This window comes from Sturnus vulgaris, chromosome 28 (genome assembly GCF_052056855.1).
Source record: "Sturnus vulgaris isolate bStuVul1 chromosome 28, bStuVul1.hap1, whole genome shotgun sequence".
NCBI classification, from domain to species: domain Eukaryota; kingdom Metazoa; phylum Chordata; class Aves; order Passeriformes; family Sturnidae; genus Sturnus; species Sturnus vulgaris.
The window spans coordinates 5,143,473-5,374,992 of record NC_142270.1 but is presented as its reverse complement, the minus strand read 5'-3'; the positions used below and the strand labels follow the sequence as shown (position 1 = coordinate 5,374,992).

The window sequence follows — 231,520 nt, the reverse complement described above, 5'->3', positions numbered from 1 at the left end:
AATAACCCTAACCCTAACCCTACACCAACTAGCCCTAACACTAACCGTAAGCCTAACCTTTACCAAAATAACCCTAACCATAACCCTAACCCAACTAACCCTAACACTAAACCTAACCCTAACCCTAACCCTAGCCCAAATAACCCTAACCCTAACCCTAACCCTGAACCTAAACCTAACCCTAAACCAAATAACCCTACCCCTAACCCTAAACCAACTAGCCCTAACACTAACCATAAGACTAACCTTTACCAAAATAACCCTAACCATAACCCTAACCCAACTAACCCTAACCCTAACCCTAACCCTAACCCTAACCCTAACCCTAGCCCAAATAACCCTAACCCTAACCCTAACCCTGACCCTAAACCTAACCCTAAACCAAATAACCCTAACCCTAACCCTAAACCAACTAGCCCTAACACTAACCATAAGCCTAACCTTTACCAAAATAACCCTAACCATAACCCTAACCCAACTAACGCTAACCCTAACCCTAACCCTAACCCTAACCCTAACCCTAGCCCAAATAACCCTAACCCTAACCCTAACCCTGACCCTAAACCTAACCCTAAACCAAATAACCCTAACCCTAACCCTAAACCAACTAGCCCTAACACTAACCCTAAGTCTAACCTTTACCAAAATAACCCTAAACATAACCCTAACCCAACTAACCCTAACCCTAACCCTAACCCTAACCCTAACCCTAACCCTAACCCTAGCCCAAATAACCCTAACCCTAACCCTAACCCTGACCCTAAACCTAACCCTAAACCAAATAACCCTAACCCTAACCCTTAACCAACTAGCCCTAACACTAACCATAAGCCTAACCTTTACCAAAATAACCCTAACCATAACCCTAACCCAACTAACCCTAACCCTAACCCTAACCCTAACCCTAACCCTAACCCTAACCCTAACCCTAGCCCAAATAACCCTAACCCTAACCCTAACCCTGACCCTAAACCTAACCCTAAACCAAATAACCCTAACCCTAACCCTAAACCAACTAGCCTTAACACTAACCATAAGCCTAACCTTTACCAAAATAACCCTAACCATAACCCTAACCCAACTAACCATAACCATAACCCTAACCCTAACCCTAACCCTAGCCCAAATAACCCTAACCCTAACCCTATCCCTGACCATAAATCTAACCCTAAACCAAAAAACCCTAACCCTAACCCTAACAATAACCCTAACCCAATTCCAGTTCCCAGCAGAATGTGGGATAGTGAGGAAAAGCGGGAGAGGAGCAAGGCATGGGAATTCCTAACCATAACCCTAACCCTAACCCTAACCCTAGCCCTAACCATAACCCTAACCCTAACCCTAACCCTAACCCTAACCCTAGCCCTAACCCTAGCCCTAACCCTAACCCTAACCCTAAACCAGGTCCTGATCCGAGTGGGAAGTGAAGAATCCCAATTCCAGCAGCCAGAAGAATGTGGGATACTGAGGAAAAGCGGGAGCGGAGTAAGGCATGGGAATTCCTAACCATAACCCTAACCCTAACCCTAACCGTAACCCCAAACCCTAACCCTAACCATAACCCTAACCATAACCCTAACCCAATTCCAGCTCCCAGCAGAGTGTGGGATAGTGTGGAAAAGCGGGAGAGGAGCAAGGCATGGGAATTCCTAAACATAACCCTAACCCTAACCCTAGCCCTAACCCTAACCCTAACCCTAACCCTAACCCTAACCCTAACCCTAACCCTAACCCTAACCCTAACCCTAACCCTAACCCTAACCCTAACCCTAACCCTAAACCTAGCCCTAGCCGTAACCCTAACCCTAACCCAGGTCCTGATCCGAGTGGGAAGTGAAGAATCCCAATTCCAGCTCCCAGCAGAGTCTGGGATAGTGAGGAAAAGTGGGAGAGGAGCAAGGCATGGGAATTCCTAACCATAACCCTAACCCTAACCCTAACCCTAACCCTAACCCTAACCCTAACCCTAACCCTAGCCCAAATAACCCTAACCCTAACCCTAACCCTGACCCTAAACCTAACCCTAAACCAAATAACCCTAACCCTAACCCTAAACCAACTAGCCCTAACACTAACCATAAGCCTAACCTTTACCAAAATAACCCTAACCATAACCGTATCCTAACTAACCATGGACCTAACCCTAACCCTAACCCTAACCCTAACCCTAACCCTAACCCTAACCCTAGCCCAAGTAACCCTAACCCTAACCCTGACCCTAAACCTAACCCTAAACCAAATAACCCTAACCCTAAACCAACTAGCCCTAACACTAACCCTAAGCCTAACCTTTACCAAAATAACCCTAACCATAACCCTAACCCAACTAACCCTAACCCTAACCCTAAACCTAGCCCAAGTAACCCTAACCCTAACCCTGACCCTAAACCTAACCCTAAACCAAATAACCTTAACCCTAACCCTAAACCAACTAGCCCTAACACTAACCATAAGCCTAACCTTTACCAAAATAACCCTAACCATAACCGTAACCCAACTAACCACAACCCTAACCCTAACCCTAGCCCAAATAACCTTAACCCTAACCCTAACCCTGACCCTAAACCTAACCCTAAACCAAATAACCCTAACCCTAACCCTAAACCAACTAGCCCTAACACTGACCATAAGCCTAACCTTTACCAAAATAACCCTAACAATAACCCTAACCCAACTAATCCTAACCCTAACCATAACCCTAACCCTAACCCTAACCCTAACCCTAACCCTAACCCTAACCCTAACCCTAACCCTAACCCTAACCCTGACCCCAAACCCTAACCCTAACCATAACCCTAACCCAATTCCAGCTCCCAGCAGAGTGTGGGATAGTGAGGAAAGGCGGGAGAGGAGCAAGGCATGGGAATTCCTAACCCTAACCCTAACCGTAACCTAGCCCTAACCCTAACCCTAACCCTAACCCTAACCCTAACCCTAAACCTAACCCTAGCTCTAACCCTAGCCCTAACCCTAACCCAGGTCCTGATCCGAGTGGGAAGTGAAGAATCCCAATTCCAGCTGCCAGAAGAATGTGGGATACTGAGGAAAAGCGGGAGCGGAGTAAGGCATGGGAATTCCTAACCATAACCCTAACCCTAACCCTAACCCTAACCGTAACCCCAAACCCTAACCCTAACCATAACCCTAACCCAATTCCAGCTGCCAGCAGAGTGTGGGATAGTGAGGAAAAGCGGGAGAGGAGCAAGGCATGGGAATTCCTAACCATAACCCTAACCCTAACCCTAACCCTAACCCTAACCCTAACCCTAGCCCTAGCCATAACCCTAACCCTAACCCAGGTCCTGATCCGAGTGGGAAGTGAAGAATCCCAATTCCAGCTCCCAGCAGAGTGTGGGATAGTGAGGAAAAGCGGGAGAGGAGCAAGGCATGGGAATTCCTAACCATAACCCTAACCCTAACCCTAACCCTAACCCTAACCCTAACCCTAGCCCAAATAACCCTAACCCTAACCCTATCCCTAACCCTAACCCTAACCCTAACCCTAACCCTAACCCAGCACCTGCTCCGAGTGGGAAGAGAAGAATCCCAATTCCAGCTGCCAGGAGACTGTGGGATAGTGAGGAAAAGCGGGAGAGGAGCAAGGCATGGGAATTCCTAACCCTAACCCTAACCCTAACCCTAACCCTAACCCTAACCCTAACCCTAACCCTAACCCTAACCCTAACCCTGACCCTAAACCTAACCCTAAACCAAATAACCCTAACCCTAACCCTAAACCAACTAGCCCTAACACTAACCATAAGCCTAACCTTTACCAAAATAACCCTAACCATAACCGTATCCTAACTAACCATGGACCTAACCCTAACCCTAACCCTAACCCTAACCCTAACCCTAACCCTGACCCTAAACCTAACCCTAAACCAAATAACCCTAACCCTAAACCAACTAGCCCTAACACTAACCCTAAGCCTAACCTTTACCAAAATAACCCTAACCATAAACCTAACCCAACTAACCCTAACCCTAACCCTAAACCTAGCCCAAGTAACCCTAACCCTAACCCTGACCCTAAACCTAACCCTAAACCAAATAACCTTAACCCTAACCCTAAACCAACTAGCCCTAACACTAACCATAAGCCTAACCTTTACCAAAATAACCCTAACCATAACCGTAACCCAACTAACCACAACCCTAACCCTAACCCTAACCCTAACCCTAGCCCAAATAACCTTAACCCTAACCCTAACCCTGACCCTAAACCTAACCCTAAACCAAATAACCCTAACCCTAACCCTAAACCAACTAGCCCTAACACTGACCATAAGCCTAACCTTTACCAAAATAACCCTAACAATAACCCTAACCCAACTAATCCTAACCCTAACCCTAACCCTAACCCTAACCCTAACCCTAACCCAACTAACCATAACCATAACCCTAACCCTAACCATAACCCTAACCCTAACCCTAACCATAACCCTAACCCTAACCCTGACCCCAAACCCTAACCCTAACCATAACCCTAACCCAATTCCAGCTCCCAGCAGAGTGTGGGATAGTGAGGAAAGGCGGGAGAGGAGCAAGGCATGGGAATTCCTAACCCTAACCCTAACCGTAACCTAGCCCTAACCCTAACCCTAACCCTAACCCTAAACCTAACCCTAGCTCTAACCCTAGCCCTAACCCTAACCCAGGTCCTGATCCGAGTGGGAAGTGAAGAATCCCAATTCCAGCTGCCAGAAGAATGTGGGATACTGAGGAAAAGCGGGAGCGGAGTAAGGCATGGGAATTCCTAACCATAACCCTAACCCTAACCCTAACCCTAACCCTAACCCTAACCATAACCCTAACCCTAACCCTAACCCTAGCCCTAACCCTAACCCTAACCCTAACCCTAGCCCTAGCCATAACCCTAACCCTAACCCAGGTCCTGATCCGAGTGGGAAGTGAAGAATCCCAATTCCAGCTCCCAGCAGAGTGTGGGATAGTGAGGAAAAGCGGGAGAGGAGCAAGGCATGGGAATTCCTAACCCTAACCCTAACCCTAACCCTAACCATAACCCTAACCCTAACCCTAACCCTAGCACTCACCCTAGCCCTAACCCTAGCCCTAACCCTAGCCCTTTTTCCCCCCTCTAGAGCCAGGTCCTGCCACCATTCCCTGCTCGTTAAAACCCCACAAAAAACGCGGTGACTCCAATGGGATCCATTGGGAGATGGGGAGTGGAGGTCGGAGCTCCAGGTATTTGGAGGAATCCTGAGGCAAATATCCAACATCGTCCAAATTCTGGGACACACTCAGGTGGCAGAGACATCCCAGCACCTGCTCCGAGCGAGAAGTGAAGAATCCCAATTCCAGATGCCAGCAGAGTATGGGATAGTGAGGAAAAGCGGGAGAGGAGCAAGGCATGGGAATTCCTAACCATAACCCTAACCCTAACCCTAACCCTAACCCTAACCCTAACCCTAACCCTAACCCTAACCCTGACCCCAAACCCTAACCCTAACCCTAACCCTAACCCTAACCCTGACCCCAAACCCTAACCCTAACCATAACCCTAACCCAATTCCAGCTCCCAGCAGAGTGTGGGATAGTGAGGAAAAGCGGGAGAGGAGCAAGGCATGGGAATTCCTAACCATAACCTTAACCCTGCTGGGCTGCTTAGTTTGAATGGATCTGTCACTGAATTCCAGCGAATTTGGATGGCTCTGCCACACAATCCCGGTGAGTTTTTATGGATCCGCTGCCGAATCCTGGCACTGCTGGAAGAAGCAGGAGCTAGAAAATTTCTCTTTGGAAAACTGGAATTCCTGAGGCTCATAGCCTCCCTGCAATTCCTCTCTGGGCTGGGAATTGCAGAGCCCAGCAGGAATTCATTATCCGTGAGATGAGGAGAGTGAAATGCTGATCCCGCCTGGAAAAGAGCAGAGCCGAGCATCCACCTTCTCCTGGTGAGAAAAAATAATCCCCAGCGCATGGAAATAATCAGGGATAAACACAGAATTCCCACGTTCCAGCTGGATCTGGCTCCAGAAGGACAATTCCCGTCCCCAACATCCAGCCCTGGCCATCTGGATCCTATTCTTTTCCTGGAATTTGTCTTCCAACACATCCCAGGAGGATTTTTTTCCCCTGGCCCCACAAGTTGCTGTTGCTTCTGGTTTCCCTCTGCCCTATCCCTGTTTTTCCAGCTTATTTACGGAATCATCACACCATTGATTTCCTGACAGCTGCCCTGACCTTTCGGATTTTATAAAATCCAGCTTTTTTTCCACAGCTTTTTTTTTTTTTCCCTGGGCCTTGGCAGCGCGGCGAAGGTGACGCAGGGAATTATTGTGGATTTTTCCGGCTCCTGGGAAGCGACAGGATCCGTGTGGGAAGGGGCTGGCAGCAGGAACAGCTTCCATCACCTTTTCCAAGCGAAGGGCGAGCGGCAGGAGGTGGATGGAGCCCTGCTGGGACGCCGGTGACGCAAGAAATTCCTTGGAAAAACAGCTTGTACATGGAATTAACAGGGATGGCGGCGGCACGGATCGGCCCGGTGGTTTGATCCCCCCCAAAAAAACCCCAAAAAACCCCTCATCCAGGTTCCAGGAATCTTGCTGTGCTCCCACTTTTCCTCTCCAGGAGGAATCTCAGGGACTCACGGGGTGTTTTGCCGCTGGAAAAGGGAAAGCGGTGGAAGATTGAAGCGAAAGCAGAGCCAAGGGAAAAGGAATTAAATCAGCTCCGTATGGAAAGGTTTTGGTTTTTTTCCTCAGAATTAGGATTCCAGTGAAAACACATGGAAACAGCCACAATTCCCAGCCGTGCGGAAAACCACAGCGTGGGAGGAGGGGGAAAAAAAATCCCCCAATCCCACTTTCCCCGCTGGTGGCTCAGCAGGAGATCGGGAATGACGCCAATGCCGGGTGATGGACAGGGAAGGACGGGGGGGTTTTCCAGCCTCTGGAATCCCGGCTTTCCTGGGATTTTTGGGAGCCTCCAGCGCAGCTCTTTGGGCATCCCAGGAGTGGCTCGGGCAGGTTGGAAATCCCGGGAATAAATCAGGATGGCACCTCGGAGCAGAGGGAATTGCACGGGGAAAATGGAAATTGATGCTCTGGGAGCTGCTCCTGAGCCACTTCCAGCCGGGAAAAAATCCCGGGAAAGGTTTGGTGGAGGTTGGAATCGCTGCCAGACTTCAGCTGTCCCCGTGGGGAGGGGAATCGGTGCCCAGAGCTGTCCCCAGTGCCACCAACCCCTGGGAAAGGCCACGGACCTGGAGGTGTCCCCAGTGCCACCAATCCCAGCTTGGAGAGGGGACAAGAGCCCAGAGATGTCCCCAGTGTCACCCACCCCTCTCTGGGGAGGGGTCAATGCCCAGAGGTGTCCCCAGTGCCATCAACCCCTGGGAAAGGCCGCTGGCCCGGCTGTGCCCACCCTTTGAGCCAACCCCAGAATTCCTTCACTCCCTCCCCCTCTCCCCCGGATTTACCCTTTGGATCTCTCCAGAAATTTTGTGGATGAGCCCTCCCCACCCCTTTCCTGACGAGCAGCGCTAATGACAGCGCTAATTACAGAGCTCCATTAACCCCAGGACCAGCGCCAGCGCGGGGCTGGGGCCGGGTCTGACCGCGCCGCTTTTCCCTCTCTCCAAAAATCCCATTCTTTTTTTTCCCCCTGCTCGACAAAACATCCACGAGCGATCCGCAACGCCCCGCGGAGAGCGAGAACCTTCCCGTAATTGCCCGTCCTTCCCGGGGCTCTTAAAAGCTTTTCCGAGGAGGAGAACAGAGGCTCCTTGTCAGCCACGAGCCATTACCCGGCTGAGAGGAGCCGCCCTCCCTCGCCCGCCGCCTTCGGGCTCTGGAAATGTTGGATTTTCCGCTCCTTCCAGAGGCTTTCCTGCCTGGAGAGGCAGATCCAGCCCCAACCCCGCTGTGGGGAGGGGATGAATGACCAGAGGTGTCCCCAGGGCCACCAACCCCAACTTGGGTGCCCCGAGGTGTTCCCAGTGCCACCAACCCCAATTTGAGTGCCTGGAAATGTCCCCAGTGCCACCAACCCCTCCATGGGGATCACATTCCCAGCCCCATGGAAGGCTCAGCGCTGGGAGCCCCACGGTGCTGCTGGGGGTGAGTTTTAAGGGATAATTTTAGGATTATTCGGTGTGGGATTCACACCCAGAACCCCTCACAGCCACACCAGAGCAGGGCTGGGCGTTCCCGGTGTGGATCCCAAAGGAGCTGGAGCATCTCCAGGTGGGAATGGTGGCAGGGGATGGTTTGGGGTCGGTGACAGCGCCATCCCGAGCATCCCACGGGGTTGGGAATTGATCCCAAAGGTTTGGGATGCTTCGATTGGAAGCACTGAGGGGCTTTGGGATGCTCCGGGAGCTTCATTTGCAATCACGGCCCGTCCCCACCCGTGGGATGGCGGGGCTGGAACGGCTTCAATCCAAACCCTTTTCCAAAAACTTCAATCCAAGCCCTTTTCCAGCAGCTCCTTCCTCGCGTGCCCGAGATCAAACCGCTGCTGACTCACAACGCCTCATTAGCGATTCGCCGGTAATTAATTCATCTCTTGATGCTGCTGGGTCGCTCCTGGGCGATTCGCATCCCTGGATCAGCTCCGACCCTGCCAGGAATGCACTGATCAGCCAAAAATCCGCATTTCCCCTCATTTTTCGCTCCAAGAGCTGAGCCTGGAAACCCCCAAGGTTTCACCAGCTGGGCCTGAAAAATCAGAATTTTGGGAGCAGGGGAAGAGGGAAAACAAAAGGGAAACAGAGTTGGAGCAGTCAGCACGGGGGAAACTGAGGCACAGAATAATTCTGTGTAGATTACATAGATTAAAATACACATTTTATAGATTAAAATACTTATTTTAAAAGCTCAAATCCGGTAAAAATGGATCCCACCGGAGCAGTTCCAGTCCCTGTTCCATGCAGGGATATTCGGCCTTGCTGGGGTCTGGAAAACTCTGACAAAATCCAGATTTGGGGCTGGAAAGGACTGGACAATGTCCCTTTGTCGCCGTCACTGTCCCCAGAGGAGCTGGCAGAGAATCCAGGCCCTCTCTGATTCCAGCAGAGGAATTTTCACTGGAATTGCCTCCAGGAATTCCCTGCCTGGTGCTCCCCGCAGGGGTTTGGAGGGAAGGGAATTCCCGGGATGGGAACTCGGGAAGGCAAAAAATGGGAAAAGTGTCCCGAGGGATGCTCCAATCCTAACATTCCTGACCCCAAAGATGCTCCAACCCCAACATTCCCAGCTCCAAGGGGTTCTCCAACCCCGACCTCCCCCTCTGGAGGCTCCAGCCCCATTCCCTACCCCACAATTCCTCAGTTCCTCTTTGCAGGGTCAAGCACCTTCCCTGCAGCCTTTTCCCTGGTTTTTTTTGCAGGGGTTTGGGATGGGAATTTCACTCTTCAAGAGCCTCAAACTCTCCCCTCCTTCTTTCCCCGCCAGCCACCCCCAATTTTCCATATTTTCATGCCCTTCCTTTGTTCCGCCTCCTCCTTTCACACTTCCCCCACTTTCCCCCCCGAATGTCACTTCAGGAGAAGAAAAAGTTGGGCCGAGAACCCAAAAGACTCAAAAGCAGCAGGAAAAAAAAACCCAGCCGGGATTATTTTTATCAGGAAAGGGAACAATTCCCACCCTAATGATTAGCGTGGATTTTTTTTTTTCCTACCTGGAGCAGTCCTGGGATAAAGGAGAGCAGCAAAACCAGCAAGGAAAGGGCAGATTGCCCCAAATTTTAATTGGATTTTCCTGCAAGGCTCAGGGAATTTTTCCATGGAATTTTGCTTTGGGCTGGGAGAGCCCCCAGCAGGGCAAGATTTGGGGCTCTGTGGTGGAGGATGAGGGAATTGGGATCATTCCCGGATTTTCCACGTGGCCTCTATCAGCTCCCATCCATCCTGGATCCCTCTGGATCATCCCTGGGATCTCCTGGATGAGAAGGAGTGGGATGAGGACAGCGGGATCCTCTCTGTGCACTGGGAAAATGGGATGGGATGAGAACAGCGGGGAGGGAATTCGGGATGGGAGAGGCTGGAGGGGCCACAGGCTCCCAAAAAAAAAACCCCACTGTGCCTCCCCATGGAAATCCCAGGCTGGAAAGACATTCCTGGAGATGACCAGGAAATGTTCCACTAAACCGGGATAACATATTCCTGAATATTCCACTAAACTGGAATAACACATTCCTGAATATTCCACTAAACCGGGATAACACATTCCCGAATATTCCACTAAACCGGGATAACACATTCCTGATGCCTGGAGATTATCAGGGATGTTCCACTAAACCGGGATAACACATTCCCAGTGCCTGGAATGTTAAACCTGAGCTCCTAAACCGGGATAACCGCGGGTTCCGCATCCAAGGATCCCAAATCCAGGCTCATCCCTCCCTTCCCATCCCCTCTCCCCCACCCTGACCTCCCTGCTCCCGCTTCTCCCTCGGCTCAGCACTTTTTCCATGTGAAATAAATGTTATTTTCTCCCCGGCCGGAGCCCAATTCATCTTCCTGTCAGGGGGAATCACGGCGAGAGGGCGAGAGCAGCAGCCAGCGAGTGCTTACACACGGAAAAATGGGATAACGCAGCTCCCAGAAATCCTCCCTGCCCTGCTTAATCAACCTCGAACGCGGCTTGGCTGAGAATTTAACCGGAAAGAAATAAAAAATGAAATGGGAGGTGGAAAAAGTGATCCCGGTCCCCTCGCCGGCCCCTCTTGTTCCGGAAAACCCTGGGAGATTTTTATCTTTCCGTGAAGTTTTATTGGAGCTGATGGTGGCAGGGGGATCCAATTAAACTCCCCCTAATCCCGCGCTCAACTCCACGGCCCCGGTGGGAGATGGGGACCGGATCAAGGTGACAAATGAGGGGAGATAAATGGGAGCATTTAATGGAAAAAAACCGGGATTTAAGTGCGAAAGTTGGAGCCATTGGAACTGGGGATTCTGATTTTCTGTGATGGGAGCTGGGAAAGCCGGAATTAAATTTATCCAGGTTTTCTTTTTCTGCTACCAGGTGGGACCAGGGATGCCCCAGGTGAGCTAAATTAGTATAATTAATAGATTATTAATGACTACCTTTAACAGAATTGAAGTTTCTAAGAGGCTTCGCTGGGAACTTGCCTTGAAGGAGAGGTCACTCTGCCAGAGCAAACAAATCCAGGGATGTGTTTATCCAGCCTCGACAACGGATCCATGGCATTCCCAAATCCTTCCTCATCCTCCATGGAAGATCATGGAATCGTGGAATGCTTTGGTTTAGGAGGGAGCTAAGTCCCGTCCAGGTCCAATCCCAACAATTCCCACTGTCCCAGGTTGCTCCAGCCTGGCCTTGGGCACTTCCAGGGATCCAGGGGAATCCTGGGATTCCATCCCAGCCCCTCCTCGCCCTCCCAGACAGGAATTTCTTCCCATTATCCCATCCTTTGTCAGTTTGAAGCCATTCCCTGTGTCCTGTCCCTCCTTCCCAGCAGATTCCCGGTGTCCAGGGCTGTTCCTGCAGCACCACAGAGGGATGGGAACACAAAACCCTGGAATGGTTTGGGTTGGAAGGACCTGAAATCCCATCCAGTGCCAACCACGACACCTCCCACTGTCCCAGGGTGCTCCAACCCGGCCCTGGACACTTCCAGGCACGGAGCAGCCGTGGATCCTCTGGGAATTCCACCTTTGCCTCACACCCCAACCCTGTGCTCCAACTTTCCCATAAAACCCTGGGAAGAGGGAAAACGAGGTGAATCCCCCCAAAGCTGCTCGGGGCCGGTTTCCTGGGAACAGTTTCCCTGCAATCCACGCGCTCCCCTCGCGTTCCTCGGAGCAGAACTGAGCTTGGCCTTGAGCAGGAGCTGCTGCTTTTAATTCCCTTCCCACTGAGTCACCCTCCCTTCCCTTCCCGATCCGAGCGCCGCACTCCAACGCACCGCAGCTATTTTGACACACTGAGCAAATATCAATTAATTCGCCTCTCAGAGAGGAAAAAAAAAAACCCCACAAAACACACACACACACACACACACAAAAGGAAAAAAAAAAAAAAACTGAAAAGAAAAGCTTAATTGAAAAAAATCCCGGGCCAGATTCGCAGCCTTGCGTTTGCCAACACAGCCGCGGTTTGAAGCTCCGCTGTTCCTCAAGCGCCGCCGATTTTGCGGCTCCCCCGAGGAAAAAATTTCTCCGGAGGAGCTGCGTGAGTCACCCGAGCCAGAATGGGGGGAAAAGAGGCACTTCCAGAAGGGTCTCGGCTCCCGCTGGCGGATCTGGGATGAGGGAGGTCACGGGAGGAGCCCGGAGCCGGGATCCACCCCAAGGCTGCAGGGAAAGGACAAGGACACGGATTTGGGACGCTGCGGTTGTTGGGTTCCTCCCCAAACAGCCCCAAAACCCCAAATCTTGGGGGTCTGAGGAGCTTTTGTGGGCCTCCCACCACCTCCTCCCCACATCCCCTGGCAGGAGCAGCGGGAATTTCTTGGGAATAAACAAACCCCGAATCCTCAGCCCCCACAGAAGGACGGGGTTGAGTCAATCAATGCCTTTGACTCAGGGAATTATTTTGCTGTTAAAACGCAATTAACTGACGAGTCCTGGCTTTGTCTGGGGGCTTTTCACCGGCACGAGGAGGGGCCACAAAGGCTCCTGGCCCTCTTGCCAGTGGATTGTTGGAGCAGGAAAAGGCAGCAGGAATGAAATTCCAGAGTGGTTCGGGTGGGAATGGACCTTAAACCCCATCCTGTTCCACTGGGCCACCTTCCATTATCCCAGGTGATTCCAACCTGCCCTGGGACACTTCCAGGGATGGGCCACCAACAGTTTTCTCTGGGAATCTCCCAGAATCCCATCTATCCCTGCCTGGTGGCAGTGGGAAACCATTCCCTCATTCCTAACCCCCCCCCCCCACACCCCCCCAAAAAAACAAACCTGAGGTGGGAAAAGGGGAATAAAAAACCCCCACACCCCAAAAAAATCTGTTCAAGCTCCGACACCCCTAATTAAGGCCACCCTTGGAGCGGCACAGGAGGGATTTTGAATTTCCAAAGGAAAGGCAGAACGTGCCAGACTCGCCGTATTTTTAGCCGGCACAACCCCACACTTCCCACCCCCCGCTCGCCGCCCTCTGCTCCTCGCAGCTGCCCCGAGCCGGGAACGTCAGCGCTTCCCGAGTGAGAACGGGAGCAGGGAAAGGTTATCCAAGCTGTCAGGAAAGGTTTTTTTCCCCTCTCCCGGAGACAGCGGGATGTGCTCGGCGTTGGCGCTAACGAGGAGCCGGTGCTGACGCTGAGCGCGGGTGACACCGGGGACGGGCCCTTGGTGGCAGCGAATTCCCGCCGTGCCCGAGCGGATTATCCCGAGTGTCTGGCGCTGGGAAGCCCCAGCTTGGAGAATATTCCCGTGGTTCCGCGCCCCAGCGTGGTTTGGAGAGGGGATTTCCAAAGGGAAGGGATGGATTTGGGATCTTTCCTCACTGGGTGTTTATGAAACAGCCGGGAAAATTTGGGTTGGACTCCCATTAAAAACTTGTTCTTCAATTTCGGAATTCCTGTAACCAAAATCCCCCAGAGCTTGGTTCCGGAGCAGGAATTCACTGTTCCGTGTCACAATGGGATCTTGGAATGGTTTGGGTTGGAAAGGAAATTAAATCCCACCAGTCCCATGGGCGGGGACACCTCCCACCATCCCAGGTGGCTCCAAGGCCAGGGGCGTGTCCAGGGAACAGCTCGGACAAGGAATTCGGGATATTGGGGGGTGAGAAGCTCAGTTTGACCCAGAAATCCAACGGAGTCCTGGGACGAGCAAAGACTTGGAGCTGTTGGAGAAAGGAAAGATCCAGGGAGAGCTCAGAGCCCCTTCCAGGGCCTAAAGGGGCTCCGGGAGAGATGGAGAGGATTTGGGATAAGGGATGGAGGGACAGGACACAGGGAATGGATTCCCATTGACAGGGAATCCCATAGGTGGGATTTTGGGAAGGAATTCCTGGCTGGGAGGGTGGGGAGGGGCTGGGATGGAATTCCCAGAGGAGCTGTGGCTGCCCCTGGATCCCTGGGAGTGTCCCAGGCCAGGCTGGGATAAGCTGGGATAGTGGGAGGAGCCATGGCTGGGAGTGGATGGGATTTATGGTCCCTTTCCCACCCAAACCACGCTGGAATTCCGCGATTCCGCGATTCTCCCTGAGCCGCTGCTGCTCCTCCAACCCCACATCCCAACTCCAAGATTTTTCCAACTCCCGGGCTCTGTTCCTGCTCCCGTTCCCAGATTTGGGAGCCCGGGGGCGGCTGCGATTTCCCAGCGTTTCCCACACGGCACCACAGGTGGTGCCAGGGAGGATAAAGGATAAACAGGGATAAATACGAACACGGGAGCCGCTGGAATTCACTCAGATCCAGAGCTCCGGCCTCCAGCTCTGCTCTGGAATGTCACCAAACCCACCAACACATTAAGCCTGTCCTAACTCATCCAGGATTAAAGCCAGCACCAAACCCAGCACTTACACCTGTCCTAACCCATCCAAAATAAACCTCAACAACCAAATCCAGCATTTAAACCCATCCTATCCCACCCAGAATTAAACCCAGCACTTACACCTGTCCTAACCCATCCAAAATAAACCCCAATAACCAAACCCAATATTAAACCCTTTTCTATCCCACCCAGAATTAAACCCAGCACCCAACAGCATTCAAACCTTCCCCATCTTTGTCTTATCCATTCAAAATTAAATCCAGCACAAAACTCAGCATTTAAACTTGTCTTAACCTTGCCTCACCCCTCCAAAATGCAGCCCAGGAGCCAAACCTGATATTTAAATTTAGATTAGCCCAGCTCCCATCTCTGATTATTTTTAATTCCTTTTCCATTTGTGCTACCAGAGACTTTCTCCTTTTGTTGGGAATTAATTTGCTCTAATTTAGGGAAGCGTTTTTGATTGCTTTTGATTAAGTTTAACAAGCAGGGAGGAAAAAAAAAAGAAAAGCTTCAGCTTTAGACATCAAAGCAAACAAATCCTTGGGCCGGGCTTAATTAATAACGGCTGGCACTCCCCGAACAGGGAATTTATCCATTATGGAACAAGAAATTCCGTGTTGGAATCATTAATCCACAGGAAAACACGGCCTGGGCAAATTCACGGATTTTTGGGAGGTGAAGGCGTGTGTTGGTTTAAAATCTGGGATTTTAGATGATGCTCAGGAGGAAAAAATGGGAATTTTCCATCAGAGAGAAATCCTGAAAAATCCCTTTCACACATCCTAAGGAATCCCGAATGGAAAATCCCTTTGGAACATCCAAAGGAATCCCCAAAATCCCTTTCAAACATTCCAAGGAATCCCACCACCACAGCCAGGCCTTCCAAGAGATTTATTCCCAATTTTCAACCTGGGACAGGGTGTGGGAAAGGCACACCTTGTTTTGTTTTGGGAGCAGGAGCACGATTTGGGAAGGCAGGTGGGATAATTTAGGACAAATCCCAGGAAATCCAAGCCTGTGGGATGTGGATGCCCGGCCGGGGGTCGAGGAAGGAAATTTTTATTCCACGTAAGGAATTTTCGCTGCTTTTTAATGCAGGGAATCAGAAAGGGAGAGAGAACAAGGGGGGAAAGTCGGGAGAGAGGGAATGGGAAGAATGGAAGGGGAAGAGGGGGAAGGAAAAGGAGGGGGAAGGAAAAGGAGATGAACAAACAAACAAAAAAAAAAAAAAAAAAATTCCCAAATCCACCCGAGCGGAGGCTCCAAAACAAATTAACGTTGCCCTGGCAACCGGGGGTGTGTGGGCAGCTCCGAACGCACGGAATTAAAACCGGCGTCATGTTCAGCTCTTAATTAAACCCCGGCCCAGCGCTGCCTCCCCGGGACACCGGGAATTCGGGAATTTGGGAATTCAGGACAGCTCCGCACTGCCGGGAACGGGGCTGGCACCGCATCCCAAATCCCCCGGAGGAGCGCCGGGGTTGATTCCCAAACGCTCCCGGTTGCGGTTGGTGCTCGAAGCCCCGGAGCCCTCCAGGCACAGGGAGGGCTTGGGAGCAGATCCAGGGGGGGAATTCCAAGGTTTTTCCCCCCTTCCCGTTTCCTCTCTGCTTGATTTTCTCCAGGAGTGACCGCGCGGGGTCATCCAGAGGAGCCGGGGCCGCGGGGCCGATGGAGACAGCGGGGCCCTTGTTCTTCCCGGAGCTCCTCAGGGATCATCCAGGGGCTGCAGGATCCTCTGGAAAATGCTGCCTTTATGCCTCGAGGTCTGGGAGCGGGGCTGGGAGAATTCCTGGAGCTGGGGGATCCAATCCCATTTATCATCCCCTAGAAAAAAAGCGAGCGGGACACCGTGACCAGTTCAGCGCCAGCCTGGGGGGAATTCCCTCTTTGGGAGCGCTGGGAAGGAATTTTCCACGCTGCCCCGGGGAAATTGGGATGCCTTGGGGTTTGATTCCAGCGGGATCCATCAGCTTTGGAATCCGTGCTGGAGCCACCTGTGACTTCCCAGCTCCTGCCTTAATCCTCCTTGACATCCCGGCTGCTGCTGCTGCTTCCATAATGAATATCCAGACAGGGAATTAGGGCCGGGATTCATTTCACCTGCCGAGTCTAATTAACAGATGGAGCGGGAGGCAGGGAGAATTCCCGAATAAATCGGGAATAATTCAGGAGGACACGGAAAAGGCTCCACACAGGCCTCGGCTCGGCCGTGACACCAAAACCTCCCCCGGCACAGGCCTGGGAGAGCTTTTCCCGCTTTTCCAGCCCTTTAAAAGGCTCCCAGATCCAAGGAATGCGAAGGCAGCGCCCTGGGATCGTGGGAGGTGTCCCTGCCCTTGGCAGGGGTGGGATGAGAGGAGCTTCAAGGTCTCTCCCGAGCCGAAGCATTCCATGATTCTGTGAATTCCTCTCCTGGAAAAGGCTGCTGCCTCTGGTGCCCCCACTCCCACTGCGGGGTAACGTCCCAGCTGGCAGGGAATGACTGCGGCACATTCCAGGATTTCCTTTATTTAACCCCGGGATCTTCTCCTTTTCCTCGTGGATTTCTTCCCGAGGCTGAAGGTTAAATGGGGGAGCTTCTGCTGTTGTCATTTTTTCCTGGATTTTTTTCCCCAAGGAGCATCCAGAATGACGTTTTACTGGAATTTACTGGGATTGAAACCTCCTCCACTGGAAGGTTTGGTCTGTCCTGCAAAGTTTTTTTTTTGGGGGGTAGAGAAGATCGTGAAATCCTGGAATGCTTTGGGTTGGAAGGGACTGGAGGGATCAGCCCAATTCCAGCTCTGACACTTCCCAGTATCCCAGATTATCCCAGCCTGGCCTGGGGCACTCCCAGGGATCCAGGGGCAGCCACAGCTCCTCTGGGAATTCCATCCCAGCCCCTCCTCACCCTCCCAGCCGGGAATTCCTTCCCAATGTCCATCCATTCCCCTGTGGCAGTGGGAATTCCCTGTGTCCTGTCCCTCCATCCCTTTTCCAGCTCTCCCGGATCCTCTGGATGAAAAACCAGCGACGTTTCCCCTCCAATCCCAAACAATGCAGATCCCCCCATCCCTCTCCCACATTTCCCTGAATTTCCAGGACTCTGCTGCCAGGAGAACACCAAGACCCCAAAATCCAGCAATGAATTAATCCCAATTTTCCAGAAAATTCTTTCCCCCTCAGGTTTGAGGCTCCCTCCTGACGTCTTCCCAGATTTCTCCTCCAAAGATCCTCTATTTTTAAAACCCTCCCTAAAAACCGTTTTCCATCTATTTTTTCCTCCCAGCTCCCACTGCTTGGCATTTCCTCTGAGGAGCACGGGGACTTTTTAACTGCTCCAAAAACCTGGATGCAAAAAAAACCCCAAAAAAAACTCCTGGAATTTTTCCTTTGGAAGGGCCCAGATGGGATTTACAGCCCCAGGCACAGAGAGAAGGAATAAAAACACCTGGAGAGTTAAAAATTCCTTAAGGAGGAAAAATTCCCCGTCAAAATTTGCCGAGTGTTCCTGGCTGCTCCTGGGAAATCGGGAGGGAAAAATTTGGGAATTCATGTGGAATATTCCAGGAAATGCTTTGCTCTCCAAAGATGTTAAATGGTTTTTTATTCCCCTTGGAATTCCTATTCCGAGGAACTGGCTGGGAATGGGAAATATGGGGAATTCCTCATGGAATTATCCGTTGGAATTTGAGGATTTTGGTGCAGGGTGGGAAGAGGCACCACGAGATGACCCCAGGGATACAAAATATTCCTTTGAACTCCTCCAAAATTCCAAATTATCCCACAAAAACCTCATTTCCCTGATCCATCCTAATAAACCCCAGAACGCTCCTTTTCCCCCCAAACCCAACATTCCAAGGACAGGAGGGCGACGCCAAGCTGGAATTCTGGAGCATTAACTCGGATTTATCCTCTCCTGTATCCCAGGAAGGAAAAGCTCTCCTGGGAAAAGCTTGAGTGGATTTTTTTTTTCCCATTATTATTTTATGCCACATCCCAAGGAAAAAAAAAAAAAAAAAAAAGTGTTTTCAGCACTTTCTCCTATCGGGAAAGTAATTGAGTCCAAATGAAGAGGGAATTATCTCCGGAGTTAATTATCCATCCCGGCAGCCGGGGTTTTACATCCCAGCATTTTCCACTTCCACACAAAGCACGGGAATTCTCCTCTCCTGTAATTAACGTGCTGGGAATGTGGTGGAGGAAGCACCAGGGGCCGGGTTTTGGGTGGAGTTGGGGAGAATTTGGGAATCTGAGAGGAGAGGGGATGGGAATGACTCCAAACCCTGGCACAGAGCGGTGCTGGAATCGCCATTCCCGGAGGGAATGTTGGAATCACAATTCCTGGAGGGAATTCTGGATCAAAACCCCATTCCCAGTGCTGGAATCGCCATTCCTGGAGGGAAAATTTGAGCAAACCTCTTTTCCAGTGCTGGAATCTCCATTTCCAGAGGGAATCCCAGAACGAGACCCCATTCCCAGCGCTGGAATCGCCATTCCTGGACAGAATCCTGGAACCACCAGCCCTGGATGGAATTCTGGAGCAAAACCCTCTTCCAGTGCTGGAATTGCCATTCCTGGATGGAATCCTGGAGCCAATCCCCGTTCCCAGCACTTCCCAGTAACCCCAGCACGTCCATGGATCACAGGAAATACCGGGAATTTTTAGTGGTGCCTGGCTGCTGGATGGAGGCGCTCCCCTGACCTTTCCAAGCAGTTCCTGCTCCTCTGGAAAATCCTGGATCACTCCCAACTTTCTCATCCATGCTGGAATTCCCAGCCTCTTTCCCAAGGAAACCCAGCAGCCCAAACTGGGATGGCTGAGAACACCAGGATTGGGAATCACCCCCAGGAATGATCCCAAATTTGGCCGTGGAGCTCCCAAATCCTTTTTTTTTTTTTTTTTTTTTTGGCTGCCCCACACCTGGCTCCGACTCTGGGAAAAAGCAGCCAGGATTGCAGCAGGAATTCCAGGAGAGGTCCAGAAATTCCAGGGATTTGTTTATGTTCCCAGTGCCAACTCCCACATCCCCCTGTCGGATTTTCCATGCTGGAAAAGGGAATTTTCATCCCTCCCTCCCCTCTCCGTCAGCTCCAGCTCCCAGCAAACAGCGCTGGGATCTTTCCATCCCAATTTCCACATCCCTGGAATGTCCAAGGAGCAAGCTGGGAATTGTCCCAGCCCATGGCAGAGGCTGGAATGAGAAGATTTTAAATTCCATCCCATCCCAACCCTGTCTGGAATTCCGTGGTTCCACAATTTTACCATCCCCAGGCTCCCAAGATTCCCAAAATCCCTTTTTTGCATGGGCACAGCTGGATGGGAATTGACATTGCTGCTCCCAAAACATCAAAACAAATTTAAAAATCCCAAATAAATTTTAAAATTCCAGCCCCTCACTCTTCCTGTGCCCCAAATCCCAACATTTCCAGCACTGCCAGCTTGTCTTGGGAGAAAAAAATTCCAAACCTCATCCAGGGAGGGGCTGGAATTTGGAACCTGAAATTCTTGCACATAAAAATTCCCAAAATATCACCAAAAAAAAATGGGAAGGTGGCAGCTCCTTGGGAATGTTTTTCTGTTTGTTGTCTCCTGCAGGAAAGAAAAGGCCAAAAATCTTTGAATTCCAACCCAAATCTCGGCATTCCTGCAGCTGAAGGGTTCCCGGTTTTCCTCCCCACCGGATATCGGGATTTTTATGGAATCTTGGATTTTGGGGCTGTTTCATTCCTTGGTTTGTTCTCCTTCGTTTATTTCGGTTTGGTTTTTTTGTTTGTTTTTTTTCCATTATAGACATCGTTAAAAAAAATAAATTTTCCAAGAATACATTTGGAAGTTGCTGTGGGAGTCGGAGGAATTAAAAAAAATAAAAGATTAAAGGAAAATAAAGGGAAAAATGGAAGTTAAAAAGCCACAGGTAGGGTTATGTATATGGGAATATCCATATGTTATATGTATATAGGAAATAAAGTGGAGAGGGAAAATAGGGAATTCTGACCCTGGATGGGTCAAAATCCACTCCCAACCCAAATTCCAAATCCAAAAAAATTTCAAAATAAGGAGAATGGAACCTCTCCCCCTGGAATGATTGAAAACATCAGCACAACCTCACGCGTTTCACACCAGTTTCTTTTCTCTTCCATTCGGAAACTCTCCGAGGAAAAATCCCAACCAAAATTCCCCAAAAAAACCGACGGGAGGAGCTCTGGGAATCCTCTCCGGGTGGCTCCCGATGGCTCCTTCATCCTCCGGGATGTTCCCACGTGGAATCCTCGTTGTCCCCGTGGCCACCCCGGTGTAAAGAATCCTGAAATTCACCTTTCCCAAAGCTTTTCTCCGACTTTTTTTTTCCCCTCCCTGGCACCACTGGCAGCTCCAGACCCCCATTCCAGGCCCATTCCGGGGAGTTTTCCCAGGAGCCGCTCGGGAAAACCAACCCAGAAAAGACCAAAAATAACAAAAAAAAAAAAACCTGGGAAAAATTAAAAGTAGGAAGAAAACCACCAAAGTTTCCCAGCGTGGCCAAAGGGTCCTCCTGCCTGTCCGGAGCTCGGCATTCCCGGGATTTGGGAGCATTCCAGTCTCTGTCACTGGTGGGCACTGGTGGGTACTGGTGGCACTGGTCCGAGTGTCCCCGTCCCACCGGCCGCTCCTTCCCGCCCCTCTATAGCCCCAGCGCCGGGATGAGGACGGGAATGAGGAGCAGGATCCGGCTCTCCCGGTGCCGGCTGCTTCCCGCCTTGGGATCCGTGAAAGTTTTCTGGTCCGGCATCACATCCGTGGTCAGCTGCGCCTGGGAAGGAGGGATAGGAGTGGATTTTTTAGGGAAAAGCATCCCAAAGTTGGGAAACACCTCCGGGGTGTCATTCCCAAGATGTTTGATTTAGGAAAGAATTCCCAGCCCAGGGATTTTCCCCGCCATGTACCTCGGAGTAGCACAGGCTCTGCTCCTTGGATTTGTTGGGTTTCAGGCCTTGTTCCTGGCAGGAGGAATTGGGAATGGTTTGGGTGGGAATGTGCCCCTGGAGCTCGGGGCTTTGGGGTTCCTGAATTTCCCTGTGGGAATGAGCTCGGAGCGGGGGTTTGGGAAAGGCTCAGCCTGTCCCAGCTCAGGGGCTTCAGTGGATCCGGCCTCACTCCCACCGTGATCCTGCCAGGAATCCTGCTGGGAATCCTGGGACGCCCCTCCTGTCCCCATCCCACTCCTCTGCATTCCTGGGACATTCCCAGCCATTCCCCAGTCCAGCTCCTGGGACATCCCCAATCCCATTTCCTTCCCATTCCTGGGACGTTCTCAGCCATTTCCCAATCCCATTTCCCTGCATTCCTGGGACATCCCCAATTCCATTCCCCAATCCTATTCCTGGAACATTCCCAGCCACTCCCCAATCCCATTTCCCTCCCATTCCTTTTCCACCCACAGAGTAAAACATGGACGCCCAAGCCCCGCAGCTGACAACACTGATTTTCCAGATTTCCCAAAACAACCCCAGAATTCCATCTCCCAGACGAGGAGCGCTCGGGCTCAGGGAGTCACCTCGCCAGGTGAGCGGGGACACGGGCGGGGAACCCCTCCCTCCCCAAACACTGCCCGGACCCTCCCAGCCCCGGGATGAATCCGAGCGGGACATTTTCCCATCCCATGGGACGCAGCCGATGTCCCCACACCCCCACCAGTGCTCCCAGTTGAGGTGTGGCCGCACCTGGAGCGAGGTGCAGGTGCTGATGACGCTCGTGTCGTACGCGGTGTTGCTGTCGTTGACATCGTCCGGCAGCGCCGGGCTCTTCTCCACCTTCGGCGGCACCGTCACGGCGGGATTGGGATTTTTGGGAGCCAAGTTCACGTCGGTCCCATTCCCAAAAGCTTGGATGGCGTTTCCTGGGAGCGGGAGAGGTTCAGGAAGGATGGGAGCGAGAAAAGAGCGGGAAAGGAGCAGAGCGGGGCGGGGAAGCGCCTTACGGAGACACGGATTTTCCGTGAAATCCCGCAGGAATTTCTCGCACTCCTCCTCCATGTTCCCGCTGCCTTTGCAGGAGCACCAGGGCGAGATGGTGATGCTGGTGGTGTTGGCGTCCACGTAGTTGGGGGTGATGTCAAAGCCTGGCGAGGAGGAGGGAACGGGGATGAAATCCCAGTGGGAAAAGCCTTTCCCCATCCCAGCTCCCGGCACTCACCGATGAGCCCCGCGTAGGAGCCCAGGCACGCCTGGAAGTTGTCCCCGGGACAGCTGGTGAGGGACTGGGAGGTGGCCTGGCAGTTGGTGTGGAAATCGGCCAGCCGGGATCTGCAGGGGAGGAAAAGTTGGGAAAACAGAGCGGAATTTCAGCGCCGGTTCCATCCCAGAGTGACTCCGCAGCCAAAAGGAATTTTTAAATGGAATAAAAGTGCCCCATTCCCAACGTCCTGTGAAATTCCAGGGCGATTCAGGCTCGTCGGCTGGGTTATCCAGGAGGGGACAGGAGCCCGGGGGTGGCCGTGCTCATCCACACCTCAGATCCCAAAAAATAGCAACAACACAACGGGAATCTCCTCTGGAAGGGATGGGATTGGGGTGGGGGTGAGGGGCTGCTCCCTGACGGGGATGGGAGGACGGGGAAGGACAAAGAGCTCGGGATGAAGCAGAAATTCCAGGGAAAACCGGGATTCTGCAGCTCTGCCGTAGCGTGTGAGGAAAGGAGGAAACTTCCTCCTACTCCTTCTTCCTGGAAATAAAACTCCCCCATCCCGAGAGCGTCGTGTCCGTGTTTATTTTCCTTCCTTGTGACCCAGCCCATGGAGGCTCTGGGGGCTCCCATCCCATTCCCATTCCCAGAGCAAATCCTCAGCTCCCGGTGGGAATTTTCCTTGCACAAAGCCCAGAAAAAAATTCCAGGTTTTTAATTTTTTTTTTTTTTTTTTTTTTTTAGGGGTTGCTCCACCCTCTGTGCAACCAAACCTCAGCTCCAGGATGGGAATAAATCCAAAAAACCTGCTCCATCCCCAGCCTCTTCACGGGAGAGGAATAAAACTTTCCGACAGCATTTCCCTCTCTTCCCCAATCCGAGGCGAAGGGACGTCAATTCCCCGCAGGAAACGCGGCGACTTCAGCACCGAGCGCCAGGAAAATTTGTCACCGCCGCTCCCTGGGGCTCTGCTCCCGGCCTGGAGCATCCTCCGAGGCAAAGGTTATTCCTTTCATAATCCATGAGGATGCAGCTGGGAAATCCTTCAGGAATATCCCGGGCCGATGTCACTGTCCCCGTTGGACACGGCCCCTTTGGGAGCTGCTGGATGGGATTCGCCGCCAGGAAAAAAACGCTCGGACTCGGCGAGGAGGATTTTGGCTTCCAAGGGCTCCGAAGAAATGAAAAAAAGAAAGAGGGGAAGGAGAAGGAGCCAAGTCCAGCTTAGCAGGAACACGGAGGAATCGCTGCCAAATTGCTGCTGGCAGCTGGAGGATGGCCTGGAAAATTTGGGAAGAGCTGGGCTGGCTCTGGATGAGGGATGGAGGATTTTCCTGACTTACCACCCCAAAAAAAACCCCTAAAGGAGTGAAAAAGGGATTAAAAATATTAATTCTGGATATAAACTCAGATCTCCCATCCCAAACCTGCTCCAAGGGCTGGATTCCCAATTTTGGAAATCCCAAACTGCTCCTCTTGGATTCCTGGAGGGAAAATGCGAGGAAAGGCAGCCCCAGGATGCCAAAATCCAACCCGTCCCAAATCCATCCCTTCCCAAGGACCTGGATCCCTGCAGGGCACCTGGACTAAAATATCCTGAATTTAGGGGGCTTTTAAATTCCGTACCTGTATTCCCAGCACATAAATCCCAGATTTAGGGGGTTCTGTGCACCTGTACATTTATCCCACGTGCATAAATCCCAAATTTAAGACACTTAGTGCATTGCAATGCACACACCTGGTGCAGATATCCCAAATTTAGGGGACTTTTGGTAACTGTAAATATATCCTAGGTCCATAAATCCCAAATTTAGGGGATTTTTGTACCTGTAAATATATCCCAGGTTCACAAATCCCAAATTTAGGGGATTTTTGTACCTGTACATTTATCCCAGGTACATAAATCCCAAATTTAGGGAACGCTCTGACACGGAGATTTTCCGAGCACGGAGGTTTTGGGATAGGTTTTGTTCGGGGGGGATTTTTTTGGTGATTTTTTAAGCGCTTAATTGAGTGTTAATTACTCCCATCCCCCGAGCCGCGGTGATAACTCACCGCGATCCAATCCAACAGCATCTTGTTTTTCCATGAATATTTCATGGAAAAGACGCCGGGATTCCTCCAGAGGTGGAATTATTTTTTTTTTTTCACGGGCAATTTACAGGGACTGAGGGAATTTTTTTTTTTTTTAAAGCTGGGAGAAATCCTCTCCTGCAGAGCTGGGGATGTTCAAGAAGCTGCGACAACACGGAAAAAAACTCGGCGAGACACGAAAATCCCGCTGGGCATCGCCCTCCCAACGCTCCCGTCCTGCTGGAGAGGGATTCTTTTGAAGCCGGGAGATGCTGAGATTAAAAAAAAATTCCCCTCAAACGCTCCCAGGTAAATTCAAAGAGTCCCAGGGAGAGGGAGCAGCTGAAGGAAAGAGGGAAGCGGGAATAAATCTCGGCTTTTGTGGATGACCCGCTGCCAAATCGAGCAAGGAGTTCACAGGGGAGGGAAGAAAGATCAATGGATGGATTTGTTTTATCCGGGAAAAGTTGTGTGGGGAGAGGAGTCGCCTGTTCTGGGCTGAGCCGCGGGGGTTTGAGGGGAAAAAAAAGGAAATTTTTGTCGTCGTTCCGAGGCTCTCGGCTTCAATTCCAGAGGAATTTTCTCATGGAAAGGGGGTCAGGCTTTGGAAGGGGCTGAGCAGGGGGGGTTGGGAGTCACCATCGGATGGCCTGGAGGTGTCCAAGGAACCCCTGGAGGTGTCCAAGGATGTCCTGGGGGTGTCCAGGGAACCTCTGGAGGTCCCCAAGGAACCCTTGGAGGTGTCCAAGGAACACCCAGAAGTGTCCAAGGATGGCCTGAAGGTGCCGAGGAAACCCCTGGAGGTGTCCAGGAAATCCTTGGAGGTGACACTCGGAGCTCTGGGCTGGGGACAAGGTGATCGTCAAAGGCTGGACTCTGATCCTGGAGGACTTCTCCAACCTCTGGAATTTCTGCTCCTTGCTCAGGGACACGGACACTGCTGGGAAAAGGCGAAGCCACCACAAAGCACCGCAGGAATTCCCAAAGCAGCGGAGACGCCGCAAGAGGGAAAACAACCAGGACACAACCCCCAAAGTCGGGCTTTGCTAATTAGTTACTAATTAACAAACTCCGTTCTCCAGGTCGCCACATTTTGATCCAGCGCTGAGACGAGCCCCTCAAAGGCGTTTTTTGGGTGGATTTTTTTGTCTCCCCGAGCCCCGCGGCTCCCCGGGAAGGGGAGCAGGGAGCGCAGGAATCGTTCGGTTTTAATTGCGGGCCCGTTCTGTCCCATTGAGCCGCTAACTGAGCCCAACAGGAGATTGTGTTTACACAAGCAAAGCCCGGCTCAAGACAGACTCGCTGTCACATTAAGTCAATACTTGGGAAGCCTCTCGAGTTAATTATTCAGCGAGAATTGACTGATTCTCGTGGTGAGAGCCCGGCGAGCCCGCAGGGAGCCGAGCCCTCCCCCAGCCGCCTCCTCTCGTGAGGGACCGCCCCGGGTGCTGCCTCTCCACATCCCAAATCCACCAGATTTGGGGATTTTCACGCATTTCTCAATCCCAAACCGGGTTTGGAGGCTCCTCCATGCCCTGTCCCCTCCGGATTTGAGGTCTCCCATCTCCCGTTAAATCCCGGAGCGATTTTTCCCCGCTTTTCTTCTTTCCCTGCTCCTTCCTCTCTTCTTCTTCCCCAGCCACAACCTCTTCTGTGCTGCCTCTCCACATCCCAAATCCACCACATTTCGGGATTTTCACGCATTTCTCAATCCCAAACTGGGTTTTTGAGGCTCCTCCATGCCCTGTCCCCTCCGAACTTGAGGTCTCCCAGCTCCCGTTAAATCCAGAAGCGATTTTCCCCTGCTCCTTTTCCTTTCCCTTCTCCTTCATCTCTTCTTCTTCCCCAGCCGCCTCCTCTTCTGTGCTGTCTCTCCACTTCCCAAGTCCACCAGATTTGGGGATTTTTACAGATTTCCCAGTCTGGGTTTGTAGGCTCCTCTGTCCCCTCCGAACCCGAGCTCTCCCATCTCCCGTTAAATCCAGGAGCGATTTTTCCCTGCTCCTTTTTCTTCCCAGCCAGGCGCGCGGGGCTCTCATTACAGGGAGTAATGAGAAAGTTGAGCTGCTGTTTATCAAGGAAACATCCATTACCGTGGCGTTCTGTCTGTGCTAAACAAAGGCCGCGCTGCCGCTCACAAAGCCGCGTTTTGTTCCCGGGTTTGGTGTTCCATGAATTCCCAGCCAGCCTGGATCCCGTTCCCTCCTTCCCGAGCCAAAGATCCAACAAAACCCCGGCCAAAATTCTCTTTGCACAAAAATCCCAGAGGGGGAGCATCCCTGACACCCCTGGATTTAAACACGTCAAAAACCGGGATAAAAATCAGGGAAATCATCCAGCATCCCCACTTTGGATGCTGCAATCACGGCCAAAATCCTTGACAAACAAATATCCCAGAGGGGGAGAACCCCTGACCTCCTCTTGGCTTAAACACACCAAAAACTGGGATAAAAATCTGGGAAATTACTCAACATCCCCACTTTGGATGTGAGGAGCTCCAGCCCAACCCCGGCCAAAATCCTCTCCACACAAATACCCCAGAGGGGGAGCATCCCTGACCTTCCTCCCAAAAAATTGGAATAAAAAGTCCAGGAAATGACCCAACATCCTCACTTTGGACACTCCAACCCCACGGCCAAAATCCTCTTCACCCAAAATCCTGAGAGTGAGAGCATCCCTCACCCCCTTGGCTTTAAACACACCAAAAACTGGGATAAAAAAAATCCAGGAAATGACCCAACATCCCCACTTTGGATGCTGGGGAGCTCCAGCCAGTGGAGGCTGGGAATTTCTCCGGCACCGGCACCACTGGAGCGTGTAAGAGCAGATTATTTGTGTTCCCGACTTGCTGATGCAAGATGAAAAATCCACGAGCTGCAGCTGCTGAAATCAGCTCTTTTCTCCCCTTCCCTTCCCTTTCCCCTTCGCTGAGGTTTGTGCTTCGCCAAAGGTTTTTGTATTCCGGGAGCTAAAACCTGTCCCTTGCAATCAGCCACAAAAACTCCGGGACTTTGTCAGGCTCCTGCGAGCCGGGAAAAGCTGGGAAAAAAAGGCTGGGAAAAAAGCTGGGAAAAGCTGAGGAAAAGCTGAGAGAGATGGGGAAAAGACGGGGAAAAGAAAGATGGGGAAAAGATGGGAGAAGGATAAGGGGATATGGAGGAGTTTTGGCTGGAAAAACCCACGGATAATGGGAAATTCCATGGCACAGCCCTGCCCTGCCTTGTCCTCTGAGATGAGGGGACAGGAAGAGTTTTGTGTCCCAGCATTCCCGGCTGGAGATGCCAGAGAGGACGGGATGCGATTTTGGGATGGGATTTTGGGATGGGATTTTCTCCTGAAAATCCACATCCAAGGAATGCATCCATACCCCATCCCAAGGAAAAAAAAAAAACTCCAGCAAAACCAACACAAATAAATTCCAGATTTGGACGTTCTCCAGAGCGAGAGCCCCCATCCGTGCTCTCCCACACTTCTCCCCCCCCCAAAAAAAAATAAATTTCCATCTTGGAGCAAACACTCCCAGCAGCTTCCACCCTTTTCCACTTTCCCTCCAGGTGTGGGGATTTCATTCCATGCAGGAATTAAACCCCGTGGCCTCTTCCAGCCCCGTTTTCCCTCTCCGAGCGCGGATCCTCGGAGCGCTCTGATGGAGAGGAGCTGCCATTCCCGGGTATCTTTTATTCATGGACACCGGGCTCCTTGGATTAGTTTTTGATAAAAAGCCACATTCCCACATTTCAAACATCGCCGCTCGCAGCCTGAGGAACACTCGGAGCTCGCATTTATTTCCCTGAGAATCTCCATCACCTTGATGGGAAAAAGGTGCCGCTCCTGGAGCGTCGGGAGCGGATCCGGCTCCCGTGGGGGACAGGAGGGGCCGAGCCCGGTGACAAATGGATGTGACAATGACAAGGAGCAGGAGCCTCGGCTGCCGAGGAACAGCGGGAATCCGGCAGCCAGGGAGGATTTGGGGGATTCAGCCAGGGAGGGTTTGGGGGATGCAGCCAATGCCAAGAGGGTGACACCAACGCCAGGAGGTGACACTGATGGCCAGGAAGGTGACACTGATGCTGGGGTGGTGGCACCAATGCCAGGAGGGTGACACCGATGCCAGGGAAGGTGACGCCAACACCAGGAGTGTGATGCCAATGCCAGGAGAGTGACAATGGCACCAAAAAGGTGACACCAATGCCGGGAAAGTGACACCAACACCTGCCCTATAACAGAAGAACCCCCTTTACCTGCACAGGTGAACACCAGCACACCTTTACCTGCACAGCTGCACCCTTTACCTGCACAGGTGATCCGCCCTGCAGGCCCCACGCAGATCCAGGCAGTTGGCCTTGTCCTTGTCCTCGTAGGAGCAGGAGGGGACGATGGTCTGGCGGCGGCGCTCGGCGCACGCCGGGTCCTTGCAGGAGCAGAAGAGCAGGCGGAAGGTGAACTCGCCGGGCACGCGGTCGAAGAACTGGCGCAGGGCTTTGTGGCACCTGCGGCGACTGCAGGGCTCGGTGGCCGACAGCCCCCGGCTGCACGTGGAGATGTAGGCGGAGCGAAGGCGCTTGCAGTTGTCGTTGAGGTTGCAGGCTTTGGCCGCGTCCAGGCAATGGTTGCTCTTGGAGGTGGTGGCCGGGTCCATTCCTGCGCTCAGGATAAGGAGGGAGAGGGGTTAGGAAGGTGGGATGGGGAGGTGGGGAGTGGGGAGGGGTTGGGAAAGGGTTTGGGGGGGTTGTTGGGGAGGTGGGGTTGGGGTGGGGTTGGTGGTTTTGGGGGTGGGAGGTGTGGTGAGGGATGGGGAGCGGGATTGAAAAGGGGGAGATGGCCCCGAAAATGGGGAGATGGCCCCGAAAATGGGGAGATGGGCTCAAAGATGGGAAAATGGCCTCGAAAATGGGGAGAGGTCCTCAAAGATGAGGAAATGCCCTCCAAACTGGGATGGGAAACATCTTTGACCCTTTGGATGGGGAGAATTCCTCAAAACGGGGGAAATGTCCTCAAAACTGGGGCAGGGAAAAGCCCTCAAAGCGTCTGAGTTGCCCTCAAATGCAGGCCATGAATTTTCTAATATTTCTTTCCTTTTGTCAATTCTTCAAAGAATCGTTCTTCATTATTAATTAATTAATAATTAATAATTATTCTGCTCCAAAAGCAGAATAATCAACCCAACCTCACTGTGGCTCTCACTGCCCCTCCTGGGGCTCCCCAAAACTGGGACAGCTCCAGACGGGGATGAAAGGGACCAGAGGATCGATCCCGTATCCATCCCGGGAATTCCACGCTGGGAATTCCGTCCTGGGAATCTCATCCCTCAGGAGAGGACGGGCGAGGCCAAGCCCCAGCCTGGGAACAAACGCTGAATTTTCCCAGTTTTTTGCTGGGAATGATGGATCACCCTCCGTGGCCCTTCTGAAGCCACCTCATCCCTCATTCCCTCTCCTCCACAGCCCGGCCAAATCCATGGATTCTCTGGACAAATCCATGGATCATCCTCAGCTGGCTCCCAGCTTCTGCTGGCGCCAAAGGAAGGCTCCTAATTGGCCTAATTGCAGGGTGCTGCTAATTAGGAAATCCAAATCCTGGGTGAGGCTCAGCCCCCGGCTCCTTCTGCGTCCCCAAACCACCCCTGAAGGGGGACAGGAATTTGGGGGGGGTCTTTTGTCCCATTGTCTCCCTGTCCCCAAGCTGAGAGCCACCAGCACGGCCCTGCTGGGGATCCAAAGGATTCAGGGATCCAAAGGATTCGGGGAAAAAAAAAATATCCACGATGGGGCAGGGATGAAGGTTTGGATTTTCTCCAGAGGATGGACACAGCTCGAGGGGGAAAAGAGGATTGAAGAGGTGGGGAAAAGGAAGATTTATGTGGGAAAAAGGGAATTGAAGAGGTGGGGAACACTCTTTACTTCCCCTGATTTTGGGGGATGCGCTGAGCCCTCCCTACCCCATAAACCACCCCGGCCCCGAGCCCTGGAAGCAGAGAGCAGCAGATTCCCAGCACAAAGCCGGGATTTTGGGATCCATTGTCTCATGGTCGGGAGCATCGCTCCTGCCCTGCCCGAGACCTGCAGGGACCCGGCTGCATTTTAATGGAGCCGCGGCTTTGGAAGCGCCGCGCTCCTGGGGAGCTCATTAATAAAGCACGAGCATGAAAATTTCATGAGCCGAGACGGAAACGGGGGCCGAGGAGATGGGGACGGGGGCTGGGGCCACCAGCTGTCCCCTCTTCGTGTCCCCACGGCCGCTGGGGACCGGGGAAGAGGAGGAGAAGGAGGAGGATGGGGGGGGTGGGGTTGGGTTGGAGAATTCCCAACTGGAGTTTTTCCCTTCTCCCACAGGCTGTGGTTTCCTGGGGATCCAGCCGGGATGAGCATCCCGGGGTTCTCCGCGTGGGGAGGGGGCAGCGCTGGCTCTGCGGGTTTTTACACGGGGGTTACACGGGGGTTACACGGGGGTTACACGGGGGTTACACAACCCCTGCTCCTCAGCAATCCCTCCGCTCCCAATTATCCCTCCAGGCAATCACCAGCTCCTTCTCCAGGAACAGCTCCAAAATCTCATTTGCTTCACCACTGGGGATCAGGTCGGGGCTGGATGTCCCTGGAGGTCCCCAGGGAGGGGACAGGAAAGGGGGGGCAGCAGCAGCACCGAGGCCACCGCAGTGGTCCCAGCACCTCGCTGGCCTCACCCATCCTCCCCTTCCCCCATCCCCAAAATCCGCAGCCAGGTTTTTCCTGCCCTTCCCTGGATAAATCAGTGTTTAATCCCCGCTCCACACTCGCTGCTTTCCAGACTTCCCGACGTTTTCCTGACGCCAATGTAATCCCAAAAAAGCGGGCGGGAGACGGGAGGGGGTGGCAGCGTCATCCCAAAAACCCGCGCCGAGCTCGCGGGGAAAATCCGCATGGAAAAGCCTGGAACATTCACCCCGAGCGGCGGGTGACAGCGGTGACAGCGCCGGTGTCACTCACAGGTGTCCCCAGGTGAGCTGGGTGCGGCCCCGGGGGCGTCCCCGAGGTGTGGGGACAGCGGGACCCCCCAAAATCCCACAGCGAGGGGAATTCGGGGAAGGGTCCCGGGGGGAGAGGCCGAGAGGTGTGGGATGGGGCTGAGGGGCGGCACGGGAAGGTTGGCATGGAAATGAGGGAGAATCCAAAATGGAAAAAACGGGAAATCCAAAACGGCCGAGGATGGTGGCGGAGTTTGGGGTTTGGAGGAGGACACTGGGATGTGCTAAGGGACACTGGGATGCTCCAAAGGGACACTGGGATGCTCCAAAGGGACACTGGGATGCTCCAAAGGGACACTGGGATGCTCCAAAGGATTTCATGGGACGTTCCATGGGACACTGGGATATTCCAAGGGGTTCCAAAGGAAACTGGGAATGCTCCAAAGGGACACTGGGAATGCTCCAAGGATCTCCCAGCACTCCCCAGAGCTCGGCTCGAGGTCGCTGCCCCAGGGAGGGGACACCAAACGGGGTCCCCCCCTCAGCTCCACCCCATCGCGAGGGTCCCAAAGCCTCTGGAATCACCGAGAATTCCATGGGGGATGGGAGGGGCTGGACCCCGCTGGAGCCAGGACTGGGATTGCGCCCCAGTGCTGGGGACAGCGGGAATTCCGGGAATTCCCGATTTTCCAGCGGTGGAGGCAGCTGGGGCCAGGAGGCAAAATCCTAAATCTCACCCTGGCATGACCCGAAACAGAGAGAACCCACCCCAAAAACGCATCAACCCCCCCCCGCCCAAAAAAAAAAAAAAATGCCGCTCGGGATCCCGAATTTGGGGGGAGCAGAAGGGAAGGAGAGGCGGGAGGAGCTGGAGGAGCAAAGGACGAAGCCCAGGGGAGGGAGGTGAAGGTTTTCCCTGGCTGGGAGCAGCTCTGTGCTCGCAGGCGGGAGATAAAACACGGCGCTTTTATTACCTGAGAAAATTGAAGCGAGTCTGAATATATCAGAGAGACGAGAGGTGACCGGCTCGTACGGGGAGGCTTCATAAAATTCCTCTCCTTCGGTGGGAGGAAAGGAAAAGGAAAAAAAAAAAAGGCAGAAAAAAAAAGCAAATTAAAGCCCGTGGTGAATAATCTCAACCGGCTCCAGGTACAGGAAGGAAAAGCGAAATGATTTCCAAGCGCTGGAATTAAAGGAAAAGGGGATTTGGGAGCGGCTCGGGGGATTTTGGGGGCACTCGGGACCAGCCAGGTTTGGCAGAGGCTGCGTTCCAAAGGATTGCAGGAGCTCAGGGAATTGGGATTGGGGAGGTCGCTATTCCATGGGGATGGACACTGAGATCAAGGCTGGAAGTTCTGGGGTTCACACTCAGCTCTGGGGTTTTTATTTGTTACAAAATCCCCTAAAAACCAAAAAAAAACCCTTAAAAAAAAAACCCATTATACGATGGTTTTCCACCTCATTCCATGGGAAAATGGGAATATAAAGCACCCTCCAGAGCTTTATCCCAATCCACACCTTCAGAGGGATCCAAATCCAGGCTGGAGAAAAATCCCCCCTTTGATTTCAGGATAAATCCGTGAGATTTTGCTGGGTTTAACCCATAGAAAAACCAAAACAAAAATCTGATTTTAGGACAAGCAGCCCTCGAGGCTCTCCCCAAACCCCAGCAGCCACAGAAAAAAAAGTAGATAATGGACAGAAAAATGTAAATATACAAATAAATATTGGATGGCCAGACTTTGGAAGTTGTAGTTTGAGGTTCCCGCTTTTCCAGGCGTTCCTTCCCCAAAATCCCGGCCCTCACTGCGGGATGGATCCCGTGCCAGGGGCTCCCAAATTTTCCGGAACACCAAAAATTCCACGTGGGAGAGGCTGGACCCCACTGGAGTCAGGATTGGGATTGTGCCTCCCCCTCCCGCCAGCCCCAGGGCTGGGGACAGCGGGAATTCCGGGAATTCCGGGAATTCCACCCAAAAAATCCCGGAGTTATCGCTGTCCCAAATCGGCAGCGTTTACCCTGCGGAATTCGGGAACCGCTTGGAAAGGCCCGTGTGGAAAAGGAGGCAAAGCGGGAGGGTTTGCTCCGAGCGCAGCGACATTCCCGGGAATTCCCGGGAAAACTGGGGAGAAAAGACCCCTCTGGGATGTCCCCAGCGATGTCACCGCTGCTCTCAGGGCGACGGGATTTGGGGACAAAGCCCCAAGGGCGGCTCCTGATCTTCACCGGGAATTGGGACAGGATCCAAATTCTGTTCCACAGCGACATTCCCGGGAAATCTGAGTGGGAAAGACCCCTCTGGGATGTCCCCAGTGACGTCACCGCTGCTCTCAGGGTGACAGAATTTGGGGACAACGTCCCAAGGGCGGCTCCTGCTCCTCACGGGGAATGGGACCAGGACCCAAATCCCTCTCCAGGCCATTCCCTCTCCCCTCCGCGCCTTCCCCACTTTTTTCCAGGCGCGTTTCTGCAGCCCCGTGACCCCGCGCTCCATCGCTGCCATCAATAATTAAAAACCCGCTTGACTCCGGCTGCTTTGAGGGAAATTACCGAGCATTAAAAGGGCGCTGGACCCGCCTGGAGCTCCCCGAGCCTCAATTAACCCTCAGGAATGAGGCTGGAGCCTCCCTAATTGCGGGGAGAGCTCGGCTGGGCGCTGCCTGGGAGGAGGGGAACCCCAAAATTCCCGCTGGAAGGCACAAATTTGGGCTCCTCGCTGCTTTTCCCTCTCCCCTCGTCAAGGATCGCCGCAAAGCTTCCACCTCTCCTTAATCGCTGCTCTTCCCTCCTCCTCCTCCAGGTACAAATTCCCATCCCCATTCCAGCAAAACCTTGGGAAGCTGCTCAATGGAGGCGGCTAATGAGCGGCAGGAAATAATTAAGGCGTAATTCCAGCTCGGGGCCGAGTTTGGGGAGCGCTGACCCAGATTTGAAGGGAATTTCACCCAGGGGGGCTCAGGTGAGGCTCCCTCACATCCTCTGGAAGAGTTTTCCCGTCCTCAGGTCCAATTTTCCCACCCTCAGGTCCAGTTCCCACATCCTTGGTTACAATTCCTTCATCCTCCTGTCCAGCTTTCCCATCCTCGGGCACCTTTCCCATCGAATTCCACAATTCCCAGCCTGCTTTGGGCTGGAAAGGGGCTTTAAAAAATCTCATCCCAACCCCCCTCCCACGGGCAGGGAGCTCTTCTGCCGGTCCAGGTGATTTTGGGGGTTTGGGGACCTCCCAGTGCTGAGTCTGAGGTGCCAGCCTGAATTTCTTGTGGTGTTCACCTGAATTTCCTGGGATTTTCATCTGAATTTCCTGGGGTGTTCATCTGCCCTATCTGGGGTGCCCATCTGAATTTCCTGGCGTTTTCATCTGAGTTTTGTGGGGTTTTCATCTGAATGTCCTTGGATTTTCATTGGAATTCCCCCTCAAACCTCCCCAACCTCCAGCAGCGCCAGCACTCCCCCCCCCCATCCCCACCTCAGGGCGCTCTTTTGGGAACCCCTCTCCCCATCCTCAGGGTGATTTTTTCGGGTGTCCCCATCCCCACCACTCCAGGCGATTTTTTAGGCTCTCCCCATCCCCATCTACATCACTTCCAGGTGAAATTTTTGGGCTCTCCCCACCTCCACCACTCCAGGCGGATTTTTTGGGGGTTATCCCCATCCCCACCACCCCCAAGTGATTTTTTAGGCTCTCCTCCCACCCCAAGTGGATTTTTTGGGCTCTCCCCATCCCCACCAAACCAGAGCTCTCTCCATCCCCATCCCCAGCACCTCAGGTGGATTTTTTGGGATCTCCCCACCCCACCACTCCCTTTGTACCCCTCCCAATACCTTCGGTCAGCCCCAGGTGGATGCTCCAGTAGATCTGAAGGCACTGCAGCTCCTTTTTCATGCCCCTCTTGCAGCGGCAGTCGTACAGGGGGCTCTCCTGCAGCACCTCCAGGGCCACCTGGCACTCCTTGTTGGCGAGCATGGTGTTCCTGTCGCGCCCGGCCAGGCACTGTCGCAGGGTGCGGTAGCGGGAGCTGCAGCTCGGCTCGCCCGCGCACAGCTCGTTGGCTCGCACGCAGTCCACGGGAACTCGCCAGCCCGGAGGGGCCAGCCCCGGGGGCGAGGGGGGCCCGGCCAGCGAGCGCAGGATCTCATCTGGGCCGGGGGAGGGAGAGAAGAGGGCACAGGTGAGGACCCCCCTCGCCTCTTGGAGCTCCCTCACCCTCTGAGGGCACAGGTGAGGAGGGCACAGGTGAAGGGGGCACAGGTCAGCACCCCCTTCACCTCCCGGAACTCCCTCACCCCTCTGAGGGCACAGGTGAGGAGGTCACAGGTGAGGGCACAGGTGAGGAGGTCACAGGTGAGCTCCCTCCCTCACCCCTCCCCACCCGCGCGAGGGGAGTTATGATGAGATTTTTTTAAAATTCCTTTTCCAGCCCAAACCAGGCTGGGAATTCCCATCCCGAGGCATCCAGAGGGGAAATCCCGATCCTGCTGCAGCCGTGGCCACAGGGACGCTGCTCCAGGAGCCATTCCAGAGTGGAAGGTCCCTGACCACGGCGGGAACGAGATCCCATAACCATGGAATTTGGGTTTGGGTGGGAAGAGACCCTAAAATCCCCCCTGCCATGGGCAGGGACACCTTTTCTATCCCAGGCTGCTCCAAACCTTGTCCAGCCCAGCCGGGAACATTCTCGGGGATGGCCCTGATGTCACCGGAGCAGCCCAGCAGTGGGGTGGGAATGTGCAGGGTTAACCCCACACCTCAAATCTGGGACCTTGTGTCCCTTATCCCACCCACTCCGATGAATCCCCGGTGTGATCCCGACCTTCCCGGAGCTCTCGGGAATCCCGGGAAGCAGCGAGTCCATCCCGATTCCCCGCACCCGCCGCTCCTTGGGCTGAATTTGGGTTTTTTTGTTTTTTTTTCCAGGGTTTTTTAGGGCGTCTGACTCATGGCTCTTTTGGAGCGCTCGGCCTTGGCAGGGCCTCGGGGCAGCTGCAGCTCCCAACAGGCTCTTCCCTCCGGGATGGCACCGGGCCAGCCCTGCCGGCTCCTGTCCCTGTCCCCTCCTGTCCCTGTCCCCTCCCGCCCCCGCATTCCCACAGCTCTCCCACCGTTCCCATCATTTCCGCATCTGCTTTTCCCCCTGGAAATAAATTCCTGCTAAATCCAGCCCAAGCCTGGCTTGTTCCCTCTCAGGGGAGTTGGGGACAGGCAGCGCTGGTGTCCTGTCCCCTCCCCGCCGTGATGGGGACAGGGTGAGCAGGACCCGCTGTGTCACTCCTGGCCCCCCTGCTCCACCCTCCGCCTTCCAGGGAAAGCCCCAAAAATGGGAATGCCAGGACCTGGAGGGGACCCTGGGCTGCTCTGGGGGGTGATGGGGAGGGGACCCCGCTCTGTGCCCGCCCTGGTGCCCCCTGAGGGTGGAGGAGGACAGAGGTGACCCCTCGGTGAGTCCCCGGCAGCCGCATTCCCGTCCCCTCCCGCCTGGCACCGCCGCTGGCAGCCCCTTCCCAGCCCGGGTCTGGCAGGGGGACAGTGACACCTACAGGAACGCGACACGGGCCACCCGCGTGTCCCCCCCAGCGGGCGGGGCCGGTCCCTGCCACCCCCGGGGCCGGGCACGCGTCCCTTCCCCCTCGGGAGCGGGGACCACTGGCTGGGTGCCACCGGGGTGGCTCCCTGGCACTGGAGTGGGTGGCCCTGGTTGGGTGGCCCTGGAGTTGGTCCCTTCCCCCTGTGTCCCTCGGGAGCGGGTGGCGCTGGTGGCACTGGTTGGGTGACACTGGAGCAGCTCCCTGGCACTGCTTGGGTGGCCCTGGAGTTGGTCCCTTCCCATTCCCTCTGGAGCAGGTGGCACTGGTGGCACTGGCTGGGTGACACTGGGGTGGCTCCCTGGCTCTGGAGCCGGTGGCCACGGACAGCTCTGCCCCCCTCGGGTGATGCCAGGGGGGCTCTGAGGAGGGACAGGGGCCAGGGCTGGCAGTGCCCGGGTGGGGACAGCTCTGCTGGCTCCGGTCACTCCGAGGAACAGATCCCACGATCCCACGATCCCACGGATCCCACGGGTCCCGGTGTTCAGCCGCACTGGGTTCCAAAAGGTCGGGGGGTGTCCAGGAGCCCCCACATCCACGTTAGATCCAGTCTGGAGCAGCAGATTCCCCTCGGGAAGGCCACGCCTGGCCTGGCACGATTATAATTCCACACGGGAGGCAGGCGGGATCCGTGAAGGAGAAACAGGAATCCCCAAACGCTGATTCCGGGGCTGGGAATGCCAGAGCCTCCCCAGGCCATGGATGGTGCTTTGGGATGAACTCTGGGCCTTCACGTGCCAGGAATTCCCATCCTGAGGCATCCAGCTGGAAAAACCTGACCCTGCTGCAGCTGTGGCTGCAGGGAAACTGCTCCAGGGTGCTGGAAACATTCCAGAGATCCAGTGGGCATGGAGAGCGATTCCAGAATTCCATGGGCATGGGGAGCCATTCCAGAGATCCACTGGGTGTAGAGAGCCATTCCAGAATTCCATGACCATGGACAACCATTCCACAGATCCACTGGGCATGGAAAGCCATTCCAGAGCTCCACTGGGCTTGGAGAACCATTCCAGAGCTCCACCGGACCTGGAGAACCATTCCAGGCTCCACCACATTCCATCCTCTCCCAGCTCAGCTCCAGCTCCAGCCGTGCTTGCCCCGAGCCAGCTCCCAGCTCCAGTTCCCGCTTCTCCAGAAGCCTCTTCCCAAAAATCCCCTCCTCTGGCCGCATTCCTGTCCCCATGGGCAGGGACACATCCAAGGGACCACCGGGAATATCCGCGTGTGCCCTCAGCTGCACATCCCGGTGCTGGATTGGGAATTCCACGATAAATCCACCCTCTGGAAGCCGCGGGGATGAGCTGTAGGGGTGAGCTGGCCCCAATCCTCCTGGATTTTGCCATTTTTTTCCACCTTTCTCCCACGGTTTTGCAGGGAACGGGGTCCTGCGAGCCCCGGGAGCATCCGGCACGATGGGAGCCGGGAATGCCGGCAGATCCTGGATCCCGCTGGAGCAGGGAGGGCAGGCACAGCCCTTTGTCGTGATGTCCCCAAATCCCGCAGGGATCAGCCCGGCCTGGGCGCTTTTCCTGGAGCCCCCCGCTCCTCCCAGCTCCTCATTCCCACCCAGACTCCAGCGGGGAGTTAGGCTGGAGAGGGAGACTGAGGAGGGAGGGGATTTTCAACCCCCCCAAAAAATAAAAAACCCTCCAGGCAGATCCGCCCTTCCCGAACTCCCATCGCTGAAACATCTGCAGAGAATTCCCGGCTAATCCTGGCCAGGCTCGGGGGTGCCGGAGCACAGCGAGGATTTGCTGCACAAGGCGATGGCCCCTTTCTTTTCCTGCCGCTCCCACGGCTTCTCCCGGCTCCAGCAGCCTCTTCCCGAGCTCTAATCCGTGTTCTCCTGCTCTGCTGCTGCCGGAGACCTTTGGACACCCGGCAGCTTTAGAGGGAAATATTTCTCCTCGCCAGGATCACTCCGGAACACGCAGCTCCTCAGCCAGGACCAGAGGGATTTTCTGAATTCCCGGGAATGGGAAGAGCTGGATGTTCCCTGCTCCAGGTTCCTCGCAGCGAGGCCACGCCGTGGAAAGAGCCGTGGTCACCCCATCCCTAAATCTGGGCGTGCAGGGTCCCTGCTCGGGGTCCTCAGCCTCGCCCTGCACCCACAGGACCTTGGGGACACCCGGGAATGGGGAGGGGGCGACACCGGGTCCTGCTTCGATGCCAACCCCGCCGTGAGGGTGGGCGGGCCCTGCTTTGGATGCCTGAGGTTGGGGCACCCCTGCCCCCCTGGAGGTCCCTGCGCCCCAAATCTCTCCACGAGCCATCCAGCTGTTCCTGGACACGCGTCCAGATGTCCAGCTGTCCCTCCAGCCAGGCTGGATCACCCTTCCCCCCGCCCCGTGTCCCCACTCGTGTCGCCACCCCGCCCCCCCAGCGCCCCTTTCTCTCGGTCTGAGGGCACCGCCCGAGCCCCCCCGACCCCTCCGGCCAGGGGCTCCCCCAACCCGGGGCTCAGCTCAGGCCTCTGTGCCCCCCTCCCCAAAGCCTTGGGGGGCACCCACCCCCCTGGGCACCCTCGTCCCTCGCTCGGGTGGCGCTGGGAGGGGGCAGAGCCCGTGCCCCCCATTCCAGCCGGGAGCAGAGCGCAGCCCGGGCACCCCGAGCACCCCCAGCCTCCGGAACGCGGCCGTGCCAACCTTCAAGTCTCCCTCAGCGGCCTCCTGTCCCTTGTCCCTGTCCCCTGTGCCTGTCCCCGGTCCCCTGTCCCCATGCCGGCTCCGCAAAGTTCTCCGGGCGCTGCAGCGAGCTGGGATCACATCCCAGGCACCCGCGGGATGCGGGAGCCGCGAATGGCACCGGGAGCGCGACACGCCCGAGCCGCGGAGGGCAAAAAAAAAATAAAAATAACCCCCAACATTTCCCATCTCCTTTCCTTTTCAGCCCAAACCCAGCGCGGGCTGGGCGTGCTCCCTTTTCCAGCGGCTCCTTCCCGGGGAGGCTGCCCGGGGAACCGGAGCGATCTCCCGGCACGGAGCTCCGAGCCCAGCCCGCGGCTCCAGCGCGATCCGGGGACGGCGATTCCCGAGCCGCGAGCTCAACTTTCCCAGCCCAGTCTCCAGCCGCGTTCCCAACCTCTGGAATGGCGCGGGGGGGGGGAGCAGCCAGGATGGAGAGAGCAGCGAGAGACACGGGTGGGAGGGGGGGGGGAAAGGGGGAGATCTCCCCCAAAACGCGAATCCGAGCTGGTTTGACAAGGGGAGAAGCGATGGGAGACGGGCAGGGCTCGGCTGCGGGGTGATGCTGCCCGCTCCAGCCCCGAGGGGGCGGCTGGGCTGGTGTCCCCCGTGTCCCCCGTGCGTGTCCCCCGTGTCCCCCCATCCCCGTTTCAAGTTGACAGGGAATAGGAAATGAAGTTGAGCCCCTCGCCGTGCCCCTCTCCTGCCGCAGCGCCGCTGCCAGCTCGGAGGGGCTCGCTCGCTGTCTCAGCTCCTCGCCCCCGGTGGCGTGGGGGGGGCGGGGGGTTGGGGACGCGCCACCTCGGCCAGGCGACAGCCACCACCCCCCTCCTCGGGCACCCCCGCTGAGGCCACTCACCTACGAAGAGGACGATGCAGAAGGCGTTTGCCAAGATCATGGTAGGAAATCCACGCGCTCCTCCACGTGTGCAAAAAAAAAATAATTGTGTTAAAAAATCAGGCGGAGGAGAAAAAAAAAAGAAAAAAAGAAAAATAATAATAAAAAAAAATCAGTAATTCCCAAGGCGCTCAGGTAGATCCTAAATTCCCAAATCCAGTGGGGCTGGAAGCGAAGGGGAAGGGGGGGGATGTGTGCTCCGCCCGGCGCGGAGCCGGGTCCTCCTCAGCCTCTCGCCGCCTCCCGCATCCCCGCCGGGCTCCGCTGCGCGCTCCGGGCTCGGCGGCTCCGCCGGGCTCCCGCCGGCTTCTGCCGAGCTCCGGCTGCCGGGGAGGGGGCGCGGCGAGGGGCGGCTGCGCTCCGCCGAGCCCCGGCGAAGGGGCAGAGCCGGCGGGGCCGCCGCCGTCCCCTCCCCGCCCCTGCCCCCGCCCGCCGCTCCACCGGGGCCGCCCTTCCGCCGCCCTTCCGCCCCGGGAGGGGGTCGGGGGGGGTTCTGTGGGGACCCCCGGAGCTCTGTCCTGGTTATTGTGCATGCCCGTGTTCCCCATCCATCCCTCCTGGCTGGGATGCACCTGCCGGGGCTCCCACGCTGCTGCAAAGACGAAGGCGAGACCCCCGCCCTCCCCAAATCCCCAAATCCCCAAATCGCAGCCCCGCGCTGCTCCGGCCGAGGGGGTGGCAGGGGAGGGTGCGGGGGTGGCAGAGGGGAACCCGGGGGGCTTCGGGGACAAGGGGTCACATCCCTGGGTGGGTGACAGGTGTGGGAAGGGGAAAACGGGGACGCTGTGGGGCGGGAAAAGGTCCCTGGATGGGGGAATGGGAAATGGGGATCCCAGATGGGACCAGAAGGCTGCAGGGACACGGTGCCACATCCCTGGGTGGGTGACAGCCGTGGGAATGGGAGGGGGGCCCGTGGGGACACAGGGACACGGTGCCACCCGCTTCCAGGGGGACTCCACCCCAGCCGGGGCACCCAGCAGCTGCTGTGCCCTCCCCACTGCGGGGGTTTTTTGGGGAAGGTCACACCCAAACACCCCAAGCCCACGGGACCCAAAATTCCCGTCCAGGACACTCCCTGTTCATCCTGGCCAGAATCCAGCCCCACTGCCCCAGACTGGGAATACTGGGAATGCTGCAGCGGCACGGTGCAGCCTTCCCGGCGTCCTCATCCTCATCATCCTCCTCATCCTCACTCCCCCAGCCCCAGCGAGGTGCTGGAACCTCCAGGATGAGGAGGAGGAGGATGAGGAGGATGAGGATGCTCCACCTGGATCGCCCCAGTGAAGGGCCTGGGCAGCAGGGGGGGAGTTGGAGGCCCTGGGGCTCCCCCCATTCCCGAGCTGGAGCTGGCAGTGACCAGCGCACCTTTCACTGGGCCAGGTCCCAGCTGGTTCGTGGTTCTGGTGTCAGTCCTGCCCCCCTGCAGCCACATTTCCCAAAAGTGCCATTCCCGGCACGCAGATCCCGCTGTGCTCCCTCCCCTTCGTGCCCTGGGGGGATCCCAGAACAGGAACATCGGGAGCTGCTCCAGGCCACGGCCGGGTCCCTCCAACTCTTCCTCGGGAGGGAAAATTCCAGCTCGTTCCCTGCCTGGATCCACGGATAAATCCCGCCTGGATCCACGGATAAATCCCGCCTGGATCCACGGACAAATCCCGCCTGGATCCACGGACAAATCCCGCCTGGATCCACGGACAAATCCCGCCTGGATCCACGGACAAATCCCGCCTGGATCCACTCATAAATCCCGCCCGGATCCTCAGATAAATCCCTCCTGGATCCCTGATTAAACTCCGCCTGAATCCCTGTTTAATTCGTGTCTTGGTGGCCCCTCGGAGCCAGGGAAAGGATTCCCGGATCAGGGATCCGCTCTCCTCTCCTTTCCCTCCCGGTCGTTCCCAGACCCGAGGCTGTGCCAGAGGGACTCTTGGCCACCCCAAGGTGACACCTCAGAGGTTTTATCCCCACAGCTCCACCTGCGCTTTCCCGGATTTTATTCCCTCACTCCCAGACCCTGCTGGGGGTGGGAACCAGGGGATCCAGCGGGAAACGCCCCCCTCTAATTACCTGCTCTCATTAATTAATGAAGGAGGGGTGGGATGGGGCTCACGGGCGGCGCATCCCGCGGGGTTAATCCCGGAGCATTCCCACGGCAGAGCCTTATCAGGAGCAGGCAGAGCTCCCTGGCCTCTCATTTGGGATTTATTCCAGCTCAATTTACAGCCTGGGAGCTCTTCCATCAGGGGCAGCACCCCGCTGTTCATCCTCCCGCCTCATCCCGGTTTTTTTTTGGGGGGGGGGGGGAAGAGGAGGTTGGATTCTCCCGGGGGAGAAGCGGGGATGGCGCTTTGGGAGGGGACACGCAGGGGACAGAACCTTCCCGGCCATCCCAGCACAGAGAGGGCTCTGTCCCGAGCTGCTGGTCCTGGTCAGAAGGAAAAGGGAGGCTCGGAGGGGTTGGGGTGGGATGGAGAAGGTTTTGTGATCAGAGGAGACCGGCAAGGCCTCGTCGTGCAGGAATATTCAGAAATATTCAGAAATATAGAAATATTCAGGCTTGGGGAATAGGAAAGAGAGGGGAAAAAAATAAAACAACAAAAACACAAGAAATTGCACAACTTTATTCGCAGCCTTTGTGGCATGACAAGGTTAATCAGCAAAGCCGATTACAGAGACGCAGTTCCCAGTGCTCCCAGTGCCTCCCCACAGCGCTGCTCTCTTCCAAATCATCCCTCAGCCGGGATCCAGCATTCCCGGCGGGATCCGGACCCTCCCTGGCGTGGCTTTGTTCCCGCACAGGAGTTGATGGATGGGACCGGCGGATTCCTCCCCTCCTTCCCTTTAAGTCCCATTAATATGGGTTGGATTTGCTCACCCTCCCGACTCCGGGCTTTAATTCCGCCGAGCGTTATCACATTAATGGGAGTCAAGGTTGTTACGGTGATGGATTAGGCATTAACGGTGTAATCCATGGGGACACAGCCGAGCTCCGAGCTCTCCCCGCCTGCTCTTCGTCCTAAAAACACCGGGAACAGCCTCGGCTGCGGGCTGGGTTTGTCCCCCTTTAGGGACACCTGGATGAGGAGAGGGGACATCCCCGCCTGGGCAGGCTCTGCTCTGCAGGAAATGCCCCATTTCAGGCACCTGCAACGGAAAAAAAAAAAGTAAAAAGAGGGTTTTTTAACCCCTGAGAGTTTTTAGGGTCTCGGGAGTGGCTGGAAGGTGGCACCTCACCTCTGCTCGCAGTTCTGGGGGATTCCTGAATGCCAGGGATGGAGCTCAGGGATCGCCTCCCTGAGCTGCTGCTCCGTTTGCAGAGCCCAGTTTGGGGCTGGGAATTCCCAGATCAGGGCTTTGCCCTCCTGGGATGTGCAACAAAGTGAGTCCCCTCTGATTAATCCCTTTTTAGCTCCAAAACCCTGGAATTCTGCCCATTACAGACCCACCGCTCGCTTTGCTCGGAAAGGACCTTAAAGCCACCAAGTGCCATCCCTGCCATGGGCAGCGACACCTCCCGCCATCCCAGGCTGCTCCGAGCCCGGCCTGGAATTCATTTCCTGCCCTTGTAGATGTGACTCCGATCTTTTCTATTTATTTTATATTATTTTTTCACTTGGGGCAAGGTTTACCCCAGGCCTGGCAGCGCGGAGGGCACGGCGGGTTCACTGCGGGCACAAGGACACCCTTGGGGACAATTCCGCATCCCTCCCCCTTCCCAGAGCTCCTCCGCACTTGGCGCTGCCGGAGAAGCCTCGCATCCTCATCCTCATCTTCATCCTCATCCTCCCCCTCCGGGTTTCTCACTGCCCCGGGGCCGATCCCGCGGTGCTGTCGGGGCCCGGCCCGGCCGCTCGCTCTTCCCGCGGGTCATTCCTTGGGGATGGCGTTCCCAGGGCTGCTGACAGCAGGCGGCTCGTGGCCACGGGCGATGGGAGTCCTTGGAACACCCCGACACTGATGGACCCCGACAGCTCCACGCGAAGCTCAGGCTATTTTTGCCCTCGCTGCTGTTTTTCCGAGCTGATTTTGCCTCTTTAACCTCTGCCGGGGAACCCAAGCCCTTCCCTGCTGCTTCCTGACAGCTCGGGGACCACGGGGGAAGAAAGAGCAGGGATGGGAAGGAGCTCGGCTGGTTCTAAACCCGCTCTGGATAAACCCCGGGGCGGCACTGGAGCATCCCGGCCGCTCCTCCGCCTCCTTCGGTGGCTGTCGCCGACGGGAGCGCCTCGGGGACAGCTCCAGCCCCACCGGTGACAGTGTCAGCCCCATGGGTGACAGTCCCAGCCCCATGGGTGCCACACCAGCCCTGTCCTGCCCGGGCTGTTCGGGATCCTCCCTGCCCATGGAACACAAGGGGCCCATCCGGCTCTCGATGCCAACAGAGGCCAGACCCTGCCCTGCCCTGCCAGGGATTCCCAAACCTTCCCTAAAATTCCACCTCTCTGCTCCCCAGAGGACGGGGACAAAGGGACACCCTGCAGATCCCGGGGTGTCCCGAAATTCTGGCACCAAACTGGGACGATGCCACCAGCGAGGCTGCCCAGGGATGCTGCAGCCACCTCGCTCCTGTCAGGAATTTTTGGGAGTTTGTGATGACCTGGACACGGCAGGGACACAGCCACAATTGACAGTGAATTTTTGGGAGTTTGAGGTGACCTGGACATGGCAGAGCCACTCTGCTGGTGGCCCTGGGAGGGGACAGAAGAGGGGACAGACCCAGGGGTGCATCCACCCTCTCCTGACAGTGAATTTTTGGGAATTTGAGGTGACCTGCACAGGCAGTCACCGCGCTGGTGGCCCGGGGGCGGAGGGACAGGCGCGGCCCCTCCCGCGGGGAGCGGAGCTGTCACCTCTGCTGCTGTCGCTGCCATCAGCCCCAAATCGCAGCTGACATTTCCATCCCAGCCCTCGGCACCTGCGCCAGACGCCGCCGCTGCAAGGGAAGCGCTCGGGAATTTTTTTGTGCCAAGGAACAAATTCCTGCTCGCTCCTCGCTGTCCCAACGTGGCTCCAGCCCCAGCGGGAGTGGCAGCGCGGGGACAGCCGGGATTTGGGATCAGGAGCGTCCTGGGATGGGCTGGAAGAGCCTTCCATGGACAACCAGAGCGTTCCCATGGGATGGAGGGGGCTGGGATGGGGGAAAGGGAGGGAATTGTTCCCTTTGGATTGAGGGAACAGGGATGGGGGAAAAGAGAGGGAATTGTTCCCTTGAAATGGAGAGAAGAGGGATGGGGGAAAAAGGAATTAATCCCATTGAATGGGAAGGTGACAAAGGGAATTGTTCCCTTTGGATGGATGGAGCAGGGATGGGAGAAAAGGAGAAGGAATTGTTCCCACCATGTGGAGGAAATAGGGATGGAGGCAAAGGAGAGGGAATTGTTACCATGAAAAGGGAATTGTTCCCATTGGATGGAATGAAAGGGTATGGAGAAAAAACAGAGGGAATTCTTCCCATTGGATGAGGGCGCAGGGAAGGTGACAAAGGGACACAGGGACTTGTTCCCATGGGATGGGGACACAGGGAATTGTTCCCATGGGATGGGGTGACAGGGAGTTGTTCCCATGGGATGGAGGCTCAGGCCAGGAGCTCTGCAGAAGCTCGGGAATGCCGCGGGAGCAGGCGGGCAGCGGGGCCGGCTCCAGTCACGCACTCAGCCCGGCCGGGGAATGCAGCAAATCGAGTTTGGATAAAAGCTCGGGCCGGGGCTGCGCGGCCGCTCCCGCTCCCATTCCCGGGAATGAGATTTCCGAGCACTCCCGGGATGTTAAGTGAGTAATTGCGGCAGCGCCGGCCTTGGCTGATGCTTCCACGGCTCCAGGGGAGCAGCAGGGCTGGAAAACGTCTGGAGAAACATCAAATTCCTGTGGATAGGCAGGGGGGGACAGGGGGGATGTTCCCTCATTCCTTGGGGTGCCAGGAGAGGTTCCCCATCCCGTGAAAAATGGGAATTGGGGGTTAGAAATCCTTCCCGGTGAGGGTGGTGGGATGGAATTCCCAGAAAGGCTGAGGCTGTGACATCCCTGGAGTGTCCAAGGCCGGGCTGGACCCGGGATGGGATTTTGGGATGGGATGAGATAATGGGATGGGATCCATGGGATTTTGAGATGGGATGGGATTCATGGGATGGGATGGGATTTGGGGATGGGATGGTGCAAGGTGTCCCTGCCCAAGGGAAAAGGATCCATGGGGAAAGCCACGACAGTGATGCAGAGCTGGGCTGGGCACGAGGATGCCCCAAGAGCCCAAGGATTCCATCCACACCTCCACCCCCATCCCAAATCCAGCCCCATTCCTGTTTCCATCTGAGGCACCCGGCAGGGAAATCCTGTGGGAGAAACCTTGGAAAATTCCTTCACAGGTGGGAAAATCCCATTTTCCTGTCACCCCTGAGTTCTGCTGAGGAACATCCCGGGAGGACAAGAGGGTGCAGTGAGAATATCCCAAATCATCCAAACCCTCCTGGAAAAGCAGATCCCACAGATCCCACCCATCTCCATCAGGAACGACGTTTCAAACACCACCCAAACCCCCAAACCTGTCTTTTCCAGCAGCCCAATTCCAAAAGGAAACTCGGGCATTTATTTAAAATCCCGAAAAAACCCAACAGAATACAAATAAGGGAAGCGAATTCCCTGCTGCCTGCGGGTCCCAGGGTGGCATTTCCATGGGAAGCAGGATCCAGGCTCGGCCCCTCGCCAGCCCGGGGCCAGCGGGCTGGGATTGATTAGAAAAGCCAGAGCAATTTAATTGAGCACAAATTGGACGCGGCCGGCTCCGAATCCAGGCCGATCCCGGCTCCTCCTGCGCATACGGAATCTTCATTTCGGCAGCGGCTCCTGCCAATTAACTCAGGGCCTCTCATTAGCGCCCTGGCGTTGATTGCCCTGCCAGGGCTCCCCTCGCAGCCGCTGGAAGGAGCCTGGAAGGGGATTCGGATCCCAAGCCGTGTCCAGGGGCTTGGGATGGGCAGGGCCGGAGTCTCCTGTGTCCATTCTCGAGGGGTCGGGGAATTATTTGGGTTGGGAAAGATCGGCTCCAACCATTCATTAACCATTCATCAGCCATTCATCAGCCATTCATCCCTCTTCTCTTACCCTTGGATTCTCCTTGGATTCCTTCCTGGAATCCTCCCTGGAATCCTGGAATCTTTAATCCATCCCTTCCTTCCTTCCTGTACTCCTTCCCTCCCTCTCTCCCACCCCAAACCCATTCCAAGGGCCCATTTGGGATCCCTTCCCCTTTGATCCCAAACCCTCTGGTTTTTCCTGGGATGGATAAATTTGGGGAACCTTGGAGCCAATTGAGGCTGGCACCTCACTGGAGGCTCCTTGTGCCAGGCCCCGGGGGTGTCCCCGGTGTCCCCAGTGGTGTCCCCAATGTCCCCGGGGGTGTCCCCGGTGTCCCCAGCCCCCGCTGGCTCCGGGTGAAATCTCCCGCTGATTTCCCTGCAGGGCGCGGAGGCTGCAGAGTAATGGAATTAGGGGAATATTATGGGTACGGAAATGGGCGGGTAAGTGGCTTAAAGTGATGGAAATGACCCCGGAGGTGTCCATGGAAATGGGCTGGGAAATGTCCTGGAGCAGCTCCCGGGAGTCGGAATTCCAGGGCGCACGGGGGGGGGAGGAGGCTCACCGAGCCTCTGCCCCCTGCCCTGGAATTCCCCTTTGGAATTCTCCTGTGCCCTGGGACCCCCCCATCCAAAAATCCCATTATCCAATCCCATTATCCCATCCCATCCCCCCCCACTCCGGGCCCAGGGAATTCAGTCCAGCATTCCAGGAAATGCCTTGGAATGAAGAATTTCACAGCCGGGATGGTTTTTCCCCCCAGGCCATGGATTCCTCATCCTCAGGGGTGTTTATAGGGCCAGACTCAGCCCCACACCTGGTTTTTTGGGATATCCCACATTCCCAGCGCTCCCCAGTCAGCCAGGAAGGATCCCGGCCTCTCATCTGGAATCTCCGGGTTTCCATCACCACAATTAACTGGAATATCTTCCGTGGAACGGCATCGGGTTGTGCCGCTGGATTTCTCATCTTTTAGGGGAAACTGGGAACCACAAAACCCCACCCGAAACGGATTTTTTCAAAAGGCAGGAATGATCCATAACCCAAAGTGCTCGGAGAAGCAGCGCTTGAAGGAGATTGACTCTGACAGCCCAATAAACTCAGCTCGGCTCCGGGATGAATATTCCCAACTTTAATTGGAGACGTGATGCTCCCATTAGTCGGGACGGCGAATCCCCGCCTCGCCATTGATAAAATTATCCTTTTTTAATCAATTTTTTTAGGCCCCTAATTGATGGCGAGGCCCCGCAGGATGGACAGAGGAGTCTCGGAGGGGGACGGGGCTGCTTGGGGAGGGTTGGGGGGTACAGAGAGACCCCAAAATCCTGCAGGATCCTCGGCGGAGGAGGCAGGGCCTGCCAGGAGGGATGGGAAGAGAAGAGGGAGCGGGGAGAGTGTGGCAAGAAGGAGCTGATAGCATCTCGCTCCTGCCTGGCATTATCCTGGCGGATTTAGGGAGAAGGATTTGGGATTTCGGCGCCGCTCGGCAGCAGCTGACAGGAGCAGATTAAAGGGGCTGAGCCGGGGCCGGGCTGGAGGCTCCAACCTCGCCTCCATCGGTGCGGGAAAAGGGGATTTGGGATCTGAAATGGAGCGAGGAGAGCAGGCACCGCCAGCAGGGGCCTCCTCCATCCTGTGGGGCTCGGAAATTCCTCTTTTCCCTCTCCTTTAACCCCGGAGCTCGGGCAGGTCCAGGAGCGGGAGGCGGCCGCTCCTTCCCCGGCCTGATGGTCCCGATTTTTATTTTCACTCTCCATTTCCCCATCCGAGCCCATCCCGATTTTCTCTCCTGGCTGCTCCCGCCGGCGATTATTCCCCGTAATTTACATTTAATGATAAGGCTGGGGTTGGATGTTGGGAGGAGATGTCACCGCGGTGCTCGAGCAGCGAAAAAAGGGGACGGAGGAAGGGGCGGGACAGGAATGCAGGTGGCAGCGCCAGTGGGATCCCCATGGAGCATCCATGGCATTGTCACCCGCGGCCAAACCGCTGCCACATCTGCCCCCCAGTGCTGCCAGCAAGGCAGGGCTCATCATTAATGATTTATCCTTAATTAGGCTGCTCTGGGCAGCGCGAGCATCCCCTGGCATCCTCGGCTCAGAGGTGTCTGGGAACAGGCGGCGTTGGCAAAAATTCCCTCCTCGCGCTCAGGTAGCGTGGAAATAATTCCACAGCGGCCGGGGCAGCTCGGGTTTGTGGATTTGTTTTGCTCAGCGGGCTCCCGATCCCGAAATGTTGCCGGTAAAGGACGCGGATCCACAAAACCAGGGACTGGGGAGGCGCAAATCGCAGGGAAGGCTTTGCACCCCCCAAAAGAAACCTCCTCGGTGGGAACGCGGGCTGGGAGCTGCGGGGGAAGCTCAGACCCGAAATGTTGGGAAATGAGGAGGAAAAGACCCCAAATTTTTCTTGTCAGCCCCCGGGCCCGGCAGCAGCCGGCAGAGGCGTTTGCCAAGCGTCGAGCGCGGATTGTCTGCGCTCGCTAATGACTCCTCTGATTAATTGCAGGGAGGTGACACCGGCGCTGCTGCCACCGCTGATGAGCCCTTCGGGCAGCGGGGTCACATTGGCAGCGCTGCGGGGGCTGGGAGGGCTCTGAGGAGGAATGGGAGGGACTGGGAACATCCCAGAATGGACTGGGAACATCCCACAATGGACTGGGAATATCCCGGTTCCCACAATGGACTGGGAACATCCCAGAGTGGACTGGGAGCATCCCGGTTCCCAGAATGGACTGGCACTGCTCCCTGTGCCAGCTTTGCACCGGAAGCATCCCAGTCGCGGAATTCCAGAGTTCTCCATTGCACCGGGAGCATCTCGGTCCCCATCAGGGAATTCCAGAGGTCCTTGTGCCAGCTTTGCACTGGGAACATCCCCGTCCGCAAATTCCAGAGTTCCCCATTGCACTGGGAGCATCCCAGCTCCCTGTACAGGGTGCCAGGTCAGCGGTGCCAAAAATTCCCTTGGATTGGGAATATCCGGGTCCCCATCGCAGAATTCCAGAGGTCCCCACTGCCCTGGGAGCATCCCCATCCCCATTCCCAGGATTCCAGGCCAGGAATCCGCGCAGGGCCAGCGGCTCCAAGGCCGCGGGCAGAGCTCGGGATCCTCAGCGCTGCTGGAGGCAGAGGCTCTCATTCCCGCAATTCCCTCAATTCCTCAATTCCCGCAATTCCAGCGGCGGCTCCCGGCGAGTTCCCGCCTGCTCGAGGCCACCAGCGGAGCCACAGCTCGGCCCGACAGGTCCTGGCCCGGCTCCAGCCTCTGGAATTCCTGTCCTGCATCCCAAGGCTCCCAGGGCTCAGCCCCGGCCCCGAGCAGGGCGGGGTTCTGCAAATCTGGAATTCTGGGGGGATTTGGGGGATTTTCCCCCTCCCAAACCTGTGACATTTCCTCCTCTTGCAGTGGAACCAGTTTGACCTTCCGGTGGATTTTGGGGGCACCTTTCACCCCCACACGGGTCTGGAGCTCCTTTAACCCCTCCAGACCTGTGACTTTTTGTCCTCTTCCAGCGGAACCAGTCTGACTTTCCTGAGGATTTTGAGGGGTTCCTTTCTGGGGTCTGGGGGTCCTTTAACCCCCCCCCAAACCCGTGACATTCCCCTGAAAGATCCTCCTCTAACCAGTCTGACTTTTCAGCGGATTTTGGGGGTTCCTTTCATCCCTCCGAGGCTCCGAACCTCCTTTAACCCCTCCCAACCCTTCCCCAATTCCCTTCCAGCCCCTCCCACACCAGCACAACCCCTCTGCCCTCCCAGCCAGCTCCAAACTCCCCAAACCCTCCCCGCAGAGATGCTCAGCGAGGCGGGGACAGCTCGGGGGGAGCCCTCGGTGGCCACAAAACCCTCCCCCCGGAGCAGCCGTGGCGAGCATCCGGCGGGCCCGGGCGGCCGAGCGGCTCCTGCGGGTGACAGGTTTATGCAAGATGAGTTATATAAGCCCGAGTCAGCCGTAATGAGACGCTTGTGAAATCTTGCACCGATCTGTGTCAGTGCCCTAATCGCAGGCGACAGCCGGGCTCTGCGGCTGCTTGGGGATGATAATATTAATGTCAGGAAGCATCAAGCGCAGGATGCGCCTTTCAAAGGGGGGATTACGCTCCTCGCTGGCGAAAAGGAAACAGCGCTAATCTTCCCTGCCGCATCCCGGGGGCTGCCGGGGGCCTGCGGGAGCGGCTGCGGGGTGCGGTGGTGGAGGGGGAGAGGCGTGAGCGGGCAGGGAGGGGTGAACACGAGTGTCCTGCTCCGGACCCCATCCCTGACTCGTGTGTGGCCCCATTCCTGCATCGCACATCCCCTCCCAGCGGTGTGAGCACCCCAGTCCTGCTCCAAACGCCGTCCCTGACTCCCGTGTCACCCCATTCCTCCATCCTGCACCCCCTGTCTGCCGCGTGAGCACCCTAATCCTACTCCAACCCCATTCCCGTCTGGTTTTCCCCCATTCCTCCATCCCACATCCCCTCCCCTCAGTGAGAAAACCCCAATCCCTCTCCAAACCTCATCCCTGGCTGGTTTTCCCCCATTCCTCCATCCCGCACCTCCTCCCCTCTGTGTGAACACCCCAAACCCCATTCCCGTCTGTTTTCCCCCAATTCCTCCATCCCACACCCCTTCCCCCTCTGTGTGAACACCCCAATCCCTCTCCAAACCCCATTCCCGGCTGTTTTTCCCCCATTCCCCTCCCGTTAGGATGGAGCTGGGGCCGAGCAGCGCTCCCAGGTGCTGCCGCGATCTCCCTTTGTCATCCGAGCATCTTTTCCCCTTTTCTGCGGGTGCCGCTGCCGCTCCGGAATTGATTTGCATTCATTCCGCTCTCATCTGGGTGCGGGGCGAGGCCGAGCTGTCAGGCAGCGCAAACAAATAAAAATAAAAACTCCAGCGGCGCAGGGAGCCCGAGCATCCTCAGGGATGCGGGAACCCCGCACCGCTCCCGCTTCGGGTACCAAAAACCCCTCAAGGATCGCGGATTTTTATTTTGTCGTTCGCCGTTTAAAGGCTCGGACGAGGCGCTTTAGGGTGGCGGAGCCTTCCTGCTGTCCCTGAGGGTGACACCGAAGGGTGGCTGCGGGCACCTGGGGTCGTTGTCACCGTCCCTGCTGGTGCGACTCAGCTGGGAGCAAATCCCAAAGTCCAAAATCCCAAATCCTAAAATTCCCAAATCTCAAAATCCCAACTCTGGGACACCCAGCTGAGGGGACCGAGGAGATGGAGAGGCATTAAAAGTCCAATTTTTAAAGATTTTTAAATTTTTCTTTTTTTAAGCCAAACGAGGAGGATTCAGGCTGATTTTGGCTTTTTCTGGGGTGTGGCAAGGTGGGGTTTTGGGAATTTTCCCCCCGTTTTCCAAAGGAAACCAGCACAGGTGAAACTCTGGTTGCCACCTGCCCAGGAGGGTTTGTTCGAATTTATCTCCTCTCGAAATCCTGGAATTCCCAACTCCGTGCTCCTGTTGGATGCAGCGGGGAGAGGGAATGCTGTGGGATTTTTTGGGATTGGGAGAATGTGGAGACAGCAGTGGGGAAAATGAAGCCGTAACAGAGCAGAGCCCCTGGAGGGGATTTGGGATCGATAATCCAGGAGGAAAAGGGCGAGGAGCCCTGGAGAGGGGGAGGGGGTCAGGGCGGGAGGAGGGGCCGGGATTTGGGGATGGGAAAGGGACGGGGGCGGCAAAAACGGGATGGAGGTTGAAGGGTGATGAGGGAGCGCTGAACTCTGGGGGGAAAAACGGGAATCAGCTCCTCGGGAACGGGCCTGGAAGGGGGGAAGAGCCAGGGATGGGAATATCGGGGCTCTCCTCATCCCCACGGGGACCCCAAACCTCGGGCACGGCCGGACGGGGCTTGGAGCGCCCTGGGATAAAGGGAGGGGTCCCTGCCCGGGGTGGGGTCCCTGCCCGAGCGGTTTCGGGTCCATTCTGTGATTCCATGATTTCCATTCCCCGTTTTCCCTCGGGCCTGAAGGCTGCGTGCCCAGGGCGCGGCGTGAGGATGATGAGGGTGGTGATGATGATGATGATGATGATGAACACAAATCACGCTGGCACGGGGCCAGGAGAGCCGGGCTAATTGGAAACAGACGGGAGTCTGGGGTGTCCACGAGCCCGGAATGATGGAAAAGTGGATCTGTGAGTCACTGATGGAGTTTTTTAACTCGATTATGCGGGCGCTGATGTTGGCTCATCCCAAACGCCAGGATGAAGCCGGTGCTGCTCTGCCAGGCTCCTCCATCCCATCTCTCCTGCTTCAGCGGGATCAGAATTCCATGTGGGATCAGAATTCCATGGCCTGCTCACTCCTCTCCCTTCCCTGCGCGCTCCCCATCCCAAAACCGAGGGCACTCCCAGTCTCCATTCCCGCTTCCCCTGGCTTCCATCTTCCCAGGAAAAGCCGGGAAGAAATTCCCTAAAAGCGAGGGAATTCGGTGCTGAGCCCTGCGGGGTGCGGGGCAGAGCCCGGCAGGTCGGGAGCTCCATAAATCCCGCGGAGACGATGCCATTGCTCCATCTCCATTATTGCTTCCTTCTGCACAAACGCGCCGGGGCCGTGAATCATCTCCCGCCTGGCTCAGCAGGATCGGGAGCCGCCCCATGGATCGGCTTCTCCCTTCCTCCCCGCGGCTCTGGAAATTCTAAAATTTCTAAATTTCAAGTTCTAAAAATGTAGAAAATTCTAAAATTCTCGGTGGCCGGAGTTCCAACATCTCAGCCAATCTGGGATCGGCGATTTTGGAGCCCCAGACCTCGGGAATTTGGGATAATGAGTTCCCCACTGCCCCGTACTGCAGCGCTGGGGCAGAACATCAAATCCTTCAGGATCCAAACAAGCCGGGATCCCCCCCTGGAAGGGTTGGGAGCCGAGGAGATCCAGGGAAAAAGCTCATCCAGGGAAAAGGTTCCATCCAGGGAAAAACCTCATCCAGGGAAAAAGCTCATCCAGGGAAAAGTCTCATCCAGGAAAAAGGGAAGCTTCCACCTGGAAGCTGCTGCAGCCTTTTCTCCTTCGACTTTCTGATATTTCTCTGGGATTGCTCCCCATTGTCCCTCCGATGTTTATTTTATTAAAAAGTAAACCGGACCCCACAGGCGGGGGAATCATTCCCGGCTCGGATCATTCCTGTCAGGAATCATTCCCAGTATGGATAATTCCTGTCAGGAATCATTCCCAGTATGGATAATTCCCAGTTCGGATAATTCCCAGTTCGGATAATTCCCTGCAGGAATCATGCCAAGCTCTGATCATTCCCTGCAGCAATCATTCCTGGCTCGGATTATTCCCAGCTCTGATCATTCCCTGCAGGAATTATTCCCAGCTCGGATCATTTCCAGCTCGGATCATTCCTGACAGGAATCTTTCCCTGCAGGAATCTTTCCCTGCAGGAATCTTTTCCGATCCAGGCTGAGCCATCTGGACGGGCTGGGCCCTTCTGCCACGGCTCGGGCGTTGTTAACACGCACCATATGCTCGCCTGGAAATTAATAATAATTTTCGGCTCTCACCAGCTGCTGCTAATCGGCTCCCCCTTGGAGGGGAGAGGTGGGAATTCCGCCGGGCAGATCCCGGGAAAGGCGCCCTGGGCACCGGGAAGGGCACGGGCGGGCACAGGGATCCCCTCGGGAAACCCGGGCGGGGGCACGGAGTGGGGGGAATCCACCATGGATGGGAAATGGGATGGGAAATGTCAGTCCCGAAATGGTTTGGGTGGGAAGAGATTTTAAATCCCATTTCATTCCATTCCCTGCCGTGGGTTGGGACACGTTCCGTGATCCCGGATTATCCCAACCTGGAATTCTTGGGCACTTCCAGGGTTGAGGCAGCCACAGCTTCTCTGGGAATTCCAGCCCAGCTCCTCCTCACCCTCCCAGCCAGGAATTCTGTCCTAAAATCCCATCAACAGTAGGAATGGGGAGTGAAACTCTCTGGGAATGGGAAACCATTCCCTGTGTCCTGGCACTCCGGCAAATCCCGGTGTCCAGGGGCGGCACCCACAGAGGGATGGGAAAAGAATCCTGGAATGTTCTGGGTTGGGAGGGACCTTTGGGATCAGCCAGTTCCAGTTCCGACACCTCCCAGTATCCCAGATTATCCCGACCTGCCCTTGGGCACTTCCAGGGATCCAGGGGCAGCCACAGCTCCTCTGGGAATTCCATCCCAGCCCCTCCTCTCCCTCTCAGACAGGAATTTCTTCCCATTATCCCATCCCTTTGGCAGTTTGAAGCCATTCCCTGTGTCCTGTCCCTCCTTCCCAGCAGACTCCCGGTGTCCAGGGCTGTTCCTGCAGCGCCCACAGAGGGATGGGAACACAAAACCCTGGAATTGTTTGGGTTGGAAGGACCTGAAATCCCATCCAGTGCCAACCACGACACCTCCCACTGTCCCAGGGTGCTCCAACCCGGTCCTGGACACTTCCAGGGACCCAGGGGCAGCTTCTCTGGGAATTCAGGGCCTCTCCATGCTCAGAATTCCCGGTGCCGAGGGTGGAATTGTGAATTCTCTGGCTGCTCCTCAGCCTGGGCAGGTGGGTGTCGGGAGCCTGGTGGGGATATTTTTATTTCCTGACAAAATCCGCCCGCGGAGCATCTCCGGGAAGCACACGGAGCATTATTTTGGTCTAAACACGGCGGATTGAGGCAAAGGAACACATTAAACACTTCCATGGAGACTCGGGAGAGATGAGGGCTTGGAAAAATCCCGGGATTCAAGCCAGGCTTTTAAACACGTCCTGCCCCGAGATGGGAGGGACGGGCAGGGTCTGGAATTCGGGATACGGGCACATCTTCTCTTCATCGTTAGGGTCTGGATGATCCTGTTAATGGCATTCCCATCATTAATTAATTAACGGAGCTTTGGATGCACGATCCGGAGAGCTCCGGTGTTTTCCCAGGCTCCTCACCGGACTGCAGCCTCCATCAAATATTCCCTGCTGGAATTTGTCCTGGAGGGATTCGGGGGTGGGGACCCTTCCCCTGCTCCCATTAACCCCCAGCCCGGCACAAATCCCTACAAAACACGGATCTGGCAGCAAAATCCCAGAAAAACAGCGATTCCCTGGACCAGAACCAGCTGGAAATCTTTCCGGAAGATTTTCCACACCCTTGGAACGAGCCCTCCTTGTCTCCTCCCGTGCCCGGCAGCAAATCCCGCTGCTCCTTTCATCCAGGTTTTCCCTTCTCCGCTCTCCCATCCCATGGGATCTCACATCAGGATCTCACCCCAGGGGGAGAATCTCAATCCCAGATTCCCCTCAAACTTTCCCTCCATTCCTGCATCCCCCAGCAGGGAATTTGGCGCCGTGGGATTTGGGATGTGCCCCTTGCAGCAGCAGCTGTGGGTTTGTTTGTTTCCTCCAAAAAAACATAAATATTCCCAGATATTTATATGGGTTGGAAGGAAAGGGAAGACAGAGAGCTGGGATTAATCTGGGAATTGGGTGCCAGAATGAGCAGGGATTGGGGATGATCCAGGCTGGGATCAAACTGGGAATTCACTCCCAGCAGGGTCAGGGATGCTCCAGGCTGGGATCAAACTGGGAATTCACTCCCAGCAGGGTCAGGGATGCTCCAGGCTGGGATCAAACTGGGAATTCACTCCCCGCAGGGTCAGGGATGCTCGGGCTGGGATCAAACTGGGAATTCACTCCCCGCAGGGTCAGGGATGCTCCAGGCTGGGATCAAACTGGGAATTCACTCCCAGCAGGGTCAGGGATGCTCAAACTGGGATCAAACTGGGAATTCACTCCCAGCAGGGTCAGGGATGCTCCAGGCTGGGATCAAACTGGGAATTCACTCCCAGCAGGGTCAGGGATGCTCAAACTGGGGTCAAACTGGGAATTCACTCCCAGCAGGGTCAGGGATGCTCCAGGCTGGGATCAAACTGGGAATTCACTCCCAGCAGGGTCAGGGATGCTCCAGGCTGGGATCAAACTGGGAATTCACTCCCAGCAGGGTCAGGGATGCTCGGGCTGGCCGAGGCGCCCGGGATCGATGCCCAGCCCGTCCCCCCCGGCCGAGCCGCGGGCAGCAGAGGCCGCGGGATCAATGCGGGGTGAAGGAATTACGGCTGCGGACGAACGGCTTTTACGGCTCCTTCCCAACAAAGCCCGGCTTTACGGACTCCCGGTGATTGCCAATTAATTCTGCTGCAGCCCCGGGGCAGGAAGAGCCCAGCTCATTCAGCACAGCCATGAACTGGCTTTTTCCCAGGCCTGGAATGCTGAAATTCCCAGGAATGACCAGTCTGGGAACCCTCAAGCTACCAAAACAGCAAGGAAAAAGCAGCATGGACGGATTTTGGAGTTTTCCCTCCACTCCACCACCTCCAACTTCTCCTCCCTTTCCTTCATCCCACACCCCGAGAAGCTGCGGAGCTGCAGGAGCGAGAGAGAATCCAGACGTCCCCAATTAAGCAATTTCTCCTGGATGAAGGGCCCTGCTCCTGCCGGCTCCGGGAATGGGATTTCCATCAATCCCGGCCTGACGAGCTCCTTGTCACTTAGCACCTCTAATGCTCGCCCCTAATGCCATCAGGGGCTCCTCGGCACGGCCCTAATGCAGTTTCCAGCTCCTGCTGGCGCCTGGGATTCGGCCGGAGCGGGAGAGCGAGCGCATCCCTAATCCGAGGAGACAGTAATGGGAAAACGAGCTGCGGAGCCGCAGGAAAAACGGGAGCGGCATCTCCGGGCCGTGGGAAGCGGCCCCATCCCGGTTTTCAGCGGGTTTGTTCCTTGTTTTCCACATCCCGGGGATCCCCACACTTTTCTTTCCATGCCCTGACCGTCCAGTTTCCCTTGGGATCATCCCGTTTTTTTCCGGGCTGCATTGCTGGTCTTCCCAATCCTAAATTCCCCATCCTCTCCATCCTGGAGATCCCCACACTCCTCTTTCCGTGCCCTCTCCATCCCATTTCCCTTGGGATCATCCCGGTTTTTTCCGGGCTGCATTCCCGGTCTGTTCCCAATCCTAAATTCCCCTTCCTCTCCATCCCAGAGATTCCCAAACCCCTCATTCTTCATTCTGCCCCTCCAGCCCATCTTTCCCTTGGGATTATCCCGGTTTTCTCCCCAGGGCCGCATTCCTGCTCCATTCCCCATCCTCTCCATCCCAGAGATGTCCTTATCCCACTTTCCTTGCTCTGCTCCCTCCAGCTCATCTTTCCCTTGGGATCATCCCGGTTTTCTCCCCAGGGCTGCATCCCTGGCCAAACCAAATCCAAATTTTCCCATCCCAGACATCCCCACGTCCCTTTTCCCCTTTTTTTCCTCGCTCTGCCCCTCCAAGCCTTCCCAGTTTTCCCTTGGGATTTTGCTCCGTGCCCTTCTCCATCCCGGGATGCAGCTCAGGAGCCCCTTGGAGCTGGGAACAAATCCCTGTTTTGATTATCCCTGCTCCCAAACGATTCATAATCAGCGTAATTCCATCAGGACAATGACTCCCAAATCAGATTAAATCTCTCCATTTGTCTGGAGCTTTGGCTTCGATCTCTTCCCTCCTTCTTTTCCCATTGATTTTTTTTTCCCCAGCCCAGCCCCTCTGAGCCTTTCCAAGGGTTTTTCCAGCTTGGAATCCTCCAGGCCAGGTGTCCTTTACCATCCACGGGGGTGGGGCAGGCAGGGGATGCAATTCCAGCGCCAAAATTCCCGGGATTTTCCCCAATCCCTGCTGCTGCCTCTAAAACTTCATCGGTGCCGTTCCCGACCATTCCTGGCTGCCCACAGCAAATCCCGCAGGATCGGGAAGTTTGGGAAGTGTTTCCTTATTTTTCCATCACCGTTCCCAGCCATTCCTCATTCCCTGGCTTCCCGCAGGATTGGGAAGTCTGGGCAGTGTTTCCATATTTTCCATCACTATTCCCAACAATCCCTCGTTCCCTGGATTCCCAAAGGATTGGGAAGTGAATCTGGGAAAAGTTTCCATTCCTTTGGCAGACGAAGGGAAGCTGGAAGGAGCAGGGAAGCAGCGGGAAGCTGGGCTGGAGGAGGGAGGGTTGTGTTAATAACACCGATTAATAATGAATAACCCCCTAATGAGCGTTAATTAATTAATAACAACATGTGCTCGAGCCATCGATTCCCAATGAACAGCCCGGCACTGCCAGGAGTCCCCAGCTCCAGCTCGGGAATTCTCCTGGATTTCCCGGCTCTGGAACTGGGAACCGGCCGGGGAATTCTCCTGGATTTCCCTGGCTCTGGAGATGGGAACCAGCTCGGGAATTCTCCTGGATTTCCCCAGCCCTGGAGATGGGACCAGCCCGGGCACGGACGGGACTCATCCCATTTTTCCATAGGAATGTGGCTGGGAAAGGATGGGAAGCATCTCCCACCCCTCAGCCCATCCTAAACCCCTTCCAGCTCTGCCTTGCTCCATGATTTTCCTTAGTCCCGTGTGGAAAATCCTGCTGGAAACTTTTTATTCCTTTATTTTGGGCCACTTTTAGGTGTTTTTTTTCCCTGTGTGATCCCGCCTGGAGCAGGATCCCACCTGTGCATCCCATTCCCTGCAATCCCGGGATGCAGCGATGGATACAGAGCTTTAATCAGCATCTCTCATCAAAAACACTTAATTTGCCTCATTAAAACCCGCCCGTTGGATTCGCGGGATCCAGGAAATGAACGGGAGAGCCTCGGGTTGGGAGAGGTTATAAATAATTCATGGAATGGCTGCGCTTTCCATGGAAAACCGGCTGGGATGGAGAGGAACCGGGATCCCGAGGTGGGGATGGGGCTGGGGGGATCCGAGGTGGCTCCAGGGAAATTCCAGGGATGGGCCTGGTTGAGGGCATGGATGAACCCGAGGAGAGGCTGGAGGGGGTTGGGGAGAGGAAAAGGAAAAGGAAAAAAGGAAAAGGACCCAGAGGCTGTGTACTGGTTTGTACTGGGAGGACTGGAGCCAGCCACGAAAATTTCCATGGAAGTAAAGCCCAGTTTTCCGTCTGGAATTCAGAGGGGCTGGAAAGGGGGCTCTAAAGAGAATTAAAACCAAAAGTGTGGCTGAAACAGGCGGGATTTGAGGATTTGCTGAGCGAGGAGGGGGAGGAACCTTGGGCAGGGAAGGACCCGGCACTGGGACATACTGGGAGCACTGGGGGCCGTGCGTGGGCACGGGGGGGGTCTCAGGAGTGGGATCTGAATCCCTGGAATGAGAATTGTCCATCCATGGGGTGGGATGTCCATGTGGGGCATTTGGGATGTCCATGCTCGGGGATTTGGGATGTCCAGCCTGGGGGATTTGGGATGTCCATCCTGGGGGATTCGGGATGTCCATCCTGGGGGATTCGGGATGTCCAGCCTGGGGGATTTGGGATGTCCATCCTGGGGAATTCGGGATGTCCATCCCAGGAGAAGCTCACCCATCTGCTCACCCCAGGCCCGTTCCTGCTCCCGGGCTTTGTGGTCGCTGTTCCCGGGCCCCGCCGCTGCGCTGGGCTCGCACTGCCCTCCAGTGGGCACATCCCGCTCCCAGCGCTTCCAGGTGTCCCCTGCCACCTCCTGGGCGCTCACTGCCACTTCCCAGGTGTCCCCTGCCACCTCCTGGCTGTCCCCTGCCACCTCCTAAGTGTCCCGTGCTACAACCTAGCTGTCCCCTGTACCCCTCAGCTGTCCCCTGCCACCTCTTGTCTGTCCCCTGTCCTTCCTCCCGGATGTCCCCTGCCACCTCCTAGATGTCCCCTGTCCCCACTCTGCTGTCCCTTGTCCCCCCAGATGTGCCGCACCCTCCCCAGATGTGTCCCTGTGGGGGAGTCCCAGCTCCGCCGGGGGTGGCGTAAAGTCCGACTGGGAAGATTTGGGGTGTCCCCAGATGTGTCCCCTCCTCCTGTCCCCCAGCTGCCGCTCATTGCAGGTTCCTCTTCTTGGCCACCTTGAGGGCCACGTTGTCGTAGTCGCTGTCGCCGAGCCACTCCTTGCCCTGCAGCAGGAAGGGCTGGCGCGGCGGGACGCGCCGTTTGGGGACGGCGTAATCATCGCGCTGGGCGTTGTAGGGACACGCGAGCCCGGGGGGCTCCTCGGGGGCCGCCTGCAGCCTCCAGGCCTCGCCCTTCACCTCCTCGGGCTCGTCGTACACCGAGAGCGCCGAGAGCCCCTCGGGCTCGTCGTAGATGTGCTCGGGTTTGGGCGCCGTGGGGCGGCCGGGGGGCTGTTGAGCCCCCCCCGCATCCCTGGTGGCACTCGGGGGTTCGGGGAGCCCCTCTTGGGGACAGCCCAGACCGCCGAACTGGCGGGTCAGGAAGGATTTGGCGATGGTGTCGAAGGGCACGGCGTACTCGGACTCCACCTTGGCAGGCTCGGCTCTCCAGCCCTTGTCCGAGAGCGCGGGCGCGTTCCCGCGGCGCAGGGAATCCAAGGGCTCGGAGTAGGGAAAATCCTCACACCGCGATGGCTGCAGCGATCCCGGGAGCTCCCCAGCTCCGGGGGGCATCCCCGGCTTGCCCTTGACCCCTTTCCCCTCCGCTTTGGGCACCTTGGCCTCCCCAGAGGGGCACTTGGGCTCCTCGTGTGGCCAGCTCGGGGTCCTGGCGTGCTCAAGCGGCCGCGGGGCTTCGTCCCCCCGGCCCCTCTGGAGCTCGATGGCCGCCTCGATGGCCTGGAAGATCTCGTTGCCTTGCCTGGTGTCGAACTCGAAGTTTCCCTCTCCGGAGGCGCAGCGCCGGCCGGCCTCGAACGAGAAGGTGACCTGTGGAGGGCAGGGCTCAGTCCCGACGTGTCCCGGCCACAGCCGCGTCCAGCCCGGCCCTGGCCCGTGTCGCACTGACCTTGTCGCGACCGAAGCGGCGCAGGAAGCGGTAGGGCCAGCGGCACAGCAGCTCCAGGCTCTGCGGCTGCCGCAGCTCCAGGGCATCCTCGGCCGTCCGCAAGATGCAGCGGCCCCGCAGCCGGCAGCGCTGCGAGGATGGTGTCACCCTCACTGTCACCTCAAAGGACTGCTCCAGGCCGGCTGGGGTGGGCAGAGTGGACATTGGACACGTGTCACACACTGCAGCAGGGCCAGAGTGACCCCCAAGACCAGAGCCCTGGACACGGCTGGTGCTGGGCACGTGTCCCACCCTGGAGAGTGACCCCCCCCAGACCAGGACAGCCTGCTCCAGGCCGGCTGGGATGGACAGAGTGGACAGAGTGGACACTGGACACGTGTCCCACACCACAGAAGGGCCAGGGTGACCCCTCCAGCCAGGCCAGCAGTGTCCGGCCGATAAGGGCAGGACAGCTCCGGCCACAGCCGATAGCGCAGCGCCGCAAACCGCGGCAGGAAGAGCAGGAAGAGGCGTTTGGGGAGGAGATTTCCCCGCCCCGCACGGCCCCGGCCCCGCTCAGCCCCGGCCCCGCTCCCACCTTTGTCCCGGGAGCTGTACAGGGAATTTTCCTCCATGGAGAACTCGCCCTCCGTGCCCAGCGAGCCCTCCTTGGCCACTGCCGGCTCCTCCCGGCTCCTCTGCCCGGGGGGAAGAGCGGCAGGTGAGGGTTCCCATCCATCCCAGTCGATCCCACCTTTCCTAATTTCCCATTATCCCACCCATCCCAGTAGACCCCTCCTTTTCCGATATCCTATTGTGGATCCCACCCATCCCAGCAGATCCCATCTGTCTCAGTGGATCCCATCTATCCCCGTATCCCATTATCCCATCCCCTCCCAGTGAATCCCATCCCCTCCCAGTAAACCCCGCTCACCCCAGTAGATCCCACCTTTCCCATATCCCGTTATCCCATCCATCCCAGCAGATCCCACCTCCCCAGTATCCCGTTATCCCATCTCTCCCAGTAGCTCCCACCTCCCCAATCCCGCTCTCCCACCCATCCCAGTACATCCCACCCCCCAATCCCGTTCTCCCAGCACGTACTGGGAACGCCAGCTCGCACAGCCGCTGGATCCACTCTGCGGCCTCGGCGCTGTCGGCAGCGAGCAGGAACCTGCGCTCCGTGGTCTCCAGCAGGAAGGGGACAGTGTCCTTGGGACAGGTGGCATCGCCACCCGCCTCGGCCACGTGGACGCAGTCGCTGAGCCGGACCAGGCGCCGGCCGGGCTCGGTTCTGCGCGCCCGCTCCGCGCTCTCCTGCAGCTCCAGGCGCGCCGAGGAGCGGGAGCTGTCCCGGTACAGCACGGCCCAGAACCGCTTCCACTTCTGCGGGGGAATCGTGGTGTTTGTCTTTCCTGGGGCTTTTACCTTCCCTGGGGGTTTTACCTTTCCGGGAGGATTTTACCTTTCCGAGGGTTTTACCTTCCCAGGATTTTTTACCTTTCCAGGAGGGTTTTACCTTTCCAAGTGTTTTACCTTTCCAGGAGAATTTTACTTTTCCGAGGGTTTTACCTTCCCAGGATTTTTAACCTTTCCCGGGGGTTTTACCTTCCCTGGAGGTTTGGCATTTCCAGGTGTTTTTACCTTTCCAGAAGGGTTTTACCTTTCCTGGAGGGGTTTTACTATTCCAGGAGTTTTACCTTCCCTGGGGATTTTACCTTCCCAGGATTTTTTACCTTTCCGGAAAGGTTTTACCTTCCCAGTTTTTACCTTTCTGGGTGTTTTTTCCTTCCTTGGGGGTATTTACCTTTCCAGGAGGGTTTTTACCTTCCCAGGAGATTTTGACCTCAGGAATTTTTACCTTCCCAGGAGTTTTTTACCCTCCCAGGAGTTTTTATCCTCTTGCCATCACGCAGGAACCCGAGGCAGGACAAGGCTGCAAAGCCCTGCCGGCTCCTGCACCTCCCCCAGGACTGGCTGAAGGTGGAGGTGCCATAAATTGGGATTTAAAAACCCCTGGATCAACACCCCTGACACCTCAGCCTCACCCGATCCTGTTCCCCATGAGCCCTGAGCCACTTCCAGCTCCTTCTTCCCCTTATTTTCCCTAAAAAAACCCCAAATTTTCAGCTCTGCCCCAAAAGCAGCAGCAGCAGTTCCGGGCTCGGGGAGCGTGGGAGGCCCCACAGAGAGGGGAAGTGGGGGCAGGGAAGTCACCCCAAAACCTCCCCAGCACCTCCGGGTTTGCTTTTCCTGAGCAGGATTTTGGGATTCCCACCGTGGGATTTTGGGATTCCCGCCGTGGGATATTTGGGATTCCTGCCCTGGGATTTTGGGGTCCCTGCTGTGAGGTTTTGGGATTCGTGCCCTGGGATTTTGGGATTCTCGCCCTGGGATTTTGGGATTCCTGCCCTGGGGTTTTGGGATCCTGCCGTGGGGGTTTGGGATTCGTGCCCTGGGATTTTGGGATCCCTGCCCTGGGATTTTGAGGTTCCTGCCGTGGGGTTTTGGGATCCCCTCGGGATTCTCAGGAGGAAGGGAAGGGAGAGGAGCAGGAGACGCCCCTGAGCTCCTTCCCCTCCGCAGCCATTGCCCAACCCCGGCCTTTATCAGCCCAGGAAACCGCGTGGCTTTGGGGGTCACATCTGTCACCCCCCGGCTGGGAATGTCCCCAGATGGGGCTTTGGGGGTCACATCTGTCACCCCCCGGCTGGGAATGTCCCCAAATGGGGCTTTGGGGGTCACATCTGTCACCCCCTAACTCTCCTGGCGGGTCTCTACAAAGTGTCCCCAGCACCTCCTGTCCCGCCACGGTGCCTGAGGGACAGCTGAGCATCCATCGGGTGGGATCACCCCATTCCCATGGGATCGCCCCATTCCCATGGGATCACCCCATTACTGTGGGATCACCCCATTCCCATGGGATCACCCCATTCCCATGGATCACCCCATTCCATGGGATCACCCCATTCCATGGGATCGCCCCATTACCACGGGATCCCCCCCAGCCCCCCGAGCCCCCCTGACCTTCCCGAAGGTTTGCTGGAGCTGCAGGTAAATCCAGCCCTGCTTCACCACCGCCTCCTCCATCCCGGGCTGTCCTGCGTGTCCTGAGTGTCCCCCAGGAGTGTCCCCAGGAGTGTCCGGGGTGTCCCCCGGGGGTCCCCGGGGCCCTGTCCCTCCCCCGGGTGTCACCGGGTCCCGCTCAGCCCGCGCCGAGCTCAGCTCGGGCTCTGCCGCTTCCTCCGCTCGCTGCGGCTTCCGGGGGTGACACGGGGACACGGGGGTGTGGCACTGGGGACACAGGAGGGTGTGGCACTGGGGACACGGGGGTGTGGCACTGGGGACACAGGAGGGTGTGGCACTGGGGACAGGTGAGTGTGGCACTGGGGACACAGGAGGGTGTGGCACTGGGGACAGGTGAGTGTGGCACTGTGGGACGGATGGGTGTGGCGCTGGGGACAGGTGAGTGTGGCACTGGGGACACAGGAGGGTGTGGCACTGGGGACAGGTGAGTGTGGCACTGTGGGACGGATGGGTGTGGCACTGTGGGACAGGGGTGTGGCACCGGGGACAGATGGGTGTGGCTCTATGGGACAGGAGGGTGTGGCACTGGGGACAGTTGGGTGTGGCAGTGAGTGACAGATGGGTGTGGCACTGTGTGACAGGCGGGTGTGGCACTGGTGGCACCAGTGGCACTGGGACCACTGGTATTACTGGAGGCACTGGGGGCACTGGTCATACTGGTGTCAGTGGTCACGCTGGTGACACTGTTGACACTAGGGGCACTGGTGGCACTGAGAGCATTGGTCATACTGGTGTGGGTGGTCCCAGTGGTGACACCGGTGACACTGGAGGCACTGAGGGCACTGGGGGTACTGGTGTCACTGGGGGCACTGGCCGTGCTGGTGTCAGTGCTCACTCTGGTGACATCGGTGACACTGGGGTCACTGGGGGTACAGGTCATACTGGTGTCACTGCTCACAGCGGTGACACTGGGGGCACTGGCCGCGCTGGTGTCAGTGCTCACAGCGCTGTCCATGGGGTGCGCGGCCCCTTTAAGGCCGTGTCAACAAACCCCGCTCTCGCCCCTCCCTCGTCCCCCCGCGCCGCTCCGCCGTGCTGACGTCACACGCAGCGCGCCGCGCGCGCACAGGTCGCTCTGTGGGCGTGTCCCGGCGCCGTGCGCAGGCCCGGGGCGAGCGCGGGGGCGCGGTTTGCCCGGTGTGGGCGTGGCCTAAGGCGGCGCGAGCGGAAGCAGAGGCCCGGTTATTGCCATGTGGGCGTGGTTTACTCCATGAGGGCGTGTCCTTGCGGCGCGCGCGTGCGCGGCAGGGGCGGGGGCGCGGCGCGGCGCATGCGCGGTGCGGGCGGCGGCGCGGGGGGACGCGGTGGCGCCGGGCCCGGCGCAGGCGGGGGCGGAGGCGCGAGCGGAGCATGAATGGGGCAAGATGGCGGATCATGTGCAGGTGAGCTCCGGCCGCAGCGCGGGGCTCGCCCGGGCCCGCCCGCCGCCCTCCCGGCACCCCCGCGCCGCCCCCCGGCCCGCGCGGCCGAGCCCCGCACGGCCAGGCCCGGCCAGGCCCGGCGCGGCCCAGGCGCGCAGGCCGCGCTCGCCGGGGAGGTGGCGCTGCCAGCGCGGTGACCCCGTGGCCCTTTGGGTGTCCCCGTGTCCCCTCCGGGGGTCCCCCCGCTCCGCCGTGTCCGCCTCGTGTCCCCGTGTCGTGTCCCTGTGTCCCTCCCGGTGTCCCCCCAGATCCCGGTGCTCTCTCTGCCGCAGCCGCTCTGGGGTCCCGGGGAGGAAATGTTTGGGAAAAGCTCGCTCAGATCCCGTTTTTCCCCTTGGAAGCCGCAGCCGGGTCTGCGCTGTCACCCCCCGTCCGTGCTCCTGTCACCCGGGGGCCTTGGGGGATCCGCTGCCTGATCCCAGGGCTGGGATTCGCGTTCTTGTGAGGATCTTTGGGATTCTCGGCTCAGTTCCGTTCATTCCCAGCCCTGTTTGGGTTCCTTTCCCAGCCAGGTTCTGTTCCTTTCCCAGCCGTGTGGTCACTCCAGTTTGGGGGAAGATTTTTCATGGGTGTTTAAAGGGAATCCCAGAGTGCAAAAGTTCGTGGGGCAGGAGCCAGGAGGGAAATCAGAGATGGAAAGATTGCAGGATGGAATGGAAGGACAAAACCCCTGGGAAAGGGACCCAAAACCGCTGGGAAAGGGACCTAAAACCCTCCAAGTGGGACCAAAACCAAGGGCCCAAACCCTGTGAGAGTGACCCCAAGCCCTCTGAAAGTGACCCTAGACTCTTCGAAATTGACCCCAAATCCCCAGAAATTGACCCCAAGTCCCTTGAAATTGACCCCAAATCCCCTGAAATTGACCCCAAATCCCCTGAAATTGACCCCAAATCCCCGAGCAGCCGCCCCTGGCACCGTCAGGAGCAACAAAACCCAAACCCTGGCACAGCCCGGGGGGATTTTCCCAAAGATTTTGGGATTTGCACAGAGCCCAAAAGCTGGGATAAGCTGGAATTCCCAGGAGTTATTTATTACCCCTGGAACTTTGGGAATAAATCAATCCCGGCAGGCACGAGGCTGAGCAGTTCATTAACTCGGGAATGGCGCTGGGAAAAGAGGAATTGCTGGATTATTCACCGAGAAAAATCCCGATTTTTTCCTTGGAATTCGGCTGCAAATCCGGGATTTCCCGTGTTAAATCTCGGATTGGGAGAGGTGGAAATGGGAAAAGCCGAGGTGGAAATGGGAAAAGTCGGAGGTGGAGGGGTTGGGAATGCTGAGCTCAGCGGGGTTAAAGTTTAACAGAAGAACTTTGGGAAGTTCCAGGGCTGGAAAAGGGATTTGGGAACTCGGAGCCATTCTGGGAATTCCTCTCTGGAGCTGGATGAGGTTTGGGAGAAAGGATTGGGATGGGTGAGAGGAGGTTTGGATGGGATTTTGGGAAGAAATGATTCCAGGTTATCCCAAACTGGCCTTGGAAATTTCCAGGGATCCTCAGCTTCTCTGGGAATTCCATCCCATCCCCAAAAATCCCATTTAAATCTCATTTTTCCCATGGGAAGCATTCCCTGTGTCCTGTCCCTCCATCCCAAATCCCTCTCCTGGAGCCTCTTTAGGCTCCAAATTTTCCCTGGAATTTCCCTTTTCCAGGAGAACATTCCCAGCAATCCCAGAGGGGTTTTTTTCATGGAATATTCTGATCCCAGAGGTGTTTTTGTGGAATATTCTTTGGGAATGGATCTTTAACAGGAACAGGGATTTTGGGATTAAATCCCAGCTGTGTTGGAGAAGTTGGGAAAATTCCCAGAGGAATTTCTGGAATTGTGGTGGAGCCCAAATCCATTTTTAGGGATTTGTACCTGGTCTGCTGGAGCCCAGAAAGATTTTTTTTTTCCATGGATTTTATTTGATGTGATGAAGCCTGAATTAATTTTATTTATGGATTTTTCCTGATGTGCTGGAGCCCAAAAAGATTTTCTTTACAGATTTTTCCCGGAGTGATGAAGCCCAAATCCATTTTTAGGGGATTTTTCCCAAAAGATTTTTTTAATGGATTTTTCCTGGTGTGACAAAGCCCTCAAAAACTTTTGTGGATTTTTCCTGGAGTGGGTGAAGCCCAAATCCAATTTTTTGTGGATTTTTTTTTTCCTGGAGTGAAGAAGCCTCCCAAAAATTTCTGGATCTTACCTGGAATGCTGAAGCCCAATTCCATTTTTCCATGGATTTTTCCAAGAGTGATGAAGCCCAAATTAATTCCTGATGGATTTTTCCTGGCCTGAAGAATTCCCAATCCCCTTTTTTTATGGATTCTACCTGATTTTCATCCCAAAAAATCCCAAATTCTGGGAATTGCGACCGATCCCTCTGGATTTTTGGTGGGAATTTTGCCCTCAGAGTTTGGAATGAAGATTTTGGAATTTTCCAATTTTTTTTTTTCTCCTTGGAGCAGAATTGAGGGGACCATAAATCCAATTTTTTTCCCCTTTGGAAGCAGAATTTTCCCAGTTTTTCCTTTTAATTCCACTTCTGGAAGTATTTTCCTTAAAGTGGGAGGGAATTCCCTGGGAATTTCCTGTCTGGGATAATGATGGATTTGGGAAATCTTGCAATGATTAAAAAAAATTATCATTTCCATGTTTTTGGTTGGCTGGAAGGAAATTTGGGATTTTGGGAGAAGGACCAGGATGTCCTGAGAGTGGAAATTTGGGGTCCTGGAAATGGAAATTTGGGAAATTTGGGATCCTGGGATGTCCTGGAAGTGGAAATTGCTCTGGTTAATTAGGATTCAATTAATTAGGAAGAAAACAAAGAGAATTTGTTGGTGAGAATTCCATGAAAAATAAATAAAATTTATAAATAATAAAATAATTCTATTTCTAATTTATTCTTAATAAAATAGTTTTTATAATCAAATGGAAATGATGGATGGAAACTCCCAAAATTTTGGAAATTTGGTGGAAATTATGGAAAACTCCCCCAAATTTTTTTGGGATTTCCCTCAGAGCTGCTCTCCTGGGATTTGGGGTTTTTTCCTTTCCCAAGGAATCCTGTGGGGAAAAAAAAAAAATTAGGAATTGCCAGGACTTTAAAATCAGGGATTTATTCCTGGAGAATTCTTTGCTTTTCCTGGGATTTTTTTTTTTCTTGGCTTTAATTCCCAGAATTAAAGGGAATTTAATTTAATTCCCATAATTAAATTAATTAATTTAATTCCCACGGTGTCCCTGTGAGGGAACTGGGATTGTTCCCGATTTCTGCTGGGTTTTTTTGGGAATTTTATCCCAGTTTTCCCTGAGGGAGTTAATTCCCAGGATCCATGGGAAGGCTGGCACGGAGCAGGCACAAACAAAAGGATTTCTGTCCCTGCCAGCAGCACAAATTCCAGGCAGGAATTCTGGGAATTGTTTCCTGGGAAGTGGGAAGGGAACTGATTCCAGGGAAAACCTCATTCCTGCAAAATTCCTTAAAATTCCTGCAAAATTCCTGGAAAAATCCCGGTAAATTCTGACAAAATTCCCATAAATTCTTGAAAAATTCCTGTAAAAATCCCGGTAAATTCTGACAAAATTCCTATAAATTCCTGCAAAATTCCTGTAAAAATCCCGGTAAATTCTGACAAAATTCCTACAAAATTCCTGCAAAATTCCATTGAATTCCTGCAAAATCCCTGTGGATTCCTTCACAGCTCTTGTGAATTCCTACAGAATCCCTTTAAAATTCCTGCAAAATTCCCTGGGAATTCCTGCGAAATGAAAAGGGAAGAGAAAGGAAAAGAAAAGGGAAAGGAAGGGAAAAAGAAAAGCAGAAAGAAAAATAAAAAGGGAAAAGAAAAAGGAAAAAACAGAAGTTCCAGCCTGTCCAGTGTGTGTGCCTGTGCTGATTCCCACATTTTCCACGTTTTCATGTGCATATTTTCCCACATTTTCCCCATGTTTTTCCCTGTTTTCCTGTGCATATTTTCCCACATTTTTCCCTGTTTTCCTGTGCACATTTCCCCACATTTTTCCCTGTTTTCCTGTGCACGTTTCCCCACGTTTTCCCACATTTTTCCCTCTTTTCCTGTGCACGTTTCCCCACGTTTCCCCACATTTTCCCCTGTTTTCCTGTGCACGTTTCCCCACGTTTTCCCACATTTTTCCCTGTTTTCCTGTGCACGTTTCCCCACGTTTTCCCACATTTTTCCCTGTTTTTCCCCCGGCAGAGCCTGGCCCAGCTGGAGAACCTGTGCAAGCAGCTCTATGAGACCACGGACACGGGCACACGCCTGCAGGCTGAGAAAGCCCTGGTGGAGTTCACCAACAGCCCCGAGTGTCTGAGCAAGTGCCAGCTGCTGCTGGAGAGAGGCAGCGTGAGTACAGCCCCAAAAATTCCCAAATATCCCCCAAAATCCTGGGATTCCACAGCCCAAAATTCCCACAAAAACGTGGAATCAATAGCAGCCAACAGCCCCGAGTGTCTGAGCAAGCGCCAGCTGCTGCTGGAGAGAGGCAGCGTGAGTACAGCCCCAAAAAATTCCCTAAAAATATGGAATTGCACAGTCCACAATTCCCTGAAAACATGGAATTCCACAGCTCAAACATTCTCCAAAATCATGGAATTCCACATCCCAAAAATCCCCCAAAATCATGGAATCAATAGGAGCCAGCAGTCTTGAGTGTCTGAGCAATCCCCAGCTGCTGCTGGAGAGAGGCAGCGTGAGTACAGCCCCAAAAATTCCCTAAAAATATGGAATTGCACAGCTGAAACATTCCCCAAAATCCTGGAATTGCACAGCCCAAAAATCCCCCCAAAACATGGAATTGCACAGTGCCACAATTCTCTAAAAATGTGGAATTACACAGCCCAAACATTCCCCAAAACCATGGAATTACACAGCCCAAACATTCCCCAAAAACATGGAATTACACAGCCCAAAGTTCCTCCAAAATCCCAGAATTCCACAGCCCAAACATGCCCAAAAATCCCCAAAGTCCTGGAATTCCACAGCCCAAAACTTCCCCAAAAAAACCCTGGAATTCCAAGGATTGATAAAGGAATTGTGATGATGCCCCCGATCTTGTAAATTCCAGCAAAATCCCTGTAAACTCCCATAAATTCCTGTAAAAACTTGGGGATTCATCCTAGAACTGTTGCGATTTTTGGTATTAAAAATTCCTGTAAAAATCCTGTAAAATCTCTGTAAATTCCTTATAAATTTCCTGTAAAAACTCGGGAATTCATCCCACAATTGTCACAATTTTTTGGACGCGCCTCACCCGCCGAGTCGGGATCTACATCCCAATAAATTTCCTGCCTTCACCTCCAACTTCCAGCCTGCAATTCCCAATCTGTTTGCACTCCATGAATATTAAAAATTCCGTAATATTTTACTTTTTTTTTTTCTTTGGAATTTTTTTTCCCTGTTTTCCCAGTCCTCCTACTCGCAGTTGCTGGCTGCCACCTGCCTTACCAAGCTGGTGTCCCGCACCAACAACCCCCTGCCCCTGGAGCAGCGCGTCGACATCCGTGAGTATGGAGATAGCCCCGGAAATCCTGGGAATTTGCCTCAAAAAAATCTTGGGAATTCTTCACTAAAATCCTGGGAGTTCGTCACAAAAAATCCTGGGAGTTTTTCACAGAAAATCCTGGGAGTTCGTCACAAAAATCCTGGGAATTCGCCTCAAAAATTCTGGGAGTTCTTCCCAAAAATCACAGGAGTTCCTCATAAAAATTGCAGGAGTTCTTCCCAAAAATCCTGGGAATTCTTCACAAAAAACCCTGGGAATTCTCCTCAAAAATCCTGGGAATTCTTCACAAAAATCCCAGGAATTCTTCCAAAAAATCCTGGGAGTTCTTCACAAAAAATCTGGGAATTCTTCGCAAAAATCTTGGGAATTCTCCTCAAAAAATCCTGGGAGTTCTTCCCAAAAAATCCTGGGAATTCTTCCCAAAAATCCTGGGGATTCTTCCCAAAAATCCCAGGAATTCTGCTCCCATTCCATGGGGGGAGGCTCCTGAATCCCCTGGGAATTCCCTTTGGAATATTTTGGGGTTATTATGGGAGGTTTTGGCAGAGTTCAGGGATGAATATCCAGAATTTTTTGGGATCAGAGGGAATGGCAGCTCCGTGGTTTTGGGAATGAACCACTTGGAAAATTTTCCGATTTTCCTTGGAACGTCCAAATTTTCCAAGGATGTGGTGGAGACAGAAAGTGTCTGGAATATTATTGGGATTTGGGATCCTTTTTCCAGACTAATTCCAGCTCTAAATCCAATCTTTTTTGAGATTAATTCCAGGTCTAAATTCAGCCTTTTTCCAGATTAATTCCAGCTCTAAATCCAGCCCTTTCCCAGGTTTATTCCAGGGCTTAATCCAACCCTATCCCAGCTCTAAAACCTTTTCCAGGTCTATTCCAGCTCTAAATCCAAACCTTTCCCAGCTCTGAATCCAGCCCTTTCCCAGGTTAATTCCAGCTCTGAATCCAGCCCTTTCCCAGGTTAATTCCAGCTCTGAATCCAACCCTTTCCCAGGTTAATTCCAGCTCTGAATCCAACCCTTTCCCAGGTTAATTCCAGCTCTGAATCCAACCCTTTCCCAGGTTAATTCCAGCTCTGAATCCAACCCTTTCCCAGATTAATTCCAGCTCTGAATCCAACCCTTTCCCAGGTTAATTCCAGCTCTAAATCCAACCCTTTCCCAGGTTAATTCCAGCTCTAAATCCAACCCTTTCCCAGGTTAATTCCAGCTCTAAATCCAACCCTTTCCCAGGTTAATTCCAGCTCTGAATCCAACCCTTTCCCAAGTTAATTCCAGCTCTGAATCCAACCCTTTCCCAGGTTAATCCCAGCTCTAAATCCAACCCTTTCCCAGCATCCTAAATCCCCAAATAAACCCCAACATTTCCCTCTTATTCGCGCCGTTTCTTCCAACCTCCCTGAATTCATTCCCTCAAACCAACCTCCCCAGATCTCCTTATCCCTTTGGGTTTTTGTGTCCAGCTCCATTTTTCCCATTTTTTTTTTTTTTCCCAGGGAATTACGTGCTCAACTACCTGGCCACTCGGCCCAAGCTGGCGACGTTCGTGACGCAGGCGCTGATCCAGCTCTACGCCAGGATCACCAAGCTGGGCTGGTTCGACTGCCAGAAGGACGAGTACGTCTTCAGGAATGTCATCAACGATGTCACCAGGTTCCTGCAGGTCAGATCCCCCAGAATTCCCAGGATTCGCCAAAATTTGGGAATTTTCAGTTGACCTGAAGGAGTTCGGGCGCTTTCGTAGCGGTGATTTCAGTTGGGGATTGCCAGGGTGAAGAGATCCTGAAAAATCAGGGAATTGTTCCTGGATAATCTCACCTTTACACCAGGTTCCTGCAGGTCAGATCCTTCCTCAGAATTCCCAGGATTCACCAAAATTTGGGAATTTTCAGGTGGCCTGAAGGAGTTAGGGCTCTGTTTTCAGCTGGGGATTCCCAGGGGAAACATCCTGAAAATTCAGGGAGTTTTTCCTGGGAGCTGGGAATTGTTCCTGGGTGTTCCCAGCTTTAGGATCCATCTTTTCCAAACTCAAATCCACCCCATGGATATTCCTGAGATTTCTTTCAACAACCTCCCAAAACCTCCTTTTTTGTTGGGTTTGTTTTTGGTTTTTTTTTGCTTTGTTTTGTTTGGGTTTTGTTTTGGTTTTTTTTTTTTGGTTGTTTGTTTCTGTTTGGGGTTTTTTTGTTTCTGGGGTTTTTTTGTTTGGGTTGTTTTTTTTTTTTTTTAATAAGGATTATTAAATTCTTTCTAGCCAAGAACTTATCCAAAAAAAAATTTTAAAAAAGGGGAATTTTTCCCCAAACAAAGCTGTGCCTTTGCCTCCCCAGGACAGTGTAGAGCACTGCATCATAGGAGTGACAATCCTGTCCCAACTAACGAATGAAATTAATCAAGTAAGTGCTACAGCCTTCCTCAGTGAAGTAAGTGTCCAATTTTCTCATTCATATTGTTGTGTCCTGCCTTTTCTGGGGTTATTTTTTGGGGAATTTCGCTGTCTGGGGAGGGATTTTTGGGGTTTTATTCGGGTTTTTTTTCTTTTTTCTGGTGGTTGTTTTGCACTCCCTGTTTGTGGTGAAGTGCTGGGAGCTCCAGTCTCGAGGGGTTGTTTTGTTTCCTTGGTGTTTTCCATCTTTTCCCATGGTTTTGGTGTGGTTTTCTGGGATAAGAAAGGGGGAAAAAAATAAGGAATTCTTGAGTGGGGATGAGTGGAAGAATTTTCTGTTGTCAGCTCTTTGTATTGACCAAGGATCCAGGGGCTGGTCCAGGATTGGAATTGATCCCATAAATCCAACCTGGATAATTCCTGCCAGTTCCATTCCCTTTGGAACTGGGAATTCCCATCCCTAAAATCCATTTTTGGCAAAGACTGAAGAGAAACAAGGAATGAATTGGGAATAAATCCAGGGAATTAAATCCCAGGAATGGGATTTATCCATGGAAAAACCTTGGGGTTGGGATCCAGTGGCTGATCCACAGTTGATCCCATAAATCCAACCTGGATAATTCCTTCCAGTTCCATTTCCTTTGGAGCTGGGAATTCCCATCCCTAAAATCTGAAAAAAATATTTTTGCTGGTTTGGGCCAAGATTGAAGAGAACTGAGGAATAAGTTGGGAATGAAACCCCAGGAATGGGATTTATTAATGGAAAAGCATCCCTAAAATCCCAAAAAATCAAAAGGATTTTGCAGCTGATTTGGGGCAACGATTACAGTGCAAAGAGGAATAAATTGGGAATAAAACCCCAGGAATGGGATTTATCCATGGAGAACCTGTGGGGTTGGGATCAGTGGGGTGTGGGGGACATTTCCTGGGGTTCCTCCTGCATTTTCTGGGGTTCATCCTGCATTTCCTCCTGCATTTCCTGGGGTTCCTGCTGCATTTCCTGGGGTTCATCCTGCATTTCCTCCTGCATTTTCTGGGGTTCCTGCTGCTTTTCCTGCTGCATTTCCTGGGGTTCCTCCTGCATTTTCTGCTGCATTTCCTGGGGTTCCTGCTGCTTTTCCTGGGGTTCCTGCCCCATTCCCAAGCTCTGATCCCATTTCTCTCCCTGGGCAGGCTGACACGAGCCACCCCCTGACCAAGCACAGGAAAATCGCCTCGTCCTTCCGCGACTCCTCGCTCTTCGACATCTTCACCCTGTCCTGCAGCCTGCTCAAACAGGTGTGGCCCATGGGGATGGGATTGGGGGAATTTGGGATATTTTTGATGTTTTCACCCTGTCCTGCAGCCTGCTCAAACAGGTGTGGGCAGTGGGGATGGGATTTGGGGAATTTGGGATATTTTTGATGTTTTCACCCTGTCCTGCAGCCTGCTCAAACAGGTGTGGCCCATGGGGATGGGATTGGGGGAATTTGGGATATTTTTGATGTTTTCACCCTGTCCTGCAGCCTGCTCAAACAGGTGTGGGCCATGGGGATGGGATTGGGGGAATTTGGGATTTTGGGGATGGGGTTGGGATGGAATTCCTGCCTAGAATTCACCTAGAATGAAACCATCACTTTGGATGAATTAGAGAAATTTTTCTTTTTATAGTAATAAAAAGTACTGTGTATGTAGTGTATATATATATATATATATGTATGCATATATATATAGTGTATATATAGTCTATATATGTGGTATATACTATATATAGTATGTATATATGTACATAGTATACATGTTTATATATTATATATGTACATTGTGTGTATATGTATATTTTATATATATTATTGTGTTTGTAATATTGATAAATAGATTAGAAAAAAAAAATCAATAGATATTATTTCAAATAAAAAACCCTAAAGGGGATTTGTGTTTAACATTTTTGAGAATTCCATGATTTCCTGGATCCCTCAATCCTGTGCATTCCAGGGAGAAAAATGGGAATGCTGCCTGATATCCTTGTGCTGAAAACACTCTGGAAAATTCCATTTTTCCACCTGTAAAACAACACCTGGTGTTCATCCCAAAGCCCCGTCCAGCTTCAAATGAAACCCTACCTCAACCCAGCATCCCCCTGGCTTCATTTCCCCCCTGTTTTCCTTGCCTTAATTCCCTGTTTTCTGCAGGCTTCTGGGAAGAACCTGAACCTGAACGACGAGAGCCAGCACGGGCTGCTGATGCAGCTGCTCAAGCTCACCCACAACTGCCTGAACTTCGACTTCATCGGCACCTCCACGGACGAGTCCTCGGATGATCTGTGCACCGTGCAGATCCCCACCAGCTGGAGATCAGGTGAGGCTGCAGGAGCTGCCACATCCCAGCTGGGAAACGCTCAGATCCTGGCATTTTTCAGAAATAAATCCCCCAGGGCGTGCAAAGCCAGAGGTGGAACTCAGCGCTGAACTCGCCTCATTCATTTTTGGGGGATTTTTATTTGCTTTTCCCTTCCGGTCTTTCACCTTTTCTTCCAACAACCAGGAAAAATTGATCAAAAAAAATGAGAGAATAACTTGGCACCTTTTTTCTCACCTGGAAAATGCTCAAATCCTGGCATTTTTCAGAAATAAACCCCCCAGGGCGTGCAAAGCCAGAGGTGGAACTCAGCGCTGAACTCGCCTCATTCATTTTTTGGGGGATTTTTCTTTGTTTTTCCCTTACAGGTTTTCACCTCTCGTTCCAACAACCAGGAAAAATTAAATTATAAAAGAATTAGGGAATAGCTTGAAACCTTTTTCTCACCTGGAAAATGCTCAGATCCTGGCATTTTTCAGAAATGAACTCCCCAGGGCGTGTAAAGTCAGAGGTGAAACTCAGCGCTGAACTCGCCTCGTGTATTTTTTGGGAGATTTTTATTTCCTTTTGATTTCCAGGCTTTCACCTCTCATTCCAGCAGCCAGGAAAAATGGATTAAAAAAAAAAATTTAGGGAATAACTTGGCACCTTTTTACCACCTGGGAAAGTCTCAAGTATTTGGATTTTCCATAAATAAACCCCAGGCTGAGGGTTAAACTCAGCACTAAACCCATTCATTTTGTGGGGATTTTACTTTGCTTTTAAAACCCTTTTCCCTTGCAGTCTTTCACCTCTCATTCCAACAAGCAGGAAAAACTGATTTTTTTTTTTTTTTTTTTTAATTAGAGAATAATTTGGCACCTTTTCCCCCCATCCTGCTGTTCCCAGCAGGCATTTGACAGGCACAGATTGTGTTCCTAAAATACCTTCCTGTCATCTTCTCCCCCTTCCAGGCTCCAGTGGGTGACTCCATTTCTAGGAAAGGCATTTTGTGTTAAAAATAAAAAATCCTGGGAGAAATTTTTCTTGGGATTTGTGATGATAAAATAAGGATGAAACCTGTGGGAAGCTGGAAATAGAAGTAAAATCTTCTTTCTTTTTTTCTTGCAGCATTCTTGGATTCTTCGACCCTTCAGTTGTTTTTTGATCTTTATCATTCCATCCCTCCTTCATTTTCTCCTCTGGTAAGTCCAGGATTTATTTTCCTTTATTTTAGGGTTCAGCTGGGAGATTCCCTGGGGATTCAGCTTGTGCTGAAGTGCTGCTGAGAGTTTTGAAGCATCTCCAAGGTTGGATTTTCCCTAAAAAACACTTTTTTTTTTTTTTTTTTTTTTGGTCTGGAATTCCAACCTCCTTTCTCCTTACTCAACTTGGAATTTTCTGTTTGCTCATCCTCTTTAATTCCCCCCCAAAAAAAAAATCCTAAAAACCACACCAGGAGTAGGGAACACACCAAGGAACACACACTCTTCCAAACTTGGCCATGTCCCATTGGGATTAGAGGGACAAAAGCACAACTGAGTTAAAATTTGGATTATTTTTTCTGGATTTTTTTTTTTTAAAAGCCATTTCAGACATTTATCTGATAAATTTTTCCCATAATTAAAGCTCAATGAAAACAAGGTTGAGAGGGAAGGGCCTTCAGAAGGAATTTTTCCGTGGAGACTCCACTTTTTCTGGTGGAGTTATTGGCTAATCTGAATTTTGAGCCTGCAGGAGAGATTTGAGGTGTGAGAATTCTTTTTTTATAAAAAAACTGAACCCTTTTTTTGAATGGAAATCTGAAATGGTTCCATTGGCATCAAGGATTGGGATGCCCATCCTGGACCTGGCACTCAGAGCTCTGGGCTGGGTGCCAAGGTGGGGATCAAAGGTTGGATTCTGACCTTGGAGAGCTTTTCCAACCTCTACAATTCCATAATTCTGGGATTTTGGAGATTTTTGGGGATTTTTGGGGATTTTTCCTGCTCCTTTGCCTGCTGTGATTTCTTTCTCCGCTGCGGAGACAAAGGAGCTGTTTGGTCCCTAAAGCAGCTCCAAACCTCAATCCCTGCTGGTGCCATGAGGGGAAAATGTGTTCATTTCCTTGTTTTCATCCCAGTTTTGGGGTTTATTCCTGGTTTTTGTGGCAGGTTTTGTCGTGCTTGGTAGTGCAGATCGCCTCCGTGCGCCGCTCGCTCTTCAACAACGCCGAGAGGGCCAAGTTCTTATCTCACCTGGTGGATGGAGTGAAAAGGATACTGAAAACCCCCAGGTGAGTATTCCAGGTGGGAATGGAGGCTCTGTGTCCTCTCCTTGATATTTCATCCCAAAAAAATCCTCTTCACGTCCCGTTGGGCACTCGGCAAAGGGGGGAATTGTGCAGCGTTGTCTTGTTCTTCTCTCGTGCCACCATTCACCACCGAGGGAGGTTCGTGGTGGGGATTGGGAACAATTTCTCCATTGGAAGAGAATTTAAGGACTGGATCCACCCCTGGAAATGCCCAAACACCAGGAAAGGTGGCAATTGCTGACCTGGCTTAATGGATTTTTTGGGAGCTTGGATTGTTCTCAGAGCTGGCTCCGATTCCAGGATGATCTGAGCTTGTGGCAGGGAACAGCAGAGCTGTTCCTGTAGGAACAATTTCTCTCCACTGGAAGAGAAATTAAGGACTGGAACTGTCCCTGGAAATGCCTAAAAACCAGGAAATGTGGGAATTGCTGACTTGGTTTAATGGGCAGAGTGGGATTTGTTGGGAGCTTGGATTGTTCTCAGAGCTTGCTCCAATTCCAAGATGATCCATCCAAGGCTGTGGCAGGGGACAGCAGAGCTGTTCCTGAGCCCCCTCCTGCCTTTGTCCCCTCAGAGTTTGTCAGACCCCAACAATTACCACGAGTTCTGCCGGCTGCTGGCGCGGTTGAAAAGCAATTACCAGCTGGGAGAGCTGGTGAAGGTGGAGAATTACCCCGAGGTGATCCGGCTCATCGCCAACTTCACCGTCACCAGCCTGCAGGTACAGCTTTCCTTTCCTTTCCTTTCCTTTCCTTTCCTTTCCTTTCCTTTCCTTTCCTTTCCTTTCCTTTCCTTTCCTTTCCTTTCCTTTCCTTTCCTTTCCTTTCCTTTCCTTTCCTTTCCTTTCCTTTCCTTTCCTTTCCTTTCCTTTCCTTTCCTTTCCTTTCCTTTCCTTTCCTTTCCACCCTCAGTATTCCTGGAAAACACAGCAGGATCCTCTCATCCAGGGCATCTTTACAGAAACCCCACATGGATGATCCCTGAATTCCTGGATGAAATCCATGTGGGAAGGCAGAGTTGTTGCCATGCCTCCAGAGGCTTTTCTATATCCTAGCAGGGAATTAAAAACAGGAGTGAAATAAGGTTTATTTTTAGGATTCTGTCTCACTTCACTGTTCCTGTGCAGTCAGAGGGATTGGGAATAATTGGAATATTGGGATATTCCCACTGAGTTTTCCAGCTGTGTGTGCACAGCCCTGCACAGGAGAGGATTTAAAAAAGAAATCCCTTTGTTTGTGGGGTTGGAATTCCTGGGAAGCAGCTCAGTGTGTGGGAGCTGGGGGAGGCCTGGCATTCAGCTCCGTATCCTGGGAATTTGGGGTTATCTCCCAGTGTTCCCTGGGAATGACTCTGATCAGGAGTGCCCTGAAATTCCTGGGTAATTGGGCAACCAGGGCAAGGTGGAAGGAACTGAGATTTAAATGCCTTCTAGGCCAAATTCTGTGGGAAAAACTCAAACCAAACCACACAAATCCTGACTCCATGGCTTGTTTTCCTTCTCTTTTCCCTCTGGAAGTTCTGGGAATTTCCTCCCAACAGCGTGCTCTGAAATTCCTGGTTAATTCGGCAACCAGGCCAGCAGAAGGAGCTGAGCTTGAAACCCGTTCCAGGCCAAATTCTGTGGGAAAACCTTAAACCAAATCACACAAATCCTAAATCCTTGACTTTTTCTCTTTCCCCCTGCAGCACTGGGAATTTACCCCCAACAGCATGCTCTGAAATTCCTGGGTAATTTGGCAGCTAAACCATTAAAGGCTGGAAGGTGGAAGGAGCTGAGCTTGAAACCCGTTCCAGGCCAAATTCTGTGGGAAAAACTCAAACCAAACCACACAAATCCTGAATCCTTGGCTTGTTTTCCATCTCTTTTCCCTCTGAGCTCTGGGAATCTCCTGCCTACTGTGTGCCCTGAAATTCCTGGTAATTCGGCAGCCAGGCCAGTGGAAGGAGCTGAGCTTGAAACCCGTTCCAGGCAAATTCTGTGGGAAAAACTCAAACCAAACCACACAAATCCTAAATCCTTGGCGTGTTTTCCTTCTCCTTTCCCCCTGCAGCACTGGGAATTCACCCCCAACAGCGTGGTTAATTCAGCAACTAGGCCATTAATGGCCGGAAGAGGGAAGGTGGAAGGAGCCGAGCTTGAAACCCGTTCCAGGCCAAATTCTGTGGGAAAACCTTAAACCAAACCACACAAATCCTAAATCCTTGACTTTTTTTTCTTTCTCCTTTCCCCCTGCAGCACTGGGAATTCGCCCCCAACAGCGTGCACTACCTGCTGAGCCTGTGGCAGCGCCTGGCTGCCTCGGTGCCCTACGTCAAGGCCACGGAGCCGCACATGCTGGAGACGTACACGCCCGAGGTGACCAAGGCCTACATCACCTCCCGCCTGGAATCCGTGCACATCATCCTCAGGTGAGCCCTCACAGCTCCACCTGCCTGCCCAGGCTGTGGAAAATTGGGAAAAATGAGGCTGTTCCTCGTTTTGGTTAATTTGGTTACCGGACCGGTAATGATTGGAAGGTGGAAGGAACTGAGCTTTGAATACGTTCCAGGCCGAGTTCTGTGGGGAAAAGTTAAATCAAACCACACAAATCCTGACTGCCTGAGTTGTTTTCCTTCTCTTTTCCCTCTGGAAGTTCTGGGAATTTCCTGCCTACTGCGTGCCATGAAATTCCTGGTTAATTTGGCAAACTAGGCCATTAAATGCCAGTGGAAGGTGGAAGGAGCTGAACTTTAAATAAGTTCCAGTACAAATTCTGTGGGAAAAACTTAAATCAAACCACACAGATCCTAAATCCTTGGCTTGTTTTCAATCTCTTTTACCTCTGGAAGTTCTGGGAATTTGCTCCCTATTGTGTGCTCTGAAATTCCTGAGTAATTTGGCAACCAGTGAAAGGTGGAAGGAACTGACCTAAAATGGATTCATTTGGGACAAAATGGATTCATTTGGGACAAAATGGATTCATTTGGGACAAAATGGATTTATTTGGGAGGAACTGTCACTCTTCCCAACCCAAAGCATTCCGGGATGCTGTGAATTCCACCATGCAGCTCCCACAGGCAGAGCAGGGATTGCTGGCACTCCCTGCTCCATTTTCCATGTCCTTTTTGCAGGGATGGCCTGGAGGACCCTCTGGAGGACACGGGGCTGGTGCAGCAGCAGCTGGACCAGCTGTCCACCATCGGGCGCTGCGAGTACGAGAAGACGTGTGCGCTGCTGGTGCAGCTCTTTGACCAGGCTGCCCAGTCCTACCAGGAGCTGCTGCAGAGTGCCAGTGCCAGCCCCATGGACCTGGCTGTGCAGGAAGGTCAGGGAATCCCATAAATACCATCCCAAATTCCATAGATCCCATCCCATGGATCCCATCCCATCAGAGTGCCAGCGCCAGTCCCGTGGACCTGGCTGTGCAGGAAGGTCAGGGAATTCCATAAATCCCATAGATCCCATAAATCCCATCCCATGGATCCCATTCCAATCCCATCCCATCAATCCATCAATCCCATCCCATAAACCCCATCCCATGCTATCCCGTCCCAAAGTCTCATCAATCTCATCAGTCCTGTGTGTTATCCCCAGGCCGCCTGATGTGGCTCGTGTACATCATCGGCACAGTCCATAAATCCCATCAATCCCATGGATCCCATCCCATCAATCCCATGGATCCCATCAATCCCATCAATCCCATGGATCCCATCAATCCCATGTATTATCCATCCCCAGGCCGCCTGACGTGGCTCGTGTACATCATCGGCGCCGTCCATAAATCCCATCCCATCAATCCCATAGATCCCATCCCATCCCATGGATCCCATCAATCCCATTGATCCCATCAATCCCATGGATCCCATGGATCCCATGGATCCCATCAATCCCATGTGTTATCCATCCCCAGGCCGCCTGACGTGGCTCGTGTACATCATCGGCGCCGTCATCGGTGGCCGCGTGTCCTTTGCCAGCACGGACGAGCAGGACGCCATGGACGGAGAGCTGGTGTGCAGGTGAGCTCCTCACCCTGGAATTCCAGGAAAATCCACACCTGGAAAAACGGGAACGGCTCAGTGGGGTTTGTCCAGGTCTGGTTCTGGTGGGAAATGAGGTTGGAAAAGGGATGGGTGGGGCAGGGAGTGAGGGGAAAGAGCAGGGAAATGGGAATTGGTCATGGGTTATTGGTTGTGGGAAATGCTGGGAATTATTGGGAATGCTGAGAATTATTGGGAATACTGGACATGGAAATATTGGGAATTCTTAGGAATATTTGACTTGGGAATATTGGGAATTCTTTGGAATATTGGATTCATGAATAATAGGAATATTTGTCTCGGAAATACTGGGAATTATTTGGAATATTTCCTCCCATTTCTCTCATTCTCCCTCACTTTTCCCCTCCTATCCCCTCTTTTCTTGGCCCCTTTTCTCCCCATTTCCCCCCAATTTCCCCCCATTTCCCCATTCCCCGTTTCAGGGTGCTGCAGCTGATGAACCTGACGGACTCGCGCCTGGCGCAGGCGGGCAATGAGAAGCTGGAGCTGGCCATGCTCAGCTTCTTCGAGCAGTTCCGTAAGATCTACATCGGGGACCAGGTGCAGAAATCCTCCAAGGTGAGAGCCCACAGTTCCACAATTCCCAAAATTCCCACAATTCCCGTGTTTGCCCGGGAATACCGGCCCTGCTCTGGTCACTCGTTGGTGTGTGTTGGTGTTAATGCAGTTAAATCTCATTTTCTGGGAGTAAATCCTCCTTTTAAACCTCATTTTCTGAGATTAAATCCTCATTTTACCTGCAATTCAGTTCCATTTCCTGAGAGTTCTCCTGGAATTAAATCTCGTTTTCTGGGATTTTTCTTTTTTTTAAATGTCTTTTTCTGAGATTAAATCATCACCTAACCTGCAATTCAATTCAGTTTATTGAGAGTTCTCCTGGAATGAAATCCCATTTTCTGGGATTTTTGCTCCTATTAAATCTCATTTTCTGGGATTTCTCCTGGAGTTAAATCCCATTTTTGGTGATTTTTCCTGTGAATTCCAGAGAAATCCCATTTTTGGGGGATTTTTTTAGGAATTTTCCTCAATGCAGAATGATGCTGCTAGGCCAGAAAAAAAAAAAAAAAAGGGGAAAAAAAAAATCAGAATTCTTAACATTTAGATCAAACCAAACACCCCATGGGAAAATCCCACAATTTCCCATTTCCCACGGAGGGCAGAGTGGATTTTTTGGGATCATTCCCAGATTTCCTGGTGGGTTTGGAGCCTTTTTTCCATGTTTTTTTTTTGTTTTGGTTTGGTTTTTTTTTGGCAGCTGTACAGGAGGCTCTCGGAGGTGCTGGGGCTGAACGATGAGACCATGGTGCTGAGCGTCTTCATTGGCAAAATGTGAGTGGAATTCCAGGAATTTTGGGAATTTTCAGCTGGAAAATTGAGCTCAAGGGGTTGGGAATTCTGGGTGATCCAGGGAAAGGTTTTGTGGGAACAGGGTTGGGGTGGAGTTTTACAAATGGCGTCAAAATTCTCTCAAAATTCTACACAAATTCCACACAAATTCCACAGAAATTCCCAAAAAATTCACCAAAAAAATCCACTTACTAAATGCCAAAGGTTCCACACAATTTACACTGAAATTCCAGAAATTCTACCAGAATTTTACAGAAATTCCACCAAAATTCCATCAAAAAAATTTCCCATATTCCACCAAAAAAATTCCACCAAAATTCCACTGAAATTCCACCAAAAAAATTCCACACAAATTCCACCAAGGTTACACCAAAATTCCACCAAAAATCCAAAGAAATTCTACACCAATTCCACCAAAATTCCATCAAAATGCATTTTATCAATTTTTTAATTTATCCATTCTTTCATCCATTTAATCCCCCAGAATTCCGGGTGCACTTTGACATCCTGGATACCCAAATGCAAATTTTCCCAGCCAAACACAATCCCGCTGCTTTTATTCCCATTTTGTGCCTCTGTGCCTGACTGGAGGGAGACAAAAAACCTGGAAAAATCTGCCAGAATTCCAGGAAAATCCCAAAAAAGATCCAGGAAAATCCCTCTGATCCTTGTTTTTCCTTCCCCAGCATCACCAACCTGAAGTACTGGGGCCGCTGTGAGCCCATCACCTCCAAGACTCTGCAGCTGCTCAACGACCTCTCCATTGGATATCCTTTTGGGAAGAGCTCCCAAAATTCCTGGGAAAAGGGAGGAGTGATCCCAGAGTTCTGCTGGAATGGCAGCTGGAGCAGATTCCTGCTTTTTTTTCCCCCCACCCCTGGAATTTTGGAATGAGGAGAGCAGAGGGTGGGGATGAGGCTCAAGGATTGTTGGTTTTGTTTTGTGGGTCAGAGTTCCCTCCCTTGGAGTTGGGTGTCAGAATCCAGGCAGGCTTCTGTATTTCCAGGGATTCCAGAATTTCCAAGAATTCCAGGATTTCCAGAATTTCCAGGAATTCCACAGGTTCCAGACTCAGAGCTTTTCTCCCAGGGCTCTCCCCAAGCCGAGATTTGCACACTTAGATTTGTCCTTGAAAAAACAGGAGAGAATTCCCAATTTATGGAATAATCCAGGCACAATCCTCATCTCCCAGCCTGGACCTGGAAGTGATTTTCCAAGAATTCCAGAAATTCCAGGAATTCCACAATTTTTCCTCAATTTTTCCCAGTGATCACTGAGGGTCTCCCCAAACTGAACTTGCACAATTCATCTTATCTTTGAAACAAACAAAAATTCCCAATTTTCCTGAATACTCCAGGCCCAATCCCATTTTCCCAGCCCATCCCTGGAAATGTTTTTCAGGAATTCCAGAAATTCCACAAGTTCCAGACCCTGACTTCTCCCAAAGCATCTCCCCAAGCCGACACTTGCACAATTCATCTTATCTTGGAAACAAACAAAAATTCCCAATTTCCTGAATACTCCAGGCCCAATCCCGTTTTTCCAGCCCATCCCTGGAATTGTTTTCCTGGGAATTCTGGGAATTTTGGGAATTCTGCTGCTTCCTTGACGCCCTGCACCTACAGCAGCGTGCGGAAGCTGGTGAAGCTCAGCGCCGTGCAGTTCATGCTCAACAACCACACGGTGAGCCCCACCTCATTCCCAGGAAAAATTCCCACTCCTGGATCCCTTTGGAATTCCATCTTCTCCCTGAGTTCCTGTGCTGTTGGAGGAGCCTCTGGATAATGAGATTTTTGGAGGGGGAGGTTTTGTTGAATTTTTTGGGGTTTTGAGGGGTTGGGGTTTGGTGGAGCTCCCCATTCCCGAAGGATTTCTGCTCTCCGTGGAATCCAAGCTCATTCCCAGAGAATTCCCAGGTTTGGAGCAGCCTGGGATTGTGGGAGGTTGGGATTTGAGGTCGGGATTTCATCCTGTGGTGCTCCCAAGGCACTTTCAGAGGGAACGAGGGGGAATTCCTGGAGTTCAGGGAGGTTTTCCAGGCAATTCCAGGATGATTTCCAGGCATTCCTGTAATAATTTCCCAGGCATTGCCAAGAGGTTTCCAGGAATTCTCAGAGTTCCCAAGAGGTTCTCCTGGCATTCCCAGGAGGTTTTCCAGGAATTCCTGGATTCAGGGATGATTTTCCCTTTTCCAGAGCGAGCACTTTTCCTTCCTGGGAATCAACAACCAGTCCAACCTGACGGACATGCGCTGCCGCACCACCTTCTACACGGCCCTGGGCCGGCTCCTCATGGTGGATTTAGGTGATTCCCGGGAATTCCAGCATTTTGGGACCCGGGATTTGGATTTGGGGAGGTGGAGCTTGGTCAGGAAAGGGGCTTGGGGTGGGAGAAGGAGAATTGGGAATTGAGAATCGGGAATTGGGGTCGATGATGAGAATAAAAATGGGGAGATGTTTTCCCATCCTAAAATTTGGGATCAAATTTTTTCATCCCACCAAAACTGGGAATAAATTTTCCAATCCCACCAAGATTTGAGGCCAATGTTCTCATTCCAGGAGAAGATTTGGAATAAATTTTTCCATCCCACCAAGATTTAGGGATAAAATTTCTCATCACAAAATTTGGGATCATTTTTTTTTCCAGGGGAGGACGAGGATCAGTAGGAGCAGTTCATGGGAGGATTTCCCATAGATTTTCCATGGAATTCCCATGGATTTTCCATGATGTTTTCCAGGGGAGGATGAGGATCAGTACGAGCAGTTCATGGGGGGATTTCCCATAGATTTTCCATGGAATTCCCATGGATTTTCCATGATGTTTTCCAGGGGAGGACGAGGATCAGTACGAGCAGTTCATGCTGCCCCTCACCGCTGCCTTCGAGACCGTGGCTCAGATGTTCAGCACCAACTCCTTCAACGAGCAGGAGGCCAAGGTCAGCCAGGAGGGAATTCCCGCTCTTCTGGGATCTTTTCCATGGGATTGAGGTCCAGAGGGAATTGGGATCAATCCAAAGTGAATTGGGGGTGTCTGAATCCCTTGGGATCAGTTTCGTGGGATTTGGGATCGGGTGTGCTCTGGAATGGCGACGCCTGAATTTCACTCTATTTTATTCTTCTGTTTCATTGTAATTTTTATTTGATTTTACTGTGTTCCCATCCTGGCTTTCCTGTTCCCGGTTATCCTGTTCCCATTCCCGATTAACCCGTTCCCATTCCCGGTTATTCCATTCCCATTCCTGTTCCCATTCCCGGTTATTCTATTTACATTCCTGTTCCCATTCCTGGTTTTTCCTGTTCCCATTCCTGTGCCTATTCCTGGTTATCCCATTATTTCCCGGTTATCCCGTTCCCATTCCCGGTTATCCCATTCATTCCCTGTTTTCCTGTTCCCATTCCCGTTATCCCATTCACTCATTCCCGTTTTCCCGTTCACTCATTCCCGTTATCCCGTTCCCAGCGCACGCTGGTGGGGCTGGTGCGGGATCTGCGCGGCATCGCCTTCGCCTTCAACGCCAAGAGCAGCTTCATGATGCTCTTCGAGTGGATGTATCCTGAGCCAGCCTGCCACGCTCCAGAAATCCCAAAATCCTCCAGAAATCCCAAAATCCCCAGGGAACACCTCCAAAAATCCCAGGGAACTCCTCCAGAAAAATCCCAAAAATCCCCAGGGAGCCCCTCCAGAAATCCTAAAAATCCCCAGGGAACGCCTCTAAAAATCCCCAGGGAACCCCTACAGAAAAATCCCAAAAATCCCCAGGGAACACCCAGAAATCCCAAAAATCCTCAGGGAACACCTCCAGAAACCCTCAGGGAACCCTCTGGAAATCCCCAAAATCCTGATTTTTCCCGGGATAAAAACCCAACAATAACCCCCTAAAAACCCCCAAATTTCCCCCAGAACCGTCACCCTGCCACCCTAGAAACTGCCCCTCTTTGCTGCACACACGGAATCTCCCATCCCCATGGAATTTTTTGGGCTGGAAAAGTGGGAATTCCTTAATTCCCCGTGCAGTTACCCCTCGTACATGCCCATCCTGCAGAGAGCCATCGAGCTCTGGTACCACGACCCCGCCTGCACCACGCCCGTCCTCAAACTCATGGCTGAGCTGGTCCACAACAGGTAGGAATTCCCAAAAATCTGGGATTTCATGGGATTCTGTGCTTCTTGGATGGGTGGGGTCGTTCTCTGCGTGTGGTTGCTCCAAAACCCCCATTTTTTCCCCCATTTTTTCCTCCCTAAATCCCCATTTTTCTCCCCTAAATCCTGGTTTTTTTCCGTCTTACATTCCATTTATAACAAGTAGGAAAATCCCCAATTTCCCCTTTCCCAGTTTAAATCCATTCCCTGTGTCCCATCCCTTATCCCAAATCCTCTCCAGTTCCTTTGGAGTCCCTTCAGCCTCTGGAAGGGGCTCTGAGGTCTCCCCTGGAGCTTCCTGGGAATTCCAGCCAGGAATTCCTCCCCAAAATCCCATCAAATCTCCCTTTTCCCGGTTTAAATCCGTTCCCTGTGTCCCATCCTTCCACCCCTTATCCCAAATCCCTCTCCAGCTCTCCTGGAGCCCCTTTAGGGCCTGGAATGTGCTGGAATCTCTCCCTGGAATTTCCCTTCTCCAGCTGAACATTCCCAGCCCCTGGCTCTCAGCATTCCCTGTTTTTCCCAGCCCCTGGCTCTCAGCATTCCCTGTTTTTCCCAGCCCCTGGCTCTCAGCATTCCCTGTTTTTCCCAGGTCCCAGCGGCTGCAGTTTGATGTCTCCTCTCCCAACGGGATCCTGCTTTTCCGGGAGACCAGCAAGATGATCACGACCTACGGTGAGGGAACCTGGAGCTGCCTGGGCTGCATCCATGAAAAAACCTGGAAAAAATCCAGAAAAAGCTTGGATAAATCCTGGAAACATCCTGGATTCATCTGTGGAAAAATTCCCAAATTTTGGGTTGGGATGGATTTTAAATCCCTTCCAGTTTGGAATTCATGGGATCATGGAATGGTTTGGGTTGAAATGACCTTAAATCCTTGTGGGTGTGGGAAAGGAACCACGTAAATTATTCCCAGATTTTTGGGTTGGAAAGGATTTGAAATCCCATCCAATTCCCAAATTTTGAGTTGAAATGGATATGAAATCCCAACCAGTTTGGAATTCATGGGATTATGGAATGATTTGGGTTGGAGTGGATTTGAAATTCCATCCAGATTGGAATTCATGGGATCACAGAATAGTTTGGGCTGGAATGGTTTTAAATTCCCATCCCAATTCCCATCCCAATGCCCAGATTTTAGATGGGAATGGATTTGAAATCTCAACCAGTTTGGAATTCATGGGATCATGGAATGATTTGGGTTGGAGTGGATTTGAAATCCCATCCAGTTCCCATCCAGTGCCCGGATTTTGGATGGGAATGGATTTTCAATCCCATCCCAGTGCCCGGATTTTGGGTTGCAATGGACTTCACACCCCGGGGTGGTTTGGAAGCCCCAGCACAGTGATCCCAACCGGGAATTCCCGCAGGGAATCGCATCCTGACGCTGGGGGAGGTGCCCAAGGACCAGGTGTACGCGCTGAAGCTCAAGGGAATCTCCATCTGCTTCTCCATGCTGAAGGCGGCGCTGAGCGGCAGCTACGTCAACTTCGGCGTCTTCCGGCTCTACGGGGACGACGCGCTGGACAACGCCCTGCAGACCTTCATCAAACTGCTGCTGTCCATCCCCCACAGCGACCTGCTGGTCAGAAAATGGGACTGGGAGAGGACTGGGATTGGGAAAGGAATAGGGAGAGTCCTGGGATTGGGGTGTCCTCAGGGATTGGGATGTTCCACAAGGCCCTGCAGACCTTCATCAAACTGCTGCTGTCCATCCCCCACAGCGACCTGCTGGTCAGAAATTGGGATTGGAAAAGTCCTGGGATTGGGAAAGGGATTGGGGGTGTCACTGGGATTGAGGTGTCCTCAGGGATTGGAGAGTCCTGGGATTGGGAAAGGGATTGGGGGTGTCCTCAGGGATTGGGGATATCACAGGGATTGGGATGTTCCACAAGGCACTGCAGACCTTCACACTGCTGCTGTCCATCCCCCACAGCGACCTGCTGGTCAGAAACTGGGACTGGGAGAGGACTGGGATTGGGAAAGGAATAGGGAAGAGTCCTGGGATTGGGGTGTCCTCAGGGATTGGGGTGTCCTCAGGGATTGGGGTGTCCTCAGGGATTGGGGATGTTCCACAAGGCCCTGCAGACCTTCATCAAACTGCTGCTGTCCATCCCCCACAGCGACCTGCTGGTCAGAAATTTGGATTGGAAAAATCCTGGGATTGGGGGTGTCACTGGGATTGGGAGAGTCCCAGGGATCAGGAGCATCCCCAGGAAAAGCAGCATCCCCATTCCCAGATTCTAGGTTGAAATGGATTTGAAACCCAAATCCGAATTCCCAGATTTTGGGTTGGAATGGATTAGAAATCCCATCCCAATTCCCGGATTTTTGGTTGAAATGGAAAAATGGGAAATGTGAAATCGTAGAAAAGGAAAATAGGAAATTGGAATGAGAGAGAAGGAAAATGGGAAATGTGTTGGAATATAAATTTTCTGAGAAGAGAATTCCAGGAGCTCCACCAGCACATTCCAGGTGATTCCCAAAGGGTTGGATTTAGGAATTCGGTGCTTCCAGGAAAACCCCAAAACGGAATTGACAAGGGAGAAAACAGAATTTTGGGGAGGGGTGAGAAAATTCCAGGAGAATTTTAGAATGTTCAACCTGGGATGACTGAAGGAGGTGGAATTGCAGTTGGAATTAGGAGAGGATTTTTCCAGGGATGCACACAGGCAATGCCAACGGTCCAAGGGGGATTTTTAGGAGCGGATTTTTTCCGGGTTTTTTTCCACAGGATTATCCCAAGCTGAGCCAATCCTATTATTCCCTGCTGGAAGTGCTGACCCAGGACCACATGAACTTCATTGCCAGCCTGGAGCCTCATGTGATCATGTACATCCTGTCCTCCATCTCCGAGGGCCTCACCGCGCTGGGTAATCCCGGGAATTTGGGAATCCGGGAATTTGGGAATTTGGGACTCGAGAAGAGCTGGGAGCAGGCAGCTGCAGGGTCAAAAAAATCCCATTTTCCATGGATTGGGAGAAGCCCCATTGCCAGATTTTGGGTTGGAATGGATTTGAAAAATCCCTTCTTGAATTCCCAAATTTTGGGCGGAAACGGATTTTAAATCTTGTTCCCAATTCCCAGATTTTGAGTGGGAATGGATTTGAAATCCCATCCAGTTTGGAATTCATGGGATCATGGAATGTGTTGGAATGAGAGAGAAGGAAAATGGGGAATCTTGGAATGGGAGAGAAGGAAAACAGGAAATCTGTTGGAATATCAATTTCCTGGGAAGAGATTTCGGGAATTTGGGAAGAGCTGGGAGTGGGCATCGATGGGGTTGTGGAATTTTGGAATGGTTTGGGTTGGATTGAAATCCAATCCCAACCCCAGGGACACCTCCCACCATCCCAGATTATCCCAGTTTGGCTTTGGACACTCCCACTTTTTTTTTTTTTTTCCTCCAAAACTCCATTTCCCCCTAATTTTTACACCCCAAACTCCATATTTCCCCATTTTCCCCCCATTTCAGACACCACGGTGTGCACGGGGTGCTGCTCCTGCCTGGACCACATTGTCACCTACCTGTTCAAAACTCCATTTTAACCCCATTTTAACCCCATTTTTACCCCAGTTTTACCCCAGTTTTTCCCATTTTAACCCCATTTTAACTCCATTTTAACCCCATTTTTACCCCAATTTCTCCCATTTCAACCCCATTTTTACTCCATTTCTCCGATTTTTACCCCAATTTTTCCCATTTTAACCCCATTTTTCCCCCATTTCAGACACCATGGTGTGCACGGGGTGCTGCTCCTGCCTGGACCACATTGTCACCTACCTGTTCAAGCAGCTCTCACGCAGCACCAAGAAGAGAACGACGCCGCTGGCGCAGGAGAGCGATCGCTTCCTGCACATCATGCAGCAGCACCCCGAGATGATCCAGCAGGTGAGCCCCAAACACACCTGGGGAGGGCAAAGAAATACCTGGGGAGGGTAAAAAATACACTGGGAGGGGAAAAAAAAATACCTGGGTGGTTCCAAAATGCACCTGGGGAGACAAAAAGCATCTAGGGAGAGCAAAAAGCACATGGTGAGGCAAAAAAATACCTGGGGAGACAAAAAAATATCTGGCAAGGGCAGAAAATGTGTGGGGAGACCAAAATACACCTGGGGAGCCCCAGAAATACCTGGGCAGGCCAAAAAATACCTGAGGGGTTCCAAAACTACCTGGGGAGCAAAAAAATACCTAGGGGGTTCCAAAATGCACCTGGGGAGGACAAAAACACCTGAAAAGGGAAAACTACACCTGGGGTTCTCCAAAAAACGCCTGGGGAGCCCCCAAAGTCACCTGGGGAGCCCCCAAAGTCACCTGGGCACCCCAAGAAGCAGTGGGGTCCCCAGGGTTCCCAAGGTTCCTGGGATGTTGTAGCCTTGAGCCTCCAGGAATATTCCAGGGGATTCCCAGCTCCCAGGGTGAGGAGGGGTGGGATTTGGGATCCATGGGATTTGGGATGAGATGAGATACTTTTACAGGATGGGATTTATGGGATGGGATTGGATTTGGGCTGAGATGGGCTGGATCCATGGGATTGGGATGGGATTTGGGTTGGACTGGGATCCATGGACTGGGATCCATGGGATTTGGGCTGGGATCCATGGTCCAGGCTGGAGGGGCTCTACCCTTTAACCCTTTCCTGCCTGCACAGATGCTCTCCACAGTGCTGAACATCATCATCTTCGAGGACTGCCGGAACCAGTGGTCCATGTCCCGGCCCCTGCTCGGCCTCATCCTGCTCAACGAGAAGGTGAAGGATCCATCCTGCTGGGAAAGGCTCCCAGAAAATCCTTGGAATGGTCCCAGGGTCGGGATCATCCTTGGGATGTCCCATGGGTGGAATGATCCTTGGGATTATCCTTTGAATGTCCCATGGTTAGGATGATCCTTGGGATGTTCCCATGGCCTGGATGATCCTTGGAATGATCCCTGGGATGATCCCATGGTCACAGTGATCCTTGGGATGATCTCATGGATAGGATCATCCTTGGAATGATCCCATGGCCAGGATTATCCTTGGAGCTGCACAATCCAACCCCATCCCTCCAAAATCTGGGACGCTCCCTCCTTACTCCCAGCATCCTGCAGGGGGGGCAGGGGTTGTCCTAAATCCCAAATCCCAGGGGAATTAACCCCTTGCTGTCCTGCTCCCCCCAATCCCATGGAATTAACCCCTTGCTGTCCTGCCCTCAGTACTTCTCGGACCTGCGGAACAGCATCGTGAACAGCCAGCCCCCCGAGAAGCAGCAGGCGATGCACCTGTGCTTCGAGAACCTCATGGAGGGCATCGAGCGCAACCTGCTCACCAAGAACAGGGACAGGTGGGACCATGGCATTGATGGGACCATGGGATTGATGGGATAATGGGATCTGGGCATCAAGCACAACCTGCTCACCAAGAACAGGGACAGGTGGGATTGATGGGATTGATGGGACCATGGGATTGATGGGATAATGGGATCTGGGCATCGAGCACAACCTGCTCACCAAGAACAGGGACAGGTGGGACCATGGCATTGATGGGATTGATGGGATCATGGGATTGATGGGATCATGGGATTGATGGGATTGATGGGATAATGGGATCTGGGCATCGAGCGCAACCTGCTCACCAAGAACAGGGACAGGTGGGACCATGGCATTGATGGGATTGATGGGATCATGGGATTGATGGGATTGATGGGACCATGGGATTGATGGGATAATGGGATCTGGCCATCGAGCACAACCTGCTCACCAAGAACAGGGACAGGTGGGACCATGGGATTGATGGGATCATGGGATTGATGGGATAATGGGATCTGGGCATCGAGTGCAACCTGCTCACCAAGGACAGGGACAGGCGCGGTCCATGGATAATGGGATCGTGAGATTTGGGATTTAGGGTTTGGGATGGGACCTTAAATCCCATCCAGTGCTTTGGGCACTCCCAGGGATGCATGCCCCACCACTTTCCCTCTGGGAATCCCTCACAGCCCTCCCCCCCACTCCATCCACCTCAGATCCCAAATTTGGGGTTGAATCCCCGCCCCAAACCCAACCAACCCACGGGATTGTGGAACTGTGGGAGTGACAGCTGTGCCCTTGTCCCCCCCAGGTTCACCCAGAACCTGTCGGCGTTCCGGAGGGAGGTCAACGACTCCATGAAGAACTCGAGCTACGGCGTCAACAGCAACGACATGATGAGCTGACACTGCCAGCCAGGAGCCACCCCAGAACCCCCAAAAAAACCCCAAAATCCCCAGGCAGGAGGGAGCAGCAGGTTCAGCTCACCTGGGCAGGTGTTTTCCCCGTGGGGAAGGGACAGAATCCAGGTGCAGGAATTCCAAGGTGTTGTCTCTCTCTCTCTCTCTCTCTCTCTTATTTTTTTTTTTTTTTTCCTTCCCCTCCTGGTTGGAATGTGGAACCCGCCAGCTCTGCTGGGAGAAAAGCCTGCCTTGTATAAAAACAAACAAAAACAAAAACGAAAAAAAAAAAAAAAAAAAAAAAAGACATGTACATTTTTTCATAACATTTTGGAGCAAGGTTTATATTGAGTTTCAGAAAAACGAGAGAAAAAAAAAAGAAAAAAAAAAGAAAAAAAAAAGACAAAAAAACAGCGAAAAAAAAATCACAAAAAAAACCACACAAAAACCAAAATGATTAAAAAAAAAACAAAAACAAGAAAAAAAAAAACACAAAAAGGATAAAAAAAAACAAAAAAAAAAAAAACAAAGTGTGATTGAAATTTTTACAGAGTCCTGGTGCACCCAGTGCTGGTGTGAGGGTTGTGAATGCGAGTGAGGAAAGCGTGGCCTGAAGCTTTGTGAAAGTGCAGAGATCTATTTAGTGAGACAAGCTGTAGAGAGAAGCAAAAAACTCAAACAACACAAAAAACAAAAAAAAAATAAAAAACAACAAAAAAATTAAAATAATAATAATAATAAAAAAAAACACCACAAAAAAAAAGCATTGTAAAATTCCAAATGTATATTTTTTCTTATTAAGCCCCCCTTCCAAAAAAAAAAAAAAAAAAAAAAAGAACAAAACAAACAAAAAAAAATTCCCAATTTCCCGGTCCCGTCTCGCCCTCGGGAACTCGAAGCCATGCCGTGACCCCTCTGTTCGTGCTTGCTGTGGGTGTCCCCCCTGTCCCCTGCAGCACTGACCCCTCCTTCCCCTTTGCCATCCCTTTCTCCTCCTTCTCCATCCCTTTTTTCCCTTTTTTCCTCCTTTTCCATCCCTTCTCCCATTTTCCCTCCTTTTCCATCCCTTTTTTCCCCTTCTCCTTCTCTATCCTTTTTTCCCCACTCATTTTCCAATCCTTTTTTTCTCCTCCTCCTTTTCCATCCCTTTTTTCTTCCTTCTCCTCCATCCCTTGGCTGACTTCTCCAGCCTTTTCCTCCTCCTCCATTCCTTTTCTCCTCATTTCTATCCCTTTTTACCCCTTCTCTTCCTTTTCCATCCCTTTTCTTCTCCTCCTCCTCTCCTTTTTCTCCATCCCTTTTCCCCCCTTTTCTATCCGTTTTTTCCTCCTTCCCCCCCCCTTTTCCCTCCTTTTCCATCCGTTTTTCCCTCTTGCCCCTTTTTTCTCCGTTTTCCCCCCTTTTCCATCCTTTTCCCCCCCTTTTCCATCCTTTTTCCCCCCTTTTCCATCCTTTTTCCCCCCTTTTCCATCCGTTTTTTCCCATCCCTTTTCCCATCCCTTTTCCCGTTTCGGGGCTGGCAGCAGCGCCGGCTCTGGAGCAGCCCTTGGGAAGGAGCGAATCCCTCCGGAGCCACCCCGAGCTTTTGGGATTTGGGATCTGACAATCCCTGGATCCGAGGGAACCGGGGACAACTGGGAGGAACTGGGAGAACTGGGGGGGACTGGGGAGGGACCCCCTTTGCCGTGCATTCCCCACTCTTGTTGCTGCTAGTCGTGTGCATCCTCTGGCTCAGCTCTCCCCAAAATCCACTCGGGCCTTTTCGGGCTTCGGTTTCTCTTCCCGGACACTTGTTAATTTTATTTTATTATTTTATTTTTTATTTTTATTTTTTCCTGTTTCGATTTGGTTTGATTTGGGTTTTGGTTGGTTTCTCTCTCTCTCTCCCCTGGCGATGTGTGTTGGGTCCTTTCCCGCGTGAGCAGATGCTGGTTGATGTCGGGGTGTTTGCTGCAAACAGTGTAAGCATTGTGACTGCAAATAAAACTCAATGGTTTCTACTGACACGGCTCTGCTGCGCCCCAAAAACCCCACAGGGCGCCCCAAAAACCCTCCAGGGAGCCCCAAAAACCCTCCAGAGTCACCCCAGAACCCCCAGAGTCACCCCAGAGCCCAAAAAGTCACCCTAAAACCCCGGGAATCACCCCAAAACCCTGTGAGCATCCCCACAGCCCCGGGGGGCACCCCAAAACCCTCAGAGTCACCCCAGAGCCCAGAAAATCACCCCAAAAACCTGAGTCATCCCTGGGAGTCACCCCAGAACCCTGAGAGTGCCCCCAAAACCCCGAGAGTCATTCCAGAGCCCAGAAAGTCACCCTAAAACCCCGGTAATCACCCCAAAACCCTGTGAGTATCCCCACAGCCCCGGGGGGCACCTCAAAAACCCCCCCAGAGTAATCCCAGAATCTCAGGGGGCACCCCAAAACCCCCAGAGTCACCCCAGAGCCCAGAAAGTCACCCCAAAACCCTGAGTCATCCCTGGGAGTCACCCCAAAAAGCCCCGGGGCACCCCAGAACCCTGAGAGTGCCCCCAAAACCCCAGAGAGTCACCCCAGAGCGCCCTCCCTGCACCCCAAATTTCTTCCCAGAACCCCAAAGATTCCCCCCAGGATCTCTCTCCAAACCAAATCCTCCCCAAAACTCCCAAAATTTCCCCCAGCACCCCCAAAATCCCTCTGAGCTCTCCCTGTTCACCCCAAAATCGCCCCAGCAGCCCTTTCCCATAGGGTGGCTCTTCCCAATGAAACCCCAAAACCCCCAAAATCCGATTTAACCCCAAAATCCAATTTAATCCCAAAACCCCTAAAATTCAATTTAACCCCAAAATCCGATTTAACCCCAAAACCCCTAAAATCTGATTTAACCCCCAAATCCAATATAACCCCAAAATCCACTTTAACCCCAAAACCCACCGGGGATTTGGCCCCAATTCCTGGAATTTTTACCCCATTTTAGGGAACAACCTCCCCACAACTGCCAGGGCATGGGAGGGGGGGGGATACCCCAAAAAAAAAAAAAATTGGGATTTTCCAACAGCAATCCCAACACCAGGATTGGGATTTCCAAATATTTATTTACAGCTGGAGGAGCTCCATCCTTCCAGAGATTTCCCAAATTTTGGGAATGATCCTGGAGTGGGGCTGGGGGGCTCCTGCTCTTCCCAAAATTCCCGAAATTCCTGAAGCTCATCCCGATTTTCTGAGGTAAACGGCGTCGTTGCAGCCCTCCCTGTTCCGGGCGATCTCGATGGCAAAAAATTGGATCCTGGTGGCTGCAAAAGGAGGAGAGGGAGCAGATCCAGGGGGATTTTGTTCCCACCAAAAATGCTATTTTCCCACTAAAAATGGGATTTTTTTTCCTACTAAAAATGGAGTTTTTTCCCATTAAAAATTGAATTTTTTCCCACTAAAAATGGGATTTTTTTCCCACTAAAAATGGAAATTTTTCCCCACTAAAAATGGAGTTTTTTCCCCATTTAAAATGGCATTTTTCCTCACGGAAAAATGTTTTTTCCCACCAAAAAAAAAACCCTCCAGAAATCGAGTTTTTCCTCGCCAAAAATGATGTTTTTCCCCTTAAAAATTTCGTTTTTTCCTCACCAAAAATGGAATTTTCCTCGCTGTACTCCTGGCTCGAGTCCAGGCGCAGCAAAGTCCCGAAGTTGAAATCCTCGACCACGCCCTCGAAACTGAGACAGAACGGGCGCCACTTCTGGGGGGAAAAAAATAACCTGAGCACCCCAAAATCCCGGGAAAAAAAAATGGGAAATCCCAGGAAAAAGGGAGGGAAAACCAGGAAAAAGGGGGAAAATCCGAGAAAAAGGGAGGAAATCCCAGGGAAAAGATGAGGGGGGGAATCCCAGGGAAAAGGGTGGGGGGGAATTCCAGGGAAAAGTGGGGAAATCCAAGAAAAAAGGGAGGAAATCCCAGGAAAACGAGGGGGAAATCCCAGGACAAGGTGGAGAAATCCCAAGAAAAAGGATGGAAATCCCAGGGAAAAGGGGGGAAATCCAAGAAAAAAAGTGGGGAAAATCCCAGGAAAAAGGGGGAAAAACCCAGGAAAAAGTGGGGAAATCTCAGGAAAAAAGTGATGAAATCTCAGGAAGAAGCAGAAAAATCCCATAAAAACGTGGAAATCCCATAAAAAAACGGGAAAATCCCATAAAATCCCAGCCCCAAGCCTTCCCCCACCTCCTTGGCCGCCTCCGATTTGAGCTCCTCGGGGTCCAGGACGTCGACGCGCAGCTCCCGGAAGGTTCTGCGGAATTCCTCGTAGATCCGATCGTCCACCTTGGTCAGGCTCAGGAATTTGGGGTCCACGGACGAGATGAGCTGCGGGGGGAGGTGCGGGATCAGCTGGGACCCCCCCAAAAATCCCCCCCAAACCCCGCGGAGCCCCCAGACTCACGTTGAAGTAGATCTGGGCGTGCTGGTGAGCTCGCATGGCCCAGGCCAGCTCCACGCGGGGCTGGAACCGAGCAGGGACGGCTGTGACCCCTCCTGGGGACAAATGTCCCCTCCTGGGGTCCCTCCTCACCTTTTGGGGACCCTCCCCCCCGCTTTTGGGGTTTTTTTTCCCCTGTTTTTATAGGGTTTTTCACCCCTTTGGGGTTTTTCTGCTGCTGTTCTGGGGGTTTTCTTCCTTTTGGGGTTCTGGGACCCCCCCCCCCCCCCGCTGGGACTGAGATCCCAAAACTGGGACCCCCCTTTCAGGACTGGGATCCTCCTGGAATGGGGAACCCTAAAACTGGGACCCCCCCAAACCGGGACCCCCTTTCCAGGACTGGGATCCTCCAGGATTGAGATTCCCTAAAGCTGGGACCCCTCAGCTCCGGGACCCTCCAGGACAGGGAACCCCAAAGGTGGAACCCCCAAATCTGAGACCCCTCCCCAGGACAGGGAGCCCCAAATCTGTGACCCCCTCCCAGCCTGTCACCCACTCCCAGTAAGGCCCCCCAGTTCCCCCAATCCCCCCCAGTCTCCCCAGTTTCCCCAATGCCCCCCAATCCTCCCAGTCCCCCCATTCACCCTCAATGCCCCCCAGTCCCCCCAGCCCTCCCCCAGTTCTCCCAGTCCCACCAGTTCCCCCCCATTCTCCCCAGTTCTCCCAGTTCCCCCAGTCCCCCCAGTTCTCCCAGTTCCTCTCACGTCGTTGCCGAAGCTCTCCGCGGGCAGCGCCAGCGCCTGAGCGGCCGCCGCGGCCTCGCCGGGGCCCTGGGGGGGACACGGGGCTGTGACACGGCGGGGACACGGCGGGGACACGGCCCCGGGGTCCCCCATGGCCCCCCATGGCCCCCCAGTTCTCCCAGTTCCCCCCAGTCTCACCAGTCCCGCCAGTCCCGCCGCCGCCATCGCTGCCGGAAGGGGAGGGAACGCCCCACCCACGGGGACAGGGGACAAGGGGAGGGGACAACGGGACAGGGGAGGGGACAACGGGACAGGGGAGGGACAGAGGGACGGGGAGGGGACGGGGGACAAGGGGAGGGGACAACGGGACGGGGGAGGGACAGAGGGACAGGGGAGGGGACAACGGGAGAGGGGAGGGGACAACGGGACGGGGGAGGGACAGAGGGACAGGGGAGGGGACAACCGGGGGACAACGGGACAGGGGAGGGACAGAGGAGTCAGGGGAGGGACAAGGCGGGGGACACAGGGGACATCTGGAGCAAAGGGACACGGGGGATCAGGGGGGACACGGGGAGCGCAGGGACACGACGGGGGATGCAGGACAGGGGGACAGGGGAGACATGGAGGGGACATGGAGGAACACGGGGGAGGGACACGAGGGGACATCGGGGGACACACAGAGCGAGGGGACACCAGGGATGTCCCCACACAGTGACCTGTGACACATCGAGGGGGCGGGCAGAGTCTCCCACGCTCATTAGCGCCCACCCTCGAGTGTGTAATTAACTGATTAACGGATTAATTAACGGGGTGGGGGCTGCTGAATTGGCAGCGGGGGTGGGCGGGGCCGCTGTGCCCCATAAGTGCCCGCTGTGGGGTGGCCCCGCAGTCTGGGGGTGTCCCTTGGGCTGGGATTGGAGGCGCTGCTCCGGTGAGTGTTTTGGGGCGAGGGGCGGCCCTGGGGGTGCTGCAGGTCCGGGAGGAGGGGAGGGGGTCTCACATTTGTGCGTGTCCCCCCCCAGGCTGTGCGACCCCCGAGCCATGTCCTTCACAGACAGCAGCGACAGCCGCGATGAGAGACCCGTGTCCATCCTTTGGGGTGAGTGCGGTGACCCCAAAAGCCCCCGGGGTGACCCCCCCAGGCCGGGACCCCCCCCTGGCACGGCTCTGTCCCCTCCTGTGCCCGCAGGGTGCGAGCTGAGCAGCGACAGGAGCTCCTACACCTTCCAGGTGCCCGAGGACTGGCACTGCGAGCAGCAGCTGGTCCTGCGCACGGTGCGTCACCCCAAAAAACCCCCCAAAAATCCCATAAAACCCGAGGGCGTTGTGAGGGAGGGGTTTGTTATTCCCATAGTCTGGGATTGATTCTATAATTAATTTAATGGATTAATGGGGATGTAGGAGAGGTCGTGGCGGGGAGGGGGGGATTGTGTCTCTCAACCCCCCCAAATTCCTGGGGGTTTTAGGGGATGAATTTCCCATGGGGGGATTATGGCTGAGGAGGGACTGAGCTCACCCCGCTGCCCCCCAAAAATCCTGGGGGTCCTTGGTGCTGTGAGGGACCCTGCAGGGATTTTCTCCTCAATCCTTCAGGGACTGGGATGAATTCCCAGGGCAGGGGGATTCCCTCAAACCACCCCCCCCCCCCCAAAAAAAAAAAAAAATCCCTGGGAGGTGCTGGGTGAGGATTACCTGGATTTTGTGGGAGTCCTGATTTCCAATTTTTCCTGATCCATTTCCAGATCTGCCTGGGGGAGACGGCCCGGGATGAATTCCACGTGGTGGAGGTGGTGACCGAGGACAGCGACAGCCGCACCCCGGTGCCCCTGGCCACGCTCAAACCCTCGGTGCTGCCCACGGTGAGAGCCCGGCGAGGGGTCTGGGGGTCCCTGGCCGTGCCCGAGGAGGGGTCTGGGGGTTCCCGCTGTCCCGGGGGGGCTGCCAGGAGCTGTTTCCATTCCCATTTTCCAGGCCACGCTGGCCGGAGTGGAGCTGAACCCCCCCGTGACTTTCCGCCTGCGAGCCGGCTCCGGGCCCGTCTATATCAGCGGCCAGCACGTGTCCAGTGAGTTTTGGGGATCCCTACCTCGTGTCCAGTGAGTTTTGGGGATCCCTACCTCGTGTCCAGTGAGTTTTGGGGTTCCCCCACCCCTAGCGGGGTCTGGGGGCTCAGCCAGGCTCTCCCACAGTGATGATCCTGAGCTCGGATGATGATGAGGAGGAGGAGGAAGAGGAAGAAATAGAAGAGGCCCCCAAGAAACCCCCCAAGGGTTCGAGCGCCCAGAAGAGCAGCACTGCCAAGGTCAGCGCCTGCCTGAGGTGTTTTGGGGTCCCTGTGGCACGGGGAAAGGGGGGCAGGGACCCCAAATTCCTCTCGGTTAAGGGGATGAGCCGTGACCTTCATCCCTCGGGGAGGAAGAGTCCTCATCCTCCATCTCCTTCTCTCTCCCGTAGAAAAGGAAGCTGGAAAAAGAGGATGAGCTGTGAGTACGGAAATCCTGGGGCTGGGGATCCCCCATGGCCGGGACCCTGCGCCCCAAATCCCCATCCCCTCTTTTCTCTCCTCAGCAGGAACAGTCTCGCCCCCGAGGCCCCCCCTCCCAGCAAGGTACGAGCGGTTGGGGATCCCCTGAACCCCGGGATAATCCCACGGGAGACCCTGGAGAGGGAAAAGGGCCGGGCTGTGATGGCCGCACCCCAAAAACGGGGGAGAAACGCAGATTTGGGGTCCAGCGCCCCCTCCCCTGTTCTTGTAGGGCCGCGGAGCCGGCCGGGGCAAGAAAGCAGCACCGAAGAAATGACGGGAATTCCATTGGAGCGGGGCCAGGTGAGGATTTTGGGATGGGGATTCCGTGTACACCCCCAAAGCGGGATCACCCCAAAATCCCTACGGGTAAAAACAAAATCCTTTTGCTCCTTCTCTTGCAGGTGCCGGAACGCCTGGAGGCAGCAGGAGCTGCTGGTGTGGTGGTGGTGTCGTTCCCAAATCCCAAATAAAATCACATTTTGCACTCAGGGCTCCCCGTGCTGCTGCGGGAGCACCCCCAGCCCGCGTGGAGCTGCCCTGGGTTTGGGGGGACCCTTCCTCACGGGAGTTCTTGGGGTCTTTTAGGAGTTTTGGGGTGGGTTGGGGGGTATTTTGGGATCTCTGGGTTCATTTTTGGCGTCTTGAGGCTTTGGGGGTTCTCATCCCGGTTTTGGGGTCCTCAGGAGGTGAAGGCCCTGCTGGGGGAGACCTGGACCTGGGTGCTCCAGCGTTGGGGTTTGGGGTTTTTTTTTTTTTTTTTTGTATTCTTGGGGTTTTTTTAAGGGATGTTTTGTGGTATTTTTTGGATTTTGGAGTGGGTTCAGGGATATTTTGGGGGAAGGTTCTGTGCTATTTTTGACATCTCTGGGTTCATTTTTGGGCGTGCTGGTGAGCGGGGGCTGCCCCCCACCCGTGCGGTGTGAAAAGGAGGGGACGAAGTGAAATTAGGGAGCAGCAGAGCCGGGCTGGGATCTCCCTGACCTGGATTTGGGGGGGGTCCCGGAACCCCCCGGGTGTCCTAGAGCGGATCAGATCTCCCTGACCCCCCGTTTTAGGGCGGCTCCAGCTGTGGGGCAGGGCTTGGGGTTAATCCGCTCTGCACCCCCCGGGATGGGGACAGAGGGGGGACAAGCCCGGTCCTGGCCAGCTGTGCCAGCTGTGGCAGCAGCGCTGTCGCTCCCGCCTGTCCTCACCCCGCAGGGGCTCTTTGCACCCCCCGGGATGCGCTGACAGCTCCCGGCCCCAAAGCCGGGGGGCACAGGCCGGGGGCGATGACGGCTCCGCATCCATCAATCCTCCCCCAAGGATTGGGGTGGGGGGCGATCCCAGAGCTGGGGCTGCACCCTCTGGTGTTTTGGGGGGCGTTGGGCTGAATTCTTAGCTCGGGGGGGGTAACTTGGGAGTTTTTTTTATGGAATCAAGCCCCTCATCCTCCTGCGGATGGGGGGGGGTGGGTTCCCCAATGCTCCCCCTTGGCCCGGGGGTTGATTTGGGATTTTTTTTTTTTTTTTTTTTTTTAGGATCCTGCAGCTGGGGAGTGGGTTCCTCACTGCTCCCCCTTGGCCCCGGGGTTAATTTGGGTTTTTTTATGGAATGAGACCCCACACCCTCCTGTGGATGAGGGGTGGGTTCCCCCCCTGCTCCCCCTTGGCCGGGGGGGTTAATTTGGGGTTTTTTAATGGAATCACCCCCCCCACCCTCCTCCGGATGGGGAGTGGGTTCCTCACTCCCCCCTCCTCCTGCCTTGGCCCCCCCACCTCTCTCTGCGGGGGAAACTGAGGCACGGCAGTGAAGGCAGGTGAGCTCTGAATGCCCCCCCCCCCGACCCCCCCAGGGCTGTTTGACCCCCCTGGGGCTCCCCCAGCTCCTGCCGGGGGGGTTTATCAGCCACTTCACACCCCCCTGGAGCAGCAAACGGTGCCTGGGGGTGATCCCCGAGCTCCCCCGCGGCTTTGGGAGGGGTGGGGGGTCCCCAGAGCCCCCACCCCCAGCGCTGAGCCCCCGCTGTGCTGGGTGAGGCACAAGCACCTGGTGACAGCAGGGTGACAAAACCCCGCTGTCCCCAACAAGTGGCGGCGGGGGGGACGGGACACCTTAACCCTCCCCTGTCCCCTCCCCCGTCCCGGAGCGGCTCCAGCCCCTCCTTGCGGGGCTCTTCCCCCCCTTTAAAAGCCGCCCCCACCTCCCGTGTCCCCGTCCGGGCCGGCACCGGCCCCGCCAGGCTCCATGGAGCGGGGGGCTGCGAGCCCCGCCCTGCCCGGGGCCACCACGGGCGGCTGATGGCGAGGGGACAGCGGGGACACGATGGCGCTGGATGTCCCCCAGGTTTAGGACGCGCAGCCCGGAGGGAGAAGAAGAGGAGGAGGAGGAGAAGCCCCCCAGCCCCGCTGCCTCCCCCATGAGCCGCGGCTGCTGCGGAGTTTTGGGCATCGCACGAGGGCTCGGAGCGTCCCGGGATTCACCGGGCAAGGAGGGCACGGGAGCGACCCCGAGGGTGCCCGGGGGGCTTCGAGCGGCGCCATGCAGCCCCTGACCCTGCAGAACCTGTCCCTGTAAGCCCCCCGAGCTCCGCTGCCATCCCCGGGGGTCTCCCCGGTTTTTATTCCCGGCTTTTTGCCCCCGGTTTTTATTCCTGGCCCGTTTTATATTCCCGGCTTTTTCCACCCGGTTTTTATTCCCGGCGGTCTCTCTCTGCGGTTGATTCCTGGTTTTATTCCCGGTTTTATTTCCCGGGATTCTCCCTGGGTTGATTCTCGGGGTTTATTCCCGGCTTTCTCCCTGGGTTTATTTCCCGGGGGTCTCTCCCTGGGGCGATTCCCGGTTTTCTCCCCGGGGTTTATTCCCAGTTTTCTCTCTGGCTTATTCCCGATTTTCTCCTGGGCTGGGGGGAAGGAGGAACCTCTCAGCTCCCCCCAAACTTTCCCGCTTTTCCCTTTTTCCCGCAGATGTTTCCAGCTGCTCATGTTCTCCTGTCAGACCCAGGTAGGTGCGGGGGCTCTGCTGACCCCGGGGTGGGCGAAGGCCGCGGTTGTGCCCCCCCCGAGCTGCCCCTTTTTCTTCTGGGGTCCCCCGGGGGTGTTTGTGACCTCGAGGGGGGTTCGGTGATGGCCAGGACCCCCCCCCAAACCCCTCCGGAGGGTGGGGGTGAGGCTGGCACGGACCCCGGCCCCAATTTCGGGTCAGCTCCGTCACCCTCGAGCCCCCGGGCTCGCCCCGAGGGGGTTAAAGGGGTCTGGACCCTCCTTGAGGGGGGGGTGCGAGGTTGGACACCCCCTCCCCTCTCCCCCACACCCTCTGGGGCTGCTCCGACCCTTTTTTTGTGAGCTTTAGAAAAGCGGCAGCTTTTAAAATCCACTGTTCCATATCAGCACCCTCTGCTCCAGCGCCCGAACAAAACCCCCGGGGCTGCGGCCCCCGCGGCATTAAAACATCCTCGGCACCTTTTTTCTTCTTTTTTTTTTCCCCTCTCTTTTTATTTTTTTTTTCCCTTTCCCAAGGTAAACGCTTTTATTTCTTTGAAAATGAGCGGGGAAGGGAAACGCCTTTGATGGAGAGGACCCCCCCCAAAAAAAAAAAAAATCCCATCCCACCTCCCCTGGCCGATCCCAAAGGCTTGAAAGCGAATCCCGGCAGGAAATGAGTGCTGGGAGCGCACAAAGGGGGGTGGGGAGGGATTTGGGGGGTGTGGGCAGTGCCCCCCACCCTGGGATTCCAAACCCTGGGAATGCGGGGGGCAGGACCTGACGCCCCCCCCCCCAAAGTGATGCTGCGCACCCCAAACTGGCAGTGGGACCCCAAATGTCCCCCTGTCCCAGCAGGAGATGCCAGCCCTGGCTCTCACCCCTTTCAGGGATGATTTTTGGGGTCTCTCGGGTGCTCGGTGCTCACCCAGCTGAGTTTTCCCTCGGGATGTTCCGGTTGGAGTTGGGAGCTGGGACCCCAAATCCTTCTCCTCACCTGCCCTGGTCAGCTCCGCTTCTCCCCCCAAATAAAATCCCACATTTAGGAAAATCCACGGAGCTGTTTTGGGATCCCCCGGGGTTTTTATCCCAGGGTGGCTCCGCTCCTGGGATTTTGTTCTCCTGGAATTCCGGGGGTGATTTTAGGGCACCTCATCCCCCAGAGGGACTCGCTGGGCGTTCCCCCAGCTCAACTCCTGCTTCCCAGCGCATCCCAAATTCCTGCTGAGCATCCCTGGCAGATGAGAGAATCCTTCCCCATCTCAAATCCCAAACCCCAAAACACCCTCTGCTCCACGGGAAAACCCTCCCAAAAAAAAAAAAAAACAAAAAACCGTCACCCTCATCCCACCCACCCTTCTCTTTTATCATCCCCAAAAACGAATTGATTCGATTTTTTCCCTTTGTAAACAAAGGGGGAGAACCAACCGTCTCCTAATTTTAACCAGTACGTGAGGGACCAGGGGGCCATGACGGACCAGCTGAGCCGCCGCCAGATCCGCGAGTATCAACTCTACAGCCGGACCAGCGGCAAGCACGTCCAGGTCCACGGCAAACGCATCACGGCCACCGCCGAGGACGGCAACAAATTCGGTGAGGAGTTGTCACCACCCCGAGGGTGTCACCTCCCTCAGGGAAAGCGGCTCTTCCTAAAGGAATGAGGGAATTCTTGGTTTGGTAGCTCGAAAAATCCCCCGAAAAAAAAAAATTTATAATAATAATCCTCCGAGTGAGAGCGCGGCTGCGGAAAGTCAGCCCTGACCTCAAATTTTCCAAAATCGTGGATTTTTTCCCGCTCTGTGCGATGTTTATAATTCCCATATTTAGAGAGTTATAAATATTAAATTATAAATATATTGATATTAAATTATAAATATTCCCATATTTAGGCTTTGTGCTTTCTAATCCCTTTCCTGGAGACAAAACAGCTTTTCCCGGAGGAAAAATCGCCCGATCCAGGAATCCTCTTCCTAAATATCCACCGGTGATGGGCAAATCCCAGCCCGGCCTCAACACTTCTTTTTCCCCCTTTTTCTCCTACTTTTCCGAGGGGTTTTCCACGCTGAGGGGGCATCACAGCCCCACAAATCTCTCCGAGCTTCGGGAAAGTTTTTCCAGGGTTTTCCCTGGATTCTCCCGAGCGCGATCCCGAATTTCCGCCAGGCTCTGGGGCCGGGAATGTTGTGGAGGGATAATGAGGATGAGGATAATTAACCCGGCGGGTGCTGGACTTGGTCTGGTCCCGGGGGGGGGGAAATCCTCGGAATTCCCGGGGGGGGATCCTCGGAATTCCCAGAACTGCGGATGTGTCGGAGAGGGGGGGAGGAAGAGGCTGTGCCTTCATCACCAGGCTCGGTTTTGGGTTTTGGGGGGGTTTTTTGGGCTCCACGGATGGGGAAATTCTTGGAAAATTTTCCTTCCCACCGAGGAGTCTCTGGAGGATACAAATTCCTCTAAGAGGGGGGGAAAAATAATCTCAGGAAACTTCCTTGGAGGAGCGGAGGGAAGGGACAGCACAGGGGACAACTCCGCTTTTTCCCAAAGGAATCACTTTTTTTTTTTCCCCTCTCTTTTGGGGGGGGGGAGATGGAAGTGGGGGGAAGGGAATGGGAGGGATTTTGGGGCTGGGGGTGTCGCAGCCCCCCCGGGACACGTCCCCTCCTCGCAGCCAAACTGATCGTGGAGACGGACACGTTCGGGAGCCGAGTGCGGATCAAAGGCGCCGAGAGCGAGAAATACATCTGCATGAGCAAGAGGGGAAAACTCATCGGGAAGGTGAGCCCTGGACACCCCAAAACCCCCAGAAAATCCCTGGGGTTCAGCCTGGGACAAGGCCGGGATGGTCTCCACGTCTTTGGTCATTTTGGGTGATTTTTTGGGGGCTTTTCCTCACCCCTTTTGCTCCGTCCTGCCTGCGCTGCTCGTGGTGCACGGGGTTGAATCCATAGGGAACGGGGCGCTAAAAATGGGGTTTGGGGTGCTAAAAATGGGGTTTGGGGGCGATGGAGGTGGATTTCGGGGTTTAAAAAATGAATTCTGGGGGTGACATGTGCTGGGCCGTTTCAGACACGGTGACAAAAGTGATCCAGGGAGTGGCAGGGATGCGATGGAGGTGGCACAGGTGGGGTTTGGGAGTGACAAATGGGGTTGAGAGGTGACAAAATGGGGTTTGGGCTGGCAGAGATGAACTGGGGGGTGTCAGGGACAGTGACAAAAATAGGCTGGGGATGGCAGAGATGGGTTTGGGGGGGTGGCAGGGGTGGACTTGGGGTGACGGATGAGCTGAGGGCTGTCACGGGTGGCGACCAAGATGAGCTGGGGAGTGTCAGGGCTGGCAGAGATGAACCTGGGAGGGTGACAGGGATGGACTGGGGGTGGCAGAGAGGAGCTGGGGACATCTTAGGGATGAACTGGGGGGACAGGAATGAACTGGGAGGTGTCTCAGGAATGCTCTGAGGGTCTCAGAAATATTCTGGGGGTGTCTCAAGGATGAACTGGAGGCCACCAAAGACGGCCCGTGTCACCCCAACCCCCTCAAACTCTAAACCCCCTTCTCTCCTCCTCCTCCTCAGCCCAACGGGAAGAGCAAGGACTGCATCTTCACCGAGATCGTGCTGGAGAACAACTACACGGCGTTCCAGAACGCTCGCTACGAGGGCTGGTACATGGCGTTCACCCGCCGGGGCCGGCCCCGCCGCGCCTCCCGCAGCCGCCAGAACCAGCGCGAAGCTCATTTCATCAAACGCCTCTACCGGGGCCAGCTGCCCTTCCCCAACGCCGAGCGCCAGAAACAATTCGAGTTCGTGGGCTCCTCGTCCCCCACCCGCCGCTCCCGCCGCACCCGCGGGCCCCGCACGTAACCCGGGCTCTGTCCCCGGAGCTGTCCCGGCTCCCAGCCCAGCGGTTTTCCTCGTTTTTGGAAAAAAAAAAAAAAAAAAAAATGGTTTGGGTTTGAAACGCCCTGAGGGTGGGGAGTGGTGAGGTTCTGAATCCTGGGGTGTCCCGGGGTGCCCGGGGCCTTTGTCCACTCCTTTCTGAGGTGTCAGTGAGCTCTGGATCTTGGGGCATCCTGGGATACCCAGAGCCTTTTTCCACTCCCCTCAGGTATGGTCGGTAAATCCTGAATTCTGCAATGTCCCAGGGTGTCTAGGCCTTAGCAGCCCTTTGAAGATGGTCCCAAATCCCTGGAGCATCCCATGGAATCCCCGTTCCCCACCCAGTGCCTTTGTCCACTCCCTTCAGGGGTGAACAGTAAATCCTGAAGTGTCCTGGAATGTCCAGAGCCCTTGTCCATTCCTTTCAGGAATGATCAGGAAATCCTGAATCCTGGAATGTCCCGGGGTGTCCGGGGCCTTTGTCCGCTCCCCTCAGGGCTGATCCTGAATCCTGAATCCCTGGAGCCCCCCATGGAATCCCCATTCCCCACCCAGTGCCTTTGTCCCCTGCCAGAGCCCTGTCCCTGTGCCACCACCCCCGGGCACGTTCCCGTCCCCCCTGGCCTCGGTTCTCGGTTCCAGGGGTGGTCAGGGCCAGCCACGAGCCTGCAGGATGTCCCCAAGGGACTGGAATGTCCCCTCTGGGGTGGGGCTGTCCCCTCTGGGTGCCATTCCGGGCCCGTAGCCCCCGGGGCCAGCACTTGTCCCCCCACCCCGCGGGGTCCCCGCGTTATTTATTGGAGGGGAGGGTCCGTGCCTGGGACAGGGACGCTGTGGGTGCCCACCAGGCCAGGGAGAAGCCGCCTTCTGGTGATTTTTTTTTTTAATTTTTAATTTTGTTACCAATTGTATTTTGTGTGTTTTGACCAATTCTGTTGTCTGTGAGTCAGTTTTAGGCCTAAACCTTTAGACTTGAGAGTTTCTTGGTGTAAAGGAAGAAACCTCAAGGAAATAAAAGTGAGTGTGCAGACCTTGGGGGTGTTTTCCTTCCTGTGCCTGTTGGGATGGGGGGTCCATCCCTGCGCCCCCTCCTCGTGCCTGGGGACAGAAGCAGGAGGGTGAAGGTGGCCCCAGCCCGGTTTGGGATCAGTTGGTGTCCTGAGGGTGGCTGCTGCACCCTGGGGACCGGAACAGCAACCGAGGGGCACCCAGGGTGATCCCCATCCAAAGAATCCCCTCATTCTGGTACCCCCCAAATCCCACCACCCCCAAATCCTGTTCCCCTCATTCTGGTACCCCCAAATCCCATCCCTGTTCCCCCAAATCCCATCCCCCTTCACCCTGGTACCCCCAAATGCCATCGCCCTCACCCTGTTCCCCCCCTTTCTCCCCACGCCCCCCCAAATCCCATCTCCCTCATCCTGGTTTCCCAAATCCCATCCCCTTTTAGCCTGCTACCCCCCAAATCCCATCGCCCCCAAGCTGGTACCCCCAAATCCTGTTCCCCGCATTCTGGTACCCCTAAATCCCATCCCCCTTCAGCCTGATATCCCCAAATCTCGTTCCTCACAGCCTGGCACCCCCAAACCCCACTCTCCTCATCCTGCCACCATCCCTGTCCCCCCTCTCCTCCCTGCCGGCCCCACCAGCCCGGCTGTTCCCCCACGGCTGTGCCCCCTCCCCATAATCACCTTCCCTGTGACAATGCCCTGGGAGGTGGCACCGGACCCTGGGGGGGCCATAATCCCCAAACCGGGGCTCCCCCAGCCCCTACAAAGCACGGCCGGGGTGGGGAGGGGGAGCAGTGGGGAGAAAATTATAACAGTTTGAGTTAAATGAAGCTTTAAAGCAGAAGGGAAATGCAACACCCAGCAATTAGGGGCGAACAATGCGCCCGGCGCCGCTGCCCAGGTGTGGCGACCGGAATTAACCGAGCGGCCACGGTGATTTTATTTTTTTTTTTTTTATTTTTTTTTTCTCTCCTCCCTCGTTTCCTTCGGCCCCACAGCCCCGGCTCCTTGTTCCTGCAGGAATTCGAGACATTCTTGAAAGGAAGAAGGCTTTGAGAAAGGAGCCGACTGGGTCCGGACCCTCCCTGCCCCCGCCGCCCCCTCCCCAATTTAACCAAAGCTTCAAAGGTAGAGGAGTTCCCTTTGTGTAATCTCCGCTTTAATTTTTCTCCTGTCCCTTTTTTTTTCTTTTTTTTTTTTTTTTTTTCCTCTCTTCTCCTTCCCAAGCCCTTCCTCTCTTTTCTTTCAGGGTTTTCTCCCTTCCTCCCCTCTCTTTCTTCTCGACCTCCCGGGATAGAAAGGGCTCGGAAGGGTGAGTCCTTTTTAATTATGGCTGGAGAAGGAGAGAAAAAAAAAACCCTCACACGGCTTCTTTCTTGTTTTTTGAGGTGAGACCTGGGAGGTGGGGACAGGAATGTCCTCTGTGCAGAAAGTGCACTGGAGGGTGTCTCCTCCCAGCCTTTCCCAGGGGCTGGGGATGCTCGGGGGGCTGGGGGGGGGGGGGGTCTGAGGGGGCTGTGAGGGCTCCCCAGAGCCCCCCTGGCTGCAGGGCCACCCCAAACCCCCTGCTCCTCGCCCTGCAGTCGCGACAGAGGGGTCCCATGAGCCGGGCTGGGGGTGGCACTGGGGTGACAGGACTGGTGTTGTCCCCTGGGGAGTGTCCAGGCCTGGCCTGGCAGTGTGGGGTCACCCCAGAGCCCCGCAGGGAGGCTGTGGGGACAGTTTGGGGTCAGGCAGCCGCTGCACAGAGGGGAGCAGGGGTTGTGGGCTCCCCTGGGAATGGGGAATGGTGCTGGGGCCCAGCCCGCAGGGTGGGGAGGCCGAAAGATGCTCCTGCACTCCCTCCATCCTCCTGGGAGGCTGAAGGATTGTCCTGCACTCTCTCCATCACTTGACAAGGCCAGAGGATGCTCCTTCACTCCATCCATCCCTCACGGAATCCAGGGGATTGTCCTGCACTCCCTCCATCCCTCTGTGAGGCCGGAGGACGCTCCTGCCCACCCTCCATCCCTCACTGAATCCAGAGGATGCTCCTGCCCTTCCTCCATCACTTCGTGTGTCCAGAGGATGTTCCTGCACTCTCCCCATCCCTCCTTGCACTCCCTCCATCCCTCAGCGAGGCCCAAGGATGCTCCTGCACTTCCTCCATCCCTCTCTGAATCCTGGGGCTGCTCCTGCCCTCCCTCTCTCCCTCACTGAATCCCGAGGCTTGTCCTGCCCACCCTCCATCCCCGGCCGAGTCCCACGGCTGCTCCTGCCCTCCCTCCATCCCTCCCCGCTCTCCCGGCGGCCGCTCCCGCGCATCCCCCGAGCTCCATCCCGCCGGTGCGGCGGGAGGCGGTCGCTGTGGCAACGCGCGTGCGGCGCAGGGGAGGGGATGCTCGGCTCGGGGATGGCTCCCGGCGGACACGCAGCGCTGCCTGCGGCGGGCCATGGGCTCCCCTGAAGGTAGGGCCTGATCCCCCCTGCCCCGCACCCCCAAAACCCCTCAGCACCCCCTTGAGCCGGGCGCGGCTCTGAAGGGCACGGCCGGGACAAGGGGTGACCCAGCGGGGACGGGGGGATGTGGCGAGCGTGGCTTGGCTTTGAGTGAGCGCATGAACCGCTGCGTGCTGAGGCTTGGAGCCGCATCGGGGCGTCCCCAAACTCCTCCCGCTGTCCTCCGTGGCCATCTCGGTGTGCTGGGCCAGGAGGCCGAGCCCTGGCGGGTGCCACGGCCGGGTCAGTCGCCCGAGCAGCCCCCGGGCGCAGGTGGCGGTCGCCGAGCAGGCGCTGCGATTTTCTTCATGCTTGAGAAACTGGGTTAGTGGCGGGGGGGAGGCGGCCGCAGCCTCGATTATTCACGGGCACGGCCCCGGGGGGCGGCTGGGGCCGCCCTGGGCGCGGGGGGACGGCGGCATGGCGGAGCCGAGGCCGGGATGCTCCAGGCTGGTCCTGGTGTTAAAGGATGCGCTCTGAGCCTCCCTGGGGGTGAATCCCTCCAGGTGTTGGCCTCTGGGCCCGTACCCCCCCCCAGATGTGCAGCCCTGGATGTGTTTCCTCCCAGATGTGCACCCCGCGTGTCCATCCCTGGGCACACCCCAGGCTCTGCGCCCCCCCCCTCCAGATGTGCATTCCCGAGCGCGCACCGCCCCAGATGTGCACCCAGAGGGGTCCAGCAGCCCTTTCCCGAGCCGGGTGGGGGGAAACTGAGGCAGGAGGGAGCAGAAGCAGCGCGGAGGAGCCCCGGGAGCGGAGCTGCTGTCACCAGGCAGCGCTCCCACACAGAGCCGGGAATAGACTCCGGCTCCCGGCGCTGCGGCACCAACGCAGCCCCGCCGCCCCCGGCGCGCTCCGGCCGCGGCTCCGCTCCCGTGCCGGCATCTCGGGATCCGAGCGGCTCCGGAGGGATGGAAGTGGCCGCAGCCGCCCCGCCCTGCCCAGCCCTTCCTCTGGACCGCGACCCCCAGGCCGTGGGGGGATTGGGGTGTAGGGAGGAATCAGCTCTTCCCCTCCAGAGCCCCCAGCGCTTGATTTTTGGCAAAGTCCCAGCACCTCCCTGGGCTTTCCATCCGCGGATGGAAATTCCCGCTGGATTTCCCCTCGCAGGGCAGCGAGGGGTGGGTGCAGCACCCCCCAAAACCCATCCTGGGGGTCTGCATGGGCGGGAGGTGCCATCCCCACCCCTCCTCCTCCTCACCCCACGCTGCCGCAGCCCCGCGAGGTGCTCAGCCTTGAGAGGGGTTGGGGGTGCCAAAATCCCTCCGAGGGGCTGCTGGGGGGAGCGGGGGCGATGCCCAGCGGGGGCTGGAGGGCTGCTGGGGGGTCCTGGCAGCGGGGCAAGCCGGCTCGTTGCTGTTTTCCTCCCTCTTTGTGCCGGGGAAGCGGGAGGAGCGGCAGCCAATACTGCTTCGTCATGATGCCGGCTAATTCTCCTCTTGTTGGGAAAGCGACTGAGCCAGCAGCGAGCTGGGGGAGAGGCGAGCGGCACCCACGCGGCCACCACCCACCCCCCCCGGGTAGCCACGCACTCCTCCACCCTCCCAGCGCCGCTCCACGCAGCCTCCCCCGCACGCCCGCCCGCCCAGCCGCGGTTATCGGGCGGCGGGGCTGGCGGGGGCAGATAGGCTCGTTCCCTCGTTCCCCCGCTCGCCCGCCCGCCCGCGCTCCGCTGTCACGCTCTCGGATGCGCCGCAGCCCCGGTAGCCCACGCGTGAGTCGGTGCGAGCCCACGGCATCCCCCCGCAGCCCCCCGCGGGAGGAGGGATGCGGAGTGCGCGGCCTTAGGTGAGTGAGCGGCTCGGGGGACACGGGGACACGGCCAGGGGACACGGGTGGCGGACAGGACACGGCCGGGGGGACACGGGTGGAGGACAGGCCGCCGCGGGGGTGAGGGAGGGACGGATGGTGGCGGCCGCTCTTGGTTTTTCCCGTCGCTTCTCGGTGCCGCCGCTCCCGGGGAGGGCTCGGGGGTGCCCCGTGTTTTGTCCCCCACTTTGTCCCCACACCCATTGCTGGGATGACAAGGGTGGGGACCCCAGAGGGGAACGCGGGGACAGCGCTGACCCCTCCCCGAGTCCCCCCCCCGCGGCACCACAGCGCTCCCAGCACCCCCCTCCCCCCCGGGACACCCCTGTCCCCTTTCCCTGGGGACATTGCCATGGGCACGGCGTGTCCCGAGAGAGGAGGCCGGGACAGCCCAGCCCCTCCCAGCCCCACCTGAACAGTGAATTTGTGGGGTCTCTGCGCTGTTGCTGAGGGGGCACCCCCCAATCCCACTCCCCTGGAGGGTTTGATGCTCCCTGGCCGTGGTGGTGGCGTTTTTCCCGCGGACACGGAATTTTGGAGCTCCCCAAACCCCCCCGGCAAATCCCAGAGGGGCCAAATTCCCATCTCCCCACAGCCAGGGAGCATCGGGGGGTGATTAAGGAGGAGAATTTGGGGTGCAAAGCGCGTCCCCCCTCATCTCTTGGCCATGGATGGAACTGTCTCCGGGGAGGGGTTCAGCTCCTGGCTGTGGGCGTGCAGGGTGGGTGGCCAGGCTGGGCTAATTCCAGACAAACCTGGGCCACCACCTGCCACCTCGGGACCCCCCGGCCACGTCCCGGGTGTCCTGTGGGGTGCACGGTGGCCCCATGCGCGGTATTGGGGTGCCCAGACCCCCCCCAGCCCGGGCTACCCAAAACTGGGCATGCCATGGGGCTGATCCCAGGGCTGGCAGAACCTGGGGAGGGATTTTTGGGGTTCGGGGGCACCCCCAAAGCCCCAGAGGGAGCCCCGGAGGGCGCGGCCTCCTCACACATCCCCAGCGGGTCCCTCCGCGTGCGGGATGAGCAGGCTAATCCCACTTTAATCCCAGATTACGAGCCACGTGAGGCGCGGCCCAAAGCGGGCTGCGGGGTGGCCATCGGGGCAGGGGGGCCGAGCAACGAACCCCCCCCCCCATCCCAGAGAATTTTGGGGTTCAGGCCACATCTCCCCCCACTCTAACCATGCTCGGAGCCCCCTGGCAGGGCTGGGGAAAAGCTGCGTTGGCCCAAATTCCGCGGATGGGAGGAACCGAGGAGGTGGAAATGCCTCCTTCATCTCCATCCGCTCCGGGCTGGGGTGGGCGGATTGTTATTACTCCCCCTCAGCCCACCCCCAGCCCCCCATATCCACCTCCCACCCAGGGAAACTGAGGCACGGAGCATCCCCGTGCCCACCACAGGATGCTCCATCCAGCCCAGCCATGGAAAAACGCCCGGGGCTGGCAGCTGGTGGCTTTTGAGGCCACGCAGGTCCCTGGGCAGGACGCAGCGGCACGGCAGCCACGGGCTGGCAGTAGCCACGGGGTCGGGAAACGGGAACGGGAGAAACAGGACGAAAGGAGGAACCGGACACCGGCGAGCCACGGGTCGGGGACCCGCGTGCTCCCCGTGGCTCGTCGCTGTCGCGATCAGGTTCCCGGTGGGGCCCCGCGTGTGGCTTCCCCGGTGAGCGGGGAGGATGCTCCGGGATCCGCTGTTTGTTTGGAGGTTGAGGTGGGAGGAGGAGGAGGAGGCCGGGGCTGGGCTGGGAAGCACCGGACACGGTTCCCAGGCTGGCGGGAACCGTCTGTTCAGGGAACTTGTGACCTCGGGTGTCCCCCCCCTTTCAGTGCTGGCCGCGAGCCGGGACAGCCGTGCGACAATTCGGGAGCTGGCGGGGACAATTCGGGCACGGTGGGAGAGAGGATGAGGAGGAGAGAGATGGGAGAAAGGCTGGGGGTCCCCTCTCGCTCCCCCCCCGGGGTTCTGGGGGTTTCTCACGTCCTGGGGGGGTTCTCACGTCCTGGCCCCTGGCGCGGGGCCGGGCACTGATGGCTTTGGCGGCTGCGAAAAGTCAAATCCGGATTTCCTCGGGGTGGGGAGGAGGGAACCGGCCTCTTCCCGCGGCAGCACAGCCCGGAACGGGGGGGACCGGCACCCCTCCATCCCTGTGAGCCCCACCCGAACTGTCCTGTCCGTCCTTCCATCCTTCCTTCCATCCATCCTTCCATCCTTCCTCCATCTCTCCCTCTCCCCACGCTCTTTTCCTTCCTCGCTCCTTGGCTCCCCTCAGCATCGCCCTGACAGGGGGACACCGAGTCCCCCCCCTCCTGTCCCCTCTCCCCCATCGCCCTCCTGGCCAGGAAAAATCCCAAACACGCCTTATCTTGGGCCACGCGGGGGACCTGGCAGCGGATCCGCGGGGAGATTGGAGGTTGCCATGGGGAACGCGGGGCGGTGGCTCCCTGCCTGCTCCTGATAAGCTGTCCCCGTGTCCCCAGGGGCGGGGGGGGACGGTGCCCGAGGTGGTTGTGCAGCCCTGGCACCCCTCGCCAGTTTTGTGGCGTTTCTCGGCACCCCCCGGCTCGGGTTTGTTTTCCTTCCCCGCATCCACCCGGCCCCGCACCCACCCTCTGCTCTCGTTCTCCGCCATCGCATCCATCTGCTCGCTGTCACCGCGTCCCCGCCGGTGTCCCGAGCGCCCTGGAGCGCGACCGGAGGGCGAGGGGCAAGGCTGGATCCGGCCCTGGAAAGTGTGAGCTCATGGCTGGCTGTGCCCGCCCGGACAATGCCACCCTTGTGCCCATCCCAGCGCTCCCGGCTCCCCTGGGAGGTGCTGGGGGTGGGGTCCAGCCCGTCCCAGTGACAAATCTGGGGGTTCTTTGTGGTTGGGGGGGGTCTCAAGGGAGGGGACACGCAGCTCCCTCCTCCCGCGCCGGCATCACCGGGATGCTCCCGGATTTCTCAGCTCTGCTCCTGCTCCATCCCCGCACCCCACGGGAGCGATTTCTGTGTTTGTGGGGCTGGGGGACAGCAGGGTTGGTGTCCCCAGAGGCGGTGCCACCCCCCCCCAGCCAGCAGGTTCGGGGCTCCAGGCCGGAGCTCCCCGCGCTGCTGTCGCTGTCACCGCCCGCCTTTTCCCCAAAAAAAAAAAAAAAACCCAAAAAAAAACCCAAAAAAAAAAACCTGCGAAAATCCCTCCCTTCTGAAAGGAGACGTTTGGAGGAGAATGGGGAATTTTCCCCTTTGTGCTCAGCATTGTGGGGTTAGAGCGCGGCCAGCCCCGAGCGCCGGGGGCTGCGGGAGGCTGAGCCCGTCCCGCTGCCTCTGGAGCCTTCTCGAGGCCGCGGCGACAAAAGGGCGACACTGCCGCTGCTCCAGCACCGTCAGCAGCCACCGGGCAGCGGCACCGGGCACGGGGGGACGGCGGGGACAGCGTGGGGACAGCGGGTGGCTTTGTCACCCTGCGGGTCAGCGTCACCTCTGGGCTCTCCTTGCAGAGGGAACCCCCGAGCCCCAGCCCGGTGTTGGCGCCCAGAGGGATGTGGAGCCACAGAGGCAGCGGTGAGTGCGGTGTCCCACGCCTGTCCCCTCTCTGGGGGACAGTGGCACCTCCTGGCAGGCCTGTCCTGCTGCCAGCACGGCGATATTTGGCACTGGGGACGTGCCACCATCGGGCCCGGTGTGGGGGTGCAGGGCTCAGCCCCGTGCCAGGAGGGCGGTGGGAGGTGGGACCCCCACCCTGGGGGTGCTCTGTGCCCACCCTGGCAGTGCCCAGAGCTCGCTGTCCCCACAGGACCCTGTGACTGACACACCCCGGCCAGCCCACAGCTGAATGGAAAGACTGCAGAAGGTAACGGGAGGATGGGGAGGGGGTGTTGGGGGTCCGGGAAGGGCGCTGGGGGTCCAGGAAGGGTGCAGGAAATTCAGAACAGGGTGCTGGGGGTCCCGAACAGCGTGCTGAGGGTCTGGGGAGGGTTCTGGGGTCCAGAACAGGGTACAGGGGGTCCGAGAAGGGTTCTGGGGGTGCTGGAAGGTTGTTGGGGGTTCGGGAGCGGTGTTGGGGTACCGAACAAGATGCTGGAGGTCCAGGAAAGGGTTCTGGGGATCCCGGAAAAGTTCTGGGAGTACAGAACGAGGTGTAAGGGGTCCAGGAAGGGTGTTGGGGGTCTGGGCAGGGTCCTGGGGGTACAGGGAAAGGTGTTGGGGGTCCAGAAAGGTGCTGGAGGTGTTGGGAGTCCTGGAAGAGCGTGGGAGAACGGGGAGCCCTGCACGCAGGGAAGGGACACGGGGCTGGTGGCCACGGGCTGGGGATGGTGGCCACGGGCAGGGGCTGTCACGGGCTGCTGTTAGCAGGACTTTACCTTCCTCCTCCTCCTCCTCCTCCTCCTCCTCCCCAGCCCAGCCTGGCAGCACCATCTAGTGGCAGCGTGTCCTGGCCCAGCCGCTGTCCCCTCCCGGCTGTCCCCAGCGCCTATCCCCATCCCCAAGGAATTTGGGATCCATCGGGGTGTCCCCCGAGCCCCCTGCCACGCCCCGAGCCCACCCCCGAGCTGAAATCCTGGGCTGAAATTTCCCCTTTTTCCATCCAGCAGCCACTGACCTCCCCTGGGAGCGTCTGCTCTTCCCGCGGCTCCAGCGTTCCCGGCTCTCCCTCCAGCATCGTGGTGAGAACAATTCCCACCGCATCCCTAAATCCATGGGGTCGGGATATGTCCCCCCCCCCCAAACCCTCCCCATTCCCCAAAAATCCCCTTCTCCACCCCAAACTGAGGAGTTTTCTCTTCCTCCCAGGCCAAAATGGACAACGAGGTCCTGGGGTACAAGGACCTGGCTGCCATCCCGAAGGACAAAGCGATCCTGGACATCGAACGCCCCGACCTGATGATCTACGAACCCCATTTCACCTACTCGCTCATGGAGCACGTGGAGCTGCCCCGGAGCCGGGAGGTGAGGGAGAATTCCCTGGGGGTTTTTTTTTGGGAAAAAAAAAAAAAAAATTCCACCTGGATAGAATGATCACGGAGCTGGGGAATGCTGGAATGAAATCCCAGCATAAAAAGATCTAAAATTCATTAAAATTCATAGTAATTCACTGCAGCTCCTGAAGGTTATTACAATTGTTGAAATTCATTTTTAAAATGTTGAAATTAATAAAATTCTTGCTTTCTGCAGCGCTCCCTGTCTCCCAAATCCATGTCTCCTCCTCCGTCTCCAGAGGTGAGTACGGGAGCTGGGGCTGTGGGAGGAGGGGGGGGTGGTTGGGAATTTGGGGAGGGGTCTGGCTGATCGTCGATCCCGTTTTCCCAGGTGATCCGGGAGTGGCTGGAGAGCCGCCCCCCCAGCAGCACCCCAGTGCCCCCCTCGCGCCAGGGCACGGCCCCCACCCGCAGCAGCGTCCAGCACTTCCACCGACCTGGTAACGCCCCCCTGGCACCCCAAAATTCCTCCGAGCCGGTACCATCCCCCCAGGACCCCCAGAGCTGCCTGAGCCGCCCAGAGTGTCCTGGAGCTTCTTCCCAACCCCATGAGCTCCCAACCCCATAAACTCCCATTCCCAATCCTACGAGCTCCATTCCCCAACCCCATGAGCTCCCATTCCCAACCCCATGATCTCCCAACCCCAAATCCATTTTTCCTTCCAGAGACCGACACGACAGAGCTCAATATTTACAAGAAGCCCCCGATCTACAGGCAGAAAGGTGAGTGGGGAGGGGCCTATCCCATAGGATGGGGCCTATCCCATGGGATGGGGTATCCCAGGATGCTCCCTCACCCCCTGTGCCCCCCACCCCAGACCACCACTCCAGTGCCCACCACGGGAAGCACCTCATAGAGGATCTGATCATCGAATCCTCCAAATTCCCGGCGGCGCAGCCCCCGGATCCCAACCAGCCCGCCAAGATCGAGACCGACTACTGGCCCTGCCCTCCGTCCCTGGCCGTCGTGGGTAGGTGGGAACTGCGGGATTTTCCCCCCTGGAGACCCCAGGGAGGGCTGGGAATGGCTGGAAAATCTTTTTTTTTTTTTTTTGGTCGCCGCTTCTCCCGCAGAGACAGAGTGGAGGAGGCGGATGGCGTCCAAGAGAGGCGAGGAGGAGGATGAGGATCTGACGGAGGAGATGAAGAACCTGCGGGAGCTGCAGCGGCAGGAGCTGAGCAAGGTCAGGGCAGGGTGGCAGCTGGGGAGGGGCTGGGGATGAGCTGGCACCGATCCCAATGCGTGTCCCTTTGTCCCCAGGTCACCTCCAACCTCGGGAAGCTGATCCTGAAGGAGGAGATGGAGAAATCTCTCCCGATCCGCAGGAAAACTCGTTCGCTGCCGGACCGGACGCCTTTCCACACGTGTGAGTGGGATTGGGATTGTTCTCCCTGAATCCCAAACCTTCCCTTCCTTCTCTCTGGCTGCCTGTGCCCCCCTCTATCCCCAAATCCTGCCTGTACTTCCCAAATCCCACCTGAACCACCCAAATCTTGCCTGTGTCTCCAAAATCCTACCTGTATATCCCAGATCTCACCTGTACCTCCCAAATCCCACTTGAACTTCCCAAATCCCACCTGTACCTCCCAAAACCAATCCTGAACCTCCCAAATCCTGCCTCTTCCTCCCACATCCCTGTCCATCCCTGCCTGTCCCTGATGGTCTCTGCCTCTCTCCCAGCTCTCCACACGAGCTCCAAGAGCTCCTCCCTCCCCGCCTCCGGCCGGAGCACCCTCACCCGGGTAAGAGACTGTCCCTGTCCCCCCACCCAGCCGGGGTCACCCCCAGCCCGCTCGGGGGTTCGGGGTGACCCCTCTGACCCTGTCCCTCCTGGGATGACCCCTCTGACCCTGTCCCTGTCCCCCCACAGCTGCAGTCGGCAGAGTTCGGCTCGGCGGGGAGCGAGAAGGGCAGTCCTGGTGCGGATCAGGGCATGGAATGGGGGTGACCCCGGGATCTTGGGGGTCCTGGGGATGTGGGGGTGTCCTGAAAAATGTGAGGGTGTCCTGGGGATGTGGGGGTGTCCTGGAGATGTGAGGGTGTCCTGGAAGGATGCTGGAATGTCCTGGAGGGATGTGGGGATGCCTTGAAGATGTGGAGATGTCCCAGGGGACGTCCCCGGGAATTGGGGGGTGTCCTGGGAGATTCGGGATTGTCCCCAAGGACTGGGAGTGATGAGACAAGGCCGGGCTCAGCAGGAATGTGGGGGTACCTGTGGGGGTCCCCGGGCTGAGCCCCGCTCCTCTCTCTGTCCAGCCCTGCAGGTAAGAGCTCACCTGGCCGCGCGCAGCGAGACCCAGCGAGACGGTGACGTACGGGGGAGGGGGGGAGGGGCACCGGGACCACCCTGGAGGGGGGAGGGAGGGTCTGGCACCCCCCTCACCTCGGCCCCGCTTCAGGTGGGACAAATTCGACTTTTGGGGGGGTTGGGGGGCCGGCCTGACCTGAGGCTTTGCCCCCCCAGAACGGTCAGCGCGGGCGCATGGACAGAGGGAACTCCCTGCCCAGCATGCTGGAACAAAAGGTGAGCGGGGCTGGGGGGGTCTGGGGGGTTTGGAAGGGTCCGGGGGGGGTTCTCCGAGGGTCTCACAGCCCCGTGTCCCCCCGCTTTTTTGGCAGATCTACCCCTATGAGATGCTGATGGTGACGAACCGAGGCCGCGTGAAGCTCCCGCCCGGCGTGGACAGGACCAGGCTGGAGGTGGGGGCTGTGCCAGGCTCGGGGGGGGCTGTGCCAGGCTCGGGGGGGGGCTGTGTCAGGCTCGGGGGGGGCTGTGCCAGGCTCGGGGGGTCTCTGGGAGGGGTCTGTACACTCTGTCACTCCGTCACCATCCTGTGTCCCCTCCCCGCAGCGACACCTGTCCCCCGAGGATTTCCTGAAGGTGTTCGAGATGTCGCCGGAGGAGTTCAGCAAGCTGGCCCTGTGGAAGCGCAACGAGCTGAAGAAGAAAGCCTTCCTCTTCTGAGTCCTCCTCGGGCCCAGCTCAGTCCGTGTCGCGCCGTGTCACCGCTTTAGGGCTCTCAGCCGGTTTTTATTGGGGTCCCCCCTCTTTTCCCCGCGCCCCTCAGCCCCCAAAATCTGCTCCCCACACCTCACTCCTCCTGCAGGGAATGGGACTGGGGGGGCTCGAACCTGCCTGGCCGCGGGGTGACGGGGCTGGGGCACGGTTCAGCCATGACGGGAGGTTTTTTTTGGGGGGGGAGGTCTCTGGGCTTAGTGCCCCCCCCCCCCCGCCCCTTTTTTCCACCCCCCAGGAATGTGCCTGGCTCTGCTTTACCGGGCTGGGGGGGCACTGAAGGGGTCCCCTCCTCTCTGGGGGTCCGCTGCCCTTCACCCCCCACCCCAGGGGGCCCTCCCAAAGTGCCCCTGTCCCCCACCCCGAGGCTTGGGGGCCGACACTGCCAGACCGATGCTCTCCCGGCCAAATCCCACCTTACCCCCCCCTGCAGCCCCCCAGGTTTGTCCCCAACACTCGCACCCCCGGTCCCTCCTGTGCCAGGCGCTGCAGCGGAGACCCCAAGGACACTGCCAACCCCCCCAAGGCTCCGGGCTGGGCGCAGGGGCAGGGGGAGCACCCTGGGGGTGGCAGATTTGGGGTGGGGGGGGGTTCCTGGGGCAGCTCCTGGTGCATTTCCAGCTGCGTGGGTGTGGGGGGATGAGCTGGGCGTGGGGGGGAGCAGTGGGGCCGTGATTTGGGGGGTACAGGAGGGCACTGGGGCAATGATTTCGGGGTACAGGAGGGCACTGAACTGGGATGATGAACTGGGGTGACAGATTGGAGCAGGGCACGGCTCGATGGGCACCGCGGCCACTCAGCGGGGGCTGGGCACTGTCCCTGTCCCCTCCCGGCCGCTCGGACAGGGCTCGGCACCGGGCAGCACCTTCCCTTCTCACCCCCCTCTCCCTTCCAGGCACACGTTTTTGGGCAGGACCCCTCTGTCCCCGCACCCCCCCGTCCCTCCACGCTCCCCGGTTTTTGTTTCCAGCCACTTTCCAGCCGCTAGACCTTGTTGGGATGTAAAGAATGTAATTTATCGGGAATTCACTGGCCCATACTTGCCTTTCACTGCTACAAACGACATATCTATAAATATATATATAAATATGGGTTGTTTTCGGACTGGACTACAGTGATTCACTTTCTCTGTTTTTGTTAGAGTTTATTTTATTTGCTGGTGTCGGAGAATCTGCGTGAGAGTGATTTTTTGCTTACAATAAAAGGTGAAATGGCTTTATCCAGCCCGACTCCTCGGCTTTGCTTCCCCCCTTTTCTCCAAAAATCCCCCCGGACCCTGCCTTGTCCCCGAGCTCGGGTCCCTGCAGATGGCGGTGCTGCTCCGAGGAGGATGCGGAGCCTTCCCCGCCTTCCTCCCGCCCCGGCCGGGCTGTGCTGGGGGCCCGCAGGGCGTGTGCGAGCCGAGCCGGGTCGGGACAGCGCTGGTCCCGGTCCCGGCCTCGGTCTCCATCCCGATCCCCATCCCAATCCCCATCCTTATCTCCCGATCCCCGTCCCGATCCCAATCCCGACCCCGGTCCAAATCCTGACCCCAATCCTGGTCCCGGTCCCGATCCAAATTTCGCCCCCGATCCCAATTCCGGTCCCGATTCCGGTTCCGACCCCGCTCCCGATCCCAACCCTGACCCAGTTCCCGATCCCAATCCCGATCCCGCTCCTGCTCCCAATCTCGACCCCAATCCCTTTCCCCATCCCGATCCCGACCCCAATCCCGGTCCCGGCGCGATGTGAGCGCTCCCGCACCATGTCCCGGCAGCGAGGTACGGGGGCTCCGAAGGGATGCGGGACAAACCTAAAAACGGGAGGGAAAGAGGGTTCAGTGTGCGGGGGTGCCCACGCGGGGGTGCGGCTGGGTGTGGGGTGCCCGTGGAAGAGAAAAAGGGGTTCGGGAAAAGGGGTTGGGGTGAAAAAGGGGCGCTGAGGGCTGCAGGATGGGTGTTGGACGGGAAGGGGTGAACCTGAGGGGACCAGGAGGGTCAGAGTGTCCCCCCCGACGTTGGGGTGCCCTGGCAGGCTGGGGAGGGGACAGCGCCTCTTCCAGCGCCCTCCCAGGGGCAATTTGGAGGTGCAAGAGCAGTGGGGGGAGCGTCCCCACCCTGCAGCCGTGGCCTGGAGCCTCCGCACATGACGAGTCACGCTGTGGCCGCGAGCAGCTCCCTGCAGCCTCCTCTGAGTCATCCCGAGCTGGGCCAGAGCCACCCCCGGGGTCCCCCGGGTCACCCCCGCACCCCCGCACCCCTCATGGCACGGATCAAATCCCGCCTGGACGTCGGGCAGAGGCGCCAACCCCAAATCGCAGCCGCGAATGGCATCACCCGGGCACCGCGCGTTCCCATGGCATCCCTGCGGCCGCCCCGTCCTTCCTCCTCCTCCTCCTCCCCCGAGGATGAAGATGCCCGGACACGTCCCGTGGGAGCGGGCAGCTTTGCTAGGAGACGCTCTGTGTGTGTTTTGGGGGGCGTTTTCCTCCCGCCCTGCGGAGCCAGGCAGATGTTTTCCATCCCGGCCGCTTTTCCCTTGGCACGGCAGCAGGCAGCGGGCACCGGGCCAGGGCTGAGGGGAGCCCCTTTGCCAGCCCTGCACCGGCTGCTGGGCACAGCTGGGCACAGCTGGGCACGGATCGCTGCCCCATGGAGGGCACCGCGGCCGGGGGGGAGCGCGGGGGGGGCTGCAGCGAGGGCAAAAGGGTGAATGGACGGAGATGTCATTGCCCAGGAATTCGGCCTGGGCGGAGGAGACGAGAGAGGGAGGGAGGGGAAGAGCCAGGCCCGCTGCCCAGGGGGGACAGTCCCCGTGTGCCCCACACCGCCCGCAGGTCCCTTCAGCCAGCCCCTGCCCCAGCCCCCTCCGTTTTTCCCGCTGGGAGCTCTTTCCCCCCTTCCCCTCCCCGGTTTCCAGGGAAATCCAGATGTTTGGGCCCAGCCCCGGCGTTGCTCAGCCGGACCGCGCTGCCAGATGTTTCCTCTCCCCGCGGGCAGGGTGTGTGCTCCCCGTTCGGGGACACGAGGAGGGGACAGGGGTCCCCCCGTGCCAGCAGCTCTGGGGGAGGGGGCTTCACCCCCGCCCCCTGGAACACGCGTGGCAGTGTGGGGCTCCTTCCCCCGCCTGCCCTCGCCTCACCCAGGGGGTGCCACCTCCTTTTTGGGGTGCGCTGCATCCCTGACGACCCGGAGAAATGTGGGATTCAGGGATGGGGGAGGTCGGGGTCACCTGGGGCGCTGCAGGAGGAGCATCCCTGCTGGCGGTGGCTCGGCGGGGAATGTCCCTCTGTCCCTTTCCAGCTGGGAAATGGCAGGGGGGAGCCGAGGAGGGATCGGGGATGGTCTGGGGGGGCACCAGGAGGTTCCCGCAGCGGGGCTGGAATGTTGGATCCCAGCTGGGAGCAGCGAGCAGAGCAGAGCCCGGAGCGGGGCCGTACAAACCAATTCCAGATGCGAGGCAGGAAAGAGCCCGGGGGGAGCCGGGCAGCGACCCCGGGGGACTCGGGGACATCTGGCCGCTCCTGTGGTGGCAGCTGGAGGTGCCCAGGGCGAGGGGACCCTGCGGGAGAGGGGACAGAGGACAGACCGCGGGTGTTCCTGCTGTACAACACCTGCACGGACCCCAAACTGCCCCCGCTGGGGACACAGGGACCCTCTCGCTGTGCCCGGAGTGTCTCGGGGGGCCGCGGGGTGGAGGCGGTGCTGTCGCGGCTGTCCCGTTGTCCCCGCTCCGGACACAAAGCAGCTCCTTGTCCCTCTGTGTCCTCCCTGTGCCTGCCCTCAGAGGGGGCGCTGGTGAATGCCCAGCCTTCATCAGCTGCTCCAGGCTGCCAGGGCTCCTCTTCCTCCTCCTCACCTTCCTCCTCCTCCTCCGCACGTGGAGGAGCAGCACCAGCGCAGCCCCCGGCCCAGCTGGGAACAAACCGGCTCTGTGAGCGCACACAGAGGAGCCTTCATCCCCGCAGGCCCCCCTCCTCATCCTCCCCCGGTGCCCCTGGGCCCATCAATGGCCTGGATTGTGCCTCGGCCGGAGCAGGTGCTGGGGCAGGGCAGGACCTGTGGGACCGGGCACGTGCTCGCCATGGCACTGGGGACCCTCCCATGGCATCGAGGACCCCCCCAGTGCGGGGAGCAGGGATGGGGACCCCTGTCCTCTGGAGGGTGGCATGTCCCTGTCCCCTGCAGACCTGGACAAGCTGCTGTCGGACCTGCGGTCCTTCCTGCTCATCCTGGACCGCGAAAGCCTCAGCGCCGCAGCTCGGGCCAAAAAAAAATCCGTGTCCGACCTCCTGTCCCGGCTGCAGAGCCCGCCGTGTGAGTGCGGGCCTGGGGGCGGGGGGAAGCCCCCGGCCGGTGCCCGGTGGGCAGCGGGGCGGGCTCGGGGAGCGGGGCCGTGACCCCGCGCTCCCCCCGCAGCAGAGGATGCAGAGTACATGATCATGCGCTGCCTCTCGCCCTCCCCGGGGACCCCGCAGGGCCGGACCAGCCCGGGTGAGTCCCACGCTCACACCCGCCCCATCATCTCCTCCTCCTCCTCCACGCGTGGTTTGGGGGTGTCTCGGAACCCCTCAGCACCCCGCTCGTGTTTTTCCCGGTAGGATCCAGGACGGAGGATGAGGAGGGAGGCAGAGGCTGCGAGTGCCGCCCGGGCAGCACCCTGAGCCTGCACGGAGGGGTCAGAGCGGGGCCGGGGGGCTCTGGGGGCTCTGGGGGCTCATCCAGCGGCACAGGGGCTGGGAAAGGAGCCTGGGCATGCCAGGGATGGCACCCAGGGATGGGCACCGGTGCCCAATCTTGCTCGCGGAGGTGGGGGGTTTTGGTTTGGAAGGTTTTTTTGTGCCCACCCGCTCCTGGCAGAGCCCCCCGGCAGTGACTTGGGGACCCTGCGAGGTTCCTCCGGGGGGGCAGCACCTTTGGAACACCCCTTGTACCCCCAGAACAAAGCACCGGGCGCCCCCCCGTCCCCCTCAGCCGATGACTCGTACGAAGACGCCGAATCCCCCGGTGACGGCAGAACCGGTGAGGTCTCCCCGCGCCCCCTCCCCAGCATCCTCCTACCCCCCTCCCCTCCAGCCCTGACCCCATCCCGGCTCCCAGGCGGTGGCGACAGCGACAGCAGCCACTACGAGTCGTACGGAGAGGAGGAAGAGGAGGAGGAAGGGGTGACGGACCGGGCCCATTACCTGCGCTGGCCATCGGCCACCAGCGGCGAGCCCGAGCCCCCCGGGCGCCCCGAGGCGCAGCTCTGCGGCTTCCTCTGGAGGAAGCGCTGGCTCGGGCAGTGGGCGAAGCAGCTCTTCATCGTCCGGGAGCACGTGCTGCTGGTGAGGGGCTGGCAAGGAGGGTGGATAAAGGGATGGAGAGAGGAGAGGGGCTCCGTGCCCCCCCTGGCCCCTCCGTGCTCCCTCTGACCCCGCAGTGTCCCACCCCACAAGTGTTTCAGGTGCGCCGCTGACCTGCAGCCGGTGCTGGAGCTGGACCTGCGCGGCTGCCGGGTCACCTACAAGGACAAGAGGGGCAAGAAGATGCCCCACGCCCTGAAGGTGACAGGGACGGCAGGAGAGGTGCTGGTCATCGGCTTCCAGAGCCGGCAGCAGGCTGAGGACTGGAGGAAGGTTTGGAGGTGTTGCAGCCGGGCAGGAGTGGGGTGGGCAGGGGGTAGATGGGGGCACAGCCTTGCGCCGGTGCTCCCGGGAGGGGGGAGCTGGGGATGATCCTGTCTGTCCCCAGTTCTCCCTTCCCCCTTTTGAGACGGGGATCTGGAGCCCGGGGTGCAGCGCTGCCCGTTTCCCTCGGCAGGTGATCGAGGAGGTGAGCAGCGATGCCCCGAGCGGGCTGGCAGCCCTGAGCGCCCCCGCGTCACCTCCCTCGAGGCTCCGCAGGGTGAGTCTGTCCCCCCGGGAAAAAAAATGGGAATGGGTCAGGAATCCACCCCAATCGCACATCCTGGTGTCCTCCTGGGGGGCTGGGAACCCACAGAGACGGGGATCCCCCCACCCCCACTCTCAGCCTGCCTCATCCCAGCTCGGCAAGGAGGAAGAGGAGGAGGAGGAGAAGAATCGCTCCCGGCAGAGCCCTGCCCGCAGCCCGCGGCCCGGAGAGGATGCCAAAGGAGGTGGGGGGTGCGAGGGGACGGGGTGAGGGGGTGAGGGGGGTCCTGTTCCCCGTGCCCGCTGACCGGGGTGCCCGCAGGGTTCCTGGCCGTGCGGCTGCGCGGGCGCTGGCAGCGCCTGTGGTGCGCGGTCCGGCACGGAGCCCTGCGCATGTTCCCGGAGCCCGGCGCTGCCCAGCGCCCCGTCTGTGCCCTGCGCCTGGATGGCTGCGAGGTGTCCCCCGGAGCGGCCGCAGGGTCCCCCCAAAACCTCCGGATCCGCATCGCCCAGCGCGGCCGGGAGCTCGCCCTGCTGCAGGTGAGGGAACGCTGGGGAACCCCCGTGTCCATCCCGGGGGGCACCCCCTGAGCCCAGACCCTGCCCCACGCCAGGCCCGCTCGGATGAGGAGAGGGAAGCCTGGCTGAAGACCCTGCAGGCCAGGGGAGGAGTGGAGCCAAAGAAGGGGAACGGGCCCCCCCCGAGACCCCCCAGGCCGAGCAGCCGCCCCGCTGCCGGGTAAGGACTTTGGCCACCCCCAGCCCTCCCGCTCCGCTGTGGGGTGTGGGAATAATGGGATCCCCTCCTGCTCGCAGGGGGCTGCTCCTGCGCCGTGTCCCGACCCCCAACACCTACATGGACGATCCCTTCGGGCAGCCCCCGCCAGCTGAGACCCCCAAAACACATCTCTACTCCAACGCGGAGCGGCTGCAGCAGCTGGTAACCTCTGCTGGTGCCCTTTGCCCCCCACTCGTGACCTCCAAGGTGGGGACATCCATCCCCACTGTCCCCTTGCCCATGGGCTTCACCATCCGCTAGCCCACGAGCTTCTCCCGGGCTTCCTTCCGCAGCAGCAGAGCCTGGACCGGGCAGCGCAAGGGCAGCGCAGGAGACCCGTGTCTGCCGTGCCCACCTGTGCCAGCCCCGCCCCGGGCAGTGCCCGGCCCTCGCGGGCAGGTGAGAGGGACTGGGTGCTCCAGCCAGGGCTGCGCCAGGGTGTGCCCACATTGCCGTGCTGGGATGGAGGTGCCCAGGAGAGATGGGAATTCTGGGTCTTTCTCCTGCTCTTCCTCCCCAGCGTTCTCCTCTTCCTCCTGGTCATCCTTTCCCTGCCCTTTCCTCTCTTTGCTTCCTCCTGATTCCCCTTTTTCTTCCCTTCCCCCTGACCCTCCTTCCTCTTCCTTCCCATCATCCTTCCCCTGCTCTTCCTCCTTTTCTCCCTTTTCTCTTCCCTTCCTCCCCATCATCCCTTCTCTGCTTTGTCCCCTCAGCATCTTTCCCCTGCCCATTTTCCTGACCCTTCCTCTCATCCCTTCCTCCTGATCCTCCGTTTCTCTTACATTCCTCCTGACTCTCTCTCCTCTTCCCTTCCTCCCCAGCACCAGGGGCAGCTCTCCGGGCCAGGCCGGCCAGCGCACAGCTGCCAAAGGACAACCCCAACCTCCAGAGCAGGGATTTCTCCCTGTCCCAGCACACCCTGACCCTGCCCGAGAGGAAAGGGACGCGGGATGGGCTCGATGTCCTCATCGGTAGGAGCAGGGAGAGGCTCCGGTACCGGGTCCTGGCCGGAGCAGCCGGCGGGGTTGAGGGGTGCCCGGGCTTGGCATCGCTCCCGCTGTCCTTGCAGGGAAAAAAGCCTTTCCCAAGCTGGAGGAGAAGGTGGAGCAGCTGGAGAGGGCGTGCCGAGTGAAGGGCAGGCTGAAAGCCGGCTCCGAGATGAACCTGCTGGCCCTCGGCAAGTCACTCAAGGGTCACATCGCCGCCACCGCCAGCTCGGCCGGCTCCGAGGTGGGGGACAGCGGAGAAGGAGTGAAATGCAGGGAGAGCGAGGTTTGGAGGGCAAAACCGAGGTTTGGAGGCTCCTCTCAGCTTTTTCCCCGCTGTTTTTCCCGCAGGGCTCATTCCTCAGGCCGCTGCTGAAGCGCACCACGTCAGCCAGGAGCGCGCTGAGGCCGCCCCCGTCCCCGCGCATCGCGGGGAAGGGAAATGTGATGCAGAAAACAAAGGTAGCTCCAAAATCCCGGGAGATGGGAAGGATTTAGGGGATCCCACAAGAAAATGAGGGATTGATTCCCCTCAATTTGTGCAGGAGTGGGAGATGAAATCCGCGATGTGATCACGGGGGTCTCCCAGAGGGCATCGGGCTGCGCGTGGATCGTGCAGGACCAGCCTGGATTCAGCCTGGAATTTGACTTTTATCCATCACTATCAACGCTACAACTACGCACATCTATTTTTTATATGCAGATATATCGGTACACACTTATCAGCTCTCCACCCGTGGGTTTCCAGTCTCTCCCCGCTGCATCCCCACCCATCCCAGCACCTCGTTTTTGGGGCGCAAATTTGGGGTACAACTTCAGGAGCTGCTGGCTCTGTCCCCTGTCCATCAGCAGGACCTCAATCCCCCTGCCAGGACCCCCAATTTTTACAGGGATGGGGATGGATGAACCCTGGATCCAGCAGTTGTGGGGGACACAAATTTGGGAGATTTGGGAGGAATCCGATTGTCCATTCCCTGGAGTCAGCGGGACCCGGGCTGGGCCCTGGGCGGTTTTCCAACAGCTGAGCTTGTCAGGGCTTGGTTGGAATTGGAGAAGTGTTATTTTTTTTAAAGGATTAAAAAAAATGTCGTAAAGCTTGGGTTGTGCTGCGGGAAAAGGTGAGTTGGGAATGGGTTGTCCTTGTCCTGGTGAGTGCGGGATCCATCCCGGTGAAAGGAGTCTGTGGGGTCAGTCCTGATCCCAGGAAAGGAGTTTGTGGGGTCTGTCCCTATCCCAAAGGAGTTTGTGGGGGTTATCCCCATCCTGGTGCAAGGAGTTTGTGGGGTCAATCCCGATCCCAGGGAAGGAATTCGCGGGGTCCATCGGGGTGCGCTGATGCTCCCCCCGGTGTGTGTGGGGTCCATCCCCATGCGGAACTGCGCCCTCGCCGGGAGCGATTTTAGGACTAAGGCGCTTTCCCACCTTTGTCCCTCCCACCCGGCCCCGATCCCGCCCCGATCCCGTCGGGAGCCGGAGCGGAGCCGCCGGAGGGGGGGAGGGAGCAGCTCGGGGCGGTGCCAGCGGAGCGGGGCGGGACCGGGGGCGGCGGGGCCGGCGGCGGGGTCGGGACCGGCACCGGGAGCGGGACCAGCACCGGAACCGGCACCGGAACCGGGAGCGGGGGTCCCAGCCATGCTCAGCCGTCTGGGAGCGCTGCTGCAGCAGGCGGTGGAGACGGTGAGAGGGGCCGGGGGAGGGACACGGAACCGGGACCGCGAACGGGACCGGGACCGCAAACGGAACGGGGACCGGGACCGGGAATGGGGAACTCCGTGCCCCCCTGACCCCAATCCCGGTGTGATGAGCAGCGGGAGCCCAGTGTGGATCTGCTGGAAGCCTTCATCGAGCACTGGAGGGGCATCACCGGCTACTACCTGGAGACCACAGGTGAGTGGGGTGCGGGAAGAGGCTGCCCCCGGGCTTGGGGTACTTTTTTCCTGGGATTTGGGTCCTTTTTTTTCCCCGGGTGGGGTCTCTGCAAGGTGCGAATGAAGTACTTGTGGTGTGGGAACAGAGTCCTCCTGTCCTAGGAGAGGAGCTTGTGTCCTAAAATAGGGTGTCCTAAAAATGGGAATAAGGTCTCCGTGCCCAGGGATGGGGGGTTGCAGTGCTTTAGGAGGGGACCCCATTCCCCGGGACACGATCCCATATCCTGGGAAGGGACCGGGACAGAGTCCCTGTGTCCTAAAACAGGGTCCCCGGCCTAGGAATAAGATACCCGTGCCCTGGGGCAGGGTTAGGGGACACGTCCCGGGACAGGACCCCCTGTCCTGGGACACGACCCCATGTCCCGGGACAAATCCCTGCACCTGCGACGGGACCCCCTACCCTGGGCCAGGACCCTGATGCACTGTGGCCGCCCTGCCACGTGGGGACAAGGCACGGGACACTTTTTTTCCAAACCCCGGCAGGATTTCCCCGGACTGGGTGCTGTGCCCTGCCCGGCCCCGACCCCCCCGACCCCCCGGCACCCTGGCGGGGTTGGCAGGGTGGGGACAGCAATGCACAGGCGGGGACAGCGTCCCTTTGGGATCGCTCCAACCGCGCCGGGAGAGCTCCGGCCCCGATTCCCAGCGGGATCTGGGTCCTGGCCGTGCCCGGGGTGGGGGTCTCCGGTGCCCACCGGGGTACGGGATGTCCGGCAGTGTCCTAGGCCGGGGCGGAAGCGGCTGTTCCATGCTCACATTGCCATCTAGCGACATTCCCGCTCCGGAGGAGCGGGCTGTGATCCTAACCCGTGCGGGGATGGCACGGGGCAGGGAAAAAGGGAAAAGCCCTGGCACAGCCCCACCGGCACGGTTGGCACCGCACCGGGGCATCGCTCCCGCTGCCGTGCCCTGGGGGGACCCCGCCGCAGCCCCCCATCCCTGAATTCCTGAATTCCCGAATTCCTGAATTCCTGAATCCCCAAATCCATGGATCCCTCAATCCCTGAATTCCTGAATTCCTGAATTCCTGAATTCCTGAATTCCTGAATTCCTGGATCCCTGAATTCCTGAATCCCCAAATCCATGGATCCCTGGGCCCCAGAATCCTGGAATCCCGGAATCCATTAATCCATGAATCCATGAATTCCCGGATCCCTGAATCTCCGGATCCCCGGATCCCTGAATTCCTGAATTCTGAGTCGCCGGATCCCTGGATCCCCAAATCCATGGATCCATGAATCCCCGATCCCTGAGTCCCTGAACCCCTCTATCCCTGGATCCCTGAATCTTTCAGTCCTGAATTCCTGAGTCCCCAAATCTCCAAATCTATGAATCCATTAATCCATGGATCCCCAAATCAATGAATCCCTGAACTCCTGAATTCCTGCATCTGTGGATCCCTGGATCTCTGAACCCCCAAATCCCCGAATCTCTGAATCGCTGAATTCCTGAATTCCTTCATCCATGGATCCCTGAACCCCTGAACCCCCAAACCCCTGGATCCTTGGATCCCTGAACCCCTGAATCCCCAAATCCCCGAATCTCTGAATCCCTGAATTCCTGAATTCCTTCATCCATGGATCCCTGAACCCCCAAACCCTTAAATCCCCAAATCCATGGATCCTTGGATCCCTGAACCCCATAACTCCTGAATCCCCAAATCTCCAAATCTCTGAATCCCTGAATTCCTGAATTCCTTCATCCATGGATCCCTGTACCCCCGAACCTCCAAACTCTTAAATCCCCAAATTCCTGGATCCCTGAATCCCCAAATCCCCGAATCTCTGAATCCCTGAATTCCTGAATTCCTTCATCCATGGATCCCTGAACCCCCAAACCCTTAAATCCCCAAATCCCTGGATCCTTGGATCCCTGAACCCCATAACTCCTGAATCCCCAAATCTCCAAATCTCTGAATCCCTGAATTCCTGAATTCCTGAATTCCTTCATCCATGGATCCCTGAACCCCTGAACCCCCAAACCCTTAAATCCCCAAATCCCTGGATCCTTGGATCCCTGAACCCCTGAATCCCCAAATCCCCAAATCTCTGAATCCCTGAATTCCTGAATTCCTTCATCCATGGATCCCTGAACCCCTGAACCCCCAAAACCTTAAATCCCCAAATCTCTGGATCCTTGGATCCCTGAACCCCTGAATTCCTGAATCCCCAAATCTCCGAATCTCTGAATCCCTGAATTCGTGAATTCCTTCATCCATGGATCCCTGTACCCCCGAACCCCCAAACTCTTAAATCCCCAAATTCCTGGATCCCTGAATCCCGAAATCCCCAAATCTCTGAATCCCTGAATTCCTGAATTCCTTCATCCATGGATCCCTGAACCCCTGAACCCCCAAAACCTTAAATCCCCAAATCCCTGGATCCTTGGATCCCTGAACCCCTGAATTCCTGAATCCCCAAATCCCCGAATCCCTGAATCCCTGAATTCCTGAATTCCTTCATCCATGGATCCCTGAACCCCTGAACCCCCAAATCCCCGAATCTCTGAATCCCTGAATTCGTGAATTCCTTCATCCATGGATCCCTGAACCCCCAAACCCTTAAATCCCCAAATCCCTGGATCCTTGGATCCCTGAACCCCTGAACCCCCAAACCCTTAAATCCCCAAATCCCTGGATCCTTGGATCCCTGTACCCCCGAACCCCCAAACCCTTAAATCCCCAAATTCCTGGATCCCTGAATCCCGAAATCCCCAAATCTCTGAATCCCTGAATTCCTGAATTCCTTCATCCATGGATCCCTGAGCCCCCGAACCCCCAAACTCTTAAATCCCCAAATCCCTGGATCCTTGGATCCCTGAACCCCTGAATCCCCAAATCCCCAAATCTCTGAATCCCTGAACCCCTCAACCCCCAAACCCCTGGATCCTTGGATCTCTGAACCCCTGAATCCCCAAATCTCCAAATCTCTGAATACCTGAATTCGTGAATTCCTTCATCCATGGATCCCTGAACCCCCAAATCCCTGGATCCCTGAAGTCCCAAATCCCCAAACCCCCAATCCCCAAATCCCCAAACCCCAAACCTCCAAACCCCAAACCCCCAAACCCCAAATCCGCGCAGACGAGAGCGTCCCGGCGCGGCAGACGGACATCCCGTGGCGGCTGCGGCAGATGTTGGACATCCTGGTGCACGAGCAGCGGCAGCGGCCGCCGGGGGACGCGGGGCCGTGCCTCGAGTTCCTGCTCCAGCACAAAGTGCTGGAAACGCTGGGAACGCTGGGAAAAGCCGAGGTGGGTGAAGGGGTTTGAGGTTATAAAGAAAATAAAATGAAATATGAACTAAAATAGAAAATAAAATTTAACGAAATGAAATTAAATGGATAGAAATGAAATTAAATGGGGGAAAAAAGTGAAGTAAAATTGGAATTAAAAGAAAAAGAAAATGGGAAAAAAATAAAACGGGAAATTAAAATAAAATAAAATAAAATAAAATAAAATAAAATAAAATAAAATAAAATAAAATAAAATAAAATATATAAAAAGTAAAATGGACAAAAGTTAAATTAAATGGGGAAAAACGAAAATAAAATTGGAATTAAAAGAAAATAAAGCGGGAAATAATATAATATAATATAATATAATATAATATAATATAATATAATATAATATAATATAATATAATATAATATAATATAATATAATATAATATAATATAATATAATATAAAAAAGATGAAATAAAGAATAAAATAAAGATGAAATAAAGATGAAATAAAATAGGAAAAAATAAATAAAATGGGAAATAAAATAGGAAAAAATTAAACTAAAATGGGAAATAGAAATACCATAAAATAAATCGGAAAATAAAATAAATGAGAGGTAAAAATAAAATAAGATGGGAAATAATGAAATAGAATGGGAAATAAGGTAAAATAAAATGGGGAAAAATAAAATAAAATGGGAAATAAATTAAAATAAAATTGGAAATAAATTAAAATAAAATGGGAAATAATCCCCCAGATTTTTTTTTTTTTTTGACGCAGCGAATTGAGCCAAACCCCTGATTGTGGAAGGGAAGGGAGGTGTTGGGGGGATGATTTGGGGGCGGTTCCAGGGAGCTCAGGGCTGTGTGTGCCTCCTGTGCAGTATCCGGCCGGGATGAGGCAGCAGGTCCTGCTTTTCTTCAGCCGCCTGCTGGGGCAGCTGCAGCAGCCACTGCTGCACTACCTGAGCGTCCTGAGAGCCGTGCAGGTGAGCCCACACCTGTGCCCTGGCGTGGGAACGGGCTGGGGAACCCCCAGCACCCCCAAATCGCCATCCCTGTCCCAAATCATCCCCATCCCTGTCCCAAATAATCCCCATCCCTGCCCCAAATCATCCCCAAATCATCCCCATCCCTGCCCCAAATAATCCCCAAATCATCCCCATCCCTGCCCCAAATCTCCACCCCTTCCCCAAATCATCCCCAAATCATCGCCATCCCTGTCCCCAATCATCTCCATTCCTGTCCCAAATCATCTCCATCCCTGCCCCAAATAATCCCCACTCCTGCCCCAAATCATGCCCATCCCTGCCCCAAATCCCCGTCCCTGCCCCAAATCCCCGTCCCTGCCCCCCCAGAAGCTGCTCCAGCTCAGCGGGGACCGCCTGGGCTCCGGCACGGATAAGGAGGAGGCTCAGTTCGCTGCAGTGCTCTGCTCCAAAATCCAGCAGGATCCCGGCCTGCTGCCCCATATCCTGCAGGTGGGGCACTGTGGGGTCACCTGTGGGGTTTGGGATCCCGGAATTGAGGGTTTGGACCCATTTTGCAGCCTCCTCTTTGCTACAAAACTTCTTGTGGTCCATGGGGAGGGGACACAAGAGATTGGGGGGGGTTGTGGGGTTCAATCTCTTGGGGGGAGGAGGAGGAAGGGGAAGAAGAAGAAGAAGAAGAAGAAGAAGAAGAAGAAGAAGAAGAAGAAGAAGAAGGAGAAGAAGAGGAAGGGGAAGAGGAAGGGGAAGGGGAAGGGGAAGAGGAAGGTGATGCCTACAATGCTTTGCTGCTCCTCTTCCTCTCCAGGGAAAGAGCATCCTGAATGGGAGGAGAGCCCCGGGCAGCCCCAGGGATGAAGGTCTGGAGCATCCCCCGGGCAGCGCTGCCAGCTCCCCACCCCGCAGGGACAGCGACCTCGTCACCTGCCTGGTGGGGCTGTGCAGCAGCAAGGTACGGGCACAGGGCTGTAAGAGCCTGGCAGAGACACAGAGGCTTCAGACGGCTCTTAAAATTCTTAAAATATTCTTTATTGTTTTATTCTTAAAATATTCTTTATTGTTTTCTTCTTAAAATATTCTTTATTGCACAGACGAGGTTCCAGCAGTTGGGGGTCGTGGGTGAGCCTGGCTGGCTATGGGCGAGCTGTGGGTTCTGAAATCCAGTTTTATTTATGTTACAATTAATTATAAACTTTTCATTCCAGAGCATCTTAATACATGGCTACCAATCAGCATCACACACAATAGCTTTTACATTTACACACAACCCATCCAAACTGCTGGAATTACCATATGATGGCAGTGGCTGGCCAATCATGGGAGTTAGTGGTCACATATTAAACTTTGGGACTTGCTCTGCACTGGAAATTTCTGAGATTTTTTCTCTACCTGCAGCATTGGCTTTCTTGTTTGCCTGTGAAAATCCTTTTGTTTGGTAAAAACATCTTTGGTTTGAGGCGGATTTATCCTTTGCTCTAAAAGCCCCTTCCAACTCACTTGTTTTTTGCTTTCTAGTTACCCAGTCAGACTGGCTCAGCAATTCTTTTCTTCTCTATCAAAACTTGCTTTCATTTCTGTTCCTTCTTCAAATTCTACATTCAGAGATCTTTCTGTTACACAAATGTATCTGTTACACCTTCCTGTCAAATCCTCATCCTCCCCAACCCAGCGGGTGACACTTGAGGGTCAGCAGGCACTGCCAGGCTGCGTGCCAACCCCTGTGCCCTCCTCTGTGGGGAAGGGTGAATTAGGAAAACCTCATAAATACGAGTGCCTAGCAAAAGACTTTGAGAATATGGAAAATACAAGCGAAATAGAAATGAGAGCAGTTTTTGACTGTGTGGCTGAAAGCAACTGAATGCCTGAAGGCCCCTTGGTTTAGATAATGTTTGATGCTGCCAATACCAAAAAACAAACAGACATCCTCCCTAGGCACGGCAGGAAGGGTCCCAGATAAAATTTAGAGATGAGAAAAGCAGTAAAACATGGTAATATAGTGATTGCTATAGGTTGCATGCACATGTTAGAGAATTTGTATTTTGTATTAGATCGGTTAGTGGAAATTAGAATATTCCACATAGTAGAAGATTTAATGTATTGTAAAGGGGAAAATCGCTCTCTTATGCTCTTACTCTCTTCGTTCTTACTTTCTTAAGCTCTCTTAAACTTTCTCCTCTTGCTCTCACTCTCTCCCTCTCTCCGTCCTGCTCTGAGCTGTGGCTGCAGTTCCTGGCAGGGCCTTTTATAAACCCCCACCCTATAAAATAAACTGCAAACTTTAAGACCAGAATAAAGAGAGCGCCTGAGTTTGTCCCGACCGTCCCAAGGCAGAGTTTCCCACACTCCTCCTCCTCCTCTTCCTCGCAGAAGAGCCGGGTGGCGCTGAAGGCTCGGGAGAATCTGCTGCTGCTGGCGGGGCTGTCGCAGGAGGCGGCTGCCACCAGCCTGGCGCGGGGCAGTGCCCTGTGCCAGCTGCTCACGGGACACCTCTGTGACCTCTACAGCGCCGTGCCCGCGGGCACCGACCCCGCCGATGTGCTCGCCATGGATAAGGCCAGCTGGAGGTGAGGGGACGGCGGGATGGGGGGTCCCAGGTGCCACCCAGGTGGTGGCACAGCCCCGCCTTCTCTGTCCCCTGCAGGTCGCAGGGGGATGGTGCTGGGGATGGGAGTTTCCCAGGGAAGGAGAGCCTGGCTGAGTTTCTGAGCTGGCTGGACTTCGTGGATGAGCTGGTGATGGGAGCCCACCCGGTGAGAATCGCAGGATTAATTAATCTGGGAATTAATTAGTGACTGATCCTCACTTTGTCACCAGCCCAGAGCGCTGAGTGTCACCTCCAGGGATGGGGACTCCACCGCTTCCCTGGGCAGCCCCATTCCAACACCCAGCCACCTTTTCCGTGAAGAAATTCTTCCTAATCCAACCTAAACCTCCCTGTCCTGGGGGGTCCCCACTCTCATCCCCTCCCTCTCCTCCAGCTCGTGGCCGATGCCATCACCGAGGCCGTGGAGGAGAAGTTTTTCCAAGGAATCCTGCAGCCGCAGCTCCTGCAGATGTGAGTGGCCCCATTTGGGGTTGTTGTGCTCCCCAGGACCCCCCCTTGGAGCCAGGAGCAGGGAGGGGGTTCCGGTTTTTCCCTGGACAAATCCCCCTCCCCACGCCGGCAGGTCGGAGCTGGCCGTGCTGGGCGCCACGGCCGTGCTGACGGGGACGGTGCGGCAGCTCCGCGCTCCTGCCCTGCTCCACCGCCTCGTCCTGTTCCTGCTGGGACCCCAGCGACACCCCGAGACCCCCGGGGACACCCCCCACCCCCTGCGGGCACAGCTCATCGAGCGCTGCGATCACCTGTGCGACGAGGTGAGCTCACCTGGGCTGGGTGGGCAGGGGTGGGCAGTGCCAGGGCGGGGGTCTCACCCTGCTGGCCGTGCCCAGATCAGCCTGGCCAGCCTGCGGCTCTTCGAGGAGCTCCTGAGGAAGCCCCACGAGCACGTGGCTCACAACCTGGTGCTGCGGAACCTGGAGGCCAGGGCTTACCTGCAGCGTGGCCCCGAGGAGCGAGGGCCCCCCGAGACCGACCCCGAGGAGGACGGGCTGTGAGTGATGGGGGGACTGGGGCAGGGAGAAGGGGGCAGCCCCCTCGATGTCCACCCCACTAATGCTGACCCCACACAGGGACCTGGAGGAGGATCCCTATTTCACCGACGGATTCCCAGACAACTTTGGGAGCACGAAAAATCCTTCCCCGGCATCCACCCCGTCGGGGAAGGGGCAAGTGAGCGAGGTGGTCAGCAGGTAAGGGTTTGGAGGGGCTGGGCTGGATTGGGGGGGCCTGAATCCCCCTCCCCATCCTCTCCTCCCTCTCTTGCAGCTTCCTCTGCCTGGTCCCCGAGGAGGCCAAGACCTCCTCGTGCATGGAGGAGGGTGGATATGACACCTACGTGCACGATGCCCTGGCAATGGTGGGTGCCTGGGGGGGTCCCCAGCCTGTGCGTGGCTGTCCCCGCTCTGTCTCTCACCTGTTGTCACCTCCCTGGCCAGGTCCAGGCGTGCCGTGCCAGCTCAGCCCCATGGGGGTGGCCCTCGTCCCCCCGGCCCCTGGACTCGTGTCACCCCGGAGTGGCTTTCTACGAGGGACATTTCCTCAAGGTGCTGTTCGACCGGATGAGCCGGATCCTGGATCAGGTACCAGGGATACACCTGGGTGCCCACTGGGCTCTGCTCTGTGTTCCCCCGGGACCCCCATAATGGGGACAAAGTGACCAAAAATATCAGCGGCTCAGAATGAGGGGATGTTTGGGGTCACCCCCACACCAGGTCCTGAGCATTCCTCCCCCATTCCAGCCCTACAGCTTGAACCTGCAGGTGACCTCGGTGCTGTCCCACCTGGCTGCCTTCCCCCATCCCCACCTCCACGAGTACCTGCTGGACCCCTACCTCAGCCTGGCCCCCGGCTGCCGCTCGCTCTTCTCCGTCCTCGTCAGGGTAATGTCACCCACGGGGCTCTGGGGACACGGGGACACCCCCTGGACAGGGGGGTGACTCTTTCCTCCCTCCCCAGGTGATCGGGGACCTGATGCAGCGACTCCAGCGTGTGCCCCACGCCAGGGCCAAGCTGCTCCTGGTGCGCCAGCAGCTCCTGGGGCTGGTGCCAGGAGAGCAGTGAGTGCTGGGGAGGGGACAAAATGCCCATTTTTGGGGGGGGGGGGGATTGAACCCCAAAGACCCCTCCCCAATCGCTGGTGTTCCCGCAGGATGGATCACACGGTGCTGTTCAAGGGCGTGGTGGTGCTGGAGGAGTTCTGCAAGGAGCTGGCTGCCATCGCCCTGGTCAAGGGGCCACCCGAGGGGCCACCCTGAGCCCCTCCCTGAGCTCCCCATCTTTGGCCAGGCTGTGGTGGCCACTGGAGATCGCCCAGCCCACGTCCTGGTGGCCCTGCAATAGCCAGGAGTGGCCGTGGCACCGCGGCAAGGACCTGGCAGGAGGATGAGGAGGCGCCGAGTCCTTCGTTGTCACCTCGGCCAGCCCCGAGGTGACGCCACGTCCCCGTGCTGGGTGCGGAGCCGCGGGTGCTGCGGCTCCTCCTGGGTGGTGGTTCCTGCTCCCCCCGCGCTGTCAGAGCTGCCCCGAGCCCCCCAAGGCTCCAGCAGGGATTTTTTTAGGCAATAATGGGGTGTGTGGGGCAGTGCCCTCCTCCCCTCAGCTGCAAGGACTCGATTATCCCCTGCCCTGGCGCTGTGGCAGGGGGAGGGTGACGTGTGTGACGCGTGTGTGTGTGATGTGTGTGTGTGATCTGGTGGGGGACTGTCCCCCCCAGACCCCGCACAGCCTCTCCCCAGGGTGATGGGACTCTGCTCCAATAAAGCTGTGACTCAGCATCAGCTCCTGTGCCCCTTTCCAAACACCCCCAAACCCCACTCACATTTCCCTCAAACACCCCCAAATACCACTCACCATTTTCCCCCAAACCCCACTCCCCATCTTCCCTCAAACTCCAGTCCCCATTTCCCCCAAACACCCCAAAACCCCATTTTCCCCCCCATATCCCCTCTAACCACACCCAGGGACCCAGATGCAGCAGCAGCAGCAGCGCTGGGTTTATTTTATTTCTACTCTCAGCACCCCCAAACCCCAACCCAACCCCACAGCACCCCCCACCCATGGCCAGCACGACCCCGAGCTGCGTGTCCCTCTCAGCCCACCCCCCAATTCCCAAATCCAGCTTTTTTGTGCCCTAACTCCGCACGGGCACCGTGGCCCGGATCCTCTGCAGGACTCGGCCCCGCAGCCGCTCCTCCCGCACGGGCCACCAGCGCAGCGCGGGGTCGCGGGGCTTGGGGGGCTCGTCCCGCTGGCTCGCCGGGGAGATGCTCAGCACCACATTGAAGCAGATGCCATCATTGTCCCCAATCCCCCCAGGCCGGTGCTGTAGCCCCAGCAGCCCCAGAGCTCCGGGCTGTGGCTCCCAAGCCAGGCGGTCCCGCAGTAGCCGCAGCAGGGGCGAGCGCAGCCCCGCGCGGAGCTCGGAGCGGGACGTGCCACAGGCCACCACGGGCAGGTGCGGGGTGCCAGCGGTGGCCAGCAGTAGCCACAGGTCGCCGGCGGCGTTGGAGAAGGGCAGGAGGAGGCGCAGGCAGAGCGGGGAGCAGGGCAGCTCCCGCGGCAGTGTCGGGGGGTGTGCGGGGCTCTGGCGGTAGCGGGTGGCCAGCTCCAGCACGGGCAGGATGTCCAGAGAGCGCAGCGGCAACGAACGAGGGTCCCCGGGCCACCAGGTGGCTTGGAGGGACTCGGCATCGGCCTCTTCCAGGGTCTTCAGGGTCCCACCTGAGCGTGCAGGGGTGGCTCGGATTGGGGGGGACAGAGGGACAGCGGGGAGGGGCTGAGGGGGCCCTGAGAGGGGACAATGGTGGCCCTGCATGCGGTTTGGGGGGGTGGTGGCAGGGGACAGCGATGTCCTGGCTCAAAAATGCCAAAATCCATCATGGGGCTTGCAAGGGACATCAGTGACCTGGCACAAAGGCGGCAGGTGGCACTGGGGTATAGGGGTGGGTGGGGACACTGACAGCCACCAAGGGGCTGGCAGGGGACAGGGATAAACATCACAGGGATGCCACTTCTCATGGAAATGTCAGGGGACAGGATTACCCATCATAGGACTGGCGGGGGACACAGATACCCATCATGGAACTGGGAGGGGACAAGGATTCCCATCACGGGAGTGCCACTTTCCATCATGGAACTCTCAGGGCACACAGATCCCCATCACGGGGCCAGCTGGGGACACTCCCCCCAAGCCCCCCCGGGCTCTTCGGAGCACCAAGGGACACAAACCTGTGGCCCGTGCCAGGAAGGCGAAGCGGATCCAGGCCGGGCCCCTCTCCTCCAGCGCCAGCAGCGTCAGGGGCTCGCAGTCCAGCCCCGACTCCTCCCTCACCTCCCTCCGCAGCGCGGCCTCGATGCCCTCGCCCGGCTCCATGCGGCCCGCGGGGAGGTACCAGCGGCCACGGCACTCGGGCTTGGCCTCCTGCACCAGCAGCACCGCGTCCTGCGGGCGGGACTGGCGATACTGGGGGCACTGGGAGGGTATTGGGGGGTACTGGGGGCACTGGGGGGATGGAATTGGGGTGATAGGGGCACTGGGGGGTATTGGTACTGGGGCAATGGACTGGGGGTACTAGAGGGCTGGACTGGGGGTACTGGGGGGTACTGGGGATACTGGGGGGCTGGAATGGGGACATTGGGGGTACTAGAATGGGGGCACTGGGGAGCTGGAATAGGGGTACTGGGGGCACTGGGGGATGGAGTGGGGGTACTGGGGGGTGGAATGGGGGTACTGGGGAAATGACCTGACTGGACTGGGGGGCACTGGTAGCAAAGGGTGGCTGGACTGGGGGTACTGGGGGAATGACCTGGCTGGACTGGGGGGCACTGGGACCCGGGGCTGCCTCACCTCCTGGTTGAAGAGCACGGCCAGCACCACGTAGCAAACGTTCCTGCCCAGGCGGACGGGCCCGGGGGTCGCGGGGGACCCCTCAAAAGTTGTCCCCACGTCCCAACCTCCTCCATCCAGCACCGCCTCCAGCTCCGGCACCGGCGCGTCCCCCATGGGCACGGCGGTCCCGCGGCAGCTGCGGGGACGGGACCGGGAGCGGGGCCAGCTCAGGGCGTGGCGGGGTTTTGGGGTGGCGAGGGGACCCCCCAAACGTGCAGGAGAGGGGACCAAGAGCCGCGGCGGCGGGGGGGCTGCAGGGGGTGGTGAGGGAGGGGATCCGGAGATTGTGGGGTGCACGGAGAGGGGGATTGAGGGGTGCTGGAGGAGGGGAAGGGTCTGCTGGACTGGGGGATGTGCAGCGGGGTGTAAATGGGGAGGGGTCTGCTGGGCTGGGGGGGGACGTAGCGAGGGAAGAGCTCGGTGGCTTTGGCGATGCAGGGCGGGGTGCAGAAGGGGAAGGGTCTGCTGGATTGGGGGACCCCCAGGGGGAAAGGGAAGGGGTCGCTAGGTTTGGGGAGCCGGGGGGGGCTGCGGTACGACAGGGGCTGGCTGGACTGGGGCAGGCATGGGGGGGCGCAGCACGGGAAAGGCTGGCTGGACTGCGGGGGGCACAGGGGGAAGAGCTGGCAGGATTTGGGGAGCCGGGGGGGGCTGCGGTACGAGAAGGGCTGGCTGGACTGAAGGATGCACGGGAAGCTGAAGGAGGTGAAGGGCTGGCCGGACTGGAGGATACTGGGGGGGAAAGGCTGGCCGGACTGGAAGATACTGGGGGGAAAGGGGTAGCTGGACTGGTGGTTACTGGGAGGAAAAGTCTGGCCGGACTGGAAGATACTGGGAGCAAAAGGCTGGCCGGACTGGAAGATACTGGGAGGAAAAGGTTGGCCGGACTGGAAGATACTGGGAGCAAAAGGCTGGCCAGACTGGAAGATACTGGGAGGAAAAGGCTGGCTGGACTGGAAGATACTGGTGGGGAAGGGCTGGCTGGACTGGGGGGCACTGGGAGGGTAGGGCCGGCTGGACTGGGAGATGCCCGGGCTGGGGTAGAAGAGCTCGCTGGGCTGGGGGGTGCCGGGGGGGCTGGAGCTGGGGGGGGACTGGGGGTCCCAGTAGGGCTGCAGGGCGCTCTGGGGGAGAGGCTGCTCCCAGTCTGGGGGGCACAGGGTGGGGGGCAGCGGGGGGCAGGGGGGCGAGCTGGGCTGCAGGGTGCAATGGGGGGGGGGGGCTGGGGGTGCGTTAGGGGCTTGGGGGGTACAGGGAAGGGTTTGGGGGGGGCTATTGGGGGCAATTAAGGGAGGGTCTGGGGGCTGCAATAAAGGTTTGGGAGGGCTCCAGGGTGCAGATTAAGGGAGGGTTTGGGGGCTGCGGTAAGGGGAAGGTTTGGGGGGGCTACAGGGGAGAGTTTGGGGGCTGAAATGAGGGTTTGGGGGCTGCAGTAACAGAAGGGTTTGGGGGGGCTACAGAGAGGGTTTGGGGGGGCACAGGGTGCAATTAAGGGAGAGTTTGGGGAGCTGCAATAAAGGTTTGGGAGGGCTACAGGGTGCTCTAGGGAGGCTGCAATAAAGATTTGGGGGACTGCAACGGGGGCACGGATTTGGGGGGTGCTGCAATAAGGGTCGGGGGGTGCAATAAGGGTCGGGGGGCTGCACTGAAGATGGGTGGAACGCAGAAAGGGTCGGGGGGGCTGCAGGAAGGCGTGGGGGGGGCTGCAAGCAGCATCAGGAGGATGCGGGAAGGATGGGAGGGGGCTGCAAGAAGCGTCAGGGGGATCCAGGAAGGGTCGGGGGGCTGCGGTGAAGCTCGGGGGGTTCCGGGCGTCCCCGGGCGAGCTCCGGGACCCCACCGCCCCCTGCCCGCCCCGCGCATGCGCCGCGCACTCACCGCGCCGGGGGCTCCGCCGCGCCGGCCCCGCCCCCCTGCTCGCCGCCTATTGGTTATCCTGTCAGCGCAGCTCGCTGCTCATTGGTTAATCTCGCTGTCACTCATATAGGGCGGGACTTGGCCTTAAAGGGGCCGCGTGGCGCAGAGTGCGTGGCGCAGAGTTAATTACTGTCGGTTAATTGGTCGGTGCTGATTCACACGGGGGTAGCGGCACGGGGGAGGGGGGAGGGTTCGTCGCATGGTGACCATCGCCTTTTGTTCATGGCACGGTGCCCACTGCACAGCGCCCTTTGCCCAGCTCTTATTGCCCATTAATTAATTAATTCCCCATTGCCCGGTGTTAATTAATTGTGTGCCCATGTGCCCATTGTCGCATGTTAATTAATTGTGTACCCATGTGCCCATTGCCCGGTGTTAATTAATTGTCTCGTGCTGGAGACCACTCCTGACCCCAATGGGATGGAGGGGAAATGGAGGGAGGCCATCCCTGACCTCAATGGGATGGAGAGGGGAATAAAAGGAGACACCGAGGTGGGTGCTGGTGGTGCTGGACACTTTATTCCTCCTGCCCCGAGCACCCTGGGAGCTCTTGGAGCAAAGCACCGAGTGAAAGGTGCCCGGTCCCGGCTCCCCACGGTGTCCCGGCCGTCACCGTGACCGAAGCTCCCGGTGTCCTCCCATTGCGCCGTGGCCTCACTTGCAGCCCCGCAGGACCCCCAGAGCCTCCCGCACAGCGGCGAGGATCATCCCATCCAGCTGCGAGGGTGCAAAGAGGGAGCTCAGCACCTCCCATTTGGGCAATTTTGGGGAATTTGGGAGAAATTTCTCCCCAGAACACCCACCTGGGCGCGGAGCTGGCGCGGGGTCCCGGCGGGGTCGGTGCGGAGGCGGACGGCGCTCTCGGGGGACAGGAATTGCTGCTCCACGCTGATGGTGCCGCTGAGGCTCTGCACCTACCGGGGTTTGCCGTGCCTCAGTTTCCCCAGGAGGTTGGCACAGCCTCTCGGGGAGGGGAGGGGTGTTCAGGGTCGCCTACCTGGTGGGGAGCCCCTGCGGGGACCAGCACGGCGTCCCCCGGGAGCTGGAGGAGGCTCCAGCCGCTCACCCCGCACTCGTCCCGCAGCCGCCGCCGCAGGGCAGGGTCCAGGTAGCGGCCGGGGGGCTCCGCCTTGACCGCCCCATCCTGTCCCGGCTCCTCGGATTCCTGTGGGGTGCCAGGGGTGAGCGGAGCCGCGGGTTGGAGCGGGGCCGGGGGTGGTGGCACCCACCTTGCGCAGGAAATCCCGGATCCGCCCCGCATCCTCGGCACGGAAGATGTGCCACAGTGCCCCGGGCCGCCCGCTGTCCCGGAGCCGCTCCCGCAGCACCGCGTCCAGCTCATCCATGTCCCCTGGCAGGAGCACGTCTGTGGGCAGAGAGGGGTCAGGGGGATCCTGGGCACGGGATCTGGGATGGGGGGGACCCCCCCTGTGCCTCCCGTACCCCGTGGGGCTGGAGTTGCGTGGGCCAGGACGCTGATGGAATCGGCCGCTTCCACCGACAGGTTTTTGGTCCCAAATTTCCGCTCCTGAGGATGCACACCTGGAAAAGGGATTGGGGTGGGCGGGGGGAGGGTGAGCTTCAGGTATCAGAGTAGGCGGGGAGAGCCCTAAAAAGCCCGGGTGTCCCCCAAAACCCGGGTATCCCCTAAAGCCCAAGTACCCCCAAATTCCCGGTACCGCACTCACCATAGGCCACTCGGACGCGCGGGCGCAACCAGCGCCGGTCTCGCTGGCCCCGCAGGTAGGTGGCCAAGTTGAGGCGGCCGCTGGCCCCGCAGTACTCGGGCAGGGGCAGGCTGGCACGCAGGTTGGTGGCTCTGTGGCACAGAGGGGTGCGGTGACACTCAGGACCCCCCACAACCCCACTGAGCCCCGCTGGCCCACTCCTGGGGACATCGAGGCGATGCCACCCCCTGTGCTGTCACCTACCGGCTCAGCTCCGTGTCCCCAAAGCCACTCTCCAGCTTCAGCAGGTCCCCGCTGCTCTGTTGCTGCCCCGGGGATGCTGTGGGAGGGAGCTCGGTGTCGCATCAGGGGTGCACAGCCCGGCTCCCATCACACCTCACCCCAAAAATCACACTGGGGACCCCACAGACTCCTCGTCCCCTCACCTGTGCTGGCAGCAAAGCCATCCCAAAACTCGCGGCTGCTCATCCGGACTCTGCTCTGCGGTGCCCGCAGGTTCACGGCCTCCACCTCCTCCTCCTTCTCCTCCTCCCCCGAGGGCTGGAAGGATTCGGGCGCCCACAGCCGCCCCTCCAGCCTCTTCTGCAGCCCTGAAACCAGCACAGGCTGCCGGGGCAGCCGGGCTCAGTGGGCTCAGGGGAAGCTGGAGGGACTCCCGGGTGTCCCCAGGGATGGGGGGCTCACCTGGCCCTGCCTCCAGTGCTCCTGGAACAATTTGTAGTTGCTGGCGTGGCCGGGGTCGTGCAGCCAGAGCAGCCCGCTGGGGGCCAGCACGCAGTGGGATGCGGGGGGGTCCTGTGAGCTGGGGGGGCTCAGCTCGCCCCCCGCCTGCCTCTCCTGGATCTTCCTCTCCACCACGTGGGCGATGATGCTGTCCAGGATGCTGGTCAGGCGATTATCCTGGAGGAGAGGGGAGCGGGGATACAATTAGGGAGCCCCTCAGCCCACGCAGACACCCCAAAAAGCGGGGTGGGCAGCAGGGGACGGGGTGGCCCGATGGCCACGGGACTCACGGTGGGCAGGGCAGGTGCCACGGGGGCGAAGGCCATGCGCACCCCGTCCTGCCCCAGGCACAGCTTCACGGCCGTGGAGGCCAGGAGGTCGCACAGGGTCGTGGTCTGCACGGGTCCCCCCCGCGCCGGGGGGTGCGGCCCCTCCTCGGCTCTCTCTGCTCCAGGGGACAACACGCTCAGGGTTGCCCACGCCGCCCTCTGCGTGTCACCACCACCCCCCCCCACCCCTCACCCAGCACCCCAAAAAGGGGACGGGGTGCAGCATCCCTGACCCCCCCGCCGCGGGGGGGTCGCAGCCGGCCCTACCTTCCTTGATGGGCCGGGTGGGCTCGGCTGGGCCGTGGCTGCGGGGTGGCAGGGTGGGCACCGCGGCCCCCGGCGGCTCCTGCAACACCCCGGACCAGGTGGGGATCCAGGTGGGAGCCACATCCCACGCCCCCGACACGCCCTGTGCAGGGTTGGGGTGCACCTGCACCCCTTTTTACCCCAGCATTCACAGTCCCCCCCCGCCGTACCTGCCTGCCCGGGGACTCTGCCAGGCTCTGCTCCGCTGTCCCCTCCCTGCAGGGACAGCGCGACTCGATGCCAAACTTGACTCTGACCTCGTGCAGGAGCTTCCAGAGCCGGGTCAGGACTGGGGACAGATGGGGACAGGGGTGTCAACACCCCAGCAGTGGCCAAAGAGGGGTTCTGGGGCTGGGGGGGACACACTCACCACAGCTGGGGACGAACTGTGTGGGGACCAGGGATGACACGGGGTGGCCCCGTCCGGGGGTGCACTGGGGTGGCAGCGCTGGACCCTCTGTGCCAGAGAGAGGGTGCGTTTGTCCCCACTGAGCCCCCCAGGGCTGACACCCTCTTTTTTCCACCCCTCCCTGTCCCCATACCAGGGCCGCTGTCCTCCCGCTTGCTGCGGTGGCAGTCGGGGCACAGCTGGAAGCCACATCTGGCGCAGCTCCAGTGGGAGTTGAAGAAGCCACGCTGGCAGGCGTCACAGAGCTGGGGGGCTCCTTCCCCCCGCCTCCAGCCTGTCACCCCTGCGGGAAACACAGCCTCAGCGTCCCCAGTGTCCCCAGTGTCCCCAATGTCACCCCCACCCTGGGCCCTGCTTACCCTCGGGCCCGCCGGGGGCTCCTGGCCACGTGTCCCTGTCCCTGCGGACGGCGGCACAGAAGGGGTCCCCCAGGACCCTCAGCAGGTATTTGGCCAGGCAGAGGCTGCTCCCCACATTCCTGCCCCCCACATTCCTGCCCCCCGATTCGGGGCCGGCCATTTCCAGCAGCTCCCCCTCGGCCTCCCCCAGAGTGCAGAGGCCATCGACGCTCAGGTCCCCGTTGTTCCCCAGGGCCAACCTGTGGGGAGAGGGGACAGAGTTGGGGGGACGGGAGGTCGCTCAAATTTGGGTGACGAGACAAGAGGTGAAAGATTGGAGAGGGGGGAGAGGATGCTCGAAAGCGGCAGGACAAGGAAAGGAACAAAAATGTGGGGTGAGGGGAGGGAATGCTCCAAAATAGGGTGACGGTGTCCCAAAGAGGGGTGACAGGAAGGGATGCTCTAAAACAGGATGATGGGAGAGGGTGTTCTGAATTGGGGTGACAGGAAGGGATGCTTCAAAGTGGGGTGAAGGGAGGGGATGCTCTAAAGAGGAGACGCTCAGGAGTGGGGTGACAGGAAGGGGACACCCTGGAGTGGGGCGATAGAAGGGGACATTGCAAAGTGGGGTGATCAAAAGGGATATTCCAAAGAAGGGGATGCTCCCCCTACACGTCCTGCTGGACCCCCTCACCCTGTGAGCTCAGCCCGGGCTCACCTGCGGAAATGCATCAGCCTGCAGGTGCTCTCGGGGGGCTCTTCCTCATCCTCCTCGCCCTCGGGGTCCCCCCCGGCTCGGGGGGCGCAGGCACAGCAGCGGGGGATGCTCGGGGGCAGCGCCGTGCAGGGCAGGCTCTGCAGGCACCACGGCTCCCCCGCACGGCCGGGCGGCTCTGGGGACACGGGAAATGCTTGGGGACACTGTGGAGCCCCATCCACACCAGCTGCGAGGGACTGGAAATACCCAAGGCCAGGTTGGACGGGGCTTGGAGCAACCTGGGTTGGTGGAAGTTGTCCCCGCCCATGGCAAGGGGTTGGGACTGGATGGGTTTTAAAGTCCCTTCCAACCCAAACCATTCCGGGATTTTGGGATCCTGTGACTGGCACGCTGTGGCGGGGGCTGGAAACTGGGCCAGAAAGTAGGGCTGGAAAGTAGGGCTGGAGCTGCGCGGAGGTCAGGGCTGGGATGCCAACACCTCCCCGAGGAGTCACTGACCCAGCCCTTCCAGCACTTCCAACCCCCGGGAATCCCACCCGAGGGTGCCACGCTGCCCCACAGGGACATTTCGATCCGTGCCCATCCTGGGAATCGCTGCCAGACCCAGTCACGCCGGGAAAAACCCCAGCGCAGCAGGTTCCGCAGCCCACACGTGTTCCCAGCTCGTGTTGTGGGCGCCGGCAACCGGGATCCAAAATTCCCTTGGGATTGGGTGCTGCCCCCGCCCTGTCCCCGGCCCGGCTGTGCATCCTGTGCATCCTCACCTCCATCTCCCAGCTCCATCCTCCTCTCCTCGGGGTCCCCCGCGCTCTCCGTGCCTTCACCCGGGCACACGGTGGCCTTGGTGCCCCTCTTGGCTGCCCCGGCTCCCTCGCCGGCAGCGCGGGGACCATCGGCGGTGCCGTGGGGGCGTTTGGCCGAGCGCTTGCCCTCCCCGGCGGGCTCGGGACCCCCATCCCTCCGGGGAGCTTTGGAGCGAGGCAGCGACTGCTCCGAGTGCCGCGTCAGCCACGTCTTCTTCAGCTTGGTGTGGTTGCTGGGGGGGCACGGAAAACGCCCCCCGGCCATGCCCAGGCTGGGCTCGAAGGGGTTGGGCACCCCGCAGCCCACCCCCGGGCACCCATCGCAGCCCGGAGTGGGGCACAGACAGCCCGAGAGGGGCTCCGGCTTGGCCAGAGCCGCTGGGTACTGCCCGTCCGCCAGCAGAGGAGAGGGATTGGGCTCCCCGCACCCCGGGGGCGAGTCGGGCTGGGCGCTCTGGTAGCCCAGGCGCTCATCTTTGGGCTCCGAGGGCCGACCCGGCCCCGTGTCCATGGAAAAATCGGCGCCGTGGGGCCGTGCGCTCACCCAGGGCCCCCCGCAGCCCCCCGAGCCGGGCTGCAGGAGGAACAGGGGGTGGCTGGAAGCGGGGGGAGGCGTGCGGGGATGGGGAGCGGGCACCGCCGAGCTGCCCCCCGCCCGGCCATCCCTCCACGGGGCTCCCGGCAGCTCCGGCACCGCCGGCTCCCCCTCCCCGTCTCTGTCCTGCCCTGCTTGGCTCTTGCCCAGCAGCTGCGACGCCGCTTGGTTCTTGGCGGAGGGGTGGAACCCGGGTTCTTTCTTCGCGTAAAACTCCTGGAAGGGAACAGAGGGGCTGCTGTCACTCCAGGCGTGGGGCCCTGTCGCGTTTCTGTCACCCACATCCCTGCTGAGAGAGCATTCCGGTCCCCTGCCTCAGTTTCCCCACACCCTTGTCAGGCTGCCCGGTGCTTCCCCAGTGCCCGCTGCTGGGTTCTGGGGTTCCCGTGTCCCCCGCTTGCCAGCGTGGGAAAGGAATGGGGATCCGCAGCAGCACGGGGCGCGCCCAGGGCTGGCAGCGCTGCCTCCCCACGCCCCCGTGGCAGCGCTGCTCCCGCCGCAGTGACTCAGCCCGGGGGTGGCATCACCCGCGGGGACACCGCAGCATCACCCCGGGGCGCATCGGGGGGCTGGGACCCCCCGTGCCGAGCTGTAAGGAGGGGAGCAGAGGGCTGTGTCCCCTCGGGGGAGCTGCCAGGCCCTGCCTTGGGTGCGGGTGCCAGCATCGCCTTTCGCTCCCAGCCGGGTTCGGGTGAGGCAGGAGCCGCTGTCACCTCCCGGGAGCACCGGGACCCCCGAGCATCCTCGCTCCGAGGTGTCCTACCTTGTTCCCTGAGCTGGAGCAGTCGTCGAAGGGGGTCAGAGCCGCTTTGCACCTCGGCGGGACCCCCAAGTAGAGGGGCTGTCCCCAGGCGGGCGAGTAGGAGCCCAAGCGCCAGTCCAGGCCGGCGAACCGCCCGTCACCCACCAGGCCCGGCCCCTCCGGCCCCGCGCCGCCGAACGGGGGCTCAGCCGGGGGCCCGGGGGGCAGCAGCGAGGACAGGAGGAAGGGGCTGTGCTTGGCCTCCACGAGGAAGGGGCAGTGGCGGAAAGCCGGGGGGTCTCCGGCCGTGTCCCCCGCAGCGCTGCGGGGCTTGCCGGCCGTGCCGGGGCGCGGCGTGTCCAGCCCTGGCACGGGCAGGGGGTAGCGGTGGTACGCGTGGCTGTAAAGGGCCAGCGGGGCCAGCACGGCCTCAGCCCAGCGAGGCCCCGGGCGATCCTTGCAGGGCTCCCCCCAGCCCGCTTTGGGTTGCCCGTTCCGGGGGGGCAGCAGCGGGGGGAGCTCGGCTCCGTCCTTGGGGCGGCACAGGGCGTCCCGCAGGCACGGCGGGGCCGGGGGGTAGGGACAGCCCAAGCGGCCACCGGCGAGCTCCCGGACGGGTCCCAAACATCCCTCGGAGCCCCTCCAGGGACATCCTTTCTCCATCCCGTAGCTCAGTTGCTCTGGGTAGCCCGGGAGTCCCAGCTCGGCAGCAGCGCTTCGGGATAAAACCATCCCGCTGCTCTCCATCCCCCGGGAGTCCTGCGCTGCCTCCGGGGCTCTTCTCCACCGCGCCGGGGTCTCCCCCATCCTCGCTTCGCTGGCCATGCTGCTGCTCCGACACTCATGTGGTGCTCAGCGCCGTCCCGGGCAGGCCGGATCCTGGGGGCAGGGACAGGGACATCAGTGGGGAGCAGCACCCACCCCTGCCAGGGCAGCGCTGCGGGGAAACTGAGGCACGGGGATGCTTGGGGGGATTGCCTTCAACCCCCCAGCTCCATCCTGCCGTGTTTGGTGGGAGGCTCCCCGGCATGGCGGGGGGGGATCCCCAGCTCTCTTGCCCCGCGGCATCCGTCGGGATGCACGATGCGGGTGGACACGTGTCTGGGGCGTGTGTCCCCGTCCCATCCCGTCCCTCCTGAGCCCATCCTGGCGGGGCTGGCGGCCCGGGACGCACCTCGCGCCCACCAGTCCCTCCGCACCCAGCCTGGCCCCGCGCCCGGCGGCTGGCACCCAGCGTGGGGAGGCCGTGCCCCGCGCAGGTATTTGCCTCCGGCCAGGGCTGGGCTGCGCTTCCCAGGAGGGCTTCCAACGAGGGGGGAGCTCCCCGCTCCCAGGGGCCCCTCCTGGGAGAAATGCCTGGGGGGATTTGTAGGATTAACCCTCCTCCCGGACCCGGGCCACACGCAGACGCGGGGTGCGGAGCCAGACCTTGCAGCGCCGGCGGTCGCGTCCCTTCCCCGTGTCCCCCAGCCCTGCCTGGAGCAGCCGAGGGGGACAGATCTGAGGTCACCCAGCTCCTGGCCCTGCTGTGGGGTGGGACAGAGCCGCCCCGAGGGCTGGGATGGGGACAGGAGCAGGGTGGGGACAGGAGCGTGTGTCCCCAGAGCCGCCTGTTCCCGTCACATCATTCCCCAGGACCGCATCCATCCCAGCCATTCCCACGCTGCTCGGGAAGCATCCCGGGCCACCCTGTCCGAGCCGGGGCACCCTCGGGCACAGGGACACCTTGGGGACAGCCACCCCATCCCTGCGGGGCACAGGACCCAGCCAGGCTCTCCCATCCCGCCCCATTTCAGGAAATTCTCCCAACACAGCTCCCCAGTTTCCCGAAGCTGCCCCACCAGCTGCCATCCCCCTGGTCCCCCCAGCTGCCCCAGGGTGACATTGTCCCCTGTCCTCCATCCCAGCCGGTCCCGCTGCTCGGCCAGCATCCCCACTGTCCCACAGCTACCTGGAGGGTCCATCAGGGACCCCAGTGCCGAGGACGAGCGGGGGTCTCCGCTGGTGACACCGGCTCCGGGAGAGGTGAAGCCGGGCGGGCGGGAGCACCTAAACCCACAGGCTGAAGGGATCCGGCTCCGGGATCTGGAGGAGGCAGAAAACCGCCCTGGCGGCCCTGGGGATGTTCTTCTCCGCGTGTCGGAGCTGCAGCTTTTGATCCATTGGCTTGGGAGGCTCCGTGCTCCTCCTGCCTATCGTCCTGCGAGCTGAGGGTCCTGGCTGGCTGGGATTTGGGGACAGGGGTACCCAGAGAGCAGCGGCAGCGCGAGCGGGACCTTCCCCCGGTTTTAGGCAGTTTTGAGCATCCTGGGGCGCTGACGGCGCGACAAGGCGGTGGCAGCGGCTCTGCTCCCCAGCAGCGTGCAGCCTCCGCCGGCTCCGGCAGCGACTGGGAAGGGAGGGAGGGATGCTGGGGCTGCTGACGCCCGGGAACCGGGAATCGGCTCGGTGCCGGCGGTGCCGCCCAGCCCCGGGGGCACCGGCGGCGGTGCCAAGGCGGGCAGGTGTGCTCTGCCCCGTGCGGGTGAAGAAAGCGCCCTTTGTTCGCCAAGGCCGCCCCGTCACCAATGAAAGGCTCCAGCCGCCCGCTCCGGGTGAAACTGGAATGGGAGAAACACCGAGATGGGCCAAAATTCCCTGTCCTGGTGCTCGGGAACTGGTGGGGACATGTCCAGTATGGAGCATGTGGCCATCCTAGGGGATGTGAGTCCCCAGGACCCCAAACCCCTTCAGCTTTGGCCAAAGGTTACAGATCCGGCCTCAAGTCGTGGTCCAGAACCGAGACCATCCCTCCTGCAGCTGCCTGGGATGAAGGCAGAGCTCCTCTACCTCCCTGCAGCCAGGCGGGAAGAGCAGGATGCGCTCCGAGGGGTGCAAAGGGGATTTGTGGAGCACGGGGACGCTGGGACAGCGTCCTGATGGTGCCACCCTGACCAGGGATGAGGGGAGAGTGCCTGGGGCCACTCGTCCCTGCCTAGCAGCCCACCGGGGTCACACAGATTCCAGGATCACACAGATTCTAGTTGTGCCCACCAGGGTCACACAGATTCCAGGATCACCCAGAACCCATCCATGCCCAACAGGGTCACACAGATCCCAGCTGTGCCCACCAGGGTCACACAGATCCCAGGATCACACAGATCCCAGCCGTGCCCTGCAGCCCACCAGGCAAAACCTGGGACCTTGTGGGTGCCCCCCACACTGTCCCCAAGCCTCAGGACTCCCAGCACCAGAACACCCCGACCCCAAACCCACCAGCACCCTGCAGACAAGCCCTGGAGAGCGAGGAGCAGACCCAGGGGGGTGTCCCAGGTGGACCCCCCATTCCTGGGCTCCCGGGGAGCTGCTGCTGATGCCAGCAGCGCCGTGCGGGTTTATGTAACCCGCGAGTGTCCCCGGGACGTGCCCGCCTTACATAAACCGCATCCCTCGGCACGGCTGCCCCGGCACGGCTCGGCACGGCTCGGCAGGCGGGCTGGGGGCACGGGAGAAGGGGTGAGGCCGGGCCAGGGCCCGCGGGAGCCCAGCAGCAGCTCCACGAGCAGCCGAGCACGGGCTCCAGCTCGGCGGCTTCCTTGCGGTGCGGTCCCGCTGGGAGCTGGCAGCGGGGTTTAACCCTTGCTGGGCACGGCTCGGGGTCATTTGGCCGTGCCAGGTGGTCCCAGCTTAGCGGGACCCCCTCCTCCCCGAGCTCTGCTGGCCCAGGAGGGGAGGGTTTGGGGGACAGCGGCGCCCGGGTGCTGCTGGCTGCACCCAGTGGGTGCCAGGGAACAGGGAGGGGACCCAGACAGGGCTCGGGGCGAGGGAGAGCCCGCGCCTGCCTGCGATGAGAAGGTGCTGAAAGACAAAACTCTTCCCTCCCTCCCTCCTTCCCTCCCTCGGTTCCTCAGGAATGATGGATCCGGAAGGGCTGGGACGGAGCTGGCAGCCAGGGAGGGACCCCAGGGAAGGGTCGGCAGCGTCCTGGAGTGGCCGGGTGGTTCTGGGGGTGTCGGGGATGTCGCGATGGAAGGGACAGGTGGGCACAGGGATGGATGAACCACGCTGGAAGAGCCAAGGAGGGTCCATGGCTGGGGCAAGGAGGAGGGAGATGATGGAGGGACAAGAGGGAATTTCCCACCATGCACTGGGGCAGCATCCCTGGGCGCTGTCCCCTCCCCACGCCACGCTGCCCTCGGAGTGCCAGGGAGCCTGAGGGCCTGGTGAAACCTTCCCGGGGCCAGTGCAGTCCCCACGGGGTAGCCACGCTCTGTTTGGGCTCAGCCACTGCTCCCCCCCCTTCCCAGGAGCACGATCCGTGCCTGCTCCCACAGCTCCAAAACCTGGCTGGGGTCCCTCCATTCCCTGCCTGTCCCAGCACGACCCACAGAGGGTCCCCAGGGTGAACCGGGGGGGTTCAGGCTGGGTTTGAGTCCTGCCAGCCCCCCCGAGGGGGGTTCTGCCTCGGGGGATTGGCACAGAGCTCCAAAATCCCTGATTTCCCCCCAAATCAGAGGCGAGCAGAGGGACGGCAACACCCAGGAGCCGAGCGCTGGCCAGAACGCCGCCGCGGGAGGTCGGAAACCCCCGAATCGGAACCTTTGGCATCCCGGCCCCGCTCCAAGCATGGGAGGGACGCTGTGAGGACGGGGGGTGGAGGGACACTGTCCCCACGGTGTCCCCGGGGATCATCACGTGCGGGACAGGGGATTCCCAGAACGATCCAGCACTGGGGGAGGGGACGGATGAGGGTCCTGGTATCCCAGAACGTCTCTACTGATGACCCAGGATCCTGCCCAGCCCTGTCCCGGTGCCCACAGCACCTGCCTGGACCAGGACACCTCCGGCCCTGCCAGGAGCGGGCTCTGCCCCCCCCCCCCCCCCCAGACGCACAAGAACCAAAATCCGGCTTTTTTCTCATGCAAAATGGATCCTCACTCTGGCTTGCCCGGAGTGCATACACAGAACCCCAGCCCTTCCTCTTCCTCCTCCTCCTCCTCCTTTTTCCTCCTCCTCCCAGCCCGGCACAGAGCCCGGCACGCACCTACCTGCCTCCACCGCGGCGCAGGTGAGGAAGCCGAGGGTGCAGGCAGAGGAAGAAGCCGCGATTCCCCCCACCCCGTGCCCAGCATCGGGCGCGATGGCCGCGGCAGTGTTTGTTAATCTGCACCCGGCGCTTAAATAAAAAAAAAAAAAAAAAAAAAAAAAAAAAAAAAAAAAAAAAAAAAAAAAAAGAAGAAAGAAAAAAAAGAAAAAAAAAAAGAAAAAAACCCCACGTCAAACCTTCAGGAGTCTGGAGGCTGCGGCGGAGCGGAGGGCACGGGAGGACACTCACTCCCACACGAGCAGCTTTCTGGGAATTAGGGCCACAGCCCAACTGCTCTGGCAGCCTGCGCTCCCCTCCAGCCCTGGCTGCCGGTGCGGCGGGGCCTGGGCAACCTCCCCGGTGCCGGTCCCGATCCCGGCCAGCCTCAGCGGCCCCGCCGCCGCAGGGTCGGACACTTCTCCCGACCCTAATCTCCCGCTTTTCCCCAGGGAGGTGAGTAAGCGTCGCTAATCCCGCTCGCTTGGCTGCCGGGGACAGACGAGCCGCCCCCTCCAGGGCTGAGGCTGCTCCTGGGCACCCCCAGCGCGCCCTGGCAGGCCCAGGTCGCCCCTTCCCCGCAAGGGGTGCAGCGACCCGTCAAGGTGGAGTTTGGGATGGAGGGAGCGAGGAGAAGAGGGAGCGAGGAGAAGGAAGGAGAGAGGAGAAGGAAGGAGCGGCTCGTCCCCGTCAGAGGCCACCGCGGGATGTCGCAGCCAACCCACCTTTGCCTTTGGTGTCCCCCATGCCCCTGTGCCAGTCCCGGGGGATGCCGCGGGGGGGACTCAGGAGGACCCGGAGGTGATGGATGCTGCCGGATGCCGCCGTCCCCTCATCCCTCCTTCCCTCCCCGGGGGAGGACGAGCCGTCCCGGCAAGCCGCGGTGCGGGGGCACGGTGCCCGTCCTGTGCCACCCCCCTGACCCCCCTCCCTCCACGTGCCCGGGACTCCTGTTTACCCAGAGCCAGGAACCGGCTTCAAATACCTTGATGTAATTAAAAGCTCACCCCGGGGCCAAGGGCTTAGGACGGCAGCCAGGGACACGGGCAGCGCGCTGCCACCTGCGTGCCGCACAGGCAGGGCTGGCAGCTGCCCGCGCTCCTGGCAGCACCTACCTGGCAGCAGCCGGGGGCTCCTGCCCTCAGCTCGGGCACCTCCGGTGTCCCCGCCGCGTTCCGGGGGTGTCCCGGAGCCGGGGAGCCGCTGTCGGGGCGGGTGATGCGGTGACACGGATCCTGGTGCTGGGGGACGCGGGACAGGAGCGATGGGCAGCTCCTGCTCGCTGCCTCAGTTTCCCTTGGCGGCTGGAAATGTTCTGCCTCAGTTTCCCCCAGAGAGGAGTCCCCAACACGACCTGAAGGTGGTGCCCAGCTCCCCGCGAGATTTTGGGACTGTGGTCCCCAAAATTCTCAGCCCAGCAGCCCCCGTGGTGTCACGGCAGGGACACGGAGCCGGGATTGTGGTCCCCAAAATCTTCAGCCCGCGGTGTCACGGCAGGGACACGGAGCCGGAACCTCGTCGGTGCCAGCGCGGGCTGGCTGGGGACAGACGGGTCCCCGGGGGGACAGGCGGCTGCGGGGAGGAGGGGGGGGATGCAGCAGCGTTCCTTCAGCTGTGTCCTCCCACACTCCCGTCACCTCGAACGCCCTTTTCCCGACCCCTCCCGCCACCGCCGCGCTTCCCACTCGTCATCCCCTTCCTCGCCATCCTCCTCCTCCTCATCATCATCATCATCCTCACCAGCCGCTCACCGGCATGTCCGCGCTTGAGGACACGCTGTGGGGGCGCAGCAGGAGCCCCCCCAGAACGAGGAGGGGAGGTTTTACCTGCACGGCAGGGCCAGGGAGGGAAAGGGGGGGGGGGGGGGTCCCGTCCCATCCCATCCCAGCCCCTCCCAGCCCCCCGCCCGCGGCTCCTCACGCCGCCCTCCCTGCCCTCTGCGGCGGGAGGCAGCTGAGAGCTCCCGGGGCTGCCAGAAAAGAGGCTGCGTTTAAACAACAGACATAATTATGCTTTTGATACCGTCTGCTAAAAATACAGCGCGGTGCCGCGCGGGGAGCCATGTGTGCGCGGCCTCACATGGCTCCAGCCCGGAACAGCTGACTCAGACCGGGGACAGCCATGGGGGGAGCCCCGCGGGGATCAGGGGGGTCACACCCTCACCTGGGACCCCCAAATAGCCGCTTTGAGGGTGGTGAGGGCAGCCCAGGGATGGCCAGAGCATCCCACAGCAGTGGGGATGAAATGAGCTGGGAATGGGGCAGGGAAGGAGGAGGGGGGCGCAGGAGCGTGGATGTCACTCGGTGTCACCAGGGTGGGTTTGGGGGGGTTCAGTTTGTTCCCAGCCCCTACAACAGCACGGGAGGGTGGGGTGAGGGGGGAGGGAAGGATCTGGGGGTTTCAGGGGGGCTCTGGAGGTGGCACCCCAAGCACCCCACAGCTCCCCGGGGAGGTAAATCCCGTTCAGGAGTAATGACTCCATTTCCCTGTCCCCGGGGAGAGACAGAGTTGGGTGACAGCCCCTCAATGCCCGGCCATGGCACCCCCGGGTTCCTGAGGCTGCTGCCCTCCAGGAACGGGCAGTGCCTGGCCCGGGGCCACCACGGCCCGGGGTTGGCATCGCAGCATCTGTGACAGGGACAGGGAGCAGCCTTGCGTCACCCGCTCCCCTGCCAGCTCCCAAGGATGCAGGCAGGGAGCCATTCCCTGTGTCCTGTCCCTCCATCCCTTGTCCCCAGTCCCTCTCCAGCTCTCCCGGAGCCCCTTCAGGCCCTGCAAGGGGCTCTGAGCTCTCCCTGGAGCTTTTCCTTCCCCAGCTCTCCCAGCCTGGCTCCAGTTTTGGAGCATCTCCGTGGCCTCCTCTGGACTTGCTCCAGCAGCTCCACGTCCCTCTGACCTTGGGGACCCCCGAGCTGCAGGTGAGGTCTCACCTGAGCAGAGGAGAATCCCCTCCCTGCTGAGGATGCAGCCCCTGAGCCCCCTCGATTATCCCACCTCCTACAACCCCCCCAGCCCCACTGTGCCCCCACCCCAGTGATCCAAACCCTGCCCCGGGGTGGCACAGGGGGTCCCCACAGCCGTGCCAGCCGTGGCTCAGCCTGGCACCCCCTCCCCGGAGGGGACGGTGGCAGCGGGCGAGCTCAGGTCAGGCGCTTAAACTGCTGCGCTGGGGCGGTGCCAGGCGAGCCGGGGGGATGGATTAGAGCTTTGCTGATGCAGCCTGGCACTGGCCCGTGCGCTGACACAGCTGGGATCAGCGCTGGCACCGCCAGAGCTGCCTCGGCCTCGGGGGGGGGACAGCCTGTGCCACCCCGCCCCGCTCCTGTCCCCTGCTTGGGTTTCATCCCCTGGGGGACACACGGGTTTACCAAAGCAGGACATGGAAACTCCTCGTTCCTTCCCAGGACCTCACTCTCCCCGCTTTGGAAGGCGCTGATGTCGTGCCTCAGTTTCCCCAAGCTGGGAATCCCTGACCCCGCACCGTGAAGACACAACAGAGGCTCCAACCCTCTCTTATCACACCTGGGAGTACCCCAAAATGAAAGAACCCCCCTTTGACCCCCAGCTCGCCCCAGCAGCCGTATCCTTGGAGGAACCGCGCTCCCTAAGCGGCTTTAGGGGGATTACAGGCAGCCCCCTGGCCCTCGCTGTCCCCACCCAGCCTTCCTTCTCCGCTGCTTTAAGTAATCGTCTCCCAGGCAGTTTTACGGGGCTAATCCAGCCACCTCCACCTAATCTGCTCCAACACCCCTGCCTGCCCCGGGCCGCCCCGCAGAGCCCGGCCTGGGCTGGGTCCCGCTGCCCTGGGAAGACCCCCGAAATCGGGCAGGAGCCAAGGGCTAAAAATACAGCTGGCCCCAGGGGCGAGGGCAAGGAGGATTGGGAGCGAGGGGATTGATGCCAGGGAGAAGGAGCACGGCAGGACAGGCGGGCAGGTGGGGACAGGGGAGGTGACAGAGTCACCTTCTGCCACCCCCCTGTGCCCCCCAGCCGGGTGGGGGACGAGCCCCGCGGGATTTCCGGTGGGATGGGATTTGGGATGGGATTTGGGATGGGGATGTCCGGCTCCATCCCGGGTGTCCCTGCTGCTGCTGCTGCCACGCCGTGGGGGACACGGCTACTGCAGGGACAGCCCGGAAAATTTGGGAATGGCACCCGGCGGCCTCAGGGATAGAGAGTAGGTGGCAAAAGAGCCCTGGGAGATGTCCGTGAGGAGCATGGGGTGGATTCTCAAGGATGAATTTGGAATTCTCCAGTTCCTTCCAAATGAGAAAATCTTCTTGGGCAGCTTCCCTGGAGGAGTCTGGGGGTGCTGTCCGGGATTCTGGAAGCTGGAATATGGGGGAAAGCCTCTGGGAGATGGCTGGAGGGGGTCTTGGATGAATCCCTGAGGGTACAGCTTCCTCCAGAGGAAAAATAAAATCTCAGGAAGCTTTCCTGGAGGAGTCTGGGGCTGCTACCTGGGATCCAGGAACAGGGGTGAAAAAACTCTGGGAGAGGTCCTTGAGGAGTCTTGGATTCCAGAGCTTCCTCCAAGAGAAAAAGCAATCTCAGGAAGCTTCCTGTGGAAGGGGACAGCACTGGGGACAAGTCCTGCTTCCCAAAGTCTGAAATATCGTTTATTTTTCCATGCACAAAACCCTCTTTTTGGGAGAGGGGAATGTTAAAAGCCATGTGCTGCCCAGCACTGTGTGTTCAAGTATGGGGGTGTCAGTCTGTGTCTGGGGGGGCCCTGGGCAGGGGCCATGGCTTTGGCTTCAGAGGGACAAAGCTCTGGCTCCACTGCTGGCTCCCAGGGGAACGGGAATGTTGGGAATAAGGCACCATGGCAGCAGGAGAGGGGTGGGGGAGCGAATAGTGTTCACAGGATGGGGGGGAAAAAAGAGGGGCCAGACCCCACACCAGAGATGCCAGCACCGAGCTGGGGGGGACTGGGAGGGTGGGGGATGAGCTGCTCCCCCCTCCTCAAGGCACCAGAGGTCATGGAAGAGATTTATAGTGTGAGGATCCCCAGGGGTGCAGGAGCCACAGCAGCAAATTCCTCTCCAGCCTCCTGGCAGAGGTTTCCCAGGATTTTTAGCTCTCCTGCTCCGACAGAGCCGTTTTCCTCCTGGTCCGGCTGCGCAGGAACCGGGAAGAGCCCTGGGCAAGGAAAGGGACAGGGACAAGTCAGGGGGACAGGTCAGGACCCCCTCAGGCAGCCCCACACCCCCATTGCGTGTCCCCTTCCCACAGCACCTCTTTCCCAGGGTTCTTCCTCAGGCATCTCAGGCTCTGGCTGCGGGACAGGGATTTGGGATCCCGGCGTGGGGACTGTGGGGGGGACACCTGCGAGTCCGACCACATCCCCTCACCGTCCGAATCGCTCTCGTAGCGGCGGCCGGCGCTGTAGCCTGGGGACAGAGGGGACACGCCAGCTCCCAGCATGGCCACCACGGGCTCTGCTGGGAGCCCCCCTCGCTGTGAACCCCCCCAGCTCCTCACCCAGGGGCTGCTGGAGGCTCTCCTGCTCCTCCAGGTACAGCGGGTCCTGGAAGTGCACGGGGTTTTGCTCGGGCAGCGAGTGCAGGTCCTGCGTGCTGAAGCTGCGGAGCCGCCCGGCCAGCGCGCCCTGGCTCTGCATTGGGGGACACAGAGAGGACAGGAGGATCAGATCCCAATCCAGGGGACGTCACCCCTCCGCTGTCACCTCCCTGGGTACCTTGGTGGCCGCCTGGACGGCGGCGGTGGCCGCCAGGTTGAGGCCCCTCTTGCCAAAGTGCAGCATGGTCTCGTAGCCGCGCTCGCGGGCCCGGACGAGGAAGGCGTCGATGTCCTGAGAGACAAACGGGAGGTGCCGGGAGTGCAGGGTGGTGGCCTGGGGCATTGTCACCTCCCGGGGCATGGCCATGGCCCTGGGCATTGTCAATCTCAGGGAAATGTCACCCCACAGGGCATCACCATGTCCTAGGGCACTGTCACCTCCCAGGGCATTGTCACTCCCATGGCACTGCCACAACCTGGAGCAACGCCACACCCCCAGGTCATCACCAACCCAATTTAGGGTGGCTGAACCCCCCCAGGCTGGGCAGGGAGGACCCCCCAAAATCCCAGGAATTTGAATTTGTACCTTCTCCCTGCGGGCCAGCGTGGGGTGCACGAAGCGGCGGTAGAGCAGGCTGGCCCCCCGCGTGTACGGGGACAGCAGCCAGATCACAAAGGCCATCTTCACCTCGTAGTAGAAGGGGAACCTGGGAGAGAGGGGCAGGAGATGAGTGGGGGGGTCCAAAGGGACCTCCTGTCACCCCCACACATCAGCTCTGGGGACATGGGGACAGCCAGAGTCTTCCCCCCCCAAGCCTCACCAGGAGATGAGGAGGTCAGTGAAGGTCTCTGTGGCCATGAAGAGAGCGAAGACGATCCAGTACATCATCCATCGGACCTGGGGGAGCCATGGGGAGCCCGTCAGAGGGGGCTGGAGCCTGGGAAAAGGGGGGCTGAATCCCAGAAAGGGGGACTGGAGCCCCAGGAAAAGGGGGGACTGGAGCCCCAGGAAAGGGCTCCCCAGGTACTTGACTCACGTATTCCCGGATGTTTTTCGTCTTCACAGCCTTGTAGGAGGCGTAGGCCGGGTAGAGCATCCCGAAGAGCAGCCTGTAACACAGAGGGGGGGTGAGGCAGCGCGGCCACCCCGCGTAGAGCAGCAGGAACAGGGACCAGCACAGCTGCCGGCCCCAGCGCCGGACCCTGCCCTGGACCCCCTCCAGCACCATCCCGAGCCCGGGGAGACCGGGAGAACGGTCCGGGAGACTCCGGGAAGGATCAGCCATGATGAGCACGGTGTCACTCCCACCTCCAAACGGGACCGGCCCGACCTGTCGGGGCGGGGCAGGAACAGGGGGAGGGGGCAGAGCACGGGCTCGGTCCCCGCAGGGACAGGGGGAGGTGGCAGGGCACGGGCTCGGTCCCCGCAGGGACAGGGGGCGGTGGCAGGGCACGGGCTCGGTCCCCGCAGGGACAGGGGGCGGTGGCAGGGCACGGGCTCGGTCCCTGCAGGCTCCGTCGCCGGCGCAGAGCCGGTGCCAAGCTCCGTGCTGGGGCACTGGGTGAGGTGCCACCACCCCCGAACACCCACCTCGGTGTCCAGTTGACCTCCTGTGTATGGGGACCCTCTGGGCAGAGACCCCTAGGATGGAGCAGGGACCCCCCTGGGATGGGGCAGGGACCCCTCCAGGGCAATACAGGGGACCCCCACCCATGGGTGATGCAGAGGGACCCCAGGCCAAGCTCACCCTCCCCAGGACGGGCAGGGAGGACCAGCAGCAGCTCAGGGATGCATTTTCGGGGGACTGGCATGATTGGGGGGGTGGGTTATAATTCCATGTAAGAAACTTGGGGTCGCCCCTCCAAACCCCGCCTGGGACTTCTCCGAGGAGACCCCAGCATGGTGACCCCCATTAATGGAATACCCAGAGAGGGGACAGGGGGTCGGGGATCCTTGGGGACACTCCCCGAAGCTCCCCCACCCGGCAGCCCCTCCCCCGTTACACGGCGCGGACCCCACTCACTCAATGACCCGGCTGAGGATCCAGGACACCATGGTGCGGCCGGGGATGAAGGCCCGGGCAGTGCCGGGCGGGAGGGTGGGTGCTGTGCCCCCCTGGAACCCCTAAATCCCCCCCAAAATTCCCCCAAAGCCCCGAGGGAGCGAATCCAACAACTTGAAAGTTGCAGCAACCGAGCGGCGCATGCGTAGTCCGGGCCCACCGGCCGTTCTTAAAAGGGCAATGCTCTTAAAGTGGCAACGGATTTTCTTAAAAGGGCAATTCCGTTAATGGCAACGGTGCCTCTTAAAAGGGCAATGTCCTTAAAAGGGCAACAGCGCCCCCCTAAAAGTGTGACCCACATGTGGAGGTGAGCCCCAGCTTTATAAAATAAAAACATCATATAAATCCCCTAAATATATTAAATCTCAATATAGAATAGCCTAAACGTACCTAAAAATGTCATGTTTAAAATTCCCCTAATATACTGAATATTAATATATTACTATATTGAATATTAATATAGTAATACAGTAATATAGTATATAGTAATATATAGTAATATATTATATAGTAATATATAATGTATTAATTTAGAACACATATTAAATATTCCCTAACACATAAACACTAATTCCCTAATACACATATTTTTATATATTTAATACACATATTTTTATATATTAAAACGTACCACTTTTAAAGCAATAAGCTGGTAGGGAAGGGAGGGGAGAGCCACTCTGATTGGTGCTAAAGAATTATTTTTGGGTCTGGAGGGGATTTGATGCTTTTTTGGTGCTCTGATGGACGATGCAGAGCCCTCCACTGTGGAGTGCTGAAAGATCCTCCTGAGAAAATAAAATCAGCTTGAATCACGTCTCTGAGCCTCCTCCCCCTTGGCTCTGCAGCCCCAAGGCTGATCCAGGATTTCCCAAATTCCCCATCCCAGTCACGGTGCCAGACCCCTCCCGCAGTGCTCCCTGTGCTTTCAAACCTGCTTTTTCCTGCCAGGGAAACTGAGGCAGGGACGCTTGGCAGTGCCCTGGGAGAAGCCACCCTGCTCCCCAAACCCATCTGTGCCCCGGAGGTGCTGTTACCTGCCAGAGGATCTTCATTTATGCTTTTAATTGGTGGTTTTCCACGTGCATATTTATCCACCTGGGAGCCAGGGAAAGGCTCCCCTGGAAAACCAGTCCAGCAGGGACTCCCCTCCCTGGGGAAACACCTCCTGCTCCCCACCCGCACCGTGGGCCAAGGTTTCTGCTGAAAAAAAACCCTAAAATGAGGAATTCCCACTCCCTGGAGCTGTGGAATGCTGGGGAGAACGGGCTGGAAGGACACACGGGCAGGGCTGGGGGTCACAGTGTGTTTATTTGGGAGGGTTTTGGTGGCCACAGACACCCAGCTGGCACGCTGGGTCCTGCCTGGCAGCGAGGCCGTGGGCACGGGGAGCTGCTGGGCATGCACGGAGAGGGACAGGAGCTGCTGGCCTCGAGCATGGAGTCCTCAGGGCATCGCATCTGCAACCACCTGGGAGCATCCTGAGCATCCCATCATCCTTGGGGCATCCCACATCCCATTTGCATCCACCTGGGAGCATCCTGGAGCATCCCATCATCCTCAGGGCATCCCATTTGCATCCAACTCGGAGCATCCTGCTGGCCTTGCAGCACCCCATCATCGTCCTCACCATCCCATCTGCATCCACCTCAGAGCATCCCATCCTCCTCGGGCCATCGCAGCCCATCCCATCCTCTTTGGAGCATCCCAAAATCCCTCAGCATCCTGGGAACCCCTCCTGCCACCCCCCTGCTTGCTGTCCCCCCTCCTTTCCTTCACCACCAGCTCCCAGCCCATGGCCCGAGCTGCACAAAGACCCCTCCCCAAACCCTCTCCACCCCTCCAGGAGTGCAGCTCAGCAGGGCAAGGCGTGTCCCACCCTCCCTCGCTGCATCCCACAGGGTAAAACCGGAGGGAAACCGAGGCACCGTGGGGCTGGGTGAGGGCGGAGGGCTGGCACAGGGGGTGCCGGGGGTGGTTGGGGGACAAGGAGCGGTGGGCACATGCATGCCCGGTGGCTCTGTGGGTGCCAGCTACAGGCTGAGGTCCACCACCACGTGCCGGTACACCAGCGTGTTGGCCTTGAAGCTGGGCGCCAGCAGCAGCTGCACATCGGCCGCCGGCACCGCCCGGAACGCCCGCGGCGCCTGCACCGACAGCTCCTGGAACTTGGCGAACTTCTGCTTCTCCTCTTCCCACAGGTACACGTGGGTGAAGGAGAAGTCGCTGCCCAGCGCCAGGTACTGCCGCTGGCCCACGGAGAAGGGCTGCATCACCATGGAACCGCGCGACGGCAGCGTCTGCACCTCCACGAAGCGCTGCCCTTCCCAGCGCACCACCTTGGAGTCGCCGATGTAGCGGCTGAGGCACAGGAACTGCTCCCGCTTGGCCCTGAAGTGTTTGACCATCTGCACGTCCAGCATCTCGCCCACCTCGCCCTGCGGCACGAATTGCTTCTGCGCCCGGCTCCACTGGTAGATGACGGGGGCCTGCGAGCTGCTGGAGATGATCAGCCGGGGTTTGCCGTTGTTCTCCACGTATTCCACGTCGGTGTCGCGGTGCCAGGCGTGGAGGGCTTGGTGGGAGTAAAAGCCGTTCTGGTTGAGGCGGTAGAGGCTGGTGGAGCCCGCCTTGGAGCTGTCGGCGATGACGAAGAACCAGTCGCCCTCGATCTGGAAGGCCTCGATGTCGTTGGGCTTGCGGATCTTCTGGCTGTCGATGTCCTGGATCTTGATGAATTTGTCCACGGCCGTGTCCCAGCGGTAAATGTAGGAGCCACCAAAAAGCTGCGCCACCACCACGTAGAGCTGGTCCTGCGCCACGATGGGCTTGCAGTGCACCGCCGAGTGACCTGGCAACAAACCACGTCACATCAGGGCCGTGCCCGTCCCAGGTCACCCCAAAATGGTCCCAGCCCAGGAAGGGACCCCCAGCCCAAATCCTCACCGGGGATGCGGTCGAAGTCACGGAGTTTGCGTTCCACGTAGTCCCACTTGAGGATGGAGCAGCTGCTGGCACTGGGCTGCGCCAGGGCCACATACAGGTCACTGGCGTAGGTGAAGGGCTCGGCTGACACCGCCTGGAAGGGCAGGACCTGGTGCATGACGAAATCTGGAGCAGGGAGAGGTGGCAGTGAGGGTCTGGACACCCAGGAGTGAGGCGACGTGTGGCAGGTGACAGGTGACAGGTGACAGCAGTGCCTTTTACCTGTGGTGATGCACTGGAAGTCACCGAGCGCCAGGTCCCGGATCCGCTGTCCCTCGAACTGCCCGGGGCTGCTGCAGAAGACGGCGGGGACCGTGGTGTTGGTGCTCTCCAGCCACTCCACCAGCCACTTGATCTTGCAGTCACAGGCCAGCGTGTTGCCACGGAGGTCCCTGCCAGGGATGGCACCGAGTCACCCCCAGCGCACAGCACCCTTCCCAAGCCCCACCCCTGGGATGTCACCCTGTCCCCAGCCCGGTGTCCCCAGGGGTCCCCAGTGACCCCTCACAGATCACTCAGGATGTCCAGCGGCTTGAAGAGGTCCCGTGGCAGCGTCTGCAGATTGTTGTTGGCCAAGGACCTGAGGGACGAGAAGAGCTGTGAAGGTGACACATCCCTGACAGTGACAAAGGGACAGGGCCACCCCTGCAGGGTCCCCCAGGTGCTCACAGGTGTGTCAGGGACTTGAGCCCGCGGAAGGTGCCCTTTGAAAGCGCCTGGATGTCGTTGTTCTCAATGAACCTGGAACGGGAGCAGACAGTGACGGGGCCATCCCGAAGATCCCTCCCTGTGCCCTCCCTGTCCCCGTGTCCCCATGTCACACACAGGTACTGCAGGTGCGAGAGCCCGGCGAAGGCGTTGTCCCCGATCAGCGTGAACTTGTTGGAGTTGAGGAGGCTGCGAAGAGAGAGGGGGGGAGGTGTCAGCGCCGGGCTGGGCAGGGTGGCCACCGAGGCTGGCACCGGGGCGAGCACCGGGGCGAGCACCGGGATGCCCGGCCGGGGGCACGGGACACCTACAGGAACTGCAGGGAGGGGATGTGGGCGAAAGCCGCCTCCCGGATCTCCGTGAAGGCCGCGTTCACCATCGTCCTGCGGGAGAGATGGAGCTTCAGCAGAGTGGCACTGCCATCCCCGTGACCCCCAGCACCAGCTCGGTGTCACCTGGGCCAGTGTGGCCCGTGAGAGGTGCTGGGATGTGGCAGAGGGAGCCCAGCAGCCACCCTGCCCGCTGTGGGGACACGGAGGGGATGAGGTGCAGGGGGCTGGCACCCACCCCGGGCTGCCCACACCCTGCGGCAACCCCTGGCACGGGGCCATGTGCACGCACACGTGTGAAAACACACGGGAATGGTGTGTAAACACATACACACAGGTGTAACACACAGGAATGGGTGTGTAAACACATACACACAGGTGTAACACACGGGAATGGGTGTGTAAGCACACAGGTGTAACACACACACACACAGGTATAACACACACAAACGGGTGTGTAAACGCCAACACACAGGTGTAACACAGGTGTAAACACACACACAGGTGTAAACATCCACGTCTGCCACACGCCCCCGTGCCAGGCTCCGGGGAACAGCCGTGACCCCATCAAGACCCCCCCGAGTCATGTCCCCTTGGGTCTGCGGTCCCCAAGGTCACAACCGTGTCCCCTCGGGGTTCTGGTGGCCAAGGTCGTGCCGGGGACAGGCTGCAGCCCTGCTCTGTCTGGCACTGATGGATGGCTGCGTGTGCCAGCACCGCAGCACACGGGGACATGTCCCGGGCTGTCCCCAGCCTCCTCCTCCCCCCAGAGACCCCCACACTGACCCTACCTCGCCCTGCCCCCCCATGCAGCACAGCAGGGGTGTCCCTGCCCCTCCAGTGCCAGCCCTGCACTCCTGAGCTGTGACGCTGTCCCCATCGCTGTCCCCACCCCGGGTACTCACAGCGAGATGACCTCGGGGGGCAGGTTCTTGGGCACAGCCTTGGAATCCACGCAAAAAGCCGTGTCCCGGGTGCAGGAGCAGCTCGGGGGGCAAGGGGGAGGCCGGGGGGGCCTCCGCCCCTCCGCCGGCAGCCAGAGCCAGGCCACTGAGAGGAGGAGGAGGAGGAGGCGAGCGGGGAGCTGGTCCTGGTTCAGCATCCTCCTCCCGCTCCGCAGCTCCATCACGCCCTGGCCTTATCTCTGTTTGATCCCGGGAGCTGCTCCCGACTCCGCGGTGCCCGGCAGCTGTGGAAAAGCTTTTTTTCCTTTTATTTTTCTTTTTTCCTTCTTCCCGGGGGATGTCAGTGTGGAGGAGAAGCAGAGGAGGCTGCGGGCTCCTGACCCGCGGCTCTGCAGCACACCATGCCCGGTGCTGCGGGAGGGAGGAGGGAGGGAGGGAGGGAAGGAGGGAGGGAAGGAAGGAGGGAGGGATGCGGCTGAGTGACAGCGCCAGCATCGCCGTGCACGCGTGTCCGTGCGCGCGTGTCCCCGGCAGCGACACCAAACTCGGGGTTCCACGCCGGGGTGGCGACCACCGGGAGCTCTGGGGAAATGGGGGGGATGGGGGGACAGGACAGGGGTGACGCCCCCGCAGTGACTCCCCCACCTCGGCGCTGCAGCGCTGCCCTCGCCAGCTCCGTGCCCGCCGTGGCCGCAGCACTCTGGGCACCCATCCACGCCACCCCGTCCGTCCCAGGCACCCATCTCTCCCATGCCAGGCGTCCATCTGCGCCGTCCCTGGCACGGAGCCCGCGGGAACAATGCGTCCAGCCAGCTCCTTCCCCTGCCCGGGGGGGGCACACGCAGCTGCCCGTGCAGAGCCAGGGGTGCAGCCCCCCCCGGCTACGTGCTGGGGGTGCTGGGCTTGGGTGTGGAGGGCGGGCAGTGCCCGCTGTTTGCCTTGGCACCCCCTCCGCTGCAGGACAAATGCCACGGAAGGGCCCTCGAGGGTTTTGTGGCCCCTCCCTGGCTCTTCTCCGGGCTCAGCAAACAGCACAAGTGGCACTCGGCAGCTTGGAGTGGCCCCAGCCCTTCCCGGCCAGCCGGGATCCTATAAATGCCCCCGGGACAAGGCTGGCAAAGGGACAGGAGCGCACGGAGAGATGGATGACAGCTCCAAAGAGGCGCTGATGGAGGAGGCACCTCCGGTAAGGAGCACCCACCTGAGCCCCCTCTGTCACCCCCGGCTCTGGCGGCTCAGCCGGGCGCTGTCCTGTGTCCCCAACAGAGGTACACCGAGTCCCCGCGCCTGCCCTGCATCCCCCACGAGCTCAAGAGCCTCCTTCTGATGGTGACGCTGGTGGTGGTGGCCCTCGTGGTGGTCAACATCACTTTCCTCCTGCTGGGGTTGCACCTCAGCGAGTCCCACGCCGAGACGGTGAGGGCAGGGAGGGACCGCGGTGCCCCCGGCTCCGGGAGGGGGGTTTGGATGGCACCGCGGCTTTGTAAGGGTGGAGTTCAGCCCCCGCAGAGCTCCCTGACCCCTTTGCCCCCGGCAGGTGTTGAGAATGACCATCCACGGGCTGGATGGCGAGGGGACCCCCCAGCAGCTCGCCATGAGCAAGAAGGAAAGGATCGGGACTTTCGCGGTGCGGGATGGGCTCAACGCCTCGGCCACGGTGGTGTACGACTACGGCAAGGTGCGTGGGGACCTGGGGACAGCCGCGACAGCCACAGGACGGGGCTGAGCTGAGCCGCCTCTGTCTGCAAACAGCTGCTGGTCGGCTACAGGTCCTGGCGTCACCGCGCCTGTTACATCACCCGCGTGGACAAGGACAACTTCCCGGGGCTGGACGCCGTCACCGAGAGCTTCCAGCGCCGGCAGGTGAGCGGTGACCACCCCGCTGGGATGGGGGTGGAGCAGCTCTGGGCTCAGCACAACCCAACCCTTTCATCCTGGGAAATGTGGGGCTGGGGGTTTGTCACCTCTGGAGGGGGCACAGCGGCTGCCGAGGGTGGCAGCTCCGTTCTCTGTCCTGCAGGGTGAGGACGTTGGGGACAAGGCCGTGCCCCTGGCTGACCGCTCCATCCTGGGCACCAGCATCAACATCCTCTGCAGCGCCGTGCCCGTGTTCTGGGCGTAGGAGCAGAGGGACGGGACAGCGAGATGGGGGTGGCACTGTCCCCCGAGCTGCCTTTCCAGCGGGACACCGGGGAATCTCCTCCTCCTCCTCCTCCTCCTCTTCTTCGTCCCCATCCCGGGGACAGCCACCCCACCAAGGGGGTGCTCCATCCGCCGTCGCTTGGCACCGCGGCTTTCCCACTGCTCTCTCCGTAAAACAAACAAACAAACAAACAAAAAAAACCTAGTGGGATTTGCTTTGAGATTTGCTTCTGTCTACAAAGTAAAGGCTGTGCCCCCGCCTCCGAGTGTGTTCTTGCTCTTCCTGGGTGCTGGGGGCAGGGACACGGTGTCCCAAGGGTGTCACCTTGGAGGTGCAGGGTGGGGAGGGGAATCCCTCACGTTGGGGTGAGAGGAGCTCGGGAGGGATGAAATACGGGGGGCAGCAGCACAACTGCACACGATGTCCCCATCTGTGTCCTCCCATTGTCCCCACCTGTGCCCTCCCAGTTTGGAGGATGGAGGGTGAGGTTGGAGGAGCAACCTCTGCACTTCCAGACCTGCAGGAAACGCTCCCAACCCTGTCCCCTCCTCGTGCAGGTGGGGACAGAGGGACTGTGCCACATCCCCAGAGGGATCCAAGCCCTGGGTTATCCACAGACACCACGATCCACTTGCTCCGGCTCCCCCCATCCCTATCCTCTCCCTTTTCCCATCCATTCCAGCCCCTCCTGCCCCACATCAGCTGGGAACAACCTTTGGGGACACTTCCAAGTGCTGCACAGAAAAAACGGGAAGCGCCATGGCTGGGAGGGAAAAAAGAGACCCCTGGGAGTTGATTTGATCTTTCCAGAGCTGCAAACTCAGTACTGTCCCCAAAATCACTACCACGAGCAAAGACTGGGGTCACAGCTCTGGGAGGTGACACTTTGCTGGGGACAGGAGGGACATTGCAGATTCCCATGTGCTGACTCAGAGCCAGCAGCTCTTCTTCCCAAAAAACCCTGCCCGTGATAAGGAGCTGGGTCAAGAGGGTGCCATGGGCCAGGAAAGGAGATAAGGGCTCCCACGGGGACTGAGAGCAAACAGCCAGGAGCCACTCAGGGGACTCCTGTGGCCCTTGACACCCTGGGAAAAGAGGCAGCATTCACCCCCCGATACCTGGCTGTGAGTTTGGGGGGTCCCAGGGGTGGCTGGAGGGGTCCCAATTGCAGGAGGGGCAAAACCAAGGCCCAGCCACCTGAGGGGCACATGCCAGAGCTGGGATCCCCTCACCCTAAAAAAATCCACACTGTGAGCACCTCTGTCAGCCCAGAGCTGGGATCCCTCTCACCCTAAAAAAAAATCCACACTGTGAGCATTGCCAGCCCCAAAATCCACCAGCAGTGGTGCCTGAGCTGTCTCAAGACCGAAAATGAGGGTCAGGGACACTTCCCTGTGCCGTGGTGACCCCGTTCCCAGCCCATCCCTGTGGATTACAGGAAATCTTTAATGTCCTGTTTGTTCCTTGCCACATCCAGCAGCTCCAGGTGCCCGAGCTGGCGAAGGGACACGAGCCAGGTCCCACCTCAGCTGTGCCCACGGCCGGATGCTCCACCCTGGAGGGTTTGCTTTGGCTCTGCCACCTCGCTGCTGGGCAGCAGAGAAGTCCCAGTGCCTGGGGACAAGGACCCTTGACCCAGAGCCCTCGGAGCCTCTCGAGCAGCAGGTTCCCAGGGGGATCCAGCTGGGAGTGGGCGCTCAGCAAACACGAGTGGAGTGGGTCACATGCCAGGGCCTGACCGCACCCCGGGGCCACCAAACCCTTCACAGGGGCCCCTCCAGTCGCCACCCCAGTGTCCCAGTATAAAGTTCCCAGTCCTGACGGCCAGGCTGGGCTGGGAATGGGAGGAGGAGGAGGAGGAGGAGGAGGCAGAGGAGGCAGCCATGGAGAGCAGCATGAAGCAGGTGGTGTTTGAAGAGGAGGTGAGTCCCTGCCACACCGCGGTGTCCCTGCAGCCAGCTCTGCACAGGGCTTTGCCCAGTTTATCCCAGCAAGGCACCAGTGCCCAGGATGGGGGTTTGGACTATGGGATGCTGCGTTCCCAGTGCCCAGGAGCAGCGGGATGAGAGCTGTCCCACCCCCAACCCCATCTCCCCTCACCCCCAGGACTCGGGGAACGGCTGCTGCTGCCCGGGCTGCTGCTTCTCCTGCGCCAAGAGCTGCGCCAAATGCTGCACCAAATGCAGCTTGTGCTGCGCCAAATGCTGCACCAAATGCAGCTTGTGTTGCGCCAAATGCTGCTGCCTGCCCAAGTGCTGCGAGTGTCCCAAGTGTCCCAAGTGTCCCAAGTGTCCCGGCTGCGCCAGCTGCTCCGGCTGCCTCAAGAAGTCGCTGTGCTTCCTCCCTCGGCTGCTCTGTTACCTGCCCCGCAAGCTCCTGAGCTGCTGCCACCTCCGCTGCCTGCTCATCGTGGTGGTCCTGGTGGTCCTGCTGGTCGTCATCATCGCCGGCGCCCTGCTGATGCGGCTGAGCGTTGACCAGCGCCACGATGACACCGTGAGTGGGGACCCCCCAGTGCCATCATCCTCCCCGGTGCCCAGGGGAAAGGCGATGTCGCAGCCTCTGAGATCCCCCATTGCTCCCCTCCAGGTCCTGAGGAGCGGGTTGGGGACAGGAGCGGCCTGGGAAGAGGACGCGGCCACTTTCTACCTGGACAGCGGGGACGGGAACGCGGCCACGGTCATCTATGATTACAAGAATGTGAGTGGGGGGCCTCAGGGGGACACGGGGAGGGGGAGATGGGATGGAGCTGACGCGGGTTTGGCTTCCAACAGCTGCTGGTGAGCTACAGAGCCCGGCTGCACCGCGCCTGCTACGTGACCCGCGTGGACAAGGACAACATCCCCGGGCTGGACACGGTGGTCGAGACCTTCCAGCGCCGGCAGGTGAGGACCTGGCTGGGGCAGGGGGGGCTGGTGGGGGGCTGAGTGCAGCCCCTCCGCGATGAGGAATGATGAAGATGATGATGATGATGAAGAATGTCACTTATCCCCACCCTGTCCAGGCTGAGGACAAGATCTCCGTGCCCCTGGCTGACCGCTCCCTCCTGGGCACCACGGCGAGCATCCTCTGCAGCCTCCTCCCTGTTTACTGGGCTTAGAGGGTGGGCAGGGGGACCCCTGTGGCATTGGGGGGCCCCCACCCACCCGCGGCAGCACCCTCACAGTGCCAGCTTTGCCTTGCAGCATCCCCGACAGCCCCAACCCTGCTGGGAGCTTCTCCGCGGCCGCCCCCGCACCTCTCGTCCCAATTTTGGGGAATTTTTGGGGTGCGGGGGGGTGAGGAGGGGTCGGGGGGGTCGGCGCTGGAGGGGCCGCAGGCGCGGGGTCGGGGGCGGGGCGGGGGTGTCAGCGCTGTGCCGGGGGACAGCTGGTTTGTCACTTAAGTCTTCTCAGCTTCGCCAAAACCAAGTGCAAAAATGAGCTTAAAAAAACATGACATTTAAAGAAAACACAATTCTCCGTTCCAGTTCTTCGCTCCCGCCAGCTCCCGCCTTCCCCCTGCCTTGAAAACGCCTTGAGGGGCTCCGAGCTTGGATTTTGGGGGGATTTCTGTCACAGACACAGCCTGGGGGCTCACGGGAGGGCTCCCCCCGACTGTGGCTGCCTGACCTGAGCTGCCCCGTCCTGCTGCCAGAGCCAGGCTGGCCTGAAAAATGAGTCTGTCCTCTGCCAGGCTGGAATAAAGGAGCAGGGCAGGAACCAGGTCTGGGAGCTATTCCTGGGCACAGACTGTGCCCAAAGCGGCCACGGCCACCAGACGCTGCCCGAGGACAGGGATCATTAGCACTGCGATGATTTAGGACAGGGATGCTGGTGCTGTTGGGATCAGGAGTTATCAGGATCAGGCATGATAAGAATTGGGAGTTATGAGGATTTTTAGGAGCTGCTGTTGGGATCAGGAATTATTAAACTCAGGTGTTATTAGAACCGGAATGCTGGTGCTATTAGGACCAGGAATTTTTAGGATCGGGTTGTTGGCGTTATAGGATCAGGAGTATCTGGGATACTGGTGTTATTGGGATCAAATGTTGATGGGATCAGACATTAATGGGACTGAGATGCTGGTACTATAAGGATCAGGAGTAATAAAGACCAGGATTTTATTAGGATCAGGCTTTATCAGGATGGGATTCTGGCATTATTAGGACCAGGAGTTATTGGGAGCGGGGCTGAGAGGAGGAACAGGGAGCAGCCCATCCAATCCCCCTGGGAATGGGAGCCCTCCAGCCCCACAGCCCCCTCGTGCCAGCCCCAAAGTGGGGACCACCGCCCCCCCCAGTGCCCCCACACCTGGATCCAGCCCCTCTTCCCACTCCTGGCACCAGGGAAGCTGCTCCTGCCGGGAAAGCGCAGCTGCAGCTGGCCGGGATTTGGGGCAACCATCCAGGGCCTCCTGCAGCTCTGGGGTGTCCCCTCCCAAACCCTCCCTGACCCCCAGACCCGCTCAGCCTCCCTGCCGAGGCTGGAGCAGATGGAGGAGGTGACAGAAAGTTGGCAGCACCTCCAGGTCCTTGTGCAATAATTCCAGTATTCCCAATTTCCGGAGGTTTGCCAGGGGTCCTGGCAGGGGAAATCAGGGTAAAACCCCCCAGTAGGTGCTGGGGTTGGGGGATCCTATCCCTGCAAAGAGGAGGTGTCACCCTCCAGCCCCCCAGGGTTGTGTCACTGTGCCCACAGGGGACAATCCAGTGCTGGTCACTCACTGCACAGGGGTCTCCAAGGGGGTCACTGGTCCTGGTTTCACGGGGGAAAAGGTCCCGGGAACACCCCGGGCTGCTCTTTGCTGTGGAGGTTTTGGGGAGCTGAGGATGGAATGCTCCTGGCAGCGTCCCCACCCTCACGGCTGTGCCAGGCCTTGGCATCGCCCACCTGCTGTTCCAGGATGCCAAGGAAGCCCTGCAGGGCGGGCAGGCTGAGGTAGGAGCGCTGGAATCCGTGTGCCCCTGCCAGGTGATATCCACCCAGGGCTCCTGGGATAAGGACATTCCCTTCCTGATGCTCAGCTCCTCTTCCAGGTAGGGCTCCAGGTTGGAATGCTGGTGACCAGTGACCTCCAGGGCCACCAGCACGGCTGCAAGGGGGGCCAGATCCCCAGAGCTGAGCCCGGCGTGGGAAAGCCAGGCCTGGAAAAGCCTCCTTGGAGAGCCTGGGCTCCCCGGAGCGCTCCGTGAGAAAGGGGCGATCTCAGGGTGGAAATCAACGGCTGGATCCTGACATCATGGATTTACATCATCCAGGGACTCGGCCCGCAAACATCCTCCCCAGCCCCAGCACAGGATGAAAACAAAAAGTATTCCAAAGCCTGGCTTGTTTGTTTTCTTTCTTTTTTCAAGGTTGGAGTCGAGTCCAGCCGTTGCTCCCCGAATTCCCATCCCTGGGATGCGCTGTGTGACGTGAGGGTCGGGGGCAGAGCGGGGACGTGGAGTCATCCTGGTTTTCCGGGGTTTATTTATCTGCTTTGAGGAGGAAAGTTTTGCTGGATGTGGGTTTTGCAATAAGGGAGAACGAGGAAAACATCCTGGGATGATCCTGATGGGGGAGGAAAACAAGGGCAGAGATAAGGGGTGAAGGAGACGCCGTCATTCCTGGTGGGAATGAGCCAGGCCCTGCATGCGGGGGATCCCCGAAAGTGAAGGGAAAAAGAATTTGGGGGCTTGGTAGAGAGGGAAGGAAGCAGAGATGGGGTCACCCAGAGTGTCCCTGTGGAGGTCATGGGACTCAGGGAACACTGAAAATCTTAAAAAATGAAATTAATGCAAGTTCTGGGAGCGCTGTGGGAGGATAAGGATGGGTTTGCAGGAGCAGCACGGGATGAGCCAGATCCGCTCAGCCTCAATTCCTCCAGGCTGGAATGTCCCAGGCAGGGACACTGCAAGGGGACAGGGTTGTGTCCCCGTGCCTTGGCATCCAGACACCCTCGGATGGCCCTGGGGGGCTCCCCCTGCTCCCCAAGTGCTCATTGAGGGGCTGACCCAGCTCCTGGGGGGCTCATCCCGATCCCAGGGTGCTTGCCCAGCCTCCCCAAGGTGGTCATCCCACTTTTGGGGTGCTTGGCCACCCTTCTGGGGTGCTAGCCCAGCTCCCAGGGTGCTCACCCAACCTTCCTGGGCAGCTCATCCTGCTCCTGGGCTCCTTGCCCACCATTCCCAGGGTGCTTTTCCAGTTCCTGGGGTGCTCATTCAGTCCTTGGGGTGCTGGCCACGATTTGGGGTGCAGGATAAGGGGTAAAGGATCAGGATTGCAGGACTGGGAGTCCAGGACCAGGAGATATGGGACTGAAAAATGTGGGGGATGCAGGAGCTGGGATGTGGGGTGGGAATTTGGGGTACCAGACCAGGACATGGGGGGTGGGACTGGGTTAATTTGGGGGTGCGGGGTTGGTGCTGGAGGACACGGGATGGCACCGGAAGGGACAGGTCAGTGCTGGGAAATGTGGGATTTTGTGTCCTGGGAATATCGAGGGGCCCGATATTCCCCCAGGAATTCGGAACGGGAACGAGAGGTGGCACAGACGGGGCTGGGAGACACCGGATGGGAGTGGAGGGGGGGAGCGAGGATCGGGCTGGGAATACGGGACCGGAGTGGGGCAGGAGGAACAACGGGAGAGCGGCGGGTGAGGGATCAGTTCTGGGGGCGGGAGGTGGGATTGGGACCGGGGAAAACGGAACAGGACCGGGAGAGACCAGGATCGGTACCGGGGGAAATGGAGCAGGACCGGGAGAGACCAGGATCGGTACCGGGGAGCACGAGATGGGAGCAGGGAAGAGCAGAATCGGTACCGGGAAAAATGGAACAGGACCGGGAGAAACCAGGATCGGTACCGGGGAGCACGAGATGGGACCGGGGAGGCTCAGCAGGATCGGTACCGGGGATATGGGACGGTACCGGAGAGAGCAGGATCGGTACCGGGAGATACCAGACGGGACTCGGGGGGTGCAGGACGGGACGGGACGGGACAGCCCCGGCCCGGGGGTTGCAGGAGCGGGGGCTGCGGGCCAGGTCCCCGCAAAAGCCCGTCCCCGCCGCCCCCCCGGCGCTGGCCCCGCTCCCAGTCCTGCGCCCGGGGCTGCAGGGGCCGAGCTCCGAGCTTGAACCCGCCCCCGCCAGATCTCATTTCCCTAAAAAAAAAAAAAAAAAAAAAAAAAAAAAAGAGAGAGAGAGAGAAAGAAAAAAAAAAAAAAAGAGGGAGAGAGAGCGAGGAAAAAAAAAAAAAAAGAAAACACGAAGAAGGGAAGGAAAGAGGGAAGAGAGGAAGAAAAAAAGACCGGCCGGAGCCATGGCCGGGCTGCGGAGCTGCGGGCTGCTCCTCTGCCTGCTCCTGGCCCGGGCCCTGCGCTTCCCGGACTATTCCTACGTGCTGGAGGAAGAGGAGGAGGACGAGGAGCCCCTGGACTACAAAGACCCCTGCAAAGCCGGTAGGAGCGGGGGGATGCGCGGCGGGGCGGACAAAGGGGAGCGCGGGGGGGCCGGGGGACCGCGAGTGCTGGAGTGAGTGCGGGAGTGAGTGTGAGTGAGTGTGAGTGAGTGTGAGTGAGTGTGGGTGAGTGCGGGTGAGTGTGGGTGAGTGCGGGTGAGTGTGAGTGTGCCCCGCACACATTTCGGGGCTCTGCACAGCGGAACTCGGCTCCGCCGCCCCGGGGCCGGCGAGTCCCGGCCGCCCGGGATGGGGGGGACGGGAGGAGCAGCGGCCGGTCCCGCTCCGGGATGCATCTGGTTGTACTTAGGGTGAGGAGCAGGGGGGCCTGGCCCGGCTCCCCCGTTTTTGTCTCCCCGGTCTTGGCTGCACTGGCAGCTGTCAAAGGCGGTGGGGAGCCCCCAGACCCCCATCCCAGCCCCCCCTCTCCATCCCACCACAGAGCCGGACCCATCCTGCACCCCCATCCCTGAACCCACCCTCTGCACCCCTTGGCTTTGTCCCTCTCCCCCATCCCGCTCGTCCCCCCGGGGACACCCGGGAGGTGCTACCACGGGCTGGGGTCCCTCTCTGCAGGGACAGGGGGTTCGGAGCTGCTCCCCGGGTTTTGGAAGGGCTGGAAACAAACTGAAAACAAATCCCTGTGTCCCAGTGTGAGCTAAAGCGGATGGAAGGATTTGGGGAGGGGGGAAACTGAGGCACGGGAGGGCCGTGCAGGGCTGAGCCCGGCTCTAGGGCCGGGGTCTGGCGGGGTCTGGCGGGGTCTGGAGGGGGATCACGTTTCTCTGTACTGGCATTGTCTGCGCTGCTAGGCGGCTGTTGATATAACTCTGTCTACACGAGGGCTTTTTTCTGGCCAAAAATCCTTCCCTTCCTGCCCTCCCGGGCTGAAACAGCAAGGCTTGCAAAACCGTCCGGGCAGAGCCGGCTGGAGCCTTCCCTGCTCTCCCGCTTCCTCCAGCTGAGCGGCACAGACGAGGCTTCACCCGGATTAATTTTGGTTTTGCCGCTGTCCCCTGCTCGCCCCTCTCCTGGGCACCCCAAGACCACCGTCACCTCCTGGAGCCGCCTGCTGCCCCCTCCCCATTCCCGTCCTGCCTTTATGAGATCCTGATGGGATTAATTTAATTACGGGAGCTCTTCCTGGGAAGCCGGGGGTGGGGTGGGGGATCAGGCCCTGCCACGCATCGAGCGAGCCGGGGATTCACCGAGAGATTCACCACGGGACCGAGATGATGAAATTCAGTTTTCTGGGGATCCGGAATCCCCTGGTATCCTCCTGATCCCCCCTGGCATCCTCCTGATCCCCCTCTCCCGGGTATCCCATGCGAGTGTTTGGTTCAGTTTTTGGGGGTCTTGAGACCCTCCCTGAGCTCCAGGCAGTCACAGAAACAGCCGAAATTTTGCCACCACCGCTGCTCCGGGGAGGGAAAACACCGGGAAAGGGATTTGTGTTCCTCATGCCAGAGGTATCCTGAGGCCACCGGCTGCCCGCGGCTCGCCGGCCACCCCGGTGATGCCACCCGTCTGCAGCGGTGCCAGCGGAAGGGGAAGAGCCTCCCGTGCCGCCGCGGAGCTTCCAAGGATGCCAAAACGGGAGATGCAGCCCTTGGAGCTGCCCCCGGGCAGGAAGGAACCGGCCGTGGCCCCGGTTTCCCTTCACCCGGTCAGCACAGCCGGGTCCCGGTGCCCGGGAGCAGCCGCCGGGTCAGATCCGGGTCGGATCTCCGGTTGGGAAAGGCGCTGGAATTGCTCCCAGCACCCCCAGCTGTGCTGGGAGAGCGGCTCCAGGGCTCGCTCTGGTTCATCCCGGGGGGTGCTGAGCAGTTTGGTGATGGGAGCCGGCACCCTTTGGGTGCCCCCAGCCCATCCCGTGCCCTGGCTCAGCTCCACATTCACATTTTGGGGTGCTTGAACTGCGGGGCTGAACCACCCCCGTCCGTCATTCCATTACCCTGATCCATAGGGAGAGGGACATGGGGGTGCAGACCCTTTGGGGGCTCACACAGCCCCCCCAAAATGGGTTTTTGGGGGCGATCTTCTCTCCCAAACTCCCCTGGGGAACTCAGCATCACCTGCACGGCAGAACCACGGGACACCGGGATGGGGCTGGGGGGTCTGAGCCCCCTTTCCCGGCTGTCGGAGCTTCCCAGCCATGCCTGGAGCTCTCCAGCCGCAGAGATTTCACCTAGATTACACTTTCCAGGCGTAGCCAGCCCAGGCTACTGGTTGCAGTCACACTTGTCAAGCTGCCCAAAAATATTTTCCAGCCGTTATATGTCACTTATTCATGCCGGGTAAAAATCCACCCGCGGAGCCGGGGCCGGCGGGAGGCCTGCGGTTCAGGGCTCGGCAAACCTTGGAAATCTCAGGCCGATCCCGGGATCTGCTTTATCTTTGTGTAATCACCCGTTCGGCTCGGCGGCATCCTCCGGCTGGGGCCAGGGGTGCCGTGGCGAGGCCGGGGGGCTCGCAGCTCTCTGCCCTCCCTTCCCCGGCTCCTGGGAAACGCCTGGGCTGCTGATTCACGCCGGCGGGTCGTGCCCAGGGGGGGAGACGGCGCTTCCTGAGGATTTATCCACCTCCCAGCCGGGGCTGGGAAACACATGGCCGGGAGGGACGGGGCGGCCCCGGGGAGACCCGGGGAGAACAAAGCAGCCGGGAGGGGATGCGGGAAGAGGAGGGAGAATGGCTCGCCGTGGGGTTTCCCCAATTTTTTTTTTTTTCCCGGAGAAGGGTTTTTCCGGGCAACAACGTGTCCTCCTGGCTGCCTGCGGCTTTGCTGAGGATTCTTGGAGGTCTCTGGAGAGAAAAAGGATTCCCATTGCATCCCCTGCCGAGCCGTGGGAAGTGCAGGTCCCGCTCATCACCTGGCCAAGGGCTGTGAGAGTTCACTGCTGCCGAAATCTGGGTGGCAAAGCGCGCTCCACACGCGTGGGGAAGGCACTGGGAACATCCCGAGCCGCAGGAGGGAATATCAGGGAGCCGGGAGCAGCCTCGGGAAGGGTTGAGGTGTGCTGGGAGGGAGGACTGTGAGGACAGGAAGCACAACAGGGGGGATGTCGGCAGCCAGAGCCCCGGGGAGCCCTTGGGTGTCCTTTGGCAGAGCCGGAGACCGGGACAGGAGAGCCCGGGATGCCCCACGCGTGTGGAGTTGGGTGTCAGGGCTCGTCCCCGTCTCCATTCCCTGCTCCTGCTGCCACCAGGCTCCTCTCCAAAGTGACAACAACCCCCCCGCGACATCCCCTTGGCAGTGCGGTTTCCAAATATTTTCCTTTCCAGCAGCTCTCCCTTTCACAGGGACTGGTGCTGTTGGCCCGGGATGTGTTTTCCTCGGTGACCTGGCTTTGGAGAGGGGACACGGGGAGACCTCGCTCCCTGCACACGCTCCTTCCACCCCAGAGCTCCGGCATGCCTCAGGTTTGGCATCCTCCGCCACGCCGAGCCCTGGAGGAGGCTTTTTCCTCCGTTTGCTGTCACGGAAGAGGAGCAGAAGGAAAAACGCTCCCCCCTGGAGTGATCCAGCCATCCCTCCCACTCCCAACCTGCCCCTGGATGGACATTTCCTGCCCCTGGAATTTGTTTGCTGCCCGGAATGTTTATTCGAGGCTCCACGGTGCTTATTTTATGGCCTGGAGTAGGCAAAAGGCTTTGGAGCCTGAATGTCGATGCCCAGGGCTGGGGAGGGAATTTGGCTGGGGAGGGAATTTGGCTGCGGGTGCTTAGGGAAGCGTTGGCGGAGAGAGGACGTGCCTCGCACCGGAGGGAATTCGGGACAGGGATCATCCCTCCCTTCACCTTGGATATCGTGTCTGAGCCTCTCTGCCTTCCCCAGTGCCGGGTGCTGGCACAGCCCTGAGCTTCCCAAAAACACCAGCTGGGATGAGGATGCTGCAGGCAGGAAGCCGGAGGTGGGGGATGGCAGTGGCCGATATCTGAGAGCAGGGCTGGCTCTTTGGGGGTGCCCCGTGCTGCTCACCGGCTCCATCCCCCCCGTGCCTCAGTTTCCCCACTGTCTGCACAGGGGCCGTGATCTGGCCTGGCTCCCAGCCTGGCCTCCGAGGTTTGAATTCCTGCTTTGTGCCTGCCCTGCCGCTCGGAAGGTGCTCTGGGAAAGCAAATATTCCTCGCCCCGGCGTTTACAGCCTGGCTGCTCCCACCGCCGCCGAGGGGCACCGGGAGAGGGGCTGTGCCGGTGCCGGGGGACAGGAGAGGGGCTGCTCCCCCTCCGTCCTGTCCCCACTGTCCTGGGGGGGTTCTCCCAGGACCGCTGTGGCTGCTCCCCCCACCCCCAAAACCGCGGGATGCTCCGCATCCTTCCACCTTCACACCTCGCCCTGTGGGCAGGGCAGACCCCCGGGGTCAGGGGGGACACCCCCAGTGCAGGGGGGACACCTCCAGTGCAGAGGGGTCCCCTCTCGTCGGGCCGCGGCCCCGGCGTGTTTTGCCGCGCAGCTGGGCTGGCGTGCGGGGGCGAGGGGCGGTGCGACGAGCATTCCTCACATATTTAAGAGCTCTGAGAGCCAGTGGGATGCTGCTCCGGTGGCTCCGTGGCTTTTACAACCCGGCAGCTCGGCTGAGACCGGCGTTCACCTATTTAAAAAATCTCGCTCCCATCCCGTTCCCGGCTGGGGCAGAACAGTTCAATCCCTGCTTCTTTCCACATCCCAAATCCTGCCTGCGCCGGGAGGGATGCTCGGGACTCGAACGAAGATTTGGGATGGAGCTGCTGAAATACTGAGGGAATGTTGGGATGGGCAGATGATTCCCATCCTGGGCAGAACCCTCCTGAGAGCCACGCAGGGATGATAATCCCTCCTGCTCAGGGCCCTTCAAGAGCCTGAAGGGGCTTTTTGTGAAGATCCTTTTGGGATCTTCACAGGGATGAAGGTTTCCCCTGCAGTGTCTTTCAAGGACTGGTGAGACCCACACGAGGATAAATCCCGGTCCTTTCCCATCCTTTGCTGGATCTTTGCAGGAATGAGAGTCCCTCCTGCCCTGCACCACGCACGGGGAGCCTCCTGTGCCCCAGACTGACCTGGAATCTGATCCCGTCCTGTTTATCTGCCCTGCCAAGGCTTCCCCACGGCTCTGTTTGCTTTTCCCGGCTCACCAGAACATCGCGTCCGTGCCCCGGCCTCTTCCCACCGCTCGTTTTATCGCATTTTTCCTGCAACACGGTTCCCAACCTTGGTGGGGCTCGAGGTCAGGCTCATCCCAAAATCCCAGCGAGGCTGGAGAGGTCAGAGCCGTGGGTACCCCCTGCACTGCTCACCTTGCCCAGGGGTGAGGGATGCTGAGCTCCTGCATCCCGGGCAGGGAGGAGAGGGAATTTACAGGGGGATCCATGGAGCCAGAGGTGCCTGTAGGGTCGGGATGGGGTGCTGAGGGATTTGGCGCGGGTCCGAATGAGAAACCTTGTTTGTCTAAATCTCAGCCCCGGGGTTACGTCATCGTTCCGAGAACCCGAAAGAAAACACAGCACAAAAAAAAAAATCAAACAACAGAGGAGGGCTGAGCGACCTCCCGGCTGGGAGGGGGAAGAGCTCGGTGGGAGCAGCTCCCGAAGGGCTGGTTGTGTTCTGGGGGGTGCGGGGGGTGTGCAGGGATGGAGCTGGGATGATCCTGCTCTCCACTTCTTCACTCCTGACTGCTCCGTACCCCACGCCTGGCCTTGGAGCCGGCGTCCTGCTGGCACCGCATCCTCCCCGCTGGCACCGCATCCTCCCCGCTGGCTCGGACCTTGCCCCCAGGGCCTCTGTGACCGAGCAGAGAGCAGCCCCTGTGGCACAACCCCTGGTCTCCCTGGCTGGGAACAGCTCAGGGAGCCTCAGGACACCTCCAGGGATGGCTGGGGAATTGTGTCCCCTGTTTTGGGGTCTCTTGGGCACCGTGTCCTGGTGGGGTGAGGGGATGTGCTGCAGGGAATGGGTGCTGGGGGTGTGATTCCCTCCTGGGGGGAGTTTGTCCTGTTCCAACCTGTGCTGAGTCCAGCAAAGGGCTGGGACCTCTCCCCCCGTTTGCAGAGGATCCCCCTCACTTCCAGGGGGTCCCCTTTGCTTGCAGGGGGTCCCCTTTGCTTGCAGAGAGTTCTCTCCACCTCTCCCACACAAACAGCAAAGGGACAAGTGGCAGCAGCGTGGCAGCGGACAGTCCCTGTCCCTCAGGGAGTGTCTGGGGGCTTTTGGTGAGCAGACACCCCCCCCAAAATTCCGCCATGTGTCACCTCATCCCACGGGTGCACAGGGAGTGAGTGGGAGGAGGACGTGACCGGAGCCCAAACCAACCTGGAAATTTCTCAATCCCACACTTTGGGCTTGGCCCTGACGTGTCCGTACAGGGATGGCTGCCGGGGCACCCCCATGGCCCCTCTGGGAGCCGCCATCCCCCGTGGGCTGGGGGGTTTTGGGGGAGCCCAGCTGCCTCAAACCTGGAGGAAAAGCAGCTCCACATCCCCGGGCTGGCCTGCCCGGCTCTCTCACGTCTCCCAAATCCCTCACATATGGTTTCTATATCACTTGGCTCCGCCGGCGCTTGCTCGGCTGTAAGCGAGCTTACTTTCCCTTGTCTTTCCATGCAGCTCTTGGCACGGGATGCTCGTCCTTCTCCCCGGCCCTGGTCCTCCCCCGCGCTGCCCGTTCGGACACGTCTCTGCCGGCCCCGGGGAGGGTGTGGGGAGAGGCCAGGGCCGGCTCCTGCCTCTGCTCTGCCCTCAAATTGCAGCCTGGCCGTGCCAGCCGCAGGTCGCTGCCAGGGGAGGTGCCGGCCCCGGCTTGTTTGCTCTTCCCTCGGCGCTGCCACAGGTCTGCTCTCCACCCCGGAGATTCCCCCGATGGGATTCACCCACCGGTCAGGGCTGGGGACAGCCCCAAAATGTGGTTCTTTCACCCCAAAGCGCTCCACAGCATTGCTGGAGCGAGGTTTAGGCTCGGCGCCATGGGGAGGGATGGGATCCAGTCTGCTCCTCTGATCCCATGGCTGTTCCTCTCGCCCCGTGCCGGCTTCCTGGACTTCTCAGGGTTATCCTAATTGTCCCGCCTTGCCTTCATAATTAGTGGCTCTTTTGGGATCCATTTGCTGAGTGCTCAGAGCGCGACCTTGGCTCCTCTCACCTTCATCCCCTGAGCTGCTCCGGCCACCCCATTCCCGACCCCTGCCCTTCCCAAGGGATGGCGAGCCCAAGGGCTTCCAGGCACCCTCTGCTCTCCCCAGGAACCCCCAAAACTGGTGAGAAACCCCACTCCCACTGTGGCCACCTCCGGAGCAGGCGCCTGACCCCAGCCAGCCCTGGCTTTTCCGCAGGAGCAGCCGAGTCCCCGGGGCTCGGGGCCGGCCAAGCGCCGGGAGCAGCGCGAGTCCCGCGGCCCTGAGTCACCGAGGGGCTGTGGAACGGAGGAGAGCGAGGAGGAGGAAGGGTTATGTGTGCAGGGTTATGTCCTCCAGCCCCGTGATGCTGAAGCGTCTCTGCTCCCCCCGGTGCTGGAGGAGGGGTCCCGGGCCCGACCCGCTCCGTTCCTGTGGGCACAGCGGGAGCTTCCCGGCCCATATGGCTCCGCTCGGCGCTGGCAGATGACTCGGAGGTCGCTGGTTGGAGCATCCTGGGGCTCGCACCGGGCTGGGGGCAGGAGCCGAGCAGGAAGAGGGTCCTAAAGCCAGCAAAAGTGGGGAGGGGAAAAAAAAATAGTTTTGTAACACAAATAATAATAGAAATCCTAAAAAGTGATGGATGGGCTTTATGAGATCCAGATGTGAGAGCAGGGCTGGCTCCAGCTGCTGGGGAGTGGGGGGAGCCCGGCCAGCACCTCGCTCAGCTGAAGGAGATAGGAGGAGGAGGGGGAGGAAGGGTTTGCCTTCGTCTCCGGGGCTTGCCAGGTGTGGAGGAGCTGGGGAGAGGGGCCCGATGGGATTTGGGATGCATAAAGGAGCGTTCACAGCCCCTCTTCCCCTCCCAGCCGCCTTCCTGGGTGACATCGCCCTGGACGAGGAGGACCTGCAGCTCTTCCAGGTGGACCGGGTAGTGGACCTGGCCCGTCACACCATCACCCGCCTGCCCTCCAACTCCTCAGGTACTGCTGTACCCCCAGTGCCCCCCTGCCTTCCTCCGTCCCCTGGGGGTTCTCCCCTGCTGATCCCCAACATCCCCACAGCCAACAACGCCACCAACCCCCGGCCGGGCCGGCCTGGGCGCAGCCGGGGCCGGCAGCGGGGCCGGAGCCGCCGAGCCGCCACTTCCCGACCGGAGCGAGTGTGGCCGGACGGGGTCATCCCCTACGTCATCAGCGGCAACTTCAGCGGTGAGTGACAACACCAGCCAGCCCAGGGGTGTCCTGCCCTGCCCTGCCCTGCCGTGCCTCAGTTTCCCCTCCAGGCTGACCCCACCGCCGCCCCTCCGCAGGCAGCCAGCGAGCCATCTTCCGGCAGGCCATGCGGCACTGGGAGAAGCACACCTGTGTCACCTTCCTGGAGCGCAACGACGAGGACAGCTACATCGTGTTCACCTACCGGCCCTGTGGGTACGTCCAGGACATGTCCCTGCCCCCGTCCCCGGGGTTTGGGGTTTGGTTTTGTCGGGGGGATGCGTCTGTTTGGGGTGCAGGAGGTGCTGGAGTTCGGCGCTGGCTGCCGGGGGCTGAGGTCGGTGGCGCGGCACCAGCCCGGGCTTGCAGCGGGGCTGATGCCAAAGGAAACAGGGGTTTGGACGAGCTCAGCGTCTTCACGCGTCAGGGCACGGCCCTGGCCAAGCAGATGGTGGTTAGGAGAAGGATTTCCCCTGGAATGGGAGCCCCTGCGTGGGCGCAAACCCTGAGCCCGGGTGCAGAGCACGAGGCTGGAGCAGCTCAGCTGCAGGGCAGGGGGAAGGATTGGTCCCAGGATTGGTCCAGGGAGCTGGGTGGGCACCCCTGGGAGCAGAACCAAGGGATTTGGGGTTGGTCCAGGTTGTGCCATGCCGTGCTGTGCCATCCCATGCCAGCAGCTGAGCTCTCCCAGTTTCCAGGCAGAGCTGAGGCTCGAGTTTCTCACCTAGGCAGGATGCCTGAAGTTCCTGTATCAGGGATGATTCCCAAGTGCTTTTTGTGGGACCCTGACACTCCTGTCTGGGGAACACCGGGATGTCCATAGAGAGTCGGGAATCACCTGGATCCTCCCCTCCAGGTGCTGCTCCTACGTGGGCCGCCGAGGAGGGGGACCCCAGGCCATCTCCATCGGCAAAAACTGCGACAAATTCGGCATCGTGGTGCACGAGCTGGGCCACGTCATCGGCTTCTGGCACGAGCACACACGCCCCGATCGGGATGACCACGTCTCCATCATCCGGGAGAACATCCAGCCAGGTGGGGATGAGCTTCCTCCCTCTTCTTCCTCCTCCTCCTCTCCATCCCTGCCGTGCGGTGCTGCCGAAGTTGGGGTCCCCCTGGCAGTGTCCCCACGCTGTCCTCCACAGGGCAGGAATACAATTTCCTGAAGATGGAGCCGGAGGAGGTGGAGTCGCTGGGGGAGACCTACGACTTCGACAGCATCATGCACTACGCCAGGAACACCTTCTCCAGGTACGGCCCCTCGTGTCCCCTTGTGTCCCCTCACATCCTGGGGACAACGGCACGGCGTCCCCAACCCCCGAGGATGGTTACCAGCTGTGGACAGAGTTAATTCCCTCCAAGAAAGGTTTCACTGCCATTCTGAGCGGGATGAAACCCCTCAGCGTCCCTTCCCAGAGCAGGGAATTGCTGTCCCCGCGGTCACCTCCACTGGGGACACGTCCCCGCTGACTCACCGGCCCGCAGGCTTTAATTAGCCGGGCTGCTTTTAATTAGCCACGCTGTTTTTAGCATCCTTCCCCTGGTGGCAGCGGCGGGGAGAGGCCGCAGGGCCGGTGATTCCCACCCGGCTCTCATCCCTTTCCTGCCCCAGGGGCATCTTCCTCGACACCATCCTGCCCAAATACGACGTGAACGGCGTCCGTCCCGCCATCGGCCAGAGGACACGGCTCAGCAAAGGGGACATCGCCCAGGCCCGCAAGCTCTACCGCTGCCCAGGTCAGTGTCACCACCCCGAGGGCACGGACAGAGCACCCTGGGGTTGTATTTCCTGGGAAACACTCGGCTCCGCCCTAAATCTTGATAAAAACGGCGTCATCCTGGATGGATTCGCTGTTTTTAGTGGCTTTGGGGTCCTCGCTGCTGTGGGATTACCTAAAGGTGCCTTTCTCCATCCGTGGCACTTTTTGGGGATGGGAGCAGAATCTGCCCCTGTGAGGGTGTCCTCGGCTGCCCTCTCTTCCCACTCCTCTGAGGAAAGGGCAGCCCCCAGAGCGCTGTCCCAAAAAATCCTCTCTAGAGCGTCTTCTAGGAGCAGCCCTCAAAAGAGAATTCTCCAAAAGTTTCGCCAAAAATAATACCTCCAAGTAATTCCCCAAAGAGCATTCCCCAAAGAAATCTCCCAAAGAGCATCATCCAAGAACAAACCCCAAGAGCATTCTCCAAAAAAAAAAATCCTCCAAGAGCATCTTCTAAAGAGCATCTCCCAAAAAAATCCTTCAAAGAGCATCTCCCCAGAGGATTCCTACAGAAGAATCCTTCAAGGGAAGAGCATCCCCTCAGAGGATCTACCAAGATCATCCCCCTGAAAAATCCTCCCAAGACAATTCCCCCAAGAGCATCCTCTGAGAGCAGAGCATCCCCTGAGAGCATCCTCTGACCGCACAAGCGCTCTTGGAGAGTGAAGCCTCCTCAGAGCATCCTCCAAAATCCTCCTCCATCCCACCCCAGCACCCAGAGAGCTTTGGATGAGGTGGGACGGGACCTCCTGATCCCATCAGAGCCCACAAACCCCTCCTGGTGTTGGAGCAGATCGTGAGCAGCTCGCTGCTGTCACCCCGAAGGGCTGTGGGACTGTGACCATTGTCCCAGGGCACGGGGAGGGGGTGGCTGGCACGAGTCCCCCCCTCCCCCGGCAGCAGGCACGTGCTCCGGGGCTGTGCTGGCAACATCTGCAAGGAGTTTGGCTCCCCGCACGCTCCCGCTTAATTCCAGCAACTAATTAGCAGCCTGGAAGAGGGACGCCTTTGTGAGGGGCCCCACGGCCGTGCCGCCTTCAGGGGAGCAGGAAAAGTGATTAGTTTGGAGCAAGAAAAAGCAAAAAAAAAAAAAAAAAGTCTTCCCCCCAAAAGCCTCTCTGGATCACAACTTTCCCTTTCTTTTGTTTCCACTGTGAAGAAAGGAGGGGGAAAAAAGGCAGCGAGCCCAGGTTTCAAGCAGCTCTTTTATTTTTGCACTGTTTCACCTTTCATCTCGTGTCCCCCCATTCCAAGAGAGGAAAGGGGGGGCGCTTTGGGGCCCCCCCCCGACAGCCTCAGCGGAGCTGCGTGTGCCGCGGCCACGGCGTCATGTGGCTTCCAGATGGCAGCGCTGGGCCAGCTCCAGGCGCGGCTGCGGAAACTGCCCGGAGCGCGGGGGCTGAGCCGGGCCCCGCGGCGTGGCACGGCCCGGGGGGGGCCGGCAGAGCTCCTGCCCCCCGGCCGAGGTGTTGGAGAGGTGCCACAGAGCCGGGAGCCGCTCCAGGGAGGATTGGGGATAGCGGTGATGTGGTGGTTTTTTTTGGGGGGGGGGGGGATTTGGGTGGGTAAAGGGCGCTGAGGGTGGGGGGATGCAGTGATGCTCTTCCCGCTGTTCCCTGTCTTGGTATTGAAGACACCTAAGAGGAGCAAAAGCTTAAAAGTATTTTTCTTTGAGGAATTTCTTTTGTGAGTTAATGGGACTAATTAGAAGCTGGTTTAGTTGTTAATGGCCTGAGAAACTAATTAGAAAAGTTAGTTTGCTCTGTGAATTATATTTTGAAGCAGGTAAGCTTTAGGAAAGCTTTATATCCTTTCGAGTTTTTAAACCCTTTTTAAGTTTTAAGCCTGCCTTGCTTTTGCTCCTAACTCCATCTCACAACAGAAAAAAGTATATTAAAATCGGCAAACCTAAACTATAACATTTACTGGTACATTAGCCAAAAAATCAAACTAAACCAAGACACCCTGAGGGGTCTGAACCCCGCTTTTCTCCCTTCACAGCCTGCGGGGAGACACTCCAGGACAGCCAGGGTAACTTCTCCTCCCCGGAATTCCCTAATGGATACTCTGCCCACATGCACTGCGTCTGGAGGATCTCTGTCACCCCCGGAGAGAAGGTACTGCCTGCAGGGGAGAAGGCTCCCACCCTCTCCCAGCCCTCCTCTTCCTCCTCCCACCTCTGTTTTGGGGTGTCCCGAATCCCAGCATCCCGTTTTGGGGTGGGATGCTCCTGGGTTCCACCAGGACCCCCCTGGCTCCCTGTAGATGGGGTGTGGGGGGAGCTCACCCCACACTCTCCCTGCCCCTTCCCAACCTTAGATCATCCTGAATTTCACCACCCTGGACCTGTACCGAAGCCGGCTGTGCTGGTACGACTACGTGGAGGTGAGAGACGGGTTCTGGAGAAAGGCCACGCTGCGAGGTAACAACCCCGGGCCTCCTGCCCGCTCCTCCTGCCCGCCGGGGCCGGCAGCGGGGCCGGGGGATTCCCTCTGCCTCCCTCCCTGCCTGCCTGGTATTCCAAAATCCTGGGGAAGGGGGGAATTACCCCCCCAGAGGGGTGAATGGAGCTCCCAGTATGGCCCACAGCAGGGAGAGCAGCCTGGATGATCCAGCTGGCTGGCACATCTCTCCCCAGGGAGTGCCAGTGTCCCGGTGCCACCCCGATGGGGGAGCTGGGTGTCTCCCAGGGAGATTCCAGGGTCCGCATCCCATCCCTGTGGTGTCCCCCAGGGAGATTTTGGGATCCCAATCCCATCCCTGTGATGTTCCCCAAGAGGTGCCAGTGTCCCGGTCCCACTCCGAGGAGCTGGATGTTCCCCAGGGAAATTCCAGGGCCCCAGTCCCATCCCCATGAACTGGATGTTCCCCAAATCCCAGCTGGCCCCAGAATCTCCAGTTTCAGTGAAAGAGCCAGAAAAGCCCGAGGGGAGTGGGGGGAAAAGTGGAGAGAGAGGCAGCCTTTGGATTTAGGCTGGAAAGGGGCACTGGGGGGACCAGGAGGAAGTGGTGGTGAGGAAGAGGAGGTCATGGTGAGGTAGACAAGGTGGCGGTGAGGAAGTGGAGCTGGTGATGAGGAAGAGAAGGTGGTGGTGAGGAAGAGCAGGCGGCGGTGAGGAAGAGGAGGGTTCCAGCACGGCAGCCCAGCACGCCTTCCTCCCCAGGCAGGTTCTGCGGGAACAAGCTGCCCGAGCCCATCATCTCCACCGACAGCCGCCTGTGGGTGGAGTTCCGCAGCAGCAGCAACTGGGTGGGCAAAGGTTTCTTCGCCGTCTACGAAGGTAGGGGGGCAGCCGTGGGGTCTGGGGGTCGGTGTGGGGTCTGGGAGGGGGCTCAGGCTGCTGCTCCTCCCTTCCAGCCATCTGCGGAGGGGACGTGAAGAAGGACAACGGCCACATCCAGTCCCCCAACTACCCCGATGATTATCGGCCCAGCAAGGTGTGCATCTGGAAGATCACCGTGTCCGAGGGCTACCACGTGGGATTGACCTTCCAGTCCTTCGAGGTGGGCAGGGCTCATCCCAGTGCTGTCTCAGGATGGGTTTGGGGCTGCTGGATCCCTCGGCACCCCCTCCGTGCCTCAGTTTCCCCACAAAACAGGGGCAAGGAAGGGTTAAGGGGTGCTGGGATAAAATCACCACCAGCTTCTACCACCCCCCACCAGATCGAGCGTCACGACAGCTGCGCCTACGACTACCTGGAGATCCGGGACGGGAGCAGCGACTCGAGCAGCCTCATCGGCCGCTACTGCGGCTACGACAAACCCGACGACATCAAGAGCACCTCCAACAAGCTCTGGATGAAATTTGTCTCCGACGGCTCCATCAACAAGGCCGGGTTCGCCGTCAACTTCTTCAAAGGTTTGGGGGGGTGCTCCAGGGGGTGCTGGGGGTGGTCACAGCCCCCCCTGGCCGCTCACCCCCCCTGCCCTGCCCAGAGATGGACGAGTGCTCCCGCCCCAACAACGGCGGCTGCGAGCAGCGCTGCGTCAACACCCTGGGCAGCTACAAGTGTGCCTGTGACCCTGGCTACGAGCTGGCATCCGACAAGCGCCGCTGCGAGGGTGAGTGACCCACCCAAAAAAAAAAACCTCCCCGTGCCCCCTTGTGGTGTCCCCAACCCCGTGGAGGTGACGGGCGCTGGGTGGTCCCGCCCTGCAGCCGCCTGTGGAGGTTTCCTGACCAAGCTCAACGGCTCCATCACCAGCCCGGGGTGGCCCAAGGAGTATCCCCCAAACAAAAACTGCATCTGGCAGCTGGTGGCCCCCACCCAGTACCGCATCTCCCTCCAGTTCGACTTCTTCGAGACCGAGGGCAACGATGTGAGTGAGGCGGAGCAGCCCCTCTCTGTGCCACGTGCCACCCCTGGCGCTGCTGCTGGCCCTCGGGGTGGCACTAGCCGTGTCCCCAGCCCCGTGTCACCCCCCCCCCCCCACCCAGGTGTGCAAATACGATTTCGTGGAGGTGCGCAGCGGGCTCACGGCCGACTCCAAGCTGCACGGGAAGTTCTGCGGCGCTGAGAAGCCCGACGTCATCACCTCCCAGTACAACAACATGAGGATCGAGTTCAAGTCCGACAATACCGTCTCCAAAAAGGGTTTCAAAGCCCATTTCTTCTCAGGTAGAGCTGCCCGGCCCCAGCACGGGCGTCCCCTCCCCTCCCTGCACCCCCAAATCGCTGCTAATGCTCCCCTTGCCCACGCTGGGGGTGCAGCCCCCGGTCCCAAAACCCTCCAGCCGCAGGCAGCCTGGCTGGCAGCACATTCTGGGAGGTTTTCTCCCTTTTTTGGGGGGACAATTGGCTCCTACTTCCGAGGTGGGGGTGCTGTCATTTGGGTCCCCAAATGACCAGGGGGTGCTGGGGTCCAGCTGTGGTCAGGGATGTGGTCGGCTCCGGGTGCTGCACCCCTCGGGTGGCATTGCCAGGGTGGGGGGACGGTGACACCCCGCTCTGCTGCTGCTGCTGCTGCTGCCCGCTCTGCTGCACGGCACCGCCTCCCTCCGCATCCCGGCGTCAGCATCTGGCCACGTCTGAGCTCCTCGGAGCCATCCCTCCTCCCAAAAAAACCATCACCTGCCTCTCCCCGTCTGCCCCACCGCTCTCCTCTCCCGGGTCACCCCGCCAGGAGACGGCGTCACCCTCGGATGGGTCCTGTGGGTCGGGATGGGGACACGGAGAGAAATGCTGGATGCAGACGGGGCTGAGCCCTGGGCTGGGGGCTGCCACGGGACCCTCGGTGTGGCCCAGTGCCCTGGACACTCTCCCGGCTGTGACAGACCCGCAGCACCTCCCGGAGCCCACCATGAGCCTCCCGCTGCGTTTTGAGGCCATTTTTGAGGGGCAGCTCGGCTGCGGGAGCAGCGGGACCGGCATCCCCCGGAGCCCCCCGGGAATCTCCCGGAGCGGCACCGCCCCGCGGGCCGGGGCTCGAGTGTCTTTGCTTTATTTGTTTAATTAAAACCAAGGCGAGTAGGGCGGCCCAGGGGGCCCAGCCGTCGGGAGCCGGCACCCTCCACAAAGTGATTCCTCGGGGAAGCCCGGCGGGACCACGGGGCAGCCGGGTGAGTCTCCCCCCGCTTCGGACTCCTTCCCTCTCCCCTTTTTAACACTTCTTTTCCTCATCCCACTGGGATGTGCGGTGACAATAAACCACCAAACCCTCTCCTCCACCTTCCCCTGCTCAGGTCTCGGGCTTTCCCGGCAGCAGGACCACCCTGGAGGACTTGGCCACAGCGGGGTCCCTCCTCTGGTCCCCCCAGGGTTGCTCCCTGGGCAAAACCTCTCCCGTGCGGCCCCTTTTTGGCCGCGGAGGGTCCCCGTGCTCCGGACGAGCCCGGTCCCTCTATGCCGCGGGCAGCCTGGCAGTCCGGGCTCCCGTTTTTCCCCGGTGAAGACGTGACCCCTTCCTCCTCCTCCTCTTCCTCCTCCTTCTCTTCCTCCTCCTCTTCCTCGCGGGCCGGGGCTCCGTCGGAGCGCATTCCGCCCGGGAATCCGCCAAGGTGTCGGCATCCAGGTACGTCCCCCCGGCTCTGCCCCGGCGCTGGGGGGTCCGCAGCGGGGGGAGAGGCGCTGCCAGGGGGCTGCGGGGGCGGTGAGCAGCCCGGAGCCGTCGGATGCCCGCGGGGGAGAGCGGTGAGCGCACGGCGATGCCGGGTGGCGGCGAGCAAAGCTGGTTGGAATAAAGGATTGCTAAAGACACCGACCCGGTGGGCTTCTTTCCGCTGCCAACTCTCTCCTGCTCTTGTCTCGCCCGCCCAGGCTCCCTCCGTCCCGCCAGCTCCCCCCGCGGTGCTGGAGCTGCTCTGAGCCCAGAAGCCCCTTCCCAAACCCAAAAGGGTCTTTTCCGCCTCGCTTCCTCCTCCCTCACACCGAGGAGACGTCAGGTTACAGCCTCCGCTTGAGAGGCGGCCGCGGGGCCGGGGGGCTCCAGGAGGGATCCCGGCTCCTCTCCGGCATCGCTGTGAGCTCGGAGCGGGACGCTGGGGGGGCTGGTGCCCGCTTGCTGTTGGCTTCCCCCCACCCCATGCCGCTGCCCACCCCCCAAAACACCTCCCCGTGGGCAGGGGGAGCGATAGGACGTGGAAGGGTTTTTGGGGGGGCTCGGGCAGGTGGTGGGAGGTAAATCCGGGCAGCTCGGAGTGATCCCAAACCCATTCCACTGCCATTCCTAGACCGGACACCCCTAGGAACCCACCCAAAGCCCATCCTCATCCTTCCAGGGCACAGCCTCGTGCCTCCTCCTCCTCTTCCTCCCCGCAGAGCCGCTCGCCCCTCCGGCCGCTGAGGGGTTCCCGGGGGTCCCCCCTCGCTGCTGCTTGCCCGGCTGCCGCTCCGCTTGCCCCCGCCGCCCCCCGCCGCCCCCCGCCCCCCCATCGCTCCCCCCCTTCTCTCCCTCTCTCTTTGCAGAGAAGAAGCAGCAGCTGCAGCCCCCGAAATCTCGCCCGCCCGGCCTGAAGTTCCGCATGCAGAAGCGGCCGCGGGGCCCCTCCTGAGCCTCTCCATCCTCTCCGTCTTTCTCAGGAACTCCGCGGCCCCGGAGCCGTGTGGGAGCACGGTGGGACCGAGCCGAGCCGTGCTGCCGGCCCCGGCAGCCTTTTGCTTGACAGAACTGGTTGTTTTTTATTTTTATTTTTTTTTAACTTTTTTTTTTAAACTTTTTTTTCTTTTTTTTTTTTTTTTTTTTTTTTTTTTTTTTTTTTGGTTCTAAGCACCCACCCCCTTGGTTTTGTCATTGACCAGCTGACCTTGTTTTGTTTTTTTTTCCCCCCTCTTCCCCCCAATTTTTACCGTGTCTGTGACATTTCCTATCGATGAGTAAAGAGGGACTCCCGCGTCCTGGTCTTTCTTGTGCATCTTTGGTTGTCACTGTGTGTTTTTCTGCCTCCCCCCCGTCCGTCCCAGCAACAGGTAATGGTGGCACCCATGGGTGAGCCCACGGGAGAGGAGGAGCCGTCCCATCCCCCCGCGGGGGCTGGAGCTGGAATCGGGATGCTGGAGCTGCTTTGCTGCTGGCCGGGGGCGCTTGCTTGGCTGGAGGGCAGCGGCGTGGGGCTGGGGGGCTGGAGGGGCTCTTTTGGGATGGAAATGCAGCATTCCAGGCTTTCCCAGCCCTCTCAGCCATCCCTCTGCTCTCTCCCAGACAAGGATGAGTGCTCCAAGAACAACGGGGGCTGCCAGCACGAGTGCCTCAACTCCTTCGGCAGCTACGAGTGCCAGTGCCGCAGCGGCTTCGTGCTGCACGACAACAAGCACGACTGCAAGGAAGGTGGGTCCGTCCCAACCCCAATTCCCATAGGAATGCCTCATCCGCACATCCCTGACCCTCCTCGCTGTCCCTACAGCTGGCTGTGACCACAAGGTGACATCTGTGTCCGGGACAATCACCAGCCCCAACTGGCCCGATAAATACCCCAGTAAGAAGGAGTGCACCTGGGCCATCAGCACCACGCCGGGGCACCGCATCAAGCTGGTAGGGCTTGGAGGGGTGGGTGACACCGGGGTCATCTCTGCCAAGCCTTGACCTCACCCAGAACCTCCACAGACCTTCTCGGAGCTGGACGTGGAGGCACAGCAGGAATGTACCTATGACCACCTGGAGATCTTCGATGGCAAGGACGCCAAGGCCCCGGCATTCGGCCGCTTCTGCGGGGCCAAGGAGCCCGAGCCCATCGTCTCCACGGGCAACAAGATGTTCCTCAAGTTTGTGTCTGATAACTCCATCCAGAAAAAGGGGTTCGAGGCCACCCACACCACAGGTACCTCTGTGGGGCTGGGAATTGGGGTTATGGGGTGTGGGGACAGCCTGGGTGTCCCTAAACCCTAGCTTTTCCCGCAGTGTGTGGAGGCCAGGTGCGCGCTGAGGTGAAGACCAAAGACTTGTATTCCCACGCACAATTTGGGGACAACAACTACCCGGGGGGCTCGGACTGCGAGTGGGTGATCATGGCAGAGGAAGGGTTCGGAGTGGAGCTCATCTTCCAGACCTTCGAGATCGAGGAGGAGGCTGACTGCGGATACGACTACATGGAGCTCTTCGATGGCTACGACGGGACGGCCCCGCGCCTCGGCCGCTTCTGCGGGTCCGGGGTGAGCTTGGGATGGAGGGGGACATGGGATGGGGTGGGGAGTGAGGAGTGACGGTGTGGGGTGATGGATGATGGTCAGCTGGAGCACTGCAGAGAAATCTCTGTAAGAATTTGGTCTGGTGTGATGATTCCCACCCTCCACGCTGCAAATATTCCCACTCAGCCCGGATCTGAGCACCTGATCTGCTCGTGGATCTGAGCACCCCCTCCCTCACCCCCGCAGCCCCCCGAGGAGATTTACTCGGCCGGAGACTCGGTGATGATCCGCTTCCACTCAGACGACACCATCAACAAGAAGGGTTTCCACCTTCGCTACACCAGCACCAAGTTCCAGGACACGCTGCACACGAGGAAATGAGGGCCGGGGGTCCCGGCCCCGCCGCGGGCAGGGCAGGAGGAGAAAGAGGAGGAGGAGGAGGGCAGGGAGGATGGCGGGGAGCGCTGCCCCGCACAGACTGCACGGAGGAGGAGCACACAGCCAACCTCAGCACTCAAGACACGCTCGCACGGGGCCCCGGGGCTCGGGCGCCCACGGCACGGGGGCACGGGGGGGGGTCCCCGCTGGCAGCCGCCCACCCCGGTGCTGGGGGGGCCGAGCAGGACCCGCTGCCCTCCCCTGCCCCGGCCAAAGCTCTGAATGTACAAACCAGTAACCGGGAAGAGCCCAACACACACAAGGTGCTGTCTCTCTCTTGTACCCATGAAATAAATACCCTTGTACTTGGAGCGGGGGCAGCCCCGGCCTTTTTGCTTCCAGCCCAGCAAAACAGCATCCAAAATGGGGCTGGACTTGGGGGGGAAGCACCCAGGACTCTGCATGAACCCCAATCCTAAGGGAGGACTCCCATCCTTGGGGTTCTGATGGAGCAGAGCCAGGAATTCCAACAAAGGAGCAGCCAGACCCTCCCCTGCTGACAGCGGGTTCTGCGATGGGTGGTGGGCTCGGAGCTCTGTGCCCCTCCCCAGGACTCTGCAGGTGGGTTCTCTCCTCACACCTTTATTTTGAGGTGTCTCTGAGCCAGCAGAGCACCCGCTGTGGGGTGGGTGGGTGCCACGTGCTGCGCCCACCGCGTGCTCCAGCGCGTCCCCGCGCCGGCGGTGGCAGATGGAGGGTGGGCTGTGACACGGCCCCCGCGCCCACCGCGTGCTCCCACGTGCCTCGACCCCTCCTGCATCCCGTGCTCGCTGCTGGTGCCGTGGGGAGGCTCCTCTTCCCTGTTTGGGCCAGGGCTGGGATGATCTGCAAGGGCCGAACTGGGGTGGGCACCGGGGGTTTTCATCCAGAGGGGTTTTCAGTCTCCGTGGTGGAAAAGGGGTGTGGAGTTCGGGGAACTTTTCAGTGACAGGACGAGGAGTGATGGCCCTAAACAAAAACAGAAGTTCCACCTCAACACGAGGAAGAACTTCTTTCCGTGAAGGGTGGCGGAGCAGTGGGACAACCTCAGGGAAGGGTGGAGTCTCTCTGGCGACATTCCAAAGCCACTTGGATGTGCTCCTATGTCGCCTGATCCAGGTGACCCTGCCTGGGCAGCTGGGATGGACCTGGTGATCTCCAGGAAGGCCCAACCAACCTGAACTTTCCTGAGAGCTGGCGAGGGCCACCTTGTCCCCTCCCAGTCCCATCCCTCATTCCCCTGAGCTGGGGGGTGTCCGAGCCACTTTTTGGGGTCCCGTGGGGGACAGAGGCGCGTGACACGGCCGGTGGCGACCGCACAGAGTTTATTGAAACACCTCCAGCACAGCACAGGGATGCTCGGGGACGGGGAGCCGGTTGTTGTACAGCGTGCAGGGGGGACACAGAGACGGGGGGCGGGCACCCCGGGGGGGCCACACGCAAGCGCCATGCTGCCGACGGCTCATGCGGGGGGCGGCGGGTTTGGGGGGGGCACGGGGATGGGGGGGGGCCTTCAGATCCGTTCTCCCCTTCCCCGGCTCCTCCGGCTGCCTCCGGGGCCGCGGGGCCGGGGATTCGGGAGGTGCAGGATGGCAGAGCAGAGAGGGACAGGACGCGGGGGCAAGCCCAGGGTCCCCCGCACCACTGCAGCCCCTCGCCGGCAGGAGTGGGGGTCTCTGTCTGAGCACCCCCCCGTCCCCGGGAGCAGTTCAAAACCGGGGGGTGCTTCCAACATCTCCCTGAACCCCCCTGGAGTGGCCGGGGAGCCCCAGTCCCGGCTGGCAGGGCCGGGGCTCCCTGAGAGCTGCGTGAACCTGGGGTGGGGGGGATGCGGGGGACACCGGAGGGGAAGGGAGGGGGGGTCCCGCAGCGGCTGCGCGGAGCAGGGCAGAGCTCGGGGCTCACGCCAGCGAGGATGCTGCTGGTCGGCCAGTCCAGGAGATGAAGGCTTCCTCCCTCGGGGCGCACAGCGGCGCGGGCTCTGCCTCCTTGCTGCGCCAGCATCCCGCCGGCTCCTTCCTCGGGGCACCTCCCGGATTCCCCGAGCCCAGCCATGTCCTCCACCCACCAGCGTCCGTGGGAGAAGCCCCCGAGGCGAGCAGCCATCCCCCTGCCCGGCCCTGCCCTCTCTCGCCCCTTAACGCCCCACGCTGATGTTGCACGTCTTGCAGCTGGGGTCCTTTTTGGCGTTGGCGGTGGAGAGGCTCATGAGCTGGTGGCCGCTGATCTCCCCCAGCACGCCGAGGCTCAGGTCCACCGGCTCCGTGTAAATGACCTCCAGGATGCTGTCCTGGGCGTGGCGGTACACCAGCTCGCCCTCCTCCACGCAGCACGTCAGGAACTTGTTGGAGGAAATGTCCAGCTGGGGAAGGCGCTCCCGACAGAAGAGATCCCCGGAGGAGCCCTTGGGCGCCAGGACCAGCACGACGTAGTGGTAGGCGGTGTACATGCAGTAGAAGTCCGCGAAGTAGAGGTTGGTGTTGGGGTTGAAGAGGCGCTGGGCCGGGATTTGGAAGCGGTACCGGCCGTAGGGCGAGTCCTGGGGGGGCTGCCCGGTGTTGAACTCGGTGTTGCAGCTGAAGAAGATGCCGTGCAGCATCCCGCTGGTGGGCGAGCCGTGGCTCCCGCTGTTGTCCTTCAGCGACGGCTTCATCACGTTCCCGCAGTGCATCCTGCCACGAGGAGGAGGAGGAGGAGGAGGAGGAGAAGGAGGAGGGACACACAGACAGGCAGAGGCAGGGTCAGGGAATGCGCTCTGGGAGCGGGGAGCGTGGGGAATGGGGCTGGGGGTACCTGACGTGCTGGAAATACTCCTTGTGCTGGTTGCGGTAGAAGACGGAGAAGCGCAGCATGCGGCCGGCGATCAGCTCCGCTTTCTCCTGCAGCTGGGCCAGGTGCTCCTTGGCGTAGTCTGGGGACAGGTACGGGGACATCAGGGCGTCTCCATCCCCCTGCAGCAGCCCATCCCTGCCCGCAGCTCCCCGCACCTCCTGCCTCCCACTCATCAGCTGCCGCTCCAACCGGCCCGGCTTGTGCCAGCTCCCGGCATCGCCCCCGTCCTCCTCCGGGCTCCCAGCTCCCAAAATTTCCCCCCATCCTCCCGGAGCTGGCCCCTCGTGGCTCCCGACATCGCCCCCGATCTCCCTCGTGGCTCCCAGCACTGAGACCCTCTTGCTCCCAGCTCCTGGGATTCCATCTGTTCTCCCTCCCTGCTCCCAAATCCTGGCATCATCCCCGTCCTCCCTCTCAGCTCCAGGCGTTGCCCTCTTCCCCTTTCCATCTCCCAGCTCCAGGCATCAACGCCATCCTCCCTCCTGCCACCCAACTCCCTCCCCTGTCCTCCTCATCCTCCCAGCATCGCCTCCATCCTCCTCCCATCTCCCGGGATAGTCTCCATCCCCCGTCCCATCTCCTGACTCCAGGCATCAATCCCGTCCTCCCTCCTGGCTCCCAGCATCGCCCCCGTCCTCCTCCCATCTCCCGGCTCCTGCGATCGCCCCCATCCCCTCTCCGGGCTCCCGGGAACGCCCCCATGGTCCCTCCCGGCTCCGGGCCGCTCCGGTCCCGCTCACCCCCGGTGCAGAACTCCACGGTCTCGCTCCAGCCGGACACCAGGTACTCGCCGTCGCTCTGTTTCACCGCCGTCTGCACGGCCACGCTGTACTCGGTGCGGGGGCTCAGGAACCAGTGGCCCCGCACCGTCATGGGCAGCGGCACCGCCTTGGCCACCAGCTTGGTGGGGACATCCTGTGCCGAGTGCTGAGGGTCAGGAGGGACAGCATCCCCCCGCCCCAGACCCCCGCCCCGCCCCCCCGCCCCGTGCGGCGGGGATGCTGCCGGGTACCACACACCCCAAAATATCCATCGAGACCCCCCCCAAAACACCGTGGTGACACGTCTCGGGCTTCCCCCCCCCCGCATTGTCCCCACAGTTCTGCCCCAAACATGTCCCAGCTGCGAAGGGGACGCGGGGTCCCCAAGGTGGGGGTGGTCTCGGGGACCCCCCGCTCCCGGTGGCATCTCGCGGTGTCAATAGGCCACGGAGCAGCTCCGCAGTGCAGAGCCGTTTCTGTGGCAACGGCGGATGCTGAAGTCGGGAGATAGAGGGGAAAAAAATATCCCACCCCCCACCCCCCCACCCCTTATTATTGGGGAGGAGAGAAAAAAAATAATGTTAAACATTAAATAGCATCACCGTGGCAACGGCGCTGCTAAAAACGGCCCGAATTAGTGACTCGCAGCACGGGGAGGGGGAGCAGGAGCAGCTCAGCTCCCCCGCGGGGGCTCAGCGGGGTCCGTCACCCCCCGATCCCCATCGCAGTCCTCTCCGCCAGCGTGTCCCGTGAGGGGAATGACCCAAATTCAGCACTAGAGAGGGCTAAAAGCCAGTTCCTCCCTCCCGACCCCGTCTCCTCTCCCCGGGCAGGGGGTCCCGCGTCCTCCCCCGGCTCACCCGGTGCTTGAACTTGTTGGAATTCTTGTTCTCCTTCTTGTTGAGGTCGATGAAGTAGTGGGTGACCCTCTCCAGGTCCCCCTTCTCCATAGCCCAGGAGATGCGGAAGGAATCGCAGGTGATGTTGTTGATCTCGATGTTTTTGGGGGTGGAGAGCAGCTCCATGGCCGGAGGGGCTGAGCTCCTGCGGGCACAGCGCGGGGGTTTTGGGGGTGCCGAGCCCCCTCTCGCTGCCCACGTCGGCAGCTGCCAAGGCCGCCCGCGGCGGAGCAGATGGCACCGGGGTGGAAAAGCGGCCGGGAGCCAGGAATAGGCAGCGCAGGCAGGAGCAGGCAGCGGGACGCCGGGAACAAGCCCGGTCGGGTGCGGGGGCCCCGGCCGCTCCCCCGGGTGCCGCGGGGCCCCGGCGCGACGCCAGCGGGCGTTTCGGGGTTTGCTCAACACCGGGTGGGGAAAGAAAAACAAGGGGAGAGCCGAGGGAGTTGCTGGGAGAGAGGGGAGGGTTGGACGCAGGCACTGGAAAAGCTGGATCCGCCTTTGCCCCGGCCCGTGCCTCAGTTTCCCTGCGCCTCGGGAAGGCGCTCTGGGGGTGGGCGATGCCCTCGGAGGGGGGACACGGAGTCACATCCACGGCACGGGAATGGGGGGGTGCTCCGAGGGGGGCTGGATGGGAGGGTGACCCCCACAATTCACCCCGGCTTTGTGCGGGGGCAGCCGTGGCTCCGCGGGGGTGCCAACGTGCCACCACCACCCCCCCGCCCCGTGTGCCCACGGCCACCCACGCCGGGTTCAGCCGTGTGTGTGTCCCCGTCACTTGGCACCCACGGCCACCCACGGCCACGTGTCCCCCCCATCTGCGCAGACCCCCCAGCCCCCCTCCTCCTGCACCCCCAGGCACCCCAAAGCCGCTGTCACCCCGCGCGTTCCCCTCGCCAAAGCCCTCGGGCACGGCAGAAGGTCACCGCGCTGGGGACAAGGTGCCACCTCACTGCCCCATTCCCGTGCCCGGCGGTGGCGCAGGAATTCTGCACCGGGATTGTTCCAGCTGGATCGTGTCACCGTGTCACCGTGTCCCCGTGTCCCCAACACCTCATGTCCCCTAACAGCCCTCAGCGATGCCGTGCCCCCACCGTGTCCCCCCTGCCACCCCCGAGCATCCCTCAGCGATGCCATGGGGATGTCGCCCCGATGCCACCGGCATTTGGTGGCTGCTCCGGTGTCACGGTGCCGGTGAGGCCCTTACCTGGCCGTGCCGGGGGGCTGCCGGGAGGCGCGGGGATGCCGGTGGAGCGGCAGGGCAGGAGATGGGAAGGGAGGGCAGGACAGAGAGCCCCGGCGGGGCTGATCCAAGCGGGAAGGACGGAGGATGCCGGAGGGATCGCAGTGGTACCCGGCGATGCCGCGTCGCTGCCTGCGGCTGATGCGACTGGGATCCTCCCAGCCAGCTCGGAAATAGCAAACACCCTCCAGAGGAGGGAGAGGAAAAAAAAAAAAATGGGAAAAATAGATATCCAAGGAGCTGGGAGAGAAGGGGGAGGAAGGAAAAACCTCCCGGTTCTGCCAATGGGATGGAGGGATGCGTGCGGCGTCAGGTGATGGAGGCAGAGTGGGATGTGGGTGCAGATTGGGGGTGGGTGGTGGGCAGGTTCTGCCTGCTCCCCTCAATTTTTGGGACCCGGGGAGGGGGGGATGTCCCGGTTGTGCCGCTTGCAGGACAACAAGGACACCCCCCTCCCGGCCCCAAAAATGGGATGGATGTGGTGCGTGGGAATGCTGGTACCCACACAGGACCTCCGCGGGAATCGGGGTGCAGAGCCCAAGGGGGGAGGACGGATGGACTTTTTGTTTTGCACGTAGTGAACATCCTTCTTGGAAGGACAAAGCTCCTTTCGGGTGGTCGGGTGGGAGAGCATCCCAAAAACCTCATTGCCCCCAAATTTCTGCGAGGGGTGCCCACGCATGAACCCCCTCTGTGGGGGTGCCCGGCTGGCTGTGGGGCTGCAGAGGACCCTGGGGGAGGTGTTTGCACTGCAGGAATCCCGTGAGGGTATTAAATGAAGGGCTGAGTAACCCCCCCCAAAATGTCCCCCCCAGCGCTGCCCCCTGTGCCCAGTCCGGAGAACCGGGCACTGCCCGTCAAAAAGATGGCGCCGTCGCCTTCACATAGTTCTGGGCAATGCCAACCACAAAGATGGCGGCTCATTGGCAAACCCGCCGTGCCCTCAGCAAAGATGGCGGCGGCAGCGTCGCCCCAGGAAGGGCGCGCCGTGCGTGACGCATGCGCAGTGGGGGCGGCGAGCCCGTGGCTGCCCGGGCAGGGTAAGGGGTGGCGTGGCGGGGGAGGGGGGAGGATTTTTGGGGGGGTCGAGAGGGTCCTGAGGGGTTCGAGGAGGGGGATGAGAGCCCTGGGGAGCGGGGGGAGAGTGAGTCCTGTTTGGGGTGTATAGGGAGGTGGGAATGCTGGGGAGAGGGGTGAGAGTGGGTAAAAGGGGACAGGGAGGGGGCTGAGACCCCTGGGGAGGGGGCGCAGGGGGGCCTGAGGCCCGTGAGGAGGGGGCTGAGAATGGGTTTTGGGGGCGTGAGTGGGTAATGGGGGTCTGAACCCCTAAGGAGTGGGGCCGAGGGGGTCCTGAGGGGAATGAGGGGGAACCGAGACCCTTTGGGATGGCGGAGCAGGGGGATGGTGAGACCCCTGGGGAGGACGGGACAAATGGGTCCTGTTTGGGGGTGTATGGGGGGGTACTGAGACCCCTGGAGACGGGGGACAAAAGGGTCCTGGAGGTGCAGGGGAGACACGACCCACTTGGGGAGGGGGCTACACGTGGACCCTATTTGGGGACGCAGGGGGTTCATTATTGGGGTGGGTGTATGACTGAGCTTTGTTTGGGGGTGCAGGACCCCCCCCTGAGCCCCTCAGGTGTCCCTGAGCGTGCCCCCTCCCCACAGGATGGCCGAGGGGGGCTCTGGCAGCTCCGGGTCCCCGGGCAGCCTCCGGCCGGGGCTCCCGGGGGCTCGGGGGGTGCTGGGCAGACGCCCCGCAGCCCCTCCCCTCAGCCCGGGCCGCCTGCCCTCCATCCGCTCCCGAGACCTCACCCTGGGGGGTGTCAAAAAGGTGAGTCCCAACCCCCCCTACCCAAATTGGGGTCAGCCAATGTCCTGACCCAGAGAGGCTTTGGGGACCCCAGGCTGGGGGTGGGTGGTGAGAGACCCCGAGGGGGTTTTTGGGAATGACTTTTTTCTCTCTGTTCTTGCCCATAGAAAACCTTCACCCCCAACATCATCAGCAGGAAGATCAAGGAGGAGTGAGTGGCTTTGGGATTGTTTCCAGAGGGGCCAGGGGCAGATTTGCCGGCAGAGGGGTCCCCGGTGGGGCACAGGGATGATTTGGGGTCTCCTCTGAGGAGGAGAGACTGTGGGAACTGGGCTGAGTTGGTCGGGAAAAGGGAGGATTGAGAGGGGATCCCATTGATCATATAAATATCCCAAATATCCATGGAAACGTCTTAAATATCCACACAAATATCTCCGGGTGATGTCCAGAAGTTCCTTCCAAAAATATCCATGTCCTGGGAGGGGCTTGGGGCAGGGCTGGGGGTGATGTTCCCCCTGCCTGCCCCGCAGGCCCCGGGAGGACGTGACGGTCAAGAAGGAGAAGAAGGAGCGGGAGAGGCAGCGGGATGGGCACGGCCGGGGCCGGGGTCGGCCCGAGGTCATCCAGTCCCACTCCATCTTCGAGCAGGGCCCTGCTGAAATGATGAAGAAGAAAGGTAAGGGGTGCTTCCTTCTGTTTGTTGTTTTTTTTGGGGGGGGGGATTGTCTCACTTGGGGTGACCCTGGGCTGCTCCTGTGTCCCCCAGCAGGCTCCTGGGACAAGACCGTGGACATGTCCGACTTTGGCCCTTCCCACATCATCAACATCAAAAAGGAGAAGCGGGAGACAGACGAGGAGACAAAGCAGATCCTGCGGATGCTGCAGAAGGACGATGTCAGTGGGCAGCAAGGAAAGGGGGTGGCTTTGGTGTCACTGGGGTGGTGCTGAGTGTCCCCTGCTGTCCCCACAGTTCCTGGATGACCCCGGGCTGAAGAATGACATCCGGAACAAGCCGGTGCAGCTGCCCCTGGCCAACTCAGGATGGCTCTTCAAGGAGGAGATGGCAGAGCAGGAGGACACCCAGCCATGGCTCCCTGGGTCCAAGGAGGAGAAGATGGAGCTGGACCCACCAGCGGTGAAAGGTGGGCTGGGCTGGGTTGGGGACACAGCAGGGACAAGCTGGGGGTGTCCCCCTTTTCTCCATGCCCACTCACTACCTCTGCAGTGAAGGAAGAGCCGTGTGAGGAGGATCCCAAGCCAGCACAGCCCAAGGGCCCGCCTGGATTCCCCCAGGATGTGTCAGCAGCTGAGCTGCTGCAGAGGCTGAGCCTGGCAGCTGAGGAGGAGCTGGTGTTCCTGCAGCTCCCCGACACACTGCCCGGCCAGCCCCCCACCCACGACTCCAAACCCATCAAATCCGAGCTGCACAACGAGGACGGGCAGGTGGTGGTGGTGAAGCAGGAGAAGAGCCAGGTAGGGGCTCTCAGGAGGGGGTGTCTCCTCATCCTGGGGTGGGATTGCTCCCCTCCTGTGGTGTGGTCTCTCCTAAGCCCATGAGGATGTTCCTCCCGACCCATGGTGTCCCGTGCTGTGGTCCCAATCCCTTGGGGTGATCCCAATCCCATGCTGTGATCCCAATCCCGCTGTGCCATGGCAGGAGGCGAAGCAGGCAGAGAACACCTGCACCCTGGCTGACCTCCCCGAGGGACAGGTGGGGAAGCTGCTCATCCGAAAATCGGGAAAAGTGCAGCTGGTGCTGGGCAAGGTGACCCTGGATGTGACCATGGGCACCCCCTGCTCCTTCCTACAGGTATGGAAGGGACACTGAGACCCCATCTGGGGGGGATTTCACCCCAAAATAACCCCCAGGGGATCGTGCTGGCTCTTGGGCATCCCTTCCCTGTGATAACAGTGGGGATGGATCCTGCTGATCCCCTCTGGGGACATCTCCAGGCTCAGCACTGGAATCTCCCAGGGATTCCTGTGGCATTGGGGGGCTCATGAGTGTTTCTCCCTCGTGGAACAGGAGCTGGTGTCCGTCGGCATCGGGGACAACCGGACAGGCGAGATGATTGTGCTGGGCCACGTGCGGCACAAGCTCGTCTGCTCCCCGGATTTCGAGGCTCTCCTGGAGCACCGGCACCGGTAGCCCAGGGGGTCCCAACCCCCAGGGATGGACCCTCAGCCCCCTCAGATGTGCCTTTGGGTCGTGGGGAGGGGGCTCGTGCAGGTGTGGGTGCAAAGTCAGCTCTCACCTCCTTCCAGCCCTGCAGGGTGTCCGGCTGTGTCCCCCAAACCGGTGGCTTCCCCCCAGTGCCAAACGGGGATCTCGGGGTGTTTGGGACCGTGGTGTGTCCCCCAGCTCTGTGGACACGCTGGTGGGAGCAGGACACATGTCTTGGGGGAAAATCCTGGAATAAAACCTTTTTTCCCCCTGTGTGGGGCTGCTTAGTGTTGTGCTGTCACCTCTACTGACCCCTGAAAGGCCTTGGGGTTTCCCTGGGTATGGCTGAAGCGGGTGGGGGGCAGTGGGAGACCCCCACGGTGTCCTGGGGGGTGACAGGGCTGTCATCGTGGTGCCTGGTGGCACCCTGAGCAGGGAGCAGGGATGGTGGGCACCAACAACCTTGGCAGGGCTGGGCCTGCACTTGCCCTTCTCACGTTTATCTCGCATCCCATCCCACGCCATCACATTTTACCCCCCGAATTCCATCTTAACCCTCCCCTGCCCGTCCCACTTTACCCCCTAATTCCATATTATCCCCCCACCCCACCCCTTCTTGCCCCGTCGCAGCTCATTTCCCTCCCGTCATGTCCACGTCCTAATTTGCATAACCCCTCCCACTCCCCTTTGACCACGCCCCTTTCTCCACCCCCGCCCTTCCCTCGTGCTCTCCCCTCATCGCCCACGCCCCCTCCGCCAGGGGGCGCCGCGGCGTGGAGGGGGGCGTGTCCTCGTGGGCCTCCCAATCAGCGCCGCGCCCGCGCGTGGGCGGGGCCGCGCGTGCGCCGTGGGCGGCGGCGGCGGCGTGGCCGCGGTTCGCGGGGCGCGCGCGCGCCTCGACGGGGCGGCCATGGACCCTCCGCGGCCTTTGTGCCAGCCCAGGCCTCGGCCTGGCCCCGGCCCCGGCCCCGGCCCCGGCCCCGCCGTCCCCATGGCGCGGGGGCTCCGCGGGCTCGCGGCTTTCTCCCCTCGTTTACCCTCACCCCGCCCCGCCCAGCCCCGACCCGTGTCGTCGCCGTTCCCCGCGCTGTTCCGCGGGCTGGGCCTGTATGAGCGGCCTCTGGAGAGGCCTCTCGGTAGGTGCCGGTGGTGAGGGGGTGGAAGGGCCCAGCTCAGCCCCGTTCGCCGGCTCACGGTGCCCCTGCTCCCGCAGGCCGTGGCGGTGCTGGCGATGGGAAGGCTCCGGCTCCGGTTCCGCCCGGCCCGGTGCAGCAGCAGAAGGAGGAGGAGAAGGGGGCAGCGCTGGCGGCGCTCCCCACACGCGGGCAGTGAGTCCCCTAAAACCTCAGTTTAACCTAAAACCCTCAGTGCCCACCCTCGTCTGGGTCCTCTTGGTCTGCCCTATTCCCTCTGTCTTCCCCATCTCTGTCCCTCCTATCCCTCTATCCCAAAACTTGGGTGTTTTGAGCCCCCAGGCTGCTGTGGGGCAGGAGCAGGGGGATTTTTTGGGGGTGTCGTGGTCATCGCTGGGGGTTTGCAGCCAGGCCACCCCACAGTGTGTCCCCAGCGTGTGCCAGCGCTCACCCCAGCCCTCCCTGTGGATGCAGGATCCTGTGGAAAAGCAAAGGGGACGCGCTGCCCACCCAGCCTGGAAGAGCCACCACTGCTGCTGTGCCAGCCCTGTGCCCACCCAGCCCCCTGGTCCTGCCCACCCAGCCCGTGCCCACCCCAGCGACCCCCCCGGCTGCTGCCAGGCTGTAAGTGGTGGCCCCAGCCCCACGTTTTGGGGTCCAGGTACTGCTGGGTCACTGCTGACCCCCTGTCCCTCACAGGACGCAGGGGACGAAGCCGGTGGTGAAGGGAGCCACGGTCCCTGTGGGGCTGAACTTGGTAAAGATCCACTGCAAGAACGAAGCTGTCTACCAGTACCACGTAACCTTCAGGTGATAATGGGGGGCCAGGGTCCCCCACAGCCCCTCGAGGTTGGGGTGTCCCCAAGCAGAGCATCTTGTGTCCCTCTTGTTGTCCAGGCTGCCGTGAGGTGAAGTGGCCCTGGCACAACAAAGAGCTCTGGGTTTTCGCCTTCAGGGGGGATTTTTGAAGGGCTGAGCAAGGTGTGGGATGGGCAGAGGAGGGAGAAAAGCCCCTGTGTGCCCCCAGCCCCGAGGTGGAATGCAGGAATACCCGCTTTGCCATGCTGAAGGAGCAGCGTGCCGTGACCGGGGACGTGATGGCTTTTGACGGCTCCATCCTCTTCCTGCCCATCCAGATCCCCAAGGTAAGGGGTGAGGGGGGGTCTCACCCAGTTTGGGGGTGCAGGGGTAACCCTGTTTTGGGTGGGAGAACCCCCTGTGGCCCTGCCAAAGGTCAGCCTGAAGGTTCAGAGGAAGTGCAGCGGGGAGGAGATCACCATCAACATCCAGATGACCAAAACCCTGGAACCCAGCTCGGATCTCTGCATCCCCTTCTACAACGTGGTTTTCCGCAGGTGAGAGACCTAAGAGACCCTCCCCGAGCTCCAGGGAGGAGCTTTCCTCCTTCCTGCTTCCAATCCTCATCCAGTCCTACTTTTCCTGCTTTTCCTTCCTTAGGGTGATGAAAATCTTAAACATGAGCCTGGTTGGGAGACATTTCTTTGAGCCTGCCCAGGCCACAACTCTACAGAAGTACAGGTGGGTGCTGACACCTTCCTTCCCACAGGATCATCCCTGTTTCCCTGGAAACTGGGAAGTTTTCCCAGGTCAGCTCTGGCTTTGGAGCAGCTGTTCTGAGGAGTAGAAATAAATCCCTGAGTCCTGGGTGTTCCTTGGCTACTCTGGGTTAACTCAGGCCTGTTTCCCTCTGGACACAGCCTCCATATCTGGCCAGGATATGCTGTCAGCATCCGGAAGAAGGACAGGGGGCTCTTCCTCATGGTGGACGCCATCCACAAGATCATCCGCAGCGAGTCCATCCTGAGCGTGATGTGAGAAAAGCAAAAACCCCAAAAGCTCTGGGGACGAGGGTGCTGTGGAAGGCACTTTATTATTGGGATAGCACAGGGAGGGAGCATTCCATGCCTTCTCTCCTCTTCTCCCAGGCAAACCATCCACTCCCAGAGCCAGAGGACATTCCAGGAGGAGTGCATCAAGCAGCTGGTGGGCTGCGTGGTCATGACCCGCTACAACAACCGCACCTATCGAGTGGATGACATCGACTGGGACAAGACCCCCAAGGACACTTTCACCCTGGCCAGCGGCCAGGAGATCACCTTTGTGGAGTACTACAGGTGAGGAGGAGCTGCTGGATCATCCCGTGGGATAGGGAGGGGCTCCATGCCTGGTGCTGAGCTGAGGTGGGGGAGTGGCAGCAGTGAGGTTTTGCTGCCCACAGGGGTTTGGGACTGGGTGTTCTGTTCCTGTTCCAAACTGAAATTCCAGGCTTGTGTGACGATGCTGCTTTTCCAGCAAGACCTACGGGATCACCATCAGGGAACTGGATCAGCCACTGCTCGTCCACAAGCCCAAGGAGAAACAGATGCTGAAGGGGAAGGTGAGCTGGGCACGGAGATCCACGGGCTGCTCTGGTCTCCTCCAGGCCCTGGGGAGAGCAGGGATTCCCAGCCCCTGGAATGCTGACGGTGCCTGTCCCTCCCTGCAGCAGCAGCTGGAGATGGTGCTGCTCGTGCCAGAGCTCACCTTCCTCACCGGCCTCTCCGACCTCCGCAAGAACAGCCGGACACTGAAGGTCAGAGCCTGTCTCATCCCCCTGATCCCATTTTTCTCGAAGGTCTGGGGAGAACCCCAAGCCCTCCCTCACCTCTGGGTGTTGCTGGTGCAGGAGGTGATGTGGGAGATGATCCAGAGCCCCCAGCAGCACTACCAGCGCCTCACCAGCCTCCTGTGCCGCATCCGCGACACCCCAGAAGCTTCCCAGGAGCTGGAGCGCTGGGGGCTGTGCCTGGACACAGATATCTACAGGGTAAGGGCTGCAGGGCCTCCCAGCCTTCCCCCTGGGCGTGGAGACAGTGGAGGAAACTCCAAAAAATCCCTCTTGCCCAGACCCAGGGTCACATCCTGCCCGTGGAGCGCATCAACCTCCGGCACCGCTCCTTCCTTCCCGCCGAGGACCTGAGCTGGCACCGGGAGGTGACGAAGGAGGTGCCCATTGCCGTGGTGAGCAGCAGCCTCCCCTTGGTGGGAAAGCTGGGATGGGTTTTCCTGAGCTCTGGCATTCTGGCTGAGCAGCTTCCAGCACAAACCCTTCCCTTGTTTTTGTTGGATTTGCGCTCCAGCCTGTTTTTCTGAAGGAGTTGGAGGTACGTGGCTGTGGTGTCTGCTTTCCCACCTCATCCCAGGGTGGAGGAGCCTTTGACATGCAGGAATTGGATGGAATTCAATCCAAATTTCTCTTGGGCCACTTTCCCAAATTCCCCTCTGGGCTCCAGATTTCTCTTTGGGCTACTTTCCCTCTCTTGGATTCCCTTCTGTGCTTGGCCTGAATTCCCTCTCCCAGATTTCCCTCTCCCAATCTCCCTGCTGTGCTCCAGCTTCCTCTAGGCCCAGTTTTCCTCTCCCAAATTCCCCTCTGTGCTCTGTAGGTTTCTCCTCTCCCAATCAGGAACGTGCTGCCTGGATTGGGAGCCGAGCACCCCCAAACCACGGCCTGTGCTGGCTTTTCTCCCAGATCTCCATCAATTCCTGGCTCCTGATCTATCACAAGCGACTGCAGCACCTGGCCAAGGACCTGGTGGCAGCCATGAGGAGCAGCTGTGGGGCCATGGGAATGCAGGTGGGGCACCCCACGGTGCAGGAGCTGCGGGATGATCGGATCGAGACCTACGTCAGGACCATCCAGAGCTCCTTGGGGAGCCAGGTGAGGAGTGGGGACATCCCTGGGGGATCGTTGGGAGCACCAGGGTGTCCTTGTTTTCCCCTAAAAATCTATGACAGAAAGGTGAAGTCAGGTAGGGGTTGGGAACAAAGGACAGGACAAGAGGGAACAGCCTCAAACTGTGCCAGGGCAGGTTCAGGTTAGACACCAGGAGGAATTTTTTTCATGGGAAAAAATTCATTTTTTTCATTGTTAAATGCAAGAATGGGCTGCACAGGGAGGTGGTGGATACCCCATCCCTGAGGGTGTGGATGTGGCACTTTGGGGACGTGGGCTATTGGTGATCAGTGATCCCAGGAGGGCTTTTCCAACCTGAACAATTCCACGATTCCCCTCAGGACAAGGTGCAGCTGCTCCTGTGCATCATCCCCGGCGGCCGGGACGACATCTACGGGGCTGTCAAGAAACTTTGCTGTGTGCAGACCCCGGTGCCCTCCCAGGTGGGCTGAGACCCCCATTCCCCCCATTCCTGGGAATCCTTGGCTGTCTCCAGCCTCACTTTTCCCTGTGTTTTCCCCTCTCTGCAGGTCATCAACGCCCAGTCCCTCACAGGCCACCCTGGCAAGATCAAGAGCGTGGTGCAGAAAGTTCTCCTGCAGATCAACTGCAAGCTGGGCGGGCAGCTCTGGGGGGTTGATATCCCACTGGTAAGGCAGGAAAAACCCAGGAAAAACCCTGGGATGAGCCTGGAAGCTCTGGAGGTGGGGTGAATTATTGTGGGCACAGGCTGGAGAATTAGGGTTGGCTTCTCTTGGGGGTTGTGTTGGAGCTGTAGGGATCTGAGCCTGGAGGTGTCTGACTTATCCCTGAATTCCACCTGGCTGTTTTTCCCTCTTCCAGAAGCAGCTGATGGTTGTGGGCATGGACGTTATCCCTAAATCCCACCTGCTTTTCCTCCCTCCAAAAACAGCTCAGGGTTGTTGGGCATGGACATTGTCCCTAAATCCCAATTCTCTTCCCCTCTGCAGAAGCAGCTGATGGTTGTGGGCATGGACATTGTCCCTAAATCTCAGTTCTTTTCCCCTCTGCAGAAGCAGCTGATGGTTGTGGGCATGGACATTGTCCCTAAATCTCAGTTCTTTTCCCCTCTGCAGAAGCAGCTGATGGTTGTGGGCATGGACATCCACCACAGCAGGAGCCAAGGGATGCGCTCTGTCATCGGCTTCGTGGCCAGCATGAACCAGTAGGTGGCTTCCCGGGAAAGGGGGGAAGGCCTTTCCCTGCTCTGCCCTGGGAATTTGCAGGACATCCCATCCCAAAATCCCCTTCCTTGGCTGGGAAAGGGGGTGAGGATTCTGCTGTGCTCAGGGAGGTCTTTCCCAGCGTGTTTGTGTTGGGAATCTCTGGGGAAAGGGCTGGGAATGCTGAGCCAGGGCTGGTTGGGGTTTCACAAGACTTTGCCTGGTGCTGGGGGGGTTCCTGGTTCCTTCTCATCGCTCTTCCATCCCCAGCATCCTCACCAAGTGGTACTCCAGGGTGGTTTTCCAGATGCCCCACCAGGAAATCGCCGACAGCCTCCGGCTCTGCCTCTCCCAAGCCCTCAAGCGCTTCTATGAGGTGAGGGTGACCAAAATCCACCCTGAGAACAGAGGGAAAAACCTCCCAAACTTCCAGCCTGGGTACGTGCAGGGGAGCAAACTTCCCTGGCAGCCTTTGGACTGGATGTGGAGCTGGGACAGCTCATCCTTATCTCGGGGAGAAGTCTGCTCACAGGGAAGTGCCACGTTACAGCTCCCAAAGGCCTGTCCCTTGTCCCCAGCGTGAGAAAAGCAGCCTGTGACAGGGCAAGGGCCAGGAAAAATCCCAGCTTTTGGGATTTTCCCAGAGGAGCTGTGGCTGCCTTATCCCTGGAGGTGCCCAAAGCCAGGTTGGATCAACCTGGGACAGTGGGAGGTGTCCCTGCCATGACAGGGGTGGAATGGGATGGGATTTAAGGTCCTTTCCAACCCAAACCATTCCAGGATTCTTTGATTTGATTTTCCTATCTCTCTCTGTGGGTGCTGCAGGAACAGCCCTGGGCTCTGGGAATTTGCTTGGCAGGAGGGACAGGACACAGGAATGGCTTCAAAATGACAAAGAGCAGGGATGGGTGGGATATTGGGAAGGAATTCCTGCCTGGGATGGTGATGAGGGGCTGGGATGGAATTCCCAGAGGAGCTGTGGCTGCCCCTGGATCCCTGGAAGTGTCCAAGGCCAGCTTGGAGCACCCTGGGCTAGTGGAAAGTTCCCTGCCCATGGCAGGGGTGGAATGAGATGATTTTAAAACTCCTTCCCACCCAAATCAATCTGGAATTCTGTGATAAATGCAAACACACCCAAACCCACCCCGAGCTGCATTTTTGGGAGGGAACTCAATGTGGGTTAAATTCCCATCTCCATCCCTGAACACCCAAACTTCTCCTGACCAGAGAATATTTCCCCACCTCTCTCAGCTAATCCTGTGCATGGCAGAGAGGTAAAAATGACCTGATTTTCCTGATTTTTTTTCCCCATTTTTTCCCCCCCAGCTGAACCACTCCCTGCCCATGAAGATCGTGGTGTACAGGGACGGGGTGTCCGACCCCCAGCTGGACACGGTGCTCAAATACGAGGTGCCCCAGCTCCAGAAGAGTTTCCACACCTTCCAAAATTACCAGCCCAGCCTCGTGGTGGTGGTGGTGCAGAAACAGCTGAGCACCAACTTCTACTGCCTGACAGGAGAGGAGTTGGTGTCCCCTCCCCTGGGCACCGTCATCGACCACAGCGTCACCAGCTCGGGATGGTGAGAGGCACATCCGGGGTGGGCTAAAAAACACCCTGGGATGGGATAAAAACACCCCCAGGGGGGAAAAAAATAACCTGTAAAAAAAAAAAAAACAGAGGGGAAAATGCCCCAGAGTGGGAAAAAATCCGCCCTGGATAGGAAAAAATGGTTGTAAAACCACCCCAGGGTGCAAAAAAAATGGGTTGTAAAAATAGCCCAGGGTGCAAAAAGAACCTCAGGGTGCAAAAAATTTCCTAGAACCTCCGGGTGCAAAAAAATTCCTAGGATGCCAAAGAAATTGTTGTAAAAATATCCCAGGGTGTTGGAAAAAATCCACACCAAGGTGTAAAAAATGGTGTGTAAAAGCCCCCCCAAGGTGCAAAAAAGTTGTGGTAAAAATACCATAAAGTACTTTATTGTTTTTACAAAATAAAACACTCTGGGGTGTAAAAACACCTTGAGTGCAAAAAAATGGTTATAAAACCATCCCAGGGTACAAAAAAAAAAAAAATCCCTGTGGAGTGCAAAAATGAAACCCTTGGGGTTCAAAACCAACCTTCTGGGGTGTAACAAAAAAAAAGTCAAATCTGGGGTTCACAGCGCCCTGAGGTGCAAAAATGCTCATTTTGGAGTGGAAAAAAAAAATCAAATTGGGGTTTGTTTTGTCCCCCCAGGCAGGATTTCTTCCTGCTGGCCCATCACTCCCGGCAGGGCTGCAGCGTCCCCACACGGTACATCTGCATGTGGAACACGGCCAACCTCAGCTCTGAGCACCTGCAGAGGTAAAGGGGGGTCCTGGACCCCCAAAATCCTCCCTGGAGGGGAGGAGAGACCCCCCCAAAATCATCTATGGGAAAAGCAGGAGGCCCAGAATTTCTGAAATCCTGCAGCCTCCAAAAATATTCCAGAGGGAAGGGGAGAGGCCTGGGAGCAGGTTCTGGGAGGGATCTGGATCCATCCCCATTCCCAGGAATCCCAAATCCCTCTGTCCCAAGGACAGGGACACCTTGGGGAAAGTTCTAGGAGGGATCTGAACCCGGATCCATTCCCAGGAATCCCAAATCCCAATTCCCTGTGTCCCAAAGGATTGGGAGCAGGTTCTGAGAGGGATCTGAACCCGGATCCATCCCCATTCCCAGGAATCCCAAATCCCAATTCTCTCTGTCCCAAGGGCAGGGACACCTTGGGAGGGATCTGAGCCTGGATCCATGCCCATTCCCAGAAATCCCAAATCCCGGTTCCCTCTATCCCAAACGCCTGGGAGCAGTTTCTGGGAGGGATCTGGATCCACCTCCATTCCCAGGAATCCCAATTCCCTCCCTGTGCCCAGGTTGACCTTCAAGCTGTGTCACCTGTACTGGAACTGGCCGGGCACCATCCGTGTCCCTGCCCCCTGCAAGTACGCCCACAAGTTGGCATTCCTGGTGGGACAGGTCCTGCACCACGAGCCCAGCGCCCACTTCAGCGAGCAGCTCTTCTTCCTTTAACCTGCCAGGACCTGCAAAACCGGGATTGAACTGGGAAAACTGGGATTGAACCCAGAATTCTGCTCCCCTGCCCTCTGCAGTTTGCCCCCCCCCCCCCCCTGCCCGCCAAGAGGGATCTTCCTCATTTCCCTGTTTTGGTGTTAATTTATTCTCTGTTTGTTGGTTTAGAGGATGCTGGGGATTGCAGCATCCCAGGGCTGTGGGGTTTTTTTGGGAATTATCTCCATGGGGATGACACCAAAGGAATATCCTGCTGGTTTCCAGCCTTCCCAGTAAAGGGGCTTGAGTTAATGAGCCCCAAAAGTGCTGCTGCTCCCACAGCTCAGCCCTGTGCAGGTGCTGGATGTAAATCCCAAAGATTTTGGGGTGGTTTTTTTTCCCCCCGGTTTCTTGCATTTCCATAGGTTTATAAAGTTTTTTTCCCTGGGCTTTTTCAAAGCTGCTGTTCAACAAACCAGCTCCAGTTTGGCTGGTTTTCCTGTCCTTGAGGAGTCACTGGTTTTCCAAGGAGAATTCTTTGTGGATTCAGGTCGTTACCCCAGGGAGAGGTTTTGAGTTTTCACCTATTTTAGGTTGGTTTTTTTTTTTTTTTTTTTGCCTTAGTCAGGAGAAGTAGGAATTCCCTAACTTTTTGCTGTAACCAGTTTTTCTGGTTCATTCCAATAAAATCGTTGCTGGCAGCTGCTCCCTTGTGAATTTTGGGGGGGGGGGGATGCTGGTGGCCCCTCATTCCCAGCGGGGTCCCAGGGTGGAGCAGGGGACACTGAGGAGGGGGTGACAGCAGCGGTGCCACCAGAGCTGTCACCTTGTGCCTGGGTTAATCATTTATCCCTGTTTATTTGCCAATCCTGGTGGACTTTGGCAACCGTGGCCAAGCCTGGGGTGGGATTTAGGAACAAATCTTGGCCCTGGGGGTGCTGGGCTGGGGGTTTTGGGGGTCCCCCAGCTCTGCCTGACCCTCTCCAGCAGCTTTTTCTGTCCCAGCTCAGCGTTTTCCTTGTCCCTGGCAGCTCCTCGGCACAGGGAGAGGAGCCAGGATGGGTCTGGCTGCCAGGATTTGTCCTCCCCTGAGCCCCCCTGGGCTTTTTCGGGGGGTCCTTGGGGTCCCCCAGCCCCACCCCAGGGGATGTTCGGTGCTGTGACCCCTTGGGATGGGGTTCAGGGGTGGTTTGGGGTGCCCTGTGCCTCTAAAGGGTGTTAGGGGAGCTCCCTGGGGTGTCCCGGGGGCGGTGTTGGGGGATCTGTGGGGTCTCTATGGCTCTGGGGGACCCTTGAAGGGGTCCTGGGGGTCTTGGTGCCCCCAGGGTGGGTGTTCAGTGGCTTCCATAGGCTCCCAATACCCCGGGTGGGTTTTTGGGGGTTCCCAAGGTGGGTGTTTGGGGATCCCAATGCTCCAGGTGGCTGTTTTGGGGCAGTCCTGGGGGATGTTTTGGGGCAGTTTGGGGGATCTCGGGTGAGATTTTTGGGGGTCCCAGGTGGGATTTTTAGGGGGTCTCAGATGGGCTTTTAGGGAATGTCGGGTGAGATTTTGGGTGTCTCAGGTAGGATTTTGTAGGAGGTCCCGAGTGAGATAATTGAGGAGTCCCGGGTGGGAGTTTTTAGGGGTCCCGAGTGAGATTTTTTAAGGGGGATCCCGGCTGGATTTTTGAGGGCTCCGGGGTGAGATTTTTGGGGGGTCCTGGGTAGGATTTTTTAGGGGTCCTGTGTGCGATTTTTGGGGGGTCCCGCTGCCGCGCAGGGGGCGTGGCCTGGTGGGGGCGTGGCCTGAGGCAGCTCCAGCCAATGGGAGCGCTCCCCGTGCCGGCGGCCGCGCATGCGCACTGCGCGGCCCTGAGCGGCGGCGGCGGGAGCGGGAGCCGAGGTAGGACCGGGATGGACCGGGACGGACCGGGATGGACCGGGACAGACCGGGATAGGCACGGCAGCCCTGCCGTGAGACGGGAGCCGGCTGCGGAGACGGGCCGCAGCGGGGAGAGAGGCAGCGGAGCGGGGGGAGCGAGTTGGGGCCGGCCCCGAGCCCCGGATGGGGATGGGGGATGCAGGGAAGGATGCAGGATGCAAGGAAGGATGCAGGGAGCGGCTGTTTAGGGTTTGGGACTGGTCCTAGGGCATGTGGGCAGCAATGAGGACTCGTTTTGGGACAGTCCGTGGGGTCTGGGACAGGTGAGGGTGCAGGTAGAGGTGGGGTCTGAGGTGCAGGACCCTGTTATGGGGTGCAGGACTCAGTTTTGGGGTGCAGGGCCCAGTTATGGGGTCTGGCATCACCAGTGGAAGCTCTGGGACCAGGCAGCGGCGGTGGGGTGAGATGGGGCAGGGCCTGGGGGGCAGCAGCAGCTCCGGTGCAGGGGGGCACTGGGCAGGACTGGGGGGTCCGTGTGGGGTGGGATGCCCGGGATATCTCCCGGGGTTTCTCCCGGGGTTTCTCCCGGGGTTTCTCCCGGTTTCGCTGCCCATCTGCTCGTCCCCGGGCGTGCGGGCTGGAATCACGGGAAAGGAATGGACAGGACATTCCCAAAGCTCCGGGGGCTCCCGGGGTGTCCGTGCCCCAGGAACCGCTGCCAGCCCCGGGACGAGCCGCGGGGCGCGGAAAACCTCCGTGCTCCTGGGCACGCTCCGTGCCGCAGCACACGTGGAGGCAGCGGCGTTTGCTCCGGAAGGAGCTCGGCCCCTCTGGCTCCCGACAGGACCGGGATGGGTCCGGTGGGAGCGGGGTGGGGGGGGGGCTGGAATTTTGGGATCCCCCTCTGCCCCCCTCCCCTCCAGGTTTGCGCCAGCGAGCTGTCCCTGCGCGGGGTTTCGGGAAGCGTCTGGCGCTGGGCTGACGTCGCCGGGGTCATGCTCGGCTGTGCCAGCGGTTCTTATTCCCGGCGTCACCTTCCCGCTTGGAACGGGGCGGGGGGAAATGTGTGGATTGCGAGCTGGGATCGATGATCTCTGGGAAGTGAAGCCCAGGGAGACGGGAAGGGTTTGCCCGGCCTTGGGAGCTGCGTTGTGCTGTCGTGGCTAGCGGGCATCGCTCCCGGGCACATCCCTCCCCGTGGCAGCGGTTTGTCCCGTGCCCCGTCCCAGGAGCGATAAAGTAGGTCAGGCGCTGGCTCCGGGCTCCAGGAGCGCATCCCGGTGGAAGGACGCCCTTGAAGGTAGCGGTCATGGAGCCCAGGGGCTCCGGGGGGTTCGCAGCTGGCGCTGGGGATGCCGAGGGTCGATGTTCTTTGGTGTTTGCCGCATCCCGTTTATCCCGGGTGTGCTCGACACCTTCCTGCCTTGCCATGGGATTCCAGCAGGTCGGAGCCCCCCGGGATGTCTCTTTTTGGGCCCTTCTCTTCCTTCAGGGGCGGCTCCTCCACCTCGTTTTGCCCTAAAACGGAGCGAGCCCGAGCAGCTCCGGCTGCTGCCCGGCTCTGCCCGCTCGGCGCTTCCTGCCTTTCCTTTGGCAGCAGGGGGAAAGTTGAGGTCCGGTTTTCCATCCTGGGTGTATCCGGCTCAGCCTGGTTTTGGGAGAAACCCCCGGGAGGGGTTTTGGCGGCGGACAGAGCTGCGTGCCTTGGCACGGGCCGGGACCGGTGTGCAAGGGAGCAGGACCGGGGAGATGGGGAGCACTGGGCTGGGAAGGGCAGCCAGAGGGACGTGAGGCCATCCAGGCAAACCTTTGGCACGGTGGGCTGTGTGCCAGCACCTGTGGAAGTCACCAATATCCTGGATGTCCCGTGTAGCCCAGGAGGACCCACCTGGAAAGGTGGATTGGGACAGGGAGGCAGAGGAGGCGTCTGGGGATGCTGAAAAGGCAGAGATCCCTCGGTCCCCCCACCCAGCACCGCTCTGGATGGGCTCCCTCCCTCATCTTGGGAGGAGAGGGGTTAAGTCAAAGCATCCGAGCTAAGCCCTGGCAGGAGGAGGCTAAAACCTCCCAGAGAACAAAGCTCACAAAGTGGTGGTAAGCTGGTAAAACCTGTGAGAATGTGGGAGCCTTCAGGGGGAGTGGGGTCCTGGATGGGGAGCGTGGTTCCCTGGCAGCCCCTTGGCATGGAAATCCTGGCCTCAGGTTATTTTTGGAACAATTGCTTGGCCAGGCTTCAAAAACGTCCTGGTTTTTGGAAGAGACTGGAGCCTGTGAGCTGTCAGCACAGGCCAGGCCCTGCAGGGTGTCCAGGGCTGGGCTGGGAGCCCCTGGGAAGGGGAGCCAGAGGGATCAGGAGGTGCTCCTGAAGCCCCACACTGGGATCAGGATGGCTGCTGCATTGATGGAGGCAGCAGACTTTTTATTTTCTCCTTGTGAATCCCAAATTTGCCATCCACCTTTCAGGGAAGCTTTTCCAGGAAGGCAGCCCGAGCTGCAGGCTCTTGGGTGCCTCCCAAGGTGGACGTGCAGGTCGTGCCTGGCATCCCCCCCCTCTCCCTGAGCCCCTTCCTTTGCACCCCGGGGTTGTGCCACCCCTCTTTTATCAATTCTCGGCACATATGAAAGGGGTAAAGAGGGCAAGGATTAATTCTGGGCAAACACTATAAAGGCACCTACAGTTAGAGCAGGGAAGCACTCGGTTCATGGTAATTATCCTGGTTAAATTATAACCTAATGAACAGGCCACCTCTGTCCTCGGGGCTCCCGTGTTCCTCTGAGTGCTGGCATTGAGATCCTGGAGGCGTTTGTGTCCCAGTCCTGGTGACACGGAGGGGATCCACGCGTGGCCAAGGGCTGGAGCGTGACTCCTCACGCTCCAGAGAGCTGGATTCGGGGCTGGCACAGCTGGATTCGGGGCTGGCACAGCTGGATTTTGGCACAGCCCTGCCTTCTTCCCGACCATCCTGCTCTTCCCAGGGTCCCCGAGGTGCTGAGGAGCTGGAGAGCCCCCGGGAGCCGTGTGCTGGCAGCCCCCCACGGTGAGTGAGGGGCTTGGGGTGGCTCAGGGTGGAGGAGGACGAGGAAGGGGGGGTGATTTTACACGGAAAGATTGTGGAAAAATGCTGAATCCTCTCAGGATCTGTGTGCTTCCACCGCTGTTCCCTCTTTCCCTGAGGATAAATCAGTGGGGTGGAGGAGCCGTGGTTGGAGCTGTGGTTGGAGGGCTGGGAATGCCAAATCCAACAGCAGTGTGGTTTCTCTCCCAGCATCCCAGAGGCACCATGATCCCCAGCGTGGGCCCCCGGAGCTGCTGCCTGCTCCTGCTGCTCTGCCTCCTCCTCCTCCCCTGCCCGCGGGTCCGGGCGGGCAGGGACAGCCCCGCAGTGTCCGCAGCCTCCTTCCTGCAGGATCTGCTCCAGCGCTACGGGGAGAGCCAGACCCTGAGCCTGAAGCAGCTCAAGGCCCTGCTGAACCGCCTGGATGTGGGAGTGGGACACGCCAATGTCTCCCAAACACCTCAGCAGCGCCTCAACCTCTCCAGGGTAAGGAGGGGGCACCCCCAAAACCTCCCTGTGGAGTCCCAAAACCTCCCTGCAGACTCCTGGAATCACCCTGCGGGAATCTCAAGGTGCATTTCTGTCCCTTCCCTCCCTCAGTGCTTCAGCTCCGTGGAGCTTTTTGCCATCCACAACCTGAGCGAGGGCTCCCCTGTGGGGCACAGCGAGTTCAAGGAGTTCTGCCCCACCATCCTGCAGCAGCTGGAGTCGGGGGCGTGTGCCTCTGAAAACCTGGAAAACGAGGAGAATGAGCAGACAGAGGAGGGCAGGCCCAGCTCAGCTGAAGGTAATTGGGGTGCTGGGGGGGGCCATGGGCACTGCCTAGAGCTTGGGGACACAAGGAACAGCCAGTTCCCACTCCTGGGAATTCCCTGCCTCCAGCAGCTGGGAATCCTGACTGAGTTTTCCTCGCTGTGGATCGTGCTGTGCTGTGGTTTTGCTGGGATAATCTCTGTGCCTCCGGGATAGCTGGATGAGGAGGGGGCTCTGCTGTGAGTCCCCGTGGGTGGGAGGGGGTGACCTGGCCCCTGAGCTGGGGGATGCTCAACCAGCTCCTGCCTATCCCGGTCCTGACAATTCCCAAGGTCTTGGATCAGCTGCCCTGAGCACAGCTTGGCTTCTCCCACGCTGGGGCTGGCTCGGGAAAACCTTTTCCAAGGAACCCAGTGGCTTCATTCCCACCTTCCCTGCACCAAACACGATGGTTTTGTTGCAGCTGGAGCATCTGGAGCGCGGGGAACAACCCCGGAGCCCTTTCCCACCTGCCCGTGTCCGGGCTCTCCGAGAGCCTCGGTAATGTCTGGCCCTCGTTTCTTCTCGTTCCGCAGTGTGGGGCTTTGGTTTTCTCAGTGTGTCCATGATTAACGTGGCCTCCCTGCTCGGAGTCCTCATCGTCCCGTGCTCCCAGAAGGCCTTTTTCAGCCGGGTGCTCCTGTTTTTCATCGCTCTCTCCATCGGCACGCTGCTCTCTAACGCGCTCTTCCAGCTCATCCCAGAGGTGCGGTAGAACCGTCCCTGCCTCTCTCCCGTCTCCAGGGGCAGCTCCCCGGGCGCCCTCTCTGCCTCCACCCCGCCGAATCGATCCGGTCCCTCGTCACCCGAGGCTCAGGGCTTGGCTCAAGGGGCTCTGCAGGGCTTTTCTCACCTCTCTGAGCACCAGGAAACCCTCAAGTGTCCTCCATCCCTGAGGAGTGGGAATGTGCTGGGAGAAGCTGTTTGCTCCTCCTCTGTGTGTCCAGGTGTTTGTCCCGCGGAGGGATGTGCTCAGCCACGCTTGTGGCATGAGCCAGAGGGAAAAAATGTGAAATATCCATGAAAATATGATCAAATATCCATATAAAAGCAAGGAGAACAGCCTGGAGAAGCACCGGCTTCCTCTGCAATCAGCCAACATTTACAAATCCTTTAATTGCCTTCTTTTTTTCCCCCCTACCTGATTTCCCAATCCGATGTTCCTACAAGGGTTCTGGCTTCCATGAGGTTTCCTGGTGCTCTGATGGGACAACAGAAATATCGCCAATTAATTGTGTTGTAATTGCGTAGTTCTGGAGCTGAATAAATAAATCCACCTGGATTGGAAACCTTTGCAACGTGGTCCAGGTACCTCCTCAGAGGATGAGCTGGATTTGGCACATCCAACCTTAAAATTCCAGTGGGTTTTTCTCCCCCTGGTGTTGCCTGTTTTGCTGCCAGGCAGTGAACGCCTTATCCGTGCTGTGAGATGTTTTTCCAAGTTTTCAGCTCCAGAACTGCAACTTTTTTTTTTGCTGGACATAAAAACCAAGCGCCTCTAATTCCTGATCTGCCAGGAATTGAAATGTTGGATGTACACTCCAGCCCCACCAGCACCCGGAGCATCCCAGCAGGGATGGGCTGCAGGACAGGGATGGAGTGTACGAGGTGCTCGGGGGAACCTGGGTGCTCTGTGGCTTGGGAGTGACCCACAGAGCAGAGCTGGTGGCTAGCTGGGACATGGCCTGGCTACCAAAACTCAGCTGAGATTGCCCAACTTTCCCCAAGCCGCTCAGCACCGGGTTCACCCTTTGGAGGCGGCGCCAGATGAACAAGAATCACTAATGAATGTCCTCTTCTCTCCCTCCCTCCTCTCTCTGTGCTGTCCTGGTGTGGATTCCTTCCCTGCCCATCCCCACGTTGATCTCATCCCTTTCCCATCTCCTGGGGTGGGTCTGGCTCTGCCAGTCTGGGGTTATGGTTTCCTCTGCGTCTCCGTCATCTCCCTGTGCTCGCTGGTGGGAGCCAGCGTGGTGCCCTTCATGAAGAAGACATTTTACAAGAGGCTGCTGCTCTACTTCATAGCTCTGGCGATTGGAACTCTCTACTCCAACGCCCTCTTCCAGCTCATTCCCGAGGTAGGGACAGGACTGGTGGGTCTGTGGTTTTCTCTCTCTCTCTCTGGGGCTGTTTCTGGCTGGAGAAGGGGAAGGCGGCAGCGGAGGGGAGCCCAGAGTTGAGGTATGGAGGGCTGGAAGCCCCTTGGAGCTGGAGTTTGGAAGGGAATCGCTCCAGGGAGATCTGCTTCAAGCAGAGATTCGTTCTTTTATTGCCTTTTCTGGGTTTTTCTAGCCCTGGGGGCAGGTCCCCCGTGCAGAGCAGAGCCTGGTTTTGGCATCCCCGCCCCAGTGCAGGTGTTGGATCCAATGCCTTGGGACACAGCCGGCTTGGGTGAGGGAATGAGGGAGATGAAAAGTGCACGAAGGCGTTTTCTGAGCTTGTCCCCAGAGCAGCTGCTCCTCAGAGAGAGATCAGAGCTGTGTCACCCCTCCAGTGTCACCCCAGGGGCAAAGGCAGATGAAGGACACTGCCTTTGGATGAAGGACACTGCCTCATCCTCTCCCGTGTCCCCTCCTGCCTGCAGGCGTTTGGATTCAACCCTCAGGAGGATTATTATGTTTCCAAATCTGCTGTGGTGTTCGGGGGCTTCTACCTCTTCTTCTTCACAGAGAAGATCCTGAAGATGCTCCTGAAGCAGAAGGACCAGGTGAGGCAGAGCAGGGGATGGCAAACAGCAGGAATTTCGGGATTGTGGGATGGGAAACAGCAGGAATGTTGGGATGGCAGGTGGGAAAGAGCAGGAATTTCAGGATGGTAGGGTAGGAAAGAGCAGGAATTTCAGGATGGTGGGGCGGGATACAGCAGGAATATCGGGATGGTGGGATGGGAAAGAGCAGGAATTTCGGGCTGACTGGCAGCCCTGAATCCCCTGATCCCACAGCACCACCACGGGCACAGCCACTATGGCCCCGAGGCTCTGCCCTCCAAGAAGGACCGGGAGGAGGGCGTGACAGAGAAGCTGCAGAACGGGGACCTGGACCACATGATCCCACACATCAGCAGCGACCTGGAGTGCAAGCCCCCCTCTGGGGATGAGAAGGCTGTGGTGGGCTCCCTCTCTGTCCAGGTGAGACCATGACAAAATCCCACCTGTCAGTTAAAAGCAGTTTTGCAGCCCAAATTCTGTGTGTGGTGGGAGCAAACAGCTCCGCTGCGTGGATTTAATCAATAGGGGGATGGAGGAGGGATCAACGACCTCATTTGGGTGCTGATGGCTGTTTTGGGGTGCTGATGGCCGTTTTGGGGTGCTGTGGCAGGACCTGCAGGCCTCCCAGAGCGCGTGCTACTGGCTGAAGGAGGTGAGGTACTCGGACATTGGGACCCTGGCCTGGATGATCACGCTCAGTGATGGCCTCCACAATTTCATCGACGGGCTGGCCATCGGCGCTTCCTTCACCGTGTCCGTGTTCCAGGGGATCAGCACCTCCGTGGCCATTCTCTGTGAGGAGTTCCCACACGAGCTGGGTATGTGACTCCTTGGGTCTACCCCTGGTCTTGCTCCCTCTGGAGTCCATCCTTTTTCCATCCAGGAAGGCGAATTTGGGGTGGGATAAGCAGGGATGCTGCTGGAAAGGCAGGGCTGTAAACTGCTCTGAGTAATCGCCGCTCTAAAAATAACGAGGTAATATGATGTCTGAGGTTTAAATTTAGATGGAGGCATCTGAAGACAAAAAAAAAAATAAACCCTCAACACCTCGGTTTGGGAAGGGGGAAGTGGGTTTGGGTGGGAATGTCTGGATTTAGGGGCAGTGAATTGGTCAGCGAAGGGGAGGTGGGTTTGGCGTGGGTTTAGGGACAGTGCTGTGGTCAGTGAGTGGGAGGCAAGTTTGGGTGTGAATGTCCCAATTTAGGGGTAGTTGAGGGGGGAGGAGGGTTTGGGTGTGAATGTCTGAATTTGGGAGTAGTGGAGTGGTCAGTGGAGGACAAACAGGTTTGGGTGTGAATGTCTAAATTTAGGGGCAGTGTGATGGTCAGTGCCCAGCAGCTACAGGGACCCCACACGGTGATTTTTGGGGTGTCCTGTGTAGTCCAGAGTGGACTCTGATCCTCCTGCATCCCTTCTAATTTGGGATATTCTGGAATTCTGTGAATTCAAGCTGGTGCTGTCCCAATGCTGCTGACAGCCCTTCTCTCCTCATCCTCCCACCTTCTTTTCCCACAGGGGACTTTGTGATCCTGCTCAATGCTGGGATGACCATTCGCCAGGCTCTCTTCTTCAATTTCATCTCTGCCTGCTGCTGCTACATGGGCCTGGCCTTTGGCATCGTGGCTGGCAGCCACTTCTCTGCCAACTGGATCTTTGCTCTGGCTGGAGGGATGTTCCTGTACATAGCACTGGCTGACATGGTAAATCCTGACCCCAAATCCTGAGCACAGAATCTTGGGATTTCCTGGGATTTCTTCCTAGGAAAAGCTCTGCTTGCCCTCAGCCTGCAGGCACGCCGAGGTTTGCTCTGTCCCCTTGGCACATGCAGATGTCTCAGCTGGCTGAAATCCCGAGGATGGGAGGGTGCTGAATGTTTGCTGAGGAAGGATGGAGCTGTCACTGATCCCTGCCATCCCAATTTTTCCCCCTGCAGTTCCCTGAGATGAACGAGGTGAGCCGGGAGGACGAGCAGAACGGCAGCGCCCTCATCACCTTCGCCATCCAGAACGCGGGGCTGCTCACGGGCTTCACCATCATGGTGCTGCTCACCATGTACTCAGGGCAGATCCAGATAGGGTAGGACCAGCCCGAGCTGAAGCCCTGATCCAATTTTTCCTTTTTTTTTTTTTTTTTTGGGGGGGGGGGGGATGGGGTATTTTTCCTTTTTGTTTTTTTTTCCTTTCCTGCTGCAAACATACGACGGTACCTGTGCGGGCACTGACGTCACACTACAGGAGAGACACTGCTTTGAAAGCTATTCCATGGATTTTTTTTTTTCTGGTTTAAGGCTGAGGGGAGTGGAATTCCCCTTCCCATAGGACTGACCTGACTTTTTTCCAGTGTCATATCCCTTCTCTCCTCACCTCTCCCAGGAAGGATGGAATGGGGAGACAGGAGCTGCTCCAGCCGTGCTCCCCTCGCTGTGCTCGGAGTGTTTCCATGGGACATGACGCTGTCCTGACCCGTCTGGGTCAGGGGACAGATGGGGACAGACCCTTCCCCACCAGCCAGCCCTCAGAGCTGTGCTCTCCGAGGATGAGGAGGTTCACCATGGCACCATCATCCGACTGCTTCTGCTCCCTTTCAGCCTGGACAATGCCCTGGCAAGAGCGGGGTGAAGAGGGCAGGGCTTTTAAAGCACATTTTGGGTGTCAGTGGTCGGAGCAGAGGACACTAAACTGGAGTTGGAGTGACACTTGGGCTGCTGGGAGAAGCCTGCCAGGATGCCCTGACCCCCCTTCAGTCCATGCTGCTGGAACTGGGGGCAAATCCCAACTCCTCCTCCGTGAGGGCTGGTGAGAAGGGGATGAGAGCAGAGCCCTGCCCAGCCACAGGCTCCAGCCCAAGGATTTTTCCTCAGGTTGTGTCCAAGCTCGTGGTGACACCTGGGAGCAGCCACCAGTTTTTCAACAGTGCTGAGGTTCAGGGTGGGGTGGGGGGTGTTTTTAAAAGCAAAACTCAGACTGTGAACCTCTTTAGGTTGTGTGTTCCCAGCCTTAGGGAGTAGCCAGAGAAGGGTGTTCCAGGCACTTCCCAGCTCTGCCTCCAGGCTGGCGTTCCCCAGATTCACTAGGTGAATTACTTATTATCATATTGATAAGGTTGCCCACCCCACCCGTGTTGCTTGAGGTTCCCTCTCACCCCTTTTGCCCCCAGACCCCTTGTCCTGTACCTGGTGTGAGCTTGTGGCCGTGTGGATTCTGGGGAATCGCTCGTGTTTGGCGCTGGGTTGGGATGGAGGAGAGCTGCAGGTGCTTTGGAAGTGTTTGTGAAGCGTCTTCCTTCACTCCCCACCTGTGCAGGTGTGTGGGGTGTGACAGGGTGGTGGCACTGTGCTGGAGCTGAGGCTCCCACACCTTCCCTTCCCCCCCGAGGAAAAGAAACCTGAGGTTGTGCCAGGTGTTATTCCTGCTCGTTGCAGGACAGAGGGATCTCCTGGCAGCATTGTACCCTGGCTGGATTGCTGTAATCCCTGAATTCCTGTAGTTCCTAACTGGATGATGTTCTTCCTAAGCTCCCAACAGCTGTCACTGAGCCTGTGGCCTCTGGCACTGACAGGATCCTCATGGATCATCACCTGCACTCTCAGTGGCTTTTCTAGTCTGGGCATTTGTCCCCTGGCTCTTGGCTTTGTCCTGCACCCCAAGCCTAAATATCAACTTCTAGAGGAGCCTTTTTGGGATCACGTTTCACCTGAAGGTGCCACACGGTCCTTGGGTGATTCCCGAGGTGATCCTCGAGGAGAGATGGGCTCCCTTTTGTCCCATGTGGTGTCTCTTGTGGATTGTCACCATAAGTCACCTTTCCCTGTGGGACAGAGCAGAGTGGCCTGTGCTGGCTCAGGCAATCATTCAGCACCTCGCAGGCATTCCCTGTGCTGCTGATTCCAGGACGAAAGTGGCACTGGAAACATTTTCCTTGCTTGAGAGAGCCACAGCCTCGGCTGACTGACTCGATGTGGAAAATCTGAGTCCTTCCACTGGCACAGGTGCCCTCTCCTCTCTCTCAAGGAATCAGTTGGAAAACACCATGTGGCTGGCAGGGCACAAGGCACCAGAGCTGCATCCCTGCTGGAAAAGCCTCCGTGGGGGAGGATGGGGGGAAAATCAGGGGGTTTGTCCCCTCTGGATTCTCTGAATCTTTGTCCCCAAGAGCTGGGAAGTGGCAGAGAGCAGGGCTTGGCTTCCTCAGAGCCAGCAGGATTCACTGTGGGAATCACAAATCCACTGTCTTCTCGTTTCGAGTTCATCCCTGATTCCTGAGAAATCTGCAACCCCGAGATTTGGCATGGGGGGGAGGGTTGAGAAACGAGGCTGCCCTGCCACCAAGGAGAGCTCCTGTTCCCAGGCTGGGCAGGCTGGCACCTGCCAGTGCCAAAGGGATGGGAACCCACCCAAATCCAGCTCCTTGTGGATTTTCACCCGTCTCTCCTTCCCCTCATCCGTTTGGAAGCTCAAGTTCCATCTCAGTATTTCAATTATAACTCAGGTGTTGTAAGGAGAGGACGGCGCCGAAACAAAAGAGCGTTAACTTAAAATGTCACGTGGATTGTACAGATATTTGTAAAATTCCATAAATAAAATATATTCTGTAATGACGGAGGGGTCCCAGGCGTGCTCAGGCAGTGAAATCCTCCCCGCTGCTGGGGGATGGAGGGGTGGGAGCGCTGCTGGCTCAGGATTTTTCCGAGGGGAAGGGTTGGAGCAGGGCTGGGTGATGCAATCCCGGTTTTCCAGCTGGATTTCCGTGGCTGTGCAGTGCGGCGCGGCTGACAGGAGGTGGCACTGACAACCCCCGGCCTGCCCGCATGGCACGGCCTTTGCGGCTCCAAAAAACCCTTCCTTAATTATATATATTTTTTTAATTTTTTTTTTTTTTAATTTATCTGAAATATAAGCCCTGGTTTGGCTGGAATGCTGGATTCCTCTCTGCCTCACACGGCTTCTGGTAGTGTTTGTGTCCTTGTTTTCCTACCCTCCATCGGGAAAAAAAAAAAAAAGCAAACTTTGCTTTTCTACTTCCCTTTCTTTGCCTTTTTCTACCCCATTCCCCCCCCATCTGCTCTGAGCAGCAAACGCAATTTTTAGAAACCGTGTTGCAGCTAAAGAAGCCAAATCTTGACATTCTGAGATGTTTTATTTAAAAAAATAATGTTTTATTAAGCAAGGAAGGTCACAGTGAGCATCAGACTTGCTCCTGCTCATCAGGACGTCTAGGGGGGCTTTGGGTGGGCTTTTTTCTGCTGCAAAATCCTTGTGTTTTGTCAAATGCCTGAAACCTGACTTACCTCAGCAAATGGTGCT

At 58.4% G+C, this 231,520-nt stretch overlaps 20 protein-coding genes across 40 annotated transcripts; 12 read left to right on the top strand and 8 right to left on the bottom strand.

The window, feature by feature from the left end:
* Nucleotides 1-20,145: 20,145 nt before the first annotated feature.
* On the bottom strand, nt 20,146-41,004 carry GFRA2 (GDNF family receptor alpha 2). Its single transcript, XM_014892932.2, has 9 exons — nt 40,721-41,004; nt 35,420-35,734; nt 32,568-32,651; nt 28,943-29,291; nt 22,590-22,699; nt 22,375-22,515; nt 22,118-22,293; nt 21,341-21,394; nt 20,146-21,207 (listed from the first exon to the last, which is right to left on the bottom strand). The coding sequence occupies exons 1-9, from the start codon at nt 40,758-40,760 to the stop codon at nt 21,079-21,081; spliced, it is 1,398 nt and encodes a 465-aa protein (XP_014748418.1). The 5' UTR covers nt 40,761-41,004; the 3' UTR covers nt 20,146-21,078.
* A 19,332-nt stretch (nt 41,005-60,336) lies between these two features.
* On the bottom strand, nt 60,337-65,784 carry DOK2 (docking protein 2). Its single transcript, XM_014892929.2, has 5 exons — nt 65,574-65,784; nt 63,651-63,932; nt 63,145-63,244; nt 62,568-62,749; nt 60,337-62,488 (listed from the first exon to the last, which is right to left on the bottom strand). The coding sequence occupies exons 1-5, from the start codon at nt 65,634-65,636 to the stop codon at nt 61,649-61,651; spliced, it is 1,467 nt and encodes a 488-aa protein (XP_014748415.1). The 5' UTR covers nt 65,637-65,784; the 3' UTR covers nt 60,337-61,648.
* A 1,107-nt stretch (nt 65,785-66,891) lies between these two features.
* XPO7 (exportin 7) lies at nt 66,892-97,279 on the top strand. The gene is given in 28 exon segments (XM_088180144.1): nt 66,892-67,015; nt 71,256-71,402; nt 72,466-72,559; nt 74,066-74,232; nt 74,900-74,965; nt 76,129-76,233; nt 77,127-77,292; nt 78,403-78,476; nt 79,425-79,559; nt 80,139-80,285; nt 81,801-81,973; nt 82,676-82,869; nt 83,455-83,560; nt 84,025-84,160; nt 84,858-84,931; nt 85,636-85,716; nt 86,569-86,632; nt 87,145-87,253; nt 87,778-87,884; nt 88,409-88,497; nt 88,964-89,071; nt 89,682-89,764; nt 90,460-90,674; nt 91,824-91,962; nt 92,821-92,981; nt 93,742-93,840; nt 94,284-94,411; nt 95,188-97,279. Coding segments are annotated over 28 exon segments (3,279 nt in total). The 5' UTR covers nt 66,892-66,997; the 3' UTR covers nt 95,282-97,279.
* Nucleotides 97,044-100,685, bottom strand: PBDC1 (polysaccharide biosynthesis domain containing 1). Of its 3 annotated transcripts, XR_015808709.1 has the most exons (7): nt 100,600-100,685; nt 100,423-100,488; nt 99,683-99,742; nt 99,466-99,606; nt 98,875-98,986; nt 98,354-98,546; nt 97,044-97,225 (listed from the first exon to the last, which is right to left on the bottom strand). XR_015808709.1 is itself a non-coding variant. In XM_088180142.1 (6 exons), the coding sequence occupies exons 1-6, from the start codon at nt 100,624-100,626 to the stop codon at nt 98,461-98,463; spliced, it is 492 nt and encodes a 163-aa protein (XP_088036268.1). In that variant the 5' UTR covers nt 100,627-100,685; the 3' UTR covers nt 98,329-98,460. The 3 variants fall into 3 exon arrangements, 2 of the variants coding, with proteins under 2 accessions (XP_088036268.1, XP_088036269.1); XM_088180142.1 differs by lacking the exon at nt 97,044-97,225 and having other exon boundaries at nt 98,329-98,546; XM_088180143.1 differs by lacking the exons at nt 97,044-97,225; nt 99,683-99,742 and having other exon boundaries at nt 98,329-98,546; nt 100,600-100,641.
* A 232-nt stretch (nt 100,686-100,917) lies between these two features.
* On the top strand, nt 100,918-103,412 carry NPM2 (nucleophosmin/nucleoplasmin 2). Of its 3 annotated transcripts, XM_014892925.2 has the most exons (10): nt 100,921-101,332; nt 101,424-101,500; nt 101,591-101,676; nt 102,144-102,260; nt 102,373-102,466; nt 102,591-102,703; nt 102,856-102,884; nt 102,970-103,009; nt 103,158-103,228; nt 103,330-103,412. In XM_014892925.2, the coding sequence occupies exons 2-9, from the start codon at nt 101,443-101,445 to the stop codon at nt 103,200-103,202; spliced, it is 582 nt and encodes a 193-aa protein (XP_014748411.2). In that variant the 5' UTR covers nt 100,921-101,332; nt 101,424-101,442; the 3' UTR covers nt 103,203-103,228; nt 103,330-103,412. The 3 variants fall into 3 exon arrangements, with proteins under 3 accessions (XP_088036047.1, XP_014748411.2, XP_088036046.1); XM_088179921.1 differs by having other exon boundaries at nt 100,918-101,500; nt 102,973-103,009; XM_088179920.1 differs by having other exon boundaries at nt 100,923-101,500.
* A 1,375-nt stretch (nt 103,413-104,787) lies between these two features.
* Nucleotides 104,788-110,793, top strand: FGF17 (fibroblast growth factor 17). The gene is made up of 5 exons (XM_014892924.2): nt 104,788-105,480; nt 105,874-105,910; nt 107,304-107,481; nt 108,557-108,663; nt 109,461-110,793. Exons 1-5 carry the CDS (start codon nt 105,449-105,451, stop codon nt 109,746-109,748), a joined length of 642 nt encoding a protein of 213 aa, XP_014748410.1. The 5' UTR covers nt 104,788-105,448; the 3' UTR covers nt 109,749-110,793.
* A 2,336-nt stretch (nt 110,794-113,129) lies between these two features.
* Nucleotides 113,130-124,260, top strand: DMTN (dematin actin binding protein). 8 transcript variants are annotated; one of them, XR_015808715.1, is made up of 16 exons: nt 113,130-113,221; nt 118,542-118,605; nt 118,838-118,894; nt 119,637-119,708; nt 119,836-119,991; nt 120,217-120,261; nt 120,352-120,460; nt 120,687-120,743; nt 120,839-120,991; nt 121,095-121,204; nt 121,282-121,387; nt 121,702-121,763; nt 121,892-121,940; nt 122,278-122,545; nt 122,641-122,721; nt 122,873-124,260. XR_015808715.1 is itself a non-coding variant. In XM_088180156.1 (16 exons), exons 3-16 carry the CDS (start codon nt 118,877-118,879, stop codon nt 122,984-122,986), a joined length of 1,209 nt encoding a protein of 402 aa, XP_088036282.1. In that variant the 5' UTR covers nt 114,846-115,039; nt 118,542-118,605; nt 118,838-118,876; the 3' UTR covers nt 122,987-124,260. The 8 variants fall into 8 exon arrangements, 1 of the variants encoding a protein (XP_088036282.1); XR_015808711.1 differs by having other exon boundaries at nt 113,131-113,221; nt 119,634-119,708; XR_015808714.1 differs by lacking the exon at nt 113,130-113,221 and adding an exon at nt 114,842-115,039.
* Nucleotides 124,248-132,115, top strand: LOC106863456 (actin filament-associated protein 1-like). Its single transcript, XM_088180158.1, has 16 exons — nt 124,248-124,797; nt 127,204-127,332; nt 127,435-127,509; nt 127,617-127,693; nt 127,956-128,037; nt 128,116-128,342; nt 128,454-128,633; nt 128,818-129,133; nt 129,211-129,428; nt 129,503-129,627; nt 129,705-129,828; nt 129,960-130,065; nt 130,488-130,637; nt 130,736-130,896; nt 131,004-131,114; nt 131,198-132,115. The coding sequence occupies exons 1-16, from the start codon at nt 124,248-124,250 to the stop codon at nt 131,222-131,224; spliced, it is 2,658 nt and encodes an 885-aa protein (XP_088036284.1). The 3' UTR covers nt 131,225-132,115.
* Nucleotides 132,116-132,203: 88 nt separating this feature from the next.
* FHIP2B (FHF complex subunit HOOK interacting protein 2B) lies at nt 132,204-142,172 on the top strand. The gene is made up of 17 exons (XM_014892945.2): nt 132,204-132,329; nt 132,461-132,539; nt 135,663-135,832; nt 136,687-136,791; nt 137,161-137,283; nt 137,600-137,743; nt 139,159-139,355; nt 139,433-139,541; nt 139,770-139,846; nt 139,959-140,148; nt 140,224-140,384; nt 140,464-140,583; nt 140,660-140,750; nt 140,830-140,973; nt 141,133-141,273; nt 141,350-141,450; nt 141,543-142,172. The coding sequence occupies exons 1-17, from the start codon at nt 132,285-132,287 to the stop codon at nt 141,646-141,648; spliced, it is 2,103 nt and encodes a 700-aa protein (XP_014748431.1). The 5' UTR covers nt 132,204-132,284; the 3' UTR covers nt 141,649-142,172.
* A 190-nt stretch (nt 142,173-142,362) lies between these two features.
* Nucleotides 142,363-146,190, bottom strand: NUDT18 (nudix hydrolase 18). The gene is made up of 4 exons (XM_088180157.1): nt 146,160-146,190; nt 144,240-144,417; nt 143,621-143,834; nt 142,363-143,113 (listed from the first exon to the last, which is right to left on the bottom strand). The coding sequence occupies exons 2-4, from the start codon at nt 144,393-144,395 to the stop codon at nt 142,524-142,526; spliced, it is 960 nt and encodes a 319-aa protein (XP_088036283.1). The 5' UTR covers nt 144,396-144,417; nt 146,160-146,190; the 3' UTR covers nt 142,363-142,523.
* Nucleotides 146,191-146,852: 662 nt separating this feature from the next.
* HR (HR lysine demethylase and nuclear receptor corepressor) lies at nt 146,853-153,674 on the bottom strand. 3 transcript variants are annotated; one of them, XM_088180152.1, is made up of 18 exons: nt 152,871-153,674; nt 151,474-152,323; nt 150,710-150,884; nt 150,013-150,251; nt 149,787-149,936; nt 149,615-149,701; nt 149,415-149,533; nt 149,206-149,284; nt 148,900-149,057; nt 148,571-148,786; nt 148,312-148,492; nt 148,130-148,205; nt 147,887-148,017; nt 147,642-147,740; nt 147,428-147,564; nt 147,196-147,363; nt 147,002-147,112; nt 146,853-146,915 (listed from the first exon to the last, which is right to left on the bottom strand). In XM_088180152.1, exons 1-18 carry the CDS (start codon nt 153,672-153,674, stop codon nt 146,853-146,855), a joined length of 3,843 nt encoding a protein of 1,280 aa, XP_088036278.1. The 3 variants fall into 3 exon arrangements, with proteins under 3 accessions (XP_088036278.1, XP_088036279.1, XP_088036280.1); XM_088180153.1 differs by having other exon boundaries at nt 148,900-149,054; XM_088180154.1 differs by having other exon boundaries at nt 149,206-149,298; nt 149,438-149,533.
* Nucleotides 153,675-162,508: 8,834 nt separating this feature from the next.
* Nucleotides 162,509-166,267, bottom strand: REEP4 (receptor accessory protein 4). Of its 2 annotated transcripts, none has more exons than XM_088180140.1 (8): nt 165,459-165,631; nt 164,472-164,544; nt 164,256-164,332; nt 164,021-164,141; nt 163,613-163,726; nt 163,396-163,528; nt 163,150-163,304; nt 162,509-163,053 (listed from the first exon to the last, which is right to left on the bottom strand). In XM_088180140.1, exons 1-8 carry the CDS (start codon nt 165,488-165,490, stop codon nt 162,988-162,990), a joined length of 771 nt encoding a protein of 256 aa, XP_088036266.1. In that variant the 5' UTR covers nt 165,491-165,631; the 3' UTR covers nt 162,509-162,987. The 2 variants fall into 2 exon arrangements, with proteins under 2 accessions (XP_088036266.1, XP_088036267.1); XM_088180141.1 differs by lacking the exon at nt 165,459-165,631 and adding an exon at nt 166,129-166,267 and having other exon boundaries at nt 162,671-163,053.
* Nucleotides 166,268-166,786: 519 nt separating this feature from the next.
* LGI3 (leucine rich repeat LGI family member 3) lies at nt 166,787-170,828 on the bottom strand. The gene is made up of 8 exons (XM_014892921.2): nt 170,422-170,828; nt 169,499-169,570; nt 169,305-169,376; nt 169,149-169,220; nt 168,988-169,059; nt 168,702-168,871; nt 168,441-168,605; nt 166,787-168,345 (listed from the first exon to the last, which is right to left on the bottom strand). The coding sequence occupies exons 1-8, from the start codon at nt 170,640-170,642 to the stop codon at nt 167,528-167,530; spliced, it is 1,662 nt and encodes a 553-aa protein (XP_014748407.2). The 5' UTR covers nt 170,643-170,828; the 3' UTR covers nt 166,787-167,527.
* Nucleotides 170,829-171,309: 481 nt separating this feature from the next.
* Nucleotides 171,310-172,824, top strand: LOC106863466 (surfactant protein C-like). The gene is made up of 5 exons (XM_014892933.2): nt 171,310-171,607; nt 171,688-171,837; nt 171,959-172,099; nt 172,174-172,284; nt 172,442-172,824. Exons 1-5 carry the CDS (start codon nt 171,563-171,565, stop codon nt 172,541-172,543), a joined length of 549 nt encoding a protein of 182 aa, XP_014748419.1. The 5' UTR covers nt 171,310-171,562; the 3' UTR covers nt 172,544-172,824.
* A 1,623-nt stretch (nt 172,825-174,447) lies between these two features.
* LOC106863467 (surfactant protein C-like) lies at nt 174,448-175,664 on the top strand. The gene is made up of 5 exons (XM_014892934.2): nt 174,448-174,486; nt 174,671-175,060; nt 175,154-175,264; nt 175,339-175,449; nt 175,569-175,664. The coding sequence occupies exons 1-5, from the start codon at nt 174,448-174,450 to the stop codon at nt 175,662-175,664; spliced, it is 747 nt and encodes a 248-aa protein (XP_014748420.2).
* A 4,088-nt stretch (nt 175,665-179,752) lies between these two features.
* On the top strand, nt 179,753-199,344 carry BMP1 (bone morphogenetic protein 1). Of its 4 annotated transcripts, XM_014892942.2 has the most exons (20): nt 179,762-179,981; nt 187,933-188,046; nt 188,128-188,274; nt 188,376-188,493; nt 189,134-189,312; nt 189,423-189,528; nt 189,890-190,014; nt 192,036-192,151; nt 192,354-192,456; nt 193,199-193,315; nt 193,393-193,538; nt 193,698-193,893; nt 193,971-194,096; nt 194,194-194,354; nt 194,473-194,653; nt 197,673-197,798; nt 197,875-198,002; nt 198,075-198,288; nt 198,369-198,619; nt 198,842-199,344. In XM_014892942.2, exons 1-20 carry the CDS (start codon nt 179,843-179,845, stop codon nt 198,974-198,976), a joined length of 2,928 nt encoding a protein of 975 aa, XP_014748428.1. In that variant the 5' UTR covers nt 179,762-179,842; the 3' UTR covers nt 198,977-199,344. The 4 variants fall into 4 exon arrangements, 3 of the variants coding, with proteins under 3 accessions (XP_088036019.1, XP_088036018.1, XP_014748428.1); XM_088179892.1 differs by having other exon boundaries at nt 179,761-179,981; nt 187,933-188,274; XR_015808633.1 differs by lacking the exons at nt 197,673-197,798; nt 197,875-198,002; nt 198,075-198,288; nt 198,369-198,619; nt 198,842-199,344 and adding exons at nt 195,159-195,594; nt 195,718-195,828 and having other exon boundaries at nt 179,753-179,981; nt 187,933-188,274.
* Nucleotides 199,345-200,320: 976 nt separating this feature from the next.
* On the bottom strand, nt 200,321-204,883 carry PHYHIP (phytanoyl-CoA 2-hydroxylase interacting protein). The gene is made up of 5 exons (XM_014892920.2): nt 204,709-204,883; nt 203,466-203,649; nt 202,585-202,759; nt 201,806-201,923; nt 200,321-201,684 (listed from the first exon to the last, which is right to left on the bottom strand). Exons 2-5 carry the CDS (start codon nt 203,628-203,630, stop codon nt 201,150-201,152), a joined length of 993 nt encoding a protein of 330 aa, XP_014748406.2. The 5' UTR covers nt 203,631-203,649; nt 204,709-204,883; the 3' UTR covers nt 200,321-201,149.
* Nucleotides 204,884-204,958: 75 nt separating this feature from the next.
* POLR3D (RNA polymerase III subunit D) lies at nt 204,959-209,007 on the top strand. 2 transcript variants are annotated; one of them, XM_088179889.1, is made up of 9 exons: nt 204,959-205,784; nt 206,412-206,577; nt 206,724-206,767; nt 207,087-207,232; nt 207,326-207,450; nt 207,527-207,698; nt 207,782-208,029; nt 208,214-208,366; nt 208,583-209,007. In XM_088179889.1, exons 1-9 carry the CDS (start codon nt 205,744-205,746, stop codon nt 208,703-208,705), a joined length of 1,218 nt encoding a protein of 405 aa, XP_088036015.1. In that variant the 5' UTR covers nt 204,959-205,743; the 3' UTR covers nt 208,706-209,007. The 2 variants fall into 2 exon arrangements, with proteins under 2 accessions (XP_088036015.1, XP_088036014.1); XM_088179888.1 differs by having other exon boundaries at nt 207,323-207,450.
* A 623-nt stretch (nt 209,008-209,630) lies between these two features.
* On the top strand, nt 209,631-218,432 carry PIWIL2 (piwi like RNA-mediated gene silencing 2). Its single transcript, XM_088179872.1, has 21 exons — nt 209,631-209,856; nt 209,934-210,048; nt 210,328-210,477; nt 210,553-210,663; nt 210,881-210,998; nt 211,087-211,208; nt 211,312-211,392; nt 211,572-211,685; nt 211,800-211,988; nt 212,167-212,251; nt 212,360-212,446; nt 212,540-212,680; nt 212,761-212,874; nt 213,386-213,574; nt 213,931-214,032; nt 214,120-214,239; nt 214,687-214,775; nt 215,044-215,149; nt 216,100-216,353; nt 217,010-217,117; nt 217,666-218,432. Exons 1-21 carry the CDS (start codon nt 209,631-209,633, stop codon nt 217,820-217,822), a joined length of 2,778 nt encoding a protein of 925 aa, XP_088035998.1. The 3' UTR covers nt 217,823-218,432.
* A 2,546-nt stretch (nt 218,433-220,978) lies between these two features.
* Nucleotides 220,979-230,814, top strand: SLC39A14 (solute carrier family 39 member 14). Of its 3 annotated transcripts, XM_088179850.1 has the most exons (9): nt 220,979-222,700; nt 222,929-223,204; nt 223,319-223,505; nt 225,419-225,588; nt 226,095-226,217; nt 226,452-226,637; nt 226,828-227,035; nt 227,733-227,917; nt 228,151-230,814. In XM_088179850.1, exons 2-9 carry the CDS (start codon nt 222,944-222,946, stop codon nt 228,295-228,297), a joined length of 1,467 nt encoding a protein of 488 aa, XP_088035976.1. In that variant the 5' UTR covers nt 220,979-222,700; nt 222,929-222,943; the 3' UTR covers nt 228,298-230,814. The 3 variants fall into 3 exon arrangements, with proteins under 3 accessions (XP_088035976.1, XP_014748425.2, XP_014748426.2); XM_014892939.2 differs by lacking the exons at nt 220,979-222,700; nt 225,419-225,588 and adding an exon at nt 224,047-224,216 and having other exon boundaries at nt 222,799-223,204; XM_014892940.2 differs by lacking the exon at nt 220,979-222,700 and having other exon boundaries at nt 222,809-223,204.
* Nucleotides 230,815-231,520: the final 706 nt, after the last annotated feature.

What these genes read in the sequence shown, in the direction of transcription:
- LOC106863467 (XM_014892934.2), top strand. Translation starts at nt 174,448, where the DNA reads ATGGAGAGCAGCATGAAGCAGGTGGTGTTTGAAGAGGAG. An exon ending in AGGTGGTGTTTGAAGAGGAG is followed by an intron (nt 174,487 to 174,670) that starts GTGAGTCCCTGC and finishes CCTCACCCCCAG; the next exon opens with GACTCGGGGAACGGCTGCTG. An exon ending in TCATCTATGATTACAAGAAT is followed by an intron (nt 175,265 to 175,338) that starts GTGAGTGGGGGG and finishes GGCTTCCAACAG; the next exon opens with CTGCTGGTGAGCTACAGAGC.
- PIWIL2 (XM_088179872.1), top strand. Translation starts at nt 209,631, where the DNA reads ATGGACCCTCCGCGGCCTTTGTGCCAGCCCAGGCCTCGGCCTGGCCCC. An exon ending in CCCCCGGCTGCTGCCAGGCT is followed by an intron (nt 210,478 to 210,552) that starts GTAAGTGGTGGC and finishes TGTCCCTCACAG; the next exon opens with GACGCAGGGGACGAAGCCGG. An exon ending in AGCTCTGAGCACCTGCAGAG is followed by an intron (nt 217,118 to 217,665) that starts GTAAAGGGGGGT and finishes CCCTGTGCCCAG; the next exon opens with GTTGACCTTCAAGCTGTGTC.
- PBDC1 (XM_088180142.1), bottom strand. Translation starts at nt 100,626, where the DNA reads ATGGCGGCGGCGGGACTGGCGGGACTG. An exon ending in CGGCGGGACTGGCGGGACTG is followed by an intron (nt 100,489 to 100,599) that starts GTGAGACTGGGG and finishes TGTCCCCCCCAG; the next exon opens with GGCCCCGGCGAGGCCGCGGC. An exon ending in CGAGGAAAATTCCATTTTTG is followed by an intron (nt 98,547 to 98,874) that starts GTGAGGAAAAAA and finishes CTCCTTTTGCAG; the next exon opens with CCACCAGGATCCAATTTTTT.
- HR (XM_088180152.1), bottom strand. Translation starts at nt 153,674, where the DNA reads ATGGCCAGCGAAGCGAGGATGGGGGAGACCCCGGCGCGGTGGAGAAGA. An exon ending in GATGGAGCTGGGAGATGGAG is followed by an intron (nt 150,885 to 151,473) that starts GTGAGGATGCAC and finishes CCGTGTCCCCAG; the next exon opens with AGCCGCCCGGCCGTGCGGGG. An exon ending in CGCAACTCCAGCCCCACGGG is followed by an intron (nt 147,565 to 147,641) that starts GTACGGGAGGCA and finishes CTCTGCCCACAG; the next exon opens with ACGTGCTCCTGCCAGGGGAC.
- FGF17 (XM_014892924.2), top strand. Translation starts at nt 105,449, where the DNA reads ATGCAGCCCCTGACCCTGCAGAACCTGTCCCT. An exon ending in CGAGGACGGCAACAAATTCG is followed by an intron (nt 107,482 to 108,556) that starts GTGAGGAGTTGT and finishes CCCTCCTCGCAG; the next exon opens with CCAAACTGATCGTGGAGACG. An exon ending in GGGGAAAACTCATCGGGAAG is followed by an intron (nt 108,664 to 109,460) that starts GTGAGCCCTGGA and finishes CCTCCTCCTCAG; the next exon opens with CCCAACGGGAAGAGCAAGGA.
- REEP4 (XM_088180140.1), bottom strand. Translation starts at nt 165,490, where the DNA reads ATGGTGTCCTGGATCCTCAGCCGGGTCATTGA. An exon ending in ATCCTCAGCCGGGTCATTGA is followed by an intron (nt 164,545 to 165,458) that starts GTGAGTGGGGTC and finishes TCTGTGTTACAG; the next exon opens with GCTGCTCTTCGGGATGCTCT. An exon ending in CGAAAAACATCCGGGAATAC is followed by an intron (nt 164,333 to 164,471) that starts GTGAGTCAAGTA and finishes TGGCTCCCCCAG; the next exon opens with GTCCGATGGATGATGTACTG.
- POLR3D (XM_088179888.1), top strand. Translation starts at nt 205,744, where the DNA reads ATGCGCAGTGGGGGCGGCGAGCCCGTGGCTGCCCGGGCAGG. An exon ending in AGCAGGAAGATCAAGGAGGA is followed by an intron (nt 206,768 to 207,086) that starts GTGAGTGGCTTT and finishes CCTGCCCCGCAG; the next exon opens with GCCCCGGGAGGACGTGACGG. An exon ending in TGAAATGATGAAGAAGAAAG is followed by an intron (nt 207,233 to 207,322) that starts GTAAGGGGTGCT and finishes TGTGTCCCCCAG; the next exon opens with CAGGCTCCTGGGACAAGACC.
- DMTN (XM_088180156.1), top strand. An exon ending in CTCCTCCTCCGTCTCCAGAG is followed by an intron (nt 120,262 to 120,351) that starts GTGAGTACGGGA and finishes CCGTTTTCCCAG; the next exon opens with GTGATCCGGGAGTGGCTGGA. An exon ending in CCCGATCTACAGGCAGAAAG is followed by an intron (nt 120,744 to 120,838) that starts GTGAGTGGGGAG and finishes CCCCCACCCCAG; the next exon opens with ACCACCACTCCAGTGCCCAC.
- SLC39A14 (XM_014892939.2), top strand. Translation starts at nt 222,893, where the DNA reads ATGCCAAATCCAACAGCAGTGTGGTTTCTCTCCCAGCATCCCAGAGGC. An exon ending in TCCTGAAGCAGAAGGACCAG is followed by an intron (nt 226,218 to 226,451) that starts GTGAGGCAGAGC and finishes CTGATCCCACAG; the next exon opens with CACCACCACGGGCACAGCCA. An exon ending in GGAGTTCCCACACGAGCTGG is followed by an intron (nt 227,036 to 227,732) that starts GTATGTGACTCC and finishes CTTTTCCCACAG; the next exon opens with GGGACTTTGTGATCCTGCTC.
- PHYHIP (XM_014892920.2), bottom strand. Translation starts at nt 203,630, where the DNA reads ATGGAGCTGCTCTCCACCCCCAAAAACATCGAGATCAACAACATCACC. An exon ending in CCAACAAGTTCAAGCACCGG is followed by an intron (nt 202,760 to 203,465) that starts GTGAGCCGGGGG and finishes CACTCGGCACAG; the next exon opens with GATGTCCCCACCAAGCTGGT. An exon ending in GAGTATTTCCAGCACGTCAG is followed by an intron (nt 201,685 to 201,805) that starts GTACCCCCAGCC and finishes TCCTCGTGGCAG; the next exon opens with GATGCACTGCGGGAACGTGA.
- LGI3 (XM_014892921.2), bottom strand. Translation starts at nt 170,642, where the DNA reads ATGGAGCTGCGGAGCGGGAGGAGGATGCTGAACCAGGACCAGCTCCCC. An exon ending in CTTCCAGTGCATCACCACAG is followed by an intron (nt 168,606 to 168,701) that starts GTAAAAGGCACT and finishes TCCCTGCTCCAG; the next exon opens with ATTTCGTCATGCACCAGGTC. An exon ending in TGACTTCGACCGCATCCCCG is followed by an intron (nt 168,346 to 168,440) that starts GTGAGGATTTGG and finishes GTTTGTTGCCAG; the next exon opens with GTCACTCGGCGGTGCACTGC.
- LOC106863456 (XM_088180158.1), top strand. Translation starts at nt 124,248, where the DNA reads ATGGCTTTATCCAGCCCGACTCCTCGGCTTTGCTTCCCCCCTTTTCTC. An exon ending in GGGAGCTCGCCCTGCTGCAG is followed by an intron (nt 129,429 to 129,502) that starts GTGAGGGAACGC and finishes GCCCCACGCCAG; the next exon opens with GCCCGCTCGGATGAGGAGAG. An exon ending in CGGAGCGGCTGCAGCAGCTG is followed by an intron (nt 129,829 to 129,959) that starts GTAACCTCTGCT and finishes TTCCTTCCGCAG; the next exon opens with CAGCAGAGCCTGGACCGGGC.
- BMP1 (XM_088179892.1), top strand. Translation starts at nt 179,843, where the DNA reads ATGGCCGGGCTGCGGAGCTGCGGGCTGCTCCTCTGCCTGCTCCTGGCC. An exon ending in GAGAAAGGCCACGCTGCGAG is followed by an intron (nt 192,457 to 193,198) that starts GTAACAACCCCG and finishes CTTCCTCCCCAG; the next exon opens with GCAGGTTCTGCGGGAACAAG. An exon ending in TGACCTTCCAGTCCTTCGAG is followed by an intron (nt 193,539 to 193,697) that starts GTGGGCAGGGCT and finishes ACCCCCCACCAG; the next exon opens with ATCGAGCGTCACGACAGCTG.
- NPM2 (XM_014892925.2), top strand. Translation starts at nt 101,443, where the DNA reads ATGTCCTTCACAGACAGCAGCGACAGCCGCGATGAGAGACCCGTGTCC. An exon ending in AGCAGCTGGTCCTGCGCACG is followed by an intron (nt 101,677 to 102,143) that starts GTGCGTCACCCC and finishes ATCCATTTCCAG; the next exon opens with ATCTGCCTGGGGGAGACGGC. An exon ending in AACCCTCGGTGCTGCCCACG is followed by an intron (nt 102,261 to 102,372) that starts GTGAGAGCCCGG and finishes CCCATTTTCCAG; the next exon opens with GCCACGCTGGCCGGAGTGGA.
- FHIP2B (XM_014892945.2), top strand. Translation starts at nt 132,285, where the DNA reads ATGCTCAGCCGTCTGGGAGCGCTGCTGCAGCAGGCGGTGGAGACG. An exon ending in ATGGATAAGGCCAGCTGGAG is followed by an intron (nt 139,356 to 139,432) that starts GTGAGGGGACGG and finishes TGTCCCCTGCAG; the next exon opens with GTCGCAGGGGGATGGTGCTG. An exon ending in GCGATCACCTGTGCGACGAG is followed by an intron (nt 140,149 to 140,223) that starts GTGAGCTCACCT and finishes GGCCGTGCCCAG; the next exon opens with ATCAGCCTGGCCAGCCTGCG.
- DOK2 (XM_014892929.2), bottom strand. Translation starts at nt 65,636, where the DNA reads ATGGAGGAGGCGGTGGTGAAGCAGGGCTGGATTTACCTGCAGCTCCAG. An exon ending in TCCAGCAAACCTTCGGGAAG is followed by an intron (nt 63,933 to 65,573) that starts GTCAGGGGGGCT and finishes ATTCCCCCGCAG; the next exon opens with AAGTGGAAGCGGTTCTGGGC. An exon ending in GTACAGCTCCCGGGACAAAG is followed by an intron (nt 62,750 to 63,144) that starts GTGGGAGCGGGG and finishes TGCCCACCCCAG; the next exon opens with CCGGCCTGGAGCAGTCCTTT.
- NUDT18 (XM_088180157.1), bottom strand. Translation starts at nt 144,395, where the DNA reads ATGGGGGACGCGCCGGTGCCGGAGCTGGAGGCGGTGCTGGATGGAGGA. An exon ending in CCGTGCTCTTCAACCAGGAG is followed by an intron (nt 143,835 to 144,239) that starts GTGAGGCAGCCC and finishes TCCCGCCCGCAG; the next exon opens with GACGCGGTGCTGCTGGTGCA. An exon ending in CTTCCTGGCACGGGCCACAG is followed by an intron (nt 143,114 to 143,620) that starts GTTTGTGTCCCT and finishes CTGCACGCTCAG; the next exon opens with GTGGGACCCTGAAGACCCTG.
- GFRA2 (XM_014892932.2), bottom strand. Translation starts at nt 40,760, where the DNA reads ATGATCTTGGCAAACGCCTTCTGCATCGTCCTCTTCGTAG. An exon ending in ACTCGCTTCAATTTTCTCAG is followed by an intron (nt 29,292 to 32,567) that starts GTAATAAAAGCG and finishes TCCTGAGCGCAG; the next exon opens with GAATGGACCCGGCCACCACC. An exon ending in GCACCTGCACCTCGCTCCAG is followed by an intron (nt 21,395 to 22,117) that starts GTGCGGCCACAC and finishes TCCTCCTGCCAG; the next exon opens with GAACAAGGCCTGAAACCCAA.
- LOC106863466 (XM_014892933.2), top strand. Translation starts at nt 171,563, where the DNA reads ATGGATGACAGCTCCAAAGAGGCGCTGATGGAGGAGGCACCTCCG. An exon ending in GCGAGTCCCACGCCGAGACG is followed by an intron (nt 171,838 to 171,958) that starts GTGAGGGCAGGG and finishes TGCCCCCGGCAG; the next exon opens with GTGTTGAGAATGACCATCCA. An exon ending in AGAGCTTCCAGCGCCGGCAG is followed by an intron (nt 172,285 to 172,441) that starts GTGAGCGGTGAC and finishes TCTGTCCTGCAG; the next exon opens with GGTGAGGACGTTGGGGACAA.